Source organism: Peromyscus maniculatus, chromosome 7, assembly GCF_049852395.1.
Source record: "Peromyscus maniculatus bairdii isolate BWxNUB_F1_BW_parent chromosome 7, HU_Pman_BW_mat_3.1, whole genome shotgun sequence".
NCBI classification, from domain to species: Eukaryota; Metazoa; Chordata; class Mammalia; order Rodentia; family Cricetidae; genus Peromyscus; species Peromyscus maniculatus.
Window position 1 is genome coordinate 96561695 of NC_134858.1, and position 288358 is coordinate 96850052.

General features: G+C 43.4%; 3 protein-coding genes and 2 non-coding genes across 6 annotated transcripts; 2 read left to right on the top strand and 3 right to left on the bottom strand.

Annotated features, from left to right (window-relative positions):
- The first annotated feature begins 19634 nt into the window (after window positions 1–19634).
- On the top strand, window positions 19635–49427 carry LOC102907517 (fas apoptotic inhibitory molecule 1). 2 transcript variants are annotated; one of them, XM_006975148.4, is made up of 6 exons: window positions 19635–19783; window positions 24869–24925; window positions 25944–26076; window positions 26401–26629; window positions 46660–46709; window positions 48969–49427. In XM_006975148.4, the coding sequence occupies exons 2-6, from the start codon at window positions 24882–24884 to the stop codon at window positions 49116–49118; spliced, it is 606 nt and encodes a 201-aa protein (XP_006975210.1). In that variant the 5' UTR covers window positions 19635–19783; window positions 24869–24881; the 3' UTR covers window positions 49119–49427. The 2 variants fall into 2 exon arrangements, with proteins under 2 accessions (XP_006975210.1, XP_006975211.1); XM_006975149.4 differs by lacking the exon at window positions 24869–24925.
- A 4235-nt stretch (window positions 49428–53662) lies between these two features.
- Window positions 53663–99984, bottom strand: LOC102907200 (coxsackievirus and adenovirus receptor homolog). The gene is made up of 8 exons (XM_006975147.4): window positions 99868–99984; window positions 72162–72328; window positions 66527–66731; window positions 63990–64159; window positions 62431–62635; window positions 58793–58962; window positions 56359–56563; window positions 53663–53816 (listed from the first exon to the last, which is right to left on the bottom strand). The coding sequence occupies exons 1-8, from the start codon at window positions 99908–99910 to the stop codon at window positions 53812–53814; spliced, it is 1170 nt and encodes a 389-aa protein (XP_006975209.2). The 5' UTR covers window positions 99911–99984; the 3' UTR covers window positions 53663–53811.
- Window positions 99985–103101: 3117 nt separating this feature from the next.
- Pik3cb (phosphatidylinositol-4,5-bisphosphate 3-kinase catalytic subunit beta) lies at window positions 103102–220826 on the bottom strand. The gene is made up of 24 exons (XM_076576883.1): window positions 220598–220826; window positions 198245–198329; window positions 170777–170963; window positions 165938–166163; window positions 157872–158095; window positions 155566–155745; window positions 153596–153766; window positions 152202–152279; window positions 138913–139164; window positions 137746–137842; window positions 136689–136819; window positions 135299–135349; window positions 134158–134346; window positions 131742–131863; window positions 129741–129884; window positions 126062–126161; window positions 121461–121639; window positions 120010–120119; window positions 117929–118007; window positions 110841–111008; window positions 108907–109030; window positions 106815–106960; window positions 105339–105471; window positions 103102–104593 (listed from the first exon to the last, which is right to left on the bottom strand). The coding sequence occupies exons 3-24, from the start codon at window positions 170945–170947 to the stop codon at window positions 104456–104458; spliced, it is 3213 nt and encodes a 1070-aa protein (XP_076432998.1). The 5' UTR covers window positions 170948–170963; window positions 198245–198329; window positions 220598–220826; the 3' UTR covers window positions 103102–104455.
- LOC121831183 (U6 spliceosomal RNA) lies at window positions 110082–110188 on the bottom strand. The gene has a single exon (XR_006074570.1). It is a non-coding gene; the product is annotated as a U6 spliceosomal RNA (small nuclear RNA).
- On the top strand, window positions 123356–123463 carry LOC121831182 (U6 spliceosomal RNA). Its single transcript, XR_006074569.1, has one exon. It is a non-coding gene; the product is annotated as a U6 spliceosomal RNA (small nuclear RNA).
- Window positions 220827–288358: the final 67532 nt, after the last annotated feature.

The following is a 288358-nucleotide window of genomic DNA, read 5'->3' on the forward strand; positions in this document are numbered from 1 at the left end:
TGGTAGTTACCACTGCTTCTGCCTGTCTCCATATCAGCTATGGCTGTTGCTTCTGGCAGTAGCTATGGGCTTTGGGATCACTGCAATTGCCCTCTCCCTCAACTCCTGACCTCATGACTACTGTTAAATACAAGCCCAAATTCTGGCACGAAGCTGGGCACAGGTTCTCAGGGCTCAGGCAGTTGTTTCCAACACGCTGGTTGGGCTGCTCATGACCCACTGACAATCAGGCCTGGGCTTGGGTTGTTAAAACAGGAAAATATGCAAACCTTTCATTCACAGGGATCCGGCTATTGTTGGGTCAGAAATGATATTTTTGTTTCTAAAATAAAAGTTATATTTGTGGCCACACACACACACACACACACACACACACACACACACTTACTTTCGTCTCTAGAGCTCAGAAGGCAACTGATCTGATTCATTTCACCAGCTCAAGTAGCCAGGCTGGAAAGGCCCATTTGGCTTGAATTTATGTCCTATGAACTCCAACAAGACTGAGCTTCACTGGGTTCTGTTTTTATGTCCACAATAAAAGTAGGCCTTTTTTTGGTCTGCCATACAAAATACCTTCCAAAATCTGTCTTCCATAAGGGATGGGACAATTAGAACACCACTTCCCTCTGAAAGGAAACTCAAAAAGAATTTAATCATTGTGTTTTTGTTTTTGTTTTGAGACAGGGTTTCACTATGTAGCCTTGGCTGGCCTGGAATCCACTGTGTAGATGAGGCCAGTCTCAAACTCAAGAGGTCTGCCTTTGCCTCCAAGAGCTTGGAATAAAGGCATGTGCCTAATTTTAAAAACTTTAATCTAGACCCAAATTTGGTGATATAATCTCAGCATGTAACAAACTCAGGTATGAGGATACATGTGTTTGGGGCCAGCCTGGGCTATATCAAGGCAGGGCCAGCCTGGGCTACATCAAGGCAGGGCAAGCTCCCTGGCAAGACCTTGTCTTCAAAACAAAACAGCAAAACCCATTTTAACCCAACCAGTCTAATCCTGTAATCTCAAATCACACACACACACACACACACACACACACACACACACACACACACACCTCACAGAGAAAAGTTTTTAAGCAGATAGATAGGCAGATAGATAGATAGATAGATAGTTAGATAGATAGATAGATAGATAGATAGATAGATAGATAGATTGCAGAAAAGGTCTCACTTTGTAATCCAGGCTGGCCTGAAACTTCCTATGTGGCCATTCTAGCCTTAAACTCACGGTGTCTTTGTAGCTTAGTCTCCTGAGTGTTGTTATAAAAGGCATGAGCCACCCTACCTGATTGGCTGAGGAGGGTCAGGTGCTATCCTGGTCCTGTCAACTGGAACTGCTGCTGAGGAAAAGGGTCTGACTATGAGCCCTTCCAGAAGGTAGAGATCAGTTAGCATTCATTAGGGAGCAGGTAAGCAGACACCCCCTAACCTCTTATTATCGTTAGTCTGAAACCAATCCAATCATTCACTTGCTGTGGTGGTTTGAATGAGAATGGCCCTCATAAACACATATTTAAATACTTGGTCTCCAGTTGGTGGAACTGTTGAGGAAGGATTGGGGGTGTGGCCTGGTTGAGGAGGTGTGGCACCTGGGATGAGTTTGGAGGTTTCAAAAGTCCATGCCCTTCCCAGTGTCTCTTCTCTGCCTCCTGCTTGTAGATCAGCTGCTGTCCCCGTTCCCACGCCTTCACTCCACCATCATGGGCTCTAACCCTCTGGAACCAGAAGCCCAATTAAACACTTCCATTCTGTAAGTTGCCTTGACCATGGAGTCTTATCACAGCAATAAGAAAGAAACCAACACACTTGCTCAAGAGTTTCTGATCCTAACTAGTATCTGAAAGTATCTAGGTGGCTTTAAAAAATGACTCTTCCCAGGCTCCACATGTTATTTTTTAAATAACCATGCTGGTTCTAATATAGAACTGAGGTTGAGTTCTGTGGCAAAAACCAGATACAGAACAATAAGCCAATTTAGCCATTCCCAGATAACATGAACTCAAAGTAACCAAAATTAAGAGGAAAATTATTAAAAGATAGTATTTGGTGGCTGGGAGATGGCTCAGAGGTTAAGAGCACTGATTGCTCTTCCAGAGGACTCAGGTTTGAGTCTCAGCACCCACAATGGCAGCTCACAACCATCTGGAACTCTAGTTTCAGGGGATCTGACGCCCTCTTCTGGCCTCCTCAGGCACCAGGCACACACATAGTGCACAGACATAGAAGTAGGCAAAACACCCATACACATGTATTTTTAAAATGGTTTTTACATAGCTTATTTTCATCCAGAGACTTCATTAATCTAAATTTCAAATGTCGTGATTATTCACATTTGATAGCTTCTTTTTTTTTTTAAAGGTTTATTTATTTTTTATGTATACATGTTCTGTCTGCCTGTATACCTGCAGACCAGAAGAGGGCACCAGATCTCATTACAGATGGTTGTGAGCCACCATGTGGTTGCTGGGAATTGAACTCAGGACCTCTGTAGGAACAGTCGGTGCTCTTAACCTCTGAGCCATCTCTCCAGCCCGAGATTTGATAGTTTCTAAATCTCTTAAATGTGTTAAATTTCTGAAGATACTTGCTTTTCTGGAGATCTCAGACATAATATTCCCTGTCCTTTTTTGGGATCTTTTGTCAGGGTAGTCCCAAGACTCTCCAAATTGGACAGTATTAACCATGCTTGCCTCCATCCACAGTCCCAAACTTCAGGATGCTCATGAAAGTCTCTAGCCCATCTCCTTGCCTTCAGGTCATAGAAGAGACTAGTCCCCATTCAAGCTAGCAACACAGATCCAAACCTGCCCCAGTCCATGGTATGCTGAAGGAATGTTTTCATTCTGCTTTGTTGTGTTCCCTCCCTGGTAGTTTTTCCCTAATCAGTCAGTCAACCAGCAGATATGCCAAAGATGTCTGGCTGCACGGGTCCAACATAAAAAGAGAAGTATCACCTCAGAGACTGGTCCCTGGCGAAGTGCCTGATCTACCACTCTAGGCTCGGCTTTGCATGGACCCTCAGGTGCATATGAAAGGGATCATCCTTTCCTCAGCCACCAGATCGTTCCCCTACTCAAGGAAGGGAGAGGGTAAAGGAGAGCAAGGGAGAAGAGTTATGGGGAAAGAAGAAAGGGGAGCCATCCCAGAGACCCTACATCTCGGCTTTGCCAAGCTTTTGGAAACCTGAGCAGGTTCTAAGGAGCCAGGCATAGCTCCAATTGGTCACCTCGGCAAGAATTCCTACTCTTCAAATCGCTGCCAGCCCCCTACTTCCACCCTCGGCCCCAAACTGTTCCTGCCTGGAGTTTCTTGTGGCCCAGCTAGGGTAACACAGGACCAGGAACCTTCTCTAGCCACAGCGCAGCTGGAGCAAAAACCCCTCATCGGGAGGCGGCTGGGGGGGGGGGGGGGGGAGCGTTGCCTGGAGGTCTTAGTCGGTTTGTTTGTTTTCAAAGGGTTTTGGCAGCTGCTCACACAGCCGCACAGGCTGCAGGGACAAGTCTCACCCGGCTCAATCTTTATCAGGGACCCATGATACAAGGTGTGTTTATTTGCCCGCTGGTGGGCCCTTGTTGAACAAATAGCCTATTGTAGAACTCCCTAGAACTCATTCATCTGAATATGGGGTGTGGGGGTGGGGACGGACTCAAAGGCCGAGTTGCTCACTTGTTCCCATCTGTCAAATGGTTCTCAAAGTGATATCACAGCCCCAGTTACCTGGAAAATCCACCCTCACCGCACCTATGGAACCAGAAACTCTAGGGGTGGCGCCCAGCATTTCCAACTTTACCCAGCCCCTCTGAGGAGCCTTTGCCCAAGCTTCAAGACCGCTGATCTGGAGGCGACTTGGGGTCGCCCTGGTCTGCTCCAGCTCTGAGAGCAGCGTGCCTGCCCAGAATCGCGGGTCGTCGGGCCCCTGGGCCGCCGGCAGAGGCTGGCGGGGAGGAATGACGGCCGTGAGATTCCGTCCTGACTGATTTTGTTCCATTCCGGGAGGAATAATTTGTTTCGTATTGGAATCAAAGCTCCTCTCGCGGTTCGTGCGTTTTATCTCGGCCGCTCTCTGGCCCCGTGGGAAGGGGCTTGGCCGCGGCGCGGCGGCTGCTTCCCATTAGGCCCAGCATGGTCCCCATTACGCGCTGACTCCGTGCGCGGAGCCTGTCCCCGCTAACTGGACGCAGCTGACCCGCCTCTGCGCGGCGACACCCAGGACCCTCCCCTCCCCGCCCGGCTACAGATGGCCCCACAGGGAAGAGGAAATGGGTGGCTGGAGCGCTGTGGCAGGAGGCCACACAGTCCACTGTCGAAGGGGCTCCCTTCCGACCAGACGCTGTTCCCAAAAGGGCATCATAGCACCTGCCCCTTAGGTGAAAGAGAGTTCACAGGCCTCTTGGCTTTAATTCTGGGCCTGCCCAGCATGGCTTTTAAGGAGGAAGGGGTAGCAGGCGCCCCTAAACCGAGAGAAAAAAGTGAGGCTCTTTCACTTGTACGCAAAATTGGGGCCCCTACACAGACTCTGTAGACGATTTACCCTCCTTGAGTGGCATCCGTTTCATAAATACTGTCAAATATCAGTGAAAAGAGAGAAAAACTACACCCAGTCCACTGCCTTATCATCCCTGGCAGACATGGGGACAGCCCCAGAACACACTGTGAAGTGAGTAAGTTGCCACTTGGTTTGGGCAAACGAAAGAGCTGGCTGTGACTTCCACAGTCTGGCTTCTACAGAATCAATGGATCTGCCTTGGAGACCTGCCTGGATGGGAGAGACAGTTAGTTCTACAGCTACAACCACAAGAGAAAAGACTGGATCCCCAAAGTCACACATGTTCTGATCAAATTTTACACTTATTTTCTTTGATTTCATTAGCTTTTTATTACAAAACAATATTGTAGTAAATCATAGCAACTTATAAATAGGATGGGAATCTAACAATCTTCTAAAGTCTGACCACTAATAAAACCATTAATGTATCCATTTTTCCATGTTGCTACACAGTTCTTAACCATTTAATAACTTCAGACTGTTCAGCCATGTAGATGCAACCTAATTTACCCACTAAGGAGGCTACCAAGTTTTCTGCTATTGTAAAAAGAAAACGTGGCAGTGGGACTTTTAATTGCTTCTTTTCTTTAAATTATTTAAGAACACAGTGTGTTTTTACGAGTTTTATGTGATTGTGCAGGCAGTATTTTTTGGTAGGGAATTTGAAAAATTCAGAACATTATAAAAATGTAAAAATTAGCCAGGATTCCAATTCCTCTTTTGCTCATTAAGATTTTCTTGCCTCGACTCTGACAACATATGTTCCCATTACTCCTGTAGTTTGGCTGTTTTATAAATATTGTTTTGCTTTGTATTTTACAGCTGGCTTTTTTTGTGCACCATAATTGTAATATGACTAAAGCAGAGTCCATGTTTCTTTCAAGTGGATAATAATTTTCATAGATAATTTGTATTGTGTCCCTGGTGTGACAATACTTTATCTCACTTAATTCCTAAAAACTACATTTTCATTTCTTTCAACTTATAAAGAAGGTAAGATTGATCAAAATGAAACAACTTGTCAGGGTCCTCAGCTTGGAAATAACAACCCCAGAGCAGAAACTGATTCCACATCCATGTACTTTCCACTATATAATTCAGAGTAGGATTATACTGTACAGAGGACCTCTAAATCTCTTTCCATTCTGGATACACTGGTCGAGTTGTTATTAATAGCCTGCCATATCTTTGCATCTGTTACTTAAATGATGAAGACAATTTTGTCTCACAAAACAAAAACAAAAAACCCAAATAAACCCACAACCAAAATAAAATAAAATAAAATAAAAGACTCAGAGATCAGTGGTTCTAGCTCACAGGTGCAGGAGCTAAGAGACCTGCTAATCAGCCATGCTACTTGACCACCTTTTACCTCCTGAAACTGCAGCAAACATCATGATCAAATTTAAAATACCCAATGGCAGGGCAAGAGGAACCAGCTACCCCAGTATTTCTTTTAGGTGTTGGAATTATGTTCCCAGAAGCCTTGGGTGACTGCTACATTCATCTCATATGCTAAGTGAACAGTATACTTGTTCTTAAACCAACCATGGGGCGGGGCATACTGGCTCAGGCTCAATGAGGTATGTTGGAGTGGATACCAGATTGCATATACATTTGAGTTATATAGTCAATTATATAGTTATATAACTACAATCCCTTAACAAAATCAAGGACCTCCAAAGAAGGAGGCAGATAACACTCTAATCTTGAAGGGAAATGTATCCCCCAAGATGAATGAACTAAGCATGCCTAGCACTTAGAAGGCTGAGGCAGGAGGATTACAGTCCAGAATGGTCTACAGAGTAAGTTCCAGGCCAGTCTGGAGTTTGAGACTTTTAGACAAATAACTAATACATGTGAGCTATAAGTTAAGCAATTTGAAATTTTCCTTCCCCCATTTCTATTATTTATATGTATCTTTAAATACTCTTTAATATGTTCATTGTTGGAAGTAAATCAATTAAATGCAAATTTTCAAATTAGTATGGTTTGGACCATGAAGTTTCTCTGAGCAAAGAAAAAGGGATTTCATTGTGTGGTCTTGAGTCTGGATACCAATGGTACCAGGGCTTTCTCTGTGGTCTGGTTGGCCCTCCCTCCTGGGCAGTTTGCTGCTTCTCTTATATTCACCATGGTCTGCTGGATCAACTTCTTGCTCCTTCTTGGAGCTGGTGTACAAGTGGCCTCCAATGACCCACCAGTCTACACTCACTCTGCAAATTGACAGTCTCTCTGGGAATTAGAGGCGGGTGCATTCTTGCTTTGTTGCCCAGGCTGGCCTTGAATGTCTGGACAAGCAATCCTCCTGCCTCAGCATCCCAAGTAGCTGACTTGCGCCACCACATTATGCTCAACTTGTTTTTTCTTTCTTCCTTCCTTCATCTATCTTTCTTTCTTTCTTTCTTTCTTTCTTTCTTTCTTTCTTTCTTTCTTTCTTCCTTTCTTCCTTTCTTCCTTTCTTCCTTTCTTCCTTTCTTCCTTTTTTCCTTCCTTCCTTCCTTCCTTTCTTTCCTTCTTGTTTGTTGTTGCAGCAGGGGGTGGGGATGCAGGTGAGATCATTTCTCACTAAGTAGAACTAGTTACATATAAATCAGACTGACTTGGAACTCAAGATTCTCCTGCCTCTTCTTTCTGAGTGCTTGGATTACAGACATGATTTACCACACCCAGCTGGTCTGACTTTATCTTTTAGTATCAGACTCAGGACCTGGTGCATGCTAGACAAGTAGTCTACCACTGAGTAACATTCCTAACCCATCTCATAAAAGATCTTAGGTCCAAACTCCAGGAAAAGAACTCTCTGTGGGGCTGTATCTTTTGCTTATCTAACAAGCCCATTGGCGGTACTGTCCAGCTTCTTGGCTCACACAATTCCTGTGCAATGGTTGAGGATAGTCTTGTTTGGGCCTTTGAGTTTCTTTCCAGCCCGGAGCATCTGGGATTCTGTGACTCTGTGGTTGTATACTCTCACCTCTAGCCAGGATGCCTGTGACCCGTAGCCACACAGTCCATCCTTCAGTAGTTGTGCTTGGGCAGTGCTGCATGAGTGTGCCCCATGACTCCATGCTCTCCAGACGCTATGGACATCCGGGTTGTGAAGAGCTGTCCTCTGTGATGCAGCAGCATCTCTAGCCTTTGCCACTAGATGCCAGTGTCCCTCTCCTCACTCCCCACTCAATCTTAGCAATCAACACTGCAGACAGTGGCAAAACGTGTGTGTGTGTGTGTGTGTGTGTGTGTGTGTGTGTGTGTGTGTGCACACAAATTTCCCTAGGCTGAGTAGGATAGTACAGCTAAATGGAGAGCTAAATGAGAGGACAGTAGATAGTCACCGTGAGATCCTACCCCAAACAACTAAAAACAAATCGAGGACTGCCCCTCGCTTGAATGAGAGCTTGTTTACCCAGTGTGAAGACCTTGGTTAAGCCACTCACACCACATAAGTCAGGTGTGTTCACACATATCTATAATTCCAGAATTCAGGAGTCTGAGACAGGAGGATCAGTAGTTTAAGGTCATTCTGGTGACATAGTGAGTTTCAGACCAGCCTGGATTAGAAGAGAAATGGTCTCAGAAAACAAAACAAAAAAAGCCCTGGTCCTCTATCAGAAGCACACACTTTGTGCCAGGCACACCAATAATCTCAAAAAACCACTGTGTGTGGTAGCCATCATGCTCTCCATTTTATAGAAGACAAAAACCAAGGACTTGAGTCTACAGGATGTTGTAGACAAGGTCTGGGTTCCCAGCCTCCCCGCCCCCCCATCCACAGCTTCCTCTGCCTCACAACTGCCTCCTGCTTTACTAGAGCACAAAAGATGCTTCTAGACCCAATGTCTCAGCCACTGACACACATTAGAATCACCAGGAACATCAATAAGACACACCCTGGTGCCCAGACTCCACCTTTGGAGATTCTGACTGAATTGATCGATGGTAGTTCCCTGAGCACCATCAGTTTTACCTCAAGTAGGTGGTTCTAAACGCAGCAAGCTGGCTGAGAAACCAGGACCGTGAAAGGCACGGACACCTTCCCTCTGCAGAGTGTAGACTGCCAAGTCAAAGACACAAGGCCTGGAGGAAATCAAGCTGCTATAAAACAGCCTTTAGGGAAACTATTTCCTTTCCCAGCATGGCATTAGTCACTTCCCCTCTCTTTGAAGCAGTATACAGCAAGTATTTCCTTAGTTACTTAATGGGATACAAAAAAAGAGATTGGGTTTAATTTATTGGCAAATTCCCTATTGAGTGTTGGGCAGATAGCAGCCAGGTCTGAGGAGACTTCTGTGTTTAGTAGCTAGTTATTGAGTGAGGCAGTGAGACTCATGTACCAACACAGGGAGTGTGATGGCACAGAGCATCCTGGAGATCCTGGAGTCCACACACTGTACACTGAAACACCACGTTTGGTTCTCTGAAATCTATCTCCAGAAACTTGCTCCCTGAAAGGATGGCCCTCTTGACTGTTGAGTCCCTGAGAACTCAAGGCAGCCATCTCTGTGAAGGGAACCAGTAGGGACCCAGATGCCCATCAGGATTCCTGCTGGTCTTTGCCAATTCCACCTAATGTTGGTATATTCGGGTGCGGGGAGAAGGGGGAGGAGATCCCATTTGGAAATTCTTGGTGTTAAAATGTCCCTTCTTAGCTGGGTATAATGGCACACACCTTCAATGCCAGCACTCAGAAGGTGAAGGCAGAAGAAAGATCAGAAGTTCAATGGCATCCTTGGCCACATAATAAAATCAAGGCCAACTTGTGGAATGTGAGTCCCTGCCTAAAAACAAACAAACAAACAAAACCCCTGTTTTCTGAACTGCCAATAATCTGTCTTTGCTAACGTCCTGATCAGCTGCACCAGCTGGCATGTCTGTATTGTCTCCCCAATACTTCAAGGGTTCATAAAGTCCCCAAACCGAGAGCTGCCACACCAAACAATGGCCTGGCACTCGTGGGAGTGGGAGAACCTTGGCTTGGCCACCGAGATTTGCCCTCCCTCCTTATTCAGAGTGCCTGAATGAGCCCCGTGACATGGAGGGCCAGCTCCACACTTGTGGAGCCTTTTATCAGAAGAATTGTTGAACTGACAGGCAGCCTCTAAATGATTAGGAACAAATAAACACAGTTTTGTACTATGGAATAAAGAAAATAAAGAGTGCATAATTATTTTATTACTGAACCATTAGCTGCTGGGACTAGACCTAACTGACTAAACACAGGAAATGAACACCAACTCTGGCTTCTACCCCAGCACACCTAGGATCTTGGTCCATCAGGGATGTGGCCCATTATAAGTCAGAGTAGGGGCTGGAGAGATGGCTGAGAGGTTAAGAGCACCGACTGCTCTTCCAGAGGTCCTGAGTTCAATTCCCAGCAACCACATGGTGGCTCACAACCATCTGTAATGACATCTGACACCCTCTTCTGTATACATAATAAATAAATAAATTCTTTAAAAAAATAAGTCAGAGTAACTGAAAAAGAGAATAAAAACAAAACAAAAACAAACAAACAAAAAGGAGGAAGGGGATTGAGAAGGTAAACCTGGTACCAAAAAACAAAACAAAACAGCAACAACAACAACAAAATGAAACTGAGTGGACAAGAACCTGAAAAGTACAACATTAAATTTTAGAACAAAAATTGGAATCAAGCAATACAAAAAAGAGTCCTTGTCCCTGCCAGGAAGCCTCCCCCAGTCCCTGCTCTGCCACCAGCCTGGTTCCCACCCTGGAGGGAGATGGAACAGCTCTGTCAACACTCAGAAGGTGAACCTGGCTCTGCTAGGATCAACCCATTGCCTGCAGGAAGCCAGATCCTTCTTGGATGAGAAGGGGAGCCCTTCCAATGGGAACTTCCCACATTTGCTTAGAGCCACTACTCATTCCTTTTACAACCACACTCTCGTGTTTTATCAAAACAAGATCTAAATAAAAGTTGATCAGTAGGAGGTAGACAGGGAAAGACAGAGACATGAGCAAAGAAGAAGCCGGCCACTTTGAGTCCTCAAGTTACCTCTGAAGGCAACAGAAACTACCTGAGAAGTGGGTGGTTCATCCCTCAACTCTTCAAACCCAAATTCCACTTCAGTATTGCACACATGCCAGTGATCCAGGCCCCAATCTCTAGCTGACAAGGCCTGGGAATCTTGGGGCAGCGAGAGCAGATCTAGAGCCAGTTCTGTATACCAGGACGCGTCCTTGGAGCTGCTAGCCAAAAACGGGTGACTCGCTGGCATCCATTCCCACGGGCTTGCCACTCACCACGGGAGAGCATAGAAGAGATGCTCGACCCAGGTCTTAGCTGCTCTATGTGGCCTCAAAGGCCAAGCATCTGGCCGGGAACACCGGGTCACAGAGTGCCTGAGAAGAGGAGGGGAGGAAGATGTCACTGAAATGGGGTCTGAGGAAAACTAAAACCCTCCAAAAATGAGGAATCTTCGCCCTTAAAAAAAGAAAGTCTTCCAAGTGACGCTGAGGGAGAAGGCCCACGAACCCCACCTTCTTCCCTGGTCCCCACTTGTCTTGCCCTGCATCTCCCAGAAAGCAAAAACTTCTGAAAGTCCCTAGGAAACAGCAGGAATTCCCACGCTGTCCAGCGCATGCACAAAGGAGCCACCCGTGCGGCTCAGGTCGGTGTCCGCCAGAGGGCGCTGCCAGGCGACAGGCGGGTACCAGTTGAGCAGCTGTAAAATGCCAGGCAGTCTGTCCCAGGCAGGGGATGTCAGCGAACTACAAAATGAAGCATAGTCCCCTGCCTTTGTGAAGCGTCTATTCAACTTCAGGGGAGGCGGTAATAAACAGACATAGTAAACGCGTGTCAGAAGTGCGCGGATGCCACCGAGAACGACGATGTGGGGCGGAGGTGAGGGCCACCGGGAGAGCTCTGTGAGTGGAGAGCCTTGCTCTGTACCTGCTGGTCAGGAGGTCCTCTCTGATGACACAGGGGTATGATAGCAGATCCTCACAGGAAGGGAGAGGTCAGCCCATAGGAAGGGAGGGGTCAGCCAAACAGCTGTTGGAGGTAAGGGCCGGGGGTGGGGGTATTGTATAAATGTTAAATTTAGTAAGCTTTAAAAATGACTACATTTTATTTATTTATTTGCCGGGGCAGGGGTTGGGGGCACACATGTCTGCCACAGTGAGGGTTCAGAGGGCAGCTCGTGGAGATGGGTGTTTCCCTACCACTATGTGGATCCCAGGGAACAAACTCATGTCCTTGTGCTTGGCAACAAGAGCCTTTACTACTGAGCCATCCCATCAACCCTCAAATGAATGAGCTTTTGTTTTTGTTTTTCAAGACAGGGTTTCTTTGTGTAGCTCTGGCTGTCCTGGAACTATGTAGACCAGGCTGGCCTCGAACTCAGAGATCCATCTGCCTCTGCCTCCCAAGTGCTGGGATTAAAGGCCCGCGCCACCACTGCCCGGCTTATGAGTGAGCTTTTAAAAGGTGTTTTTATCCAGAGGGCCAGAGGAGGGAGGACAGGGGAATCTGTGGTTGATATGTAAAATGAACAGAAAAATCTCTTAATTAAAAAAAAGGAGAAATAAAAAACAAAAAGAAGATGTTTTTATTAGGATATGTTAATATACATAATGGGTTTCTTTATGACATTTCATACACAAATAGTCTATTTTGATCGTATTTAACTCTTATTACTCACTCTGTCCCCTTGCCATTTCCAATGATCCCCTTCCTTTTCTTGGTTTAGTCCCCTTCGACTTTCATGTCTTTATGTGTGTGTGCATGCATGCGTGTGCGTGCTCACATGTGTGCGTTTGCACACATACCTGTGCCCGTTTGTGTGTGTGTATGTGTGTGTGTGTGTGTGTTGTATATGTGTGTGCATGCATGCATGTGCGTGTGCGTGCTCACATGTGTGCGTTTGCACACATACCTGTGTCCGTGTGTGTGTGTGTGTGTGTGTGTGTGGTGTATATGTGTGTCCCAGTGAATTTCACTGGAGTTCCTTACAGAAACATGAGGGAGATGTTAATTACAGAAACCAGGGCATCTTACCAATAGCTACATTACTGAAGAAATCTCCCTCCCCAGGTAACCACTAGCTGCCTATAAATTCTCATGGTAGTTGGAAGGCTTCTGACCCTCCCCCACCCCCATAGCAGGATGCTGATAGGCAGAATCTTGTACAGGTCTTGTATAAGTAATGATAGCTGTGAGCTCCCGAGGCCTGTGGCATGGCATGTGTGGAAGCAGTTCCACATCATCCTCAGCCCTTGTATTCCTGCTACCCTCTCTTCTGTGATGTTCCTGTAACGTTTCTATATGGGAGGGGGTTCTCTAGACGCCCTGCTTATGGCTGATCATTTAACCATCACTTACTCTTAGCATGTTGACCAGTTATGAGTCAATGAGTGAGTCTCAAAGTCCAGATAGCAAACTTTAGATACCTCTCTGATGCATCTTTACTACCCTCCACATCTGTCCACTCCCCTTCATCCAGCTGTTCACCCATGCCACCGTCCCTTTAGTCAGCACTTGTTGCTCTAGGCAGGATTTTGAGGTTTATTCACTGTGGTCCCCCTGGGAGGAGGGACAAATGTTTGGCTTTGGGCCACTAACATGAGGTTTAGGCTTAAGTGTGTATAAGTGGTCTTGGCCACCATGTGACCCCATCCAGGCAGGTCTTTATACTGGGTGTATTTCAGCTCTATATCCCCTACACAGAGACATAGAAATGAAAAGATTCTATGTGCACTTAGAAAGGGGGCCTCAGTGTGAGGTATTTGTGCATGTAATCCTAGCCCTGGGGAGAATGAGCAGGAGGATTGGAAGTTCTAGACCTGTAATAGGGTTCCTATTTGGGCCACAATCAGCTCCCAAATCAAGATGCAGAGACTTATTATCAGTTGTGAATGCTCAGTTAGCTTATGCGTGTCCCACTAGCTCTTATAACTTAATCTAACCTGTTTCTCTTCATCTACATTTTGCCTTAAGGCTTTTTACCTTTCTTTCATTCTGTATGTTCTAGTCTGTGTCTGTTTGTCTGTCTGTCTGGTGGCTGGCTGGCTGGCCCTGGGTGTCCTCCTCTTTTTCTCCCTCCTTTTCTCTTCCCTTTTCTGTTCTCTCTCAAGCCTAGATTCCTCCTCCTATTAATTCTCTCTGCCCACCAGCCCTGCCTATCCCTCTACTGCCTGCCTAGCTCTTGGCCGTTCAGCTTTTTATTAGAGCAATCAGGTGCCTTAGGAAGGCAAGGTAAATCAGCAGCACATCTTTAGCAGCATATCTTTACATAATTAAACAAATGCAGCATAAACAAAATGTAATGCACCTTTGCTTAGTTAAATAAATGCAACATAAACAAATGTAACACACCTTTACATAATTAAAGTAATATTCCACAACTTAAACAATTGTAGCACATCTTTACATAGTTAAAGTAATATTCTGGAAAATAAACAAATGTAACATATTTTTACATAGTTAAAGTATATTCCACAACATAAACTGGCTTGGGCTACCTAGTAAAATCATGTTTGAAATAACTATTTAAAAAAAAGTTAAAAAAAAAAAAGTAAAAGTAAAATAGCCTCATTCCTACTGCAGAGAAACGTCTTTCTGCCATTGCAGCAGTTAATTCTGGGATTCCGAACTGGTCACAGTGCTGAATAAGTGATTTCTGAGTGCTCACCTCTACATGAGACAGCGTGTCAACCCCCTCAAGACTCAAGAAGCATTGGGGAATGTTGCAGGTCCAGAGTCAAATCATCTTGAGCTACTCAGCTCCCTAAATAGCTGTGTGTTGACTGCCTCAGTGTGACTTAGCATCCTTGTGGGTAGTAGATCAATTCTTCTTTGGAAACATGAGCACCATCACCTGTCTTCCTCCAACACAAAGGCCAAGAACGTCATCATCGAGCACCTAAGGCCTACGGTGATTTCCCAGCTCTGCTATAACCTACCTTCCTGATGTTGCCATCAAAGTAACTGAAAAATGTATGAATTTATGACTTCCTTTGTTATGCTGCTATAAAAATTTCATGGAGCTGGTATCACATTGGAACATGGAATTTTGGGATATCTAAATTTCTGTCCTAGGGCCTCGGTCACTTTGGCTCTATAATAAACTATCTCCTATTCCCTTTAGGGTGATGGATGGGTTTTTGTGTGTCACATTTTAAAATTAAGGAGTACACACAAGTTACTCTCTTTCATGCTGAACAATATACCGATAGCAGCCACCCTCCTTGTAAAATAGGGTATAGTCATGTAGCACAGGCTAGCTGACTTGGCTTCCAACTTGAGGTCTTCCTGCCTCTGCTTTCCATGTGCTGGAATAACAGTTGTGCACCACCTTTATTGTAGGTGTGTACCACCACACCGTGTCAATAAATTTATTGTCAAAATAGTCTCAAATAAAAATCTTATAAACCAGTTGTGGTGGTGCAGACTTGTCATCTATACTCAGGAAGCTAACAGGAGGCTCTTGAGTTAGATGCCAGCCTTGGCCCCATAACTGGGTCTCATCTCAAAAAACACCTTGTGAATCAGGAGGTGGAGGCACATGTTTTTAATCCCAGCACTCGGGAGGCAGAGGCAAGTGGAGCTCTGTGAGTTCAAGGCCAGCCTGGTTTACAGAGTGAGTTCCAGGACAGGCTCCAAAGCTACACAGAGAAACCCTGTCTTGAAAAAGCAAAACAAAAAACACAAAAAAATTCTTGTGGGGCAGGAGAGATGGCTTAGTGGTTAAGAGCACTGGCTGCTCTTCCAGGGGATCTGGATTCAATTCCCAGCAACCACATGGCAGCTAACAACTGTCTGTAACTGCAGTTCCAGGGGATCCAACATCCTCACACAGGCAGACATGAAGGTAAAACACCAATGCAAAGGGAAAAAATCTTTCATAGTAGATGTTAGCAGCTGAATCTTTAATTCTTTTTTTTTTTTTTAAATATAATTTCTTTTCAATGCTTGTCCAGCAAACCTTTGATACCTGTGTTCAATTTCTGTCCACTGGGGTTCTGCCCTGGAGAAGTGTACAACCATTAGTGATTTTCTGTGGTTCCTGTAGAAATAAGAGGGAAAAGCCATGTGGGCATAGTGCTGCACGCCTTTAATGCCAGCACTCGGGAGGCAGAGGCAGGTGGATCTCTGGGAGTGTTGGATCCCAGTCTGGTGGTGTTCCCTTGCAGTACCAGCACTCAGAGGTAGAGGCAGTAGGACCAGGAGTTTAAAATCACCTTCAGCTGCCGAGCAGAGATGAGAATAACCTGCATTTTAAGACGGACGTAACCCCAGACAGGTGTCCTGAGAAAGGGAAACTAGCACTGATCTTGAACTCACCATCCTTCTGTCTTAGCCTCTCAGATGCTGGGCTACAGTCTTGTGCCATCAGCGCTTAGTGGCATAGCTTTTTGTACGGCTATTCATCTTAAGAACTTTGGTTTTCTTTACCTTTTAGCTTTTCTGCTCTGACTGCTACTTTTCTGTTGCCCTAAGGTGTGGGTCCAGGGGGTGGGGGATGGTGAGAGTGGGTCAAAGGGAAAGACTAATGGAAACTTGGACTGTTTTAAAGAATCCCAGTGGGCATGACAGAGAATAAGAGCAAGAGTGTTAGGGGAGACTGTACCAAAGCTATCTGGATGCCTTCACACTTTGAAATCTGTATGCTTCCCTGTATAAACAAAATACAGGGAATCCTGAAGAGCCAAGGGCAGAGGGAAGCAAATGCTTTTAATCAAGAGGCTTAGATGAGTATCTCTTACAGCAGCAGCAGCTGTGTCTTGGCCCCATGGGAAGGATAAAAGGTCCCTGGCAGCCCTGGGCATGTTTTCACACCATGTTGGGCTCTGCATGGCTGGGCACAGCCTTGGGCACACACCAGGAAGTCTGGCCAGTTTTCCTAGTGTGACATTGTCTCCTCCATATTTAAACATTCCTTGTGGAGAGAACGGGGAAGGAAAGGAGGTTGCTCGGGAGACTCTCAGGGAAGTTAGAAGAACTGAGAAGAAAAACCTAAGACTCGTGAAGCCCCTCACTGGAGTTACATAAGCAATAAGCAGTTGCTGGGAGAGAGGAGACTCCTCGGTGGAATTCCTCACAAGCCATACAATGAACGAGTCTGCCCACCAAGCCAGTCATAGCTGGACTAGTTTCTTTGGCCAGTGCTTGGTACACTACCTGGAGTGAATAGATGTTCGTTCACATCTCTCCAGGAAAAAGTCACAAAACGGGTCTTAACAAGAAGGATGCCTTCCTTGTACCACCTATGCTTTCTAGTCGGCCAGCGTGAGCAGGATTAGTTTCTGTAACACATGATGTTATGTGGCTCTCGAGAAAAATGGTTTCTTTGTGATGTGAATACTTTCCTTTCCCAGCCCAGCTCCAGCTGTTCATCGGTGTGGAGCTGTGCATGCAGGTGCAGCCAGTGCTTCAGCGGGCATCCATTGAGTTCAGGGTGCCTGCCAGACTAGTTCCCTCTGGCTACTATAACAGATCACCACAAGCATAGTGGTGGCTTAAAACAAGAGGAAGGGAAAAAAGGAGAAGAAGAAGGAAAACAAAGCATTCTCTCACAGTTCTAGCGGCCGATAGGCTGGCATGAGCGCACTGGCAGCCCTGTTCCCTCTGAAGCTCCTGCAGAATCTTCCCTCTTTCTGCTAACAGTGTTCTTTTACGTGCGACTGTATTGCTCCCAACTCTGCCTCTGCCTTCCGATTCCCTCCGTGTCTGTATGCTTTGGCTTAAATTACACCCCCGCCCCCGCCTCCAAATTCATGTGTTGAAGTGCTGATTTGCAGAACCTCGGAATATGACTGGATTTGTTGCTGGGGTGTTTTTACAAAGTTAAAATGAAGACTCGAACTGGTCTAAATGGTCTCTAATTCTACTCAACTTGCATGCTATAAAGAAAGAAAATGACCCACAGGTATGTGCGAGACACGCATGTGCTCATGCACACACACATTTACACACACACTCACACATGTGCACGCTTGTACACAGATGAAGGCAGAGACGAGAATGATGCCTTTATAAACCAAGGACTGCCGAAGACAGAAAACCATCAGGAAGGGCTTCTGTCTCAGCCAGAACAACCTACTCTGCCAGCACCCTGATTTGGTACTTGTAGCATCCCACACTGTGAGGGAATACATTTCTATTGTTTAGCTACTCAGCTTATCCCTTGGTGTCTGTGGAGAATCAGTTCCGGCAATTCCCAGTAGGTACTGGAATCTAAGGATGAGGGCTGAAGGTTTAACTCAGTGGTAGCACATATGCCTAGCATGTGTGATGCCTTGGGTTTAATCCCCAGCACTTGAAAAATCCAAGAACACTAATATCCCATGTATAATGTCCCTGCATTTGCACAGAGCCTATATGCCCAATCCCATATAATTAATCACTGTTAGATTATAATATCCAATATAATTGCTATATAGTCATATTTATGGACCAGGAAGACAGAAATAATGAATCTGCATATGTTCAGTACAACTAAAATATATGTATATATTTGTGCATATCTGAGTCTTTGTGTGTGTTTTGTAGTGTTGATTGAGTATTAGATTGAGGGCTTCACATATGCTAGCAACTGCTCAGACTTTACAAAATATTTTTGACTTGCAATTGGTTGAGTCTGGGATAAGATTAAGCGTTTTTTTCAGTGCTGGGGATCAAAACAAGTAAGCTCTTTTTAAATTTGCCATTTATATTTCCTGGCTTCTTTTCATTTTTAAATAATTTATTTTATGTGCATTGATGTGAGGGTGTGGGATCCTGTGGAACTGGAGTTACAGACAGTTGTGAGCTGCCATGTGGGTACTGGGAATTGAACTGGGTCCTCTGGAAGAGCAGCCAGTGCTCTTAACCACTGAGCCATCTTAATATCTTATTTGTATATTTCACCAAAAATTAAAAAACACCATTTGGTGTTTTAAAAACATATTCACAGAAACTCTTTTATGTAAGAGGTACAATGTGTCTGCCATCTGTTTTGTCTAGTTCTCTCCCATTTGTATTCTTTTCTTAAAAAATGTATTGCCATGTCAAGCAGAATTTTCAAAATAATAGGTAGACTAATGTTCTTTAATGTTGTACATATCCTGCCTAAATCTTCTGCTTCACTTAAGTCATGTTACTTTAATTTCTGAAACAAAGTTTAGTTATAAAGCTCAGGATAGCCTGGTAAGAGCTCTGGTGTGCCACCCTGCCCGGCTTTTTTTTTTTTTTTTTTTTTGTTTGTTTGTTTTTTAATCTCTGAATTGATTTGTTCCCTTTATGAGATTTATTTGTAGATTCTGAGACTACTCAATTGTTTGCCTGACTTTTTACAATAGCATTGGGTTGCATTAGAGATAATATAGTGGCTGTGTGTGTGTACACGTATTATATATATCTTTAAAAAATAATAAATAAGTAGCCAGGCGGTGGTGGCGTACGCCTTTAATCTCAGCCCTTGAGAGGTAGAGGCAGGCGGATCTCTCTCAGTTCGAGGCCAGCCTAGTCTATAGAGTAGGTTCTAGGACAGCCAGAGTTACACAGACAACCCAGGACCGCACCTACGATAGCTAAGTGCCCTATCATTGAGCTCTAGCCCCAGCCCCCAAGGTTTGGCTGTCAGGAAATGAAATTCAAGCGTCTCACTACAAGAGGGAGATGAGGCAAGCAAAAATCTCTGGGCTAAGTGTAAGATTCGGCAACCAAACGTCATCTGCGGTTGTGCAGAGATGAACACCTAAATGTTCCAGAGGCTGGACTCTTCCACCTAAAATGATCGTTCGTATTGCAGGGAATGGAAGGCCAGCTGGGCGGTGAGAACAAAGGGTGTTAGCAGAGGAGCTGCCCAACCAGGAGGTACAGGTTCGGTTATCCCTGAGGCTACAAGTAGAGGACTGCTAACACCGCAGTACTCTAAGAAGCTACCACCCGCAGGGCCTCGGAGCAGCAGCGGCGCCGCAGGGCGTACAGCGGGGTGCACAGCAGGAGCGGGATTGGCTCCTTCTTGGAGGATAGGCGGGGCCTCGGGAGGCGGACACCGGGAATTGGCTCTTGCGCGGCGGGTGGGTGGGGCCTCGGGGGTGGGGGTGGGGTCCGCACATGCGCAGGCTCAGTTGGCAGTGGGCGGGTGTCTCGCTGAGCCCGGAAGGCAGTAGGAGGCAGAGATCCCGGCATGTGGTTGCGGGAACCGGGCGGGCGCGGCGGTGGAAGCTAGCTGCAGACTGCACGGCGGAATCGGGAGCCGGTGGCCGTGCGCCGGGCAGGTGAGCGCGGAAGGCGGCGCTGGTGGCTCGGGAGGGCGCTTCCTGCTCGGCTCGGCCGCGCGGGCTCCTAGGTGCGCGGCACCCAGGCCTCGGGCGGCAGACAACGAGCCACAGTGGGCTCAGGGCAGGAGGCCTCGGAGGACTCGGGTGCGAGGCGGCCGGGCCGGTCAGTGCGGACGGGGCGCAGCTGCCGACCCTCAGGTGCGTCGGCGCATCGTTCGCGGCGCAATTCGGGGTCCTCCGGCTTCGGACCGGTCAGAGTCCGGGTGCAGCAGCAGACGCATCCTGCGCGGCCTTGGCCGAAATACCCAGGAGAGATGTGAACCGAGCACACACACCTCCCGGGGATTGGGGGAGGCCGAGCTAACCCTGCTGTAGGTACTCGGTGGACCGGAGCTCTTGGGAGCAGCCCGCTGCAGCATCCTTACTGGCTCTGTTCTAGTTCCTTCATGCAGGTTGGCTTTGGGGGTACATTTATTTCTGATCTGCCCTAGTATTGCAATACGCTCAACTCGAGTTGCTTAATGCAGGACCTGTTATCTTCCAGCGGCCAGAGTGGGATTCTGTCAGTCTCTTCCTAGAATTCTGTAGTTTCTCTCTTGCAAAGGCTGACTTGGAAACCTTTCTCAGGTATGGAATGAATTGGTTCAATGAAACCCAGCGAAATCACACTTGACTCAAGGTGGAAGACGGTGGGACAGGCAGCGTGAGTTGTTTTGCTGTTTAACCGATCTCTTGTGGCATTTAATCTCACCTGTAACAGCGTGTAAACACAAGAGTATGAAAATCCTCTGCTTTGTAACTAATGCTCATGTAAATATTATTGTGGGCGGTGTTAGTTACTGCCTGGTGAAGTCATCATAATTAAGTTAGTACCCTTTCTAAAACACTGAATGGATATTTGGAAATACAATTTCTAGTAAAATCATCTCCACAGAGTCTGAGTACTTAGCAGGTCATTAGTCATTTGGGGATTGTTGGCAGCTTTGTAATGTTTCATGCTAAAAGCAGACCTGTGTAGGTCATGATGTGGCACAGGACAGATTGGTAGCAGTAGGGTCTGACTTTAGGTCAGAACTCAGGCATGGAACAAAGTGGGAATGGAAAGGTTTAATGTGAATTATATTGACCACAGCCAGAGTGATTTAAGAAAAACAAACAAACAAACAAAAACAACTGTTGGGCCAACAGAGCAATTCCAGTGAACTTTAAAATTTTTTTTATTCATTTTACATACCAACCACAGATCCCCTTCTCATTCCTCCTTCCGCTCCCCCTTTCCTGCCCTCCCCGCATCCCCTTCTCCAAAAGGGTAAGTCCTCCCATCAGGGACAGCAAAGCCTGGTACATTCAGTTGAGGCTGAACCCCACCACCACCACCCCACCCCACCCCACCCCCGCCAAGGATGAGCAAAGGTAGGACCATAGGTAATGAGATCCAGAAAGCCAGCTCATGCACCAGGGATAGATCCTGATCACACTGCCAGAGGCCCCTCAAACAGACCCAGCTACACAACTGTCTCCCGTATGCAGAGGGCCTAGTCGGGTCCCATGCAGGTTCCACAGCTGTCGGTCTAAAGTTGGTGAGTTCCCATGAACTTGGTTCAGTTGTCTCTGTAGATTTTTCCATCGTGATCTTAACCCCGCCCCCCATAGACTCCCCCTTTCCTCTCTCTTGCACTGGACTCCCAGAGCTGGGCCTGGTGCTTGGCTATGGATCTCTGCATCTGCTTCCATCAGTTACTAGTCCAGTGAACTTTTAAAGTGCTGAACTTGAAATGAAATGTATAAGGTCACAGGTCACAAGACTAGTGGAAACCCAAAGGCAGAACCTTTGCAGAGTTGTTTGGAACGTGTTCTTAAACGTTCATGTGAGATTTGTTGATGAGGATTACATTTCTAGATGGGATCTTGTGCAAAAATGTTCTTATACCCAGTGTCCTCTGTGGCCTTGTGGGAAAGTTGAACAGATGGTAAGAACCTAGGAATAGCAGTGGGGTTGTCTCTTAAAGGGGTGTCTTATTACTTTGGTTTCTCCACAGTGAGCGAGAGAGTCTAGACGAGGTGAGCTCACTGTGTTTTGTTGTGACTTTTCTTTCGGAAATTGTATGACTGGGTTGTGACAAGGTCTAATCCTTTCATAGAAGGCACTTTTAAGTTTCTCTCTCCTTGAAAATGTCACAGAATTCGATGCTTCAAAACCTTTCAGAAGCCACAAATACTATTAAAAGGTTCTACAGTTTTTTAAAAAGGAGTCTTAAGTCTTCGGGGGCGGTGGAGAAATGACAGTGGTTAGGAGGGTCTCCTGCTTTCAGTGTTTTCTGAAAGAGCCGGAGAGCAGGGTTCCAGGGGCACAGGACCACCTGTACCTCCAGGTCCAGGAGATCTGCTGTTCCCCTATGGCCTCCATGGGCACCTATACTCGCGTGCACGCGCACACACATACACACACACACACACACACACACACACACACACACACACATTTTAAAATATAAAATAATAAAAACAAAAGTTTTGTTTGCTTAAAAACAGTGGATAGTATGGAAAACTGAAATGTTGCTAACTTGCATTAAGGCAGCCTTTTGCTTATTTGACTGTATATATAGAAAAAACACATAGAAATTAGTTTTGTATTTATTGGTGAATCTGTGTTCTGCCAATTTAATATACACAAATATAAGTAGAATTTGTCAGGTAGTTGCTTATTCTGACCATTTTATATAATTTTCTCCTAAGTTGTACACACTAAATTATTAGAGGGTGAAAAATCACTGATTCTTTGTGTGTGTGTGTGTGTGTGTGTGTGTGTGTGTGTGTGTGTGTGTTTTCCAGACAGAGTTTTATCTATGTAGCCTTGGCTGTCCTAGAACTCACTTTGTAGACCAGGTTGGCCTCAAACTCAAGGAGATCCACCTGCCCCTCCCTCCTGAGTGCTGGGATTAAAGACATGTGCCCCACTGGCAGGCTTAAAATCACTAATTTCAGGGCTGGAGAGACAGCTCAGAGGTTAAGAGCATCGACTGCTCTTCCAGAGGTCCTGAGTTCAATTCCCAGCACCCACATGGTGGCTCACAACCATCCATAATGAGATCTGGCACCCTCTTTTGTGTACATAATAAATAAATAAATCTTAAAAAAATTACTAATTTCTAAATATCTGTGAATAATTGTTACATGTATGAATATCTGTTGATAGTTTAGAATGGTTTTTAAAGATAAAATGTAATCTTGGTTTGTTTTTTAATTAAGAAATTTTTTTATTCATTCCACATACCAACCACAGATACCCCCCATCCCTCCTCCCACGCCCCCCAGCCCCTCATAATCTTGTTTTTTAACTTTCCTTTCAACTCATTGTGGAAGACTCACTGTGCCTTTTATTTATTTATTTGGTTTTTTTAGATAGGATTTCTCTACATAGCCCTGGCTGTCCTGGAACTCACTCTGTAGACCAGGCTGGCCTCAAACTCACAGAGATCTGCCTGCCTCTGCCTCTGCTCCCAAATACTGGGACCAAAGGTGTGTGCCACCACACCTAGTCAGCCAGTGTCTTTTATACTTGGATTGGAAAGGGTGTTATAACCGGGGTGATCCCATGCATCATCTTTTTAAAAAAACTTATTTTTAAATTCTGTGTGTATGCATGTGGAAGGTATGTGCATGCATTTGAGAGTGCACTCAGGGTCTTGAAGAAGGAGTCAGACCCTCCTAGTGCTGGAGTTACAGGTGGTTGTGAGCTGCCTGACCTGGGTGGTAGGACCAGAACTAGTGTTTTCTGAAAGAGCAGTACATCTTCTTAACCAGTGAGCCATCTCTCTAGCCCCTGTGCTTTATTTAGTGCATCTTAGTAATATTTGGAGTTCTTTATAATCCAAAATACATCAACCCTTTCAGGTTTGAGTGGTGAACTTCCTAGAACACTCTAAAAGTTGTATAGCAAAATTTTAGTGACATCCCTTCCTTCTCTCTGATTTACAGAGATTGCCTCCAGCAGTTATCCTACACCACTGGGTGTATTCCATCGCTATACATAGAAACCTTTCTTCTCTGACATCTTTGAAAAACAGTTTGTGGCTCTGGACTTTTTCCAGCAGAAGGGATTGACAGTCTCCCATTGTCAGGAAAGGGAGAGCACTTTGGGGGGGGGGGCACTCATTAGGGAGAGTGTTAGAACTGGAGTAGGTCTTGGGAGCAAACCACAGCCAAAGTTAGGACAGCTTTGGGGGAGTGGGCTGTTCACCGTGGCTCTCGCAGACGCTCCTCCTGTGCATGTCTGCATATGTTGCTTCTGAGTAGTTCTTTAGCACCGCAGCCTTCTCCCGCTGTGTCTGCTGCGCATGTGAGCGTAGGCGCACTTCCGGCTTGTGAAACTTCACTGACACCACAGCAGTGCCCTCGTTACCCGGCACTGGTCTCTGCTTCTGGCTGGGACTCTGCTGGTGAACTGAACCAGTCCTGTAACTGTGGACTTACTGGCTTCCGTAAATGAGTGGATAAACTTTGCTCCCACGCAATAGGCCAGCATATTCCTAGCTACTTCTCACAAATTCACACTTTCTTTGGAGATATGTTAACCTTCTAAAATACACTGTAAAGATTGGATTTTAAATCGCACCCTGAGTATCGGTGCCACCGCCCTGTTGGCTTTGGAGTTTTACATGTCCACTGGGTAAGGCTGTTTATCTTAATGTTTGAAGTATTCCCTAAAGCACTCCCTCAGACCCATGGGGCTCCCCATGCTCCAGGCTGAGACACTTGGGAGTAGGAGGGTGCCTCGGGCTCCTGCTGCTCTAATATGATGTAATATTCAAGATAAACTAGAGTCTATTCCCTTGTTTTAACAAACGATTTTTAAGAAATTATAAATACTTAGCATAGAAAAGTGGCTGATCTGTGTGCTCATACTCTGAAAACAAAAGACTGCCCCTCTCTTGTGCATAAATGCAACTTCATCGGAACATGCAGGCGACTTACAAAAGGATTGCAAAGTTTAAAAAACCCTTTGTAGCGGTCTTTGTTGCTTCCAACCTCTCTCTGCTGCATTTCTGCTTTTCTCTTTCCTGGCTGCTAATTGGATTGCAGACTGTTGCTAACCATGGCATCTGGAGACGACAGTCCTATCTTTGACGACGATGAAAGGTAAATGTCTTGTTTTGAAGATTCTGGGACGGTTAGGATAGGTCCACGGGAGAGTTCTGTGTCTGTTGGACATGCAGTCTGTGCCATTGCAGAATGCAGGCTCTGCTCTCTGATGGGAGGAGGGTAGTAAATTACCTGCGTGGATGTGGCCGCCGCAAATGTGGCATCGTCTTCCACCAATTCTCACTCAGCACAGACGTCTTGACAACCGCTTGAAAATGATTGACAGCATGCCAAGTAAGAGATTAAAACAAGCGGAGAAGGAAATACAGGGAGAACAGTGTTGGATTCAGAGTCCTTGGTTAAAGCCTGCTCCTCCTGCCGCTTGTTATCATTGTGACCATGGCTAGAACCTTAGTGGCTCTGTACTTCCTGTACAAAGTAAGGGGCTGACAGCGTCCATCTCCCAGAGAGGCATCTGTGATTTAGTGACTGGCTAGTTGCAGTCAGCTGTGACCCTCATGTGCAGTACATGTTACTTCTCACAGCTTACAATCTAGATCAGTATCAAATGCTTCCACGATAGTTTTTGAATAACACATCGGAACACCTTTTTTTTTTTTCCCTTTTGTTGTTGTTGTTAAAACAAATCCCTAGGCACTGGTTCTGAAAGAATTCTTGTTTGGGATTGATTTGATCTAAAAAAGGAAAAACCCCTAATCTCTGAACTTTTTTTTTGTGGAGATGGTCATAAAGTAGAGACTTTTACTGACCTTCCCACGTACTAGAGCAGCCTAGCCCAGAGTGCTGTCGGAGATTAACTGTTACAGTCTTAATCTTATTAGTATTGAGGTGACTTTGGGATTATTAGACTATACCTGTGCATAATTGTCTCTTGAGGGAAGAGCCAGTGTGAGAGAGAAAGCAGTTGTATGTGCTGTGAGTAGGACATCAAGAAATACCACTTAATTATTTTATAATTTTAGGACCTTTGAAAATCTGGTATTTTCATGGTAGAAGAATTAGTCATTCTCTTACTGTTTTGGCCCATTCTAATGGCTTTGTTTCATTCCTTTAGCCCTCTTTATAGCCTGGAAAAAATGACAGATCTTGTAGCTGTTTGGGATGTTGCATTAAGTGATGGAATCCACAAGATTGAATTTGAGCATGGGACCACATCAGGAAAACGAGTTGTATACGTGGATGGGAAGGTAGGGAAACATGTGTGCCTTTGTAAAACATGACAGTGAAGCTGGGTTTTGTTAGTGTAGCTTCTTAATAAGTAAAGTTTTTGTTTTGTTTTGTTTTCTGACTGGTTGTTTTTCACTTATATAGAGCAATCTAATGGTCATTACAGAATATACAGACTATAACATCTAACATTAAACTTAGAGTGACCACTTTGTGGAACCTTTACATGAAATAATAAAAATATAAATAGTACTGCCATTTGGACAGTCTTTTTTACATTATTTTTAAAATTAACTACTAATTTTTTCTGTTTGTGTTTATTAAACTCTTATATAATCATCTAGGAAGAGATAAGAAAAGAATGGATGTTCAAATTGGTGGGAAAAGAAACCTTCTATGTTGGAGCTGCAAAGACCAAAGCCACCATAAACATAGATGCTGTCAGTGGCTTTGCGTATGAGTACACTCTGGAAATCGATGGGAAGAGTCTCAAGAAGTACCTGGAGAACAGATCAAAGACCACTAACACCTGGGTACTGAAGCTGGATGGCGAGGACTTGAGAGTTGTTTTGGGTGAGTCAGGCTGTTTCAGAACCTTTGGCTTTGGTGATGTCCTGCGCTGCAGACTTTTGTGGGCGCTATCATTGGAGAGGAAATGAGAGCCTAGCTGCACTTCTCCTTCCTGCAGAAATGGATATTCCTTTAGTCCACTGGGTTTTGTATGTGGTGTCTTAATGCCAGGTTTGATAAGTTGGATTTGATGATTATAATCCTGGGTTTAAGAAGTAATATTAATGCAGACATTGATTGTTTGGTATTTCTCTTTGTAAATAAAAAGCAGTTAGAGATTTAAGATTCCTCACTAGGACAGAATTTTCGGCAGGTCATAGTAGGAGCAGGGTTCCCTTAGATCAGAGCCATCAAAGTCCAACTGAAAGGAGGCTTTTTAAGAAGTGACCTTTTTACTCTTCTGGCATCCGCATTTCTTCCTCATGTTACTAAGTGAAAATGGTTTAATAAGTCATCTTAATTCGTTTGTTTGGGTTGTCTTTACTAACTGCCTCTCAAAAGGAAGATAGTCTGTCTCCCAAGTATTGAGGGTACACAGACAAAAGGAACTGTGACCATGCCTTGGTGGTCCACATTCTAGTTGGGTGCTAGCAAATTAGCAGATAGGGCTTTTGTTTGGATTTTTTTTTAAAGATTTATTTATTTATTATGTATACAGCATGTATGACTGCAGTCCAGAAGAGGGCACCAGATCTCATTACAGATGGCTGTGAGCCACCGTGTGGTTGCTGGGAATTGAACTCAGGACCTCTGGAAGAGCAGTCAGTGCTTTTAACCTCTGAGCCATCTCTCCAGCCTGGATTTTTTTTTTTTTTTTAGATCAGAAATCTTTATCAACTAATAAATCACATAAAAAAAAAAAGAAATAAAAGCCAGGCATGGTGGCTCATAACCGAAATCTCAGCACTTTAGAGATTGAGACAGGAGAACCAGGATGAGGCTAATCTGGGCTACAGAGTAAAACTGTCCTTTTAAAAAGAGGAAGTAAATAAAAGAACCCGAATTAATTACTTACTATAAAAGTCACTTTGGCTTCTGGTGCTTCCTGTGGCCTGGGTTTTGCTGATTGAATGCCTGTGGTTTGTAAAATTCCTCTCCCGTGTTTTCTGTAAAGTGGTAGCTAACTGAAAAATTGTCAGATTTAGGTTTTATTGGATTTTCTTTCTGGCAAAACCAACTTACAGTTTGTTGGTCTTTTTTTTTTTTTTTCTTTCCCTTGAACATTGGCAACTGTATTAGTCAGGGCTCCCTAGAGGAACAGCGCTCTCTCTCTCTCTCTCTCTCTCTCTCTCTCTCTCTCTCTCTCTCTCTTACTGTGTGTGTGTGTGTGTGTGTGTGTGTGTGTGTGTGTGTGTGTGTATAGGAGATTTATCACATTGGCTTATATGCTATAGTCTGGGTATTGCAAGAATGGTGGTCTCACACTGGAGAGGTTGAAAGCCTGGTTCATTCTGTGAATCTGATGCATTAGTAGTACCAACCTGTCACTGAAGGCCTGAAGGATTCTTGGAGACCCCACTGGTCTTCAGTCCACAGTGGAAGAAGCCTGATCAAGCTGGGACCTGGTATCAGTGAAAGATGATGCAGCAGCATCAGGGTAGATGCACTTACCTAGAGTGAAGGCAAGCAGACAGGCAAAGCTTCCTCTTAGCCCTTTTCATCAGGGGCGCCACTGGGAGGTGCCACCCACATTTAGCATGGATCTTCCCACTTCAAATAACCCAAGCAAGAACATTACAGATGTGCCCAGTGGCTTACCTTCTAGTTGATTCCAGACCCAGATAAGCTGACAACCAGGATTAAACATTACAACAATTATTAATGCTTAATGCCTCGACCATTCATTCATCAATTGTTGCCAAATTGTAATACTTGGATTTTTTCATTCTTTGCTTCCTATCTAGGTGTTTGTCCAACTGGAAACTCCCAGTCACATACTCATTGGGTTGCAGAGACCTACATTTCATGTAGGAAGTGCAGGGTAGCTGTGTTATTCCCTCTAGTCTCCAGCCTTCAAACTACTGAATTGTTTGCAATTTTAAATCATTGTTAATACAGAGATAGAAACAATTTGCTTCACTTTAGTACATTGCCGTTCTCGCTTTCATTAGTGCTTAAAATGTCTCTTTTTGGGAGAGGAGAATTTGTGTACATGTGTGTTTGTTTTGAGACTGGGTCTTGCTCCATCTCTGCCGGCCTGATGCTCACTATCACCCAGGCTGGTTTTAAACTTTTGTTAGTACTTCTGCCTCTGCCTCCCAAGTGCTTGGATTATAGGTGTGAGTCACAAAAATGTACTGTTTTGAACCACAGGCTCCTTAGAGTGGCTCCTGAGTCCTTCTGGCATATTCCTAGTGGGCTTTGGCGACTTCCTTCAGATTTGGCATAACGGATGATTCGAGCTGTTTTGAATATTTTTGCCTAGACTTGAATATTGAATAAAAATGTATTTCAAGAGCATAATCTTACCAAATACTGAGTGTTCTTTCATCATATCTCAATTTTCAGTGAGCAGAACAAGGAAATTAGGTGGGTGGGTGGGTGGATGGATGGATGGATGGATGGATATAAAAGAGAGAACGAGGGGATGGTAGTAGGAGAGAGGGAAGAAGGAAAGCAGAAAAGATAGGGACAGACCTTTCTTTTCTGTTTTTTTGAGATGTGGTCTCTCTGTGTAGCCCTGCTTAGTCTGGAACTTGATTTGTAGACCAGGCTAGACTTGAACTCACAGATCCGCCTGCTTCTGAGAGATCTTTTCTTTAAGGTGTCTTCTGAGTTCATATTGATACTTGCAGGTCAAATTGAGCAGTATATGTTTTGCTTAATCTTATCTAACATCTATATCTCCCTTTTGTCCACACTTAGAGTCTTCCTTCTCAAGGACACACAGGATGATAGAATTACAATATCACATAACTACTTATTTGCCTTTGCCAAATTGCTGATGTGGGTGGTAATTTAATAATACTAGCAGTGCTACCTCCATGACTGTAGTTACCAAAAGACTTCTACACTGTTTTTGCCCCATCCTCACTGTGTGGTACTCACATGGTCAGGATGTATAGCTGTTCTGTGCTCTGCCCTCTTCCTGTCAATCTACACTTACATGTAAATTAAGTCATTATGTTGCGGCTTCTGTCTGGCCACTGTGATTGCCTCAATCTTTTTTCTGTTATCACTTAAGAAGGGCTCATGGGAACAGTATTTTGAGTTCTTGTATACTGATAGCCTTTGGGTTTTTTGTTTGTTTGTTTGTTTCTTTTGGGGTATGTGGGAGGGGGGCAGGGGGGCGTTTGAAATTCAGTTTCACTATCTAATATTCTCAGTTTACATTTTCTTTTAAGAATCTTAGGTAGTATGGTTTGGATTTGAAATGTCCCAGAAAGCTCATGTGTTTGAATCCAGTTGCTTGGTCCCCAGTTGGTGGCCCCATTTGGGGAGGCCATGAAACCTACTGGGCACAGGGTCTGGCTGGCCCGTGTAGGTCTCCATGGGCAAGGCTTGAGGATGCTAGGCCAACCTGCCTTCTGCTGAACTCTCTGCTTCCTGGCCCACCAAAGTGTAACACAGTAGTTCCCACTCCTGCCACAGAGCAGCACGGCCATACTTTCCCTGCCATTGTGGTCTATATCTCCTCAAGCAATTTCCGGAATAACCCTCTCCTCTGGTAAGTTGTTTCTGCCAGATCAAGAGAAAAGCAAGTGACACAGACATGGCTTCTTCCGCAGGAAGTGTTGATGAGAACGCTGAGCCTTTAACCACTCTGCTTGTCCTTACCTGGGCACCCAAATAAATTCTGTCCCTTTCTTTGAAGGAAGGCCAGTACTTTTACTAGAAGAGAAAAATCCTATGTTGTGCGAATGATCAGTTTCAATTGATTTTCTCATGAATGTGGTGAGTCTTTTCAGTAGATAGTCAAAAAATTTGGAAGACATTTCTTTTTATAATCTGTGTCCATTATTCAAAATTGCCCCATTTCCATTCTCTTCATATATGAATGAGATTTTTATATACAGTTCTTAACTTATGTTTCCAGGCTTTCCTGTTGACTTTCTCTTTTATTTTCTTTCTCCTTCCTTCCTTCCTTCCTTCCTTCCTTCCTTCCTTCCTTCCTTCCTTCCTTCCTTCCTTCCTTCCTTCCTTCCTTTGTTTCTTTCTATCTACCTATCTATCTATCTATCTATCTATCTATCTATCTATCTATCTATCTATCTATCTACCTACCTACCTACCTACCTACCTACCTACCTACCTACCTACCTACTTTGGTTTTTCAAGACAGGGCTTCTTTGTGTAGCCCTCCCTGGCTGTCCTGGAACTCACTCTGTAGACCAGGCTGGCCTTGAGCTCATAGAGATCTACCAGCCTCTGCCTCCCGAGTGCTGGGATTAAAGGTGTACGCCACCACTACCACTGGGCCTGGCATTCTCTTTTCTTATGGGGTGTGTGTGTGTGGGGGGGGGATTTCTTTTTTTTTTTTCCCCTCTTTTCTTTTTATTAAGAGATTTCTATTCGTTTTATATATCAACCACGGATTCCCCTGTCCTCCCACCCTCCAGCCTCCCCTCCCCTATCCACCCCCCATTCTCACCTCCTCAAAGGCCAGGTCTCCCCTGGGGAGTCAGCCCAGCCTATGACATTCAGTTGAGGCAGGTCCAGTCCCCTCCTCCCTGCACCAAGGCTGAGCAAAGTGTCTCAGCATAGGCACTAGGTTCCCAAAGAGCCGGCTCATGCACTAAGGACAGGTCCTGGTCTCACTGCCTGGGGGCCCCCTAAACAGTTCAAGCTAAACAACTGTCTCACTTATCCAGAGGGCCTAGTCCAGTTCCATGGGGGTTCCTCAGCTATTGGTTCACAGTTCATGTGTTTCTACTAGTTTGGCTAGTTGTCTCTGTACATTTTCCAATCATGGTCTCAATATCTCTTGCTCATATGATCCCTCCTCTCTCTCTTCAATTGGACTCCGGGAGCTCCGCCTGGGGCTTGGCCATGGATCTCTGTATCTGCTTCCATCAGTCACTGGATGAGGGTTCTATCATGACAGTTAGGGTGTCCAGTCATCCAATCACCAGGGTAGATCAGCTCAGGCACCCTCTCGACCATTGCCAGTAGTCTGTAGTGGAGTCATCTTTGTGGATTCCTGGGGACCTCTCTAGCACTCTGATTCTTCCTATTCACATGGTGTCTTCATTTATCGTAGTATCTCTTTTTTTGTTCTCCCACTCTGTTCCTGATCCAGCTTGGACCTCCCACTCCCCTAAGCTCTCTTTTCCCCCAACCCTTGCCCTCCATTACCCCCCCCCATCCCCAGTTTGCTCATGTAGATCTCATCCATTTCTCCGTCACTGGGCGATCCCTGTGTCTTTCCTAGGGTCCTCTTTACTAGGTAGCCTCCCTGGAGCTGTGAGTTGCAGTCTGGTTTTCCTTTGCTTTACATCTAGTATCCACCTATGAGTGAGTACATAAACATGTTTGTCTTTCTGAGTCTGGGTTACCTCACTCAGGATGATATTTTCTAGTTCCATCCATTTACCTGCAAACCTCATGATGTCATTGTTTTTCTCTGTTGAATAGTACTCCATTGTGTATATGTACCACATTTTCTTTATCCATTCTTCAGTTGAGGGGCATCTAGGTTGTTTCCAGGTTCTGGCTATTACAGATAATGCTGCTATGAACATAATTGAGCAAGTGTCCTTGTGGTATGATTGAGCATTCCTTGGGTATATGCCCAAGAGTGGTATAGCTGGGTCTTGAGGTAGATTAATTCCAAATTTTCTGAGAAAGTGCTGTACTGATTTCCAAAGCAGTTGTTGTACAAGCTTGCATTCCCACCAACAGTGGAGGAGTGTTCCCCTTGCTCTACATCTTCTCCAATATAAGCTTGTCTTCAGTGTTTTTGATCTTAGCCATTCTGACAGGTGTAAGATGGTATTTCAGAGTCATTTTGATTTGCATTTCCCTGATGACTAAGGATGTTGAGCAATTCCTTAAATGTCTTTCAGCCATTTGAGCTTCTTCTGTTGAGAATTCTCTGTTTAGCTCTATAGCCCATTTTTAAATTGGACTGTTTGTTATTTTTATGTCTAGTTTCTTGAGTTCTTTATATATTCTGGATATCAGCCCTCTGTCAGATGTAGGGTTGATGAAGATCTTTTCCCATTCTGTAGGCTGTCATTTTGTCTTATTGATCATGTTCTTTGCCCTGCAAAAGCTTCTCAGTTTCAAGAGGTCCCATTTATTCATTGTTCTCAGTGTCTGTGCTACTGGTGTCATGTTTAGGAAGTGATCTCCAGTGCCAATATGTTCAAGACTACTTCCTACTTTCTCTTCTATCAGATTCAGAGAACTGGATTTATGTTGAGATCTTTGATTCACTTGGACTTAAGTTTTGTACACGGTGACAGATACGGATCTATTTGCAATCTTCTACATGTTGACATTCAGTTATGCCAGCACCGTTTGTTGAAGATACTTTCATTTTTCCATTGTACAGTTTTGGCTTCTTTGTCAAAAATTAGGTGTTCATACATATGCAGATTAATGTCAGGGTCTTCAGTTCGGTTCCATTGGTCTACATGTTGGTTTTTATGCCAGTACCAAGCTGTTTTTATTACTGTAGCTCTATAGTAGAGCTTGAGGTCAGGGATCATGATACCTCCAGAGGTTGTTTTATTGTACAGGATTCTTTTGGCTATCCTGGGTCTTTTGTTTTTCCATATGAAGTTGAGTATTGTTCTTTCCAGGTCTGTGAAGAATTGTGTTGGGATTTTGATGGGGACTGCATTGAATCTGTAGATTGCTTTTTATAAGATTGCCATTTTTACTATGCTAATCTTACCTATCCATGAGCATGGGAGATCTTTCCATTTTCTGATATCTTCTTTAATTTCTTTCTTTAGGGACTTAAAATTCTTGTCATTCAGGTCTTTCACTTGCTTAGTTAGAGTTACCCCAAGGTATTTTATATTATTTGTGGCTATTATAAAGGGTGATGTTTCTCTGATTTCTTTCTCAGATCGTTTATCATTTGTATATAGGAGGGCTACTGATTTTTTTTTTTTTAGTTAATCTTGTATCCTGCCACATTACTGAAGGTGTTTATCAACTGTAAGAGTTCCTGGATTGAATTTTTGGGGTCACTTATGTGTACTATCATGTCATCTGCAAATAGTGAAAGTTTGAGTTCTCCCTCTCCAGTTTGTATCCCCTTGATCTTCTTTTGTTGTCTTATTGCTCTAGCTAGAACTTCAAGTACTATATTGAATAAATATGGGGAAAGTGGATGGCCTTGCCTTGTTCCTGATTTTAGTGGAATCACTTTGAGTTTCTCTCCATTTACTTTGATGTTGGCTGTTGGCTTGCTGTAAATTGTCTTTATTATGTTTAGGTATGTTCCCTGTAGTCCTGATCTTTCCAAGACCTTTATTATGAAGGGTTGTTGGATTTTGTCAAAGGCCTTTTCAGCATCTAATAAAATGATCATGTGTTTTTTTTTCTTTCAGTTTGTTTATATGGTGTATTACATTGACAGACTTTTATATGTTGAACCAACCTTGTATCTCTGGGATGAAGCCTACTTGATCATGGTGGATAATTGGTTTGATGTGTTCTTGGAGTCTGTTTGCCAATATTTTATTGAGTATTTTTTTTTTTTTTTTTTTTTTTTTTTTTTTTTTTTTTGGTTTTTCGAGACAGGGTTTCTCTGTGTAGCTTTGCGCCTTTCCTGGAGCTCACTTGGTAGCCCAGGCTGGCCTCGAACTCACAGAGATCCGCCTGGCTCTGCCTCCCGAGTGCTGGGATTAAAGGCGTGTGCCACCACCACCCGGCTTTTATTGAGTATTTTTGCAACAATGTTCATGAGGGAGATTGGTCTATAATTCTCTTTCTTTGTTGCATCTTTGTTTGGCTTGGGAATCAGAGTAACTGTAGCCTCATAGAAGGAGTTTGGTAAGGTTCCTTCTTTTTTCTATTGTGTGGAACAATTTAAAGAGTATTGGTGTTAACTCTTCTTTGAAGATTTGGTAGAATTCTGTGTTGAAACCATCTGGTCCTGGGCTTTTTTTTGGTTGGGAGACTTTTAATGACTGTTTCTATTTCCTTAGGGATTATTGGTCTATTTAAATAGTTCATCAGGTCTTGATTTAGCTTAGGTATGTGGTACCTATCCAGAAAATTGTCCATTTCTTTTAGATTTTCCAATTTTGTGGAGTACAGGTCTTTGAAGTATGACCTGATGATACTCTGAATTTCCTCATTGTCTGTTGTTAAGTCTTCCTTTTCATTTCTGATTTTGCTAATTTAGATGCTCTCTCTCTGTCTTTTGGTTGGTCTGGATAAGGGCTTGTCTATCTTGTTGATTTTCTCAAAGAACCAACTCTTTGTTTCATTGATTCTTTGTATTGTTCTCTTTGTTTCTATTTTATTCATTTCAGCTCTCAATTTGATTATTTCCTGGCATCTAGTCCTCCTTGATGACTTTGCTTCTTCTTGTTCTAGAGCTTTCAGGTGTGCTCTTAAGTCACTGGTATGAGATTTCTCCAACTTCTCTACGTGGGCATTTAGTACTATGAATTTTCCTCTTAGCCCTGTTTTCATAGTGTCCCATAAGTTTGGGTATGTTGTACATTCGTTTTCATTGAATTCTAGGAAATCTTTAATTTCTTTCTTTATTTCTTCCTTGACCCATTGGTGATTCAATTGGGCATTATTCACTTTCCATGAGATTGTAGGCTTTCTGTAATTTTTGTTGTTGTTGAAATCTAACTTTAAGCCATGGTGATCCGATAAGATACAGGAGGTTATTTCAGTTTTTTTGTATCTGTTGATATTTGCTTTGTGACCAAGCATGTGGTCAATTTTGGAGAAGGTTCCATATGATGCTGAGAAGAAGGTATATTGTTTTGTGTTAGGGTGGAATATTCTGTATATATCTATTAAGTCCATTTGAATCATAATGTCTGTTAGTTTCCTTATTTCTCTGTCAAGTTTCTGTCTGGCAGAACTGTCCATTGGTGAGAGGGGGGTGTTGAAGTCTCCCACTACTAGTGTATGGGGTTTGATGTGCAATTTCAGCTTTAGTAATGTTTCTTTTACAAATGTAGGTGCCCTTGTATTTGGGGCATCAATATTCAGAATTGAGACTTCATCTTGTTGGATTTTCCCTGTGATAAATATGTAATGTTCTTCTCGATCTCTTTCGATTGATTTTAGTTTGAAGTCTATTTTATTAGATATTAGGATAGCTACACCAGCTTGCTTCTTAAATCCATTTGATTGGAAGTCTTTTCCCAGCCTTTTATTTTGAAGTAGTGTCTGTCTTTGAAGTTGAGGTGTGTTTCTTGTATGCAGCAGAAGGATGGATTCTGTTTTCATATCCATTCTGTTAGCTTGTGTCTTTTTATAGGAGAATTGAGACCATTGATATTAATGGATATTAATGACCAGTGATTGTTAATTCCTGTTATTTTTTGGTGGTAGTGTTGTATGTTTCCCTTCTTTGGTATTTGTTGGTGTAGAACTATCTCTTGCCTGTGTTTTCATGGGTGTATCTAACTTTCTTAAGTTGTATTTTTCCTTCTAGTGCTTTTTGTAGGGCTGGATTTATGGAAAGATATTGTTTAAATCTGGTTTTATCATGGAACATTTTGTTTACTCTGTCTATGTTGATTTAGCATTTTGCTGGGTATAATAATCTGGGTTGACATCCATGGTCTCTTAGTGTCTACATAATGCCTGTCCAGGACCTTCTGGCTTGGCTTGGCTTGGCTTGGCTTGGCTTTTCTATCTGTCTGTCTGTCTGTCTATCTATCTATCTATCTATCTATCTATTTATTTTGGTTTTTCAAGACAGGGTTTCTTTGTGTAGCCCTGACTGACCTGAAACTCACTCTGTAGACCAGGCTGGCCTTGAGCTCATAGAGATCTGCCTGCCTCTGCCTCCTGAGTGCTGGGATTAAAGATGTGCACTACCACCACCACTGGGCCTGGCATTCTCTTTTCTTGTGGGGAAAGTGTATGTGTGTGTGTGTGTGTGTGTAGATGAATTTCTAAACAGTCTTTTTAAATAAGAAACACAGAGCCAACTACAAGGGTGAAAGCCATAGCGATCAGAGAAATATTGATAGCCACCAGCAAACATTACTCACCATGTTGCCTGCCGTTGCTTCCCGCAAGAGAACCAGATTCTTCCCGTCTAACCTGCACCTTTATTGCCTTGCTGTTCTGACTTCTCATTGGCTCTTAGCCCAGCCACCTCACTTCCTTGTTACTGCCTGTCTGTACAGACCTCCAGGTCTCTATGGTTGGTACTGGGATTAAAGGTGTGTGTCACCACCTTGGCTGTGTCCTTGAACGTTAAAAGACTCTGCCTGCCATGTGATCAGATTAAAGACATGTGCTACCACCGCCTGACTTTGGTTTATGGATGGCTATCTGTGTCATCTGATCTCCAGGCAAACTTTATTCATTAACATACAAATAAAATATTACCACATTTCAGCACAAATAAAACATCACCATATTTCCCAAATTTTTTTCTAATAAAAATAAAAAATAATAAAAAAGTTATAACTAATATAAGAAAAACTATATGCAATAAGTACAATAACTATATACAATATATACAAGCAATAAATACATCAACAATGTCTAGTGCAAATTTGCATTTGACAAACTCAGAGAAAATATTCCATTATCTATTCTATTTTGGTAAGTCCAAAATGTATTTGATTCACTTTCTATCCTAACTTGTATTACTAACAGAGAACTATCTTATAATGTTTTTGAAATTTATACACTTTACACCTCTTAGTGAGTTTTTTTTTCTGAAATTCTTAACAAGGAAAACTATAACTATAACTATCTAATCTTCAACCCCCTCCGAGACCCAAGAAGGAAATAATATTACCTAGTAAAGCAGGAAGTACAAACAAGCGGCTTCCAAAAAAAATGTGAGTTGACAAAAACTGCCAGCTGCCTGGACAGTCACCTGAGGTTTCTCTGCACTGTTGGGGCATCATCTTCAGCCTATAGGCTTAGCATATCTTGACAGACTCATTTGTGAAGTAGGAGGTACACAAGGCCTACAGCTCAACTTTATATTTGGTGTGAGTAGTCCATGTACTAGATAAACCTGGATTCCACTAATATCCTGTCATGATTCAGGATTTTAAATTCTGGAAATTGTTGGTGTTTTTGGAATTTGGCTGTCTATTCTTCTTGGCTTGTAGGTGGTTTCATCTCTTTTATTAAACGCCAGTCTACCATTGAGAGGTTAGACTCCATCAGCCTAGTTACTCTTTCAAAAATAACTGTTTCAGCTACTGTTCCACTGCACACCAGAAGCCATTGTCTATTGCCTCCTCAGCTGCCTTCAAAGAAGGGGAGCTCTACTTTTTCTGAATTGCAAAGCCACTTCATTGATGGTGCCATATTGTTCTGGCCTCAGAGCACACCTGTTGCTAAAGCCACAACCACACTTGTCTTGGCAAGGACTGGTAGTCCTTTGTTTTGTGTCCTGTCTGCTCATTTTGGATAGCATACTGTCAGCAGTCGATTTGAGGGCACTTTGTTGTCCAGTGGCTAACTTTTGCCACAGTGAAAGTTAACTCCATATGCAGTTTTCTTCAATGCCCATACCTTCTCTGAAGGAGATTGGTGCTGCCAGGAGCTGACATGAAAAAAGAAGAGAGAGAGAGAGAGAGAGAGAGAGAGAGAGAGAGAGAGAGAGAGAGAAAGAAAGAAAGAAAGAAAGAAAGAAAGAAAGAAAGAAAGAAAGAAAGAAAGAAAGAAAGAAAGAAAGAAAGAGAAAAAATTCTAAGTTTCTAAAACATTTTAAATGCCATATTCTGTAGATCTCTGAAGGGTTTGAAGATGACCTGTCCATCTAAAATATATCTCTGCTTAACCTTGAAAACATACCTAATATGACTACAAGTTCGATTGTAATATCTAACTACTAACTTTCATTTCTTTATATCCTAATAGTTGGTAATAATAACATTCAAGGATTAGCAAATTGTGTTACATTGTTAAATGAACTATATAAGTACAATATCTTGAACAAGATTAGAAATTTACATACAGCATTTTCTAACAATATCAATCTCGATATATATAATTTGTATACAATATATAAAAAAACCAATCCAATATAAGGTATTTAAAACTAGTAATTGTCTTTTAGAAGTAGATTCAATAATCTATCTTTTTATCTGTATCATACCTATATCCTCTCTTTACTTTTCCAAATTCTGTAAAGTGAAACACATCCATCTGCCAGATTTCATTCCTCTGAGTACCCTTTGGGTTACATCCTTCTGGTAATGGAGTCTGATTATAAAAAGAACAAGTAGAACATTTCCTTGCAATTTCCTTGGCTTGTTGCCAGGTTATGGAAAAATCCTTTTTTAAACCTTTACTGTTGACATGATTCTTTTTTATGAAATTATCAGGCCTCCAGCACATTTCCTGTCAATAATTTATCAGTCTCATCATTTTCTTGTGCTCGAGGGTCTGGCAGACCCATATGGGATCAGATGTGAGTTATATATAAAGGATGCTTCCTATTCCTGGTTATATCTTGTAACTGAATAAATAGTGAAGTTAATTCTGACTCATCAGGGATAAATTCTGCAGTATCAATATGTAATACTTTATGTAATACAATATGTAATACTCATTATGTAATTACAATATGTAATATGTAATACTTTCAGCATACTTAGAGTCAGTAACAATGTTGAGAGGTTCTGAAAAATCCATTAATACCAACAGAATAGCATACAATTCTGATTTTTGAACCAAATTATAAGCTCTTTCAACCATTTTACTTAAATTTTCTGATTTGTAACCTGTCTTTCCTTTTTTGTGTGCATCTGTATAAAATGTAGAAGCTCCAGATATGGGTTTTTCCCATACCATGTGAGGCAAAATCCAATCAGCTCTCTTTATAAGTTTAATTCTATCGCTTTTGGGATATTTGCTGTTAATCTCTCCCAAAAAATTACTGCAAGCTCTTTGCCAAGGTTCACTTTCTGCCCGTAATTTTTCAATGTCCTCCTCAGTTAAAGGTATGACAATTTCTGCTGGGTCTATTTCTGCTAATTGATGAAGTCTCAATTTTCCTTTTAAAATCAAGTCAGAGATCTTTTCCACATAAGTTTTTATTTTTTTACTCTGTTTATTTGGTAGAAGTATCCATTCCAATATATCTTCCCTCTGCATTAATATTCCTGTAGGAGAATGCCTAGAGGGTAAAATAACCAAAATACAATCGAGCTTTGGATCTACATGACCTACATGTCCTTCTTGTACTTTCTTTTCTAACAAGGCCAATTCTTTCTCAGCTTGAGGTGATAATTCTCTTGGACTGTTTAAGTCCTTGTTGCCTTCTAAGGTTTTTAACAAATTTCTCAGTTCATCATTTTTTACCCCAGCAATACTTCGTAGATGGGAAATGTCTCTGAATAATCTTTGAACGTCATTAAGAGTCCTTAATCAGTCTCTCCTAATTTGCACCTTTTGGGGTCTAATATTTTGTAGACCTATTTTATATCCAAAATAATCAGTAGAATCTTTTCTTTGTATCTTTTCAGGAGCAATTTGTAATCCCCAACAAGGCAAAATTTTCTTCTTCAAACATTCTTTCTAAAGTATCTGCATTTGAGTCAACTCTTAAACTATCATCCATATAATGATAAATTATAGATTTAGGAAATTTTTTACATATTATTTCCAATGGCTGTTGTACAAAATATTGGCACAGGGTTGGGCTGTTCAACATTCCCTGTGGCAGAACTGTCCATTGATATCTCTTAATCAGTTGTTATTACAAGTAGACACCATGAAGGCAAATCTTTCCCTGTCTTTTTCTTATAAGAGTATTGAAAAGAAACAGTCTTTTAAATCAATAACTATAAGAGGCCATCCTTTAGGTAACAGTGCGCAAAGGAATTACAGATTGTAGAGAGCTCATTGGCTGAATTACTTTGTTAATTGCTCTAAGGTCTGTTACCATTCTCCATTTACCAGATTTATTTTTAATAACAAATAGAGGAGAATTCCAAGGGCTGGTTGATTTGTCAATATGCTGAGCTTTAACTGCTTTTGTATCAGCTCTTCTAAAGCCTGCAGTTTCTCTGTTGTTAAAGGCCATTGCTGAACTCATACAGGCTTGTCTGTTAACCATTTTAAAGGTAGAGCTGTTGGTGTCTTTGAAAGATCAGCAGTTGTTGTGCCCTGTTCTTGTACAATCTGGATGGCTGGTGACCACTCTTTAGAATAATATTTCCTAATATTTCTCTCAGAAACATGTGTTAGTCTATGATTTGTTTCTGAGGTTGGAGTAATGTTAATCTGAGTATTCCATTGTTGTAATAAATCATGGCCCCATAAGTTCTTAGCTATTTTAGCCACATATGGCTTTAATTTTCCTCTCTGTCCTTCTGGACCTATACATTCGAGCCATCTTGCATTCTGTTTCACTTGAGATAATGTTTCAATTCCTAACAGCTGAACATTTACCTCCTGAAGAGGCCAATTTGGATGCCAAAATTCTGGTGCAATTATTGTCACATCCACACCTGTGTCTACTAAACCGTCGAAGAAAAAGTCATTTATTTATATTTTTAATTTTGGTCTATGTTCATTTATAGAAGTTTCCAAAAAAATTGCTTTATGGTTTCTCCTGAATTTACTGTTCTCTCTTCTATAGCTGATCTATCACCCCAGGCAGCCTGGTTTATTCCAATAGGCATTTGGTTACTTAATTGCTCTGAGTAGGGGTTTCTTCTATGATGGCAGGAAAGGTCTGAACTGAATTTGTTGTGGCGGCCTGCATGAGACCCCTCTGGGAGTTTCCTGAGGACAGAGGCAAAGGATTACCTTATCTGTCCCTTGTTGATCTACATTCCTGTTGGTTCTGTGTTTTCCCTTACCACTCCTTCTGCATAATCCAGAAGGGAGGGGTAGTCTGTTGCCATTGTTACTTGAATAAACATTCTTTCTAGGAATGCCCTGTTTACACACCCTTTTCAAATGACCTTGTTTTTCATACCCAAAACATCTGACATTTTTCCTCAAAACTTTTTACTTTTTTTTTTTTTTTTTTTTTTTTTTGGTTTTTCGAGACAGGGTTTCTCTGCGTAGCTTTGCGCCTTTCCTGGAGCTCACTTGGTAGCCCAGGCTGGCCTCGAACTCACAGAGATCCGCCTGGCTCTGCCTCCCGAGTGCTGGGATTAAAGGCGTGCGCCACCACCGCCCGGCTCCTCAAAACTTTTGATGCTTCTCCTACCCACATATCATCATGTTCATGAGACTCAACATTAATTTTTTCCCTGATTCAATCCTTCAAGGGTACTGCATTTGCATTCTCAAAAACCAAAGATTCAGTTATTATGTGTCTAGCTTCTGAATCTGGTATCATTCTGTTTACTGCTGAAGACAGCCTTTGTAAGAAATCCGTGAAGGATTCTTTTGGGCCCTGTATAACTTTTGTGAATGATTCAATTTTCTTTCCTGCTTCCTCAATTCTGTCCCATGCATTCATGGCTGTCATGCAGCATAGAATTAAGGTTTGGTTATCATATAAACATTGTATTTCAGCATATTGGTCTTTTCCAAAAAGCTGATCCTGGGAAATTTCCACACCCCTAGCTCTGTATTGATTTTCTATTGTCTTAACCTCATCTTTAAACCAAGTGTGCTACTGTAATTGTGCTCAGGGTTGCAGGACAGCAGTTACTAATTTTTTCCAGTCCTAAGGAATAATTCTATTATAAGTTGACCACAAGTTTAACATTTGCTTTACAAATGGAGAATGCATGCCATAGGATACTATAGCTTCCCTAAATATCCTTAAATTTAACATTTCATCTGGAGTCCAATTAGCTTGTACACGCCCTTGAGCAGGTAGTTCCTGTATAGCTACCTGATAAATTAAGTTTGGTTGTTTGAAAATAGGCTGTCTCTCTGTAACTGTATAATTCAATTTTGAAATAATTTCACCTTTAAATTCTTCTGTCTAAGTCTGAATTTCTCTATTATTCATTTTAACAGGTTTTCCTAAAGCTTTTATCTTGGCACTTAAATTGACCAACTTTTTAAAATAGTAAAATAAGGATAATTAAACAAATATGTATAATTGATGTTACATACATCCCACCAACATTAATTATCCTCTCATGTAATTGTTCCATTTTCAGACTGACTAATGTGTTATCAAATTAAGACCAGTTTCCTTCCATTGGAAAGATATTTCCCATGTTTTAATGTGGGGAAGTTTTCTCTTTTAACTAGTTTCTCCCTTTAAAATATCTGATATCTTATTTGACTTACCAAGTCTGCGTAGACAGTAGAAGTCCAAGGGCATTTCAAAGCAGCTACCTAGTGTGGTTGCAGAAAGAGAGATAGAGAGAAAGAGATTTTGTGTGTGTGTGTGTGTGTGTGTGTGTGTGTGTGTGTGAGAGAGAGAGAGAGAGAGAGAGAGAGAGAGAGAGAGAGAGAGAGAGAGCGAGCGCAAGAGAGCGAGCACTTACCTACCAGGAGAAGAAAATAAAGCTGAAAGCTAAAGTCCACCCACATGTTCTGACCTGAGCCCTTTCAGGTGTGATCCAGGAGTCTGTAAACCCAAAAGCAGTCTAACCGCTTGCAGCTCCAGCCCCTTGTAGCTCCGGCCACATGAGTTGGGGATCTGGCCACAAGTAGGTGCAGCTGTGTGTAGCCAGATCACTTGTAGCTCCATCTGGGCCTGGGGGCCTGTAAGCTCCAGCCAAGCTGGGGCCTGTAACCCCTGGCCTGTATGTCCACCAACAATTTTTTAAAGAATTCTTGCCATGTGGGTGCCAATTGTAGACAAATTTCTAAACAGTCTTATTAAATAAGAAACACAGAGCCAAATATAGGGGTGAAAGCCATAGCGATCAGAGAAATATTGATAGCCACCAGCTAACCTTAGTTCACTACACTGCCATAGCTTCCTCTGAGAGAACCAGCTTCTTCCTGTCTAACCTGCACCTTTATTGCCTTGCTGTTCTGACTTGTCATTGGCTCTTAGCCCAGCCACCTCACTTCCTCATCACTGCCTGTCTGTACAATCTCCAGGTCGTGTGTGTGTGTGTGTGTGTGTGTGTGTGTGTGTGTGTGTGTGTGTGTGTGTGTGTTGTTTATATATCCTTTCATATTCTTATGTCATCATTTTTCTCACATCTGTATTGCTTGAGTTTTTTTTCAAAAAATTTTTGAGCTGGGGGCTGGAGGTGCAGAGGCAGGTGAATCTCTGAATTTTAGGCCAGCCTGGTCTTCAGAGTGAGTTCTAGGACAGCCAGAACTACACAGAGAAACCCTGTCTTAAAAAAACAATTGAGATTTTTAATTTTTGTGTGTGGTGTTTGGCTTCTATGTAAGTCTGTGGACCACATGCTTGCAGTACTTGCAGGAGTCAGAAGAGGGCGATGGATCCCCTGGACCTGGAGTTACAGACAGTTGTGAGCCACCACATAGGTGCCAGGAACCAAACCCAGGTCAGTGCTCAGAACCATTGAGCCAACTCTCCAGCCCCTCCCTTTTATTCTTTCGTTTAAAAAAAAAAAAGATTTATTTATTTATTATGTACACAGTGTTCTGCCTTCACATATCCCTGCAGGCCAGAAGAGGGCACCAGATCTCATTATAGATGGTTGTGAACCACCATATGGTTTCTGGGAATTGAACTCAGGACCTCTAGAAGAGCAGCCAATGCTCTTAATGCTGAGCCATATTTCCAACCCCCCCCCCCCCATCCCTTTCATTCTTGAAGAAGACATTCTTGGTCTGTTTCCATTCTGGTGGAGAGCAGGAGCTCCCAGCCTTCTCCAATGTGGCCACCTGGGCTTTGCTTTCATAGATACTAGGTCAGCCAGTTACTACAGGCAGTTCCCAGTTTCAACTTGTTCCTTGAAAGACATCTTTAAGGGATTATTCCTCTGGTCAAGGAGTTAAACATTTCTTGGCTGAGTTGCTATTTTTGTTGAGTACAGCAAAATCATTTTTCCTCAGAAGTTATGAAGGTCTCACTCCCACAGTCTATTCTTCACTGTTTTAAATGGGTTTTGTGTCTGTGTGACTCTCATTTTTTCTTACTGGAGCTTTAAATAATTTGTTTCATCCATCTTTCTGAATATCACCATGATGTGGTCAGGGATGTCATGACTCACTGCAGCCATCACTTATTAATGGAAATTTTAGTTATGAAAGGGTTAGAGCAGTGGTTCTCAACCTATGGGTTGTGCCTCCTTTGGAGGTCGAATATCAGATATTTACATTACAATTCATAACATTAGCAAAATTAGTTGTGAAGTAGCAACAAAATCATTTCATGGTCAGGGGTCAGCACAACATGAGGAACCATGCTAAAGGGTCAGAGCATTAGGAAGGTCAAGAATCACTGGGTTAGAGAGCATTTGACTATATGGACCCTTGTTTTTGTTCTGACTGTTGAGATGGCCTCACAATGCAGCGTTGGCTCATTGTTGTATGACCTTGCTTATATATGTCCATGGACTTTCAAATGTTTTTCTATTTTCCTTTTATGGTTTCTGGATTAGCTATGTTCCTCATGACAAACGCTTCTAGATAATTTAGATAACCTGAATATGTATGCATGTTCAGTAAATAGACTAATGGCCAGTTCTCACTACAACTGTCGTAGATCTCAGCACTGGGTGTTCAGCCACGTATTGTGATAAGCTGTGTTTCCCTGCCTCTGACCATGTGTGAATCACATTCAGACTGCCTTTGGGGTGAGCCCTGTACATATCCTGAGGCCGCCATTGCCTTCCCCTTGCCACATTTAGCCTACCTCAAAGGCTTCCTGTAGTTTAAATGAGTGCCCACCTGGCTCAGGAAGTGGGGAGAATATAACCCCCGTGGGCTTGTGCCCTTATAGCAGCTAGTCTGCCAGAGTTGCACCCTTGTCTGGGCCCTCAGACATGACCCATGGGCAGACTTGTCCTTGGATCCTGGTGCCCATGCAGGTCACAAACACAGGCGCTCTCTCTACTTGCTCATCTGACTCTTTGGTGATGATAGTCTTCTTCCAGCCAACTCTTAGGACACTAATGTTGATAGGAAGTATTGGGGACTCCCGCCTGGCAGTGAATTATGGTAGCAAACTGCTACGTGAGGTTGCTGCAGCAGCATTGTGCCCTGTCCTCAATATTGTAGAGACCACATGCTGCTGGAGCAGCATTGTGTGCCCTGTCCTCCATACTGTAGAAACCACATGCTGCTGGAGCAGCATTGTGTGCCCTGTCCTCTATACTGTAGAGACCACATGTTTGATCTCTTTTTCTTTATAATCTAGTAGTTTTTTTCCAAAGTAAAGCCACTATAAAATAGATTATTGTTCTATCCAGGAAGAAACTAAAAACTAAGTTCCTACTGTCTGCTTTCTACAAACCCCAAGGCACATGGTCTTTATGTCATCATCCACTTAGCTCTGCCAGCATAGGAGGCAGAAATCACCTAGTCCCTGATGTAAATCACATTTCCGATGTTGGTTTAAATTTACTAAGCTGGTTTCCTATGACTAAGGTCCTTCTCCTTCCTTCGTTTATTTGTGTGTAACCTCCTTTACCAAGATTGTCCTTCAGCATTTGCTTTGTTTAACAAGATTTTTTATCACATTCTGATGGGACCACGACTTTCTCTTAAAAGATTTCAAAGCTAGGCATGGTGGAACATACCTTTAACCTCAGCACTCTGAGTTTGAGGCAAGCCTGGTCTTTCAAGCAAATTTCAGGACAGACAGAGCTACACAGAGAAACATTCTCTCTCTCAAAAAAACAAAAACAAACAAACAAAAAAGATTTAAAAAAAAACCTAGTTTCAGCTATGAACAAAGTTTCTTCAAACTTTGAGAGTTTCAAAGATGTTGAAAGTACTGACTTTTAGAATGTTGAGTACAGTTTAGAAATATAGTGTCTCCAACTTTCACAGAGAAGTTAACCTTAACTGTAGAATTATAACTTTTGAAATGTCTGTTGCTCTTACAGAAAAAGATACTATGGATGTTTGGTGCAATGGGCAAAAACTGGAGACAGCAGTAAGTTGCCATTTGTTTATTCCTAGTGTGTGTGAGTAACAGTTCCTCATTCTAGAACCGGGTGTGAGTGGGGGGATGGGAGCTGTGGACATGGCTCTGGTCAGTTAAACTGCATGCACAGGGACCTGAGTTAGGATCCCCAGTACCATGTAAACGTTAGGAATGGTCACACACACACACACACACAACTGGAGAAATGACTCAATGGTTAAAAGCACTTGTTGCTCTTGCAGAGGACCTGGGTTCAATTCCCAGCATTTATATGGTTGCTTACAAACATCTATAACTCCAGTTTCAGGAGATCTAATGCCCTCTTCTGACCTCCACTGGCACCAGGCACACATCTAATGCACAGACATACGTGCAGGTAAAACATGCAGACACATAAAATTTAAAAATATATACAAATAAAATTTGTTTTGCTTTTTTGAGACAAGGTTTCGCTGTGTTGCCCAGGCTATCCTAGAACTCACTTTATAGACCAGACTGGCCTCAACCTCAGAATTCTGCCTGCCTCTGCCTCCCAAGTGTTGGAATCAAAGGTGTGTGCCACCACATCCTGCTTCTCAAAAGAAATTTTTTTAATGAAAATGAATCTTAATAAACCAGGGCTAGGGTTGTAGCTCAGTAGTAGGTCACTCACGTGGCTAGCCCGTGTGAGGCCTTAGAGTCCATCTTCAGTACTGCAAAAACTGACAATAAGGTAGGTTTCTAGAAATCATCAATGTATGTCATTTGTACAGAATAATGGTTTTCAGTACAAGTGCATGTGACTTTAAAGAGGCTAAAATCAATATTCATCTATGATGTGCTTGTTCCTAGTAACTGGCAGGAAGCCAGTGTGAAGACAGCCCTCTGTAACCCCATTGCCTGCTTATAGCTACAGCGGCAGAGCTGTCCAGGCCGCCTCCCTATCAGCCTGCCCTGGTCTGTGCACGTGCACAGATGCCCTGCTCCTGTGCCGCACATGTTTTCACCCCAGGATCATCACATCAGGCCATGAAATTGCCAAGAAGCAACTCAGAGACATAGTGGTAGCAACCTTTGTCTGGCCCTCAAAGCTTCTTCCAAGGCTCCAAACAAAGCGCCCCAGGGCATTCCTGGGCTGGTTGACGGTGCACAGCCTCTAAAGCCCACCTGCTGGAGCTGCTCAGAGCTCAGAAAGCGCTCCCTTGGATGCTCCAGTGCTTACTGTTGCTTAGAGAGCGAGCGTGGATTCCAGGCTCACTCACTCTCGGCCTCTGTGATGCTCAGATGGGCTGTGCTGTAAGGACCTGTGGCTAAGCAGGGCCTCTAGCACTGGATTTCAGTTCCAGCCCATGTGGACAGGGTTTAAGTCTGCTCGTGAAAGCTTCTGGCACACTCCATTTCTGTCCTCTGAACTCCTGCCTTTCCACTCTAGAGTAACACCATGCAGTAGAAATATATATGAACCGTAAGTGTGAGACTTGTGGGTAACGTCACCTTTTCCAGTAGCAACATAAAAAGGAAATGTAAGGTGGGTTAATTTTAATGTTTAACTTAAATCAGTATATCAGAATTGTCATAAAGATGTGCATGGTGGCGCACGCCTTTAATCCCATCACTCAAGAGACAGCAGAGACAGGTGACTCTCTGTGAGTTCTGGGACAGCCTGATATACATAGTGAGTTTCAGAGAGCCAGGGCTATGTAGAGAGACCCTGTCTAAAAAAAAAAAAGTCACTAGTCTTTTGCATTGTTTCATGCTAGGTCTTCCTATAGTTAACATTGAAACCCTGTATATCATTCAGACTAGTCAAGGCTATGGGGCTCAGTGGTCAGTGCTGTTGGTTACCTGGTTATCTTACACCTGGAGGAAGTTGGGTTTCTGGTGGGAACCCTTCCGTCTTACTGGACAGGCCTTTAGCAAATTATTAAGTATGTTGCTCTTCAGTTTCTGTATCTATAAAATGAGAATAGTAACAATACTTGTGGCAGCTATTGTAAAGACAGTGAAATGATGCCCATAAGCTGGGATAGCATAAGTAACTGAGAAATGTTTATTGCCGTGCTCACCATTTTTAGTTTTGTAAACATTGTCTACACTGTGGACACAGAACTTTCTTCTGAAAGTTAAGATCACTCAGGATTTTGGAAATCACAGCAAATCACAGGGCTGTGTACATAATTGGGCTCTTATTCGAAGAGCTTGGCATTAAGACCAGTCCATTTTAGATGGTGTTAGTGCCCCGGCAAAGAGATTTCTGGAACACTGATGCTTCCTCCCTTGCTGTCCTAGGGCGAGTTTGTAGATGATGGGACTGAAACACACTTCAGTGTTGGGAGCCATGACTGCTACATAAAGGCCGTCAGCAGCGGGAAGAGGAGAGAAGGGATCATCCACACCCTCATTGTGGATAACAGGGAGATCCCAGAGAGCCTTCAGTGACTGCTCGTTAATGAGTTCTGAGCTGAAGAGGAGAGACATCAGGACTTGCTAATGGCTGTGGTAATTAAATGAGTTCACTCTGTACATACTGGTAGATTGTCTGCAATGTTTTTACTTGTATCTTTTGTTACTTGAAACTGTAATATTCCAATGGTCAGAAAAATGTGGAATCATAAAAATTTATTTTTTAACTAATGTGTTTCTAATTCAAATGGGAAATAAAATATGGACCAAAACCACTAACCTCTCACCACAGTAACCTTGATTATAGTAAACACTATAAAATAAATTGGTGCTGCTGGCTGTGTCCACCATGGGTCTGCTTTCACACGTCTTTCACATGCAAGGTAGGTTGGCCTGTATTTGAAGCAATTGGTTCATAATGATACAGATTGTGTAACCAGAGAAAACAAGAAGCATTTTCTGTCGAAAACATGAAAAAAAGCCAATAATGTCATATAACAACTTAATTTAGGTGCTAGAGAGATGGTTTAGCAGTTAGGAATGCATGCTGCTGCTCTTCTAGAGGACCTGGGTTCAATTCCCAGTACCCATATAACTGCTCACTACTGTCTGTAATTCTAGTCCCTGGTGATCTAACACTCTGCTTTGGCCTCCATGGATATCAGTCATTCATCTGGTGCACATATATACATTCAGACAAAACACTTATACACATAAAATAAAAATAAATCACTTAAAAATGAAAAGATTTCCATTTATATGGGTGTGGTGGTTTATGTCTTTAATCCCAGTACTTGGGAGGCAGAGGCATGTGTGTAGCCTTAGAAGTCCACATAATGCGTGAATTAGGAGGGAATTAATAACCGGAAGTGGCAAAAAAGGAACCTCAAGGCTGATGGTAATTTTCTTATCTTCATCTGAATGCTGGTTACAAAGGCAGTCTATGAATACTAATATACCTATGTGCCATTTACTTTTCTGTAACATGCACTCCCTCTGTTTCAATATGAGAGGTAAAAACAAATCTGAAAATAATAATTTTATGATTGGGTTTAGGGATGTAGCTTAGTGGTAGAGGGCTTGCCTAGCATGAGTGAGGCCCTGTGTTTGATCCCAGCACTGGCCCCATGTGCACAGACACACACAAATGATTTTAATATATACTCAATGCATTCTGAAAAAGTACCCTCACTCTCTCCTCTCTTGGCAATCTGTTACTTAAGAATGAAACCATGAGTGATGGCTTGGTGGTTAAGGCCTCACTATGAACCCAGTAACAGCTAGCCAATCTTGGACTGAAATTGTGACCGAAAACAAATCTGTTTGCCTCTTAACTTGTTCCTCTCAGGCATTTTGTCAATAGTGTCAGGATTGATTACAAAGTGGGGGAAGTAAAACAGATCCAAGACTGATGGAAAAACCCTAAAATATAGGAGTCGAGGCAAGAAGGTATAAAACAGGAAGCTGACGGTCTCATATCACTACCAAGCAATGGAAAGTTCAAGAACTGATGTGCATGGCTGTAGCTTTCTTTTAGGTTTGACGTGATTATTACCACCTTGAAGCAGATTGTTTATGAAGGACCTTGATTCTTTGGTTTATTTGTGCCAAATATAAACAACTACAGCCGATAGCTAGGTGTATGTTAATACAGTGGGCCTTGCTGCTGCTTCCTCTCGGAGGGAGGGGAAGAGTCACAAAACCCTCCCATGAGATTGCAATCAGCACTCCCTCTGTTTCAATATGAGAGGTAAAAACGGACTGGGCGGGGCTGGCCAGTGGTCCAGCTGCCTGGGAGTCACCCATGCTTCTGTGAGAAACAGGAAGCCCAGTTGTTTGCCAAGCTAGACTTGACAGAATCTTCCTTTGGTGTCTGGACTTCCGTCCTGTGTGGGTGTGTAGATGTTTATTTTACAAAACACAAGATACCGGTGGATCTGGCAACCCGGTGGATATTGGTGAGGAAATGAATGAGAACAGTCTTAATAAAATGTCGCCATACTAAAGTGAGTGAGGAACTGGTGGGGCATGAGTAGAGTCACAAACAGTGACAGTGACCATTTGAAGGCACCAGAAAAGCTGTATATGGGGTCTACTTGCAAACCAAGGTGTTGGAGTCGGGGAAGTTGGAGAGGTAGACCAGGCATTTGGAAACCTAGGAGCAGGAGAGGATGGACTCCACTTGCACTCCATTTGGACACAAACACTGAGTGGCCCCAAGACGAAACTCCAAGCACCATTCAGCTGGCCTTTAACCTGACAAGTTAGGTAAGAGCAAACCAACACATGCCCACGCAACAAGGGTAGAACAGATGATATCCATATCAAGAAACACAACCCCAAACCAAAACTCCAGATACAGGTCCTACCACAAAATGCAAACAACATGAATGACCAGATAAGACATCTCCAAAAATGTATATTCTCATAGTTAGATTTCTTGAGAAAGGCAACTTAATGACACACAAAAAAAGATTTCAAAATAGCTTTTATAAATACATTGAGGGAACTAAAAAAAGGATATCAATGAATGAATACCAAAATAGTTGAATGAAATAAAGGAGACAATTCAACATATGAATATTGAAGTAAATAAAAAGAATTTCTGAAGAAAAGCCAAAATGAAACTCAATTAAAAATTCAGTAAATTACTGGGTGGTGGTGGCACATGCCTTTTAATCCCAGCACAGGCAGGGTCAGGTGGATCTCTGTGAATTCAAGGCCAGCCTGGTCTACAGAGCAAGATCCAGGACAGGCACCAAAACTACACAGAGAAACCCTGTCGGGAAAAAAAAAAATTAGTAAATCAAATGGCGTAAGTGGCAGAGAAAGATCAAGGCTTAAAGACGAGGTAGGGGTATTGGATAACCAAACCAAAGAATATGTTAAATCTATAGAAATAAAACCACACCCATGAACGGAATGTGCAGGAACTCTGGGACACTGTAAAATGGCAAAACCTAGGAATTGTAGATGGAGAAGAAGAAACCCAATGGCAGAAAAACATTTTCAACAAAATCAGAAGAAAACCTCCCAAATATAAGAAAAGAGAAATGGCTATCAGGGTTCAAGAGGCACAATAACACCAATTAGGGTATATAATAAATACTGAATACACAGAACAAATAAAAAAATATTGAAAGCTTCAAGAAAGAAACAAGTTACCTATAAAAGCAAACCCATGAGAATAACAACTGACTTTTCAGTGAAGATGATAAAAGCCAGAAGGGCTTAGACGTACTATCTGAGATTTCTAAATGACCACAGATGCCACCCCAAACTACTGGACCCAGCAAAACTATCAGTTGTAATATAAGGAGGAAGAAAAATCTGAGAAAATCAGATTAAAGGAATGTATGACCACTAAGCCATGTCTGAAGAGGATACTGGGATGCTTTGATCTAAAGAAAAGGATGAAAACAACCAAGAGAACACAGGAATATATAAACAATTTAGGAACAATCAAAAGAGATTTAAGAAAATGTGACAAGATGATAGGAATTAATACATCTCTTTGAACAATAACTTACCATCTCAATTACCCAATAAAGAGATGCAGACTAGCAGATTGGATTAAGAAGCAAGATCATCATGTTGCTGTCTCCAAGATACACCTTGCCATCCCTTAGGCAAAGGGATGGAAAATGGTTCTACAAGCAAAAGCAATTAAGAACTGAGTTGCCCCTGGAGCCTGAAGCAGGAGCCTTGTGGTCCCTGATTTTAGACATTATATCTCTACAACTGAGAAGAAATTCCTGTAACTTGAGCCACCGAGCTTTTAGTAATTCATCATGGCAGCTGAAGGGAAAGAGTCAGGACATTCTCACACATGTGTAAAATAGACCTTGATTTCATTCATGCCCCACGACCCTCTCCTCTTGCTGGCTCTGTTCCTTTTCCTAATTATTCCTCAAAGTACTCTAAGGACTTTAGAAATATGCAAATGAAAAAGCATATGTGTGCACGTGCATCTGCACATTTGGACAGGCCCCCTTTGAGGCAAGAAAATGGCACTGAATACCCTGGTGCTAGCTCCCCAGGCACTTGGGGCTATGAACTGAACCCAAGTCTTGTGAAAGACCATCCAATCTGAACTCCGTGTTCCGTTGAGAGACCCCAACTGAATAAGGTAAGGTGGAGAGTGATTGAAGACTACCAACCTCAACTTTGGGCACGCATATATGCACCACACGCAATACACATACATACTCCAATAAAGCAAAATATATACATTATTGTGAAACTTTCCGTACCCTGGGGAAGGTGTTTCCAATGCTGAATTACAGGAGCCCAACACTGGAGAGCCACTGTCCTAATAAAGTACAGAACAAGACAGTGAGCAATGTCGGAGTTTGCTTTGGCTCTGCAGTGCCCCTCACCTCCAGACAGCATGGAAGTGGTGTTAAAGTAATACTATTTGAAGGACTTAAATTCTAGTTCCAAAACTCAGAATTCCAATCATGTTTGTTTTTATCAACTGATATCCAGAAAACTTACGTCTCTACCACCAAGACAATTGTCCTGATTTCTTTAACCCTAGAATACAGGAGCAAACAGAAGAAAGACAAATCCAACAAAACGATGAGACACTAGTTTATTCTCAGGAAGGATTCTTCTGAGGTTGAAGGAGGGCAGGAGCACAAGGCACATTTCACCGAAGAGTCACAGGACCAAATAATTGGCAAAACTTAATTAAAAGTTCAGGTGTTGTGATCTCTGGGGCATATGATTAGCCTGAAAAGGAAGGCATTTGCTTAGGAAAAGCAACTGAGCACAATAGGTATAATTTATACATGCTAATAAAAATTAGAAATACTTTTAAAACCTCAACAATGCAAACCATTCACAGATACAAATATGTAATCTCAAGACTTGGGAGGTGACACAGAAGGAACCCAAGTTCAAGGTCAGCCAGGGGACCCTTAAAAAATCAATAGTACAGTTAAAAGTATATGCTATCCTTGGAACTCTAGAGACGCTCAAGAGCTTTTGTTGTCCCAGAGATGACCCCTGTTTGAGTCGTAGGGCCCATATGGTGGCTTAAAACCATAACTCTGGTTGTGAGGATCTGACACCCTCTTCTGACCTCTGAGGACACTAGTCATGTCTGTGGTGCAGACATACACACATACATGCAGGGGAAACACACAAAACATGGAAATCTTGCCATACTATAAAGAATATAGGCTGTCCTTGTTAGAACACACGAACAGGACTGGCCCAGTGGATAAAACACTCGTTGATAAGCGGGGCACCCTGAGTTTGATCCCCAGGACACACATGGTGGAAAGAGAAACCAATTCCTATAAGTTACCTTATGACCTCCAGCATGTGTCATGGTAGATGAACATACACATACACACATAAATAAATGTGATAAAAATATATACATGAAATAGTAACTGATAGAGAAATTCAATTAAGTGTACCGAAGAATGCCAAGAAGTGTTTGGAGCAGTGAGGTCATGACGGAGAACTACAGCCACTCAGGCTAGGTCACTTATTTCACACTGTAGGACTCATTTATAATGGCAGCACTCGGGCCAGAGTGCCTTTGACCAGGGTGTGCACTCAATGCTGCTGCCAATAGACAAGCCCTCACGCTGCCTGTGCATGTGCTCAGTGTGCCCTCTCTTTCCTGGTCTCTGTGCTGATAGTCCTGCTCTGAAAGCCAGCAGTGTTTGGAGGACTGACTCCCACGTGTGACCCTTCTTCACCGCTCCCCTTGATGAGCCTATAAAACTGAAGGTACAAGGAACAGTCGGCGTGTATGTAGGCTGTTCACTTCTAAGGCTGTACCAGACAACCAGAAATTCCTACAAAACATGTCTCCAGGAATCTTCTAAACCATGAGACCTTAGGTTGCAGGACAGGGAGCTGCCATCACAGAGCACTAGACCCCATCAACCTGTGTAAGGCCCGCTACAAGGCACTCAAGTGTACTGCGAACTATCACCTTTCCGATGTCTGAACTCAAGGGGATTGGGGTTGGGTACATTACCACATGATCCACAGAAAGAAAGGAAACTTGGCAGCCTGGAAACCATAAGGAGTTCCCATTGTCCTCGTGACCATCAGTGAGAGAACTTCACCATGTCCCAGCCTGTCTCATTTTAAGGGTGAAAACAGTGAGACCAGGGATGTGACATCACTGCCTGTTGTGGACTGGAGAAGCCAGTCCATCAGGTTTTCTCCTCTGCTCTATCCCCAGCATCCTAAACACACAGCTCTGCACCCCAGAAAGCTCACTTGTCTTTGTGCCGTGAAAGCAAAGCTCAGAGCGCTCACACGCAGCTCTGAGGGGTGACTCTGACAGGTGCGCTGATGAGTAAAGCTTTTGTCCTCCATGTTTCAATGCACATAGAGTAGACTGAGGCCCGAGGAAATGCAGAAACTTACTGAATCCTCAGGGCAAACTCAGAAGACTAGGTCCATAACAACAGCACCAATGACAACAGTGCAGCTCTCCTGAGTCCAGGCTCAGGGTTCTTTTGTAGATGTAACCAACCGTCTTATTAAATAAGAAACACAGAACCAATGTAAAAGAGAAAGCCAAGAGGTCAGAGCTCAGAGCTAAAATCTTACCCTTCCTCCTGCGGTGCTCCTACCTCTCTGAAAGTGAGCTACTTCCTGTGTGTTTGTCTTGATATAGTCTTTCTATTCTGCCTTCTCATTGGTTGTAAACCCAAACACATGACTGCCTTGTCACTGCCTGTAAGTACAGCCCTCCAGGTCTTAAAGGCGTATGTCTCCAATGCTGGCTGTATCCCTGAACACACAGCCTACCAAGTGCTGGGATTAAAGGCGTGCGCCACCACCGCCACGTTCTTGCTATGGCTCTAATAGCTCTGACCCCAGGGCAACTTTATTTATTAACATAAAATTAAAATCACATTTCAGTACAAATAAAATACCACCATATTCTTTCTCACACAACTAAACTTCGTTTATTTTGAAAATCATAAAGAATTTTACAGAAGCTAGTTGTTCTTATTTTTCTCATCTAAAACCCCATTAATTTTATGTTTTAAGCTATGAGAGAATAATAGAATTACTTCAAAAGTTTACTTATAATTCTAGAGCTAGGGCTATGGTTCAGTAGCAGAGCTATTTCCTAGCAAGCAAGGTCCAGGTTTCACTTCTCCAATATCAAAAGTGAATAAATACAATTATTACTGTAAAAGGTAAGTGTGCCTTACGTAAATGCTTGATTTTAGTACTGTGACTTCTCACCTGGTTAGCAAGCCATTGCTCTCTACCAACAACAGTAACTTACCAACAACTATCAGCTGAATGGTCCTCTTGACAGCGCCATGGCCATAGAACACTCCACACTGATAGGTGCCAGCATCAGAGAGCTGAACATTGGTTATATTTATAGATGCATCACCGGACCTGATATCATTACTTGTAAATTTCACGCGTCCTTTCATATCTTGATAGAAGTCATCGTAAATTTTGTCTGCTAAATTTACGATAAACTAAAAGAAAACCAAAACAGGAGGAAAAACAAACATGGGCTGAGGAAATGACTCAGGGGTTAGAATCACGTAGTTCTTTACCAGAGGACCCAGGACTGGGTCTTAGCACCCCCATGGTAGTTCACAGTGGCCTGGAACCTCAGATCCATGGGACTAAACAGCCACTCCTGCCTCCACAGGCACTAGGCATGTACATGGTGCAGAGATGAACATAGAGGCCAAAGACTCACATAAAAATAAAACTAAAAACATCTTTTGTTAAAGGTATGCATATGCCATGTTATCACAGAATTTTAAAAAAGAAATAGAAAGGAGAGAAAGACAGAGAGAAAAAAGGGAGGAAGAGAAAGTAAAGAGAGCTGGGTAGAGAGATGGCTCAGTAAGTAGATAGTTTGATGGACAAGAACCTGAGTTAGGACCCCACTGCCAGTGGAAGAACCAGACGTGATTTCACAGTTCTGTAAGCCTACCACTAGAGTCAGGGCTGGGGGCCAGCCCTAGGCCCTTGTTGGACAGTCAGTCTAGCCGTTGGTGAGCTCCAGTTTCAGTGAGAGGCCAAATCTCAAATCTCAAACTCGATGGAGAGAGATAGCAGATTACACCTGACCTCAACCTCTGGCTTCCACATGTGTGCCCACACATATACAGATGTATCTGCACACACATGTACTACATTACATTTGCAGAAAGGAGAGGAAGAGGACTGAAGGAGAAGAAGAGAAAGAAAGGAACACATTATAAGGAAACCTACAATACTTAAAAACACAGAATGGTGAAGTAGAAATGGGCTGGTGTGGCCTGGGATGTAGCCTTACAACCCTATTTTTTATTATTTTAAGCTTTGGTTTTTTATTGTTTTAAATTATATTTAGGTTGAGCCAGGTGTGGTGGCACTTACTTTTGGGCCACCAACCAGCTCCCAAATCATGACACAGAGACTCATTATTAGTTTTGAATGTGTGGCCTAGCTTAGGCTCGTTTCTGGCTAGCCATCTTAACCTGTTTCTCTTTATATACCTTTTACCTTGGGGCTTTTAACCTTTCTTTGTTCTGTACATCTCACTTGCACAGCTTCACTGGCTGCCTGGCTGGCATCTGCCTGGCTTCTGGCCCCAGGCATGTCCCTCATTCTCTCCTCCTTCTTCCCTCTTCTTCCCCTTCTCCTTCTGAGCCTAGATTTCTCCTCCTATTTATTCTCTCTCCTGCCAGCCCCACCTATCCTTTCTCCTGTCTAGCTATTGGCCATTCAGCTCTCTATTAGACCAAATCAGAAGCCCTAGGCAGGCAAAGTGAAACATATCCAATATATCTTTACATAACTAAACACACATCCTTACATTATTAAACCAATGCAGCTTAAACAAAAGTAACACACCTTTACACAGTTAAGGTAATATTCTGCAGGATAAACAAATGTAACACATCTTTGCCCAGTTAAAATAATATTCCACAACACCAGCACTCAGAGGCCAATAGAGAGTGCTGGGTCACTTGGAACTGAAGTAACAGACAGTTGTGAACTGCCATGTTGGTGCTGGGAACTGAAACTAGGTCCTGTAGAGGAGCAGCCAGTGCTCTTAAGTGCTGAGCCAAATCTTTGGGTTCCATATTCCCACTATAAAAGGAAAGCCCAGAGTCCAATGTGATTAAACACCATGAACATGATTAAATAACACAGCCCAGTACTAGAGAAGGGTTTGGTGACACTGGACAGTACCACATGCTTCTTCATTCCTGTATGCTCTTTTATTTTAATGCTCCCAGAGGGTGTAGTAAAAGAATCAAGTCAAAATAAGAACAGGCCACCCTTTACCCCTCAAGAAGGCTATCATAATTTGCCTGTGAAATGAAACAAAAAAGATAAATTGCTTTTTGTCTTAACACAATTTGGAAGCCAGACATGATGGGACATATCTGTAGTTCCAGTAACTCTGGAGGCTGAAGCCTTCTGACAAGAGTCTACTGACTCTGGCACACACACCCTTGCTGCCCAGCCCACTCAGCACACCTCTCCCGTCCCTTGCCTGCTGTCACAGATGTTCAAGTCCACGTTTTGAGAACTCCCACAACATCCTCTTGTCCCTGATGCATTCAAGGAATCTGATGACTCCTTCCTCTTCTGAAATCCAAGTCTTTCTACCCAGGTTCATAAGTCTAGGTTCATAGTAGGGACTCTGACCATGACACCACATCTGCCTAGTTAGAGTGAGTAGGCACAGGGCAACTCACCATGCGGTTCACCACCTCATTTTCAGGGCCTGTAAGCTGCATCCAGTCAATGAATAGTGGTCCTTGGCCCTCAGGGTTAGGAGTGAACATGCAGGGCAGATGGACAGTTTCCCCTTGGACTTCCTGAACTGTCTGCTCTGAAGTAGTGATGTTCACACTTTCAGTAGAACCTAGAGAGAGAGAAAAACCTGTGCATGACACTGAGCATCTGCTGTCACTCACTGGCCAGCTCCAGGCAGAAGCCAATCAGGAGACAGCATGAGAAGTTGTGGGTGAGACCTGGACCTAGAAGGATGCAGTTCCCACCCAGGGATGCCCTTTGTGAAAGTGGAACGCCTGTGGACATTACCTCATCCTATGTGACTCCCTCAGAGGACCACCCACTTCCCAGTGTTGTACAGACACAAGCTTCTGCTAGCAAGTGCTCGCCCTTCCCAGCAGATGTAGACAAGGGAACTAGCCAGAGCTTCTGGGAGCTCAGTTTTATCTACACATGCCAAGGCCAGATTGATTCATGCTAGTCACAGTGCAACAAGCTCCCTGGAAACTTCGTGTACAGTGCCTATAGAGTCCAGAAGAAGGCATATAATACTTGAGACTGGAGTCACAGACAGCTGTGAGCAGCCATGTGGGTGCTGAGAATCAAACTCTGGTCCTCTGGAAGAGTAGCCAGTGCTCTAAACCTCGGAGACACAGCTCTACCCATAACACAATTTTTTAAAAGCCTTCCATTTAGACCACACTCAAGGTGTGATGTTGAAAATTCTTTTCTGTTTTGTTTTATTTGATGTACAATAATCTAAACACTAAACGAACAATAATTTCCACAAAGTTGGGGTGAAGCTGTGTGGATAAAACGCTTGTTAGGCAAGCTCATGACCTGAGTTTGATCCATGAAAGTCTTTGATCCAGGAAGGAAACTGTCAGCTCCTGAATGTCCTCTGAAATCTACTTGCACCCACATGCTGTGGTGCCTGTGTATCTCTCTCTCTCTCTCTCTCTCTCTCTCTCTCTCTCTCTCTCTCTCTCTCTCTCTCTCTCCCCCTCTCTCTCTCCTCTCTTTTCTTTCATGCCCCCCCACACTATTCTATCCCCAGCCTCCTAAACACACAGCTCTGCACCATAGAAACCTCACTTGTCTCTGTTCCGTGAAAGCAAAGCTCAGAGCGCTCACACGCAACTCTGAGGGGTGACTCTGACAGGTGCGCTGATGAGTAAAGCTTTTGTACTCCATATTTTTCAATACACATAGAGTAGACTGAGGCCCGAGGAAATGCAGAAACTTATTGAATTCTCAGGGCAAACTCAGAAGACAAGGTTCAAAGAAATAACAACACAGCTCTCCTGAATCTAGGCTCAGGGTTCTTTCTCACAAAACAAAACTCTTGACCATCCTGGCCATCAGAGAAATGTGCAGAGCCATATACCTCCCATGGGCCACCTGGCCTCTCAGGACCTCCTGTCCCAACCTTCTGTTGACCAGAGCTTACGAAAGGTGGAACTATACCCGGAAAGCCATGAGGAAGGTAGCAGAAGTGGGGGTGTGGACCTTGGACAGTGTCTGCTCACACAGACAGTAGCAGTGGGTGTGGACACTGGACACTGTCTGCTCACACAGACAGTAGCAGTGGGGTATGGACCTTGGACAGTGTCTGCTCACACAGACAGTAGCAGTGGGTGTGGACCTTGGACAGTGTCTGCTCACACAGACAGCAGCAGTGGGGTGTGGACACTGGACACTGTCTGCTCACACAGACAGCAGTGGGGTGTGGACACTAGACGGTGTCTGCTCACATAGACAGTAGTAGGTCTTGAAAGAATAGCAAGAGAAACTATAGCCCTTGATACAAGTTCCACAAAAGAAAACAATGTTCCAACCCTTTTACAACTTAATCCTCTCCTGAACATTGTACACTCCTATATTGAAGAAGGAAAGGTGATTTGAGAATGAGAGAGAGAGAGAGAGAGAGAGAGAGAGAGAGAGAGAGAGAGAGAGAGAGATGTGCAGCTAACGAACTACTTCTGGTACACATGTTCCAATACAGAACGAAAAGTAACATGAAAAATAAACAAACCCCCAATTATTAATCCCATTATAAGAATTCCAGTTGCCGGGCGGTGGTGGCGCACGCCTTTAATCCCAGCATTCAGGAGGCAGAGGCAGGCAAATCTCTGTGAGTTCGAGGCCAGCCTAGTCTACAAAGTGAGTTCCAGGAAAGGCACAAAACTACACAGAGAAACCCTGTCTAGGAAAAAACAAAAAACAAAAATAAAAAGCAAACAAACAAAAAAGAACTCCAATCAAAAAAACCAATAAGATCCTGCAGACAAAGAATCCAAAGAATGATTATAGCTGTGTTCAAACAACTCAAAGAGGACCCGCTTGCAGAAGCCCTGCACAAACTCAGGAAGAATCCCAGTATGGACGGGTGTGGGGTGATGTGCACCTCTGAGGAGCATTGGAATTGATGGCTGCTTGGGAAGAGAGAGGCTGTTTTCTTCAGCGATGGAGCCTCTGAGAGGCTGCCCATACTCCAGTAGATGATCCACAACCCATACAAAGAAGGCTGTACTGAATGACTTGGTGTGGGGGGATGGGAGGGTCAAAGAGAGGGAGAGAGAGAGACAGCAAGAAGTTGAAAGGAAAAATGAGGAGGATGGGAGGGATAGGGGAGGAATTAGAGGCACCAACTGGGGGTGGATTTTATAAAAGTAGATTCTATGCATGTATGAAATTCTTGAGAAAAAAAAACACAACTTCACTTATTTTTTTAATTGTCGATGAATTTTACAAAGTTTGCCACAGGCTGGGCATGTTGCTGTCTGCCTTTAAATCCAGCACTTGAGAGGCAGTGCAAGCATCTCTCTGTTAGTTTGAGGCCATCATGGTCTACACAGAAAGATCCAGGCCATCCAGGAACGCAATGTGGAACCTGGTCTCAAAAGACAGGAACCAAGTGGCTGGAGTGATGGCTCAGTGGTTAAGAGCACTGGCCGCTTTTCTGGAGGACTCAGGTTCAATTCCCAGCACCCATGGGGTGGCTCACAGCGGTCTGTAACTCCAGTTGCAGGGGACCCATCACCCTTTTCTGGCTTCCAGACATACATGCAGGCAAAACACTCATAGGCATGAAATAAAATGAAAAACAAACAAACAAGACAAAGTAGTAACTCTTCTTTCGCATAAGAAAAGAAAGTGGCCTGGCGGTTGTGGCACACGCCTTTAATCCCAGCACTCGGGAGGCAGAGGCAGGCGGATCTCTGTGAGTTCGAGGCCAGCCTGGGCTACCAAGTGAGTTCCAGGAAAGGCGCAAAGCTACATAGAGAAACCCTGTCTCGAAAAACCAAAACAAGAAAAAAGAAAAAAAAAAAAAGAAAAGAAAGTATCCACTTTGTTTCACACAACTTGAGAACATTAGAAATACCCCAAAGTTTAAAATGATTATTCTAGAGCTAGGGATGTGGCTCAATGTCAGAGTCCTTCCCTAGCAAGCCCTGGAATTCACCCCTAACATAGCAAAAATTCAGTAAAATTACTACTCTAGAATCAAAGCTTTGTTTTATAAGTCACTGTGACTGTGGCGCCGTGAGCACTCACCCTTTTTCTATGACACCCTTCACTCCCAACAGAAACTTACCAGTGACAGCCAGCTGAATGTTCCTGTTGACAACGCCAGGATGTTTTTTCACTCTGCACTGATAGGTGCCAGCATCCGATAGCTGGACGTTTGTTATATTTATGGATGCGTCCCCAGACCTGATGTCATTACTGGTGAAATGAATTCGTCCTTTCAGGTCTGTATAAAAGTCATCACAAACTTTGTCTGCAGAATATAAAATAACCTAAAAGAAAACAAAAAAGGAAGAAAAATTAAACTAACTAAAACAGAAACAAATGAGGAGTGCACTTGTGTGCGTGGGTGTGGTTACCTGCGTACGAGGCGCTGAGGTTCGGAAACCACTGGGTGCCTTGCTCTAGATTCTCTCTTATTCCGCTGAGGTAGGGTCTCAAACTGAACCTGGACATAGGCTAGCAGCCAGAAAGGCCCAGCCATCCTCCTGCCTCTGCCCTTCACAGGTTGAAGCTAATAGCCTGAATTACCACACACAACTGTTCAGGTCCAGGCTAGGGATTTCCTTGCCCTTGTGCGTGAACTGTTACCCACCCAGCCGACTCTCCAACCCAGTGTTGACTTCTGAGATAAAATGTATGTAATGAAGCTAATAGGTGACATTGGAGATAAAACAAAATACTAAAGAACCATCACAAAGGCAAGTGTGATACTTGGAGATGGGATCTTTGGGTGTGCCTCATCCTCGGATCTGTCTTTGACTTTCCAGTGTTCTTCATTTGGCTCTGGTCACTTTGACTAGAAAAACTTCTACAGCAATGTTTTTATATGGTTTCCATAGTTTAACACTGATATTTTGCAGACTTTAAATTTTTGTTTGTTTGTTGTTTTATTTGTTACAGGTCCTTACTGTGCAGCTCAGGCTGGCCTGGAATTTGTTATGTAGCCCAAACTGGCTTCAATCTCTCAATCCTCCTGCCTCAGCCTACCTACACAGAGAAGGCTTGCAGGCAGGGGCCACCATGCTCAGCTTTTCCTTTGCTTTTCAAGAAATTAGTTGTAAGAATTAACTTGCAATGAGGAGAACAGACTGTGGTAATGTAGACGATCATCATACTGTGTACATCTCGTGACCACTTTACTGGTTGTAGGGGCCCTTGTAAATCTTAAAATCCTACCATGGCCAGGTGCAGTGAGGTCCACTTGTAGACCGGAAGTGAGGAGGGGAGGGTGAAGGAGGAGGATGACTGGGCCCTGGACTGTGAGACCAGGCTGGCAACATGGTGAGCTGGAAGGACACTGGACTCAAAGACAGAGGACACTGACTGTCACTTCTGACAGAGTCCAGTGACCCTGGCACACACACATTCCACACACACCCTTGCTGTCCAGCCAACTCAGCACACCCCTCTTGTTCCTCGCCTCCTGTCACACACTTTCAAGTCCAGATTCTCAGAACTTCCAGAACTTCCTTTTGTCCCCTGAAGCCTTCAAGAAATCTGATGGCCCCTTCATCTTCTGAAATCCTGGGTCATTCTATCTATATTCACAAGCCTGGGCAGTCTGCTTCCAGCCATGATACCACATCTGCCTAGTGAGAATGAGCAGGCACAGGGCACACTCACCACACGGTCCACCGCTTCATTACTGGGTCCTGAAAGCCGAAACCACTCAATGTCCAGTGGTCCTTGGTCCTTGGAGATAAAGGTGAATATGCAGGGCAGATGGACAGTTTCCCCTTGGGCTTCCTGAATTGTCTGCTCTGGAGTTGTGATGCTCACATTCCCAATGAACTCTGGAGAGAGAAACCTGTGCATGACACTGAGCATCTGCTGTCACTCACTGGCCGGCTCCAGGCAGAAGCCAATCAGGAGACAGCATGAGAAGTTGTGGGTGAGACCTGGACCTAGAAGGATGCAGTTCCCACCCAGGGATGCCCTTTGTGAAAGTGGAACGCCTGTGGACATTACCTCATCCTATGTGACTCCCTCAGAGGACCACCCACTTCCCAGTGTTGTACAGACACAAGCTTCTGCTAGCAAGTGCTCGCCCTTCCCAGTCGATGTAGACAAGGGAACTAGCCAGAGCTTCTGGAGGTCAGTTTTGTCTGTAAATGGAAGGCCAGATTGATTCATGCTAGCCACAGTGTCACAGTGCCCCAGGGACTCTGTGGGCAGGGCATATGGGTAAATTTTGATACATTTTCTGCCAAATTGTCTTTAATTCTAAATTTTTATGAAATCTGATTGTTTTTATTTGTACTTTGTTCTCGTGGCAGTGGTACTGAGGATTGAAGCAGTCTACAATGAGCTACATTCTTAGCCCTGAATGGTTAAAATTATTTCTGAACAACAAATCTGGTGAGGACAGTTTCTAAAGAAACACTGTCAAGTTTCATATATGCAGTATTAGGTTCTTTTCTGCTGTTTTGGTAAGACACCATGACCAAGGCCACTCGTAGAAGGAAGTGCTTATTTGGATTCACAGTTCCAGAAGGATAAGAGTGCATCACCATCTCAGGGGAATGGCTGTCATGGCAACATGCATTGGCAGCTGGCGCAGCAAGCTGAGCGCTCACATCTTGGATAGGAAGCAGGAAGCTTTATGACTAATGTGATGCTTTTGAGTCCTCAAATCTGCCCTCAGTGGCATACTTCCTCCAACAAGTCCACACCTCCTACACCTACCCAAATAGTGCCACCGACTGGGAGCCAGCCTGAGCCTGTGGTGGACTGTCTCATTCTAACCCTGCCCATGTCTAAATCCACTAAGTGACTGGCCTAGGAATTATCTTTAAGACATTTCTGTCATCCTCCTAGTTCCTTTCTAAAAAGGTTAACCACGTTTATTTTAGTGGTTTTGAGAAGGCATTTTAAACTTTCCCAACGTATTCTAAGATTTGTATTCTGTAACACTCGCATTTAAGGCAGGCACAGTGGTTCAGGAGGTAAAGGAGCTTCCATGTAAGCCTGGCCTGAGTTGGAGAACCAGTCTCACACACACACACACACCACATACACTCACATACATAACACACACTCTCACATATACACACTCTCATACACACATACATACATACATACATACATACATACATACATACATAACACACATATACACTCTCATCATAACACACACACACACGCACACACACTCACATACATAACACACTCACGTATACATACTCTCATACACTCACATACATACACATGCTCATACACACTCACATATATAACATGCATACACACTCACATACATAACACACATATACATTCACATACATAACACACACACACACACACACACACACACACACACACACACACACACAATTCAATCTCCAGCATCCTAAACACACAGCTCTGCACCACAGAAACCTCACTTGTCTCTGTGCCGTGAAAGCAAAGCTCAGAGCGCTCACACGCTCACACGCAGCTCTGAGGGGTGACTCTGACAGGTGCGCTGACGAGTAGAGCTTTTTGTACTCCATGTTTCAATGCACATAGAGTAGACTGAGGCCCGAGGAAATGCAGAAACTTACTGAATCCTCAGGGCAAACTCAGAAGACTAGGTCCATAACCACAGCACCAATGACAAGAGTGCAGCTCTCCTGAGTCCAGGCTCGGGGTTCTTTCTCACAAGACTAAACTTCGCTTATTTTGAAAATCTCCAGGAATTTTGCAAAAAAAAGCAGTTGCTTCTTATCTTTCTTTTTTTCCCCCTTTGGTTTTTTGAGACAGGGTTTCTCTGTGTAACAGCCCTGTTTGTCCTGGAACTCACTTTGTAGACCAGGCTGGCCTTGAACTCACTTTGTAGATCTGCCTGTCTCTGCTTTCTGAGTGCTGGGATTAAAGGCATGTGCTACCACCTCCTGACTTATTTTTCTTATGCAAAAATGTGATAGCTTCTTATTTTATGCTATTTGAGGACATTAGGGATACTTTAAAAGTTTAACATTATTACTCTAGGCTAGGGGTGTGGCTCAGTGGCAGAGCCCTTCCCTAGTAAACATGAGGCCCCATATTCCACCCCTAGCATATCAAAAATAAACAAATACAATCACATGTACAAGCCACGTCTGTCTTACGTTAATGCTGTGACTTTAGTACTGTGAATTTCACCCTGTTACTGAGAAGCCAGTCTACCAACAGCAGTAACTTACCAACAACTGTCAGCTGAATGGTTGTCTTGGCAACACCAGGGGCTTTTTTCACTTTGCACTGATAGGTGCCACTGTCTGAAGGCCGAACATTTCTTATTTTTATGGACGCATCACCAGACACAATATCATTAGTTGTAAAATGTACTCGTCCTTTCAGGTCGTAGTAGAAGTCAGAATAAATTTTATCTACAGCATACAAAATTATCTAAAAATAAATCCAAAACAGAAGGGAAAAATTAACCAACAGAAAACAAAATAAACTAAAACTTATTTCATTAACACTCTGTACATACCATGCTGCCATCGAATCAAAAATAGAAAGTTTGGAAGGAAGGAAGGAAGGAAGGAAGGAAGGAAGGAAGGAAGGAAGGAAGGAAGGAAGGAAGGAAGGAAGGAAGGAAGGAAGAAGAAAGGATGGCATACACAGGGAGGAGAAACGTGAACAAGAGAAGTGGGGGTAGGCAGGGTGAGAAAACCTACTCAAAGCACCAACTGACCAAGTAGAAATGCATCATCCACGCGGTCCTCCTTGTAGCCCCACCCTCCCATTTTAAATGGAGAACTGGAGGCTCGACATGATGGTAAATAGCTCAGCCTGATAGGGAATGCTGGTGAGGTTGGACAGGAACACATCCGTGTTCATCACTGTATGCTCCAGTTTTTCAGCTGCCTCCGAGGCTGCGGAACATCACCAAGTACAAACAACAATGTACCACTCCTTTGTTTCAGAAGAAGGCTGACCATAATTACCTGTGGGATCTAATGCAAAGAAAAAAATTCTTTCTGTCTTGATACAAAATTGGAAGCCAGGCATGATGGGACACACCTGTTGTTCCAGTAACCAGGAATACTGAGGACTGATCACGAGTTCAAGACCAACATAACAAGCTTCTGTCCAGCCTGAACTATAGAGTGAATCATTGTCTTAATAAACTAAAATTAAGAAAAAATACTACCAGCTGGAGAGATGGCTCAGAGATCTTCCAGAGGACCTAGGTTCAATTCCCAGCACCCACATGGTGGCTGACAACCATCTGTAACTCCAGTTCCATTGGATCCAGTGTCTTCTTCTGGCCTTTGAAGGCCATGCACACAAATGGTGCAATAAACACTCATGAGGCAAACATATGTACAAAGATAAAAAAAGAACCAATCTTAAAAAATACTGCTTAGGCATTTACAATTCACAAATGCCAATAACAAAAACAACTGCTTTAGACAGTTGTAAAAAGTTTAAAAACAGGGCTGGAGAGATGGCTCAGAGGTTAAGAGCACTGACTGCTCTTCCAGAGGTCCGGAGTTCAATTCCCAGCAACCACATGGTGGCTCACAACCATCTATAATGAGATCTGGTGCCCTCTTCTGGTGTGCAGACATACATACAAACAGAACACTGTATACATAATAAATAAATAAATCTTTTAAAAATATATAAAAAATAAAATAAAATAAAAGTTTAAAAACAAACAGAAAAATCAGTCTTCCCCAGAACTTCTATGTCTAAAGCATGACCTGAATGCCAATGCCTTCCAGGCTTTCACTGTTACAGGCTTTGAGGGCAACAGCGGCAGGTAGATGTAGAAGGTAACAGACTCTGGGTTAAATTTGAGTTGGGAAAGAATTGGAGTAATCACCTTGATAATTTCTAAAACTGGTTTAAGGTATCTGTCAATTTTCACATTGCCAATGAAGTCCCTCCCTGTAGACACATAAGACCTGTTACAGCGGTGCCCAGCTCATAATTACCAGGAGTGAACACGGCTGCACTAGGTGCCCTCCTGCTAAACGTTTAACTCTGGTGATGGGCAGTGCCAGCAGAGTAATTGGCATCCGGGAAGATGCTTTTCCAGGTGGGCTCGGTGGAAACCTATTGAGCAGAGGGGCAACAGTCCTTTTCTGAACTTTGTGTCCCCTAGCCTGCTGATGCTCCCCCTGGAGCTCTCCTTCGATATCTTCCTCCACTTCTCGGGAGCTAAGCACATGAAAGCAGCAGTTAGGGGTTCACAGCTGGCTCCCCTGAGGAGCTGCTGTGTCTTTTGTGCCATTTTCTCGCCGCACCCTCTTCACTCAGCCCTTGAGTGTCAGCCCGTAACACTGACGATGCATGCTCATCAGCCTTGTCCACCCCAGCATCTACCCACACAGCAACCCCATGATGGGATGTCATGGCCCTGACGAGGGAGAGCAGGGAGTAGCAGGACCTGGGGAGGAAGCTGGTACTGCAGATGGCATAGGACACAGGGAAGGAGGGATGGGGAGAGCAAAGCAGGAGTGTGGCCCAGCGCACACAGTGAGTTGGGTCCTCGTTCTCATGAATGGGGAGAAAGCGGGGAGTTTGGGTAGCAGAAGACATAGAAGAAGTGTATCCTGGGAGGAGAAGACAAGCCATTCACAAGCCGGGCAATCGCCTCAATGATTGGCACGACGACTTGAGCAAACTGAGGAGATTGCTGAAAATAAGCAGCTGCCTGACTGCCCTGATTAACCACGAACCGGAAGAATGCGATTTTCAGAGTTGACATGCCTACTTCTCTATGAACCGTGAGCAAAAATAAAGTCTCTTTCCTGAAATAGTTATTAGGTCACTCAAGAGATAGCTCAGACCTTAAGAGCATTTGCTGGTCATCCAGGGGACCCAAGTTCCATTCTTAGTACCCACATTGGAGGGCTCACAACATCTCATAACTCCAGCCCTAGAAGGTCCTGACTCTTTATCTGGCCTCTGCTGGAAACCCCTACATGGGGCACACAGCCCCTCCAAAATATATATCCAATAATTATTACTATATTTTCATGTGTTTCCTTTCCCTGGGATAATAATTTATTAACATCACTTTTTGTCCTAAATACTTTATTTTCATTTGTGTGGGGAGTGTGTGTGTGTGTGTGTGTGTGTGTGTGTGTGTGTGTGTGTGTGTGGTTATATGGACCTGTGGGTCTGCAGAGGCAAGTAGACAGCCATGGTTTCCATCGCTACCATGACCCACCGTATTCCCTTGAGACAAGAGTCTTAGTTATAGTTACTACTGCTGTGATAAACACCATGACCAAAAGCAAGTTGGGAAGAAAGGGTTTATTTGGCTTGTGCTTCATCATCACTGTTCATCATCAAAGTCAGGGCAGGAACTCAAACAGGGCAGGAGCTGATGCAGAGCCGTGGAAAGGTGCTGCTTACAGGTTTGCTCCCCGTGGCTTGCTCAGTTTGCTTTCTTATAGAACCCAGAACCACCAGCCCTGGGATAGCACCACCACCATGAGCTTAGCCCTCCCGCATCAATCACTAGTTAAGAAAATGCCCTACAAGCTTGCCCACAGCCTGATCTTTTTTCCTTTTCTTTCTTTCTTTTTTTTTTTTTTTTTTTTTCCGAGACAGGGTTTCTCTGTGTAGCTTTGTGCCTTTCCTGGATCTCGCTCTGTAGCCCAGGCTGGCCTCGAACTCACAAAGATCCACCTGCCTCTGCTTTCCAAGTGCTGGGATTAAAGGCGTGTGCCACCACCACCCAGCCCACAGCCTGGTCTTATGGAGACATTTTCTTAATTGGGGTTCCCTCCTCTCCAATGAATGACTCTAGTTGTATCAAGTTGACATAAAACTAGCCAGCACAACAAGGTCTTCATTGAAGCAGCTGACACAGAAACCAGCAGGCCTCCACAATCCTCTCGTCTCTCCCCCCTGTCCCAGTGCCCTTGTTACAGGCATACATTTCCACGCACAGCTTCCTACAGGAGTGCGAGGGATCTGAGTTCCGGTCTGCACAGCAAGCCCTCTTACCCACTGAACAATCACAGTGTCCAGTCCAACACGGCTTAGTTTTTTTAAGTAAATATGTCAGATGAAGCTGATATAAAACATTCTAAATAAAATAAAATACTAAGCCATCCAAAAGACAAGTGAGCCAGTACTTGGACATGGATAGGACCATCAGGTGAGCCCCCTTAGAGTGATCTTTGACTTTCCTGTGTTCTTAATTTGGCTCTGATCACTTGGGTTAGAAAAACTTCCCCAGCGAGGTTTTACATGATTTCTATAGTTTAACACTGATATTTTAGAGACATTAAATTTTTGCTTGTTCTTTGTTTGCTTACTTGCTAGGGGGTTTTACTGTGCAGCTCAGGCTGACCTAGAATTTGCTATGTAGCCCAAGCTGGCCTCAAACTCAATCCCCCTGCCTCAGCCTACCTACACAGAGAAGGCTTGCAGGCAGGTGCCACCATGCTCAGCTTTTCCTTTGCTTTTCAAGAAATTAGCTGTAAGAATTAACTTGCAGTGAGGTGTGGTGGGTAGACATTCCAGCTTGGATCTGGAAGTTCCAACCCCCATTGAGACTCAGGCAACTGTCACGCCTATGAGGTGGGCCAGGGGAGGCACCTGGAGACCCGAGATCTGGATGGGCGAGCGCTCTCGCAGTTCCAGGACCCTGAACGGTGGAGGTGGACCAAGCAGAGCTCCAGAGAACACCGCTGGATTGCGATACACCTTCCCCAGACCCTGCGACCTACCTTTCCCTTTTTGTAAGTTGCCCACTAAATAAATCTTCCTTTTAACTAAGGGGAGTGGCCTTAATAATTTCACCAATAATGAGGAGAACAGACTGTGGTAATGTAGACGATCATCATACTGTGTACATCTCATGACTGCTTTGCTGGTTGTAGGAGCCCATGTAAATCTTAAAATCCTACCAGGGCCAGGTGCAGTGAGGTCCACTTGTAGACCGGAAGTGAGGAGGGGAGGGTGAAGGAGGAGGATGACTGGGCCCTGGACTGTGAGACCAGGCTGGCAACATGGTGAGCTGGAAGGACACTGGACTCAAAGACAGAGGACACTGACTGTCACTTCTGACAGAGTCCAGTGACCCTGGCACACACACATTCCACACACACCCTTGCTGTCCAGCCAACTCAGCACACCCCTCTTGTTTCTCGCCTCCTGTTACACACTTTCAAGTCCAGATTCTCAGAACTTCCAGAACTTCCTTTTGTCCCCTGAAGCCTTCAAGAAATCTGATGGCCCCTTTCTCTTATGTGTTGTTGGTTGTTTTATTACTCATTACTCTTTTGGGAGGCCCACCACCCAGCTCCCAAACAAATCACACACTGAGATGTATTCTTATGTTTGCCTGGCCTTAGCTTGGCTTGTTTCTAGCCAGATTTTCTTATCTTTAAATTATCTCATCTACCTTTTGCCTCTGGCCTTTTTTCCTTTTCATACTTCTGTAAACTTACTCTCACTCTTACTCAGTGGCTGGCTGGGTGGCTGGGTGGCTGGCCTCTAGTGTCCTCCTCTCCTAGTTCTCTTGCTCCTTATCCTCTCCTACCAGATTTCTCCTTCTATTAATTCTTTCTGCCTGCCAGCCCCACCCATCTTTTCTTGTGCCTCCCTCTTGGCCATCCTGCTCTTTATTAGACCATCAGGTGTTCTAGCCAGACACAGTAACATAGCTTCACAGAGTTAAATCCAAAATAAAAAAAAAAATAGCACACCTTAAAATAATATTCTACAAAAAAATAATAATATTCTACAACACTTACAAAATCTTGGATTATTCTATACATATGCACAAGCCTGGGCAGTGGGGCTTGCAGCCATAATACCAAATTTACCTCGTGAAAATGAGCAGTCACAGGGCACACTCACCACATGGTCCCTCGCCTCATTAGGTCCTGAAAGCCGAAGCCACTCGATGTCCAGTGGTCCTTGGTCCTCAGGGGTAAGAGTGAACATGCAGGGCAGATGGACAGTTTCCCCTTGGGCTTCCTGAATTGTCTGATCTGGAGTAGTGATGCTCAAACTTCCTGTGATATCTGGAGAGAGAAACCTGTGCATGACACTGAGCATCTGCTGCCACTCACTGGCCGGCTCCAGGCTGAAGATAGGAGATAGTATGAGGAGACCACCACTTCCCAGTGTGGTACAGACACAAGCTTCTGCTAGCAAGTGCTCACTCATGTCAACAGATGTAGACTGAATGGAGACTTGTCCTTGCCTTGGTCCTTCTAGATGGATCAAACTGCTCCTCTAGAAACTGACAAATACCTCAGTGGGAGAAGATGATTCCTAGCCCTGAGTGTATCACACTTCTCTGCTTCTTCAGAGCCATCCCTTAAGCTGCTGGAACAGTCTTTCTCCTCAGGACAACCAAGGCTGTACAGGTAAACACCACCTCAGAACACAAACCAAACAAAGAAAAAGACAGCTACTGAAGGAAGCAGTTGGGGCAGGAGAGCTGCCATATGCCTTTGTCTCCAGCCCTGAAAAACCAGAAGCTCCCAGATCTCTGTGAACTGGAGCTTGCTCTCTAACAAAAAAACCCCTCCGGTTTCATGACTTTACTTTTGAAATGCACTTCTCCAGAGCAATGTCTGTAATTCCAACTTCACTTATAAATTAATAAAATTTGTGGACCCCGGTATGTGAGGCTGTGTAAAGGAGTTTTTGAGAGAGAGAGAGAGAGAGAGAGAGAGAGAGAGAGAGAGAGAGAGAGAGAGAGAAAGAGAGAGAGAGAGAGAGATATTGTATTTGGGAAAGAGCACAATTAAACGATAAACATTCTGGGGGACTGTGTAGACACACAAATTGGTTGAAAATCAGCCTACTAGTGAAATGGAGAGTGTCACATTCCCTAGGCCACACCCAATATAAACCAATACCAAATGTATCATCAAAAATACAAAATATATTAAAATGTATATTATGTGAAATTTCTTATATTTACCCATATTAGAGAAACAGGTATCTTTAAAAATTGAAAAAGTTTTAGAACAAAGGAATGCACACACACACACACACACACACAAATACTGGAAGTGGTGGGATTCAGTGGGAAAAGGTAATCTTTTTAGTAAGATATGACATGACCATCATATTTCCCATGAAGAAGAAATTGAATAACTATCTGGTGGTTTTAATAATCCATTCCATCCAGATATGAGGTTCAATTGTGCTGGGTGTGGTGGCCCATGCTTCCAACAGCAGCAGGGAGGACACTGAGAGAAGAATAGGAAGGGTTCAGGTCAACACTGGCCACACTGACCTTTGGTAAACCTGACAGAGAGGTAAACTGGGAAAGGTAACATGTGAAACTATGAGGAGCAACTGAGTGTGGCTGTGCATGCCCGTAATCCAGGTGAGGGCAGCTGGATCAGGAGTTGGAGCCCACACACAGCTACACAGGAAGTTCAAGGGCAATGGGGCTGTAAGGGACAGTGTCAAAGAGATCAAAAAGTAAAGAGGGACCTGAGAGATGGTTCAGCCCTTAGAGTAGTGATTCTCAACCCATGGGGAGAGGCCACTTTGAGGGGTCAGAGGTCCCATGTCAGGCATACTGCAGAGCAGATATTTACAAAGTAGTTCATTACAGTAGTAAAATTACAGCTATGAAGTAGCAACAGAAATAATTTTAGGATTGTGGGTCCTCAAAATGTGAAGGTCCCAGCATTAGGACGGTGGTGAACCATTCACTTAGAAGGACTGTCTGCTCTTGCGGCACCCACAAGATGGCACTTAACCACCTGTAACTACAGTTCCAGAAGATCTCTAACACCCTCTTCTCTCCAGGCTCTTCTATGCCCCAAGTGCATGTACACTAAAAAAGGTCTACAAACTTGCACATAAGCCAATGAAATATAAATAAATAAAGGTTTAACATAAAAGAAGGAAAAAAACACAGAGGTTAAGAACTTCTTCTACAGGGAGTGTGTGGTGTCTAGTGTTGGTTGTCATCATGATTACGTCTGGAATTAACTAAACCCCCAGAGGTCCAGTACACCTGTGAGGGATTTTTCTTGATTGAATCATTTGAGGTGGTAGGATACAGTCTGAATCTGGTTCTTTAGAGGTGGAAAGACCCCCAGCACAGCAGGAGAAGGAAGGTGTTGGTACATGCACCCCAGCCTTTGGGAGGTAGAGATAGTCAATCAGAAGTCCAAGGTTATCCTCACTGCATAGTGTGTTTTGGGCCAGTTGGGTTGGGTACATGACACTCTTGCTGAAAAGAAATGCTGAAAGTATTTCTAAAGTCCTTAGAGTACTTTGAGGGATAAATAGGAAAAGGAACAGAGCCAGCAAGAGGAGAGGGTTGTGGGGCATGAATGAAATCAAGGTCTATTTTACACATGTGTGAGAATGTCCTGAGGAAACCCAGTATTTTGTCTAGTTGGTAGGGGGAGGAGAGAAATAGACAGAGGGAAGTCTTTTGGGAGAACTTTTCCAAGAAGATCACTCAACAGGGCAGACAGGATCATCACATGACTGTCTTCCTCTCATTTAACAGAGTTTTCCAGTGGATATCCATAGAGCAACGTAGTAAATCCAATGATATACTATTTAAGCGGAAAGAAACATTCAATGAAAATAAATGAGAAAGCCTGGTAACCTCAGCCATCAGGATCTTAGGCCTACATCTCCAGTAGGCCAGATGGATTACCTGACCCCTGTTAGATATAAACAAAGAAATAAGTAAGTAAGTAAATAATCAAACAAACAAACAGGCCCAATAAGGGGCTGGGCTTGGCCCTTAGCTCTAGTGTTTGTCTGGCCTATATGAGGATGAGCTCCTCCCACAGGGGAAGGTAAAGAGAGAGGAGAGGGAAGAGAGAGAGAGAGAGAGAGAGAGAGAGAGAGAGAGAGAGAGAGAGAGAGAGAGAGAGAGAGAGAGTCATAAAGAGTAAAACTGGTTTCAGGTGTCAATCACAGGGCATAACAAAATAATAGAACGAGAAGGAAAAATATCAAAGATGCCACTTACAAATTAAGCAGGACTATGCTTAATTTCCATTTTCAACACAAACCAAGTTTTGAATTTTGAAAGGTTTCTTTTCCACCCCTGACGACCTTTGAGGATAAACTAATCATGTCTGAGAGACATGGTTTCATGGGTCCAGCCTAGCCTGGAATTTGCCTTTTCCACAGACTGGCCTAGTACTCCCCATGCAGCAGGCTGGCCTTGAACTCCTGATCTCCCTGTTCTTGTCTCCCAAGGTTTGTTTCTGGGGTTTTGGATGTTCTAAAGTACTCACACTAATACTTCTTTAAATTTCTTTCTGGGAATGGAACCATTCGACCCCAGCATGGGAGGCAAACACTATATCCTAAGGGTATTTTCTGAAATCAATTCTTTGCCCGTGATACCATATATATCTGATATTGATTTTTAATTAAATTAAAAAATAGCCATATACAATAATTTAGCCACTGGCTTTTATTACCAAGCTTGACCTCCAACAAACAACTCAAATTTCACTTTGCTAATTTCCATTTCCGTTTTATTTTAAGAATGAAGTAAATTTCTAAGGTGGGGATGGGACAAAGAATTCAAGAGAATGTAGGGGAGATGGGAAAATGGTTTTTCTGTTTGTGTGTGTTTCCAAAAATAAGGTAATATAGACCATAAGACACCCCAGGGTCAAATCCTTCTCTCCACCACCACCACTACCTTGCATGTGCATTTGCGTACGAGCTCGCACGCGCACGCGTGTGCACACACACACATACACACACACAAAAAAAAAAAACACACTTGTATACAGGTGGGTTCTTGAAGGTCAAGGGCCTCACCCTCCCTGGGCTCTGCCCTGCCTGGGCAGGGATTCCTTGGAAGCAAGGCTTATAAAGGGAATTTTGATGCATTTTCTACCAAATAGACCTTAATTCTAACTTTTTATGAAATTTAATTCCATACTTTTTTGCTGTTGTTGCTGTTGTTGTTGTTTGAGACAGGCTTTCTCTGTGTAGCCCTGGCTCTTCTGGAACTCCCTCTGTAGACCAGGCTGGCCTTAAACACTCAGAGATCTGCCTGCTTCTTCCTCCTGAGTGCTGGGATTAGAAGCATGTTCCCGTATGCATGTAGTGCCCTCAAAAGCCAGAGAAGACATCAGATTCCCTGGGACTGGAGATTTACAGAGAGTTGTGTGCCATCAAGTGGGTGTTGAAAATCAAATCCTAGTCTTCTGAAAGAACTATTGCTCTTTACCACTGAGACATCTCCAGCCCTGAGAGTTCACATCTTGATCCACAACCAGGAGGTAGAGTGCACATTGGGAATGGCACAAATCTTCTGAAATCTCAAAGCCTGTCCACCGTGGTGTACCCTACTTCAACAAGGTTATACCTTCTAACCCTTCCCAAACAGTTCCACCCACTAGGACCACATATTCAAATATATGAACCCATGGGAACCATTCTCATTCAAATCAGCACATACAGTAATAATAGACAAAACAGAAATTTCACAGTGAAAATTTAGAGCAGGAAGTGGTGGCACACGCCTTTAATCCCAGCACTCAGGAAGCAGTGGCATGTGGATCTCCGTGAGTCTGAGGCCAACCTAGTCTACTTAGTGAGTTCCAGGACTACTGAGGCTGTTTCAACACCCTCCACCCTCACTACCACCCGACAAAAAAAAAAAAAAAAAAAAAAAAAAAAAAAAAAAAAAAAAAAAAGACAGCCTTCAGAAGCCATGGATATCTTGTGCTTCCTGATGTGAGAAGATGCAGCAATGCTTCTGTACCCTTGCTGATGCAAGTTCTGGAAGACAGCCAGAGTAGAAAGCTATTAAGTACACTTAATCACAGGTGCTGTTACTAGGTAAATATTCTGTTATTTCTAATAACTCAGTTTCATCTCTACATCCAGTGCTAGGGCAATTGACCCACCCATGCTCACTTCCTGTAACTGTTTATTGCCTCTACCTGTACTAGCCATATGGTACTTGGCATATTCTGGCTTGGATTTTCTTTATCTTAATAACTGTTATGGTGAAACTCACCGGAAGAGTTTTATCACAGCTCATGATGGTTATGTCGTCTTTCAAAACTACCTTGTACCCTTGGGATTTTTAAAAACACTTATCCTGGTGAAGCTTTAAATCATTAGCCCAATTGAGATAGGAGGAATTTTAGATTCCTCTGTATTCTATTGTAGCTGTTTTCGTATTGAAGAGAGCTGGTATCTCAACGTACATTTGGTCACTTATAAAAATACTCAATGAGTTCCCCCTAAGTTCAATTCCTGGAATGGGGATTCTGAAAAATGCACTAATGTGCCAGAATAGACCCCTGAAATTTCAACAGCTTTCTTACAAATTACAGTTTATTGCCAGTATTTAACTTCTCTAGGAATGAGTATTTTATGTTTCAAGAGAAGATTGAATTTCTAAGTATACTCCAGTATGAAAAGGTCACCTAAAGTGAATGAGGATACAGCCCCCAAATACAGAGATACAAATACATAAATGAAGGCTGTGAGATGATTCAATGGGTGGGCACTTACCACCAATCCTGACAACCAGAAATGGATCCCAGAACCCATGTGGTGAAAGGAAAGAAATAACTCTTGCAAACTGTTCTCTGACTTCCACAAGTGTGCTGTAGCACATACATGCACAAGTGCAACACATACACACAAATAAGTAAAATGTAAATATTAAAAACATATACATGTATATGAGAACAGATACTTTTCTAACTAACAAGGAAATGTCCTGGCTTCTGTATGTCACCACAGTTTTTATTTTATAGACTCAAACAAAAATTTAATTATCTCTGTTAAACATTAAACATGTAAAAGCCCAAACTTTCCTGATTTATGTTCCGTTCTCACCCCACTTCCAGTCATCAGAAGAAAATACACCTTAGTTCTCAAAACATATCTTTCACTCCTTCATATTTGATACTCAGAAATGCTTTTGTTTTTAAAAGACTGCCTTCCAGGCTGGGTGTGTAGCTCAGCTGGGAGAATGCCCGCCTAACACAACACCTGGGTTCTGTGTCTTACACTGAATAGAACTAGGTGTGGTGGTTCACACCTGCAATCCCAGCCCTCAGGAAACAGAGGCAAGAGGATCACAGGTCCGAAGTCATCCCCAGCTAACATAGGATGTTTGAGGTCAGTCTGGGGTATGAACCTTTTTCAAAATTAATCCAATTAATTTTTAATTTAACTTAATACTGCCTTAAGAAGAGCACATGTGTATGTACACTTATCTGAAAGGATGGGCGTGAGGCTGTTCATACCAGTTATTTTTGAGAGACGAGACTTTAAGAAAGATGACTTTCCACCAGCAAGTAGGTGAGAGTCCTGCCTCCAGGCTGCACCACCACCCAGCCATCCACTGGACTCTGTCCCTACAAGTCCCACTCTGCCACCCAACCCCATGCACCTGAACATCTTCCCTATAGCCAGCCCTCCCCTGCAACCTCAGCAGACTACATACACACAGGTGCAACCCACAGCAGTTGGAAGAACAGATGAGTAACTGCCAGTGTAAGAATACATTCAGCAACTGAAAGAGCAAGATGGCACCACCAGAACCCAGTGATCCTACAACAGCAAGACCTGAACATTCCAATGCAGCTGAAACACAAGAAAATGACCTTAAAAATAACTTTACGAAGATGATAGAGGCCCTTAAAGAGAAGTGAAAAAAATCCATTAAAGAAACTGAGGGAAAGACAAACAAAAAATTGGAAGAAATCAATAAATCCCTTAAAGAAAGCTAAGAAAGACAAGAAAAAAAAATGAACAGGTGAAGGAAAGGGTTCAAGACTTGAAAATTGAAATAGAAACAATAACGAAAACACAAACTGAGGGAATTCTGGAAATGCAAAATCTGGGAAAGCTAACAGGAACTATAGATGCAAGCATCACCAACAGAATACAAGAGATGGAAGAGAGAATCTCAGGTATTGAAGCTTTGATAGAGGAAATAGATTCATCAGTCAAAGAAAATGTTAAATCCAATAAACTCCTAACACAAAACATACAGGAAATCTGGGACACCATGAGAAGACCAAACCTAAGAATAATAGGGATAGAAGAAGAAGAAGAATCCCAGCTCAAAGGCATAGAAAACATATTCAACAAAATCATAGAAGAAAACTTTCCCAACCTAAAGAAGGACATGCCTATAAAGGCACAAGAAGCTTACAGAATGCTAAATAGGCTGAACAAAAGGGAAAAAAATGTCCCCTTGCCACATAATAATCAAAACACTAAACATACAGAATAAAGAGAGAATATTAAAAGCTGCAAAGGAAAAAAAGCCAAGCAGCATATAAAGGCAGACCCATCAGAATTACAACCAACTTCCCAATGGAGACTCTGAAAGCCAGAAGGTCCTGGACAGACATTTTGCAGGCATTAAGGGACCACGAATGCCAGCCCAGACTACTATACCCAGCAAAACTTTCAGTCACCATAAGAAGAGAAAACAAGATATTTCATGAAAAAACAAGATTTAAACAATATCTAACCACAAATCCAGCCCTACAGAAAGTACTATAAGGAAAACTCCAACCTATGGAAGTTAGCTACATCCACAAAAACACAGGCAATAGTTAATCTTACCCCAGCAAAACCCAAAGAAGGGAAACACACACACACACACTAGCACCACCATCACCAAAACAAAAAATAACAGCAATTAACAATCACTGGCCATTAATATCACTTAATATCAATAGACTTAATTCACCTATAAAAAGACACAGGCTAACAAAGTGGATAGGAAAACAGGATCTATCCTTCTGTGGGTACAAGAAACACACCTCAACTTCAAAGACAGATGTAACAGGTTGGGAAAAGATCTTCCAATCAAATGGACCTAAGAAGCAAGCTGGTGTAGCTATCCTAACATGTAACAAAATAGACTTCAAACTAAAATTAATCAAGAGATGGAAAAGGACATTTCATATTCATCAAAGGAAAAACCCATCTAGATTAAGTCTCAATTCTGAACATCTATGCCCCAAATACAAGGGCACCCACATTTGTAAAAGAAAATTACTAAAGCTTAACTCACACATCAAGCCTCACACATTAGTAGTGGGAGACTTCAACACCCCATTCTCACCAATGGACAGGTCTGCCAGACAGAAACTTAACAAAGAAACAGCAGAACTAGCAGATGATATGATTCAAATGGACTTAATAGACATCTACAGAACATTTTACTCAAACACAAAAGAATATACCTTCTTCCCAGCACCTCATGGAACCTTTTGTAAAACTGACCATATACTTGGTCATAAAGCAAACCTCAACAGATAACAAAAAATTGTAATTACCCGCTGTATCTTATCATTTCACTATGGGTTAAAGTTAGAATTTAACAACAACACAAACCACAGAAAACCTACAAACTCAAGGAAACTGAACAACTCTCAACTGAATCACCACTGAGTCAAGGAAGAAATTGAAATAAATTAAAGACTTCCTAGAATTCAATGAAAATGAATCCACAACATACCCAAACTGACGGGACACTATGAAAGCAGTGCTAAGAGAGAAGTTCATAGCACTCAGTGCCTATATAAAGAATTTGGAGAAATCACACACTAGCAACTTAACAGCACACCTAATAGCTCTAGAACAAAAAGAAGCAAAGTCACTGAGGAGGAGTAGATGACAGGAAATACTCAAACTCCAGGCTGAAATCAATCAAATAGAAAAAAAGAGAACAATACAAAGATCAATGAAACAGAGTTGGTTCTTTGAGAAAATCAACAAGATAGACAAACGCTTATCCCAACCAACAAAAAAGCAGAGAGAGAATTTCCAAATTAACAAAATCAGAAAAATGGGGGACATAACAACAGACACTGAGGAAATCCAGAGAATCATCAGGTCATACTTCAAATACCTGTACTCCACAAAATTGAAAAAAATCTTTAAAAAATGGACAATTTTCTTGATAGTTACCACATATCAAAAATCATGACCAAATAAACAATTTAAATAGACCTGTAACCCCCAAGGAAATAGAAATGGGCATTAAAAGTCTTCCAACCAAAAAAAAGCCCAGGGCCAGATGGTTTCTGCACAGAACTCTATCAGAATTTCAAAGAAGATACCAATACTCCTCAAATTGTTCCACACAATAGAAACAGAAGGAACATTGCCAAATTCTTTCTAAAAGGCCACAGTTACCCTGATACCCAAACCACATAAAGATGCAACAAAGAAAGAATTATAGATCAATCTCCCTCGTGAGCATTGATGTAAAAATACTCAATTAAATACTGGCAAACCAAATCCAAGAACACATCAAAAAAATCATCCACCATGATCAAATAGACTTCATCCCAGCGATGCAAGGATAGTTCAACATACGAAAATCTGTCAATATAATCCACCATATAAACAAACAGAAAGGAAAAGGCACATGATCATCTCATTAGATGCTTTGACAAAAAAAAAAAAAAAAGCCTTTGGCAAAATCCAACACCCCTTCATGATAAAGGTTCTGGAGAGATAAGGGACACAATAAACATACCTAAACATAATAAAAGCAATCTGACAGCCAATATCAAATTAAATGGAGAAAAACTCAAAGCAATTCCACTAAAATCAGGAACAAGACAAGACTGTCCACTCTCTCCATATCTATTCAATGTACTACTCGAAGTTCTAGCTAGAACAATAAGGCAACAAAAGAAGATTGTGGTGGTATTGTGTTCCCCAAAATATTGTGTATTCTAATAAATTTATCTGGGGTCAGAGAACAGACAGCCACTAGATACAAAGGCTAGAAAATGGTGGCACTCACACCTTTAATCCTAGCATTCCAGAGATAGGAATCCCTCTGGATCTCTGTGAGTTCAAGGCCACATTGGAAATAGCCAAGCATGGTGACACATGCCTTTAATCCCAGAAAGCCAGCCTTTAATCCCAGGGAGTGGTGGTAGAAAACAGAAAGATATATAAGGTGGTAGAAAACAGATATATATATATATAGAAACTGCAAGCTTTTGGCTGGTTAAGCATTTGGCCTGGTTAAGCTTCAGGCTTTCAGGCAGCACAGTTCAGCTGAGACCCATTCCGGATGAGGACTCAGAGGCCTCCAGTCTGAGGAGACAAGACCAACTGAGGATCCGGCGAGGTGAGATAGCTGTGGCTTGTTCTGTCTCTCTGACCTTCCAGTATTCACCCCAATAACCGGCCTCGGGTTTGATTTTATTAATAAGAACTTTTAAGATTCCTGCTACAGAAGATCAAGGGGATACAAATGAGAAAGGAAGAACTCAAACTTTCTCTATTTGAAGATGATATGATAGTATACATAAGTGACCCCAAAAATTCTACCAGGGAACTCCTACAGCTGATAAATTCCTTCAGTAATGTGGCTGGATACAAGATTAACTCAAGAAAAAAAAAATCAGTAGCCCTCCTCTATACAAATGACAAATGGGCTGAGAAAGAAATCAGAGAAACATCACCCTTTACAATAGCCATGAAAAATATAAAATATCTTGAGGTGATTCTAACCAAACAAGTGAAAGATCTGTATGACAAGAACTTTAAGTCTTTGAAGAAAGAAATTGAAGAAGATCTCAGAAAATGGAAGGATCTCCCATGCTCTTGGATTGGTAGGGTTAACATAGTAAAAATGGCAATCTTACCAAAAGCAATCTACATATTTAATGCAATCTCCATCAAAATTCCAACACTATTCTTCACAGACCTCGAAAGAGCAATACTCAAGTGTAGCGGCTATTCACTCCATCAGTGACCTTGGGCTACCCGGCCCAGTAGAGGTGGTGCTTCTTGTCTGCCTATGAGGCCTCTTAAAAGGGAAGAGAAAGAAGGGCTCAGAACTCAGGTGGTGAAGACCAAGTCAGGTGGTGTGAAGCAGCATGTGATCAGTTCCCAGCTTTCCAAAGACTCTGCAACTAGATTTACCCTATCCTATATTCATGAGTGTATTTCCCCCATTTCATATCTTAATAAATCCCTGATACCCCTTAAACAGACTCTCTTGGATTTCACTTACATTCAACTCATATGAAAGAACAACAACAAAAAAAAAAAAAAACATGATAGCTAAAACAATCCTGTATAATAAAGGAACTTCCAGAGGTATCATCATCCCTGACTTCAAGCTCTACTATAGAGCTATAGTAATAAAAACAGTGTGGTACTGGCATAAAAATAGACATGTGGACCAATAGAATCAAATTTTAGACCCTGATGTAAATCCACACACCTACGAACACCTGATTTTTTTTTTTTTTTTACAAAGAAGCCAAAAATTATACAATGGAAAAAAGAAAGCTTCTTCAACAAATGGTGCTGGCATAACTGGATGTCAACATGTAGAAGATTGCAAATAGATCCATATCTATCGCCATGCACAAAACTTAAGTCCAAGTGGATCAAAGTCCTCATTATAAAACCAGTTACACTGAATCTGATAGAAGAGAAAGTAGGAAGTAGTCTTGAATGCATTGTCACAGGAGACCATTTCCTAAATATATCACCAGTAGCACAGACACTGAGAGCAAAAATCAATAAGTGGAGCCTCCTGAAACTGAAAAGCTTCTGTAAAGCAAAGGACACTGTTAACAAGATAAAACGGCAGCCTACAGAATGGGAAAAGATCTTCATCAACCCCACCTCTGACAGAGGGCTGATCTCCAAAATATAAAAGAACTCCAGACACTAGATATCAAAATACCAAATAATCAAATTTAAAAATGGGGAACAGATTTAAACAGAGAATTCTCAACAGAAGAATTACAAATGGCCAAGAAATATTTGAAGAATTGTTCAACATCCTTAGTCACCAGGGAAATGCAAATCAAAATGACTCTGAGATACCATCTTACATCTGTCAGAATGGCTAAGATCAAAAACGCTAGAGCCGGGCGTGGTGGCGCACGCCTTTAATCCCAGCACTCGGGAGGCAGAGCCAGGCGGATCTCTGTGAGTTCGAGGCCAGCCTGGGCTACCAAGTGAGCTCCAGGAAAGGCACAAAGCTACACAGAGAAACCCTGTCTCGAAAAAACCAAAAAAAAAAAAAAAAACGCTAATGACAGCCTATGTTGAAAGGATGTGGAGAGTAAGGGGAACACTCCTCCACTGCTGGTGGGAAGGCAAACTTGTACAGCCACTTTGGGGATTAGTATGGTGGTTTCTCAGAAAATTGGGAATCAATACACCTCAAAACTCAGCTATACCAATCTTGGGTATATACCCAAAGGATGCTCAATCATACCACAAGGACACTTGCCCAACTATGTTCAAAGCAGCATTATTTGTAATAGCCAGAACCTGGAAATAACCTAGATGCCTCTCAACTGAAGAATGGATAAAGAAAATGTGGTACATTTACACAGTGGAATATTACTCAGAGGTTAAAAAAAAACCAATGACATCATGAAATTTGCAGGTAAATGGATGGAACTAGAAAATATCATCCAGGGGGCTGGAGAGATGGCTCAGTGGTTAAGAGCACTGGCTGCTCTTCCAGAGGTTCTGGGTTCAATTCCCAGCACCCACGGGATGGCTCATAACCATCTGTAGTGGGGTCTGATCCCCTCTTCTGGTATGCATGAAGACAGAGCACTCATATACATAAAATAAATAAATCTTAAAAAAATATCATCTTGAGTGAGGAAACCCAGACTCAGAAAGACAAATATGGTATGTACTCACTCATAAGTGGATATTAGCTGTAAAACAAAGGATAACCAGGCTACAATCCACAGCCCCAGAGAAGCAAGGTAACAAGGAGGACCCTAAGAGGAACATAGAGCCGGGCGGTGGTGGCACACGCCTTTAATCCCAGCACTTGGGAGGCAGAGCCAGGTGGATCTCTGTGAGTTTGAGGCCAGCCTGGGCTACCAAGTGAGTCCCAGGAAAGGCGCAAAGCTACACAGAGAAACCCTGTCTCGAAAAACCAAAAAAAAAAAAAAAAAAAAGAGAGAGAGAGGAACATAGAGATTTCCTTGGGAATGGGAAATAGATGAGATATCCTGGGTAAACTGGGAGTTTGGGAGTGTGTAAGGGAGGGGTTAGGGGATGGGAAAATGAGGGATCCAGTTGGTTGAGTTGGGGGCAGTATAGAGGGGGTAGTAATGAAAGAGATATCTTGATAGAGGGAGACATTTTGAGATTAGGGAGAAACCTGGTGCTAGGTAAACTCCCAGGAATCTACAAGGATGAACCCCAGCTAAGACTCCTAGCAATAGTAGAGAAGGTGCCAGAATTGGCTTTCTCCTGTAATCAGATCGGTGACTACCCTAATTGTCATCCTAGAACCTTCATCCAGTAACTGATGGAAGCAGATGCAGAGATCCATGGCCAAGCAATGGATTGAGTTCCGGGAGTCCAGCTGAAGAGAGGGAGGAGGAATTGTAATAGCAAAGGTGGTCAAGATCATGATGGGGGAACCCACAGAGACAGCTGGCCTGAGCTAGTGGGAGCTCACAGACTCTAGACCAACAACTAGGGAGCCTGCATAGGACCAACCTAGGCCCTCTGTATGTGGGTGACAGTTGTGTAGCTTGGTCTGTTTGTGGGGCCCCTAACAGTGGGATCAGGACTGGTCCCTGGTGCATGAGCTGGCTTTTGGGACTTATTCCCCGTACTGGGATGCCTTGCCCATTCCAGGAGGAGGAGCTTGGTCCTGCCTCAACTTGATATGCCATGTTTTGTTGACTCCCATGGGCAGCCTGCCCCTTTCTGAATGGAGGAGGAGTGGGGGGGTAGATGGAAGATGGGGGGAGGGAACAGGAAGAGAGGAGGGAGAGCAAACTGTGCTTGGTACGTAAAATAAATGAAAAAATTTAATTAAAAAAGAACAAATTTTAAATGGCTTTCAGGATTGCTTTGTCAAAACAAACAAACAAAAAAGGTTTAAAACATTCAGCTGCAGGTAACAAGAAGGAGCCTAAGAAGGATGCATGGTTCACCCTGGGAAGGGGAAATAAATGAGATCTCTATGAGTAAACTGGGGTGAGGGGAAAATATAGAGGGGAGGGGATGGGGGATGAGAACGTGAGGGAACAAGATGGTCAAGTAGAGGGAGGGATGGAGTGAGAGAACAATGAAAGAGATATCTTGATAGAGGGAGACATGGGGTTAGGGAGAAACCTGGTGCTATGGAAATTCCCAGGAATCCACAAGGATGACCCTAGCCTAGATTACTAGCAATAGTGGAGAGGGTGCCTGAACTGGCCTACCCCAGTAGTCAGATTGGTGAATACCCTAAATGTCATCATAGAACCTTCATCCAATAACTGATGGAAGCAGATGCAGAGATCCACATAGTCAAGCACCAGGCCAAGCTCTGGGAGTCCAGTCAAAGAAAGGGAAGAGGGATTATATGAGCAAGGAGGGTCAAGATCATGATGGAAAAATCTACAGAGACAACTGAACCAAGCTCGTAGGAACTCACAAACTTTAGAACGAAGCTGTGGAACCTTCATGGGACCAGACTACGCCCTCTGCATACAGGAGACAGTTGTGTAGCTTGGTCTGTTTGAGGGGCCAGGCCCCTGGCAATGGGACCAGGATTCTATCCCTGGTGCATGCGCTGGCTTTCAGGAGCCCATTACCTATGGTGGGACACTTTGTACAGCCTTGATGCAGAGGGAGGGGCTTGGTCCTGCCTCACTTGAATGTACCAGGCTTTGCTGACTCCCCATGGGAGCCCTTACCCTTCTTGAGGAGAGGATGGGGGATCGGTTGGGGGGAGCGAGAGAAGGGATGAGAGGGGGATCTGTGGCTGGTATGTAAAATGAATTTTAAAAAATTCTTAAATAGCCGGGCAGTGGTGGCGCACGCCTTTAATCCCAGCACTTGGGAGGCAGAGCCAGGCGGATCTCTGTGAGTTCGAGGCCAGCCTGGGCTACCAAGTGAGCTCCAGGAAAGGCGCAAAGCTACGCAGAGAAACACTGTCTCGAAAAAGCAAAAAAAAAAAAAAATGTTAAATAAAACAATTCAGTTATGCTTCACTGTGTTGTGCCAAAATGAATTAAAGTCTCAAGAGTGTGTGTGTATATATATATATATATATATATATATATATATATATATATATATATATATATATGATATTTCCATATCAGGTTTCCTAACAATGTTAAAGGGGCTGTCTATTGCTGTGGTGGGACACCATGACCACAGCAACTCTTATAAAGGAGAACATTTAATTTGAGGTGGCAGCTTACAGTTTCAGGTGTTTAGTCCATTATCATTATGGCGGGGAGCATGGCGGCTGGGAGTATGGTGGCATGCAGCAGGCAGACAAGGTGCTGGAGAATTCTACATCTTGATCCAAAGGCAACAGGGAGTGAATGAGACACTGGATGGTATCTTGAGCATACATGAGACCTCAAAGCCCATTCCTACAGTGACACACTTCCTCCAACAAGGCCACATCTCCTAACAGTGCCGCTCCCTTTGGGGGCATCTTCTTTCAAACCACCACAGGGCCTCTTGTCACAGAGGTGTTGACATAGGCAATAGCAACCATTGTCCAGGACAAAAGACAGGTACTTGGTTCCCTGTGTAATGTCTGTGAGATTTCTCTCCACATACTACCCAATGCAATTCATGCAGCAAACCAGAGTGATATATATTTTAAAGTTTTGTTTATTTTGAGTTTATATTTATGAGTGTTTTGCCTGCATTTTATCTGTAAACCATCTGCATGCACTACCCATGGGGCAAAAAGAGGGTGTTGGAGAACCTGAAATGAGTGTTACAGATGATTGTTAGCCACCAACATGTAGGTGGTAAGAACTGAACCCTGATCTTCTGGAAAAGCAGTCAGTGCTGTTAAATGCAGAGTCATCTCTTCAGCCTCACTTCAGTGATATTTTAACTCACAAGTGGCTCGTGGGTTCAAACATGGTTCAAAACGAAATGAAACATCAGTCTTCTTATCGTTTTTATTCCAACTTGTACTCAGAGTGTGGTAGAGTATGCAGCAACGATTAAGCCTCCAGTATTTGCGGGACGCAGTTAAGTGCTCAGCACTGAGATTATATCAACAACAAACAGCCCTGTCCCAGGCTAGCAGTGACTGAAATAACAGTTGCTGGCTTCCGCTCCCTTTTATCTCCCTTTTCAAGTCACTTGGACCTAAAGAGCTTCTTTCCCGCCCAGCCTGTCTTGCATTTGTGCATCAAAGTGGCAAGGGTTCACCCCGGAGTAGTGTTTGGCCCCTGATGTCACTTCCCACTGAGACACGAGAAAGCCTGTTTCTGCTCCCCAAAGGAGCAGTACTAAAGATGAAAAAGAGCGGGAGGGAAAAGGTTTGGAAGCCAGGCCAGGAAGTGACCTCGTTTCTTTAATTAGGTTTTGCAATTTAAGCTGTTTGTTGGTCTAAAGAGTCTCTGGTGACCTCCTTCCTTCTGTGAGCCTTAAATTATAGGTAGTTAGAGCCCGTGAAGCTTTATATAAGAATTCCAAAATTTTTTTAGAGTGAGGAAAATCTTAGAGAAAAGCAAAAAAGAAGCACAAAATCAGTGAAGAGTAAACAAAATTTCACTTAAAAGTTTAAGTTAGAAAGTCATCATTGGCGCCATTTGGCAAAACCACAGTAATAATCATTTCAGGAAGATGTTGGAAATTGGCAGGTACAGAAGTCAGTCACGTTCTACAGATAATAAGAAGTGTGCACTTATTAACTACAGAGGAAGAGCCAGGGCCTTCCCACTCGAGAATCCTGACAGACAAGCACCTAAGTCTGAGATCAAAACCACCTGCATCAAGTCCCTCCAGGGCGTGTCTTTGCCACGAAGACGCAGCAGGGCTCCCGGGTGAGTTAGCCAAGTGTAAAGTCCAGCTATAGAAACGGAGGAATCGTAAACGCGATAAAGTGAAAGACGGCCATCTGAAAAGGCTGCACACCGTGATTCAACTCTAAGACGGTCTGCACAAGGTCAAACCAGAAGGAGAGTGAAAGTATCAGTGGCTGCCAGCGGTTAGCGGAGAGGGAAGCTGGAACCGGAGCAGGGCAGTAAAAGCCTTCTGTGGAAATGGTGACTACTTTTTTTTTTTTTTTTTTTTTTTTTTCCCGAGACAGGGTTTCTCTGTGCAGCTTTGCGCCTTTCCTGGAACTCGCTTGGTAGCCCAGGCTGGCCTTGAACTCACAGAGATCCGCCTGGCTCTGCCTCCCGAGTGCTGGGATTAAAGGCGTGGACCACCACCGCCCGGCAACTACTTCTTAAGATAGATTGATCCAAACCCATAGGATAGTTGGCATCAAGAGTGAACCCTAATACAATATGCGGTCTTGGGGTGGTCCTCAGGCATTGGGGACGGTGCATTACTCCTCTGGGGATGCTGTGCATATGGGGGGGGAGCAGAGGGTGCAAAGGGGCACTCTATACTCTGTGCTCAATTTTGCTATAAAGCTAAAACGACTCTAAAAAAGTAAGGTCTACTAAAGGGGAAGGACTTCCACATAAGATGGCAGCCGAGATGCTGCTGCCTCCATGTGACCCTGACAAAGACAAGAAAGAGCAGACCCTGTTCCAAAGAGGAAGAGTTTCTGAATCTCACAAAGGTAGATACAGAGCAGATGAAGAGTACCAAGGACAAGATGGGCGGCTCCACAGAGAAGTCAAGCTGAGCTGCTGCTCAGTTGCCTGGTCCAGGACGGGGAAGCAGAAGCCTCATTCAAAGAGTCAGCCAGGGATCCTGGGGAGAAGAGACTCACGAGCCTGCCCTCCAGGCCAGTTCACAGGCCTCAGAAGTCTCAAATGAAGTCACCCGGTCTGGTGAGACAGTGGTTCCTCTGGCAGATGGGTTAGTCATGGAAAGGGATCCTATCTTGCTGCTCTGTATGACTTGGCAAGCAGTGGACAGACATCATCTTGGGAGGGATCCTATTGTGTACAACTGACGACCCTCCTAAAATTCGTCTAGCATTGCCCGGTGTGAGAGACAACCCTGGTGTCAGGTATGAAGAGTGGAAGGATTGGACACAGTGGCAAGAGTCTCAGATCAGGCTGTGATTCACATAGGGAGAGGCTGCCCTGCCCTTGGTGGCCAGGAACAGACTTCATCAACTGGGAATGACTTTAGAGTGATGGTCCCAAGCATGGAGTCAACAGACGGACCATTTCAGGAGTCTGTGGCTCACTGCTGCAGAGCCTGAGAACCATGAGGTTCCAGTCCACGACGTGCTGTCCACAGCTGCAGCCCTCAGCAGGAAAAGCAACAGGTAGTGGGTTGAAAATGGTCTTCTGCTGGTATGGATCTCCGTGCCGTGGTTGTGTCTCCCATCCCAGTGGACATAGGAAACACTCCTCAGCTGAAACAGCCGCCTCAGAATGGAGGTGGAGAGGCAGTACCTGCCCAGTCCACAGACTGAAAAGCTAAGTGTGGCCACGTGGAGGCCCCTGGGGTATGAAGAGGGGAAGCCCCTAAGGAGGAGACAGCTATGGCAGGCAGGGGACACTTGTCCACGAGTCTACATGTCCCCGAGTCACTCGACTCGCGTGCAGATAACTGGCCATCTGTCATTTTCAGGGACCCCAAAGAAGCTGCTCCAGTACCTCAAGTTTTTGTTTTGTGTTGCTGTTTGTTGTTTGCTTTGTTTTTCAAGATTTAATTATTTTTATTTTACATGTATGGGAGTTCTGTTTGCATGTATGTCTGTGTACCATGTGCATGCAATGCCCGTGGAGGCTAGAAGAGAGCACCAGATTCTCCTGGAGTTATAGACAGTTGTGAGACACCAGGTAGGAGCTAGGATTCAAACCTGGGTCCTTTGGAAGAGCAGCCATGCTCCAAACCACTGAACCATCTCTCCAGCTCTCCCATTTCTTTGTTTTTAACTACACTTTAGTGGTATTTTCACTTTACTGTACTAAAATATTTTATGCTATCTTCTATTATTCTTCATATATTCATCTAATATTATTTATCAATTTTTACATTATTGGGAAATCTTTTCCCTTTTTTATTTTTAAAAATTTTTATTTTATTTTGGTTTTTCAAGACAGGGTTTCTCTGTGTAGCTTTGCGCTTTTCCTGGAACTCACTTTGTAGCCCAGGCTGGCCTCGAACTCACAGAGATCCGCCTTTCTCTGCCTCCCAAGTGCTGGGATTAAAGGCGTGTGCCACCACCGCCCAGCCCCTTTTTTATTCTTTCAACTATACTTTTAGTATTTTGACTTTTTTTTTCTACTGGTATTTATCTATTTAGATTTTTGTTCTTATTGTTTGTGAGACAGGATCTCATGTAGGATCACCTCAAACTCCTGATGTAGCTGAAGATAATCTTGAGCAGAGCTCTTGGGCTCCTAAGCCGATGAACAATGGATGAAGTTTTCCTTGTTATAAGAAAGCAAAGACAGAGGAATGGTTTGAACATTGTTGTATAACAGTTTCCTCTGCCACTGAAACATTCCATTCTGCAGGGAAGCTCCTCAAATGGGGGGGGGGGGAACAACTCAAAATAGCTGCAGGAAGTCCCTGAAACTGACATGATTTAGGAGGCTCCTCCCTCTCAGAGTAAGCAATAAAGTTGCTGAGAGTCATTCTCAGACAAGCCAAGTTGCAAAGAAGACTGAGACCAGACCAGCCGCTTCGAAGAAGCCCAAAGCAGCTGAGCTGCCAGGAGGAGGTTTAGACCAGAGTCACTTGGAAAGGACACTCCAAGCTGCTGAGCTGCCTGCAAGCTGTGCAGTGAGCTCCAGGTTACCAGCTTTGTGAGCTGCCACTCATGCTGGGGTGGACTTCGGTTATACAGTTATCTTTGAGTCATTTCTAAGTAACCCCAATAAAACTCATTGTTCACCTTGGTCTGTCATGGGCTATTTGGGGTAAGTAATCATGTGTGTACTGTCTCCCCAGGAAAAATTTTGTCACACAACACATGTTTTCACTCATTCTAATGTACACTGAAGTTCCCAGGGAAAAAGCCACACCCATGTGAAAGTCTTTTTTTATGGGGAGAGGGGGATTTGAAACAGGGTTTCTCATTGTAACCATGGCTATTCTGGAACTTGCTCTGTGATAGGATTCCTAGCCATGCCTCCATGACCATGCATGTGCTGGCAAAAAGATTAGTCATCCCAGGGCCTTACGTCCTACGCAATCCGTGTGCTGCATGATCACATAATTTGCCAGCAGAGTGATCACACAATCTATGCGCATGCGTGGCATAGCTACATAAATCCATATGCGCATGTACAGGAGGAACCTATAAACAAGCGGGTTCCATCTATCCCTCCCCTTTCTTCCTGCACAGTCATTCCATTCCCATAGTCCTATCACATCCTTTCTGTCCCCTTCCCCTAATAAACTCTTATAGTGGGATTTGTTGTACCCTGTGGCTTTTTTCACATGGTAAACAGTGCTGCTTAATGAATAACATTGCGCCGCATAATAACCAACACTCTGTAGGCCAGGCTGGCCTTGAACTCCCAGAAATCCACCTGTCTCTGCCTCCTGAGTGCTATAATTAAAGGCCTGTACCACCACACCTGGCTTCAAAGAGTCTTTAAGAGTCTAGCCATGGATTAGAATTTCTGTGATTGTAGAGAGTTGGAATGTCCATTCTCTCCTTGCTCCACCCCCTCCCTTCAAGAGCTAAAGTTACCTTAGAATGTCTTAGGATAATGCTCTTTATAGCCATTCATTGCCCACCTGTGTCTGAGCCAACATCCTCTTGGTGATCGCACTAAACCTTTGGAATGTGTTAATAGAGCATTAGCTTCTACTAACCCCAAAGCTGAGAATGTCGTCAGAGAACATCTTAGACTGACACCACTTTGCAATTCCCCTACCCAATCTTCCTACCAATGTGTTTGAAAAAGGCTTTCATTTATCAGTTTCTTTGGTTTTGCATCTGTAAAAGTTCATGTAGTGAGAGGTCTAAATTTTCCCCATTTTACAACCGGATCTAGGTTTCAGTTTTTTAAGAGCAAACAAATTTTTTTTCCAACAAAAGACCATTAGTCAACACCACCCCTGACTGCAGGGAGGAGGAAGGAAGCATGTACGAGGCCTGAGCCAGCCCCCACAGCATCACAAGACAGTGCCCCAAAAGGACAGTTTCTGTAACCCCCTGAAACAGGTCTTGACTTGCCCCAGTACACCAAAGATGGAAAAACTAAAACCTCAGCCAATCAAAAATATAATAGTGTAATTGCTGCTTGCTTGACCAGTTGTTTGAGATGACCTAACTGTTCCTGAAATCCCCCTAGCTGTGCTTAAAAGAAGCCTGTACGCTCCTCTCAGGGTCATTGCCATTTTGTGCAGGTGAACAACCCACCCCACAGATGCTGGTAAATAAACGCTCTTTGCTCTTGCATACTGTTTGAGTCTGGGGTCTTCCTTCAGTGTTTTCTCAGACCCCTGCAGTAACAGCTTCAGTTATTATGACATGAGGCATTGTCAAGGTGGAGTGAGCAGCAGCTAAAGGGACCATTGTTGTCTTAGTTGGAGTTTCTATTGCTGTTAAGGGACACCATGACCAACTCTTATAAATGAAAACATTTAATTGGGTAGCTAATAGTTCAGAGGTTCAGTTCATTATCATCATGGTGAGACATGGTGGTGAGCAGGCAGACATGATGCTGGAGAGGTCACTGTGAATTCTACGTCTTACACAGGCAACAGGAAGTGAACGGAGACACAGGATGTGGCTTGAGCATATATGAAACCTCAAAGTCTGCTTTCACAGTGACATTCTTCCTCCAACAAGGCCGCACCCACCACAACAAAGACACACCTCCCAATAGTGCCACTCCTTTTAGGGGCCATTTTCTTTCAAATCACCACAATTGTGGAGGAAAGGACTCTCATAGGGTGAGGGAGGGCACTGTGATCACTTCCCTGTTTCGATTGGCACTATACTATATATTGTGTCTTGAGCAGTTTTTCTGAGACGGTTTTCCTGTTCAGGTGGTTGACAGACATATTTGGATAAACTCTAAAATTAAGGGACAATACTGTCACTTTACCCTTTACAGGAACACCTCTGACGCTTACGGGCAATAGCCTTGTGATCTTTGGGGCAATTTAGAAAGTCAAGTCTCAGCTGGTCAGTAGTGGCACACACCTTTAATTCCAGCATTCTGGAGACAGAGGCAGGTGGATCTCTGTGAGTTCGAGGCCAGTCTGGTCTACAGAGTGAGTTCCAGGACAGTCAGGACTGTTACACAGAGAAACCCTGTCTCAAAAAACCCAAAAGCCAAACCAAACCAAACAAACAAAAGAGTCAAGTCTTAGAGTCCATGACACTTAGGTCCAGTTTTTCTGAGAGGCAAGCAGAGTCACAGTGTTTCATTCAGTCCTGGTTTTTGAGGACACTGGTTACGAGGGAGGAGTTAGTCCCCAGTGACCTTCAAACCTGGTGAAAGTCGTTATGAAACAAGGGAAACAAAGCTCACACGTCTAAAGAGTGGAGGAGGAAAGTGACATGAAGCACAAGTGAATGCGAGCACAGACGAGAAGTCCCTGCTGTCCTAAAACCGCAACAGCACACATTAAATCTAGAAGGAAGGGACGGATCAAAGCGGGCAACAGTGACGAAGACCGGTAAGAGCACCTGTGGGATGTTCTGGCCCTTCCTGACTCTGCTGCCTCCATTCAAGAGCCCTCTGACTATTTCCCAAAGCAAATCTTTCGGGTCACCACGCCCTTCTGTCCCCACGGGCAGTATTACCTCTTCTCTCCTATCTCATCAGAATTAATTCAGTGGGACCCCAAGGACCACGGATCAAAGTGGAGACCAGATCACACCAGCATTTTCTCTATTATAGGAATTTATTTACAGGTCCCACCCTCAAGCATTGGGACTTGACTCCCTCACAAGGACTGGGTGCTTAGCTCTGGAGGGGGTGTCCAGCCTTCTCCACACCTAACCCAAGTGCAAGCAAAGGGAGGGAGGGTGCACAGAGAAGAGTGAGTCAAATTCAGGCCATCCATAGGTCCAGAAAAGCTCACCCACTGCACTAAAATATATGAACAGCAGCAAAGGACTGCAGGAAAGGTGTCCGTGGACACCAGAACCTGGGACTCACTGTCTTGGAGTCGAAGAACAGAACTCCATTCAGCTACACATGTGAATCAACTACCAGCCCACTGCCTGAACAAACCTGCAACCCTGAACATGGAAACCGCACAAAGGCCTGCTGCACAGTCCTGTAGACGCCAGACATTAGCACAAGCCTGCCTTGCCCGAAATCAGAAGCATTAGGACAGGCCTGGAAGGAGCCGGCTTCTGAGACGTGCATTCTGCTCTATTTCCTAATCTGGGAGGGAGGTACTTAGATATGTTGGCTCGCTTTGTGATGATGCTCTGACCTGGACCCCAAGAAACCTCTGAACTGTGTGCTGTTCTGTGTATGACTGCTGTATTTCAACTCAAAGTTGTCAGGATTTTTGTTGTTGTTTTCTGTTTTCTTGAGACAGGGTCTCATTATATAGCCCAAGCTGGCTCCAGACTCCTGCCTCAGCTTTTCCAATGTTGGAATTATGGGTATATGCAACCAAACCCACCTAAAAAGTTTTTTTTTAACCATACTTTGTGCTATGGGATGTCTTTCTGTATACTGTGAATATATATGGCTTCCACTGGATAATAAATGAAGCTGTGTTGGTCTATGGCAGGGCAGGAAGGAGCCAGGCAGGAAAATCCAAGAGATAGTAAGGGAAGAAAGGCAGAGTGGGAAGATGCCAGCCACCACCCAAGGAGCAACAAAATGCCAGCAGATCAGTAACGCCACGGGCACGTGGCAACATATAGATTAATAGGAATGGATTAATTTAAGATGAAAGCTAGCTAGCCAGAAGCTGAAGCCATAGACCACACAGTTTGTAATTAATATAAGCCTCTGAGTGATTATTTTATAAGTGGCTGCAGGACCTTGGGGCTGGGCGGGACCAAGAAACTTCCGGCTACAACTTTTTTTTTTTTAATGTATTTATTTTTGTAGTGCTGGAGAGTGAACCCAGACCCTCACACACACTGGGCAAGCGTTCCACCACATTCTACTTAAGTGTAGAGTCTTTAAAAAGCTGAAGGAGAAATGGGAGATGGCTCGGCAGCAGGTAAAGTGCCTGTCAGGCGAGCTGAGGACCTACATTTGCATCGGCAGTAACCAACCTTTGAAGCCAGGAAGGCCCAGGAGCATCATCGAAACAGCAGTGTTCTTGCATGGCCCCTGCCTTGCTCTGTCTGGTAGCACAGCTGGGGCAGCAACTGATTCCTCACTCTGGACTGAAGGCGTGCCCACAGGACTGCAGAGATTTCTCCCAGCACCATCACAATGTCTGATCCACAAATATGTATCATATTCTCCCCCCCCCTTTGGTTTTTTTGAGTGTAGTTTTGGTGCCTGTCCTGGATCTCGCTCTTATGTATATGAGTGCTCTATCTGCATGCATGCCTTTATGCCAGAAGAGGGCATCAGATCCCACTAAAGATGGTTGTGAGCCACCATGTGACTGCTGGGAATTGAACTCAGGACCTCTGGAAGAGCAACCAGCGCTCTTAACCACTGAGCTATCTCACCAGCCCCATATCATATACTTTTAGCCCCAAATTTCTTCCATCATGACTATGATTGCTTACAAAAATTTTATGTACATAATTCATAAACTAGGATGAGGGAAATGTAATTTATAACAGAAAAACAGTTAAGAGATTAAAAAATGTGCATATAGATCTCGTATAAGTATTTTCTGAATTGGATCATGATCCGAGCTTCTGTCCTCTCCTCACAGACACACTCTTCCTGGAGAACCACAAAACTTCAATCCCAATTAAGTTATTTTCATCATGGGCCTAGGGAGATGGTTCCTAGTTTAAGATTACTGGCTGGTCTTCTAGAGGACCTAGGTTCAGGTCCCAGCATCTACATGAAGGCTTAAAACCTTCTGAAACTACAGTTGCAGGGGGTCTGATGCCCTCTTCTAGCCTCAGTGGGCACCAGGCACACTCACCGTGCACAGACATACATGCAGGCAAAACACCCCCACACATAAAATAACAATTAAAAAATGCTCATCCTTCTTCTCAATAAAAATGGCATATTTCTACCCACTCCCAAGAACTCAACATGCAGATGCCAAATTGAGATTCCTCTGGCAAAACAAGTGGAATTTCTCACCTTTTCTTCCACTTTAGAAAATAATACGAATCACTCCACTAGGCACTAGTAATCTAGTCTCTAGAAAGGCTGAAGCAGGAGGATCAAGTTCAAGGCCAATCTAGCTGCTTAGTGAGACAAAGACTCAGTGACCATCATGGGAGATGGGGCAGAAAGATGGTGAGATGAAGGGCCTGAGGAAGTCTGCTGTGAGATTGTGCCTTTCAGCCATGACAGGGAAGTGACAGGTCCCAAGTCTCAACACCATGGCTGCCTAAGGAAGACCTGAACAATATCAACTCCAGTTGACATCCCGACACAGATGGGGGAAATCTCACAGGACCCCACCCCTAGGTGAAGAGCTTCAAGCAACTAACTGCTGCGGAGAGAGGGAGAGTTAGTCTCCCCAAGGAATGAGCTCCCTAATTGTTTATCCAGTACCAAATGGTCACCCCTGAAGCATCAACATGCAGGTAATACTGAATGGACTCAGCAGGCTGTATTTATGTTTATTCATTTACCTGTATACGTAACAAGAGTGATTAAAGAGAAGGTGGTTCATGGATTTGGGAGAGAGCAGGGGACATGGGACGGAAAGGGGGAAGGAGAAGAATAGGGAAATATTGCAATTGTATCTTAATTAAAAATTTTAAAGGGGATACATATGACAGAAAATGAAAACCTGGAAACAAACTTTTCTTCCTTTCTTTTTTTATCCTTTAAATCACTTCATGTAATTCCTAGGACTTAGTAGTTAACCTATAAATAAATATTTATTGAATGCAGTTAAAATAGAAAAAAGGGGGTGGGGCTGGAAATGCAACTGAGTGGCAGAGTATTTCACAGCATGCTCAGGGCCCTTGATTCAGTCCCCAGGAAAGAAGGAAGGGAGGGAGGGAGGGAGAGAAAATTCCCTAAATCTTTTTTTTTTTTTGGCTTTGCGCCTTTCCTGGAACTCGCTTTGGAGACCAGGCTGGCCTCGAACTCACAGAGATCCGCCTGCCTCTGCCTCCTGAGTGCTGGGATTAAAGGCGTGTGCCACCACCACCCGGCTAAATTCCCTAAATCTTGAAAGAGATATGGACATCACGGTATCTGAGGTATTTAGACCCCCACACAGAAATGATGAGAAAAGAACCCTAGAGTTATCCTAGAGTTGAATGTCAAGAGTTCAGATATGCCATTCAAGCTGACAGGCTATAGAAACGGGAAGTGTGATTCATTGGATGTGACCTCAGTGGACTTGGCAGCTTCAGAGAGTGGAAGGGGTGGGAATCAGATTCCAAAGAGTAGAATTCGTGTTCAGTATCAGAATGTCCTCGGTTAAGACTGTGCCTATCAAAATGGCACTTTCTAGGAAAAAAAAAAAAAAACCTCAATTTCAGGGCAGATATTATTATAGGTGACTCACCGCCTTCCACATTTCTGCTTTAGATAGCTCTAATCTATTTTTTCCCAGAGAACACAGTGTTTTTCAACTCCAGCTTGACTGTGAATGGACCAGGTAAACTGGTAATTGTCCCTTTATCTTTTCAGGAAACATTGCTGGAAATTTCAGCCAAGCTTAAAATGAATCCAGAAGGTGGGCGCAGCCATGTAGACTCAGATAACAAAGAGGCTTGGTAAAAGAGCACTGACTGCTGCTATCTGTGGCATCCAGGAGTGTAATAAAGATTTTAATGGAAGCATTAAACATAAACCATTCCCACAGAAAGGCTATCAGAACTCAGGACATTTAATAACAGGGGGCTCTCTATGTAAGCCAGGTTGTCCACAGATTCACCATCCTCCTGCCTCAGTTTAAGTGCTGGGATCACAGGCATACATCATACAGGTGATTGGTCCTTTCATTTTTAATCCCCTCCCACACCTCCCCACCACAAGAGAGGACACAGGAACATAATGTATTTTGGTGTATCCTTTAGGAATTACCAAGTTGTTCAGTCTTGTTTAAAAAAAAAAAGCCATCAGCCAATGCATTATGGACTTGAAGCAACAAGCAGAGCCCCTTTTGCATTCTGCTCTGGGCCTGTAAGAGAGAGAACCACTTTCTTGTTGTTTCACCTTTTAGTTAGCAGTCCTGACTGTGGTTGGTTGGTCTTGAAACCTAAGAGCATGTCTATTCAGTGCCTCTCTCTTTAAGATAGCCCGAACCATCCAGGACTCAGAGCAGTTGGCTGTCCAATGAATAAGGACTTCTGTCAGTCAGTCCAGACATGGCCAAGCATTTGAAATCCCTGGACAGGCACCAAGGAGAGACTGAGAGTCTAACATGACACAAGGTAAGAAAAAATCACATTCTGCACCCTGAGCAACAGTGCCCTGGGAAGAAGCAAGAGGCTCACTTACATGCCCAAGCCCCGGTCCCCCAATCTCGGAGTTCCGTTCCCAGCTCTTCCATCCTGCACCCAAGCAGTTCCCTGCAGAGGCTCCCTACACTCCCAGCTTCTGTCCTTTCCCAGACCTTCGCTGGTGGCCCCAGGGAGGCCCTGGCCTCTACTCACCTACGACTCCCCACAGGAGCAGGAAGCCCAGCAGAAGCACCATGGTGGCTGTCCAGTGGGTGGCAGCGACAGGAACTCAGCTGTCGCTCTGGGTCCCCAGCTTCCCTTGCATCTAGGTTATCTATCTACTGGCACCAGGATTACCCTATCCAACAGGGCAGGTGCATCTGGCCCCGTGCCAGCTCCGCCCCAAAGTGAGGTTACCAGGGCAACCTGGCACGGCTCGGGGTTAAAGGGAAATTCCCAGTGTTGCTTTTGAGCTGGGTTCCCTGACCCTGCCTGTTCAGTGGTTCAGAGTTTGTGCCCCTTGCCTTCTCAGGGGCCCTGCCTTCCCTCCAGAAACCGAATGTAACCCACATTACCCGCCCAAGTCGACCGGGTAGACATCTCCAGTCATCTGTCCCACCTCCTGCTGCTCACTGCAGAGTCTGGCCTGGGGTTCTAGGGTTCTAGGAGGTGACGGAATTGCGCAGCGGCATTAGCATTTTTTTTTTTTTTTTTTTTTTTTTGGTTTTTCGAGACAGGGTTTCTCTGTGTAGCTTTGTACCTTTCCTGGATCTTGCACTGTAGACCAGGCTAGCGGTGGTGGCATTAGCAGTCTTAATGAGACTTTTCTCTAGTAAGGATCCCAAACCTGCAGGTGGGACTTGGGGATTTCTTTAAAGATTATTCTACCAGTGAAGTTGGTCAGCACAAACTCGTGATTTAAACGTTGGGGTAGGCAGGGATGGGGTAGGTAGGTCTTGGGTAGGGTGAAGAGTGGGAGGTGTGAGTACTCAAAGATCTTGCAGTAAGATAGGTCCCTCAGTGTCTCTTCTGTCATTCTGCTGTTCATTCTGGGTTGCTCTTCCTCGGCAGTGGCCACTGCAGAGAAACTCAGGGCTGTACCAGGAAAAGCAGCAGCTGTGATGTAGTAGGAAAACCTGGGAGAGGAGTGGCCACCATCTGGGTGAGTTATTTAGAAATGGCCCCGACAGCTCAGAGTTGACATGAAAATCACACACACACACACACAGGCAGAGACAGGGGGTTGGGGGGAGTGTTTTCTACCTGGCACATAGCAAATAATTAAAACAATATATTAGAAAATGCTTTTTATTGGGCCAGAAAGCACAGGGGAAATTGATTGGGGAGATCAATAATTCAGTTGCAATACTGGCTGCATAGTAAGATTATGGGGAGAACACTTTATTTTAAAGACCAATAGCACAGCTACACTCCAGGACATTCTAATTTAACATGGGTAGAATCCTGCTGACTTAAGGTGAGTCTGAATACTGATATGATGGACCTAGGGAACCACCTCGGAGCCAAGGAAACTCCTACCCGATTCTCAGTACTGGTGCTCAGTCTTTGGAGTTCAAACCTTTACCTCCTCTCATTTTATGAAGTAGGAAAAGGTCAAGCACTGAAGTCATTCACTTGTTTAGTGACGATTGTTGTGGTGTTCTGTGTCTTACTCTGGGCACTCTGAGAGCATTGGGGGGAGATGAGGAAGTGGAGATCAGACACGCGATCTTGAGGTAGGCGCTCTAAGATACAGTAAGAGAAGACATTGCTGCAGAGAAACCTAAGGAGTGGGGAAGTCCTGTTCTCCCACATGGAGTGGCTTCGCAACTCAAATCTAAAACTCTTTCAGGTATGAGCAATTGCCTATTCCAGTTTACTTACTAAGAGGGTGATAGAATTACATTATTCCGACTTCAGTTAGTGGTATAGGAGGATATGATTTTCTCCTTGTGCCTTCTACGTCTGTGATAAAACACCATGACCAAAAGTAACTTGGAGGAAGAAAGAGTTTATTTCAGCTTATAGTTCCACATCACAGTCCATCTGTGGAACACTGAAGGAAGTCAGGGCAGGAACTCAAGCGGGCAGGAACCTGGAGGCAGGAACTAAAGCAGAAGCCATGGAGGAGTGCTGCTTGCTGGCTTGCTGAGTTTACTTTCTCATAGCACCCAGGACCCCTAACCCAGGGGTGGTACCCACCCACAGGATCCACGCCTGTCCACAAGAATAACTAATTAAGGAGATACCCTACAGGCCTGCCTACAGCCAATCTTATAGAAGCATTTTCCAAGAATGCCTAGTAACCTACCGGCAGAGATTGAGGCACAAGTGCCTGAGTTAAGTATGGCCCAATGAATCAAAACATGAGCTGGTTATGGCAGACGTAGAAGCAACTCCAAGACTTACTTTAAGGGGACCTGCTGAACCACAGGAGACTATGTGGTGTTTGTTGTCAGAGTGTCTCAGTCACTGAAGGGAATAGGAACTAGCTTGTGGGCAGAAGTTCTAATTTTAGGGTGGCAGGAATATAAGTATTTCTGAAAATTAAATTGGAAAGCACTAGAAACCATTTCTACTTGATGGTTTGTTTTGAGTCGAGGTCTCATGTAGCTCAAGCTGCCCTCAAATTCACTGTAGCTGAGAATGGTCTCGAGTTCCTGGTTCTCCGGAGTGCTGGGATTAGACACCTATCTGAATAAATTATGAAGAGACACGGTAACACATACACCCTAGGGCAAAGAATAATCACTGTCCACAATGTGGCTTCTTGACTCTCTGCAGGGTGGTGCTTCCTGGCAATCTAACGCTAGCCTGACATCCCCCAATACTTTCACCAAGATCTCAAAGCCAACCTGAAGGAGTCTGGGCCTTTGGCTCAGAGGCAGAGAGAGAAAAGGTGTTATTTAAGAAGCTTGTGGAATACAGCTTGCTCAAAGTCAAGGCCTTGGCTAGTCAGTCCTTGTTCAAGCAGATGTTTGTACAGTCTAGAGTGCTAACTCATCTGGAGGATGGCTTTCTGCCTTCCCTCTTTTTTCTCAGCTAGAGACAAGCAATTCAGCAAGCGTGGATGGAGTATCTGTCAGTATCTGTCTACTGAAGCACACCATTCTGGCTGGCTTTCCCACAAGCATGTACACATGAATGCGGTACAGCAGAGAGGGGAAATGGGGTTACAATAGCAGACTGATGGAAACACCCTGCCCCTTAGGCTTCCATCAGTCCAAGAGGCCTTACAGACTGTCCATGGTGGAGCTAGGAGGCAAGGAAGCTGGGCAGAGGTCCTGAGCCTCATCCCACTCCTGAGGTTGGTTTGTCTACTGACTTGGCCATTTTGGGAGAGTCCCAGTGGCAGCCGGTTCCAAAGACTCTGTTTCCCACAAAGAAAAGGCCCACATGTCCCCCAAACAGCCGAAACCGCCCATTTATTTGACTGAGAACATTAAGAAGAACAACAAAATTAAACAATCTTTAATAAAATTCCTATAGAAAACTGAAGTCACAGGGCAAGTACTCAGTTGTCTTTCCCGTGTCATTGAGGATTGAGGGCTCCCAATTTTCTTTGGAGAAGAAGCAGTAGTTTTGCTGGATCTTGACAGTACTCAGTCCGTGTGCTGCTAAGGCAAGCACTCCGCCACTACTCAGAAAGAGCATCCATTTACACACCAAACCAGTAGTTCCTATTGCACATGTTAACATTACTTGTCACCTAGCACCCTAACTATATGGTACCTCAACAAATAAATTAAAAGATTTCCATGTGGCATGAATCCACTTCAATTTGAACTAATACTATTGGAAAAAAAAATCACATTATTATACATTTTAATAAATACAGTAAGAACAGCTGGCATATTACTAAAATACTGAAATTTGGGTTTGGAGTTTATTTCATAAATAGATTCCTTTTCATTTGCTCGCTTCCTTGGATACAACTGCTCAAGTATTGTGTTGTTCTATGACATGAACTCTCAGAGCTCCACAGAGAAACTGCATTCATATGTGCCTCAGTAGTGAAGCAGATGGAAGAGCTGGATCCACAGCTAACTGAAAAGTAACTTAGGAAAAGCTCTGCTTTTGTAAAACTTTAAAACACAGGCTGAATAATACCAAAGAAACACCTTTTTATATAGAACTCCCACTAGAAATCTTATAAATATATATGCAGCATATATATATATATATTATATTTGCCCCACCAATAGATTCTCAGCAAGTCTGGCTGGAATGATGCTATCATGATAGATAAATATTAACAAAATTAGTGAGTTTTCACAGATTTAAAATATTTCCTTTGAAAAATAATAAGTTCAACATAATCAATGTAATTTGTAGCTTACATAATTTAAAGGGAAGGGAGATATCTTTCTTGGAAGCCTCGTTTGTACAGTCAGAACAGCCCCCAGCCCCCAAATGTCATGGTAAGTTGTTGGCTGAGTGGCAGCGCTTGGTCACAACACTGAAAAGAAGTATTTACACCTCCCTGGTAAAGTACCAAATACTGAAGAGGGGAAAAAAATCCCAAACAGTCCCTGATAGCATTCCTCGGCGTGCAAGGTCAGCAGGAAAGGGTCCTCCATGCTGTTGACAATGTTCATGATGAGTTCTGGAAGCATTCGAGAAACAGAGGGTGGGCATCAGGATGGTTCAGATTAGGCTCTGTGGGAGGCCTTGTTCTTGATCTCACTCTGAGTTTCAGGATTTCATTCCCTTTGCATTTCTGGCAGGGTCATGTTCAATTTAGTGCAAGTGCAAAATGGAAAGGAAGCACACTGACCAGTACATTAGGAGAAGGCCAGTGCTAAGACCTGTAGTCTTTGCGAACTGTGTGAGCCATCCAGTTCACCTTGGTGGTCCAGCTTTCCCTGAGTGCCTCATCAAATTTCTGTTTAAATTGTTTGAGTGCCTCTTCTTCACTCTTTCCCAAGGCAAGAGAGTCCTAAAGATGAAAGAGAAAAATGTCTGACTTCATCCACCCTTGATAGAAACATGCCAACATCATAATCTACAAGAGGCTGGTGTGGTCGGACAGGGTTTCATGGTTTTCTGGTCAGATGACTGAGGATCCATTAACACAGCAAGTCAAAGGCAAACCAGTGGAAACCAAAGTGTGAGGCAGCTGCTGATCCAGAGTGTGGGCAATAAGCCCCAGCCTAGTGCCCTCCTCTGCATGCCTCTTCTATTGTGGAGAAATCACCTAAGTTAAAAACTCCTTGTGAAACTGCTCCTTCATGTGAACTTCACAGACTCCTCCTCCCCCACCCCACTCCCCTTCATCCCGGCTTAAACCAGAGGAAATGACTTTGTTCCATTCCCTTTGGATATTTTGTGGCTGGAGGTTGACATCTCTTAAGTCTTCTTTGTAAAAAAAAATAATAATAATAATAATTAGTTACACTTATTTTGTGTGTATGTGCATGCCCCACCCGTGTGTGTGTGTGTGTGTGTGTGTGTGTGTGTGTGTGTGTGTGTGTGTGTGTGTGTGTGTGTGTGTAAGTTAGAGGGGATCTTTAAGGAGTCTGTTCTCTTTCCAGGGACTGAACTCAGACCGTCAGACTTAGCAGCAGGCAACCCTCCTCCCATCTGGGCCATCTTGCCAGTTCCCTTTGGACATTTAGAATGGAGCTCCACCTGAGCTCTGTGCCCACCACGTCCAACGAGCACACAGAGAAAGGGCTTTTTACCTTGAGATACTGTATGTCTTTGACTGAGGTGAGCTCGGGAAGCCCTGCAGTCAACATCAGTGCAAAGAGAGTAATGAAGAGGTTCCCATGCCGCCGTAAAATCAGATAGGCATCTTCACAGCACTGGCGAAACCTTGAATTCGAGCAGCACCCCAGGCGTGTGGTGGGCATTTGCAAAGGAAAACAGCAGATATCTTTAGAGCTAGGGCATCTCCGTGAGCAGAAGCTTCAGCTCACGTGTGATGCTTTGAAAATAGTCCCAGACTAGAATTTACTAAAGAAATCAAGCTCCCCCTCTTCAAATCAGAAATAATTAATATTCTATAGTAATAGGCAATGCAATGCAACAACCTGGGCTTTTCACTTCCACAAACATGAAAACATTGAACGAGGGATTGTTCTAACGCCTGGGCATTTCTGAACACCCTTCTGGGCTCCACTGTACTAATTTCTGCAGTCCCTAAAACCCAAGTTGATGCTGTGTCTCCTTGTTTCGCTATCTCCCCTTTAAGACGATGACGGCCAAGAGCCATCCAACCCAATTCCCACAGAACTAGAAATGTCAGTTTCAGCCTTTCCTGAGCATGCGGTCTAGTGTCCACATGATACACACCTCTACTTCACTTACTTTTGCTCACATTAAAACTTTTGTTGGGGTTGGGATTTAGCTCAGTGGTAGAGAGCTTGCCTAGCAAGCACAAGGCCCTGGGTTTGATCCTCAGCTCCAAACAAACAAAACAAACAACTTTTGTTTACATTTATTTACTTGTGTGTGGGGGGCGGGTCAGAGGACAACTTGAGGGAATAGGTTCTCTCTTCACACCATGGGATTCTGGGGATCAAACTCGGAGCCCAAGCTTGGTGACAAGCACCATTACCTACCGAGCCATCTCTTCAACTCCTTGTGGCCACATTTTAAGATGAAGAAACACAGGCATGAAGATAAGAGCTAGGGAACATACAAGCAATAATGCCTGCTTCAAGCCCAGGCTCCTTATTCTTCCCCACCCAGAATGACAGTAAAATGCTTGTTCTCCCAGCACCTTACTGCCAAGTATCTTGGTAGTTTGGGGACAGACTTTCCTGAAACAGGTAGAAGGCGCAATAAAACACAATAACTTATTAAATGCTTAGGATTCAATCTCTCTTCTGGTCACTTCTGAACTGGTAGGATTACCATGAGTGTGTTTAATCAGTGAGGAGGACTGGGTGCTGCCATTCCCTGGCTGGGATTCTGGAGAATGGGGAACTGAGCAGCAGCATGCTGCTCTCTGCCGACACACACACCCCTGCTACTATGACTCCCTCACTGCAAGACTCCTAAGCTGTGAGCCAAAATAAGTTCTTACTCCTTCAAGTTGCTCTTCTGGCAGTACGTTTTCACAGCAACAGGAAGGTTACAAAGACTAAGGAAATGTGAGCCAGCTGGTGAGAGAAGTGGTTGATATTTCTCTTTGACACAAGGGCAATACTCACCTGCCAAATTTTTCTGTGTTTCCCGTTTTTCCTTGTTGAATGACATGAATGAAGTCATAAGTAAGAATAAAAGGTACTCGCTCTCTTTTAATGCCAAATTTAGACTTGAAATTTCCAAGAATATGTCCAAAATCTATGTGGAAGAGCTGTAAAAAAACAAATGGGATTTTATTTTCCCAGCGAGTCTCAAATGTTTTTATTTGGTATGACTTCTGCAGTGTTAAGCCCCGATTTAATATATCACCCTACCTGAGCCATTCCCCTGTCACAGCCTGCATAGGACCACACCTTATATATGTGGGCCATTCCCTTGTCACAGCCTGTTCAGGACCCACCTTATATATGTGGACTATTCCCCGATCACAGCCTGCCATGGAACAATTCTTTTCTACACTATGAATATGTATTACTCTCATTTGTTAATAAAAATATGACTGGCTGATAGCAGGGCAGGAAGAGATTGAGCGAGAGAGCCAGACTAGGAGAATTCTGGGAAGGAAAAGGGTGGAGTCAGAGAGTCGCCAGCAAAACACAAGAAAAGCAAGATAAGAATGCCATACTGAGAAAAGGTGCCAAGCCACATGGCTAAACATAGATGAGAATTATGGGTTAATTTAAGTGTAAGAGTTAGCTAGTAACAAGCCTGAGCTATTGGCCAATCATTTATAAATAATAATAAGTGTCTGTGTTAGTAATTTGGGGGCAAGTAGTCAGGATAGAAAAACATCCCTTTATAACAACCTACACAGGACTCCCCTTATGCACTTGAGCCATTCCCCATCACAGCCTACACAGGACCCACCTGACGGACTACAGGGTGCTTAGCATCTCTGGCCTCTACCTACTAGATGCTGTAGTACCCTTCCCACCCCAACTCATCCCTACTCAGAATAGCTGCAACTATCACTGCAAATGACAAACCATTTCTGATTTAGACTGGTTTTGGTGGATATCCTTTTTCTGGCAACCTCCAGAGAAAAGATGCAAAGAAAGCAAAGCATGGTGGCTTAGGTCTATAACTCAGAAGGTTGTAGTGGGAGGACTGAGAGGTAGGGCCAGCCTAGTGAGAACCCACTTAAAAAAAACGAACAACAGAAACAATGCATATGAGCTCCAGCTCTTGAGACTTTGAATGTCTGAAAATGTCTATTCACGGGCCAGATGTGGTGGCACATATCTTTAACCCCAGCACTTGGGAGGCAGAGGCAGGTGGACCTCTGTGAGTCTGAAGTCAGCTTAGTCTATACATAATGAGTTCCAGGACAGCCAGAGCTGCAGAGTAAGACCCCGTCTTTAAAAAAAAAAACTCTATACTAGGGCTGGTGAGATGGCTCAATGGGTACAGGAACTTGTTACTAAGCCTGATGACTGAATTTGATCCCCACAAACAAACATACACACAAAAACAAGTGTAATTTAGAAAGTCTCTTCCATCTTATACTTGATTGCTTGCTCACTGTTCAAGGTTAGAACCATCTATCTTCTAAATTACAAAGGCTAACTTTTACTGTCTTAAAAAGTTTCCAACACACTTATTGACAAGCTCTTGAAAGTCAACTGCCACAAAGCCAGACAACTTGACAACTTGATTTCAATCCCAGGACCCACATGGTAGAAAGATAACTGATTCTCACCTCCACGGATGTGCAGTGGCACACACATACCATGCAAAATAAATAAAATCTAAAAACATAAGGAAGAAAAACTCAGTCATTCTTACCCCCTAACTCTGGCATTTAAGCTGCTATGTCTCTCTGAAAAGTCCCTTCACTACAGCCAACTGGATTCTCTCCAGCATCTTACAGAGGGTGCACTGGGTACCAGTGTACATAGCAGGATCATACTACAACTTCTGATTCACCCCATTTCTAACCTGGCACCTTTGCCCTGGCCTCAACAGCACCCAGTGTAAAATCAGTTTCTTTTGAAACTAAGTCTCCTAGGTCCTTTGGGAGGGTGAGAAAGGAGATATGAGAAAATAACTACTGTGTAAAGCAAACAGCATCAGAAATGGAGTTGGGAGGAAGGTGAAAGACAGAGAGAAGCACAATCTAACGTTACCCAAGCTCATGGCCCCTGCAGCACAGCTTACCTGGCCATTTTTTTTCACCATGATGTTGTCACTATGCCTGTCACCAATTCCAAGGACATAAGAAGCTACACAGTAGCCAGCACAGGACAGGGTGAACTCCTCAATTGCTCGGTCCAGATCATCCCTGGAGACAGACACAGAAGCAATAGGAGTCAGGCCTCCAGTGAGGGGGATGAGACCTAAACCATGCTAAGTTTTCTGAGTATTTCTTAACTACGCAGAAAACTCACACCACCAAGCTCCAAAGCTGAATGAGCCACATGGTGCAGAACAGGCAGGTGAGTCAGGCTGGCATCCAAAACACTGCCTCACAGAGCCTCAGCCATTTAAGTTCCTATCTCCTGGGAGTCCTGTTTCAGTGGGGCTTAAGCTTACATGAATGGTATTGTGAGAGGCCACCATGGCTTTGTTATATCATCCTGGGGCCTGGGAACTCTTTTTTTTTTTTTTAAACTAGCTTTTGTTTCATATTTTAGCTTATTAAAGGCAAGGTCTTATTCTATAACCCAGGCTGGCACAAAAATCACCAAGGAGCTTGCCTGACCTGGAACCCATGGTAATTCTCTCCTCCCTCAGACTCCTAAATGCTGGGATTACAGGAGGAAGCCACGTCAGTTGGGGTGGCCTCAGATTAGAATCCAGGTTTCAGAGTCAAGCACTGTCTTTCTCGACCATGCTGGTCAGTGACCTCAATCAGAAGCTAGGATACAGACCCTTTGGGGAAGACTGAAATTGATTCTATTCTCAGAGAAAGTCCCTCAACAATGTGGACAAATCAGATAAAATTAAAATCTGATTTTAATTGAACTGTTTAGCCAAAATTACTTGCAAAGCACTTTCCTTCACAGTCAAGTATTTCCTAGAATAGTGGTGTTGTCCATCACCCTAACCATAAATAAACTTATTATTCTTACATTATTATTGAAGCAGGGTCTCATGGCTATAGAGCTCAGGCTGACCCTTCTGCCTCTACCTCCTGAATGCTGAGGTCATAGGCATGTGTCACTAAGTGTCCCTGGTCCTAGGGATCAAACCCATGGCTTTACAGATATCAGGAAAGCACTCTACCAACTGATCTATATCTCCAACCCAGTAACAAAATTTTAAATGTTTTTCTTTTAGTTTGGAGAGATCATAGACTATATAAACTCATTTACTTTTTGTTTGTTTGTTTGTTTAATATGGAATGCTTCACGAATTTGCCTGACATCCTTGCTCAGGGGCCATGCTAATCTTCTCTGTATCATTCCAATTTTAGTATATGTGCTGTCAAAGCGAGTACCTCATTTACTTTTAAAAATTAACCTATTAGGGCTAGAAAGATGGCTTCTCAGATAAGAGCATTTTGGGGCTCTCCTAAAGAGTCTGAGTTTGGTTCCCAGCACCCACAACCACCTGCAACTCCAGCTGCAGGGCATCTGAAACCCTCTTCTGGACTCTCTGGGCACCTGTACCCATGTGCACACACCCACCCACATACACACATGTACATTTATTTGGAAATAACAATAAGGCTGGGAATAACAGCACATGCCTTTGATTCCAGCACTTTAGAGGCAGAGGCAGGAGGATCACTGTGGTCTACATGGTGAGCTCAAGGACACCCAGGACTACCCAACTTCTCCCCTCCCCAAAAAACTCCAAAACAAACCCCAAGAAACAAAACAAAAATAAATCGTTTAAAAGAATTAACCTATTAGAAACCTAAGTTCATATGGTCACATATAAGTTGATGCTATAAACAACAGTTTCAATCCACTATCTTAAAAATACTTACACTTCTAAACTTTGAGATAAAGTACAAGTTTTAAGATTTTAATAAGGCCCATGAGGCATTCTGTCTTGACTGAGGCAATAAACCATGCAAACATGTTCTCCGTCTGGTCACTACTGTCTGCCTGAGTGTTCATGTAAAGAGAGGACAACAGACTCACCCAGAGTTGTACTCCTTAAGCCAGTTCAGGAGTGCGTCTTTGTTGAAGGCGGCTGTGGCAGCCACATTGCTACTGTTCAGCTGAATGTCAGCGATTGTCTCTGAGGTGCTCACAACTTCAATGAGGCCAGAGCGATCTCCTGTTGCTAAACAGCCATAGGGAAGCATCCTGGAAGGGAAAAATAGACCCTAGGGACCATGATTTCCATGGGAGGAAATATTAATCATGTAAGTTTTTCCTTTGACTTAGAAGAAAAGAGTTGCAATACTGACAGACTTGCAACACCATAGGGAAAACAGAAGTTCTAGCTCCTGCTGGAGAACACACGTGGGCCAACAATGGAGTGATTCACTGGAACGCTGCCACTAAAGCACCATTGGCTATATAATTATGCTTGTGAGATATTCCATTGCCTGCTCTGACGAACAGAAGCACATCAGATATACAAGGAGTCATCCATCCCCTTTCACTCTAGATCTTCAGAACCAGAGTCATTTCATGAAATATGTGATAGCATCTTTGTTAAGGCAACTTCACTTTCCAAGTATCCACACCCACAACCTTACCATCACCCTTCACTCTCCTCATAGCCAACATTTAGTTTATCAGACTTAAAACTGATTTAATTCAGGAATGCTAATCCCAGAACTTGAAGCTGAGGCAGGTTTGGAAGTTCAAGGTCATCCTGGGCTACAAAGTGAAGGAGAAGGAGTGAGAAGGGGGAGGGGGACTGATGGGGGGAGGGTGAGAAGGAAGTGAAGAAATGGGGAACACAAACCCAGAGCCTTAGTACTTTTGAACCCCTACCTGCTAATACCCCAGTCCAAGTCACTATTGACCTTCACCTCAGCTGGGCTTCCTGCTTTCCATGGCAGCAAGACCTGCTTCAAATATCATCACACCATTCCTCTGGCAAAAGTTCTGTATGGCACCCTAGCCCAAGCAACCAGCAAAGGACAGGAGGGAAGGGTTCAGGAAATGGCTGGTGTAGCTGTGAGATGTCAGACATCATTCAGGAGTAAGCAGTCCCTGTTCTCACAGAGCTTATGAAGAAGCACAAGGCACAATGTGAGTGTGGTCACTGTGAGGAGATGCCCTGGCAGGAGCCCAGAAACCTCTGCAGATGGGGCACAGGAGATGGCTCAGCTGTTAAGAGCACCTGCTACTCTTGGAAGCATCAGTTCCCAGCACCCAGGTCAGGCAGTTCACAACAACCTGTAACTCCAGCTCCAGGCGGATCTGATGCCCTCTTCAGACCTCTGAGGGCACCTGTACTCACATGCACAGACATACACAAATACACATAATTAAAAATTTAAAAATCTTCTAAAAATTAAAAAAGATAAAGAGATTGTTCAGTGGGTAAAAATGTTTGCTATGCAATTATGAGGCCCTCAGTTCAGACCTCCCAACATCTACATAAAAAGGTGGGTGTGGTGGGGAGACAAGGCTGGGGGAGCCGATGGGACTTGCTGGCCAGCAACCTAACTCCAGGTCAGTGAGAGACTCTCTTTCAAGGAACAAGGTAGAGAGATAGAGTCGGATACCCGACTACCACCTCTGGCTCTACAAGCTCCTCTGTATCCCCCTTTCCAGAGAGTTGAAGGCTTGTCTGAGCTACGCAGGAGGAACTTAGCAAAACCCTCTATTCAAGCAGAGCTTTTGAGGAGGGAGGACAGGAAGGCCGAGGACAGGGCTAGGCAGAACATACAAGCAAAGCGAGGAAAGATCTGACATGCTGGAAAGATGGCGTGAGGGTCCTACAGGTCATGTGAGGATTAGAGAGACAACAGAAAACTGTGAGGGAAGATGAGTGCATTAGAATATATAACAATCAGATAAAAGGCTAGAGCTGTTTTTGTTTCTAAAATTACTAAGAAAGAATTCAATTATTGTATATTCCTTTAAATGAGAGCAACCCTGCCGAATTACATTCTGGCAGACTAAAATGCTAATGCACTGTGTAGACTTATATTATTAATTTACTTCTCTTTCTTAAAAAGACAACTGAGGAACATTACATTTCTCACTAGTGCCTGGCAGCCTATTGCGACACAACCCATGTAAAGCAAACACTGGTGGGTTAAAGTGCACCCTCTTGCTTTCCTGTACCCCCTCGCATCCCACTTACAGCCCAAACTGGGCACAAGTCCAACAACTTCCTCTTCAAAAGCAAGCAATGATGAAAGCAATCAGTGACTTAAGGATGGAACATTCACAATGGGAAGGAAAAAACATCCTCACCCGAAAGACAGTTTGACAGAGTCATGCTGGGGACAACCTCTTGGAAGCCTCCCTAGTCCTCGCACTGAGGCCTCCTTTGCCCTGAGTGTCTAGTCTTTATAAAGGACATGACAAGACTGCTAACGTTCACCTTCCTTTCTCACACTCTCTGACCTGAGGACAATGTTACCTTCGTGGGAAAACAGGATTTTAGAATGAGACACACTGCACGAATAACCCTTTCTCCCTCCTTCACCACACTGACCCAAGTCGGGCAGTGCCTCAGGAGAGTGCAAACCCTCCTCACCTCGTGTTTGCACGGCTCACACCTGCTTCCTTCACCCTGACCCTTCCAGTGTCTTACACACAACTTCTGCACAGTCTCTCACAAGTGAGAAAATTCTATCAGCACAGTCAGGCCTACTGGCGCACACCTTTAACCCCAGCACTCGGGAGGCAGAGGCAGGGACCTCTGTGAGTTTGAGGCCAGCCTGGGCTAGAGCGCAGGTTCCAGGACAGCCCGAGCTACATAATAGAGAGTTCCTGTTCCCCTTGCCTGCCTCAAACAATTAATCATTAAAATCATTAAACCTCAGATGTATAAGTGAAGACAACTCCTCAATTTTTAATTTGGAATGTAGCACAGGGACAGGGAACACAGAGGACCGTCAAGTCTTCTAACTCAGACAGATTGGAGGTTGACAAGTTTTCAGTTGACAGGAAAAGCAAACTGACTTCTCATTGCTCAGCCAAAGACATGGTGTCTCAACATGTTTATGCCTTATAAATGTTCTGCTTTTGACATGAAAGAACACCCGAGTATCATGAGACATCCAAGAAAATTGAAATGAGCGTAAAGGTTTCTGTTAACGGAAGCACGGCATTGCTACTAAAATAGTAACATAGAGGAGGAGCCCAAATATCTGAGATGGACTGAAGAGTGCATGCTGCACGACCCACTTTAACCTGAACAGCGCTCAAAAGGAAAACAAACACAACAGGCCCACTGCAGCACAGATATTTATAGAAACGGCAGAGGAGGTTTGGTGAGAAAGATACAAATAGGGGTCTGAAAGAACTCAAAGCCCCATACTTTAAAAAAAAAATGGGGTCAGAGGACAAAATGCCGATACCACCCCCCTGGACACTCCCTGTTTCCTGCTGCACAGGAACTGAGCACATGTCCAGCACTCCACACACGGCTGCCTCTAAGGAAGCAGCCCTAAGCAGCCAGTCTTCAGCTGAGGCCTTGTAACTCAGAAAGGCCCATCCTCCGGCCAAATCCGCAACTAGCAAAGACTGCCCAGTATCTCTGATAACGTCAGAAAGAACAAAGGAGTCACCAGGCCAGAGTTTGAAGTTTCTCTTGTTATAGGCTCCGTGGTGGTCTGAATGAGAGTGGATTCCCTAGGCTCATGCTTGAAGGCTTGGTCTCCATTAGGTGGAATTGTTTGGGAAGGGTAGGAGGTGTGGCCTTGTTGGAGGAGGTGTGTCACTGGGGGGTGGGCTCTGAGGTTTCCAAAGACTCCTGCCATTCCCAGTTAGTGTTCTCTCTGCTTCCTGCTTCCTGTTCCAGGTGAGGGCTCTCAGCTGTTCCTGCCACCATGCCTTAGCTCCACAGTCATTGACTATAACCCTCTGAAACTGTACGCCCAATTAAATGCTTTCCTTTATAAACTGCCTTTGTCATGGTGTTTTTATCACACCAATAAGTAACTAATACAGAATCCAATAATAGTCATTTTCCCGTAGTTTCTTTTACAGAAGAGAAATCAGTGAACTTTTAGGATGGGCTAGAGGGTATTTCTAAGCACTTCAGGGTAACTCTACTGTTGAGAAATACAAGCAGCCACTGACAATTATGCAAAGAAAGGGCTGTGTGCCATTAAGAGTTTATTTACCAGATTAGGTAGTCCATGTCCTACTTACTGAGCTCATGTTTCTCAAGCAGGTGCATTTACTGCAATGGTTAATAATGACTGTTGACTGGTCTGAATGAAGAAATAACTACAGAATTGGTGAGGCATTTGTTTGTTGTGGTGGGGTGGTGGGGGTTGGGGAGGTGGTGTTGCCAGAGAGGATTCACTGACAGGGAGGATGTGCCCTGCGTGTGGGAGGCACCATCCCACACACTGTGGTCCAGGATAGAACAAAAAAGAAAAAGAAGAAAGCCAGCCAAATGCTGCCACTCCTTTGTTCTCACATTCTCATCTGCAGAGAGATGAATAAGAGCCTCCGGCTTCCAAGGCCAGGAGCTGGTCTTGCCCCAGTGAGTTCCCCACAATGGCGGAATGACAGCCTGTCGACCATGAGCCCCAAACAAAGCCTTCTTCCTGCAAGCTGTTTCAGTCAACATCTTCTTGGGTGTGTGTGACGCGCGCTTCAGTGTCTCTCCTTCCATCATGGAGCTCAGCCACCCGAGCTTGTGACGCAACAGGTCTCTACCCACTGACATGTCTCACGGGCCCTACATTGCTTCTTGGTAGGATCTGGTCACAACAACAAAAGCAACACACTCAACCCTCCATCTGTGATGTATTCCCTATGAGTGGTTAAGGGGGAACAAGAAGGCCACCAGTCATACATAACAGCGCTTTTAAGTAGTCAGTCAGAAATTCATAGGTTAAAGGAAAACTATACCACAAACAGTGACCATTGGGTCCTTTTTGGGTGAATTCTGAAATAGGGTGCTAGAGCTGAAAGAAGTGGGCACATGCTCCCACCCCTAATCCAGAAGCAATCTTCAATTAATAACCACTTGCAAATGAAAATTTAGTTTCTTCCAAGGGAGTCTCACTGGGGAAACAAACTACCTTTAAAAGGGTAGGCTGCATGCCCAGCCAGAAATGAAAGTTAACAGTATCATGATGTCATGTCAGGGCTTTTCCTCTTATACATTTTATCTTTTGTTTGTTTTTTGCTTTTCGAGACAGGGTTTCTCTGTGTATCCCTGGCTGTCCTAGAACTCATTCCGCAGATCAGGCTGGTCTCAAACTCAGAGACCTGCCTGCCTCTGCTTTCTGAGTGCTGGGAATAAAGGTGTGTGCCACCACTTCGTGGCTTTAATTTTATCTTATTTTTTTTTATTTTTATGTTTTTTTTTCTTTTTACCCCACATCCTTTATGTATATATTATGGCTTCCAGTTTAGTGATTTTAATGGAATTCCTGAGTGTGAGAACAAGAGGTTCTGTTTCTTGTACCTTCTCTTGTGGGTCTTTTCCTTCTGTTTGTCTGTTTTGCCCAATTCTGATGTGTTGGTTTTTCTTTTATTATCTTTTATTTTACTATTATCCCTTAGAAGTCTATTTCTTTTCTAATGATATATTAAAAAGGGGGTGGCTCTGGATGGGAGGAACTAGGAAGAGTAGAGGAAGAAGAAACTGTAATCAGGATGTATTGTGTGAAGGGGAAAAAAACCTATTTTCAATAAAAGGGAAAAAAACATAGATCTCTTACTGCAATCATAGTTACAGTCCCATGAAAGGGAAAAAAAGTCACACTAGATTATTCTAATTTAGTAGAACTAGAAAAGTATATTCTAGAAAGATCTAGAAACAAAGACTTCCTTTAAAATACAAGGTGGCAGACGAGATAATTCAGTGGATGAAAGTACTGGCTGCCAATAATCCCTAGGATCCACAGAAGAAAAAGTCAACTCTCAAAAGCTGTCTTCTGACCTCCACATGTGTCCCTATGGTGCACATATGTGTATGTATGCCAAGACACAAATGTTTAAAAAACACAAAGTAGACAACCAGGTATTTTGAGTGCCATCATATTTTGGCAAACAAAGGGTTACTGGACATGTCTTCCCACACATTGTTTTCTCACTTTGATAGGACAGTAATATAAGAGAAAAACATGAATGTGGAGTCTTGACAATCCTGGATTTGAAATGGGCACTATTTAATATTTTTTTAACCTTTGTTTTAAAGTCACTCACATGTTAAAAAAGAGTAACACAACCTTATGGAGCTGTGAGGTTTCTAAGAAATGATCTACATGAAGCTAACAAAGTGCTTTTGTTAGTCAATATACAGCAACGGTTTCCAATCCTCTTACAAAAGAGTTCAACAGGGTGCAAAGACACGTGGCTGCAATCCCAGCACTTGGCACACTGAGGCAGGATAATAAATTCGAGTCCATCATGCCTATAGAGCACGTTCAATACCACCCTGGGCTATATAACGGACCATGTTGCTGTGGGATGGCTTTCTGTATGCTGTGAATATGTGTTGCTCTGATTTGTTGATAAATAAAATGCTGACTGGCCAGTAGCCAGGCAGGAAGTATAGGTGGGGCGAGCAGACTAGCAGAATGCTGGGAAGAGGAAGGGCAGAGTCAGGAGACGCCAGCACCACCAGAAGTAAGATGTGAAAATACCAGTAAGCCACCATGTGGCAACTTATGGATTAACAGAAATGAGTTAAGTTATAAGAGCTAGCTAGCAAGAAGCCTGAGCCATTAGGCCATAGCCATAAGTTTGTAAATAATATTAAGCCTCTGAGTGATTATTTTATAAGGAGCTGTGGGGGAGATTTGTCCTGACCACAGGGCCAGGCAGGACCAGAGAAACCTTCAGGCTACACCCTGTCTCAAAATGAAAGCCACCAAGCTTGAAACTGTAACCTGGCATATGATTCTAGATGTTTGTCCAAGTCATATTAATGTCCAAATCTATCCTTCTCTGGAATCTCAAGCACATGTAGTTTTAAATATGATGAGGTTCAAGCAGGGCGATGATTAGAAAGCACATTGTTAAAGATCGTACTAACTGTTATTATGAACAATAATTAAAAGTGAAGGGAAGGACTCAACAGGAGGAAAACACCACAAAATAAGCAAATGCACTGGAGCACTCACCGAAGGTCCAAACCAGCCTCTTTCCAGAGCAGATCCATCAGGCGGAGCATCTGCAGAGTCAGCATGTCCTGCCGTAAATCTAAGGGAAATGCCTGCTAAGTTACATGCATTTGTTATTGTGCACACCCCACACACACTTGTTTTGTTTTGTTTTTTTTTAAATTTTTTAAAAATGTATTTATTATGTATATAGTATGCTTGCAGGCCAGAAGAGGGCACCATCTCATTATTGATGGTTGTGAGCCACTATGTGGTCGCTGGGAATTGAACTCAGGACCTCTGGAAGAGCAGCCAGTGCTCTTAACCTCTGAGCCATCTCTTCAGCCCATAACAAATTTTTTTTTTTTTTTTTTTTTTGGTTTTTCGAGACAGGGTTTCTCTGTGTAGCTTTGGAGCCTGTCCTGGAACTCACTCTGTAGCCCAGGCTGGCCTCGAACTCACAGAGATCCGCCTGCCTCTGCCTCCGAGTGCTGGGATTAAAGGCGTGCACCACCACCGCCGCCCAGCCATACTTGTTAACTCAACATTAGGCATTCAGTGAAATTCACTAAACCCATTACCAAGCACTGTACTTTTTCTTCCAGTTTAATCTTGCCCATATTCACTGTATCAAACAGGCTCAGTGATCAGCATTTCCCTGTACTGTTTCGGAAACCAAATTTTCAACTGTTTCCCATATATGAACTATTGCACCAACCACAGGATACTGTGAAGTACATTTCTACACATACTGTAGCATTTATTAACTTTTCCCACCTTTAAGGCTACAAAGAAAATTCTTAGGAATCACACAACTCAGTGCATTAGGAACCCAGCAAACTGTTAGTAGTTGAATTTATTTTATCATCATGTCTATGAATGCTTCCAGTCTTAACACTCATGAAGCATGAACTTGAAACTTGCAAACTTGAAGCCAGCCTTGTCTACACAGTGTGATCTTGGGCCAAAATAATAGTAAGTAATAAAAGTTAAAGAGTCCTTCCAGCCTGACATGATGGCATGTAACTGTAATCCCAGTACTTGGAGGTGGGGAAGGTAGGGGCATCAGAGTTCAAGGCCATTCTTGGCTATATAATGAGTTCACGGCCAACATGGCTTACATAAAATTGTCTGTCCTCTTCCCCCCCACTTCCCAAAGAGTACTTTCTTTTTTTCTTTTTCTTTCTTTCTTTGTTTGTTTGTTTATTATGTGTGCAGTATTTTGACTGCATGCCAGAAGAGGGCACCAGATCTCATTACAGATGATTGTGAACTACCATGTAGTTGCTGGGAATTGAACTTTTCTCAGGAAGAGCAGCCAGTGCTCTTAACTACCGAGCCATCTCTCCAGCTCCCAAAAAGAGTACTTTCAAACAAAATAATGTCAAAGTAATAATGGTATACTATCTGTATGGTCAGTGGAGTAAAATATTTAGCAATGCATCATGAGGGCTGGGTATGCTGCACCTTCACGTAATCCCAACACTGGGGGTGGGTGGTGGGAGCTGAGTCAGCATCACAGGTTTGAGGTCAGCCTTTGCTACAGAGTGAAACACTATCTCAAGCAACATGACCCACTCTAAAGAAGTTCAATTAAGAAGTTGCAAGCACATAAAAAAAGTTATTTATTACAAATCCCTTTAAGGACTCCGGTACAGAGATGTTAAACCTTCAAGACCCTAGAGCTAATCAGTTGGAGGGCTTGCTTGTGGCCATAGAACTTATAAGCCATGACTGCCTTTGGCTGGTGCAATTATTTCAGAGGCATTTCCTTATCAAGTCTGGGTCATCTGCTAAATCCAAACACGAACTCTGGCAATGATATCAAAGTTGCTGTCACTGGAACAGGATGCATGAATATACACTGAGATAGCCTCACCTTTGCAAGCTTTTAATCAAAAGATTTAATATTTGTATTTCATAGGGCAAAATAGGAAAGCTTATTAGGTAACGAAATAAACTGTAAAACGATTTCTCAGGAAGAAAGGAAGGGATCCTAGGGGATGCTGAGTTGACCTTATGAGCACTGGCAGTGGCCTCTTGGCTGCTATCACACTGAGACACACGCCTTTCCAATATGATGTGAAAATTCCAGGACTCACCATCGCCATTTTTAAAGATCACTCCAACCGAGTCCTCTCCAAAACCTCTGTTGCTGTAGACCAGCCACAAGGGCTTCATCTTGGAGTCCATGTATTTGCACTTTTCAACACTGAAATCAGCAAGGGGGAATCAACCACTTCAGCAAAACAATGTGTAAGACTACAAGTGCCCCCAAACATCAGGCTTGCAAGCCCCTCGCCTATTTCTTTCAGAGTCTAGGCAAGTCATAAAGAATATTCTGAGTAGAAAAGGAACCCTGAGGACAGCTCTGGTTGGCATATACTAATGCCAATGGGTGAAGCAGAAACCTAGGATCCAACCTTTTATTACCTCCACTTGAAATTTCTCCTTGTTTTCTTATATTTCCTTAACTTTTTATATTTAGTGAGTAAAAGATTAGAATACACTACTTTATTAAAATTAGGATTACAAATAACTCTTGATTTTTAAGGACATTTCTTATTTGTGTGTGTGTGTGTGTGTGTGTGTGTGCTTGTGTGTGTGTGTGTACATGTATTTGGAGCTGGAGTTACATGCTAACGTGAGTCATCTGACATGAGTGATGGGAACCAAACCCTGGTCCTCTGCAAGAGCAGCAAGGGCTCTTAAGTGCTGAGTCACAGCTCAAGCCCTGATGTTTTGATTTCACAACGAGGGATCAATTATGAATACTGTTGTTGACAAAAATTATAATATTCCACTTCTGTATGAATAAAAAGATTGGAAATAGTTTAGAGATTCATTTAAATCTCATTTTTAAGTAGGAAGTCAGTAAATAATGTGTCATGGTTTCCAACATTTTGCTCATACAGGAATTTCAATTCTTAAAAATTGATAATATAGCCAGGAATGGTGGGTGGCACATGCCTGTATTACCTGCACTCAGCAAGCAGGAGGATTATGTGTTCAAAGCCAGCCTGGGCTACATAAGACCCTGTATTAAAACGAATTTGGGCTGGAGAGATGGCTCAGTGGTTAAGAGCACATATTACTCTTAGAGAGGACCCAAGTTCAGTTCCCGGCACCCAAGTCAGGCAGCATACAATAGCCTGTAACTCAAGCTCCAGGTGATCTGATGCCTCTGGCCAGTGTGAACATTGCATTCCTGTGCATAAGACCCCTGCCCCCCCCATAATTAAATATAATAAAATCTTTTTATAAAAGCTAGCTTATATGTTCTTATATACAACTAAAATTATATATAATTGAAGGAAATTAATCTGCAATATTACTAGCCCCACAAATAAACCTAGCTAAGAGCTCTAGAGCCTAATGAGTATGGACACATTCTCTGCAGACTCTTTAAGATTTTTCCTTCCTAATTACATTTGACCTCCTTGGGCTAACAGCCAGACCCACCAGTTCCCCAACACGGTGACTCAGAAATCTTTTCTGCATTGCTATGGTCACAGGCTACTCCCCACTGTGCAGAGCAGAGACAGTCACTTACTAGAGTTCTGAGAGGATGACACAAGGATTCAGAGGTGACTGCAGGTCAGAGAGCGCCTCCCGGTAAGCATTCTGTTTCAAGCAAGTGTGCATAGCCTCCTTCCCTTTGGCTCTGTTGAGCTTCATTGCGTTCAATTTGATTAAGCTATTTAAAGTTTTCAACTTATTGAGCGCTTCAACCTGAAAAATAAGGTTCCCCATCCCCCAAATTCATTCATGGTTAAAAATAATATATCATACAGTTACATTTATCAGTAGCTCTAACCAAACACATATACACAATCAGCTGAAGTTAAAAACCCTGCATTTAAGAAGGGCTTTACACATAGTAATGTTACTATCATTTACTGGTCAAGGTACCACTTTTAAGTCCTTTATTAATGATATTTTATAAATTTGAGAGCAGTAACCAGGCATAGACTGGGTATTTTCAGACAGGTGTGAAACTGTATTCAACTCTACAGTTCACCGAGTAATGGAATCGGAAACACCTCCTCAATCTGAACTGTTCCATCCGGTCTACACCACATGACGGGCAATCTGTACAGAAGCAACCGCTGTTTCTGGAACTGAAACCTTAGCGCCTACTTCCATGTCCTTGTCTCTTTTGTTCTAGACACAGCCTTTTATGTAGCCCAGGCTGGTCAGCCTCTCTAGGTTTGGAATTACAGGTATGTACTACTGTGTCTGGTAATACCTATCATCATGGGTCTGGAATCTCAGCCTGTTTTCTTTCCACTGCCAAGACAACAAGAACAGATTATGATTCAAGGTATTTGCTATCCAAGATGAAACTGCTTGCTTTGAAGCTGGGTGCAGTGGTACACACCTTTCATCCCAGCACTTGGAGGTTGAGGTGGGGGCAGAAACAGGTGGATCTCTGAGTTCGAAGCCAGCCTGGTCTACAAAGTGAGTTCCACGACAGCCAGGGCCACACAGAGAAACTCTGTCTCCCCATCTCTCTCTCTCTCTCTCTCTCTCTCTCTCTCTCTCTCTCTCTCTCTCTCTCTCTCTCTCTCTCTCACACACACACACACACACACACACACACACACAATGATTTTATTTTTAAGATTTGTTTTATTTTTTACTAAGTGTGTATATGTGCATGTGCCTGAGTATACAGATGTGTACCATGTGTATGGAGTTGCCCACAGAGGCCAGAAGAAGAGGGTGCCAGATCCCCTGGAACTGGAATTACAGGTGGTTGAGCCACCTGACATGGGTGCTGGGAATTGAACCTGGGTCCTCTACAAGAACAAGTACTCTTTCTTAACCACTGAGCCATCTGCCTAGCCCTAGAATCTGGGATAACTCTGGCTATCAAAACTTAAGCCAAAACAAACAAAAAACCTGTACTTGTAGTGTAGCAATAGCCAACTAGATCAAAACCATTATTCATAAAAGCCACTTTAGCCAAGCATGGCAGTGCATGCCTTCAATTACTGTGTATGTGGTGGTGAGGCAGTGAGGGACCTCTGTGAGTTCAAGGCCAGACTGCTCTACACAGTGAGTTTCAAGACAGCCAGGGCTACAGTGAGACCCCGTCTCAGTCAAAAAAGGAAACAAACACCCACTTTAGCCAGTTCTGACCGTGAACACCTATGATCAGGAAGCAGAGGCAGGAGAAGAGCCATAAGTTTGACACTAATCTGGTTTATATAGCAAGTTCCTAGCCAGACAGGGCAATTATAGAGACCCTGTCTCACTCTCCCCACAGAAGTTCCTGTTATTACTTAATAACTGAGGGTCCATTCATATTATATTATATAAAATTCATGAGAACACAATAATCATAGCCAATTGTAAACCTGAAGGAACATTTCATACGTCATTAAAACTAGAAACAACAAATGATAACAAACATACATAAAGAAAAAGATAAAATATATGAGGGTGCTCGCTTCGGTAGCACATATACTAAAATTGGAACGATGCAGAGAAGATTAGCATGGCCCCCCGAGCAAGGATGACACACAAATTTGTGAAGCGCTCCATTTTTTAAAAAACATAAATTATATGAGGCAAACATAATGTACACTGGTTTGAAATCTCATTATCAGGGAATTCATTTTGTATCATGCTTTTATTTTAAAACTTTGAACTTCCATGCAAGAAAACCATTAAGACTATACATGGATGTGGATATAGTTCCCTACATGCAGGAAACTAGCTAGTTTCCAAAGCTGGGCTGCAACCTTGCTCGAATAGAAAATGAAAATGGTTCTATGTAGCTTGCTGATAAAATCAAGATGGTTGGTGCTTGCCAAGTTAGCCATCTGTCAAAACCACAGACACTCCATTTTTCAACAGTTTCAGGAGCTGTACAAACACTGGCAACAAGGAAACCAGATGAACACTGGTCTATCTCAACTATTTCCAATCCGAATTCCTTCCATGTTGTACAATTGGTAACTGCTATGCCCCATTGATAAGTGTGTTGATATTCATTTCCTGGAATAGTATCCTAAAAGGCCGTAAGTCAAAAAATACTTTAAGTATTTCAACAAATGCCATTTTATAACTTTATAGTGATAACAAAAATACCACAGTGGGCTGGCAAAATAGCTTAGTAGGTAAGAGCACTTGCTGCCAAGCCTAGAGATCTGAGTTCAATTCCCAGGGCTGACTGAAAGGAGACCAACTTCAACAAGCCAAGCTCTGACTTCCATATGCCATGTGGCAAGCCCGCACCCCCACCCTCCATCAGTAAGTAATGGCTAGGCCTGGTGGCACAGGCCTGTAGTCACTTTTACTCAGGAGGCTAAAAAGTTCCAGGCCTGCCTGGACAACTCAGTGAGACTTTCTCAAAATAGATTTTTTTTTTTTTTTTTTAAATAGAAAAAAGGGAGTGGGGAGAGTGGAGATTGGGCCTGAAGAGATGGCTCAATGTTTAAGCGTGTTTACAGAGGACTGGAGTTTAGTTTCCAAAACTCACACTGGACAGCTTACAACCACCACCTGTAACTCCAGCTCTAGAGGATCTGATGCCATCTTCTAGCCTATGTGTGTATCTGTAACTGTGCGACCACACACACACACACACACACACACACACACACACACACACACACACACACACACACCAGAAAGGAGGATGGGGCTCTAGCTTAGCAATAGACTGCTCACCTATGACGAAAGAGGACTTGGGATCAGGAGAGGAGGAAGGGGAGGCTGATTACATATGTCTTGTTAGGAGTTACACTAAATGCTCCAGACAACGAAGACAATATGCAGTGTGGTCTGATCCGATGAGTGAGGGAAGATGGTGCTCAGATGAGGTCAAACAAGTACGAACCAAGTAGGACCTTATAAGCCTTGGTAGAAGATCTGAGTTTTTCAGTGTTATGAAAAGTTATCATAGGGATTTAAAGAGGAACATGATATGACTGGAGATAAAGATCACTTATCAGAGGCTGTGCAGGGCAAGGGAGGTACAAAGGGGAGGGTGGGAATTAAGGGCCTGATGCCCAAGGTGAATGGAATGAGGGTGACGATGGTCAAACAAGGATGGCCGCCATGAACACTGGGTTCTGAATTGCAGCGATTAGTGATATCATCTCATGTTGTGAATAAACGTTAGCTATTATTACCACACCCAGTGGGCTTCCCAAAAGGTATCACGGCCATCTCAGAAAAGCCTAGACGTTTTTTCTAACAAGCAAAAGAGCTGGAAATGGTGGCACATTCTTGTAATCTCAGCATTTGGGGAGGGGATGAGGCAGGAGCATTACAAGTTCAAGGCAATATGGGATTTACATACATACTGGTGAATTATCAGGAGAATAAATAAGACAGCATATAAAACAGTATAAACAGTATAATTCTTGACATAGGCTAATTATTTAATAACTTAGAGTAATATCAGCAATACCTCCAGACTGCAAGAGCATATCACAATTTTAGGCATGAACATATAGCTTGAAAAGGTAACAAAGATTCTGAATTACAGAAATCATAGTACCTGGGGGTTTATACTTCAATAATCTCAGTCTAAAAGACGTGACGAATTATACGCACTATAAATACTATACTTAAGAGTAAAAACTTTTAAAACATAAATATATTTGAAAGAGTAACTGAGGGTCATGAAAAACAGAGTCAAAGACTGCTTCCCTCATGTCCATTATGAAACATGTACAGACCATTAAAATTTAAGGCATCCTATTAATATAGAAAATATGAGAAATCCTGGCTAATTGTGGCATTTGGTATTTATTTACGCTTTAATTCTAAGCTTGCTGAAATGTCCTATGTGACAGATTTCCCTAAAAGCATGTGCTGAAGGCTGGGAAGGAGTGTCGTGGCAGACTGCTTGCCTACCAAGCACAAAGCTTTGAGCCCAATCCCCAGCAGAGCATAAATTAAGACACAGCACCACGCACTCAAAAAGTTGGGGCAGGAGGATCTCCTGACCATCTCGTCCTTGACTAAATAGTGAGCTCAAGGTCAGCCTGGGCTTCATGAGACTCGGTCCTTCTCCACAAAGTACTGATCAAGTTAAGTGACTGAGAGGGCAATGGAGTATGTGGTCAGAGAAATCGCATTTGATGAACTTATCAATCGCTGTGCATTGAACTGAATTCAAACAGAGGCTCCTACCTGCTTGGAAAGCACTTTCATGTGCCCGACGCTTCCTCGACAGTACGCTTCTAGGATGACACCAAACTGTACGGACACGGCAGGAATGTGCACCTCTGACCTGCAGAAGTCAACATGCAATTGGTTTGTTTATCAAACACTTCAGACCACGGAAAAGGAACACTGCCTTCTTTATTCTACTATGAAATACTCTGATTCCAAGTAGGTCGGGAGCTGTTCTCCCAAGCACTTACTAGGAAGATGGTCACAGCCTGATCTGTTAAGTGTTAGGACTCAGAAGTTATGAGTGTTTAGTAGTTAATTCTGTAATGGAAACAAACCAACATCTTCACATTTTACTTGATTTGTCTTCTGAAGGAGAAAAGAGATGTAACAGGAATTTAGAAAGAATTGGGCAGAAAAATTAGTCTATTTGACTGGGGTCAGTAAAACCAATGCCTCAATTAGCCTTATCCAGTTTTCCCCTCTCTGCCTGTTGTTGGTAAGTGTGCACCATGTGAGTGGGGTACAAGGCACAGGGAGCACGTGGAGGTCAGAGGACAACTGTGGAGAGTTGGGCTTCTTTTTCCTTCTTTACACGGGTTCTGGGACTTGAACTCAGGTTGCCAAGCTTGCACAGCAAGAGCCACTGCTCACTGAACCATCTTGCTGACCCTACTTTTCTTCTCTCACTTGAAGAATTGGTGTAAAGCCGATGGTGGTGGCTCGCGCCTTTAATCCCAGCACTTGGGAGGCAGAGGCAGGTGGATCTCTGTGAGTTCAAGGCCAGCCTGGTGGACAGAGTTTCAGGACAACCAGGGCTACACAGAGAAACCCTACCTCAAAAAAACAAAACAACAAAAAAGATTGGTATTAATATATGAAAAAAAGAAGGAATATTTATTTTGTCATTCTCTGAGGAGTTAAAAATACTACTGAACTGGATGAGAAGACAAATTATAAATAAGAAAACAAATCTACCAACAAGGAAACTGCTTCAGAGGAAATCCACTAAAATTAATACTACAGAATTACAGAGCTCATACTTTCTTTGAAAATCTTAGCCAAAAAGGAAGGCATTTTTTTTTTCTGATAAAATTGTTTCAATGGTGAACTGCAAATGAGGAGGGGAAAAAGGAGGAACCCACTGCTCTCATGGTCAACAGAGGCAACTTTAGCTTTTATTCCTATTTGACTGCTGCTTGACCAGTGAGGCAGGCTCACGTGTCTGAAATGACCTAGTCAATATAATAAAGTGACGGCTCGGGATGTAGCCCAATGGTAGAACACTGGCTAAACATTCGCCAGACTGTGTTCAAGTCCCGCACCGCAAAGTTAAACAGATACATAAACATGGGCTGAGACAGCTCAGAGGTGAAGTACGTGTAGTGCTCTTGCAGAGAACCCAAGACTAACAAGTGCCTGTAAGTCTAGCTTCGGGGGATCCTAGGCCTCTGGCCCCTATAGCCATCTGTACTCACATGTCGAAAGACATGTAAATAAACACAATGTAAAAATACCTAAGAAATATCACTATTGTCTTAGTAAAACTGTGACTTTACTTAGTAAAGTAGTGATAATAACAGAATTCACAAACGAGAGCTGGAGAGATGGCTCAGTGGTTAAGAGCTCTGGCTGCTCTTCCAGAGGACCCAGGTTGCATTTCCAGCACCCACATGGCAGCTCATAACTGTCTGTAACACCAGTTCCAGGGTATTCAGTGCCCTCTGCTGGCCACTACAAGCACCAGGCATGTTTATACAAGTATGTTTATACATTCAGGCAAAGCACCCATACACATAAAATAAAATAGATTTAAAAGTATATATTAGCCACAAACTTCTGAAAGGAATAACTAAATCAGCACATGGCTAACATATATTAAGACAATTCAGTTATTTTTAAAAAGAGCACCTGACGTTGGAAAGGAAAAGTAATTGGAGGAGAGAGGAGTAACTGGAGGGGGGGGGGAATAGGGTGGAGTTGATCAAAACATATATGCAAACCTAAGTATTAAATACTTAAAAAAAAATTAGTTTGCTAGAAAATATTATTATATGTTACCAGTTTTAGTTTAAAATCCAGAAAGGATCATGGGATAGTTGTCTGGATTTGAAATGACCAAATGACCAAAGTAGAGCGTGGGTATGAAAAAGGGAGGCCACAGGGTTGGGGATTTAGCTCAGTGGTAGAGCGCTTCCCTAGCAAGTGCAGGGCCCTGGGTTCAGTCCTCAGCTCCGGAAAAAAATTAAAAAAAAAAAAAAAAAAGACTACTTCCTACTTTCTCTTCTAGCAGGTTCAGAGTAGCTGGATTTATGTTGAGGTCCTTGATCCACTTGGACTTAAGTTTTGTGCACGGTGACAGATATGGATCTATTTGCAGCCTTCTACACAATGATATCCAATTATGCCAGCACCATTTGTTGAAGATGCTTTCTTTTTTCCATTGTACACTTTTGGCTTCTTTGTTAAAAATTATATGTTCATAGGTGTGCAGGTGAATGTCAGGGTCTTCAATTTGATTCCAATGGTCCACATGTCAGTTTTTATGCCAATACCAAGCTGTTTTTATTACTGTAGCTCTATAGTAGAGCTTGAAGTCAGGGATCATGATGCCTCCAGAGGTTGTTTTATTGTACAGGATTCTTTGGCTATCCTGGGTTTTTTGTTTTTCCATATGAAGTTGAGTATTATTCTTTCCAGGTCTGTGAAGAATTGTGTTGGTATTTTGATGGGGATTGCATTGAATATGTAGATTGCTTTTGGTAAAATTGCCATTTTTACTAATAGGAGACCATGGTAAATGAAGACCATATGAGAAAAGGAAGAAACAAAGTGCTAAAGAGGCCCACAGAAATCCACAAAGATACCCCCACAATAGACTGCTGGCAATGGTCGAGAGACAGCTGGAATTGACCTACTCTGGTGATGGAATGGCCAAACACCCTAATAGTCGTGCCAGAAACCCCATCCAAGGACTGAGGAATCTGGATGCACAGATCCATGGTTAGGCCCCGGGTAGAGCGCCGGGAGTCTAATTAGTGAGAAAGAGGAGGGTTTATATGATCGAGAATTGTTGAAATCAAGGTTGGATAAAGCACAGGGACAAATAGCCAAACGAATGGAAACACATGAACTATGAACCAAAGGCTGAGGGGCCCCCAAAAGGATCAGGCCTTCTGAATAGGTGAGAGAGTTGATTGGCTTGATCTGTTTGGGAGGCATCTAGGCAGTGGTACCAGGTCCTGTGCTCATTGCATAGTTGGCTGTTTGAAACCTGGGGCTTATGCAGGGACACTTGGCTCAACCTGGGAGGAGGGGACCGGACCTGCCTGGACTGAGTCTATCAGGTTGATCCCAGTCCTCGGGGGAGGCTTTGCCCTGGAGGAGGTGGGAATAGGGAGTGGGCTGGGGGAAGGGTAGGGGGGCAGGAGGGGGGAGAACAAGGGAATCCGTGGCTGATATGTAGAACTGAATGGTATTGTAAAATAAAATAAAAGGAAAAAAAAACAAAACAAAAACAGGGAAAAAAAAGAAAAAAAGAAAAAGAAAAAGGGAGGCCACTAACCAGTGTAAATGCTACAGATCGATCGGAAACCAGGAAGCCTCTGACGGCCCCACTGATGTCTTAAACCCCACTGGATTAGTTATTAAAGCTAATAAAGTTATTAAAGTCTGTCATGAACCATGAAAGACTTACCTCAGATGCCAAAACAGAAACTGCCCAATCCTCCGGTTATCAAGTGCTCTTTCTAACAGGAATCTAGAGAGGGCACAGTCAAGAAAAGGCTCATATTTCAAAACCTGCACCAACTGTAGAAGATACTGAGAGAGTTCTTCGTCACTGAAAGAAACAAAAGAGGGAGAAGCTCAGGCACCTGTACCAGAAAAAGACCCCTCGCCGCCAAACTCACAGGCTTCTCACATGTTTACACTCACTGCACCACATTGGAATACTGATTTCAGATAAAAGATTCAGATTTCAGATGCAGGGAGGGGGGACCAGCAGCAAGAACACATGTATGGGACATTCTTATCAAACCTGGAAGTTGTTACAACTGATGATTGCATCAGCTAGGAGTCACGCCCCTGCCCCGAAATGGCTACTTTAACAAAATTCTTTATTTCTATTGTGTGTGAGACATGTATGTGGTGTGTGTGGGGTCAAAGGACAACATGGTGGAGTAAATTCTCTCATTCTCCCTCTACATGGGTCCCAGGGGTCACTCAGGACATTCACTTCCTGAGCTACCCACAGGCCCCTGAGCACAACTCTGATCTCACTGATGTATTTTGTATTTAGCCAAACAAGTATTTTTAAAATGAAAGCTTTAATGATTTATTTATTTTGGCTATCATGTGGTTTTAAGTAATTCATTTTTTCATGTCAGTAAACAACCAAAACCCTAATATCAAATAACCTGAAGGCCAAGGAAATGAATGCACCTTCAGGCAGGGATTATAACGATTTCACTGCATAATACATTATCATAAAGGGACTGAATTTACTCTGGCCAAGGCCACTGCCATCACCGGCAAGCCCAGCGGTTCTAAGGTCAGAATACCCAGCCCTCTCACTGTCCACAGTGCTTCCCAACTACTGGCTACAAAAATGGCTAGCTGAGGTGAATCTGGAGTCAAACCACAGCATCAAGTGAGAAACAAAACCCAGAGCACTAACATTTACCAGGGGGAGGTGTCAGAATTAGCCATATGGGGCAACAGGATTATTTTAGCATCTCCCTCCGAAATCGAACACTTAACCCAGAGCACAAAGTGTTTTTCATCAGGCCTCCCATGCAAATGCAGGCAGACAAAGCAGCTGGGGTTTCATTTTTAAAACTACCTATACGTCAATCTTAATTGATCAATTAATTAATTATGAAGATCCATGCCCACTTATAAAGACCAATAGCTAGTATAAAAAACAGAAGTGTAAGTCAGATAGTGATCATGTACACCTTTAATTCCAGCACTCAGAAGGCAGAGGCAGGAGGATCTCTGAGTTTGGGGACAGCCTGGGCTACATAGAATCTTGGAAAACCAAAAATTAATAATAATAATAATGATGATAAATAAATAAGCAGTAAAAAAGGAAAAAACCCACAAACAGAAGTATAAAAATGTTTCTCTTATAGATGTGATTTTGCTTCTCAGATCACTATTAGAAAGTTTATATAGTTTCTTCTGCCTAACAAACTATTTAAAACAGATCTAAAGCCAAGACTGGGGGCAAGAGTATAAGTCTGAGATTGAGAACTAGCTAGTTAGCTAGCTAGTAGCTAGCCTGGGCTACACAGTTCATGAGCAGCCTGTGAGATCCTTTCTGAAATAAACAAACAAACATGCCTCCATCATAAAATATTAACCCTTTTTATTTAGGGTGATGGGTAGACTACTGCGAAGGAGAGAGACACGGCTGCTCACCTCGGAAAAGCTGGCCTCTGGGGTTGGCCTGGGGCCGGCATTTGGAAACTAAGGTTTCAGAACTCCCTCCTATAGTCAAGGCCAAGAGTGGCTTACTGTCCCTAACCTGTTCGTGCAGAGCCAGCAGAGGGCACTCTGATGAGACCCCCCCCACATGACCTGGCCACCATAGCTCAAATGAGCTTACCTTTCTTATGCAACACTCAAGGAGCCACCCTCTTTCTTACCCACCCAGGCAATTCCTTGCCCCAGGATGGTCCCATAAAAGAGATACCTCATCTGTCGCAGGCAGCTTACGGCATATTCCCGGACGTACTGATCTGGATAGTTGAAATCCAGGAGCTCCAGCGCTTCCCTGGGGGGCAGTTTGGGCCAAATCTGCAGGAGTGCCTGAAGCTGTTTAAAATTAAAACTGAGTCAGAAGTTTGGTGGACAAAAGTAACTTATCTTTCCTGGCATACGGGAATGGAGATGAGTCAAAAGTAAGGAAAAATGTTAATATTGATGTCTCAAACATTCTGGCAGATGCAGACTAACAAAGACTGTTTTTGTTTCTGGAACATTCTATAATTATGTTTAAAAGGTTACTACAAGCTTAATGATCAGAGTAAGACACTGCAGATGTAGCTCCTACAACCATAGCCATCACATAATTTAAGGAGAAAAGAAGAAGGAAAAAGAAACAACCAGGAAGCATGTAAAAGTAAAGTATAAACCGGGCGGTGGTGGTGGTGGTGGTGGTGGTGGTGGTGGTGGTGGTGGTGGTGGTGGTGGTGGTGGTGGTGGTGGTGCACGCCTTTAATCCCAGCACTCAGAGGCAGAGGCAGGCGGATCTCTATGAGTTTGAGGCCTACCTGGGCTACAGAGCGAGATCCAGGAAAGGCACAAAGCTACACAGAGAAACCCTGTCTCGAAAAATCTAAATAAATAAATAAATAAATACATAAATACATAAATAAATAAATAAATAAAAATAGTGAAGTATAAACATTAAGTTAAGTCTCAAGCTAACTGAAGGCTTATCCACTAAGGAGATTAATAACTCAACATAAAATTACAAACTTTAAATTGAATTATTTATCTGTTTGTTTGTTTGAGGCAGGGTTTCAGATTTTTATAGCCCTGGCTGTCCTGGAACTTACTCTATAGACCAGGCTATCCTAGAACTCAGAGATCAACCTGCCTCTGCCCCCCGAGTGCTGAGATGAAAGGCATGTGCCACCAAGTCCTGCTGGTTTTAAATGAATTTTTAAAGAAATCTATTACTTTACAGAATCTTTTATTAATCAGAACACATTTGAGTTCCTCCAATAAGAATAAATATAAGTAATCCATGAAAACTAAATAATGGTTACTTTCTTTTTAGTGGATAATAAATCTTATTCACAAATGCTAACTGGACATTGGAGCTGGAACCACATGTGGAAGATGTGTAGATGTGGCCACAGCTGGGTCATCTGGAGAGGACTCTTAGCTGCCTCTGCCATGGCTCTGCGCAATGCAGAGCCCTCCTCCTGTGGCCATGATACATTTACAGGGCAGTCTCCTGGGGACAGACAGCTAGGAAGAAAACTGATCTGAGGGAGAGGGGGCGGGTGGAGAGGATTTATGGCCCTTGCAAAGCTCAGCACTTGGCAAAGCTTGCTCTTCAGTATTTGCTATCTCTTGTTGGGTGTTCTTGATTATCCTGTACCACTGACAGCAATTTATTGGGCTAGAGAGCTATGTCGATTAGACTCCAGTGACCACAAGATGTTCCTTCATCTGGCTGCTTATCTCAAAAGCAACTCAGCCAGGCATGCTGGTGCACGCCTTTAAACCCAGCACTCAGAGGCAGAGGCAGGGGGGTGTCAGTGAGTCTGAGGCCAGTGTGGGGAATTCTGGTCTAGCCAGGGCTACATAGTAAGACCCTGCCTAAAACAACAATAAAAGCACTTGGGGTCCTATAATGAAACTGGTGAAGGTACCCAGGATCTGACTACACCCCCTTTGATAGATGGTGGTTCTCAAAATACTGTTACAATGGTTGTTAACATTGGGCATGGCTACCCCACCCAGATTCCAGGATTCCTGAAGTCTTGAAAGTTCCTGGATGGTACATAGCACGTGTAAGTATTTAAAACATCAAAAGTAGCTCCTGCAGGGAATTATCCAACAAGCTAGGCAACATGGTGCATATCCGCAACCTCAGCACTTAAGTGAGACAGTGGGGCTGAGACAGGATTGAAAGTTTGAGAGCAGCCACAGTTACACAGTGAGAGCCATCTTTAAAAAGAAATCAGCCGGGAGGTGATGGTGGTGGTGGCGCACGCCTTTAATCTTAGCACTCAGGAGGCAGAGGCAGGCAGACCTCTGAGTTTGAGGCCAGAGTGAGTTCCATGACATCCAGGGCTGCACAAAGAAACCCTGTCTCGAAAAAACTAAAACGTAATAAAAAAAAAAAAACCAGAAAATTTATCCAGCCAATGAGAATACTCCTGTGGAAAGACACTTTATACAAGTAATGTATACACATGTACATACAGACACACAAGAGCACACACACACACACACACACACACACACACACACACACACACGCACAGCTACAGAAATGATTTTTTTGTTATCTGGGGGAAAGAAGGAGGAGGAGGAGGGATAAGGGATGGAGGAGAAAGTTGAAAGGGAGGGAGGGAAGGATCTTCTGTTACCTGAGCTACATCTTCAAGTTTATTCCACTTGATCGACAATAGCAGTTTTGGCAGAGACTGTGGGAAATTTTCTCGGCAGTCTTGCCGTAGAGTCCAAATAAGATCCATTTCATTCTCGCACAGCTGAGACAGGGGGTCCCTGTCCAAGATTTCTTTCAGTACAGCAAGAAATTTTTTTCCACCACGACTCTTAAGAAAGTAAAATACTCGTTATAGAATTTAACTGTGCAAACCACAGGCAACCATTTAGCAAACTTATATGAATGAATTTATAACTGTCAGCTTTACCAGTTGAAGCACAAAACTGAAATTTTGTACAAAGATTAATTAAAGTGGATCCTTTTAAAAATTCTGCATTGCTCAATATTAAGTTTATGAGCTACATAGTAAGAAAGGTTCTGTTTTTAAATCCAAGTGCAAACACTAGATGGCACTATTGCTTTTAGGTTAAATATATCTTAAATATATCCTCTCTTATAAATTCACAATTATTTATAAGCTCCCCCACCGCGCGCGTGTGTGTGTGTGTGTGTGTGTGTGTGTGTGTGTGTGTGTATGCGCATGCCTGTGTCCAGGGTCTAGCCCAGGAGGTGTGAGCAGCACATATATTAACAATCGCCCCAGAATAAATTTATGATAGATATTAACAGAGGTCTCAGAATAAATATATATACTCTAGTCTTGCTTCCATGCTTCTGTTGTTTGTAATGTAGTAAAAAAAAAGGAGCTGGAACAGAAATAAATAGTAAATCATAAAACAGAAATGACATTCTCAACTTGGCAGAGTTCTCAGGGAGAAGACAAAGGTCCCTCACTGTGAAGCTAGTTCATATTATACTGGCTTTGCTATGTGAAAGAACACGGCCTCCTAAGTTAATTCAATGATACTACATTAAGATAGTACCGGAAATCTATGAGGTGCGATAGCATCTACTGTGGGCCACTAACCCAGAACCTGTTCAGAAAAGGGTTTGCCGCTCACATCCAAGGCACCAGAAACTGAGCTACATTTAGCCAGCGCTGGGATGTGAGACTGCTTTGGAGTTGTGTCTCCCACACATCATTACAACAGGTGAGGTGTCGGCCCCTCACACTGACACAGCTCTGTAGCGGGAAAGGCCAGATGAAGCTTGGTACTTACTGACACGTTAGCGCTGTCACTGCTGGCAATCTCGGCTGCCTTCTCAATGATCTGTTTTAAATATAGTAATGAAAGTTAAATTGTGGGCCTGATATTTGTAAAATTTTCAATGTTAATAATTACTTTGCACTTGGATTACAAGAGACTGCACACACTTGGCACTTTTAGGCTTTACAAACGGAAACAAATTTTAAAAATAAAACAACAACAAAAACCCAGTGTTTCTCTTGACAACAGAGAGGGGGGGGAGCAAGTCTGAGCCCAGTTCAGCTACACGCACCGCAGGGATGTGGGGAGACGGAAAAGGGCAATAGGGGAGAGGAGGGAAAAAGCAAACGTTTATTTAGTGGAATAACGTCGAAGAGTGGAAGCCTAGGCTTGGTAGAGGTAGGGCTCAGTGGTAGAGCGTTTCCTAACGTTTGGGTCTGATCCCCAGCACTGCCATTAAAAATAATGTAGCAGGAATGACATAGTGGAAGCTGAAAAGTATTTTTCAACTCCCTAAGTTTATACAGAGGGCTCATATTCTTGAAAGAATTGGAACTGCCTGACTCGGGGGAAGGAGGAAAGAATCAGAAGTTCCATGGCCTGTGACTGAGTAATCTGCAGGCCTAAGTAATTTGCCTCCATTATCACGTGTGTAATGTGGTGATCCACAGCTTTTCAAAAACGTTTAGTGCTTTTGAGAAAGAGCCGCTTTATATGTAACCAAGCGGGGTTTTGAGGCAGGGACTGGCAATCCCCCTGCCTCAATGTCACCTCTGCTCGATTATAGTGTGAGGCACCATGCTGGGCAGAATAACCTTCTTAAAGACCTTGTAATGAAAAATTGGCTCCTGGGTGGATACAATTCACTTAAAGTACAAATGAAGAAAGCAACGTTAAATTACATAATTAATTTGCATAATACTCTAAAACCACCTCTGGGGTTGAGTATATAGCTCTGTAACAGCTCATGCTGGCTAGAGTGAGACACTGTCTTAAAAGCCACTACCCTCAAAGTCCTGATAATAGTAATACTCAGCATTAATCGTCTCTTCTTTCATTGTACCTTTAATCTCTGAATCAACATGCCAGGCATGTTTCACAGAACACATTACACATTCAGAGTTATGTGTGAATACACTTAAGAGACTCTTTACATCAGAAAAGAGCTCAGAACAATTAAATCCCTCTTTATAAACACGGCCCCTGAACTGCAGAGACACCACCTTTCACTTGGTCTGCGATAAGCCAAAATCAATTGCCATAACTGCACAGCCTTCCACTGGATAACAGTATCAATGTTTGGAGAGTTTTGAAAGAACTAGACACACTGAGCTTGGACCAAACATTTACATCCAGGAAGAATTCAATTCCTTCATGCATAGTGGCCTTTTAGTTAGCTTACCTTATCGAAGGGAGGGTAATAATAAGGCTGCTTTTTATTCTCTGGAAACTTAATATGCAAGGCAGTTGCATTTTCAGCATACGGGTTTGTCTGCACAGTGCCCATGGGATTCAGCATTTCTTCCAGCTCATCTAAAACATGCAAACAATTTGGATTCTTAAGAAAATGTTTTTGACAGTAAACTTTAAAAAAACAAAAGTCTGGTTGGGTGGTGGAGGTGTGTGTCTTTAATCCCAACACTTGGGAGGTAGAGACAGGTGAATCTCTATGAGGTCAAGGCCACCCTGATCTACAGAGTGAGTTCCAGGACAGCCAGGACTACACAGAAAAACCCTGTCCCCCGCCCCTCCTCCCCAAAAAAATCCAAAATAATAAAACTAAAATAAAGTAATTAAACAAACAAAAAACAAAAGTCTAGAACTGGTTTTCTTTCATGAAAATGTCCCTAAAAGTTGTGTCACTTGAGAAAGTTTAATAAATTGCATCAGTAAGCCTTTAGACATATGCAAAGGACTTCATTTATCTTGATCATCAAGCTAAATCTAACTGGAAAACAAATGCTTTTACTGTTTTCTAACTCTCTGGAGTGCTCATTCACGGGGACAACTATGAGCAATAAAGCTTGTTACAGAAGACACTGTTACTTAGGAGGCTTCCTTAAAAGCCTACAAAAATAAAATGTTTAAAACAAGAACACATTGAAATAAAAAATATACACTCAAGAACTTCATGTTACAACAAAATAGTCACTGTAAGTCAATTTTGGAATAAATAACAGCTGGAAATGGTTGTGCACGCCTTTAATCCCAGGATTCAGAAGGCAGAGGCAGATGTATCTCTGTGAGTCTGAGGCCAGCCTGGTCTATAGAGTGAGTTCCAGGTCAGCACAAAGAGATCTTGTCTCAAATACAAAACAAAACAACAAAAAGAATAAATAACAAAGACAATTTCTTTACTGAAATACAACAGTAAACCAAAGAAACACTGAGTAATGCACCAGTAAAACGCTAGCCGCTCTCTCCAGCACTAGTGGCTGCCCTTAGAATGTAAATCTTACCAGGAAACGAAGACCAGCTGTGCAGTATTATGTCTCCAGACCTCAGCTGTCCTTTGAAGTCAAAAACCATCGTATTTACCCAAGCTACAGGATAATGCTGTTGAAAAAGGCATCATAACATAAATAAACCCAGAATGGACTTCAAGGCATGACAATGCTCATGCCCCCATTCCAATGTTAACACTAGAAATTTCAGAAGTTCTAGGTAATTTCAAAAAATTTATGCAAAATGAAAAGGTATAGATGAGAGCAATTTCAATTATCTTTATAACTATTAAGAAAAATTCTACAGGCCAATTAATATGCCACAATAAAACAGTATGCCCACCAAATAGAAAATTTTGTTTCCTGTTTTTAAATGATGACTATAATGTGGGTGGTACAGTAAATCTAGCATGGGCGGAAGCTAGGCCTCTGGATACTGCAGGAATTACTCTACTGCTAAGAGGGAGGCACTGGTGTCATGTGGGGACTCACACCTGCAATCCCTGCCCTGGAAGCTGAGGAAGGAGAGATATGGAAGACGACCACTTGACAACTCTAACATCCTTTAAGGGGTTCTGAAAACTAAGCTTGTTTATACTAAGGAGACAGCAAAGCAGGAGCAGAGGCTGTCTATAACAAAAGGCTTGACTTTCACATTAGTACAAATATTCTTACTTCATCCCAAACTAATGTCCAGTCATGCGTTTGTGTTTTAAAGTCACATCAAGTGTGCTGAGTGAGGTCAATCTATGATCTTTCTAAAATTTAAAAAAAAAATCTTAGTTTTCAAATACATATATACTTGGAAATTTAGTTAAGGTACTACAGACTAGCTGTTTTAAAAACGTCATCACTTTCCAGGTTCAGTGGCCATACTTGCCAGTCCCATCACACAGAGGCTGAGGCAGGAGTGTCGCAGTGGGTTCAAGGCCAGCCTGAGCTACAGAGCGAGCGCTGGGCCACTCTAGGTTTTGTGCTTCTGTAGGAGGACACTGCAGCATGAAATCGCCTCAAATAAATTGGAGAAAAGAACATAAAAAAGACACAAACATGGAACTTCATCATCTTCTTGGAACTAGTTCTTAGGGTTTAAGTCACATGAAAGAACTTAACCTCTGTAATTACATCAGAGCCTTGAAATATCCTACTACATAAACAATTTTCTGAATATTATATCATTACCACTTTCCCAGCTTTCCTGATGGTCTGATATTTAGAGGGATTAATAGTCTTTGTTGATTTCTTCGTTTTCACTTTATCCAAAACAGCGTAAACAGCAAAACATAATCGAGCCATTCTTGGTAAGTCACAAATATTAATATCAAATTCCAGTTGTTCATTCCAAATATGGTCATTTTTTCCTGATATCTCTGAGCTTACAACAGTCTTACACAGGAGCTCAGTTCCATGAAAAAGACCAGCTCTGACATGAACCTGTGAAGGGAGAGGGAAACAATCAGGAGGGAGGCACAACTGCGGGGCCCCTCTCCAGGCCGAGAGAACCCTGGAAAGCAGTGCGGCCACGTTAGACACTTGCACACAGACGTCAGTGAGCACTCACTACACGGCGGTGAGCTAATCCCGGGTCCCATTAGTGAGAAGAGCAGCTACAACATCAGATACTCGTCAAAACCCCAGTGGTCTCCATGGAGGAATGGGACTAAAGAAACCAGAAGAGGAGGCAGAAGCAGGAAGGATAGGATTTCAAGGCCAGCCTCGAAATGTATGAGTAAGTATGAGACCAGCCTGGACGACGTGAGATCAATCCTATCTTAGAAAAACAAAACAAACAATAGGAAAAACAACATGAATTTGTCATTACTTGTCAACAGACAGCTAGAGATATTCTAACGATATGTATAATTGCCCCCCACATCACAAGATTCACAGGACAATGCAGAGAATATGTGAATGTTTAATAAGATGTACTCAGCTGTCCTAGGGACGGGACAGCTTGCCTACTAGCATTCACAAAGCCTCCAGTTTGACTCCCAGCACTGCACTAAATGAAAATGGACATCTTTCTTCTCTAATTATCCTATTCCTGTACCTTCAGTAGTACCTTGACATGGCATACCGGAACTGCTTGCCAATCCAACAAGAAATGCCATGGGAAATGAAAATGAAAATGAATTAACTTCATCCAGTCACTTGTGTGTGTGTGTGCGTGTGTGTGTGTGTGTGTGTGTGTGTGTGTGTGTGTGTGTGTGTATGCGCGCGCACAGGAAAAAAAGTCTACACTGGGTGTCTTCCTCTTTCGCTTTCCATTGTACAATTTTAAGGCAGGTTCTCTCAGTGAAGCTGGACCTTATTAATTCAGCATGGCTGGCTGGCCAGTAAGCTCCAGGGATCACCTCAGAAGAGAGACAGGGCTCTCCTTTGAGGGGTCTGTACTCAGTATTGGGGCACATCTGAGTTTCTTCTGAGCACCTCTTTGTCCCAATCCTCATGCTGAAGCCCCAAACTTTAATAAAACCTCCAGTTTAGCAGGGTGGTGGTGGCTCACGCTTTTAATCCCAGCACTTGGGAAGCAGAGGCAGGCAGAACTCTGAGTTTCAGGCCATCCTGGTCTACAGAGTAAGTTCCACGACAGCCAGGGCTAAACATAGAAACCCTGTCTCAAACCCAAAAGTGCCCAACTTAAAAAAGAGTGAGGAGCAAAAGGAGAAGAAAAACAGCAATCAGGGTGGTGGAGCGCACCAGCTGAATGCAGCAAGGCCTCCCGATGTGAGCCCCAGCACGGCAACACAACACCCCGACAGGCACTAGGCAGAGCCACACCGTACATGGCCCAATGACACACTTCTGGAGGCAAATGACCTTGAATCAACTTATTCCCAGACCTGTCCATATGGCATCAGCCTGTAGCATTAATATACATCTACTCATTACATAATCATGGAACTCGACCCTGAGCTCAGCTGATCTTTATTTCCTTAATCACTTACTCTTTTAGAAGATTTGTTTATATTGGTGCTTGTCTGTGGAAGTCAGAAGGTGTCAGATCCCTGGAGCTAGAGTTAGATATGGCTGGGAATTGCCATGTAGGTGCCAGGAACTGAACTCGGCTTCTCTGGAAAGCAGACAGTGCCCTTAACCACTGAACCATCTCTCTAGAGCTCCTTATGTTTTTTTGAACTCCTGACCATCCTGCCTCCTCCATGCTGGTACCACAGTCATGCTCTACCATGCCCAGCTATCCTGCCTACTAAACAAGCAGAAGGAAGTGTCTTCTGCCTAATCCTACCCTAAACCCAGTTTTAAGCCAATGCACGTGCATAAAGAAGTTTTCCAAGGACACAATATGTATTTCTTTGGAAAATTTAAATATCACCATTCAAATAAAAATAAATTACCACATGTCCAAGTGTAGTCGCCTGAACAGGCTGGGATCTCCAATAATGGTTCTGTTCAACTGCACGGTCACCTGCACTTCAACCCACCTATGGTTTACATATGATACTAACAGTATCACCCTTGTATCTGTTTCACAATGAGTCACTGAACATACCTTTTTCAATTGATGGCATCATCAACTGCAAGCTCATTAATAACTGGATTATGTTAGGACATTATGATTATCATAGCTGACCATTTTCCCTGTTTTGTCCAACAGCTGTAGAGACAGCTAAATATGCAGCCCACCTACCAATTAACTGTGCACGCACACGCATGCATACACACATACATACATACACACACACACACACACACACACACACACACACACTTACGTATAAATACATTTTTTTGTTTTGTTTTTGTTTGTTTGTTTTTCAAAACAGAGTTTCTCTGTGTAGCCTTAGCTGTCCTGGAACTTGATCTGTAGACCAGGCTGGCCTTGAACTCACAGAGACCCACCTGCCTCTACAAGGCAAGTGCTGGGATTAAAGGTGTGTGCCACCACTGCCCAGTTATAATACATTTTTTTTTTTTAAAGACAGTGTCCCATGTAGCTCAGGCTGGCCTTTATCTCGTTATACACATAAACATGACCTTGGGATCTCCTTGTCCCCATGTCCCAGATGACAGAATTACCAATGGGATCCATCACACCTAGTTATGTAGTGCTGTGGAATGAACCCAGTTTTGTGCGTGGAAGGAAAACTATCTACTGAGCTATATCCCCACACCTACCAAGACTTTTACTATTTGTGAATTAAATACCCTTATTATGTTTTAAAAGTCAAAACTTACTGTATACATTATAGGAAAAGAACACGTGATTCCTACGAACCGTTTTTGAAAGTGGCTAGACAAATCATGAATAAAGAATATAAAATACATTTTGCATCTGTCTTGTGGGAAGTTGGAAACTGAGATTTATTATAAATATTTTTTATTCCCAATGACCTTACAATTATGTGTACTTGTTACCTTTTATATACAGAATTTAAATATAACAAATTCAGTAAATTATAAATTTAAAAGTGAATACTTTCCAAGGGCTTGTTTATAAAGAGAATCTAGCTTTAAAATCCTACCATCTTGTGTTGTCTGGACAGACATTGAGAAATGAAAACAAGCAACTACCACATAAATGCTGAATAAATATCACTTAATAATAAATAGCTTTAAAGCAAAACAAGACAGAGCACCTTTAACCCCTACACTCAGGAGGCAGATGCAGGAAGATGACTGTGAATTCAAAGCCAACCTGGGCCACAGAGTAAATTCTAGGCCAGCCAGGGCTACCTAGCGAGACACTGTCTCCACACAAAGAAGTATAGTTTTATCTGCACCAACAAACGTGGATGGCATGGCTTAGAAAGCCCAAAAGTCACAAGTACAATTGACTAGAAGTCCTGTGCTGATTGTGAAGAGACAGAGAGACAGGTGTAACAAGGAACTAATCTAACTCGGGCCTGTAACAATAAAAACCTACACACTCTACAGAAACAGTCTATGCTGGGCAGACTAAAAAGCATTATTTTATAGTCCCTTTATGATTTACTTAAGAGAAAGTCATTAAGATTATTTCTGCTTGAGGAATCTGGTAACTCATTAAAATGACTAAAGTTGAAAAATGGTTAAAATAAGTAGATATTTTAAATGTTCTATAATGAAACGATGAAAAACACTTTTTTAAATTTAGAATCTTGTAACTAAGTTTTTGTTTTTGGAAAAATGGTTTTAATTTTTTTTCTAAAACTAACACAATGAAAATTTGTTTACAAACAAACACCCTGCCCTGTTTCTGAGTCTGTTTCAGTATTTTCAAAAACAAAGACTTTTAAAGTGTCACCGTGCATCATAGTCACGTTTTATTATCTGACTGCAGTAAAGCTATGAAACCCTTTTTCACAAGCCCTAAGACATTAGAAAAGCAAGAGACATGGGCGTAATCATGCAAAGGACTGGCCACCGTGCCAGAGCAGGAGGCGCCAAGCCAACATACAGGCTGCACCCCTAAACCCACCCATTAAAAATGCTGTGTTGGGCATGATTTGAATCTTTTCACAACATCAACACCTTAACTTCCTTCTTGTTCCACACTCTGGTCCACTACTTTCTGCCTTTAGGCATTAGACACAAAAAGAGATCGGTAGCGTGAAAAGGGTGAGTTCCCACCTTTTATACAGTTATCTCTTTGTATTCCTAATCACTTATCCAAAGGAGAACCTATTTCCTCTACACTCAGATGCTTTAGGCACCAAATCTGTGTAGGTTTTTTCCTACGTGGATGCCTACAATTCAATTCTGACACTAATTATAGGCTGAGATCCGTAAGACTCCTCCCCACTTCAGTTGCCAGGTCTCATCAATACTTCTGATCAACTGGTAATTAACTGAGGGATCCTACAACCCTGTCCCCAAAGTCTAGTAATTCAGTGTAATGGTTCACAAGCTGTGGGGAGCAAGACCACCAGTTTATTTTAGTAACTATTTAAAAGGACAAGGATGACCAGCCCGATGATGTACCCACCAACCCAGAGTCCGTGTGAACTCTTGGTTAAAAGTTTTTGTAGTTGTTGTTAATTTTATGTGTATAGATGTTTTGCTTGAATATATGTCTGTGCACCCCATGGAACTGCAGTTACAGATGGTTGTTTGCTGCCATGTGGATGCTGTGCTGGGAATTGAAGCCCTGGTCCTCTGGAAGCGCAGTCAGTACTCTTAACTACTGAGCCATCTCTCCGTCCCTAGAGTTTTGCTGTTTTAAGATTTTTATTTTTAATGTATGTGCATGAGTGTTTTCCCTGTATGTATGTAAGCACACCACATGCAAGTCTGGTGTTTGTGGAGGCCAAAAGAGGGCACCAGATCCCCTAGAATTAGTTATGGAGGGTTGTAAGAGAGGATTGGATCCCCCAGAACTGCAGTTAACAGACAGTTGTGAACTGCCATGCGGGTGCTCCAAAAGGGCAGCAAGTACTCTTAACTGCTGAGTCCTTTCCACAACTCTTATTTATTATATTTTTTAGTTATTAAGTATATTTTATATAATATATAAATATAAAATATTATATATAACAAATATATATGATATATAAATATAAATATTTATTATACTGAATAATAAATTAATAATTTATGATTATTCCACAACTTTTATTGAGTCCAAAGTCGACATGAATAATTAAATCATTGACTACTACTGGTCATTAAGTTAGTCTCTAGTCTCTTGCTTAATGTTGTGGTCATCAAGGGAGACTAACAACCCACTATTCACATGATTAGTGTCTCTGATAACCAGCCTTTATCCTGGAGCTGTGTAGAAGCTTTCTGGTTACTAGAAAATTCATGAATTTAACAACAAAACTGACAAAACAAGAAGACGAAACTCTTCCACCACTACACAGACATCAAGGGGTTTGGAAGCTCTCAGAACTGGGGACTCGGTCAAATTTTATAATAAAAGATGTTCTAGTCAGACATGGGATACTCCCATGATCCCAGCACTTGAGATGTGGAGGCAGGAATAGAGGGAGCTGAAAGCAGGCCTGTGCTACATGAGATCCTATCCCCACACTGCCCAACTTGTCCCCCTGCCCAACAACTACGATTCTCCTATCATTCAGGAAATGACATGGGCTTTAGAAGCTTTGTGCCAGAGACCAAATGTTAATTTGTTACATCACAATCTGTCAAGAGGATGCTTTGTTCTGACTTAGGAGAGGAAAACTACCCAGGCATGTGGCGATGTTAGTGATAGCTATATTAAACATGCAAACTCATCACACAAAGTATTTAGTGTTCCAGACAATAAAGGAGGGAGATAAAATGATAGAGCTTCAATGTTTTTCTACATATTTCAAATGATTAGAGGTGTTGAAACCCACATAAAAACCACATCACAAAAGCTAGGAGCTATTGTGATGAACGACTAATATATGTAATGCAGAATACGCCTGTATCATGTTTGGGTACAGCCAGTTTCTTAACTCTGCATGCTTACATCCTTTGCCAACATAAAAAGGCTTCCTGTGTTACTTCTTTAAATGGTTTTTCTGAGTTGTACCCTTTTCTTCTCCTTCTGAAACCCAGAGCACAAGTCTGTTAGACCTTCTGGGACTGCCTCACAATCCTTGAAATGTATGCTAGTCTGCCCACCATTCTTTTTTCCTCTGTGGTGCAAAATCTATTGATTAATCTTTGAGTTCATTAACACTTTCCTTCTTAATACCATTCTGCAACTGAATTTATTTAGTTAATTCATAAAATTTAATATACTGCACTCTTCAGTTTGGGTTAGGGTTTTGAGACAGTTGCTATATCCCAGGCTGGTCTAGAGTTCAACTTAGCAGATGACCCTGAACTCTCCATTTTCCTGCTCTACCTCCCAAGTGTTAGGATTATAGACAAGAGCCATCATGCCTCACTTAACTTCTAATTCTTGATTCAAATTTTTGTTTATTTTGGAGACAAGTCAGGCTATATAGCCCAGGCTGGCCTGGAATATCCCCCTGCCTCAGCCTCCCAAGTAATGGGATCACAAAAGTGTGTCATCATGCAGCTTGAGCTGGTTTCTTCTTTTTCATGTTCTGTTTAGAATCTGTGTTTGCCCTTGGTTGCAGGAACTTATCCATAACAACTGCTTTAACGTCTCTGTGACATGAATCACCTCAACGTTGCATCTGATCACTGTCACTGTCCTTACAACTTGGGATTTTCTCAGGTCTTTCCACTCTAAGTGCTTCTGAACTGACCTCAGACATTCTATTAGGAATAAAATGGTGGGTTATGTGCACATCCAATGCAGAGCCTTGCCTTTATATCTGAGGCATTTCAATGAGCCTTCTCTGTCAGTTCCAGTTCCAGTGCTCACCAGGCCTTCAGTGCTTCTGTAGGGCTTCCTGCACGCATGCGCGCGCGCGCGCGCGCGCGCGCGCGCACGCACACACACACACACACACACACACACACACACACACACATACACACACACCAGTATGAGATTGAAAACTCAGATCCTCATATGCACAGTCAAGGAATAAGCTGAACAGCATATGAAACTTAGCCAAGCTTTAAGCTGCTCTCGACCTGCAATCTTCCAAGTATTTTTTTGTAACCCAAATATCTTCTTTATCTAACCAGAATGCTGGAGTTTTATTCATGCGTATTTTTTGCAAGCTAAGCTCATGATGATGTACCATATTCTTCAGATTACAACACCTCTAATGGAAAAGAAACTTCAACTTGAGATTTAAGATATTCCATTCCTGAAGCTGCCCATTCCTGAAGCTGTCTCTGCTTCTGCTGTGGCCACCGTACAAGAGCGGGCCAGAGCTCAGGGGGTAAAAAGTGCTTCCCACACAAGCCTGCCTGCCTGAGGTCAGTCCTCAGAACCACAGAGGAAGGAGGGAACCCACCTACTCCCCAAAGTTGTCCTGAGCTCCACACAAATTCCATGTGCCTACACTCATGTGCACATAACAGATAAAAGAAAAAAACTTAATTTAATAGAAAAGAAAAAGAAGAGTGAAACACGGGTGAAATCTCTGCTGCCTCCAACAGTCAGAAGATGCTTGCCCATTGGGGCAGCTCCTGGCTTCTCTCTATACTCTGACTGCCTAATGGGATCTTCTGTACTGTGAGCAACAGTCAGCTGAGGCATCTGCTCAACAGTAGGATGTACATATGTGTGGCAGCACATGCCTTAATCCCAGCACTTGGGAAATAGAGACAGGAGGACCAAGAGTCTAAGGTCATCCTTAACTACATAGTGAGTCTGTGACCAGCCTGGACCACGTAAGACACTCACAAAAACCAAACAAAACTGTATACACAAAAGATGAAAAAACAGAACTGGGCAAAGACAGACCAAGAATCCAGACCCACAGAATCCCACCCCCTTGTCAAGCTAGGACACAATCCAGTGTAGCCAGAGAGTAGTGAGTCATCACTGAGCATCTCGAGCTTTCTGCTTGGATCTCACAGAACCCTGTATGACTTCTGATCCTGTAACTGTGATGGACTGAGCTCTGGTGATTAGATATGCTAACTTCACAGAAAGAGATTATCTTCCTTGAGCCTGGCCTACTTGGTGACTCTTTAAAGGGATTCTACACATGGAATGACTCAGCAGGCTAAGAGTTCTTGCTGCTCTTCCAGAAGTTTCAAGTCAGTTCCTAGCACCTAAAAAGGGCAGTCCACAACCATCTCTTCAGGCCTCCTTGGGCACCTCCATTAACATGGCATATACACACTCATACAAGCATGCACCCCAGACACAGATAGACATGGACGGGTGGGTGGACGGACACACACACACACACACAAACACACACACACACACACACTTAAAATAAGTGCCGGCTATAGTGGCGCACGCCTTTAATTCCAGCACTTGGTAGGCAGAGGCAGGTGGATCTCTGTGAGTTAAGAACACTTTGATCTACATAATGAGTTCTAGGACAGCCAGGGCTACACAGTGAGACCCTGTTTCTAAACCAACCAAACAGAAATAAGAAAGGTTGGGGAGCACCCTGTAGATCAGTAAGTATTTCCCTGAAAGACAAAAAATTACCAAAATGGGCACAAAAGAAATGGAAAATTTTACTACTTATATAGCCTCTGAGGAAACTAATTTTTTTCTTTAAAATTTTTAAATTAATTTGTGACAATTTATATATGTATGCAATGCATTGTGAACATGCAATTAAATGTTTAAATTTTTATATAACATTTATTTTGTGCATGCATGCGTGCCAGGCTGCACATGTGCAGGACAGAGGGCAACTTGCAGGAGTCAGTTCTCTCCTTCCACGACACAGGTTCTGGGAGTCAAGCTCAGGTCATCAGGCTTGGTGGAAAGAGGGGTTACCTGCTGAGACATTTGCCCATCCAAAATTAAATTCTTTTATTTAAGTTTGAAAGATTTCATTTTATTCTTTTTAATTTTGTGTGTGTGTGTGTGTGTGTGTGTGTGTGTGTGTGTGTGTGTGTGTGTTGTGTGCATGCGAGTGCAGGTACCTGTGGAGTACAAAGTTGTCAGATCTCCAGGAGCTGCAGTGACAGGCAATGTCAGCCGCTCAATGTGGCGCTGGGAACTGAACTCTCAAGCCCAACCCAGTTTTCTTCTCTTTTTCTGGCTGGCCTGGAACTTGCTATGTAGACTAGGATGACCTCCAATTCATACAAATCCACCTGCCTCCGCCCACTGAGGGCTGGGTTTAAAGGTTTGCATTACCAACACCCAGCTACTCCATATTTCTTAATCAAAAGCCTTTCTACAAAGAAAAATCAAGGATCAGATAGTTTGAAGTAAATTCTTTCAAACATTTTAGCAAGAAAAAATACCAACCTTACATTAATTTATTTAGAAAATAGACAATGCAAGAAGGGAGGGGCTGGAGAGATGACTCAGTGGTTCAGAGAGAGAGCTTGCTATAGTTCCTTCACAAGGACTTCCCAGCACCCACATAGGGTGGATCACAACTGCCTGAAACTCCAGCTCCAAGGGATTCTTGGAGTACAGGGACACATGTGACATTCACTTACACATACACACAAATTTTTAAAAAAACAAAGAGCTGGGCAGTGGTGGCACACACCTTTAATCCCAGCACTCTCAAGGCAGAGGCAGGAGGGTCTCTGTGTTTGAAGCCAGCCTGATCTATGGAGAAAGCTCCAGGACAGCCAAAGCTACATAGAAAAACCATGTCTCAAAAACAAAAATAAACAAGCAAACAAATGAACAAAAAAGTCTCCGAAAGTTAAATAAAAGAAAACAGACAAAAGCTCTCAACTTTATCCATCTGACCGTAGTCTGCCTGTCTATATGGCCATCTCTTCACCCGTCCATTTGTTCTCCCGCCTGCACACGCCTGGCAAGCCGTTCTACTGAACTCCATCCCGACCCTTCCACTATCATCTGGGTCAACGCTATCCTGACACAGATGAAAGGCACCACAAGTAAGAAGCGTGTCAGCCAGGTAGTGCATGCTTATAATCAACGCTGAGGCAGAGGGCTATTGCACACTACTGTGCTGCTGCTGCTGCAGTGGAAGACACCAGTCTGGCCCACTCTCCAAAAGCAAAGTGTAGGCCATTATTTACCACAAGCAGAAGTGAAAACCCTAAAATATTAAATCTTTGTAACTGGGACGTGGTTTTCCTTGTGCCATAGGTCTCCAGCCAAAACACTGTGATACATCTTGACATTCACGTGTAGACATGTACATTCATCTCCTCTTGGCTGTTTCTCCAGAAAACCCTCAGTAATTCACACACTATCATCTCTTCTGTTTATATCAGACATTGCAGCCAAGGGGTTCAGGAAAGAAAAGGCTGGGAAAGACTTTGTTTGTTTCTCACTTTTCATTAACACAATCCTAGAGCACCTGACCTTTATAGCAACCTACATCAGGAGGAAATTATGTCATTATGTCACTTCACTCACTACATGATCCCATGAGATGGGAGGACAAAAGAGAACCAAAGGAACAAGGTGGGTAGGTGGGGAAACAAACATTGAGTAGCCTGTCATCAAACATATTTCTTCTCTCCACAAATGAAAGAATCCAGCTCTCCAGCTGATGGAAAATGACAAAAGCTTAGGACCTGAAATAATGGCTCAGTCTGCCATTAACAAAGAAATAAATCACAATGTACTGGAGAAAAATAAGGCACAGACTGAAGGCCTGATTAACCTTCTGGATGAAGAAACTGAATAGATGTAAAAAGGCTGTTATTACTGGATAATAATATAGAACCACAAAAGAAGCGAAGAACTAGGGCCAGCAAGAAGGCTCAGCAGGCAGTGGTGTCTGCTGCCACGTACAATGATTTCCAGGACCCACGTGGTGGAAGGAGAGAATGTCAGCAAGTTGTCCCCTGATTTCACATGCATGTACATGCATACACACAATAAATGAATAAAATGTTACAATTTTTAAAAAGAAACAAAGAACTGATCTAATGTGCAAGGCCTTGGGGCCAATTCCCAACAGAGTTAAAAGACAACCAATACCAAAACAAAGGATCCGTTCTATTCTCTTTGCCAGGCAGACACAGCAGCCCCCAGGCAAAGACCAAGGATGCAGCCCCCTCTGTAACCACATACACTACGCATCTGTAGACAAATCTCTGAGTGAAAGCACACACATGGATGGAATATAAAATATACAGAGTCCCAAAGGACCAGAAGGTAGATTTGACTATGCACACTCTACCCATGCTTCTTTCCAGGGTCTCAAGTAACCCAGACTGGTTTAAACTCTTGATCCTCCTGCCTCCACCTCCTAAGTGCTGGGATTCCAGGTTCACACCAAGACATTGCACCACTGTGTTTGATTTCTGCTTTTAAGAATGAAATCCTTAAGGAACTCTACTGAATATTTACTAATCCACAGGAATGTCTAAGATGTCTTCAAAGGTGAGTAAAACAAATAACTGGACGTTTGTTCAAGGTTGAAACACAGAGGATACTGATGAGGCTTGTTGAGTTAGATTTCCTTCTGATGGTAAGAAGACAAGAAAAGATGTTTCTTTTTTTCTTGTTTCTCCAACCTGTCTGTACTTTCAAACTTTGTGTAAAAGTCTTGATATATATTTTACAAGTTTTACTTATTATTTGTGTACATGCGAGTGTTTGCGTGTATGCACATGCACGTTTGTGTATGTGCCTGTGTTAATTAAAGCACACCACAAACATGCAGGAGCCCGTGAGGGTCAGAAGAGGGTATTCGATAACCTAGAACTGGAGTTCCAGACAGTTGTTAGCTGCTGTGTGGGTGCTGGGGACGGAACCTGGGTCCTCTGCAGGTGTAGTCAGTGCTCTGACACTGACCCATCTCTCTGGTCCTGTGGTAGACTTTTTAAATTTGGAAAAATAATAAAGGCAGGGTATGGTGGCATGTGCCTGCAATCCAGGGCTGGGCAGGTAAAAGACAGGGAGATTAGGAGTCCAAGTTCATCTTTACTACAAGAGGGAGTTTGAAGCCAGCCTAAGCTATCTGAGAGCCTGTCTCTCAAAAAAAAAAAAAAAAAAAAAAAAAAAGAGAGAGAAAAAAAAGAAAAAGCCAGGGTAGTGGTGCACGCCTTCAATCTCTGCACTGGGGAGGCAGAGGCAGGAGGATATCTGTGAATTTGAGGCCAGCCTGGGCTACAGTGAGTTCTAGCAGGACAGCTAGGCAGCAGGGCTACATAGAGACACTGTCTCAAAAAAAAAAAAAAAAGACAGAAAGAAAAAAGAAAAAGAAAGACAGCTGAAGATAAAGAAAAGATAATGATGAAATTTTTAATTAGAAGAAAAGGATACCGTTAAAACAGAAGAAAAGCAAACTGCAAATGAACCACAAAGACACAGCTTAAAAAGAAAGACTGAGCTGAGCCCAAGACGAAGGCTTATTTAACACCAGCTGATCAGACAACATCTGTAAGCTGTACACATTCAAGCTTTACTTCTAACATACAAACATAGCAAATGCTTTCTATATCTGAATAACTCAGCAAGACCATAGTCAGCATACAAGCTCCTTTCTGCCAAGTTTCGGATCTAAAGCCAGAGTTTCCTGTGACATACACTAAGAACATAACATCAGGCTTTCCCGTAGATCTTTCCTAGTCAAATGATCCTTTAATAAAAGGCTATCAGGCACAGTGGTTTATGCCTGTAGAGGCAGGAGAATTAAGGAGTTTGAGGCCAGCCTCAGCTACACAGCTAGTTTGAGGTCCGTCTGGATTATCTGAGATTCTGACTCAAAAAACCAAGACAGGCCGGGCGTTGGTGGCGCACGCCTTTAATCCCAGCACTCGGGAGGCAGAGCCAGGCGGATCTCTGTGAGTTCGAGGCCAGCCTGGGCTACCAAGTGAGCTCCAGGAAAGGCGCAAAGCTACACGGAGAAACCCTGTCTCGAAAAACCAAAAAAAAAAAAAAAAAAAACCAAGACAGAGAAAATACTCAACAGTTTTATAACAAGCTGCTACACTCTATCTTTCATATTGGATGGGTATGAATGATACCACAAAGCTCACGAATTATACAAGTAAGGATGCAGGGCCATGTAGCCTCAACAAGTACTTACTTTCACGGTTTCTTCTGTGTTAAGCTTATTTCCTTTCACCAAGACAATTTGGAAAGGGTTGTTGTTGTCCCAGACATGCTGTAAAGGAACAAAATAAACAGAGGCTTTTCAGAGAGAGAAATGAATATGACATGATAACTGGTGGCTAGTCATATGTCAACTAGACTCATCTAGAGGAGGGAACCTCAGTTGAGAGGATGCTTCCATAAGATCTGGCTGTAGGAACTTGTGGTGCATTTTCTAGGTGGATGTAGGAGGGCCCAGCCCATTGTGGGTGGTGCTATCCCTGGGCTGGTGGTCCTGGAGTGTTTAGAAAATCAGGCTGAGCAAGCCATCGAAAGCAAGCCAGTAAGCAGCACCCCTCCATGGCCTCTACATCAGCTCCTGCCTCCAGGTTCCTGCCATTTGAGTTCCTGCCTTGGCTTCTCCCAGTGAACTGTGATTCAGGATATATAAACCAGCCAAATAAACCCTTTCCTCCTCACGCTGCTTTTACTTATGGTGTTTCATCACAGCAATGGTAATCCTAAGACACTAGTCATGGAAGTCTTTCAGTTCTCACACAGGGCAAATTTATGAAAACAGAGCTCTGACCTAACATTTAAAAATCATAAATACTGCAGAGCGAGGTGGTGCACACCTTTCATCACAGCACTCCAGAGGCAGAGGCAGGTGGATCTCTGAGTTCGAGGCCAGCCTGGTCTACATCGTGAGTTTTTGTGTAGCCAGGGCTACACAAAAAAACCCTGTCTTGAATCCCATCCCACCACCCCAGCTCCCCCAAAATCATAAATATCAAATTAAGCACTAGAACTACTAGCACGTGATTTTATGTCTGTTAATTCTAAGAAATGAAGTGAGGGAAGAGGCAGGCAGGAGTAAAAAGGTGACATGCTGGCTCACACCTGTAATTCCAGCAGCACATAGGAATCTGAGGCAGGAGAACTACCATGGGCCCAAACTAAATAAAAAGTTCTATGCCAGCCTGAGTCCACAGTAAAACATTGTTTCAACCCCACACTCACCCCCAAACTGTTTTAAGCTGATAGAAATGAAATATACTGCACTTAGGCAGTTGAGGTAAGTTTGTCACAAGTCGGGGGACTGAGATACAAGCAAGACTCAGTCTGAAAAAAGGACACAAAATATAACTATACTGGCTACGCCTCAAGCTGATAAAGGATAATGTCTAATCTGCTAGTATTTGGTGTGAGAGCATTAAAAGTGCCATGCAGAAGAAAGCTTTTCTCAAGCGAATGGCGATGAACTATTGGCAAAGATGTTGATTTTCACAGAAGGAGAAGTGAGCAAAGGAAATGGGTCTAAGAGAGCAAGTACGCAAACTGAAAGCCTTGTGGCTTTGGGGTTACCAAAGACTGAAACAGGAATCTTACAGAAATAACTCGTGTTTTCTTTGGTGGTAAAGGGAGAGGAAGGTTGGATGAGTTTCGGTTGATGGCAGCCTCTATGGCAATCATTTCTTGCTCATACATTTTCTTGATCTTGCAACATTCCACAAGGATGAAATGGGGCAGGGTCCTATTCATTACACAGTTCCGGATATACTGTAGTAGCAAAAGAGACAGATTTTTTTTAGGCAAACACTGAAATCAACAAAGAAAATTAATCTGAACAACACTACACTAAATGTACAGTATAGGCTGCTATACAATTCTATATCAAGAATATAATCATTTGAAACCACAACACAAGAAGGCTGGAGATGGCTGTTTGTCTGGAGACATGGATTGGATTCCCAGTACCTACATATTGTTCACAACGGTAACTACAGGTCCAGGGGATTCTACACCCACTTCTGGCCTCTCAGGCATTGAATACCTACAAATGATTCATACACATGGAGAAAATGCCCATACACACAAAATAAAAATAATTTTAAAAACATTACAACACAAGAGCCAATGAGATGGCTCACTGGGAAAAAAGCCACATTTACGCCTGTGGTAGCAGAAGAACAACTCCCACAGGATGTTCCCGGAGTTCCACAAGCACACCCTGGTGCACATATACACACACAATAAATACATGTATATGCACTAAAATCACAACACAGCGACGGGCAGGGCGGTGCATCCTTGTGGTGCACTGCTGGGAAGCTAAAGCCAGGGACCACAAGTTTGAGGCCAGCCTGGGAAAACAGCAAGTTAGCCCAGTACAAGCAATCTAGAGACCTATCTGGAGGTAGATCACCTGCCCACCAGGTACAAGGAGCCCAGTGCAACTGCCAGCACCAGACAAACAATCAACAAAACCCCACAGAAAACAGCTACTGTTAATTGAGCACCTACCTAGGGACCAAGAGAGATGCATACATTATGGTTATTCTTCCTAACAGTCTCCAAAAGCCTGAGCTGCACTTCACAATTCACAGCGTGAGAACCAGAAAGGAGTATCTCACCACACGCCCACATCTCGAACACCAAACAATGAATCGGAATGCAGACAGTGGTAAATAAAGCACATGTTCAACATACATGGCCCTGGGTTCAATCCCCAGCAACAACAAAAGAAACAAAGAAGAAAAAAAAAACAGAATCTTTTCTTTTTAAAATGTATTATTATTCTGTTAGCATGTAAAATGTATGTGTGTGGGTTTGCATACCACGCTTACATATGGAGGTCAGAGGGCAACTCTGGTCCTCAGCATTGCTCAGCAACCACCTTTACCTGCTGACCATCTTGCTGGCCCTTAAAAACAAGGAAACCTGGGGGCTAGAGAGATGGCTCAGTGGTTAAGAGCACTGACTGTTCTTCTCAAGGACCTGGGTTCAATTCCCAGCACCCACATGGCAGCTTACAACTGTCTATAACTCCAGTTCCAGGGGATCTGATATCTTCACACCAATGCACATAAAATAAAGTTAAATAAATTTAAAAAAAACAAAAACAAGAAAACTTTCCTTTTTCCAAGAGATGCTTACAAGTATCTATTTAACAAGTAGGTTTACTTACTTCCTCCAGAATATAGCACTTAAATCACATGTCTTCATAAAGAAATAATAAGCAGCTACACATAACAAACTGTGTTAGAAAATGCACAGTGTTACAAGAACATGTTAAGCACTGAAATAATCCACAAGCAGAATGCAAACACACAGTCACACATTCACACATACAATCACTGTCCTCAAAGCAAACATAACTGGGAAAAAGACAAATATTTACCCAAACTTTAGTAATGATTACCTAGGGGCAGGGTCCCAAAATAGATGTTTAATATATAACTCTGCAAAGCTTTCTGTGGGTTCCAAATGTTCAGTCAGCCACAGACACTTCCCTAAAGATGAAGTAGTTAGAGGCACTGTGTACACTGGTCCAGTGAACGATGAGTCAGTATACATACCTGGAACTGAATTAGTGGATGCTCTCCAAATACATACTCCACTCTCCCGCTGACTTGTAGCACACAGTCATAGGGGCTAGCTTCATCTTCCCTGCCGTGAATTGTCAAGCGTTTCTGGATTGCCAATTCATTTATTTTTATAGGAGTCAAATTGGGAGACACTTGAAAACTAAATACATCCTAAAAAGAGAGAAGGTAGAAAATGTGACACATTTTATGCTTGGCTAGAAAACACAATTGTGCTCAAAGTTTGTAACAATATGTACAATGATAATGTGTGTGTGTGTGTGTGTGTGTGTGTGTGTGTGTGTGTGTGTGTGTGTGTGTGTAGACATCCTTTGTGCTTTGGAGTCCAGTAAATTGTTCTATATGCTAAACATGAACACACATAAAATTTGTTTTCTGATAATTTGCAAGTCATGTTCCTGTATTCTGAGGGTCACAGCTCCCAAGTTAAAATTAATATTTAGCTAAAGTTGCTTGTATGGTGGCATTCTCCTATAATCCCATCATTTGGGAGGTGGAGCCAGGGGATCAGGAGTTTAGGGCCAGCCTGGATACTTTTGATCTGTATACTAAGTTCATTCTTTTGAGAAATACACTGGTCATTTAAAAAAAATTATTCCTTGAGGTGTCTCCTGGTTTTATAAAAATAAAACAATGTGATATAGGGGCTGGAGAGATGACTCAGAGGTTAAGAGCACCAACTGTTTTTCCACAGGTCCTGAGTTCAATTCCCAGCACCCACATGGTGGCTTACAACCATCTGTAATGAGATCTGGCACCCTCTTCTGTATACATAATAAAAATCTTTAAAAAAAAATGTGATATATATGATGGTTTACTATTTCTTCATGCAAACAAATTATTTAAATGCCATAATCATTGGTTCTGTTTCAAAGACAAAAGGCCCACACCAAAAATTAGCTGAAGTTTACTATCAGGTAACAGGCCAATAGGATAGCGACCTATTAATTATTACAAAACCTGGGGCTAGGGGTGCAGCTCAGCAGCAGCCCGCTGGCCTATCATGACGGACGGCCTGGTTGTTTTTTATTGTTGCTGTTTGTTTTGTTTTATTTTCAGTTTTAGACACAGAGTTTCTCTGTGTAGCCCTGGCTCCTGGAAATAGCTCTGTAGACTAGTCTGGTCCCAAACTCAATGAGATTCATCTTCTTCTGCCTCTGGAATTAAAAATGTGTACCACTAGAGGATGGCCTGGGTTCTGATTTCCAGCACAGTGTGTGTGTGTGTGTGTGTGTGTGTGTGTGTGTGTGTGTGTGTGTGTGTGTGTGTGTGTGTGTTGGGGGGGGGGTGTCTGTATAGGTAATTGGTAAAAGATCCATACTTTATTACTGATTAAGCCATATATTAATGATTTCTGTCCAACTTTATAAACAGGGAGGGAGGGAGGGAGGGAGGGAAGGAGGGAGGGAAGGAGGGAGGGAGGGAAGGAGGGGTATGTATGTGTGAATGCTGTTGGGGATTGAACCTATGGCCGTGTGTACACTAGGTAAATGCCCTACTTCTGAGCTACACATCAACCAAAACAACAGGGGTTAGAGCTCCAGTTCAAGTGTTTGCCTGGCAGGCATAAAGCCATGGGTTCAAACCTCAGAGATGCATAAACCAGGCTAATGCCAGCACTGGGGACAAGGAGACAGGGAGATCAAAAGTTAATAGCCTTTCATGATACATATGTGGAAAAAATAATAAAGGTAAGAAAATGGGGAAGGGGGAGAGATTATGTTGACTAGAGTTTTCTTTTTCTCTCCTGTTTAAAATATCTGGAGATGGTTCAGCAGTTAAGAGCACTCACTGGCTGCTCTTCCAGAGAACCTGGGTTCGATTCCCAGCACCACATGGCAGCTCACAGCTGTCTGTAACTGCAGTTCTGGGGGATCCAACATCCCCCTCTGGCCTCTGTGGACACCAGGTATACGTGTAGTGCACATACATATATGCAAGCAAATCACTCATACACACACAATAAAATAAAATTAAAACATCTCTTTAATTTTTTTTCATTCTTTTACAACTGTAAAAAGCAATAAAGCAGTTCAGTCTGACAACTCATTTCTATACTGTTATAACTCATCAAAAAAATGTTTGTACAAAGGTTTTTTTTTTTTTTTTTAGATAGTCCTTTGTAATTATAAACTAAGTCCATCTCTCTACAAGCTTGTTTTCGGTTTTGTTTGTTTTGTTTTTTTGTAGTGCTTTCTAAGCAAGAAACTCCTCCAAGAATGGAGCAGCAGCCGGGAAAATCAGAGACTAATTACCAAATAATAATAATCAAACACTACCTGGCTATTTTCAAAGTGCACAGCCACGATCAGCTTCCCTCCATAAAGTTTATCTTCCAAATTCTCCAGGACGGACGGCTCATGCTCAGGTGGGTATGTGTGCTTTAACCAGTCAATCCAAGACAACCCCACTAGAGACTGGATCTTGTCCTCACTGAATTTGCGCATTTTTCTTCTAAATTCATTTACTTCAGGATCCTTCAAGGCATCAAATTCATGAAGACCTAAAGAAATTTTTTAAAGATGTCTTTTTTTAGTAGCTAATAATAAGAAAAAAAAAGAACAAAAAATGTCTTCAATACAAACTAACTTGGATATTTGTCTTTTACCAAGCAGACAAAAGGATGACCAACACAGGCAAAATGAGTCTCATGTATAAAATACACATGCTGCTGCATCTCTAAAACATACAAATTGCAAGATTATATAGGAATATAGCAGGTTTATCAGTGTCACAGCCATCAAAACTGGGCAGGAAGCACACCTGTAATACTGGTAGAATTTTGGGGTGGAGGCAGGAGAGCTGCTACAAGTTTCAGGACAGCCAGAGCCAGAGTAAGCACATATAGACTTGTAAAAGTAGAAAGGTATAATAAAAAATGAAATTCATAATACACAATCTAAAACCATATGATGAAAGAGCCATAGATTTTCCTGGATAGTCTTACACCTGTTTAAAAATACATTATTGTAAATTAGCTATGAATAACCTATATTTTTAGTAGAGACATTTGGACTCCTAGAAGGGATGTCCAACCAGCCACATATGCCCCAGGATTGTTATGAATGTGTCCTAACACAAAAATTACTGAATAATTTGGGAGGTGGTAACTTTGGCATGGTTCTTGACCATGAACTCTACAGATGATGTCATATTGTCTAACATGGGAGTTTTAGAGTGCACTGCCACCACTCTTCTGTTGATGGATAATAGGTTCTACAGGGGAGGGAGCAGAAATGGGTACCCAGTGACAAAAACAAAGTCTTTACTACAATGTCTGATCCACCTCTTTTTGTGCGGTTTGGGGGTATAGGTGAGTATGTGAGACAGGATTTTATCACATGGCCAGGCTGCTCTCAAATTCAAATTCAAGGCCATCCTCATGTCTTGGCCTGACTGCTAAAACTGCTAAATGCACCACCATACCCAGCTCTAAAATACCTTTGAAATGTCTCTAAACTGTCTACCTGTCTCAGTTTCTACAGCCATTAACCTAATCCTAGCCCACAGCATCTCTCCTTCAGGTGACTAACACAACTTTTTCACAGATTCCTTATTACTTGAAGCCTTCTAAAAAGTTACATACGTTTGTTTGGTTGGTGAAAGGGCAGACATGCATGCACACACACATCAGAAGACAGTCTGTGGGAGTCGGTCTCTCCTTCTACCTTGTGGGTACCAGGAATCCACCTCAGGCTGTGAGCCCTCGTATCCCGTGCCTTCCTCTCTAAGCAGCCTCGCCAGCCTTCCACTTGCAGGCCTCACCTCTCCCATCTTACAGTCTGAAAAGGCTTTCTGAAATGCACATCTGGTCATGTTACTTCCCATCTGAATCCTTTCAATAGAAAATCTCCCAGAATGGGGCTGGAGAGGCAGCTCAGCTGCTAAGAGGGACCGGGTTTGCACACAGCACCTACTTTAGGGAGCTCACAACTAACTCCCTGTGCCTCCAGCTCCAGAGAACCTGACACCCTCTTTTAGCCTCCCCCGGCACCTGCACTCTCATGCACACCCCCAAACACAATCACATAAAAATTTAAGAATAAAAATAAACTTTTTTTAAATTTAATTTCCCAGGGAACAGAGTGAGACAAGGGTTAAAGCCACTAACTGGGCCAAGAGAATGTTCACAGAACCCATCGAAGATGAACTCCAGAGGACTAAGCCAGTACTCCAGTCCTCAGGTTTCAGCAAATGGGCCTCCAGATGTTACTATCCTATTTGGAAAGGGTTTCTTGTATGAATGTTTAACTTTAGTCCATTCACTTGAATTATCGGGGGTGGGGGAGTGGGGGGGGTGGATCCCAGCTCAACCAAGATAAAATGAATCCTTCTACAGTGATGAACATCCCGGGTCCATTTGCTCCACACAAAATTACAAATGGAATTTAAGGCATCATAGCAGATTCAGTATCTTCCAGTCTTTCAAGCTCAAACACTTCACTAGTTTTTGAAGATAATCTAGAAGGCCCATCACAAAGTGAACCAAGCACCGGGACAAACAGGCTTCTCTGCGGAACAGAAACTGTCCACTGGAAAGCAGCGGGCTGCTCAGTCTTTTTTTTTACAATGACACATGAAAAGGAACTGGGGAGTGGAGGGTTCCCAAAGCTTAGCAGAAAATAGAACTTCTCTGGGTGATTTTCCCTGCTCTGAGCTACTGTGTACCTAAATGGTCTGTTACTTATCCTTGTGGCCTCTTTCAACAACCAGTATCAATTCTTGTTATTTTCAGAAGTCCGTCTTCAGATCCCATTCCCTTTTGCTCACCTTTCCTGTAACCCCTTCACTTGCAAAACTCTTCAGCGCCGACACCTGTTTAGAATCCCACTCTCCAAGCAGCCTTCCGACTTACCAATACACTTGAGACAGCACCTTGTGGCTTGGCAGTGTACTTACTGCATTCTAACTGTCTGCTTGCTGATCCGTTATTTCCCACAGTGAGTTCCGCACAGCTCAGCTATAGTTCCAGGTATAAAGATTCAACACACACTGAAGAATGGAAATCACTACTGCTCTGGCAATGATTTCTTCTTTACCATGTATGTGTGAGGGTTTATGCACATATATGGACACATATGCATGTGGGGGGCAGCAGACAATTTCAGGTGTTGTTCTCAGCAACAACCTCTACCTTCCTCTGAGACAGGACCTGTCACTGCTCTGGAGCTCACTAATTGGGTTGGCCTGGGTAACAAGCCCCCATGATCCTCTTGTCTCTGTCTCCTGAGTGCTGGGATTACAAGCATTTGCTCAGCGTTTTGTTTGTTTGTTGAAACAGCTCTCTGTGTAGCCCTGGCTGTCCTGGAACTTGCTATGTAGACCAAGCTGACCTCAGACTCACAGAGATCCTCCTTTCATGCCTCTGCCTCCCAGTGCTGGGATTAAAGGCGTGCACCACCACACCTGTCCTATGTATATACTTTTTATGGAAGTAATGCTGCATGAATTTTGAGAACCACTACAAAAATCTTTCAAAAATAAAATGTGGTGGCCAGTGAGATGGCTTGGTGAGTAAAGGTGCTTGCCACCAAGGCTGACGGCCTGACTTTGATTCCTGGAACCCACATGGTGGAAGGAGAGAATGGATCCCCACAACCTGTTCTCTGACCTCTACATGTACACAAACAAGCACACACATGAATGTCAAAAAATGCACATGTGCACTGTACACTCATGAATCCACACACTTACAACAATAAAAATGTAATATTTTAAAAATCAGAGGTTAAGGCTAAGCATGGTGGCAAAAGCAGGTGGATTTCTCTGAGTCCAAGACCAACCAGTGTGTTTTACATAGTAAGTTCCTACTCTGGCCAGAAGGACATAGTGAGACTCTGTCTTTTAAAAAATTATTATTATCACTATTATTATTATTTTGTAAATGGGGGAGGAAATCAATGTCTGTAATCTGAGGAATTTAGAAGGTAAAGGCAGGATGACCTCATTAAGGACAGCAAGGTCTACATATGCTGGTTCCAGGTTAGCCCGAGTGAGTAGCATAGCAAGACCTTGTCTCAAAAATAAAAACTACTATAGGCTAGTGTTCTTGGTACCAGAAGGTACTCTGCATGCTACCAAAGGAGAAAGACAAACACCGACCCAGCTATGAGCCCTCTGACCTATAATTGTGTGCGGCTTGCAAAGTGGACTAGGGCAATGGCAGCACAGAGCTTGTGAGACAACCAACCTATATCTGATTGCTTTAAGGCTCCTCCAGGAGGTGGATCCCATACCCAATACTGCTTACGTGACCAAGAAGCTGGGACTAGAAGTCCTGGGACCTAGAGGAAAACCAAATACTACTGTTCTCCTAAAGGAATGTGGCATTAAAATGACTCCTAATTATATTCTGCTATATTCATAGACCATCATCAGAGAAGCTTCCTCCTGCAGTAGACGGGAACAAATACAGAGATCCACAGCCAGACAATATGCAGAGAGTGAGAGACCTTGGAACACTCAGCCCTAAACAGGATCTCTCCATCAAATCCCTCCCTTCAGGGCTCAGAAAGCCCTGCAAAAAACAGAGGAGGAAAGAGTGTAAGAGCCAAAGGGGATGGAGGACACCAAGGAAACAAGGCCCTCTAAACACAGCAGGGCTGATGTATTTACAAACTCAGAGAAACTGAGGCAGCATGCACAGGGCTTGCTCAAGTCTGCACCAAATGGGGACCTAGAATAAGAGAAAAAGTAGACACGTGCCCCATCCCTAGGCCGGAGCTATTTCTAACTGATAAGTACTTGCAAAAGAAAAACATAATTTTCTATGCCAGGCGGTGGTAACACATGCCTTTATTTCCAGCACTCGGGAGGCAGAGGCAGGGGGACCTTTTTTTAGTTCAAGGCCAGCCTGGTCTACAAAGCAAGTTCCAGGACAACCAGGGCTACACAGAGAAACTCGGTCTCAAAAAAAGAATTAGTTTTCTACAAGGGAGTCTTGCTGGGAAAAGAAACTACTCTTAAGGGCAGGCCCCATGCCCCGCAGTAAATGGCCAACATAAAACAAACCCAGCGGCATCATCATCTTTGGAGGTTCTTTGCTGTGTCAGGCTATTTAAAAAAGCCTGACAGGGTCTTTGTGTGTGTTTTATGGGATTCCCGTGGGTGGTAGCATGTGTCTCTGTGTTTATATGTGTTTCTTGCCCTTTTTCTTTGGCTCTTTTCCTTCTGTTTGTTTTATCCTATCCCAATTGGTTTATTATGTATTTTATTATTATCCTTTAGATACCTTTTTGTTTTCTAACAAGACAGAAAAGGGGTGGCTTTGGATGGGAGGGAGGTGGAGAGGATCTAGGAGGAGTGGGGGGGACATAATTAGAATATATTATATGAAAAAAAAATCTACTTCATTAAAATACAATTAATTTTTTTAACTTTAAAAAATATAAAAATAAATACAAGTTTGGGGCTCCAGAATGACTCAGAAATAATGAGCTTGCCTAGCCTTCATGGGGCTTTGAGTCTGATGCCAGTCGGATGCCAGGGCTAGCACTGAAAGGAAAACCAGATGCCATTAATAGCTTAGGCTAAGTAATTTAAGTTTAAACGTAATTTTCTAATACACCTTCTCCTAGGAAAATGACAGAAAACAGTGTATGATATACAGACGAATATTACATTTAAAAAGCATGAGAAAAGTTCGGTCACACTAAAAATATTACTAAACTCCTACATCCTGCCAGGCAAGCTGGCAAGTGACCAGTCTCAGTCAGCACTAGTGACTGGCAATGGGAGGCTCACTCAAGCCAAGAGTTGAGACCAGCCTGGGCAAGATACTTAACCCAGTCTCAAACAAAACCTGGTTAAAGGGAGGCTTGCTGTGTGATAATGAAGCTGGAGACTGAACCCAGGGCCTGGCACAATTCAAGCCAGTGTTCTACCATGGGGCTACAGTCACAGCTCCCTTCTGAAATGTTTATTCTGAGACAAGGTCTCACCAAGTTGCAAGGCAGCCTTAAGGCTTCAACTTGTGATCTTCCTTCCCTGGCCTCTCAAGCATCTGCGATTACAAACCTCCGAAACCAGACCCAGCTCAAACATTCATTCAGACTGCTGATAAAAACCCATCTGGCTGTGATTCCATTTTACAGGGTGCTGTAGAAAATAATGCAGGGGAGCATGCACTTTCAAGATGGGGGGGCAGTCAGAGCACAAACAGCAACTCCATAAATAATTATTTAGAATAAACTGTAAAGAAAATGTCAAGCACATCACCCTAGAGGAAACGGTATTTTTAGCCTGCTCAGGGCAGTTCTGCTGTAAAAGTTCTATTGTTTTCTTTGGACAGAGGAGGCAGCAACCTTGTTCCTGAAGTTAAACTGAAGTAATTGTTTATTGTTTTCTCAGGAGGCATGACCTCACCCAGCCCTGGATATAGTCATTATGGACAGAGCAGCCACTGCAGGCACTGACCCCTTAGGTATCAAGAGTGAGGACTTGTTCTAAAGCACAGACTTCCACATAAAAACTACCTTTCAGCATATGAGCTTAAACAATTGCCAGATCTGCTAACACAAAATTTATAAAACAGCTAAGAGCACATGAACTGCAGACTTTGTGCCACAAATACTGTTTTTATCTTGGTCAACCTGCAGAGCACACTACACAAAACACAGATGCAATAAGTCACAAGATACTGCACAGAATGCAGCACTGACTGCTTTACATCAGACCCTGGTGCTGGAGTGGGGTAAAGGCTGCCAGATGAGAATACAACAACACTCCGCTCAATCGCACTGCAGAGAGATCCTGAAGACATGTTTCAGCAACCATATCCTATGTAAGATTTGTATTTCCTATATTTTTATTTACTGAATTTGGTGAGCTTAGGTACAGTTAGTGGTGGCTAGTTAATTCATATCTGAGATTAAAATGACCGTTAAGAGCAACCCAAGTTTGGGCCTACAGGTGGCTCAGTGGATAAAGATGCTGACCACCAAGGCTGAAGACCCGAGTTCAATCACACACACGCATGCAGAGAGTGTTAAGCAATCACCCAAATAAATAAATAAATGTAATAAAAAAAATGTGGGGTGCCAGGAAAGCACCATACTAAGTTATCCAACCCCCCAAAGAAAAGCTAACTTAAAGGGGGTGGTACTATATTATGCTACTGTTCGTCAAAGTAGATAGTCAAATCCAAAAAGCTTCAGGGGACTTTCTGATTGGGGATTAATCTTCAAGGCCCATCCTTAGTAACCACGTGTAGCTCCTAAATCGGATCAGCACTTTCTCTACAGTATTGATAGACATTAAATCTTGTCTGCTAAGATTTCTATAGCAAGAGAGAATTAATTCCTCTATGTTCTTAACTTTCTCCAGAATTTCTTTTCTTTCTTTCTTTTTTTAATTTTTTTTTTTTTTTTAAAGACAGGGTCTTGTATAACCCCTTGGCTAGCCTTCAACTAGCTGAGGATGACTTTGAACCCCTGACCCTTCCAGCATGAGCACTCTACCCATTATTGTTTGTTTGCTTGAATGGAGTCCAGGGATTCATAAATCATCAGCCAGCCCCTAGCAATAGTTTTCAAGGAATCATAGACATATCTTTACTTGATACAAAGATAACTTCTAATTAAAAATAACCAGTAAAAGAGCAAAACTTTGCCAAGAACATGAATTAGTTTACAGAAACATCGATCAACTTATGGTCTTAATTGGTAAACAATAAGTTCATATTATAGGGGATTATGGGTAGTTTATAAAATTAAAACAAAAATCATCTCTTAGGAAAGGGTTTCTGAACCAAGTAAGGTAATGCATGTCTCCAATATCTGAACCCAAGTGGCTGAGGCAGAAGGATGGCAATTTCAACCTATCTGTTTGAGACAGGGTTTCACTATGTATTCCTGGCTGGCCTGTACCATGCTGTGTAGACCAGTCTGGCCTCTAAGAGTGCTGGAATTAAAGGTATGCATCATCACTCATCACTTCAGTGGACAACAATTTCAAGACCTCACCTGGTCTACATAGTGAAAGAGAAACCAATCTGGGCCATTATATAAGACCACGTAGCGGGGAAATTCTCCAATTATCCGAGATAAAGAAACAATTATTTTTTCCCATTAATTGAAGACCAATACTTTTGTAAATAAAAATAAATCAATAGTGCAGAAAAAGACATATAAAATGCAAGCCCTTGGGTGCTGTGGCAAGATCACATTGCTAGAGATGTGTCTAAACATTCAACCTTCCGTTCTCACAGAGCTTCTTCTCAAACCCTGAACATATTAATATTAGTCCATGACAAAATGTCGAAAATAGTATCTTAGAATATAGTTACATGTTAACACGCAGAACAAAGATAAAGGTGAGACTTCGTACTGAAAACTTTTTAAATTACCTTTTCCTATAAGGACTCCAATTTTTGAGTCCAATTTTTCTGCTGGGTCACAACTTCTAGTCACTAGTTTTAGAACTGGAAGAAAAGGTCTGACATCACAAAGTCTTCGCGTTTCATCTTCAAGTTCCTCATATACAGCAGTCTGGTTCACACATGCAAACATGTAGGAGTCAATGTCCATAAGGAGGTTAAACATTGGGTAATTGTGAACTTGCTTCCATAACATCTGCAGGGAAAAACAGTAAGACATGATCTGCAATGCTGGCACATGCACACAAAGATACATATACAAGGATGCACATATACAAGATACATATACAAGGATGCCCACTGCCACGGTTTGCAGAGTCAAAACTCACAGGCTAGAGATGACTCAGCAAGTGAGAAGACCCGCTGAGAGCCGTGGTGGCGCACGCCTTTAATCCCAGCACTTAGAGGCAAGGACAGGTGGATCTCTGTAAGTTCCAGGCCAGCCTGTTCTTCAGAGCAAGTTCCAGGACAGTCAGTGAAAGAAAACCTGAGGGGACTGATGGTGAGGTGGCAAAACACTGGCTGTTTTTTCAGGACCAGGGTTCAAGCACCAGTGCTCACACTACAACTCACAACCATCTGAAACTCCAGTCCCAGAGGATCTGACGCCCTCTTCTGGTCTTTGCAGACACTGCAAGCATATCATACATAGACATGCACGCAGGCAATACCCATAAATAAATATCTGGAAAAAGTAAAAACTCATAGAGAACCTATATGTTTAATTGGATTACAGATTATAATCAACTAATGAAAACAGAAATAAAAACCTGACTTGAAGCAGGTGGTGGTGGTATATGCCTTTAATCCCAGCACTCAGAGGCAGAGGTAGGTGGATCTCTGGTTTTAAATTCAGCCTGGTCTATAGAGCAAGACAATAAAACAAAACAAAAACTGACTTGGAAATTTACGCCATATAGACCAATGAATCTCTTTTTTTTTTTTTTTTTTTTTTTTTGTGGCGGCGGAGGGGTGGGGGTGGGGTGGGGGGTGATTATAAGTTGATAGGTAGACAGGGTCTCAAATTGTAGCTCAGGATGTCCTGGAAGACACACACACACACACACACACACACACACACACACACACACACACACACACACACAGCCTAGGTGGGCCTCAAACGTACAATAATCTAGATCCTCCTCCCAAGTCTGACTACAGACTGAACACGCATACCTGGCAAAGCTTGTTTGTTTTCCTTGGCCATTCTTTTGAAACAAATGTTGTACATATTGTATTGGTAAGTTGTCATGTGCTATTTGAGTTCACTGAGAAGTTGGCTCTGGAAGCTATTCTCTATCAGACCCAAACCTGCTTGTCTTAAATGTATCGTCTAGAGCCCTTGTCCAGGGATGGGAGGGCCACCTAACTCAGAGATGGAGAGAAGAGCAAAACAGCCCCCAAGAGTGAAAAATACTGTTCTTGAGAACAGCTAGAAGATGAACGATTCCTACCCTTGAGGTGGCTGCCGGGAAAACAGTGAGAAATTCAACCTCGGGAAGCTCATCCCTGAGGCAGCTCATCCGTCAGAACTCCGCTGACCGCCTTGGCTTCCCCATCTGCTTCCTGCTGGATGTGGGGATGCTCCGAGTTGATGAGGTTTTGCTATCTATCTGCTACTTGCTATTTGTTCTTTTGCCTTTGTATGCATATTCTTAATAAGCTCATTCATTCAAAACCAAAAATATAGCTATTGTAGATCATTCTCCTGGCCATATGAAACAGTAAATTAAAACTGCTTAGTTATGTAGGGAATTGTTCTGCATTCCTATGGAATATAACACAGAACACAAAATATGCAAAGAAACTGCCCATGAAGATTAAGAAACAATGATATTTAACATTCCTAATAACAACTTTGAATGAAAAAACAAAATTGAACAGAGTATGATGGTGAAATGGGCCTGTAATCCCAGCACTTGAGGCAGAGTCAGGAGGATCAGGAGTTCAAGGCTATATCCTCTACTATACAAGTTCAAAGCCAGCCTAAGCTACAAGAAACTCTAAAAATGTCCTAAATTGTAAATCTTAGTATCATACATATTTCATAATTTCTTAAAAATTGGAGAGTACCAATAGTTAACTCAATGTCAGGCAAGGTCAGATGTTCTACTTGTCACTGACTATAAAAACAAAGACAACTGGTGTGGTGGTGTACACCTGTGATCCAGTGCTTGGGTGGAAACAGGAGAACAGTGAAGGTCATCCTCAACTACACAGTAAGCAGAGACCAGCCTGGTTACATGAAACCCTGTATCAAAACTAAAAACAGACAAACAGCCAGGCATAGCAGCACATGCCTTTAATGCCAGTACTGGGGGAGGTGGAGGCAGGTGTATCTCTGTGAGTTTGAGGACAACCCGAGCTAAATAATAGAGACACTGACTCAAAACGGACAAACACACAGAAACTCAGAGGCGATGCAGTGGCTAAATCCTGTATTTTCTTTTTACTTCAGAAATTACAGTTTTACAATTTTCATGTATTGGGGGCTGGAGAGATGGCTCAGTGGTTAAGAGCATTGACTGCTCTTCCAGAGGACCCAGGTTCAATTCCCAGCAATCACATGGCAGCTCAAAATCATCTGTAATTCCAGTTCCAGGAGATCTGATACCCTCACACAGACATACATTCAGGCAAAAGAACAATGCATGTAATTAAAAAAAAAAATTAAAAAATTCTCATTCATCAATTATTATAAAATATATTTCACAATTTTTCTGATCTTATTATGCAACTTTCCATTTAGTCAAAGTTGAATCATGTAATTTAATGAGACTTTTTCCCCCAGACATCTGTGTTTTAGATGTAGTTCCTGGTGAATTTTCCTCGTGCTTAGTCTTGTAATAAATGCACTGTATAGAGCAGACAAGGTGATTCAATGGATAAAGGCCCTTGATGCCAACTCTTACGACTGAGTTCAACCACCAGAACCCACAGATGAAAGGAAAACAACTCCTGTGACCTCCATATGAGCACAGTGGTACATGCATAGACAGCCACACACACATGAACACACACATCATACACGTAAAAATAAATAATCGCCGCTGGGGAGGCCCTTAGGACAATTAGCATTGCCTGCTGTAAAGGTTCTAAGTGTTTTGCTTTAGACTTGCAGTGAACCAGGTTTTAGGATCCAGAGTACATGACCTTGGGCAGGGCCTCATGCCTCTCCCCAGACATTTCCTCGGAATCTCAAACAACTGTTAACTGTGTTTATAGTGAAGATATGCTAGCTTCCTGCATCCCTGTGATCTAGACTTTCCCTTATCAACTGTAGTCCCTCCCGCCAGGTGCACCCGTCTCCCACAGGATCCATCTGGTGATCTTATTTTAATTAGCGACCATTAAAAGAAAGAGCCCTCCAAGTCTTAAGCTGTATATGTGACTGTTGTTAAAAATAACATTAACAGTATTATCTTCAAGAAGCCCACAAGCAGCTGGGCAGTCGTGGCCCAGGTTTTTAATCCCAGCACTCAGAGACAGAGGCAGGCAGATCTCTGTGAGTTCAAGGCCAGCCTGGTCTACAGAGTGAGTTCCAAGATAGCCAGGGATACACTGAGAAATCCTGTCTCAAAAGACCAAAAAGAAGCTGGAAAGCATCTTTGTCAAGCATGGTGGCACATAACTTTAATCACAGCATTTGGGAAACAGAAGCAAGAAGATTTCTGTGGCATTTAAAGCCAGTCTACTCTATATAGCAAGATCCAGGGCATCCAAGGCTATATAGTGAGACCCTGTCTTAAAGCCTATATACAGTCTTTATTAAATCCCAACTCTGGAACAGGAGAGATGGTTGAGTGAATAAGGGCACAGCCCTCCAAGCCTGATAGCTTCAGTTGGGTCCCCAGAACCCACATGGTGGAAGGACAGAACCAATACCCACAAATTGTCCCCTAGGACCCGAGTTTGATTCCCAGTACCCACTTGTTAGTTCACAACTATCTATAAAGGGTCTCAAGGGATCTGATGCCCTCTTCTGGCCACCACATGAACTACACACACCTGGTATACAGACACACATGCAGGTAGTCATACACATAAAATAAAAAAATTTTTTTTTTTAATTAGGGGAAGTTCCTTATGCTACTTCATGCAGCAGAGTAGGAGCTGTGCCTGTCTCCTCACAACCGACATCAGCACTTGGGAGGCTGAGGCAGGAAGTTGGCTGTAAGTTCTAGGCCAGATCAGTAAGGGGCAGGCCAGTAAGAAAGACTTTGTTTCCAGAAAAAAGAAAAAAAGAAGAAAAAGAAAAGGAAAAGGAAAGGAAAGGAAAGAATTTCATGTATCAGTTGACTTTTAGTTGGAAACTCTTCTCTGGGATCATGACAAGGATGTTGGGGGAAAAACCAAAACATCACACAGAAGAAAGAAGTGTGACAAGCTCAAAAGTCAGGAATTACAGCAGAAAGTGTTCAACTTTCTTGCCCTCCCACAACAGTGTCTACTAGGTAGCCCAGGCTGCCCTTGGACTTACTATGCAGCCAAGGATAGCCTGGGACGCCCCATCCTGCTTCTGTCTTCCACCCCACCCGCAACCAAGGGCTGCGATTACAGCATGTCATATGACCAGTGTCAATCTTAATGCAGCTATCACATATGGATCAAAAACAAAGGTGGGAGAATAAACGTGCTTATATATAAAAAATAGGGCATAACAAAAATTTTAAAATGCAATAGCCTGAAAATTAAACATCTCTCAGCTTTACCACATGATTTACACAAATATGATTCTTTAATATTTTTTCCACTAAGTCACACAGAAAGTAAGCTAAGTCTTGAGAAATCCTAACTAACACATACCTGTTTAATATAAGAAATGGTAGCTTCCCGAGGTACTTCCAACTGGATATAAATCCCAGTGGGCAGAAGGAAATCCACAGATATGGCGCCATCAGATGCGATCTGTGAATCCACTGCCCAGATGTCAAGGATGTCTGCCATAGCAGGAGGCATTATAGAGCTGAAGCACATTCATAACCTCTGGGCCCTGGAAATCAAGTAAAATGGAAAAACAGCCTTTAGTTCATTTTTTACTTAAGACATGACAATCCGGGCATGTTGGAACACACTTACAGTCCTAAGCTATTTGGGATGCTGAGGCAGGAAAATCAGTTGAGTCCAAGGGCTAGAAGGCTTGCATATGAAGCACAGCAAGACTCTCAGAAAGAAAGTGGAAAACCATCAATCTATATTAGTTCTGTAAAAAAAGATTTTATGTGTCTGTGCATCACAGTGTGTATGTGCACCATGTACATGCCTAGTGCTGAGAAAGATCATGGATCCCCTGGAGCTGGAGTTACAGATGATTTTGAGCTGTTCAGATTATGTGCTGGAAACCAAACTCAGGCTTTCTGTAAGAGCAGCAAATGGTCTTAAACCTCTGACCAGCCCCTATAATTAGTTCTTAACTTCAATATAGACAATAATATAATAGGATCAATTAAATGTGATTTGTTTTTCTTATTTTAAGTACAGGGCAGGGGGTTCTGTGGAATAATACTTTTGTACACTGTGAATATATGTATTACTTTAATTGGTTAATAAAGAAGCTGACTGGCCAATAGCTGAACAGGATAAGGTTAGGCAGGAGAGCCAAACTGAGAATGCTTGGAAGAAAAAGGGCAGAGAATGGAGTTGCCAAGAGACACAGAAGGAAGCAAGATGGGCATGCCGTACTGAGAAAAGGTACCAAGCCACATGGCCAAGCATAGATAAAAAAAATATGGGTTAATTTTAAGAGTTGGCTAGTAACAAGCCTGAGCTATTGGCCAAGCATTTAAAATTAATATTAAGACTCTGAGTGGTTAATTGAGAGTGGCTGTGGGGCAGGAAAACTCCGCTCACAGGGGGTATGTGAATGAAGGTGCCCATGGAAGACAAAGGCATAAGATCTTGGAGCTGGAGTTACAGGCAGTTGTGAGCCACCCAGTGTTGTACTGGGAACTGAACCTGGGTCCTCTTGAAGAGCAGCAAGTGCTCTTAACCACCAAGCCAACTCTCCAGTCCCCTAAATGTGGTATTTTAAAAAAGCAAAGGGGAGGTTAGAGAGCTGGCTCAGCACCAGGACCTACATGGGAAGAAGAGAACCAATTCCCACAAGTGGTCTTCCTCTAGGGCACACACACACACACAAGTAAATCTGATTTAAAAAATTAAAAATAATCAAATAGCCAGAGAAAGGCAGGCATGGTGGTTATGTCTGTAACCCCACTACTTGGAGGCTGAAATGGATAATCGTTGAGTTTGAGGGCCACCTGGGCTACACAGGAAGACCTGGTTTTAAAAGAATAAAATCACATTAAAACGAGGAAACTGGAAAGATGACCCAGTGGTTGGCTCTTTTGCTGCTCTTGTAGAGAACCCAAATCGAATTCCCAGCACCCAGACTGAGTGGCTGGAACTCCAGGGGATTCAACACCTCTGCCTTGGTCAGGCATCCAATATTAAGTACATATACCCACACACTGACATATATTTAAAAATAAATACTTCAAAAATAATAAATAAACAAAAAAAAGAGCAAGTCACTAGAAATCAATTATTTAAATTCACTTTCAGTCCTCACTATTTAAACTTTACATAGACAAACATAGAGATATTACACTGAGTCAGATTTAAAGATACTCAGCTGTGTGTGGTATCTGTTTACAAGCACATCTGACAGACTCTTAACAACTACTAACAGAGAAACAGCAAACAATAAAGCTTCCGTAGAGATTTCCTTGGTTTTGGCTTTGGGGGTCTTACTTGAAACAGGGTCTCCCTATACAGCCCAGGCTAGCCTCAAACTGGAGACCCTTCTGCCTACCATAGGACTAGATAACAAGTGTGTGCCATCACATCCTGCTTTGCAGAGACTTAGTTTGGTCTGATTTAGGGAGTTAGTTGGGGAGGCCAGGATCTTGCATATATTAGCCTAGGCTGGCCCTTGAACTCACAACAATCCTCCTACCTTGATTTCTCAAGTGCTGGGATTACAGGTGTGTTATCACCATGCTCAGAATTTTATTGTTTCAAATGCTGGTGATCAAACCCAGGGCCTTGAATAAATATTCCAAGCAAGCACTACACATAGAGTTATATCCCCAATACAAGAGAAAATGTTATAATAAAAGATAGAGCATCATGTGACGCAGAGTAGACTAGAATTCAGGTTATCTCTTCCACCTTTCAAATGCTGCTAGAGTTACAGACATACACCACCATGCTTGTTTCTATTAGAAATACTTTTAAACTGGATGTGGTGGCTCACCCCTTTAATCCTAGCACTTTGGAGTCAGAAAACAGGCATATGCCTGAGTTCAAGCCCAGCTTGGTCTACAGAGGGCTACACAGAGAAACCATGTCTCAAACAAACAAACAAACAAAGATTTTTTAAAAACACGACATGATAGCGCATGCCATTAACCCCAGCATTCAAGAGGCAGAGGTAGGCAGACCTCTGTGAATTTGAGGCCATCCTGGTCTACAGAGCGAGTTCCAGGACAGCCATAGCTGCATAATAAAGACTTTGTTTAAAAAAGGGCACCCCACCCCCAAAAAAGACTAGTGTTGAGTGTGTAGTATACTGGTAGAGGACTTTGCCTGATATTCCTGAAATTATGAGTTCAAGCCCCAGAACTGAACCTCCCATTGCTGTGTCCAAATTGAAAGTAAAATGTTTAATTCTCCCTTGTCTTTGAGAGCAAGAGACAAATGCAGAGTCCAGTCTATGAGTGTCAGGTCGGAGCTGTCTTAGGACTAACAGACTTCTCATTTTTAAGTTAAGAAAACTAAAGCCCAAGAGACATCCCTATCCAGGAAGGCAGAGGCAGGAGCAGGAGTGTATTGTTTTACTTCTTGAAGCAATTAGCCTGTGTTTCCCTTGCCTCCTTTAAAGGAAATGTTCTGCACAGGGCTACCGAGTCTTCAAGATCTTCAGTCATTCTATCTTTTTTTTCTTTAAGTATGAAAGCATAAGCTCAAACACTGAAAACAAGAAACATTTTTAAAGTATGAAAACTACTTTTCAGGGCCGCTCTAGGGTTCAGAACACAGCAGGAACAGCCAGCCCCACCGAGCCTTTAGACAGTAATTACAGCACACAAGCCGCCATCTGTCCACTGGAGAAAGAGGAAGAGTCGAAAGACCTCCACTTCCCCAGCGACATGCCAGGACAGCCACTGAATGTCTTTAAATCAGGAGCCGGGGGAGACCAGCACACATTTCTGACATGTATGAACAAGCAACAAGCAAACACTCTGACAAATAATGGGAAGAAACTTTGAGAGAGAATGGGGAAAAAAATTAAAGAATACTATTTCCTATTTCCACGATAAAATGAGAAGAAAGGCGAGTGCCCACTCTTCCATGTGTGACCTAAGTATAGAGGGAACCCACTCAGCCTTCCAGGTTCTTGTTTCCTTGAAGAAAAGGCTGGCCAGGGGGCACACATGGACAGCAACAGAAATAGTTTCTAACAGAGAAAGGCACCCCTGAGACTGGAAACACGCTAGAAAGACAGGAAGAGAAGCAAATGGTGGGGGTCCCACGACTCCCCATAGATTGGGCCTTTGAGCATACCATTTTTTCACGTAGCCCTGGTGGGCCCAGGTTTCCTGTCTTCCTCTGCCAACTGGATTCTTTACTGTTGACCCGATGCCTCTGTCTAGGCCCTACTCCCCAGCCACTGGAAGGTGCCGTACACACTGCAGCAAAGGCTCCATTTGCTGCTGCAGCCCCAGGCTTCCTTCAGAGGTAACACACATGAGGGGATGCAACTAGGGCTCGTCCTACTCCATTGCTTATTCTGCTCACCACAGTAATAGCCTTGCTAAAAACTAAGCAAGTTTGCTGTTCTGTGAACGAGTTTTCACTCTGTACCCTAGGCTAGCTCAAACCTGCTGCAATCTCCCTGCCTCGGTGGCAAAACGACAGAGGGACTACATATAATACCTGCCACACTGGACTTCAGCGCTTCACTTTAAAATCATTTCATTTGAATCATTGTAATTCTATAAAAGAGATCTCCCTAAAGTATTTTTTAATTTTTTTCATGTGCACATACGCAAAATGTAAAACAAAAGGTTATTATGAAGTTAAAAGTCTAATTTTACATGTCACTAGACACACGTTTGACTTTTAATTCTATGATTATCACTTTTTTTTTTTTTTTTTTTTTTTTTTTTTGAGACAGGGTCTCTACATAGCCCTGGCTGTCCTGGAACTCACTATGTAAAGCAGATTGGCCTTGAACTCACAGAAAGCCGCCTGCCTCTGCCTCTGCCTCTGGAAATTAAAGGCATATGCCACCATGTCTGACTGATTAACACGTTTTAATGTGGTATAAAACTCACTAATATGGGGCCAAAGGGATGGCTCAGCAGTTAAATGCGCTGGCTGCTCTCCCAAAGGTCCTGAGTTTAATTCCCAGCACCCACAGGGTGGCTCACAACCATCTATAACTGTAGTCCCATGGAATCTGATGCTTTCTTCTAGTGTGCAAATGTAAGACAGACAAAACACCCATATACATAAGTGCATAAGTAAATAAGTCCCTTTTTAAAAAAACTGACTAATACTGAACCAGATCCATAGGTATTATTTACTAAAACACAGATGTAGGGGTAGTTGTCTGTGAAGCACCACCCCTAGAAGGCAGCAGGTAACTGCTAGGTACCTGCTCTGCCCCAGGCATGGCTGAGATGGAGACCCCTTAAGACCAGAGGTGCATATTTCTCACTCTCTTGGCTACCTCATGATCCTGGATGCTGGATTGCAGACCAAGTCTCCAGAGAACTACGTTGGACTGCACCTCACCTCTCCTGGATTCTGTAAACTATCCCTTTGCTGGTTGTAAGTTACCCCAAAATAAACCTCTTTTGACTATCAGATAAACTACATGGAATTGCCTCATTATTTTAACTGGCACCCAACGTGGGGCCTGAACCCATGACCCTGAGATTAAGACTCTCATGCTGTACAGACTAAGCTGGCCAGGCAATGGTTATAGGGTTGGGGATGGAAGAAAAAAATGGACTCAGTATTCTCTTTTAGAAAAGAAAAGGGGGAATGGATAGATATAGGATATTAAGGTAGATTATTGTATTTACTAGTAAACTAATTCAGTAAAATATCAGCCTTAGATAATTTACACTGATATGGATTCTTATATATTGATAGAAATGTAAACTATTCTTATAGTCCTATTTAAGATCATTTGTATATTGATACAAATACAAAACTATATTTGTTGTATTGTACACATACTCCCACTCCTGTTTGAAATATTTTGTATATTGATACAAATGTAATATTATATTTGTCATACTATATGTATGTTCTACCTCTGTTTAGGATATTTTGTATATTGATACATATTTAGGATTACTGTCATATTGCATATTGCACTATACATTCCTACTTCTGTTTAAGCTATTTTGTGTATTGTCACAATTTTGAGGTCATTGTTCTTTTACCAACATTTGCTTACAGACTGTTTACCTTGTTTACATGAAGCCTTAGTCCTTAAGTTATTTAGATAAATAAAACTTACAGATTTATAGTCACCTATGCTTGTCATCTCAAAAGTTATGTTAGTTAGGCTGCCCAGATTTACAGATATATAGGTCAGGTGGACAGGTAGTCTTTGAACACTTCATAGACCTAGAGAATACGGCATTTAGAATACTGTTGACATGAGACATGATTGCTCCTGACAGCACCGATTTGATCCAGAGAGAATGTTGGGCTTCTAAGACATTTCCTTTTAGAAGTTTGTCTTCTTCTTGGCACAAAATGGCCTACTTGGCAAAGAACTGCCCTTGCCTCGACCGTTGACAATACAAATACTGTCCCTTCTGAATGAGCAGGACACAAGGAAAAGTGACTACTGAACTCTGCCAAGACAGGGTAAGACAGTCTTTCAAAATACCTGCTTCTGAAAATGATCTGTCAGATACTCTAGGCCTGTAGCCAATTTGATTGCACCAACAATGCTAAGAAACTTTAGGTGACTGTCCAGGCTGCCAGCTGTCTCTGTCTACTCTCACAAGACTCCCGAAAGTTGCTTGCATCCTTCTCCTGTTTCTCAGATATTATTATATTCCTTCTCAGGTCTTTGATGGGATTGAAGACTAACAGTTAAAGTTACAATCTTGTATCTTAGCTAGATCATATTAAGTCTTCAGGATAGGACACCTTTTGGAATGATCTCTGTAACGTGCCATTTACCTATGCTCCAGACTTCTCTGGATTTTAGTATGTGTCTCTTGTTTGATGTTGCTCTTGTTGGTTGTAGTTCCATTTGTTTATGTCATTACCCTTTATTTCTCCTTGATAATTATTCCTATTGTATATAATTTTGTGTTAGGTCAGAACTTTCTTCCTTAAACAAAAAGGGGAGATGTGGGGGTAGTTGTCTGTGCTTCACCCCTGAAGCACCACCCCTAGAAGGCAGTAGGTACCTGCCCCTGCCCCAGGGCATGGCTGAGATGGAGACCCCGTAAGACCAGAGGTGCATATTTCTCACTCTCTTGGCTACCTCATGATCCTGGATGCTGGATTACAGACCAAGTCTCCAGAGAACTGCGTTGGACTGCACCTCACCTCTCCTGGATGCTGTAACCTATCCCTTTGCTGGTTGTAAGTCACCCCAAAATAAACCTCTGTCGACTATCTGATCAACTACATGGAACTGCCTTGTTAGTTGTTGCTTTACACAGTGGGTGTCTATGTGATGACTCATCCCTAACAGGCTTGAGGGCCAGCTGGCCCAAACAAGTAAAAAAGATACTTTCTGAGAGCAAACCTGGGTCTGCCTAAGGGCCTTAGCAACAGCAGCTGAAACACGATCTGGAGATGACCTGGACCAATGAGAGGCAGCCGTATCACACTAGCAGATGAATGTTCATCAGGCCTCCCCCAGGGTGGGGTGGAGGGTATATAAGGCTTGCCTCTTCCTGAATAAACTGAGCTTGTTGTTTTCACATTCTCCCAGAGTCTGTGTCATTGACTCTGTGCCTACCTGGCCCCCTCCCCCAAAAGGAACAAGAGCACAGGACCTTGCCACAGTTGTCTTTTTTCTCTGTGTGACTTTTTCAAAATTTATTATTCTTTGACAATTTCATACGTGTATATAATACAGTTTGGTCACTCTAGCCTCCCTCCTGAGAACCCTCTCCTGATGAACCCCTCTCCCCAGCAACACTGTCTTCATGTCTTTCTGTTACGGGGTATTTTTGTTTGGTTGGTGGTTGTTGTTGGTTTTGAGACAGAGTTTCTCTGTGTAGCCTTGGGTATCCTGGAACTACCTCTGTAGACCAGGCTGGCCTCAGAGATCTGCCTACCTCTGCCTCCTAAATGCTGGGATTAAAGGCTTGTGCTTTTTTTTTTTTTTTTTTTTTTTTTTTGGTGGTCCACTAAGTTTAATTAGTGTTGTTTGCATGAGCATGGGTGGAAGGGTATTGACTGAAGCATGGGCAACTAACTCGCAGCCACTGCTAAAGAAAAAAAACTCCCTATCCCCTGGCAACCATTAACTGTCAACACCCCCTCAGTGATGCTAAGGACTAAGCCCCTCCCCTCAAGAGATCTTTTTGATAATCTGTTTTTCTGTAACTAGCTGTTACATACTTAAGCTGTTATAACCTTGAATAAGCTACTTAATCTCTTTGGCCTTCAGCACTCAGGAGGCAGAAGCAGAAGGAGCTCTTGAGTTGAGGCTAGTCTGGGTCTATATAGCAGGTTCTGGACCAGCCACAGCAATGTAGTCAGACTGTCTCACACACACACACACACACACACACACACACACACACACACACACACACAAATTAACCGGATTAAATTTTTAAGGTTATACCAAAAAGGTACCTGGAATGGCCCCTGACATTTAAAAAGCACTAGAAAGAATGTTAGTTTACCTGAGGGCTAAAATTAACAAGACCTGCCATTCTTCAATGAAAGAACAGTGGTGCCTCTCATTCATGCTTCCAGTCATCAGCCCTGATTGGTAGGTGGGAAAGCATTTAGAGCAGTGTTTCTCAGCTCTGTTGTTATTTAATTTCTCTTGGGCAACAATCAGATTGTTAATGGCATGCTATGAGTCTTTGTGATGACATTTTGACTTGATTTGTCACAGAGTTTTCTTTCATTAATTTGAATTTTCTGTTATTACTGTGTTGTATGTACCATTCCTCTGGGATCAAAGGCTGGTGGGGTGTCACTCTGTAGCAGAGTGCAGTGGATTAACAATTCAAAATCAGCTGAAATAAGAAGACAAAATTACAAGATAGCAAGCTAGCTCAGCAATGCTGTGCAAGCATGGCAAACTGAGCTTGATCCTAAAACCCACATAAAGGTGGAAAGAGTCTACCCATGGCACCATATAGCACCCCCGCACGTACATAATGTTTTTAAAAAGAGAGATCAAAATGAGGAGTATACTTTAAAATTATATTCCTCCTGACCAAAACAAATACAATTTACATAACTACTTTACAATGTTCCAAAACTCAAGATAATGTGATAAAAATGCTCAGAACAAATAGAATGGACTACTACAAAAACCTTTCCTCCAATTACAGTGGTAATATATCAAGTGAATACGCATAGCAAGGCCACTCCTGCTGCTTATGTACATCCTAGAAATTCTACCTTGGAACACGGGTCTTTCCTTAGTACTACTTACTTGAGGGACAAGTAGTCAATGGCTTTTCGTCCTGTGTGTGAACGAAAGCCATGCAACAAGTAAGAGTTTTTATTTAGGTTGTTAATCTCTAAGTCAATACATAGAATCAAAAGCAGCAACACCCTGGCCATGAAGCTGCTGGCATACACTGCAGTCAGTGTGTACTTGTAAAAGACACAATCAAAGGTGAGCAAGTCCAAACATAAACATCATCTACTACAGTGTGCTAAGGAGTTCTCTAAACAACAACAAATACCTCTTACTAGTGTTAAGCCGTGTCTTACCACCAGACACTACCTCGCCTGGCACAAGGGGTCACATGGTCTTAGAAGATGGAAGACAAGGAGAGCAAGGGTAGAGTCCAGGTGGGTTTAACAAAGAAGCAGAGCTAGGCATGGTGGTGCACATCTTTAGTCCCAGCACTTGGGAGGCAGGTATAGGTATAGGTGGATCTTTGTGAGTTCAAGGTCAGCCTGGTCCACACAGGAAAAAGCCTGTTCCCAAAAAACCAAAACAACCCCAAAAGGCTAGAAAAATCTCAACCAGTATAAAGGAAACTATCCCCAAGTCTCACTGCTTGAGTGCTGGCTTCTGTTTCTCCACTGGTTGTGTCCAATAGGCTCCTAGGCACGTTTCTGTGAATGTCGGCCAATCTCCCAAGGACTTCTGGTCCTTGTAAGATACTCTCATGGAACTGCTGTGAGAAAGAGTCAAGAGCCGAACTGTACAAGTGCGTAGTGGAGCTAGTGCGTAACCGACAGCCCTCACATCTAGGAATTGAACCAGGGCCAGAAAGCCATCTGGATGGCAAACAGCAACATGAGAAGAATTTTAAATAGCTTCAGCTGTAGAAAAAGCACCGCTACAGGCTCTGGACCTTTTAACTATTTGCCTGCTGCTGTCATTTTGAAAATAAGAGATAATACCCACAGTTTAAAAGAGTGTGCTACCAACACTGGGTTTCCTCCAGTAATTTCAGGACTTACTATTCTTTTGCACAATGGTTTAACTTTGCTTTGTACAATATTTATTTGTTTTAATTTTTTTCCCTTGGTGAACAATTTTCCTCTTTAGATATCTGGTCCTGAATGACAAAATGCATTTGTGAGGAGCTTTCATTTCCCCCTTATTATTGACAGAGAAGCGGGAGTAGGCAGCCAAGGCTAATACAAGGGTATCTGTCTCTGGAGTCTTCTCTCTAGAGGGTTCAGTAAGCCAGGAAAGGGAGGCTGACAGTGTCATTCAGTGCAAGGCATTGAACAAAGAGGAGGAGAGAGGCTAGCTCAGAGGCAGAATTCCTACCTAGTCCTGAGTTCAATTAATTATTTATTTACTAAATATTCACTCTGTTATAGGCACACCACACATTTGACTGAGGAAAGATAAGGTTTAAAAACTAAAACACGCTGGGTGGTGGTGGCGCACGCCTTTAATCCCAGCACTCGGAGGCAGAGGCAAGCGTATCTCTGTGAGTTCGAGGCCAGCCTGGGCTACCAAGTGAGTTCCAGGAAAGGCGCAAAGCTACACAGAGAAACCCTGTCTCGAAAAACCAAAAAAAAAAAAAAAAACAGAACAAAACTAAAACACTGGGGCTGGAAAGATGGCTCTGCAGTTAAGAGCACTGGCTGCTCTTCCAGAGGACCTGAGTTTGATTTCCAACACCCACATGGCAGCTCACAACCATCTGTAACTCTCTAGTCTGGGGATCCAATGCCCTCTTCTGGCCTCTGTGGGCACCTGCACACATAGCACACACATTCATGCAGACACTTACAGATGTTAAGTGGGAGTCACATCTCAACTACTTCACTGGGAGGGTCCTCCTTCTTATATGAAGGAAACACATGAGAGGGTAGGTAAGGCTTAACTGGCTCATGGCCTACAGGAGCCGGAGATGAGGATGACTACTGGTAAAGAAGACTAGGGAGAGTATCTGCTTGACTGTCCCAAGGAGGTGGGATGGTAAGGTGAAGCAGAAGGGCCATTAGGAGCAAGCATGGCAGGTGAGTGGAGGCAGCACCCTCTGAAGAGAATCAATGCCGTTTTCACAGGGCCTACTTAGTGCATATATCTGTGTTTGTGTGGCTGTGTACACCCTTAATCCCAGCACTCCAGAGGCAGAGGCAGGCAGGAGGCCAGACTTGTCTACATAGTGAATTCCGGGCAAGCCAGGGCTACACAGTGAGACACTGTCTCAAACAAAAAATATATAAATAAATTAATTAAACAGTCATATTTTCCAAAGAATACAGACTATTTAAACAAGTTCTTAATTTAATAGTTCAAAACTGGCTAGCATAGTACTAATATGTTTGCCAACAACTTGCATAAAGGCATAATCTCAGATTTATTTCATGTAATAACTTCTATTTGCTATAAGATCATAAGTAAACTTTGTTTCTGTGTTTTGGTTTTTTAGACAGTGTCTTAGTATGCATCCCCAGCTGGCCTCAAACTGGCAGCAGTTCCCCTGCCTCAGCCCTGAGTACTGAACTGAGATTACAGGATGGGTTGTGATTCCTGGCTCCATGATGAAGCCTGTATCCAGGATTGTAGGAAAGCTAGTGAACTGTGACAGCCTGACTGTGCTAACAGAGCTGGTAAGGACCACCAGCTACAGCCTGAATTCCTACAACATGGGAAGTGTATGGAGATGCCTGGAAACTCTTTGCTTTCGTCACTAAGGAAATGCTAACATGCTATAAAACTTAAAGAGTATGGTTTCTTAACTATCTTTTTCTTTACTTGAAAAATTATATTTATTGGGCTGGAGAGATGGCTCAGAGGTTAAGAGCACTGGTCGATTTCCCAGAGGTCCTGAGTTCAATTCCCAGCAACCACATGGTGGCTCACAACCATCTGTGATGAGATCTGGTGCCCTCTTCTGGCACACAGGCATTCATGCAGGCAGAACACTGTATACATAATAAATAAGTAAATCTTTAAAACAAAGAAAGAAAGAAAATTGTGTCTATTTTGTGTGAGCATGGGGGGGCACATGTGTACATTATGTGTGAACATCAGGACGACTTGTGAGAGTTGAGTTCTGCCTTCCACCACGCTGGTCTCAGGCTTATCGGGTTTACTGACAAGCACGTTCACCCACCGGGCCACCTTGCTGGCCCTAGAGTATAGATTCCCCTCCCATCTCCACCCAACCCTGCCTAAGACAGGGTTTCTATGTGTAACAGCCATGGCTGTCCTCGAACTTGCTTTGAAGATGAGGCTAGCCTCAAAAGATCTTCCTGCCTCTGCCTCCCTGAATGCTGGGATTAAAGGACTATGGATTCTTAAACATTTAAAACTGGGGCTTAAGGAATAAGATAACTACACCACTGTCACTGTGACAGACTGGGAATTGTGGTGGGACACCAGGTAAGCCAAAGATTCCAGCTTCCTGTGCAGTTACAAGTGGCTGTATATGGAGCTCCATATGAAGCTCTCTCCACTGGAATGCAGAGTGGAAACAGCTGTACCAACCTCAGGTCAGGAAAGTGCAGGACGACTACAGCCTGCATCACCTCATTCTCCTTCCAATGGCAACAAATAACGAAGAGCAGCCACAAGTGGAAGAAAGAGATCACTCCATAGCAACTGCTTCTTGAGTGAAAACAGAGGCACAGTCTGCTGGGTTTGGCCATTATTAATTTTCAGTCTGTTACAAATGATCTTCACTAATTTAGTCAAACACACGAGGTTGGAAGGCTATGATTAAAACCCACAATCATTAGTCACAGGTAGTCCAATATCAAGTGTTTTCTTCTCTGTCCAAACAGGAAACAGAATTATCAGTAAGAGTGTAGAGACTGTCACCATGATGCCAGCAAAGCCCTTGCTCCTACCCCTGGCAGAATCACCAGCATCCTCTCTGGGCATTGCTTTGCACTCTGTGCTTTAGAGCACCTCCCCACCTCACCCCCATGGAAATGAACACAGCGACAGTTCTCTTTTAGCACCTTCTGAGGGTTACTGTTGTCACCAACAGCTGCAGAGGCACAATGAATATGAATTTGACTTAAGGCAGACATGAAATTAGGCAAAGAGAGAAAGGACATCAGAAACCTTAAGTATTTTAAGAAATGCAAGACCATTAAGACTGGAACTCAGGCCAGGTGGTGGTGGTGCACGCCTTTAATCCCAGCACTTGGGAGGCAGAGGCAGGCGGATCTCTGTGAGTTCGAGGCCAGCTTGGTCTACAGAGTGAGATCCAGGACAGGGACCAGTCAGAGAATAGGCACAGGCAAGAGGCTGAGTACATGTAGTGTTCTTCCTAATGTAAATAAATGGGAGAAGACCCGATGAAAAACATTCAACAGGAGAGTACAAAATGATTAGATGAAGCATGTTTTAGGGGTAGGGATATAGCTTAACAAAACCCCTAATTTCAACTGGTCATGAGCCGAAGCACACAACTTATACCATTGATAAGCTATAAGTTAACGGGACTATATAAAGAAATATGAATCCAACATAAAAAGCAAAAAACCCAGAAATTTACCAAAGCCCAAATAACCCAAAAGCTTACGGGTAAAAATGCTTAATGTAATTATTCACTACAGAAATGATGACTAAAACCACAATCAGGCCAGTGGTTGCTCACATTTTTGGTCTCAGCATGGGAGGCAGAGGCAGGGGGATCTAAGTGAGTCAGAGCTACACAGTGTCAACGTGTCAAAATAAAAACCAAAAACAAAGAAACGAAACCCACTGGTATTCACAGATCACTGTTAGCAGGTGAACAAACTAACTCATTCTTCTCTAAACAGAACATCAAAAACCCCATGTTCTTATTCTATGACATTCTCATCCAAGAATATCAGAGGCACATGAACATTTAAGCTAAAAATTTTCATAATAACCAAAAGAAGTCTCAACTCAAACATACATCAATAGAGCAAGAAATTGTACAGAATGTTTTATAATATGGAAAAGTAATTAAATAAATACAACTATATACACCACCATTAATGAACTTCACAAGCACTGTTAAAGAAACAGAAAAAGGGCCAGGCATGGTAGCTCACATCAGTTGTATCCACAGTACTCAGGGTGTGGTGATATTTTATTTGTACTGAAATGTTATTTTAATTTTATGTTAATAAATAAAGTTGCCCTGGGGTCAGAGCTATTAGAGCCATAGTAAGAGCGTGGTGGTTAGAAGAGCTAGGTAGATTTCTGTGTGTTCAGGGATACAGCCAGTATTGGAGACATACGCCTTTAAGACCTGGAGGGCGGTACTTACAGGCAGTGATGAGGCAGTCATGTGGTTGGGTTTACAACCAATGAGAAGGCAGAACAGAAAGATTATTTAAACAGGGACACAGGAAGTACCTCCCTCTCTCGGGGAAGCTAGGAGCACTGCAGGAGGTAAGATTTTATCTCTGAGCTCTGACCTCTCGGCTTTTCTCTTTTACCTTGGCTCTGTGTTTCTTATTTTAATAATACGATTGGTTACATCTACATCTGGCGCCCAACGTGACAAGAATCCATTAAAAACTGCTTGGGGCCGGCTCCCTAGCCGGAGCAGCCGGCTCCCTAGCCCCGGCCCAGGTCTGGGCTCAGGCTGGACTGTGAGCTGCTTGCTTAAAGCCAGTGCTACAAACAGCTCAGGCCTGCCCTGCTAAACAGGGCCCCTGGCTGTAAAGCCAAGCCTTGACTCGGCTCAAGAGGGAACAAGTGGCTGGCTTTAAGCTTTAGCCGGCTACCCCTTCGCTTTCACTTTCACTTTCACTTTCGCTTTCGCTTTCTCTCTTGCTTTCTCTCTGTTTCTCTCTCTCTCTCTCTCTCTCTCTCTCTCTCTCTCTCTCTCTCTCTCTCTCTCTCTCTCTGGATTTACACCTAGGACTCTAGGTGGCTGTTTTGAAATTCGCTCGGATTTCTACTGTTCTATGCAGATTTGGTAAGTCATAAAGGAAACTATTTAAAAGACAAATTTTTTCCACATTTAAAAAAATGGGTTTCCTGTGTACATTGGAAGAAAATTGGGTTTTGTTTGAAATTTTAGGCAGTCTGACAATGGAACAACTATATGAAAAGATTAGTATTATGGGAATTATGCAGTTAATCACCATGCTTATTCTCATTTTACTATTTAAAAAGATAGTCGATTTAAGTGCCAGGATAACAGCTTTAGAAAAACCTGTTAATTTTAACAGTGAAGTTGGTTCAAGTTTGGATCATAAGGTTACAGAAAGAAAGCCTGTTTTCACACAGTCATCCTTAATTTATCCTGTAACCGTACAGCAGATGCCTGATCAAATGGCTACACAAAATATCTGGGCTCCAATTGAACTGATGGATTTTAAAAGGTTTAAGGAGGCAATAGTATCTTATGGCATGCATTCCCCATATGTAAAGCAAATGTTAAACTCTTGGTCAACATATAATAGGATTATACCACAGGACTGGCGGGACCTTGCACAAGCTGTTCTAGAACCCAGCCAGAGACTTCAGTTTCTAACGTGGTTTAAGGAGGAAGCTAGAAACGTTGAAACACAATGGAGGGATAAAGGAATACAAGTTTGTCAGGATCAGCTTATTGGAGAAGGCCAATATGCTTCAATACAAACACAATGTTTATATGATGTTCAAACTGTAATTTTATGTCGAATGGCAGCCTTGAATGCATGGGACAGAGTTGATGAACCAGGAAAAAAACCTGAGTCATTCACAAAGGTTATGCAAGGCCCAAAAGAATCTTTCACAGATTTTTTAGAAAGACTGGCTTCAGCAGTAAACAGAATGGTCTCAGGATCAGAAGCTAGTAAGGCAATAATTGAAGCTTTGGCATTTGAGAATGCGAATGCAGCATGCAAAAGAATAATCAGGCCGTTAAGGGCAAGATCTGCACCTTTGGAAGATTGGATTAGAGAAACAATTAATGTTGAGGTTGATGAGCATGATACGTGGGTAGGAGAAGTAATTTCAAAAGGTTTGAGGAGTGTTAGATGTTTTGGGTGTGGAAAGCAAGGACATTTTAAAAGGGACTGTAAACAGGTCATTCCTAGAAGCAATGTTTCTTCAAGGAACAATGGCAACAGAATGCCCCTTCCTTCTGGAGTATGCAGAAGGTGTGGTAAGGGAAAACACTGGACCAACGAATGTAGATCAACAAAGGACAGACAGGGTAATCCTTTGCCTCAGTTTTCGGGAAACTCCCGGAGGGGCCTCATGCAGGCCCCCATAGCAAAACCAGTTCAAACCTTTCCTGCAGCTGTAGAGGAAATCCCTGCTCTGAGCGATTAAATAACCAAATGACTATTGGAATAAATCATGCTGGTCAGGATGATGAAACAGAGAGAATAGAAAATTCAGGAGAAAACATAAAGAAAATTTTTTGGCAAACTTCTATTAATGAACAGAGACCAAAATTAACGATAAAAATAAATGGTGTTTTGTTGTCTGGTCTGGTAGACACAGGTGCGGACATTACCATAATTGCACCAGAATTTTGGCATCCAGCTTGGCCTCTTCAGGAGGTAAACGTTCAACTGTTAGGAATTGGGACATTATCTGGAGTGAAACAGAGTGCAAGATGGCTGGAATGTATAGGTCCAGAAGGACAGAGAGGAAAATTAAAACCATATGTCGCTAACATAGCTATGAACCTGTGGGGTCGAGACTTGTTGCAACAATGGAATACTCAGATTAAAATCCCTCCAATCTCAGAAACAAATCATAAACTAGCACATGTTTCTGAGAGAAATATTAGAAGGCATTATTTTGAGTGGTCACCAGCCATCCATATTATACAAGAACAGGGCACAACAACTGATAATCCTCCAAAAATACCAACAGCTCTACCTTTAAAATGGTTAACAGACAAGCCTGTATGGGTTCAGCAATGGCCTTTAACAACAGAGAAACTCCAGGCTTTAGAAGAGCTGGTAGAAGAACAGTTAAATGCTCAGCATATTGAACAGTCAACCAGCCCTTGGAATTCTCCTGTATTTGTTATTAAAAAGAAATCTGGTAAATGGAGAATGGTAACAGACCTTAGAGCAATTAACAAAGTAATTCAGCCGATGGGCTCTCTACAATCTGGAATTCCTTTGCCTACTCTGTTACCAAAAGGATGGCCTCTCATAGTTATTGATTTAAAAGACTGTTTCTTTTCAATACCCTTACAAGAAAAAGACAGAGAAAGATTTGCTTTCACAGTGCCTACTTATAATAATTCTCAACCGGTTAAAAGATTTCAATGGAGGGTCCTCCCACAGGGAATGTTAAATAGCCCAACTCTGTGCCAATATTTTGTACAACAGCCATTGGAAGTGATACGTAAAAAATTTCCTAAATCTATAATTTATCATTATATGGATGATATTTTACTAGCTGACTCAAATGCAGATACTTTAGAAAGAATGTTTGAAGGAGTAAAGAAAATTTTGCCTTGCTGGGGATTACAAATTGCTCCTGAAAAAATACAAAGAGGAGATTCTATTAATTATTTAGGATATAAAATAGAGCTACAAAAAATTAGACCCCAAAAGGTGCAAATTAGGAGAGATAGACTACAGACTCTTAATGACTTTCAAAGATTATTTGGAGATATTTCTCATCTACGAACTATTGTTGGGGTAAAAAATGATGAACTGACTAATTTGTTCAAAACCTTAGAAGGTGACAAGGACTTAAATAGTCCAAGAGAATTATCACCTGAAGCTGAGAAAGAATTGGCCTTGGTAGAAAAGAAAGTACATGAAGGGCACGTGGATCGTATTGATCCAAAGCTGGATTGCATTTTGGTTATTTTACCTTCTAGGCATTCCCCTACTGGAATATTAATGCAGAGGGAAGACATTATATTGGAATGGATATTTTTACCAAATAAACCAAATAAAAAATTAAAAACTTATGGGGAAAAAATCTCTGACTTGATTTGGAAAGGAAAATTGAGACTTCGTCAGTTAGCAGGAATAGACCCAGCAGAAATTGTCGTACCTTTAACTAAGGAGGACATTGAAAAATTATGGACAGAAAGTGAACCTTGGCAAAGAGCTTGCAGTAATTTTTTGGGAGAAATTAACAGCAAATATCCCAAAAGCAACAGAATTGATTTTATAAAGAGAGCTGATTGGATCTTGCCTCGAATTGTACGGCAAAAACCCATATCTGGAGTTCGTACATTTTATACAGATGCCAACAAACAAGGAAAGGCAGGTTACAAATCAGAAAATTTAAGTAAAGTGGTACAAAGTCCTTATAATTCAGTGCAAAAATCAGAATTGTATGCTATTCTGTTGGTATTAATGGATTTTTCAGAACCTCTCAACATAGTAACTGACTCTCAGTATGCTGAAAGAGTGGTATTACATATTGAGACTGCAGAATTTATCCCTGATGCTTCAGAATTAACTTCACTATTTATTCAATTACAAGATACAATCAGGAAAAGGAGTCATCCTTTATATATAACTCACATCCGATCTCATACTGGTCTGCCAGGCCCTCTAGCACAAGGCAATGATGAGATTGATAAATTATTGATAGGAAATGTGCTGGAGGCCTCAGAATTTCATAAAAAACATCATGTCAATAGTAAAGGTTTAAAAAAGGATTTTTCCATAACCTGGCAGCAAGCCAAAGAAATAGTAAAGAAATGTCCTACTTGTTCCTTCTATAATCAAACGCCATTACCAGCAGGATGTAACCCAAAGGGTACTCAGAGAAATGAAATCTGGCAGATGGATGTGTTTCACTTTGCAGAATTTGGAAAACTGAAATATGTACACCACACTATCGATACTTATTCAGGATTTCAATGGGCAACTGCTCTGAGTTCTGAAAAAGCTGATTCTGTAATCACTCATTTGCTAGAAGTTATGGCCATTATGGGTATACCTGCACAAATCAAAACTGACAATGCTCCATCATATGTCTCTGTTAAAATGAAACAGTTTTTTGCTTATTACAATATAAAGCATATTACAGGTATACCACATAATCCTACAGGTCAAGCAGTTATAGAAAGGTCAAACAGAACTCTAAAGGGTATGCTAAATAAACAGAAAGGAGTAACAAAAACCCCCAGAAATAGACTGCATAATGCTCTATTAACTTTGAATTTTCTGAATGCCAATGAGAAAGGAACAACAGCTGCAGAGAGACATTGGGTAATAGAAAAAACTACAGAATTAAATCAGCCTATATACTTTAAGGATGTGCTGACCTCAGAATGGAAACCAGGGTATGTATTACGTTGGGGACGAGGTTTTGCTTTTGTTTCTACAGGAGAAGATAAGCTGTGGGTACCATCAAAATTGATAAAGGTTCGATTTGAACAAGAGAAACCTCTTAATTAGAGGAAGTGATAGTTCATCAACCAGCATGAACATCCAATTTAAACTAACTTGTACCTGTAACACATGTCTTTTCATTTAACCAGATAATAACTTGCCAAAAAGGAACATCCCCAAAATTAGTCTTGGGGGAAGGTTTTTGTTTTTGTCTTTTAGGAGAATGAAGGTTAAGGAATCTGAAAGACACAAGACAAATGAGACAACTGAAGAAAAGGGACAAATCATCTATCCCAGGAAACAGAGTATATGGGAGTATATGGCATATGGGTATATATTATCTAAAAAATTTTATGTCTTCTTAAATGTTTGTTTCTGCTTTTCTCTAAAGATTTAACACTATTGGTTTTCTAATAGTCCCAGTTCAATTAAAATTTAAAGCTGACTTTGGAGTTGGAGAATGGCTCTCTCCTTCTTTAAACTCAAGCATGTTGTTAAAATGAAAATACAAACTCCCTGTATCATGACAGAATAAAAGAGCCATTTTCTGCTATGGGACAGGACAAAAGCCAAATTAATTAAGGGACTATTCTATTACTAATCTCAACTCTTTGATTCTATTCTGATTCTTTAAACTTTTCTTAAAGTATAAATTTTATATCAAAATTTACAAGATTAATATATATATACATTTTAAACTTTGTTAAGATATGAATGGTCATATAGAGTACTAACTAATTCTAGAAAAAAGGCTTCAGTTAGCTGCATATATATGTCTTTGTGTTCGAGTCTCTTATCAGTTTTCTGCAGGAAATCACGGCCAGGCCTAACATCAACTGAAGTCTCCGGAAAGAAGATGGGGCCCCACAACAACAACAACAACAACAACAACAATTCCACGTGGACAATAATAATATCACTAAACTGACAAACATCATCTACAGATCAGCTTTGAACTACAAGGTGCTCAGAGCAATTTTGAGATGACTAGCTGAGATGATCCAGTCTCAAAGACTACTTGAATAAGGACTTGAGATAAACCCTGAACTTTGGCTTTATACACAGACTGGATAATAATGAAGGATATAGTTACCTTTCCTAGAATTTGACAATTAACCTAAATTTTTCTTTCAGGATAAAGATAACTTCGCCCATACCCAGCAGGAAGCAATTTTAAGAATATGACACCCACATTGCCAAAGAAGTGGTGTGGGGCGGGTGGTTTTTTGGTTCTTTTAATGGGTTTTGGGTCTGGGATAATTTTCATTATTTAGGGGGGTAGGTTACAAGTTGTCAAGGGTTAGGAAAAAGGCTAAGCAAAGGAGATTAGATTTAAGGTTCTTGTTTTAAAAAAAAAAAAAAGAAAGAAAGAAAGAAAGAAAAGAAAAGAAAAGAAAAAGACAATTACTAGTTTTAAATACTTTACATTATTACCAACTATTAGGATATAAAGAAATGAAAGTTAGTAGTTAGACATTACAATAGAAATTGTAGTCATATTAGATATGTTTTAAAAATTGAGCAGATGTATTTTAGACAGGTCATCTTCAAACCCTTCAGAGATCTACAGAATATGGCATTTAAAATGTTTTAATAACTTAGAAATTTTTCTTTTTTGAGACATGTCGGCTCCTGGCAGTACCAATCTACTTCAGAGAAAATATGGGCATTGAAGAAACTGCATATGGAGTTAATTTTCATTGTGGCAAAAGTTAGCCACTGGACAACAAAGTTTCCTCAAATCAACAGAAAAAATGGACAGACAGAACACGAAACAAAGGACTACCAATTCCTGCCAAAACAAGTGTGGTTATGGCTTTATCAAAAGGCATCTTCTGAGGCCAGGACAATATGGCACCATCCCTGAAGTCGCCTTCACAATCTGAAAAAGGTACAGTGTCCTTTTCTTCGAAGGCAGCTGAACAGGCAGTGGGCCGATGGCTTCTGTTGTGCAATGGAACAGCAACTGAAAGCTCACGCCTCTCAATAGTAGACTGGCATTTAATAGAGGGATGTGGAGAAGGGCATGCTTAGATGAAGCCATATATACACAGCCAAGAAGAATGGACAGCTCAATTCAAAAACCATCAACAATTTCCAGAATTTAAAATCCTGAATCATGACATGACACTAGTGGAATTCAGGTGTTTCTGGTACATGGACTGCTCTCACCCAATGTGAGGTTGAACTGTTGACCTTGTGTACAACCTACTTCACAAATGAGTCTGTCAGATACGATAAGCCTATAGGCTGAAGATGATGCCCCAACACTGCAGAGAAACCTCAGGTGACTGTCCAGGCAGCTGGCTGTTTCTGTCAACTCACAAAATTTTTGGAAGTTGCTTTTGTGCACTTCCTGTTTTTATTTTTGTTAGCTAATATTATTTCCTTCTTGGGTCTCTGAGGGAGTTGAAGATTAGTTAGTTATAGTTGAAGATTAATTAGGATAGAAAGTGAATTAGATACATTTTGGACTTACTAAAATAGGATAGATAAGGGAATTATTTTCTCTGATTTGTCAAATACAAATGGACTAGACATCGTTTAGGTATTTGTTACTTGTATATATTGTATATAGTTATTGTACTTTTGTATATAGTTTTTCTTTTGTTAGTTATAACCTTTTGCCTTTTTTCTTTTTATTAAAATAGAAAAGGGGAAATGTGGTGATATTTTATTTGTACTGAAATGTTATTTTAATTTTATGTTAATAAATAAAGTTGCCCTGGGGTCAGAGCTATTAGAGCCATAGTAAGAGCGTGGTGGTTAGAAGAGCTAGGTAGATTTCTGTGTGTTCAGGGATACAGCCAGTATTGGAGACATACGCCTTTAAGACCTGGAGGGCGGTACTTACAGGCAGTGATGAGGCAGTCATGTGGTTGGGTTTACAACCAATGAGAAGGCAGAACAGAAAGATTATTTAAACAGGGACACAGGAAGTACCTCCCTCTCTCGGGGAAGCTAGGAGCACTGCAGGAGGTAAGATTTTATCTCTGAGCTCTGACCTCTCGGCTTTTCTCTTTTACCTTGGCTCTGTGTTTCTTATTTTAATAATACGATTGGTTACATCTACACTCAGGGGCCTGAGGCAAAAGAATTGCTACTCAGTTTCAATCTAGTTTGGAATAATGTGAGACACTGTCTCACTTTAAAAAAAAAGGGGGGGGGGGAGGGGGGTCCAAAAGAACACATACCGTAAGACTCAATTGAAGTACCAGTTGAAATATCATTAGAGATAGGCATGGTGGCTCACTCACTTAGGATGCTGAGAAAGGAAGGTCACTGCTGGTTCCAGGCCCCAAGTAAGTTCCAGACCAGCCTGGTCACATAGTAAGACCCTGTCTCAAAAAACCAAAATCAAAACCAATGGGAATGGTGATACACACTTTAATCCAAGCACTCAGGAGGCAGAAGTAGGTGGATCTCTGCAAGTTTGAGGCCAGCCTGGCCTACAGCCAGCTGGGGCTACACAGGGAGTCTGTCTCAAAAAATATTAAGAAAGTAAATATTATTAGAGATGCAAAGACAGAGTAAGATCATAAAAACAAACTAAGGAAATGAAACAAAATTCAGGGCAATGTCTCTTGCAAAAGGAAGCAGCAGAGGAAAGCACTAATATTGCCCGGGGCACCACACATAGGTCCTATTTTCTCTGTAAGTTGAAGTCTTCCCAGCATGTCTCCTTTCTTCTCGTGTGTGACATGCATGTGTGTTTCTATCTGAAAGTGTGTGTACGTGGAAGGCTGAGCTCATTTAAGAGTCTTCCTCCATCGCTCTCCATCATATCCCTGGAGACAGTCCCTCCAGTTAAAGCCCAGCTCACACGTACGGCTGGCTAGCGCTGGGCTAGCCAGCTTACGTACGGGATCCCATCTCCATCTCCAAGTGCTGGAATTACAGGCAGGCTGAGGCCCACTCAGCATTTCCTGGGTTCTGGGGTCTTCTTTCATCACCAAGCCACTTCCCCAGCCCCACTGAATGTTTCTATGCATGCAAATGTTCACAGTGACAGCAAATGCAAGGCGAGGCATGAAGAGTCGTGTGATGGGAGCTCATTCTCGAGTCCACTCAGCCTGTGGTCTGTGTTGGGTTAACCAAGTCAAACTCCAGCCTGCTCTGGTCCCTGAACTCTGCCCTCCCAGCACTGTTCCCACCTCCAACTTCCTACCATGCACCTCTGCAACTGCTTGTTACAATTGTTGTCTTTCTCTCCAAATTTTAAGACAGAAGACAGATTACAGACTATAGCAAGGCCTTGTATCCTGCTAACTGTTGTTTACAACACCACTAATGGTACCTGAGCTCCTATAAGGCTCTGGGCTCAATTCCCAATACCACATACACACAAAGTCTGGATTATGGAGCACTTCTGATTAGGAAACGCAATCTGTACTATCCATTTTATAAAATTACACTTAGAATAATATCCTATGTTATACATTAAACCAGTAAACTTTGGGCTGGAAAGATGGCTGATTAGATAACAGCACTTCCTGTATAATCCTGAGGACTGGAGTTAGGATACCAGCACCCCAACAAGCCAGCATCACTGCCTATCAGTACCCCAGCTCTGACGAGGATGGAGATAAGGGCTGCCCAGACTTGATGGCTTCAAGCCTAACTGTCAAAGTGTGAACCCCACACTCAGGAAGAGACTGTGCTGCAAAGGAACAGATGGAGAATGACAGGAGACCCAAAGTCTTCTAGCTGGAATGTGTGCACACAGGCCTATAGACTCCCATACATGCGCGTTTATAGTCACACAGTCAGACACAGGCGCACACACACACACACACACACACACACACACACACACACACACACACACACACACGGGTCTTTAAAACACAAAACAAAACAAAACAAACCCCTTTGGGGCTAGAGAGATGGCTCAGCAGTTAAGGGCATTTGTTCTTACAGAGGACCTGGGATCGATTACCAGCACCTACATGCTAGCTGACAACTGTCCACAACTCCCGTTTCAGGGAATTCCATATCCTTTTTTGACCTCTATAGGTACCAGGCACATGTGTGGTGCAGAGAAATACATACATGGGAGCAAAATACTCATACACAGAAAATAAGATAAATTACCAGACAGTGGTGGCGCATGCCTTTAACCCTAGCACTCAGGAGGCAGAGGCAGGCGGATCTGAGTTCAAGGACAACCTGGTCTACAGAGTGAGTCCCAGGACATCCAAGGCTACACAGAGAAACCCTGTCTCAAAAAAAAAAACAAAAAAGAAAAAGAAAATAATAATCTAAACAAACAAACCTGGACCAGTGAGATGGCTCAGCAGACAAAGGTGCTTGCAGCAGCAGCAGCAGGGAGAGACAGCCAGAGTTTGATCTCTGGACTCCACTTAAAGGTGGGAAGAGAAAAAAAAAAAAAAACAAAAAACCAAGGTGGGAAGAGGGGACCAACTGGACAAAGATGCCCTCTGAATACACGAGTGTCATGGCCTGTACACACACACACACACACACACACACACTCTCTCTCTCTCTCTCTCTCTCTCTCTCTCTCTCTCTCTCTCTCACACACACACACACACACACACACACACACACACACACTGATGATGATGATGATGATAACAATAGATAATAAAATTTGAAGAATGCCTTAACCTAAGCTTTCACCTAAAGCTGTAAGCATGTAACAGCACGGACTATTTGGCACCCTCTTCCACTGGAAAACTGGACTGAGAACAAGGCAGACATTTATGCTGCCCTTTATCTACTACTTCCTCTATCGTGTGGCTGTCAAAAGGCTAAATGAGATTCTGGCAACATAAAAAAAAAACAGTTTTGAAAGGTCATGCTATGCAGACAGCCACAGCTTTCATAGTGTCCTTACTGTCTAAGGCAGATACATGACAATCTGACCAGTTATGTCCTGAGTAAAAGCAAAATGCACATTGCCATTACATTATCAAAGGGCCAGAACTGTAGACGCTCAATAATATCTTTATGAACATCATTTCCAACTGTATAAACATCCAGTGCATATTAGTGAAACGGACCCTGGAGCAAAGAAACAGAACTGGAGGTAGCAACCAACTCCCCCAAACTCTGGCAGGCAGGCTGAAACTGGACCACTCTGTTCACTTAGGGTTTATAAACATAATAAATCTTCAAATTACAACAGATCAACATCAGGCTTGGTGGCACCTGCCTATCATCACAGCACTTAGGATGGGGGACAGGAGGTTCCGGAGTTCAATGTCATCCTCAGCAACATAATCCCTTTAAGGCCAGCATGGACTAAATAAGACCCTGTCTCAAAAAACCAAAAACATGGTGGTGAATGCCTCCAATGCCAACGTTTGGGAGGTAGGGGCAGAAGGATCAGGAGTTTAAAGTCAGCCTCAGATACAGAAGAGAATTAGAGACCAGACTATGCTACGTGAGACCCTGTCCCAATAAACAAAAAAACAAAACCACAAAAAACGAAAACCAAAACAAATTTCAAATGCGTCATTTTCCAAGGAGCAGCATAAAAGCTATACTCAGCTGGAGGTGAACTTGGTGGCAGAGCACAAGCTTAGCACGTGTGAGATACTAGGTTAAAGCTGTAGCACCTAGAAAATAACGTTAACACCGCTCACAGACATGGTGGTGCACGTCTCTAATGGCAGCACTCTGGAAGCTGAGGCAGGAAAACAGCCCTGAGGTAAGGCCAGCCTGGGCTACAGAGTGAGCCCATATTTCAAACGAATAACCCCACATTGATCGTTCTTTTCTTTCTTTCTTTCTTTCCTTCTTTCTTTCTTTCTTTCTTTCTTTCTTTCTTTCTTTCTTTCTTTCTTTCTTTCTTTCTTTCTTTCTTTCTTTTTTTTTTTTTGGTTTTTCGAGACAGGGTTTCTCTGTATAGCTTTGCGCCTTTCCTGGAGCTCACTTGGTAGCCTAGGCTGGCCTCAAACTCACAGAGATCTGCCTGCCTCTGCCTCCCGAGTGCTGGGATTAAAGGCGTGCACCACCACTGCCCAGCCGTTCTTTTCTAATTAGCACATAAAGTAACAAGTTTCCTCATGGTATACTCATGCACAGGTATTGAGTTCGGACTGGTACCCTGACATACACCCTGCTCCACACCCACCCCATGTTTCCACCCTGTCTCTGCCTGTTCCCTTCCGCTCCCGGTATTCCCCTCTCCACTTACAGATCATGTGTTGTATTACTCTTCCTGACTCACCCTGATCATTCTTCAAAATTTCCCTAATTTGATCGCTTCAAAAACCTGTCAGCCAGGCATAAGTGGTGCACGGTTTTAACCCCAGCACTCAGGAGGCAGCGACAAGCGGATTTCTTTGAGTTTGGAGCCAATCTACTCTAAGAGCTAGTTTCAGACCAGGCAGAGCTACATAATGAGTGAGACTCTGTCTCAAAAAAAAAAAAACAAACAACCCAAATAAGGGGGCTAGAAAGACAGCTCAGTGATTAAGAGCACCAGCTACTCTTCCAAAAGATTTGGGCTTAATTTCCAGCATCTACATAGCAGCTCACAACTGTCTCTCACTCCAGTCAAGCATGCAAGTGTTGGAAGGGTTTACATGCATGCAAAACACCCACACACATAAAATAAAACAAACGGTTGATAAAGTTAAGAGCACTTGCCCACCCAAGGTTCAATCTCCATTATTGTTGTACACCAAAAAGGGCAATAAATCAGTAAAAACTATCTAGCTTCTTCCGAACTGCGTGGCTGGAGAGATGGCTCAGAGGTTCAGAGCATTTGTTGCTCTTCCAGAGGACCCAAGTCTAATTCCCACCACCCACACAGTGGTTCACAATTGGGTATAATTCCAGTTCCAGAGGCTCTCACGCCCTCTTCTGGCCTCCGCAGGCACTGCACACACAAACATTCAGACAAAGCACTCAGACATGTAAATAAAAAATAAAATAGTGTTCAAACTCATGGGTTAATAACAGCAGTCTGGTTTTATGTTTGCCTTTGTTATCTGAGCAAGGAATGGCCTTGTGCTCTCAAGAAGGCTACCACCTGGTGAATCTTCATTTAAAACAACAACAGAAACACCTTTATCCAGTAGTGGTGTCTTAGACTGTGGTCCCAGGACTCCAGACTGAAGAAGCTCAAGGCCCAGGCTAGCCTGTGCTATCTGAGCAGTTTCAGGCCAGCTTGGACTACAGTTTCAAACAAAAAACAAAAGCAAATAAACCAACAGAAAACCCCTCTGTATTAAGCAGCCCTCAGTCTACCTTAGAGGCTAGGCCTGCCCCCATCCAAACCCTGTCTCCCCAATTAGAAAAAAAGAAGTGAACTAATACTCATACTTTCCTTCTATATTCAACTTGGTAAGAGACTAAGAAATAGAGTCTACAAAATTGGACACTTACCTCAAAATAACAGCCCCCATTTCAGTCTCTTAGGAACGTTTAAAAGTGAAGTACTCATGAAGCCTTTTTCGGGTTAGAAGATAAACTGAAAAAGAAAAGCGTGAAGACAAAGCATTAATCAAGATGGATAATGTTAAGTGTTTACTGTGTGTACGGCATCTGACTGCTTACTTATAACCACACACACTTAATAAACAGCCTGAAGATCTAACAAGGTTAAAAAATTTTGATGTTGAGGATCCACACTTCAATGTTCTCAGCTTTGGACCATTTTAAAAAAATCTCATACCTTTCCCTTATTAGTAGGTTTATATATTCAGGATCGAGTCTAAATAAATAATTTATAGGATGTAGTACAAAAAAGAAATGCAGGGCCCCTCAGGCCAGCCAAGGCTACGGCAGCAAGGCCCTGGCTGAAAAAAAAAAAAAATACTTAAAAGCAACAACAAAATGCAAAATGCAAGCCCCTTTCCAAGATGGTTCTACAAGGAAATACGTCTAAACCCAAAGCAAAGCTTAGAGGATAAGAGTGCAGATGAACAGAGTCCACCTGTCTGTCTGCATTCCGGTGGCCCATTACCACTATAGTTCAGAGGCCTTGGAAAACCATCCCACAGGAAAAACCAGCTTAGCCAGGATGCTACCACGAGGTGTCCCCTGACCACTGAGAGGGAGAAGACAACAGTGACACTTAGCTCACTGCAGATGTCAAGGCTAACAAGCACCTGATCAAACAGGATGTGAGGCTGCGTTGGCTCTGACATCACCAAGGACAACACCCTGGGTCCAGCCTAAGGGAGGAAGGCAGCATCCGTTCAACTGGCTGCTGACTAGGATTCTCTGGACACTGTCAACAAAGCCGTGACCACCACAATCAGCTGGCTAATTCTAAATGCCAACCTTTCATCACCATAAGAATATTTAGTGCTGGACAAAGAAATTTTTAGTATTGTTCCTTCCGAGGACCCAAGTTTGAGTACCAGTACCAACATCAAGCAGCTTACAAAGCACCTGTAACTCCAGCTCTGGGGAAATCAAACACCCCCAGCCTCTGTAATCACCTGCATTCATGTGCACACACCTACTACACACAGGTGTAAATGTAATTAAAAATAAATTTTAAACAAATTTTTAATAAGTCAGGCATAGTGGCTCATGCATTTAATCCTAGAACCCAGGAGGCAGGGAAACATGGATCTCTGAGTTTGAGGCCAATCAGGGCTACATAGCTGAGACTCAGTCTCAAAAATGAATGAATGAATGAATGAATCGATGAATGGTACAGAGCTACTCGTTCAAAAATTAAGAATCTCAAGACAGAGGATGGCTTAGTATTAAATTAAGCACAGTTCCTCCTTAAGTAAGGAGTCCTGGTAACTACACAGATTACATACCCATGATGTCAGCCACAGTCAAGACACAAATTCAGGGTATGATGGAGCATGTTTTTAATCCCAGCACTTGGAGGCAGAAGTATCTCTGAGTTTGAGGCTAGCCTGGTCTACATAGTGAGACCCTATCTAAAAAAAAAAAATCAGAAAAAGACACTAACTCTCTATTAAGTGAACAAGTATTATCTGCACAGCATGGTGCAACATCCCTGTAATCACAGCACTTTGAAGGTGGAGGCAGGAGAATTATGATTTCAAAGTCATCCTCAATTACATAGTAAGTTTGGAGCCAGTCTGAGCTACACAAGACCCTATGCCAAAACCCAACAAATCAGATTCAGTGTTTATCTCTCCATTCCCCACTTCCCTCAGACTGGAAGTTGACCCCAGCACCTCACTAGGAAAATCCCCTACCCACTTCCAACAGGCTACCTCTCCAGTCCTGTTTACATTCAAGACAGCAAGTAGCTCAATACATTTCCAAGGCTTGACCTGAACTCACTCTAGCTCAAGCAGACCTTGACCCTACAATCTTACTGCCTCAACCTCCCAAGTGACTAGGCTTACAGGCATGCACTAACAGTCTTAATTTCATTTCCTTCACACAAACACACTCTACTTTTCAATTTTTAAAAGCAGTGTCTCATGTAGCCTATATGACTTTGAACTCCCCATGCATATACACTGAATGAACATGCCAATGTACACACTCATGCCACACACACAAATGGCCCCTAAGCCCTCTTACTTTTGTCCAATATATCATGTGGGGTGTAGCCTGCTTACTACAGTGAGCTAAAATTTACCTGTTTTCAAACATAGAAAGCTGGGAATAAGATTTTAACAAAATTCTCTAGAACCCAGTTTCTTTCATATATATATATATATATGAAACTTATTTTATCATGTCTGCATGTATGTCTGTGTGAGGATGTTAGAAGCCCTGGAACTGGAGTTACAGACAGGTGTGAGCTACCATGTGGGTGCTGGGAATTGAACCAGGATCCTTTGGAAGAGTAGTCAGTGCTTTTAACTGATGAGCCATCTCTCCAGCCCCTAGAACTCAGTTTCTTAAACTATGGGTAATGACTCCATATAGGGTTTTTCTGGAGAACACAGAAAAATTGGCAACAGTAAAAGGTCTGTGAACATGCAACAACCAAATATTAACTGGAAATGACCTAATGAATCCTAGGTGTTCCTTCAGCATGCACTGCACTGCATCAGGAGACTGCTGCAACCTTGGTTCTGAGCAAAGCAAGAGTGCTGTCTGTGCAAGGCACCCACTGTCATCACACTGCCTGAAACAGCTCAACAAGTCTCTAACTGCACATACAAGGCTCTCTGCTCTTACAACATAATGATTTAATTATGGAAACAAACACTTTGAGCTATTTCCTACTGTTACTCCTCGGAATGTTAAGTACCAAACTAGTATAACTTTAGATTGTGTTAAAATGTTCTTTTCTGTCACCAGGCATTGGTGGCACATGTCTTTGATCCCAGTACTGGGGGCAGAAGCAGGTGGATCTCTGTAAGTTTGAAACCAGTCTGGTCTACATGGAGAGATCCAGGACAGCCAGAGCTACATAGAGAAACCCTGTCTCAAAAACCAAAACAAAACAAAACAAAAGTTCTATTTAGGTGACTATCACCATAATACAATGTACACATGTATAAAGCTGTCAAAAAAAGAAAAGTTTATTTTTTAAATTGCTATTTGAGTTGCTGTCTTGAGTTTCATAAGAAATGGATATAAAGATTTTGGCTTGGGATTAGAACATGAATCTCAACAAATTTTTAAGTGGCCCTATACATACTTCTGACATTAAAAATAAGTAAGTGCACAGGGCAGTGTGGTGCACACCTTTGATCCCAGCACTCGGGAGGCGGAGGCAGGTGGATCTCTGTGAGTTTGAGGCCAGCCTAGTCTACACAGTGAGTTTCAGGACAGGCAGAGCTACACAGAGAAACCCTGTCTCAAAATACATAAATAAATAAAAATAAAATAAAATAAACAGGCACATCCACCTGTTGATGAAATTTTGCTTTCATCTTAATACGTAAGAAATGTAACTGTTTAACAAAGAATTATTTTAAAATAAACATTATTATCAGTAAACCTTTGGTTTGTATAGCTATTTCATATGCCTATATACTGGGGGTCATGTAAAAGTGTCTTGGATGAAAAGTCCCAAAGGGAAAAGTACAAGAAGCCTGCTCTACATTGAGTAAAAAGGGAGTCATAATCAAAACAGCAAGAAGCCAGGTATGGTGTCAACAACTGTAATCAGTACTCAGAAGGCAGAGGCAGGAGTATGGTGTGTTTGAGATGTATGGAACCCTAGTTCAAAATTAAAAAGAGGTAAATTTAGGTCCCAAGAAGCTGGCTTCTTATTAGGTTCTAGCAACTGATATTTACTGAACTGTAATTCAAACTCATTTTAAGATTTACTTTAACTGCTAGACAGTGTGTGAAAGCCTGCTGTCCAGCCATTCAAGAGGCAGAGGAGGGTCATCGCAAGCTTGAGGCCAGCTAGGTCTACAAAGCAAGTTTCAGGTCCACCAAGGTTACAGTGAGAGCCTGCCTTTAAAAATGAAAACTGAGCCGGGCGGTGGTGGCGCACGCCTTTAATCCCAGCACTCGGGAGGCAGAGCCAGGCGGATCTCTGTGAGTTCGAGGCCAGCCTGGGCTACCAAGTGAGCTCCAGGAAAGGCGCAAAGCTACACAGAGAAACCCTGTCTCGAAAAACCAAAAAAAAAAAAAAATAAATAAAAAATAAAAATGAAAACTGTTATTAAAAATTTTTTCTTGCTCTTTTTTGAAGTCCTACCCAGGGCCTTGAACATGGCAATCAAGAACTCTACTACTGGGTTGTACACCCTGCCCCATTAAAATTATTTTTAGTAATTAATATCTTAATCTTTTTAGTAATTAATGTCATCTTAATAAAGTGCTCACATAAAAATAATAAACTCAAACATTCAAACTTTTTTGGCCAAGCATGGTTATGCACATTTTTTTTTATTATTATTATGTAGACAGGAGAGGGTGCCAGATCTCATTGCAGATGGTTGTGAGCCACCATATGGGTGCTGGGAATTGAACTCAGGACCTCTGGAAGAGCAGTCAGTGCTCTCAACCTCTGAGCCATCTCTCCAGCCCCGGTTATGAACATCTTTAATCTCAGGAAATAGTTATAGCTGAGTCCGAGGCCAACCTGGTCTACACACAGTGAATTATAGGCCAACCAGGGTTATACAGCAAGACTGTCTCAAACAACAACAAAATGTTTGTGTGTTGCTGTGGAAGAATCCTTCTGTACACTGTGGATATATGTTACTCTCATTGGTTAATAAAAAATTGACCGGCCAGTAGCCAGGCACTAAGTATAGGTAGGGCAGCCAAACTGAGAATTGGGGGGGGGGGGGAGTCAGTGGAGTTACCAGGAGACACAGAGGGGGCAAGACATGCTGGAGGACAGGTAAAGCCATGAAGCATGTGGAAATACATAGATTAATAGAAATGCGTTAATTTAAGTTGCAAGAGCTAGCTGGTAATAAGCCTGGGCTATCAGCCTAGCATTTATAATTTATATTAAGTCTCTTGTGGTCATTTGGGAATGACTGCTGGGACACAGAAAAACTCTACCTATAGTGTGTTTTATACAACAAGGTTTCATGTACCCTAGGATGGCCTCAACTCTATATAGCTGAGGATGGGGTAACTCCTGATCCTTCAGACTCCATCACCCAATTGTTGGAGTTATATAGGTAGGCTCTACCATTGTGGAGACCCTCAGAGATTTCCTAGTGAGGACTTACTCAGGGTCCTAGAATCTGAGCTTGCTTTACCCAGCAAGGCTGCATAAAGGGATGATCTGACCACAGGTGTGGTTACCAGGTGTTTGGAAGGGTCTATACTTGGCTGTGTGGTGTGCTTTGATCTAGCAAGGGAGAGGTCTTTTGCCCTGCCCCTTGGCATTGTTATAAAAAGTCCTTTTGAAGCGGCAAAAGAGACCACTGGGTTTTGATTCTGGTCCTCTGGAAGCTATCCTGTGTTTCTGTCTTTCTCCTCTTCATTATCTTTCTATCTAAAAGTTTCTTCTCCCTCTCTCCTCCTCATAGGAACCCTTTAAAAGATGAGACCTGGCGTCCTACACACCATACTTAGCTACATTTTTTATTTTTATTATTTATGTGTATGAGTGTTTTGTCTGCATATATGTCTGCACACCACATACATGTCTGGTGCCAAGGAGATCAGAAGAGGTTGTGAGATTTCCCCCAGATCTAGGATAGTGGGCTGCCATGTGGGTGCTAGGAATCAAATCTAGGTCTTTTGGAAGAGAAACCAGTGCTCTTAAGCACCGAACCATCCCTCCAGCTCCTAAAACGTTTTTTTAAGGAAGGGTCTCACCATGTAGTCCTGAAATTAACTACCAGGCTGGCCTCACACTCAGGGGCACACCTACCTTTGCCTGCTGAGTGCTGGGACTCAAGGTGTGTGTGCACCACACCCAGTCTACTGTCTCTCTCTAACCTTCATCAGCTTTGCATCCTCAATGTCTCACACAGCATGAACACATCCTCTTAACAAATGCTCCATGAAGAAATGAACAGAGGAAAACACTCACATGTTCTAATGTTCAAAGTGTATGTGGATGAAGCACACTTCACCACAACCAATAGAAATGTACAAAAGAAAACTCGTGATAAATCAATAGCGATGCCAGAAGGAGAATAAAGAATACATTCAGACCTGGTGTGACACAGTAGGTCAGACCTTCAAAGTTCTGCCCTGCGGCAACAAGGAAAGCTGATCCCAAAAGGCAACTCCACTCCAACCACCCACAGCTCCAGTCCTCTGACTGAACAAGCATCCACCTCGGCAGCACGGAGACAATCACACCACTGTTCTTAAAGGGTGGGAGGGGCAGTGATGAGGAGGTAGGGAGAACACCAGCGACTGGTGACTAAGAGAATACAAGTATCTGCAGTCTATGAAATCCATGTGTATTGGAAAATTTCGTCAAAATGTAGTGATAAATAGGGCTGGAGTGTAGGTCAATGGAGGGGGCAGGCATGGCCCTGAGCTCAATCTTTACCACCAAAAATAAATTAATGTAAAAATTTGGGCTAGGGATCTACCACAGTGGGAGAGTGTGTAGAGGCCCATGCTGTTCCATTCTCACTAACACACACACACACACACACACACACACACACACACACACACACACCAAAATAAGCAAATACATGTGGCCTGCTACCTTGATCAACCAATATACTGAGATGTGTTCACTAAATATCTGAAGAAACACGTGTACCAGGGAGAAGAAACTATTCGCAGTAAGGACCAAGGAGACTGGAGCAAGATGCCACTCTAGCCGGGGAGACTCACAGGAGATGCTCAGCTTCCCCCCCGCAGCCCTCGCCACCGCTGCCTGCTTCCTCTGCTGCTAATCTCAACTGTAAAATGAAGCCCCAAAGGCAGAGGCTGTTGTGATTTTCAGAAAGGCTCTTTAACTCATGTACCAGAAAGCCTCAACCCCTTGGAACAAATCTGGTATCCCAATGATTTGAATCCTAATCAGTCAGTTCACTGATGGTGAATATCATGTTGGAAAAGCATCCAATTATGGTTAGATCATTTACAAACAAGTTAATACTGCTACCACATTTTCCTTATTACATCTAAGTACTTATTTAATGTCTGTGTGTGCACAGACACATTCACAGATTTTTCTCTTTTGCTGCTATACATGCACTAGTATCTCAAGTAAATGAAATACAGATGATTCCGAAGGAAATCTTAATTTCTGCGCTGGGGAGGTGACTCAGTGATTAAAGAGTACTTGCTGTGAAATCATGAGGACCAAAGTTCGGATCCGCACATGCAGACACATACAAATAAACACTTTTTTTTAAGGCAGGGTTTCTCGGTGTAGCCTTGGTTGACCTAGAACCAAATGATGTTTTTTTAAAACTTTCATTTCTACTGGGTTTCTTGTTGTATACTTAAGAACAAAACACTTGGGATGTAGTCAGAAGAATAAGAAGTTTAACACTACCCCAGGCTACAGAATGAGATCGTGTCTCAAAAACACAAAATCAAGTATTTCTGTAGTTCCTTCTTCTAAGGCAGTGGTTCTCAACCTTCCTAATGCTGTGACCTTTTAATACAGTTCCTCATGCTGTGGTGACCACCAGCCATGAAATTATTTCATTGCTCCTCATGACTAATGTTGCTACTGTTAGGAGTCGTAATGTAAATATCTGGTATACAGGCGATCTGATATACACCACCTATGGAAGGGTCAGGCGATCCCCACCACCCTGCCCCATGGGTCCAGACCACAGGCTGAGAACCGATGTTCCAAGGTCTACTGTAAGCAGCCTCTAGAAGATCTGAGGAAGGTGGGACACATCTGTAATCCTAACGCTTAGAAGGTGGAAGCAGGAGTTCAAAGTCAGCCTCTGCTATTACTAGAGAGTTTGAGATCAGCCTGAGCTACAAGAAACTCACAGGGCTACAAGAGACCCAGTGACAATAAAAGTTTTGACAAGAAAGCCGGGCGTTGGTGGCGCACGCCTTTAATCCCAGCACTCGGGAGGCGGAGGCAGGCGGATCTCTGTGAGTTCGAGGCCAGCCTGGGCTACCAAGTGAGCTCCAGGAAAGGCGCAAAGCTACACAGAGAAACCCTGTCTTGAAAAACCAAAAAAAGTTTTGACAAGAAATAAATAAATAAATCAGTAGTATGAGGTCTATTTGCATCAATTAACTCAAAAGAACCAATAATGTCTACATAGACTGAGAGAAAGATGTTAACAATTACACACACAGTGTTTGGGGGGTTGCTTTTTTTTTTTTTTTTTAAATACAATCTTCAGTGATATTTTTCAGATGTAAAGAGAAACATACAGGGCCATCACTGCCTTATTCATTCTCCCACACTCGGCCTAATGGAAGATCCAGGCCCAGCTGAGATCCAGCGTGGTTATGGCTGGGACTGAATGATGAGAGCTCTGAAATTCAGGAAAGCCGAGAAGAGACCAACAGCACGTGAAGAGCTATAGTAGCTACCAGAAAACCAAGCCCTTAGGAGCTGCTTTCTGGGTTCAATCACCCTGCTGTGACAAGACATTTTGGGTCTTGACTACTCCCTCCGGAAAGCAGACACTAGCATTTCCAGGGCAGATCACACAAATCTTATCTTAGCTGGATGTGATGCCTACACGCTGCATCTGAGACCTGATGGTTAAGTACCAGCAGCTGGGAGCATAGTGAGTTCCAGGCCAGCCTAAGCTACACAGTTAGACCCTGTCTCAGATAAATAAACGAAATTCAAGTCTGGCTTCTAGGGTATCTTCCATTAGTAGTAGCCCAGCTTATATTGACTTATCAACTCATAATTGTATTGTTTACATCTGTAACCCCAGCCTTGAACCTTGCCTATATACAGAGTTTCAGACCAGTCTGGGCTACATAAACTCATCTCAAACAAACACACACACACACACACACACACACACACACACACACACACGGGGAGGTGTGTGTGGGGGGGAGATGGCTAAAGCACTTACTGTTCTTATAGACGACCTGGATTCAGTTCATGGCTACTTAAAACCGCCTGTAACTCCAGTTCCTGGGGATTTGAGATTGTCTTAGGAAGCCATCTCTGGCCGCTGTCTTCTGACCTCCGAGGATGGCAAGCACATACATGGTACACTGACATGCACGCAGGCGAACACTCATACACATGGTCCACTTCTGTACACACAGGCAAATGATCACATAAAATAAAAAACTCTAAAAAGAGGAAGAGAGGAAAGGTGGGACGAAGGCGGAAAGTGGGGAAAGAAAAGGAAAGAAGAGCCCATGAGATGGCTCAGTGGGCCAAGGTGCTTGCTCTTCTCGGCAGCCTGAGTTTAATCCCCTGAACCCACATGGTGGAGAGACCCAGCTCCTGCAAGTTACACACACACACACACACACACACACACACACACACACACACTGCAAATGAATAAATGTTTAAAAAAAAACCCTTATGGGGGCTGGAGAGATGACCCAGCCCCATGCCAGGTGGCTCAAAATCATCTTTGACTCCAACTCTAGGGAATCCAATGCCTCTGGCTTCCACAGGCACCTGCACTTACACACGCATACCCACAGGCAGGCACATACACCTACACAAAATTTAAAACAGTCAAAATAAATCTTTAAATAAAAAAAGCAAAGGAAAGGGAACCCCCTTATGGGCCTAGGTAGTATTGATGACAGCTGTAATGTTAGTACATCCTCTCCCTTCTCAAACATGAATGAGAGAAGAAAAACAGTCTAACAGTGTAAATGCTTGCTCTATTCATCTTTTAAAGTGAGTAGTTTATCAATTACACTGCATAGTTTATCTATTGCAGTTTATCAATATTCAACAGCAAATCCTTCCTCCTCTGTTTCCTTCCTCTCTGTCCAGTACTTTAAGACTAAGCTCAGGAAAGTCTCAAATCACCCACAACTGGCAGCCTGGCAAGATTAAAAAAACAAACACTCACGGCCTTCTGACCCGAAAAACCTTTGATTTGTACACGCTTACTAGAACATTTAACTATGCTAACATGATACATTTAAGACTAGGAAGTTTTTATTTGCAGGGGGGGTGGCGGCAAGATCTCTCACTACGTGGCCCTGGCTGGCCTGGAACTCACTATGTAGCCAGCTGGAATTGCAGGTGTGAGCAACTTCCTTGCTCGTTACTGATTTAAAAAAAGGAGAAGCAGCAAGGGGCAGGAGTACAGCTGAGAGCCAGGGCACTTATCTAGTACGTACAAAGCCCTGTAGGGCCTGTTCAGACGTACTCTGGAGTAAGCTACACTCGAAAAGAGACCAAGAAGTAGAGCTACAATGGCTACCAGAAAAGTACCACAAAAAATAAATAGGTGTGCCGAGCGGTGGTGGCGCACGCCTTTAATCCCAGCACTCGGGAGGCAGAGCCAGGTGGATCTCTGTGAGTTCGAGGCCAGCCTGGGCTACCAATTGAGTTCCAGAAAAGGCGCAAAGCTACACAGAGAAACCCTATCTCGAAAAATCAAAAAAAAAAAAAAAAAAAAAGAATAGATTTTAGCCGGGCGGTGGTGGCGCACGCCTTTAATCCCAGCACTCGGGAGGCAGAGGCAGGCGGATCTCTGTGAGTTCGAGGCCAGCCTGGGCTACCAAGTGAGTTCCAGGAAAAGGCGCAAAGCTATACAGAGAAACCCTGTCTCGAAAAACCAAAAAAAAAAATAAATAAATAAATAAATAAATAAATAAATAAATAAATAAATAAATAGGTGATCAGGGCGTGGTAGTGCATGCCTTTAACCTCAGCACTCAGGAGGCAGATCCATAAGAGTCTGAAACCAGCCTGGTCTGTGATGAGTTCCTGGCCAGCCAGGACTACATAGTGAAAGCCAGTATCAAAAGCCCAAAATAAATTAATAAATAGGAAGCTGGGTATGGTGCCTTACACCCATAATGCCACTATTCAAGAGGCCGAGGCAAGGGGATTACCCCAACTGTCAACCTAGGCTACAGTTGAGACTTTGAATCTCCAAAAAAAAAAAAAAACAAAGCAAAACAAAATCTCTTTTAAGACCTACAGCTATAACTCAGTGGCCAAGTGTTTGTCTAGCAGGCATGAAGCTGCCCTAGGCTCAAAACAAGCGTAGTCTGGATGATGATGGTGGTGGTGGTGGTGGTGGTGATGATGATGATGATGACGGCCTGGTATGGATCAGCCTAGACTACACACCCATCACTAGGGCAGGATAGTAGAAAATCAGACAGACCTAGGGCTAGAGAGCTGGCTTAGTGGTTAAAAGCACTGGCTCATGCCGGGCGGTGGTGGCTCATGCCTGGCGGTGGTGGCACACGCCTTAAATCCCAGCACTCAGTAGGCAAAGCCAGGCAGATTTCTGTGAGTTTGAGGCCAGCCTGGTCTACTGAGCGAGATCCAGGACAGGCACCAAAACTACACAAAGAAACCCTGTCTGGGGGAGGCGGGGAGCACTGGCTCAGCCGGTGGTGGTACATGCCTTTAATCCCAGCACTTGGAAATGCTGTAAGTTCGAAGCCAGCCTGGGCTACAGAGTGAGTTCCAGGAAAGGCCCCAAAGCTACACAGAGAAACCCTGTCTCAAAAAACCAAAAAGAACTGGCTCCTCTTCTAGGACTCAGGATCAATTCCCAGCCCCCACATGGCAGCTCCCAACCACCTGTAACTCCAGTCCCAGTCTCTCATGTCCACTTCTGGCTTCCATGGGCATTAGGCACACATATGATACAGACATACATGCAAGCAAAACACTCATATAACACACATATATATTTAATGTATACATGTATATAAATTATATACATGGGGGAGGGACCTGACTCTCAGAGCCTGAGAGATGGCTCAGCAGTTAAGAACACTGCCCTTCCAGAGAACCTGAGTTTGATTCCCAGCACCCACATGGCATGGCAGCTCACAACTGTCTGTAACACTGGTCCCAGGAAATCATGCCCTCTTCTGGCTTCCTTGATCAGCTGGCACAAGTGATCCATAGACAAACATGCAGGCAAAACATCCTTACACATAAAATAGTATTTTGTTCTTACATCTAACTCTACACTTAAAACCTTTGCTCCATTTGACATGTTATTTCCTGAAATTCCAGTTTCCTCCAGTGGTGATGTCTTCAGTACTTTCATTGGAGAGTTGTTAGAAAATTACAGAGAAAGCACTTAGCACAGCCTGACATGTAAGCAAGCATCCAATAAATATCTGTTATTCTTAGTCTACCTAGCTCCATACACAGTAGGAAAGCCTTGGGAGTTTTTCTAATACGCTATATGCACAGTCACAGCTTTAAAATGCAAAGGCCGTAAGAGGAAGCTGGTGCTGGGCACAGAAGCGAGCATCGAGCATCGTTAATACCAGCCTAGGGAGGTAGAGGCAGGAGGATCAGGGGATGGAGGATAGGCTCAGCTACAGAATGAGTTTGAGGCCAGCCTACTTGAGACCTCGAGTCTCAAAAACTGGAACCAAAAGACAGGCCAGTGACTGGCTTGGCAGAGTGCTTGCCTAGCATCCATGAGGCCCGGCGGGGTTCAGTCCCTAGCACTCTAAACTAGACAAGTGCTGCTGCAGCCCCAGCGCTGAAGAGACCAAGACAGTCAAAATGCTGAAGCTCCACGGCAGCCTGGGCCCCACGGCGAGCACTAGCCAGGCCTGCCAGGTCTACATACCAAGACTGTCTCAAACTCCTCACCTCCTCTACCCTGCTCCAGACAAAAACAAGTGACAAGTTGGATGACCAGCTCATCGTAAAGGCAGCACGAGAACCTTTCACCCAGAAGTTCCTCATCAAAAAAAGACAGGGTTGGCGGTGGTTCACAGGGAGGCAGAGCTCAGGGAGTTTGAGGCCAGCCTGGTCTACAGAGTGAGTTCCAGGACAGCCAGGGCTACACAGAGAAACCCTGTCTCAAAAACAAAAACAAACAAACAAACAAAAGACATTAATTGAGGGCTGAGGTACACCCAGTGGTAGAGCACTTACTCGGTGTGTAAGAGGCCTTCGGTGCACACTCAACACAAGAATATTAGAATGAGGGTGAAGTCATCCAGCAGGAATGGGCTGGGTATGGTGGTGCCCAGGAGGGAGAGAAGGACACCTTGCCTCTGAAGACAACCTTAGCTACACTGAAGAACCCTACTTCAAAGAAAAACAAGAGGAATATGGCAGTGAGGTGTGGCTTAGTGGCAAGGGACTTGCCCAGAACACAAAAAGCCCCGAATCCCAATCCCAACACTGCAAAAAATCATAACTTTAAATTCTATGTCAACTAAGTGATAGAAATTATCCTGTTATTACATGTAATTTGTGTGAGGTAGTAGTGACCTGACCTCAAAAAGAGCATCTCCCAATAAGAAGCTAAGGCAGGAGGATGACAAGTTGGAGGCCAACCTGAGCTCCAGAGTGAGACCTTGGGTGGTGAGGGTGTCCCTCACACTTCAGCAAGCAGGAAAGCCTCCTGGGTATTTAATTTCTATGAAAACTGCCATAGATTATTTTAAATAAAGCAAACTCCAACTTTGATTATATCTATGATTCTGATCACCTTAAATGCCAACTATTCAGATCTGAAAAATTCAATCACTTAAACTAGTAATACATAAATGTGTCCAAACAGAGCTTTGAGCTCTTGTTGACAGCCACGGAAAATGCCTTCCAGTGGCTCAGCAGGTAAGGAATTCATGGAATTCAGGTCTTCAGTCTAGCCATCACTGTGGTTGACCAGAGTCAACACTAAATTATTTGGGCAATGCTGGTTGATCGTCTAACTCCTTAAATGCCTTCACAATCAATGGCCATTACTTCAAATGACAGAAAGAGCACAATTTGTAAATATCATACAGTTAGGAAATATTCCTAGTTAGTTATTACAAATGCCCAGGAACAAACCATGGTCAGGAATGCGGAGAAACTGTAGTTTAAAATAAAGCTCTGGATTACCACCGATTTCTTCTAATCTACTTAATCCTCCAGGCAGGCATGGATAATCAGGATCACAGTTCCCTCTAAGGCAAATGATCACTTGCCTGGTGGTCTCCCCAGTGGCCGTAGCACTAGAACAGACAAGCCACAGAGCAAGAAAGGGATGCCATGCTGTAGCCCCTCCCAGGTTTTCACTAGAAGACTGGGAACTGGAGACCTGGCTCTTAAAAATACCACAAACCAGGACTGTTGAATTTCAACAGTATATGACTCCCAGTTAAGGACCTCAACCTCGGGTTACCTGCCCAATATGCAAAGAACTATTTTGTTTGTCTGTTTGTTTGTTTTGTTTTGTTTTGTAGACAGTTTCTCCGTGTAATTTTGGTGCCTGTCCCGGATCTCGATATGTGTAGACCAGGCTGGCCCCGAACTCACAGAGATCCGCCTGGCTCTGCCACCTGAATGATGAGATTAAAGGTGTGTGCCACAAGCACCCAGCAAAAGAACTATTTTATAAGCCACACACTCATTTATAGTCCTAACATTGTATTGCCATGAGTTCCAGGCTAGTGACAGAGACCCTACTCCCCCACCAAAAAAAAAAAAAAAAAAAGACAAATCAAAGATTTATATATCTATATACAATTCTGAGGAAGCAATAGAACCCTAAATTAACCATGTTAGGCTGGAATCAAGGAAGAAACTGGGTGGCTACATTTGCAATGCACCAAAGGCAGAGGTAGTGTATCATCCCTTAGTCACCAGAAACCTGACCACCTTAAAAAAAGTGCTGGAATAAAATGAACAGGCTAGCAGAATGTATACACAAGGCAAGAGAGAGAGATCATGAAGAAAAACTGGGCCAGGTATAGTGTTTTTATTAATTTTATCTACTTATTTATTTTGGATTTTTCTGAGATAGGGTTTCTCTATGTAGCCCTGGCTATTCTAGGACTCTGTGTACCAGGCTAGCCTTGAAATCAGAGACCCACCTGTCTCTTGCCTCTCAAGTACTAGGATTAAAGGCATGTGCCACCACACCCAGCTGGTACTCTAAGCCCAGCACAAGAGGCAGAGGCAGGAGACTTTCTGTGGGTTCAAGGCCAGGCTGGTCTACATAAGGAGCTCTAGGTCAGACAGAGCTACAGAGAGACCCTATCTCAAAAACAAAACAACAACAACAAAAACAAGATGAGGAGAAAGGCTGAGACTTCAGAACATAAATAATCCCCACACTATGTGGGCATGCTAACAATAAATACATGGAAATTCCATTTTATCATAGATGGGGTGGTGGGGGCAAGACTATGACTCAGCAGGTAAAGGCGCTGCCTGCCAAGCCTAACAACCTGAGTTTGGTCCTCAAGACCTGTTAGAGCCCATTTAGGTTCCTCATGGCGTTACCCAGCAGGTCTGCATAAAGAGGATGATTGGACCACAGGCCTGAGTACCAGGTGTCTGAGATGATCTGCACTTGGTTGTGCTGGGAGGAGGTCTTTTGCTCTACCCCTTGGCATTCCCTTAAAAACCCTTTGGCAGAGACAGACAAGGACTGATGGATTAGGATTCAGGCCCTCTCAAGGCTACCCTGTATTCTCTATTTTTTCTCTCCCCTCTATACTTCTAACTAATATTTCCTGCTGCTTCTACTCAGGAGTACTCTGGGGAAATAGGGTGGTGTGATGGTCCCCACAAAAACCCACACAACATGCCGGGCAGTGGTGGCTCATGCTTTTAATCCCAGCATTTGGGAGGCAGAGGCGGGCAGATCTCTGTGAGTTCAAGCTACACAGAGAAACCCTGTCTCAAAAAACAAAAAGAGGTGCACATAACAGAAGAAATGACTCCAGAAAGTTGCTCTGTGCCCTCCACACGTGTGCTGTGACCTCCTCTCCCCACCCCTAGTCACACAGGAGCTCATACACACACACACACTAAAGAAAAGGATTTTAAAAACTAACAACAAAAACAGATGGCCAGGCACGACATCAGGAAGCCTATATTGTCAGCACACTCTGAGACAGAAGGACCTGAATTCTAGGCCAGCCTTGGGTACATTAAGATCCATTCTCGACGGGTGGTGGTGGTGCACATCATTAATCCCAGTACTCCGGAGGCAGAGACAGGTGGATCTCTGTGAGTTCGGGGCCAGCCTGGTCTACAGAGTGAGTTCCAGGACAGCCAGGGTCACACAGTGAAACCCTGTCTCGAAAAAACAAACAAACAAAAAAATCCATTCTCAAAGCAACAAAAACCGTCTTAATTAAAAAAAACAAAAAAACAAAAAACTCTTTAGTCAGCCAGGAGTGGTAGTGCACACCTTTTATCCCAGCACTTTAGAGGCAGAGAGAAGCAGATCTCTCTATGATGAGTTTGAGGCCAGCCTGGTCTACATAGCAAGTTCCAGGATAGCCAGGGCTACATAGACAGACCATCTAACCCCAACCATGCATGTAATCTTTGACTTTCCCTCACTGACTACAACCTTTGACTCAATTATTTAACCTGGAGATAATAAAAAGACAACTATGGAATATGTGCAAGAATAAAACCAGTAGTTAGAACCAGTGTGAAGGCCCAAGTGAAGCCAATGTGGGGACTATGAGAAAGGCAGACTGGTTACAATAGAGCAGGAAGAGCCCTTGCAACTGGAAGGATGCCTCTCACAGGTGTGCAGGCATTGTGAACTGCCCCAGGAGCATAAGCTCTCCTTTCAAAGGCAGCCCACACAAACCAGGAAATACATGGAGAAGGGAAGAGAGGAGAAAATGCAAGAGTCAAAATCTAGGGCATAGTAAGTGGGGGGGGGGGGGGGCCCGCTGTCACACACGCTGGCAAACTGGTAATATCTCACACAGCTTCCTTACTTCCCTTGTACTTCGTGTTCATTGAAAATTCTTCTTCTAAAACTATAAATACCAACGTGTTCCCCTATATTTCTACTTTACAATGGACTTGCAGACTGCTGATTTTGCTTTTGTGTTTTCTGAGACAGGGTCACATACGTTAGTAGCCCAGGCTAGTCTGTGACTCGTGACAATTCTTCTGATTCAGTTTCGTGTACTGGGATTACAGGCACAGTCCAATTCTGATTTTTCTATAACCTTTCTTTGCTTACAGACCTGCTGAGCAATTTACAGGATTGACATTCAGGCAGACCCAGGGAGGAATCCTAAGCGATTTGTCTCTTTATACAATATGACATCGTTCTCAAGTAAGTAGTCAGTAGAAACCAAATGACAGGGATTTTTCTCCAAATAATGTAGTATGTGGTAATTGAAACAAATGACTGAGATTACACACACTGCTGCCACAGTACATGTGTACACACACACATTTATTCTCACACATATACATACATATAATGGAAGGTTCTCAGACTTAAAAAATAAATTGTCTAACTGAACAAAAAAGTCCAAGGTAGGCATGTCCAGCATTCAAGAAGGAACACAAGGTTCAGACCAGTCTGGAACACAAAGGAGGGTTCTACCTCAAAAAATAGTAAATAAATAAAAAAAAGCAGGCAAGATAGGTAGACTAGTTAATGTTCCAGGCAATGACCTGACTCTGAGAAGACCTCAAGGCGGACAGAAACCGTCTCTGTCATCAGAAAACTCCTATTATATTGAAGGAACAAGAAGCCAGGCAGAGCAGGCCTGGTGGCACACACCTTTGATCCCAGCAGACCACAGACAGAGAGGGAGGCAGCTCTCTGTGAGTATGAGGACAGCAAGTCCAGGCCAGCCAGACTACACAGCAAACTCTGTCTCAAAAGAGACAGAGTAGGCAAAATAATTAGAAGATATGAAAATAAGGTTTAGATTTTCTTCTCTTAATGAGAAGCCTTTGGTACAACAGACGAGTAAAAATGGCTCTGACTGCTATGGTGGTACATACCTATAAGCCCAGCACAAGGGGGAACAGGCAGGGAGATGATAAACCCCGGGTCAGTCTGGACTACACAGCCAGATTCGGATGCAAAAGGACATGATCGAAGGCAAGAGAGGGAAGGAGTGGAGAGGGTAGGAGAGAGGGGGAGGGGAGACAAGAATGACACCCTAGGAAGAACAGGGATGGTGGCAGGTAGGGATGTGAAGAAAACTCAACTGGGATATATCTTAGAAGTAAATTCGAAATGGTTAAAGAACTGGGTATGTAGGTAGAAGGAACATGGAGGCAAAGAGGTGATTTGCAGATGCATACCTGTAATCCTAACCCTTGGAAGACCAAGACAGGAGAATCACCAAGAGTTCAAGGCCAGCCTGGGTTATACAGCTCTAGAGGGAGATACTGTCCAAAAAATGTTTGACCACTGGAGTTTCACTCAAGGATTGAGAGTGGAGAAGAGGAAGACTCATAAAATGAATAGGTTGCTGGGCATAGAAGTATACACACCTGTAATCCCACACTTGAGACAGGGAGGCAGAGGAATCAGTAGTTCAAGGCCAACTTGGGCTCCAGGAGACTATCTCAAAAATAAACCAAAAATTAAAAAAGTTAATAAGTAAGTTGGGGACTGGAAATTAAGAGTTCTCTATTTAAATAGTACATACGTACATACACACACACACACACACACACACACACACACACACACACACACACACACTGGGGGCGGGGGAATGAAACTCAATTGCAGCAAGCATGGTAGGCAAATGCTCTATCCACTGAGTTAATCCCAGTCCTGACCATATTACATTTAAAACGCCTACAAATGGGCTGAAAAGATGACTCAGTGGTTAAGAGCACCTGCTGGTCTTACAGAGAAGCCAGGTTCAGTTCCTGGGGGGTTTTTTGTTTTTGTTTTTGTTTTTTTAAGACAATTGTCTCTCTCCATCCATGGTCATGGCAGCTTAGAATTCAAGTGTAACGGTAACGCAGGCTAGCCTTGAACTCTTGGTGATTCTCCTGACTCAGCCTTGCAAGCGCCAGCATTACAGGTATGCATTCATAAATCACCTCTTTGATCACTGTTCCCTCTACGTGTAACCAGTTTTGGTTTTTTGTTTTTGTTTGTTTGTCTGTTTGTTTTCTCTGTGTAGTTTTGGTACCAGTTCTTTAACCCTTTCAAATTTACTTCCAAAGTCTACCATCTGCAATTCCAGAACCAGAGGATCCAATGCCCTCTTGGCCTCCACTGGCAACCTCATACATACATACATACATACATACATACATACATACATACAAGCAAAACACCCATAGCTATAAAATAAACTTTAAAAATTTAAAAAAAAAAAAAAAAAGGATGCCTATAAACAAAACCAGAGGCCAGAAAAGTAACTCAATAGTAGATCACTTGCCTAGCAAGGACAAGGACCTGGATTCCAACTCCAAGACTACAATACCCCCATCCTATCCAGGACGGCCCCTCCCCCCACCCTCCACCCCCCCACCCCCACCCCCACAAAAAAAAAAAAAAACATGTATAGGCCTAGATACAGCAGAAGTGTGATGCTCAGTACTGGTGATAAAAATCTGAGAGTCAACAACATGTGATAATATTTAAAGAGGGAAGAGAATGACATCACTCAGAATGAGCACAGGTAAAGAAATGAAGAGGGACAGGCAGGAGGCCCTCAGGGAATTTGAATGTTTTCAACTCAAGGAGTGAAGGCAAAGGAAAGAAGGAAGAAAGCCTTAAAACTCTTAAGGCCTAGAAAGTTCAATGGCATTACATGATTCTCAGACCACACAGCTCCTCCATCAAGACCACCTCTTCCTATCTGCCACATATTTATCTAATTCTATAAATTAAAAATCTGTAGAGGAAGACAGTGGATGGGGGGTATGGGGGAGGGGACTGGGAGGAGAGGAGGGCGGGGAAACTTTTGTAGGGATGTAAAAACAAAAAATAAACAAGGGGTTGGGGATTTAGCTCAGTGGTAGAGCCCTGGGTTCGGTCCCTAGCTCGAGAAATAAATGAATGAATGAATGAATGAATGGCAAAAACAACAACAAAAATCTGATGCTTAGAAAGACTGGGCCAAACCCTTACAGCCGCAGATATTTTGACTTTGACTTAGGTCAAGGTCTAGAACCAAACCAAGGTGTCACTTCTGACCCCCTTAGCCTTTTCCTAGTGGGTAGCAGAAGCAACAATCCATAAAACAAAACGGGAGGGCCTTAAAGGACATTTAGGCTACAGGAGTCGCCTTTGCTTTCCATAGTTTGTTGACACTCACAAAACAAATTGATCAGAAGCCTTTATGGACCTACCTGCAAAAAAATAAAAATAAAAAGTGGAAAAGCAGGGCTGGGGATATTAGCTAAGTGCATGCTTATCATTTGTGCAGACCTGGGTTCAATCCTCAGCATGCACCAAAATGGGAAAGGAAGGGGAGGGGAGGGGAGGGGAGGCAAGGAAGGGGTAGGGATGTAGCCCTACTGGTATGAAAGTGCTTACCTAGCATGCAAGGAAGCCCTGAGTTTGACCCCTAGCTGAGTATAAAACCAGGTGTGGTTTACAGGTGTGTGGTGGAATTCCAGAACTAGGGAAATAGAGGCAGAATGGCCTAGAGACACAAGAAGCCAGAGCTACACAATAAGTTACAGTCCAACCTGAGCTAGAGAGCAGTATTTTTGTTTGTTTGTTTGTTTTAAATACACAAGAGGGCTGAGGACAAATAAACTCTGAAGTAAAGCACTTGCCTAACATAATAAAGCCCTAGGTTCAAAAAAAATAAATCAACATCTAACTTGTTGTCAGGCCAATGATCTTTAGCATCACAAAAAACCAACCTGATTTTTCCACTTTGTGAAAGCCCCTGAAGGTGGAATGTCCTGTCAGTGTGGTAATCACAGGGGGAAACTAGAGGCGGTTCTCAAACTCTTTCGGCTTTAGTGAATACAATTTTAGTTTTACACTTTCAGACTTTTGCCTTCTGAAACTTGGGCAGTATCATAACCCAAGGCATTGATCTCTGCCACATTATAGACTGTTCCTATACAGTTCTGCTTACTTTAAAAAAAAAATCTGTGGGGTGGGTGGGTGTATGAGTGTTTGTGGGCTGAAGGCCAACCTCAGATGTCCTTCCTCAGGTGCCACACATCTCATTTTTTTGAGACAGGGACTCTCATTGACCTAGGGTGCCATGATTCCACCAGGTTGACAGGTCCACCAGCAAACCCCTGGGACCTACCTGTGTGCCCCTCCCCAGCACTGGGATTACAAGTGGATGCACCCAGCTTTTTATTTTTCTTTAACATCTATTCTGGAGAGCCTCTTATTTGCATAGCAAGTACTTGACAGAGTTCTGTAATCCAAGGACAAGGGAGAAAGAGGCAAGTTCAAGGCCAGTCTAGTCTGTAGAGTGAGTTCCAGGCCAGTGAAGGCTATTACTGCAAAACTGTCTTATAAAAATCCAAAAACAAAACAAAAATCCTCACACACAAAGTAGCATAAAAATCCTCAAGTGATAATTAACTCCTGGAAACTCAGACTCCTTGGAGATGTTATTAGGAATCATATTTCCAAATATCCATTCAACACTTCAGAATAAATACTCATCTAATTTAATTATGATGACTTCACCAGACAGTAAGTAACACTGCCCACAATGATGTTTACAAAAGCACTTGTCACTCCCTTTGGATGTAGCAATGCAGAAAAAAAAAAAAAAAAAAAAAAAGGAGTATGTTTCCATACTCTTCCTGTGTTTATACTCTGTAACAAGTGACAATTTAAGTGTCACTTTAGATGGGTTTAACAGCAAAACAAGTCAAGTTATATGTCCCACCATCTACCGCCTTTCGTAAATGCTGATTTTGATGGGTTTCATTGCACTAATTCACTCGTCCCTAAGACAGGTTTCCAAGTCAGCCTTTGCAAGAGAGAAACTACAGAATTCTAAGAAGAGACTACTACAGAATACCACTCTGGCCGCTGGAAGATAACAGGCTCCTGCATTAAGCAACTCGAGTTGAGCGTATTGCAATACTAGAGTGGTTCGGAAATAAATGTACCCCCAAAGCCAACCTGGACGAAGGAACCAGCCAGAGCTAGCAAGGATGCTGCAGCGGGCTGCTTCCAAGAGCTCCCGTCCACCACCGAGTACCTACAGCAGGGTTAGCTCGGCCTCCCGCAACCCCCAGGAGGTGAGTAGTCACAGTTCCCGCTTCACATCTCCCCGGGGTATTTCAGTCAAGGCCGCGGGACTCCGACCGGTCCGAAGCCGGAGAGCCCGGAATCGCGCCGCGAACACTGCGCCGAGGCACCTGAGGGTCGGCAGCTGCCGGGCGTCCGCACCGACGCCAGCTGGGCCGCTCCGCACCCGCGCCTTCTGTAGTCGCCCGCCGGGCGCTCTCCGCTGCTTGGTGCCCGCTGCCCGAGGCCTGGGCGCCGCGTACCTCGGAGCCCGCGCGGCCGCGGCCGAGCCCGGCAGGAAGCGCCCGCCCGAGCCGCCAGCGCCGCAGCCCGCGCCGCCTCCCGCGCTCACCTGCCCCGCGCGCCGCCACCGGCTCCCGATCCCGCAGCACGATCAGCAGCTCCCGCGGCCGCGCCCGCCCGGCTCCGGCACCTGCATGCCCGGCTCTCAGCCTCCTGCTGCCTTCGGGGCTCAGCGTAACACCCGTCCACCGCCCACGACCATGGCCGGCTCCGTCGCAGCCGCTGCACCGCCCGACGGAGCACGCGCGCGCCACCGCCGTGCCCGCGCCTGCGCGAGTGCGCGCGCGGGCCTCCCGGGCTCTCCTCCCCGCTGGCCGGCCCCGCCCACCCTCCAGGGCCAATCCCCAGACGCCCGCCTCCAGGCAGCCCCGCCCACTTGCCGCGCAAGGCTCGGTCCTGGCCCCGCCCCTCGAGGGAGGCAGCGCCAGCCTCTCCCTGTGCGGCTGTCTGCGCTGCGTTCCTACTGCGCTGCCGGCGCGCTTGGGTTGGCTTGCGGAGCACTGCGGTGTCTGCAGCCCCCAGCTCGCCGCCTTTGGGAGAACCCGCACCTCCGCAGACACCCTTTGTTCCCACGGCCCAGCTAGCCTTCCATTCCCTGCGATGTGAACGATCGTTTAGGTTTGAAGACTCGAGCCTTTGAAACACTTCTGTGTTGTCTCCGCACGACCGCAGCTGACGTTTGGCTGCCGAACCTTACACTTCGCCCAACGCTTTTTGCTTGCCTCATCGCCCTGCTGTCGGCAAATTTCATAGTCCTGACTTTAGTGAGACGCTTGAATTTCACTTGCTTGTCAGCCAAACCTTGGAGGCTGGAGATAGAGCTCAGCGGTAGGGCACACACATTGCATGTGTGAGGTCCTGCGTGGGAACCTTGTAGTCTTTTTGTTTGCACATCGTAAACCTACTGTAACCTAATGCTACTCTTAACAGTTCAAGTAAATACTTGAGTGCTCTGGGATAGAATCTACAAGTAGAACGAAAATGAAGCAAGGTGGCACAACTATAGTTTGATTCTGGGGATGTAGTTCAGTGATTAAAAAAAATAAAAATAAAATAAAATAAAAAAACAAGCGTAGGGGCTGATGCCTGAAAAGCCCAGTGTTCAAGACCCTAAGGCAGGTACATTGCCAGGGCAGCTGGGTTTACATCGTGAGTTCCAGACTAGGCAGGGCTGCAAAGGAGGAATCTTGTCTTAGAGGGAAAAAAAACCAACAACAACAACAGAGGTTAACCTATTTCACCATGCTCACAGGAGTGTGGGGCTTCTATAAGCAATTTTAAGCGGAGCTGGCTTTTGAGACTTCAGACCATTGCCAGTGGAGCCATCAAAATGCTTACCCCAACTCTGAACCCCGGGTCTCTTCAGATGCCCAATGAATAAAATTCCCCTGAAGACTCAGCGAGCTCACAGCCAGTAAAGGACCTTCACAACTTGACCCTCAACCCAAGTACCAAGCTTCCTTCCGCTGTACCACAAGGTCAGCCTCAGGCCCAGAACAGAAGAGAAAGTATCTTGCTGGAGACCAGAGATGGCTTTCAGGTCCAGCAAAAAGGGGTTATGTAAACATTATGATCCATGCAATGAAAACGGCAGGCAAAATTGAGATATCTTGAAAACAGAAGATGTTTCCAGCTGTAAAGAGAACTAAGAAGCATTGATACCAAGAGAGCTGAGCCTGGGCGTGGTGACACATGCCCTTAATCCCAGGACTAGGGAGGCAGAGGAAGGAAGAGTAGCCAAGGCTACCAAAGAAACCCTGTGTCAAAAAGCAAAATAACGATAATAAAATAAAAAGTAAGAACGAAAAAGAAAGATTGACTTGACAAACAGGAGAGTGGTATGAAGAATGTGGATACAGGAGCAATACATCCTAAAACCTAAGGACACTAAAGTTCCCAAGCAGCCACAAGAGCTGGGAGAGGGACATAAACCAGTCTCACATTCCTTAAAAGGAGCCAGCCTTGCAGACGTCTTGACATCACTTTTGGAGTCTAGAACTATGAGGAACTAAATTTCTGGGTTGGTTTTTTGTTGTTGTTGTTGTTTTGTTTTGTTTTTTAGCACAGACTTTGCAACCACTTCCTCAACTAGAAAAAAAGACTTAGCACAAATGCTTATTGTGATACTGTTTGCCATGCCAAACAGAAAGACCTGGAAGTGGGGGCATCATGATTGGCAGGGCAACGCCGTTGGTTGGTTGGTTGGTTGGTTGGTTGGTTGGTTGGTTGGTTGGTTGGTTTGGAGGTTTTTATTTTATTTGTTACATTTTTACAATCTTGAATGTCTGAAGTCCGGGAATGGCAGATGTGCACTACCATTCCCATCACCAATCTTTCCATTGTGTTTGGTTGTGGGTTTGGGGTTTTGGCAGTGGGGGGGGGGGGTCACAGTATGTCAACAGAAGTCAAAGCATGACTTTGGGGAATCTGTTCTCTCCTTATACTGTATGAGTCTCAGTGACCTCGGGCTGGGAGCAGGTAATATTACCCACTGGACCATCCCTCCAGTCTGTCTTTTGTTTGGTTTTGTTCTATGTTTTTACGAATAGTTGGGGCCTAAGAGATAGCTTAGTGTTCAAGAGCACTAGCTGCTACCCAGAGGACCTAGGCTGGATCCCAGTACCCACATGGCAGCTGAAAACTGTAATTCTAGTTCAGATAGAAACTAGATAGGACACCCTCTCCTGATGAACCTGAGCACCAGATACACATGTGGTACACAGACATACAGGCAAAACACACACACACACACACACACACACACACACACACACACATTCTTATTCTTATTCTTATTCTTTTTTTTTTTTTTTTTGGTTTTTCGAGACAGGGTTTCTCTGTGTAGCTTTGCGCCTTTCCTGGAGCTCACTTGGTAGCCCAGGCTGGCCTCGAACTCACAGAGATCCGCCTGCCTCTGCCTCCCGAGTGCTGGGATTAAAGGCGTGCGCCACCAACGCCCGGCTCTTATTCTTATTCTTATTCTTATTTAGGTTTTTTGAGACAGGGTTTCTCTGTGTAGCCCTGGCTATCCTGGAAATCACTCTGTAGACTAGGCTGGCTTTGAATTCAAGAGTTCTGCCTACCTCTGCCTCCTGAGTGCTGGATGTGTGCCACCACCACCAACCAGCTGAGATAAAGTATGTTTTTAAAAGAATATTTTTAATTTATTCTTTGACAATTTCATACATATACAGTGTATCTTGATGACATCCAACTTTTTTGTGTGTTTGTTTTTGTGAAGTGTTGGGACTGCACCCAGGACCTGGGATATACTTGACAAGTACTCTACCACAGAGCCACATCCCAAGCCCTATTTATTTATTTATTTATTTATTTATTTGTTTGTTTGTTTGTTTATGAAACAAGGTCTCACTATGTAGCCTTGGCCTTCCTGGAAGTTAATATGTAGACCAAGTTGGTTTTGAATGCACAAAGATCCCTGCCTGCCTCTGCCTCCCAAGGGCCACCATGCTCCTCCTCTCCCTTTTTTTTTTTTTTTTTTTTTTGTTTGTTTTTTTGTTTGTCTGTTTGCTTGCTTGCTTTTCAAGACAGGATTTCTCCGTGTAGTTTTGGTGCCTGTCCTAGATCTCGCTCTATAGACCAGGCTGGCCTTGAACCCTGGCTCTGCCTCCCAAGTGCTAGGACTACCACTGCCGCCACTGCCCTCCCCCAGCTCTTTTTTTCTAATATATAGTATAACTATAGAACAAATTCCTAACAGAATTACTAAACCTGGCATCATGACACATGGCTGCAACCTCAGCATTTAGAAAGCCAGGAGAATTAGGAGTTCAAGATCAGTCTGGACTATATGAGACTATCTCAAAAGAGAAGCAGACTTACTAGGTGAAAGTATTCCTGTTTGTAGACTGCTGTGTATCCTGGCTGGCCTCAAGTTAAAGACACTCCTAGCAGGAGATTAATCCCAGAACTCAGGAGACAGAAGCAAGAGGATGTCTGTAGTTTGAGGACAACCTTACCTGAATACCAAGTTCCAGGGCAACTGGAAAAAGGAATTAAACCTTTCCGTATTCCCTTCCTCGCGGTCTCTCTGACTCTCCTTTCCTAGTCTCTCTTCCCGTATTCCCTGTCTTCCACACAGTCTCTCTCTCTCTCTCCCCCCAATAAAGCTCTAAAAGGTTAAAAAAAAAAAAAAGGCACTCTTTCTTTTTTTTTTTTTTTTTTTTTTTTTTTTGTTTTTTTTTTTTTTTTTGTTTTGTTTTTTTTTTTTGTATTTGACATTTTTTTTTCCATCACAGGCAGTTTATTTTGTTCTATTCATTCACAGTTAATACAGAAAATACTTGGAAACATTTCCATATAATATTTGACACAGAAATCATCAAATAGATGATTTCCTAGTCTCTCTTCCCGTATTCCCTGTCTTCCACACAGTCTCTCTCTCTCTCTCCCCCCAATAAAGCTCTAAAAGGTTAAAAAAAAAAAAAAGGCACTCTTTCTGTCTTAGCCTCCCCAGGGCTGAGATTATAGGCATGCATCTAGGTTTAACTGGTTATTTTCTTGGAATTTTAGAGCTTAGACATCTGAGGCTTAAAATTCAAATTGCACAGCACATTCATTATAAAATTGGGGGTGGGGTGTTGAGAGAGTGTCTTGTACTTGAGGCTGTCTTAGAATTCCTGCCTCTAATCTTCCAAATGCAGGGATGACAGTCCTGTGTTACCATGTCTGATTTTACTCAGTGCGAGGAATAGAACCCAGGGTCTGTGCAAGTATTTACCAACTGAACTGCATCCCCAGCCCCTGAAATTAAATAAATACATAAACAAATATAACTTTTAAAATGTTAACTTTTTTTTTCTGAAAAGTGGGGAGCATTGTACATGGCATAAATTAGTTACTATCACAGAAGTGTGGAGAAAGCCTGAATGGTGACGTCATGTATCAGAGAAAGCCAAGAAAACCCCATCCTGTACTACCCACAAAGTTGGCCCGCTGTCTGTCTGTCTGTCTGTCTCTCTCTCTCTCTCTCTCTCTCTCTCTCTTCCCTTCAAACACCAGGAAAAGGTCCAGCCTCCCATGTTAGTGCCACTAACCTTGGGAGGAAGTGGGTAGAAAGAGAAAGACAGACAGAGAAAAAGACAGGGTATAGAGGGAGAGGGAGGGGGGAGAGCAAGCAGCAGCCCTTTGAGTGGAGATGACAGACTGCCAAGGGAAACCTGCAGATAAGAGAGGGAGGCACTCTGCAGGGAGAAGGTGAAGCAGAAAGCTGCCCCACCCCGTCTCTTTTCTCGGGCAAGATAACGTAGTTCCGTAAATACTCGATACCTGGCATTATTGGCTTGAAAGTGTCTACGTGTCGTCTTGGCCCTTTAAGGGTGATAGGGTGAGGGTTGATTCCTGGGCCTCACACAGCTTGCCAAGTTCTCTGCCACTGAGCTACTTCCCTAGGCCATGGGTGGTTGGTTGATTTGTTTATTATTTATTTTGTTTTAATATTTAATTTTTGAGACAGTCTCAGTTTTTTAAGTGATCCTGACTGGCCTTAAACCCACTGCAATCTAGCCCTCTCAGCTTCTAAAGCAAGGGGATTACAGATATTAATCACCACTTGAATCAGTTTTTCTGTTGTTTGGGTTTTGTTTTGTTTTGTTTTGTTTTTTGTTTTGTTTTATTTTTCGAGACAGGGTTTCTCTGTGTAGCTTTGTGCCTTTCCTGGATCTCGCTCTGTAGACCAGATTGGCCTCGAACTGACAGAGATCTGCCTGGCTCTGCCTCCCGAGTGCTGGGATTAACGGCGAGCGCCACCACCGCCCGGTCTGTTGTTTGTTTTAATGACTTTTTTTCAATCTAATTTTTTTCATACAATATATTTTTATTGTATTCTTTACCCTCCTCCAAATTCTCCCTTCTCTCCCACTTTCCTACCCACTGAACTTTGTGTTCTTTCTCTAAAATAAAATAACACAGAGTGGATGCACTAACTACCCTTGACCTGGGGCCTACCCCGGAGTGTAGTTGATTTACCCTGTGCCACTCCATTGAGAAAATTGGTTTTCCCTCTCCCAGGAGTTATCAATTATTAAAATAGCTTCTTAGTTAAGGGTAGGACTGTTTTTGGCTTTCTGCTGTTGTTTGTTTTCTCTGTTTAGCCATAGCTGTCCTGGAACTCTCTTTGTAGACCAGGCTGGCCTCTAATTCAGAGAGATCTTCCTGCCTCTGCCTCCAGAGTGCTAGAATTCACCACCACTGCCCATTTTTATCATGACTACTTATTATATGGTATAACTTAACATGTCTATTTTGTATTTACATATATACACATAAGAAAATATACATATTCTATGAGTGGTAGCACATACCTGTAATATTCGCACTTTGTAGGTAGAGACAGGAAGGTCAGAAGTTCAAGGCCAGTCTCTGCTACATAGTGAGTTCCAGGGCTGCCTGGGCTATTTAAGATTTCTCAAATCAGGCATTGGTGTCACACTCCTTTAATCCCAGATCTTGAGAGGAAAAACAGTGGAATCTCTGTGCATTTGAGGCCAGCCTGGTCTACAAAGTGAGTTTCAGGACAACTAGAGCTGTTACACAGAGAAACCCTGTCTCCAAAACAAAAACAACAACAACAGCAACAAAATATTACATCTCAAGCAAAACAACAAAAAAAACATACAGGAGGGCTGTAATTTCTCGAGAAAATGACTGTCATTGAGGAAAGAAAAGCAAAAGCAGGGAAGACAGATGGCTAAGGAAGACAGTGGTGGCCTCAAGGGTGCCTCAAAGGGAAGGAAGTGGCTACGAAACCAGCCTTGCAAAAGGAGAAGGCCATCTCATGCTGTAACTCAGTAAGTAGTATTCAGTCCTGTAAACTTGTGGCCTAGAATGGTGTCATTCTGCACAGGAATATCAGGAATAATAAATCAGGTACTTTGCAAGTCATTTTGTGCCAGAATATGTAATGAGCTGGATCAAAGAGTGTAGCTCCGATTCCTACGAGGTCTGAGTGTGACTCTGCCTTGTGGAATGTGAACTATTTATCAACAAAGGCACTGCCCTGTTTGTTGTGGATGAGCCTCTCTAAACTACAATTTAAATTGCCTTTATATTTAAGGAAGATAATGCAAGTAAATAAACAATCAGACAGCCTACACACTGCTTAAGAAAGGGGAGACTGTGCGGTGCCTCATAGGGAGAGCGGATATTTAGTTTCCAGGAGGATCAGGGTTCATTCTCCAGCATGAGAGAGAGAGAGAGAGAGAGAGAGAGAGAGAGAGAGAGAGAGAGAGAGAGAGAGATCTGAAGTTCTGGAGTTGAAGGCCTACATAAGCAATCTAAGAAATCTAGTCTTAGAGAAAGAAAAAAATGTCCACACAACACCAGTGGCCGTCCTGCAGCTCTCCGTGGTTAACTCCTAAGTAAATTCTTAGGATACAGTTCACCTTCCTAGACAGCTCACAAGGCCCATTAAAAACAAAGCCATTGAGAATTGCTTTAAGAGATGGACTTCATTACAGCCTTTTTCTTTAAAAATAAATAAGTAACAAAGCACCCCAGCCCCGCTTGTCTCCGGCTTGACACATGTGTCACGCGGCCTCCATTTCCTCAGTTCTCCAACTACAGATATTTGCCACCATGATCAGTTTTTCAGATCTTTATTTCAAAAACAGAGTCGTCTCGGGTCTGTCATATCAGCTCAAGAGGCTGAGGCAGGAGAATTGAAAGTTCAGGGTCTGTGGGGACTACAGGCCATAGGCAAAATTAGTGACTTGGAGAGACAGTATGGCACTCTGTCTGAAAATTTAAAAAATTAAGTCACACACACACACACACACACACACACACACACACACACACACACACACGCCAACTAGCCAGGGAATGTCACCCACTGGTTTCCAGGTTGTGTCCCAGACAAATTGGACCAGGGACAGGACACATGGACTAGAAACAGAAAACAGAGACAGTTTATTAAGAAGGGGAAAGGACAGGCAGTGGCGGCTCACGCCTTTAATCCCAGCACTCAGGAGGCAGAGCCAGGTGGATCTCTGTGAGTTCGAGGCCAGCCTGGTCTACAGAGTGAGATCCAGGACAGGCACCAAAACTACAGAGAGAAACCCTGTCTCTAAAAACCAAAAAAAAAAAAAAAAAAACCAAAACAAAACAAAACAAAAAAACCCCACAATATACCAATAAAGTACAACTGTTTAAAAAAAAAAAGGTGGGGGGGAGGTGCACCTCAGTGATCTGGGAAGACAGATATCCAGAGGTGCATTACCACATTCTGATTATTAATAGATGATTTATATGAACTGATGTTTGTTTTTAGTTTTGTATTATAATAGTTTATTTGTGTACTGTAGGAAGGGGACACATGCATGCTAAAACTAGAAGGAACATGCATTCTACAACTTGCAGGAACTGGTTTTCTCCTCTACTCTGGTGGGTCCTGAGGATCAAATTCAGATTGTCAGGCTTGGCTGCAGTGCCTTTACCCTCTCTGGGCCATGGAAGATGAATTGCTAGACAGTCTTATTAATTAAAAAAAAAAAAATCAGTGCCAAATATTGGGGCGAATGCTAAAAGATCAGAGAGACAGAACAAGCCAACCTCACCTCGCCAACTCCTCAGCTAATCCTGTTTCCACAAACTGAGAGCCTCTGAGTCCTCCTCACCTGAATGGATCTCAGCTGAACTGCTTAAAAGCCTCTAGTTCCTGGTTCTTACGCCTTAAGAACGCGAGTTCCTATTTCCTTACACTTTATATAACTTTCTGTGTCCTGCCATATTATTTCCTGGGTTTAAAGGCATGTGCCACCATGCCTGGCTCTGTTCCCAGTGTAGCCTTGAATTCAGAGATCCAAGCGAATCTCTGCCTCCCGAATGCTAGGATTAAAGGTGTGTGTGCCACCACTATCTGGCCCCAATGTCTAATCTAGTGGCTGTTCTGTTCTCTGACCCCCAGATAAGTTTATTAGGATACACGATATATCAACCATAGGGCCATCTTTTTTCCTTCTTTTTTAAAAAATGATTTATTTTTATTTTATGTGCATTGGTGTTTTGCCTGTATATGTGTCTGTGTGAGGGTGTAGGTCCCATGGAGCTGGAGTTACAGACAGTTGTGAGCTCCCATGTGGGTGATGAGTATTGAACTTGGGTCCTCTGGAAGAGCAGCCAGTGCTCTTACAACAGGGCTCCAGACCTTAATAGGCCCTCAGACCTTAGCATAACTGACTCCATGATGGAAGTACCATTTAGGCTATAAAACTCAGCACGTAGACAACATCATCTGTCAAAGCTAAAACAAAGGCCTAATCCATCAAAGCCTATAGTTCTGGGACAGTATCTAAATGTACTAATGTTGCTTTTTGCTTTCTGTAGTTCAGCTTCTGGCTAACTATTGTTGTTAACTGAACAACCCAGGACATAGTGCTTAAAAGCTCACTCTGAGAAAAGCTCACTTTGGGACTATACTGGGATCCCAAACATCCAGCTGGCTAATAAGGACTTTCTATTGGCTTAAACCAGTGTCCAAGCAGTCTCTCTGGTGAACACCCCACAATGCTTTTTTTTTAACGATTTATTTTCTTTCATTTTGTGTGCACTGGTGTTTTGCCTGCACGTGAGTCCTTGTCTTCTGAGCTGCCATGTGGATGCTGTGCTGGGAATTGAGCCCAGGTCCTCTGGAAGAGCAGCCAGTGCTCTTAACTGCTCAGCCATCCCCCCTCCAGCCTCATCAGAGCCATCTTGATGACTCTACAATAGCAAAATTTTAAACCACAGTTTGTTCTTCAATACTAGTGTAAGTGATCTTCTGGGTGTTTAATAAATATCTCAAAGAGGCAAAAGCCAGTGAGCCCCTAAAATGAATGAATGAATGAATGAATGAATGATTAGCTGTGTATTGTGGTTCAAAGTAATCCCAGCACTCCAGAGGCATTGGCAAGTGGATTGTCATGAGTTTCAAGCTAGCCTGGGTCACATATTGAGTTCCAGGCCAACCTGGGGTATAAAGTGAGAATCTGTCTCGAAACAAAGCAAAAGCAAAAAGAAAACTAAAACCCAAGAAGGGCTGGGGAAATGATCCAGTGGTAGATCAATTGCCGAGCTTGTGAGGCATTAGGTTTCATCCTAGTACCACAGAAACATCAGAATGGTTACGTAACAAGGTGAAGTTAGACCGTGGCGGTACAGCTTGGTAGCAGTGTACTTGAGTATCATGGAGAAGCTCTTGAGCTGAATCTGCATATTACATAAAAAAAATAACTAAAATAATAAAAGAATTGAAGGTAGTAGTATACAAGGCAGTTCAGGTTTTATTTTTATTTTCAAAACAGGGTCTTTCTATGTAGCTCAGGCTTGCCTGGAACTAGTGACAATCCCTTTAACTAGGCTCTAGAGTCTTGGGATGGCAAACATGTTCCAACAGGCAGTTTGAATTCTTGTACAAGCTTTTGATAATTAGTTAAGTGGATCTCTGAAGGATGTGGCAGGCTTCAAAATTCTTATGCAAATGAATGGGAAAGCTTGCAGGTACAAGATCCCTCTCAAAAACAAAAACCTGACTTGCTCAATCTGAAAGGGTGGGGACAGTATACATAAATGAAGTGACTTCCCTAATCTTCAGTTCCCTACACCCTGCACAGATAAATGTTGTTCCTCTTACATGATCAAGGTTCACACTCTGGGGCAGTTGATGTGACTCAGCTGGTAAAGGTGCTTGCTGCCAAGCCTGACAACCAGAGTTCAACCCCTGGGACACACACACACACACACACACACACACACACACACACACACACCTGGGACACGGACACACACACACACACACACACACACACACACACACGTAATAATAAAAATATTTTTTTAACATTACACATACAGGAGCTGTGGTATGACTCAATGATAGATTCAATCCCTAGTGGTGGTGAAAGATGTGCCATCGAGATTAAACTTTCAAAATGAAATTGACACCCACATCCCAATCTACTAAATCTGGCCCCTGGCACAGGCATAGGGGCACTCCAGAGTGGAGATTTAAGATGCTAATATAACTTTTGTTGGGTATGGTGATGCATGCCTTTAATATACATAAAATAAAATAGTTTTGTTTTGGGTTTTTGTTTTTTTTTTAAGATTTATTTATTCATTATATATACAGTGTTCTGCCTGCATGTATGCCTGCATGCCAGAAGAGGGCACCAGATCTCATTATAGATGGTCGTGAGCCACCATGTGGTTGCTGGGAATTGAATGCAGGTCCTTTGGAAGAATAGCCAGTGCTCTTAACTGCTGAGCCATCTCTCCAGGCCTTTGTTTTGGTTTTTTAATCGAAGGAAAGATGCTCAGGGAAAGAAGAAAACACATTCAACAGTGTAAGTGTGGGCTTCTCAAAGGTTTGCAGTTTTTCTACTCTTATGCATGTGGCTATGCATGTGCAGGTGCCTACACACGTGTACACACATGTGGGTGGAGGCCAGAAGACACCTTGTTGTCATCCTTAGGAATGTCATCCACCCACTCTGATTAGGGTTTCCCATTGGCCTGGAGCTCACCAATCAGACTACAGTGTTCATTGAGAGACATATCAGGGGCTGAAGGATGTCTCATTAGTTAGGAGTGTTTATTGTTCTTCCAGAGGACCTGGGTTCTAATCCCAGCATCCACTGTGTGAATCATAACACCTGTAACTCCAGTTCCAACCAAGAGATCTAATTCCCTCTTCTGGCCTCTGAAGGCTCCTGCATGCATGTGGTGCACATATATTCTGACAGACTCAAAATAAATTTTTTTCTTTTTGTTTTTGTTTTTGTTTATATTTTTTTGAGACAGGGTTTCTCTGTGTAGCTTTGCGCCTTTCCTGGAACTCACTCTGTAGACCAGGCTCACAGAGATCCTCCTGGCTCTGCCTCCTGAGTGTTGGGATTAAAAGCGTGCAGGTGTAGCCACCGCAGCCGCCGCCACAGCCACCACCCGGCTCAAAATAAATTTCTTAATATTTAAAAAAAGAATTTTTTTTTTACTTTTAATTTTATTTGTATGTGTGATGTATGCATGTGTGTGCATGGATACATTTGTGTGAATAAAGGTAGGCATATGCATGCTATGGCACACGTATAGAGGACAGTGGACAATCTTGGGTGTCAGTAACCCCCTTCTATCTTATTTGAAACAGGCTCTCTTTGTTGTTTTCCCACCAGGCTAGAGAGTCCATCAGCTTCTAGATGTCCTTCTGTCTATCTCCCACTTTCCCATAGGATACTCAGGTTGCATATTCTGATTTCAACTTCGTTGGTGCTCTGTTACTTGTTTGTGTTGTTTTGGGTTTTTGTTTTTGTTTCGAGACAGGCTTTCTCTGTGTAGTTTTTGGTGTCTGTCCTGGATCTTGTTCTGTAGACCAGGCTGGCCTTGAACTCACAGAGATCCGCCTGGCTCTGCCTCCGAGTGCTGGGATTAAAGGTGTACACTACCACCGCCCAGCTGTTGTTTTGATTTTTGAGACAGGGTCTCACTATTTAGCTTTGGCTGTCCTGGAACTCACTATGTAGACCAGGCTGGCCTCAAACTCACAGAGATCCACACTCCTGTGCCTCTGAAATGCTGGGGTTAAAGGCATGTGCCATGACACCCAACAAGCAATATTAATCATGTTGAGATTCTTGATTTTCAGCTGCCAAAGGATTTAACCAGACTCCTGGGTATAGGGGTTCTTTCTCTCTATGTGTCTAGAACTTCCCAGTCTTTCTATTCCACCTCAGTTTAAGCTACTGAACTGTCTTGTTGCTCTGGGCCTCTTCACCTCAGTAAGTACATCTTTTCCTTATAAACTGTCCCTGCTTCTGCTGTGATGTGTCTGCTCAGTTCTGTGCTCCAGTACGTAGGAATCTGAAAGCAGGTCTCAACTGATCCCCAATATCAGTCAATAAGTACAGAGCATTTGACTAGCATTTAAAGGGCCCCCAGCTTTAATCCCTAGCATACACACACACACACACACACACACACACACACACACACACACACCTCACACCATACCACAAGCTGGTGTTGTGCAATCCCAGCACTTAGGAAGCAGAGTCAAGAGGATCACCACAACTTCAAAGCCAGTCCTGTCTCAAAAACAAAACAAAACAAGGGCTGGAGCTGTAGCCCAGTGGATAAGAGCACCTGCTGTGCAATCTTGATGACTACTAGCATTTTGATTCCGACACCCACATAACAAGTCAGCATCTGGCTATAGCTGTAACCCCAGCTCCAAGGTATCAGCATCTGGTTATAGCTGCAACCCCAGCTCCAAGGTATCAGCATCTGGTTATAGCTGCAACCCCAGCTCCAAGGTAGAAAGAGACAGGACCATCCCTGGGACTTACTTTCAGGCTAAAGGAGAAAACAAGCTGCAGAAAGAGGGAGAGATTCTTCTGCCGTAAAGGAATAGTGATGGAGGATAATCAATGACCTCTTCTGGCCTCTGCACACACAGACACACGCACCCCAACATACACATGTGAGTACACCATAGATCACAGACACACAAATGAATAAATCTTAAACAAAAGAAAAAGCTACCCAAAGAAATTCACATAGGCATCGGTTCTCCACTTTCAATTATACATTTTAAAAGGGGAGAATTTGTTCCCGGAGTCTGAAGACTATTCCGTCTTCCGTTCAGCATCATTTAAAGGTACTGGGAGGCAGGGGTGGAGATAGGAAGAGTGAACAAAACATCACGATTCCTGCAGCTGGGGCTGCTGCGGAAGAAACAGTCATAAATGAAGTCATCACATGATTAACTGCAAATTACATCTAAGTGACATGAAGCCAGGGCGCCTGACGTCCTGAAAGCAAATAATAATAGGGGAATTGGCTTAGTCAGAGGGGAAGCAAGGGTTTCCCTAAGGAAGGGACAGATAGCTTAAGTTTGATGGAAGTTCAGACTTAAAAGGAAGGGGGTTGGTTAAAAGTACTGCAATCACAAACAACAGCTTGGGTAGCCTTACAAGAGCATACGCTGATGATCCACACACTTGGGGGAGAGAGGCAGAAGGATCCGGAGTTCCAGGTCATCCTCAGCTGTATAGTCAGTCAGTTTGAAGCTAGCTTGGGCTCCCTAAGACCCTGTCTCAAAACAAACAAGTGCACAAACAAAAACAACTTTAGGAAGAGATCTGCGGACCTCTAGCAGGAAGGAACCTGGGCAAAAAAGAGAAACCCAGAAGAGCTAGAGAAGGAGCCAAGGTCGTAGCTGTCACTCACATACACAAGTCCTGGGTTTGAGCTCTCAGTATTACAAAAGCAACAAACAACCAAACAACACCAAAAACCAAAAAGCAAGAAAAAAGACAAATAAGCACACACACCCCATGCGGGGGGGGGGGGGGGGGGAGCCCTTACTTCTCAGTTGCGCTGTCAGCTGGGTGTGTGATTACACCTGTAACCCCAAGACCCAGGAGGTTGAGGCAGGAGGTCAGCCTGGACCATGTAGTGAGGTGCCTGCCATGCTGAGAAATAAATCATGGTGTGTTTCTCTAGGTCCTTTCTTTCCTGAATGCCGACGTGAAAGTTCACAAAGAGAGCATTCTGGGCTTTAGCCAGCGCTAAGGAGAGCTAACTGGAGATCCAACAGGATGGCAGCGGGCTACTCTAGTGTGAACTAGAATAACCATTTGCCATTGTTAAATATAAATGACAGGAGGTCACTGTTTGGGACTAAGTTCCTGCATAGACAGGCTAAAATCAAAACAAGTGTGTGTGATGGCATATGCCTATAATCCCAGCACTAAGGGAGGCAGGAGCAGGAGAATCAGGAGTTCAAGCCCAGCCTCAGCTACATAGCAAGTTTGAGACTAGGTTGCATGAGACCCTGTTTCATAAAATCAAAAACCACCAGACCCAAACAAAACAATCAAGAGTCACCGATTAAAGGATGACGTCTCTCCACTGAAACTAAGGTGGTTATCTGACCTTAAGTAAACCAGGATTACACAGACAACACCAAATTTCCTAAATTATCAACCGACAAGACAGTGACATTTTCTCTTTTTTCAATCCTTGCACAAACAGAGTAATCGGAGGTTAATGAATCAGTGACTTTTCTATTGTTCTGTCTCCTCATCTGTTTTTCGTTCTTTGTGTCTGCTTTTCTCAGTCCACCTGTGTCCCTAAACCAATCTCTTCTAAACCTGTTAGGGTGGTAGACACCCATAATCCAGCACCCCAGGGAGTAAGGCAGGAGCATCAGGAACTCAAGGGTGGCCTCAAGTACTCGAGGAGTTAGAGGCCAGTGTGCACGACCTACGGAGAGCCTGTGTCAAAACACCCAAAGCAAGCTGGGGGAGATGGGCAGGTAAGAATGCGTACTCATTCCTGCAGAAGACCTGACTTGGTTCCCAGTGCTCCCTTAGGGCAGGTCACACCACCTGTAACTCCAGCTCCAAGGGGCTCTGATGCCTCTGACCTTCAAAGCACCCACATACTGTGTACATTCCCCTTTGCCCCTTCCCTACACATATACACGTAATTGTTTAAAAAGGAGATTTAGATGAACAAGTGGATAAAGGCGCTTGTGGCCGTGTCTGAAGACCTGAGTTCTATCCCTGGGACCCATACGGTAGAAGGAGAGACTCAACTCCTGTAAATTGTCCTCTAATCTCTACACACATGCCATGACACCAGTGAACTTGACACACACACACACACACACACACACACACACACACACACACACACACACACACACCTTTAATCCCAGCACTGGGGAGGCAGAGGCAGGCAGATCTCCATGAGAGGCCAACCTGGTCTACAAAGTGAGTTCCAGGACAGCCAGGGCTAAACAGAAAAATCTTGTCTCAAAAAGAAAGGAATAATAACAATATAAAACAGAGCTGGGATTCCAGGTGTGTGCTTCTTACTGCTTTGGTTTCCCTTTCTTCCCTATCTCTGCTACCACGGACTTTCTTTCTCTTTCTTTCTTTCTTTCTTTCTTTCTTTCTTTCTTTCTTTCTTTCTTTCTTTCTTTCTTTCTTTCTTTCTTTCTTTCTTTCTTTCCCTCCTCTTGTAGCTGAGAAAGTTCCTTTGACATGCTAGGCAAACATCCCGTCACCACACACACCAGCCCTTATTTCACATTTTCTAAAGGTGAGCAGGAAACATATATTGAAGCGGGTGTGGTGGCACATGCCTGTAATTCCAGCCTTTGACAAGAGGTAAACAGACCGTGTGTTCCAGGCCACCCTGGGCTACTGAGCAGAAACCTTGACCCAACAACAACCAAATTAAAAGGAGAAAAGAGAGTGAGGGGAGGAGGGGGGAGGGGAGGAAGAACATACTAGGCAAGCACTGCACTACTAAAATTCTAACTTTTTTTTTTAGGAGCTCTTTATATAGCCCAGGCTAGCCCTGAACTTGGAATTCTCTTGCCCCAGCTTCCAGTGCTAGGACCACAGACAGGAGCCCATGTATTCTTTTCTTCCTTTCTGTGTTTCAAAAAAAAAAAAAAAAAAAAAAAAGGAAGGAAGGAAGGAAGAGAAAGAAAGAATGAAAGAAAATAAATCAGTTGGTTGTGGTAGCTCCTGCCTGCAATGCCAGGAATAAGGAGGGTGGGATAGGTAGGAGGTCCACCAAAAGTTCAGGGCCAGCCTGGCCTACATAGTTACAGGCCATACTGACCTATGGAGTGAGACCAGGTCTAAAAAAAACAAAACAAGATCAAAAGCAAAAGAAAAAGTAGACAATCATAGTCCTTTATGCCTGCAATTCCAGCAGTAGGAAGGCTGAGGCAGGAGGACTGAATTAAAAGTGGGCCCAGGCTATGTAGTAAGTTCCAAGATAAGACCCTATCTCAAAACAGAACTCCTCCCCCTCAAAAAAAAAAAAAAAATGGTCTGGGGATGAAGCTCAGTTGGCAGAGTGCTTGCTTAGCATCTAAGAGGCCCAGCAACACATAAACTGAGTCTGGCAGCCCATGCCAGTAATCATATGATCCTTACACTCCTGTGATGCCAGCACTTGGGAGGCAGGAGGATTAGATATTGAATGTCATCCTTTAGGGGCCAGCATGGGTAACTCTGTCTAAAAGAATTTGTACACACATACACTCACACCCCATTCACATCTAACTGGACATGGCTGAAAAATAATTCTTTTCTTTCTTACTTTCTTTTTCTTTTTCTTTTGGGGAGGGGGGGTTTCGAGACAGGGTTTCTCTGTGAAGCTTTGGAGCCTGTCCTGGAACTCATTCTGGAGCCCAGGCTGGCCTCAAACTCACAGAGATCAGAGATCCACCTGCCTCTGCCTCCTGAGTGTTGGGATTAAGGGCATGCACCTTTTTGAGATTTCTTATAATTTATAATTAAGATTTCGATAATTCTTTTCTTTTTGAGAAAGTGTCTCAGGTAACCCCATCTGACCTTGAACTCACTGTAAAGCTAACTGGCCTTGAACTCCTGGTCCTTTTACCCCTGCCTCCAAGTGGTAAGTTAGGCACGTCCCACTGCATCCCCAGCTAGAAGTTCTTTTCTATATTCGATTCTAAATAATTAGGTTATCTGTTATTTGGAAGAGAAAATATAGGGAGAACACACCTGACTATATGTGCAAGCAAATGACCTTGAGGCTGTAACACAAGCCACCACAGCACAGAGTTCAGCTCGCCAACATCCTGAAGTTATGTCTCCACTCCTACTCTGTTCTTCGAAGGAGCTTCACGGGTGTAATGTTCCAATAGCATGACTCAAAGTCTGGAGCACTGGGACCCTTGGGACAGGATTAATGAATGCTCTTCTTTCTGAGCGCCTGCTCAGACAAAGACAAAGATGCATGGTTTCTGCACCTTCTCTTTGATTCAATAACTGTAAAGAAATGCGTTTTCTATTATAAACACAAGTAAGTAAATAAGAATGGGTCTGTTTGCTAATGAAGATGCCGTCTACATACAAAGCTCCTCTGATGCCTAATTTGTCAATTATCTACTTACTCTGTGTGTGTGTGTGTGTGTGTGTGTGTGTGTGTGTGTGTGTGTACACGCTGTGGCACTTGTGTGGCTGTCAGAGAACAGCTTTGGGAATCGGGTCTTCTTTTTTTTCACTTTGTAGATTCTGGGAATTCAATTGAGGTGGTCAGCCTTGATGGCAAGTGCCTTTACCCGCTGAGCCATCTTACAATTTTTTAAAAGCTTTATTTTCATTATTTTAATTATTATGTGTAGGTGTGTGAGTCTGCACATGGGGCTGTGCATGTGAGTGCAATGCAGGTGCCCTTAGAGGCCAGAGGCTTCAGATCCCTGGAACCAGTGTTACAGATAGTGATGAGCCACGTGATGCAGATCCCTGGAACTAGATAGATAGTGGTGAGCCACCTGATGTAGATACTAGAAACTGAATTTAGATTCTCTGGAAGAACAGCAAATGCTCTTAACTGATGAGCCCTCTTACTAGCTCCTATTATGATGATGATGGTGATGATGATGATGATGAGACAGGGTCTCATGTTATAGTGCAGACTGGCCTGGAACTCACTTGGAAGCCCAGGATGCCCTCAAACTGACAGAGATCATCTTGTCTCAGATGAAATGTTAGAATTATAAGCAAGTGCCTGGCTCTTTTCCCTAATGTCTTATTCTATCCCTTGGGTGTGGTGGCACACACCTCTGATCCCAGCACTCAGGAGGCACAGGCAGTTAAGTCTCTATGAGATCAGGGCCAGCCTTGACTATACAGTAAGACTGTTTCAAAGAAGTAAAAGAAATCTAGTCACAAGTTGGGCATGTGGGTGCATTGGTTCTAGCAGCACTTGGGCAGTTGAGGCAGGAGTGCAGCTTGAGTTTTCCTGCCTGGCCCACAGTCAGGACAAATCTTTGTCACCCGCCAGTCCCACAGCCGCTCAGACCCAACCAAGTAAACACAGAGACTTATATTGCTTACAAACTGCATGGCCGTGGCAGGCTTCTTGCTAACTGTTCTTATAACTTAAATTAATCCATTTCCATAAATCTATACCTTGCCACGTGGCTCGTGGTTTACCGGCATCTTCAAATGCTGCTTGTCAGGGTGGCGGCTGGCAGTGTCTCCCTCTGCCTTCCTGTTCTTTCTTTTCTCCTCTCTGTTAGTCCCGCCTATACTTCCTGCCTAGCCACTGGCCAATCAGTGTTTTATTTATTGACCAATCAGAGCAACACACTTGCCATACAGAACGTCCCACAGCACAGGAGGACTGCTTCGAGTTGAAGTTCAAGGCAAATAATAAACTTTCAGGTTAACTTTCTTCTCTTCTTCCCCATGCCCACCACTCTTTAAGGAACTTTTTTTTTTTTTTTTTTTTTTTTTTTGGTTTTTCGAGACAGGGTTTCTCTGCATAGCTTTGCGCCTTTCCTGGAGCTCACTTGGTAGCCCAGGCTGGCCTTGAACTCACAGAGATCCGCCTGGCTCTGCCTCCCGAGTGCTGGGATTAAAGGCGTATGCCACCACCGCCCAGCTTAGGAACTTTTACTGAAGCAGAATTTCATAATCCAAATGTTTCCTTACTTAGTTATCAGTTCTAGTTTTTTTAAAGTTTTTTAGATTTATTTATTTTATGTGTTTAACTGTCTTGCCTACATTTTTATACACGTATCACATGCATATTTAGTGTCCTTGGAGGCCAGAAGGCACGGACGGGGTCCTCTGGAACTGGAGTAATGGATAGTTGTGAAGCACCATGCAGGTACTGGTAACTGAACCTGGGTCCTCTGCAAGAGCAACACGTGTTCTTACTGCTGAGCCGTTTCTTCAGCCCCTACTATTTAAGACATAACTGACATCTTAAGCTATTTCACAGCAAAGAATTAGAAAATTAAAGCCAGGAGTGGTGGTATACACTTTTAAAAAATTATAAATTTCAAGAAAAGAATTCCTTAAATTTTTGGACTTTGCTGAAAATGCTTTTTGTAGGGCATATAAAACAATGTATTTTTATATTGACTGTGTTCTTTGTGCATGTGATTTTTAAATCAAGGAACCCAGGACAAACATTATTAGACTTGACATTTGCTTGGTACATAAGGTTCCAAATTGTCTTCCTGTGTTTTTGTTGTTGTTGTTTTGGGTTTTTTTTTGGGGGGGGGTGGTGGTTTAATTTTTGAGTCAGGGTCTCACTATGTAGCCCTCGATGTTCTAGAATTCTCTGCATAGACCAGGCTGGCCTAAAATTCACAGAGATCCACTTACATCTGCCTCCTGAGTGCTGGATTAAAAATGTGTGCCACCGAACCTAGCAGTTTTCTTTTCTTTTAAAATTTGTTTTATATTTTGTAATCTTTTTCATAATATTTAAAATTCTTGCTGAAGGTGGTGGCACATGCCTTAAATCCCAGCACTCAGGAGGCAGAGGTAAGCAGATTTCTGTTGAGTCAGGGGCCAGCTTGGTCTATGTAGAGAGTTCTAGAACAGGTAGGGCTACATATAGAAACCCTGTCTGTTGTGGAATACTATTTTAAGATGTGTTACATCTGTTTATGTGGTAGAACATTTGTTTTAATGATGTAAAGATGTGTTGCATTCTTTTATGTTGCATTTGTTTAACTCTGTGAAGCTGTGTTATTTTGCCTGTCTAAAACACCTGATTGGTCTGATAAAGAGCTGAATGGCCAGTAGGTAGGCGGGAGAAAGGATGGGTGGGGCTGGTAGGCAGAGAGAATAAATGGGAGGAGAAATCTGGGGAGAAGGATGAAGGAGTGAGAAAAGATTAATCCAACCAGCCACACATGAAATAAGAAGGAAAGGAAAGATATACAGAAAGAGAGAAAAGTAAAAGCCCAGAGGCAAAAGGTAGATGGGATAATTTAAATTAAGGAAAGCTGCCTAGAAATAAGCCAAGCTAAGGCTGGGCATTTATAAGAAAGAATTAAGTCTTCGTGTGTGATTATTTGAGAGCTAGGTGGCAGGACCACCCAAAGACCCAAAAGAGTAAAACAGTACCAAAAAAAATTACATCTGTCTACATATAGAGTTCCAGGGCAGCCAGGGCTATGTAGATAGACCCTGTCTCAAAAAATAAAATAAAAGTCTTAAAGTTTATAATTTTTTCTCTGGTGAAGCACACATGTCTTTTTTGTGGTCCCTGACGAATTTTAAACAGCTAGCACTATTGGCTGCTTTCTGGGAAAACTCCTCAGCTTGGTGGGCTTATGCTTTACAGCTCCAGCTCCATCAACTTGAGAGCAGAGGCAGTCTGGAGACTCCAGCATATGAGGTCATCCTGCGTTATCAATGTTCAACAACTCGCCGGCGATTTTAACAGCATGTCTTGAATAAGAGGAAACAGACATCCACTCGACATTTTCTTTTGCTCTTGAAGTGGGATAGATGCCAACAAGGAAGCAGTTAAAAGTCCTTGACTTTGTACTTGAACAGCAGGCTGAGGCTGTAACTGAGATCTGTGTATTAAGATGCTGCTGGGGATTGTAGACTCCTGCAGGGTATTTATACCAGGGACAGCAGCTGCAGGATGCGTACCCATTGTCTGTGCTGATGGGTTAGCCACAGGGTGTGTTGACAAAACTCCTGGAACTTGTGAGGAAGCTGACCTCATAGTACTAAATGGTGGTCTGGGAGCAGCTGTGTGGGCAGCACCCAGTGTATTTTGGAATGGATGAGGTCTGGTATCCTAACAGTTCAATGAGAACTAGTTTTTGTTTTTTGTATTTGTTTTGTTTTTTTTTTTTGAGATAGAGTTTCCCTGTGTAGCCTTGGCTGTCCTGGAACTCACTCTGTAGATCAAGATGGTCTTGAACTCAGAGATCTACCTGCCTCTGCTTCCCGTGTGCGCTGCTGCGTAGGTTGAGGACTTGGTCTTTGTTTGTTTGTTTGTTTGTTTTGTTTTTTGAGACAGGGTTTCTCAGTGTATTATTGTTCTGGCTCTCGCTCTGTAGACCAGGCTGGCCTCGAACTCACCGAGATCCACCTGGCTCTGCCTCCTGAGCACTGGGACTAAGGGCGTGCACCACCATCGCCCGGCCTGAGGATTTGGTCTTAGTTGAGCAGTTTGGTTAGGTGACTAGTGAGCAGCATGGTTCTAGGTCTATGGGGCAGTTGTCGTGAAGCAACATGAAGGAAGTGCTGGCAGACTGGGGTGGATTACAGATTGGGCAGAGCTTGTACACTCACCATGCTGTATATCCGGGTGTCTTACTTAGAGTTTCTTTTGCTGTGAAGGGACACCATGACCAACTCTTGTAAATGAAAACATTTAATTGGCTGGCTTACAGTTTCAGAGATTCAGTCCATTATCATCAGGATGGGACATGGCAGTGTGCAGGCAGACACGGGGCTGGAGGAGGAGCTGAGAGCTCTACACTTTGCACAGGCAACAGGAAGTGCTCTGTCTCACTGGGTGTGGCTTGAGCATATATGAGACCTCAAAGCCGACTCCATACTGACACACTTCCTCCAACAAGACCACACCCACTTCAATAAAGCCACACCTCTCATTAGTGAGGCTTGCTTTGGGGGCCGTTTTCTTTCAAATCACCACACCTGGTTAATGGGGAGAGCCTAGAACTCTTCTTTGTGCTGAGCTAAAGCTACTTATAGAGCTTCTGGTTTTTGTTTGGTTGGTTTCTTCTTTATTCATTCTCTCTCTCTCTCTCTCTCTCTCTCTCTCTCTCTCTCTCTCTCTCTCTCCTCTCTTTCTTACTTTCATCATGCTTTGTTGTTGCTGTTTTGTTTTGAGACAGATCTCATTATATGGACCAGGATAGCCTGGAATTAACACTCTTCCTTCTAAGTATGGGATTACAGGTTATACTCCATCAAGCCCAGCCTTACTAGGCTAATTTTGTCACCCATTGAGTCTCAGAATTTGGGAAAACACTGGCCCAATGCACGTATAGAGTCTACCATAGGACTTGAAGCATTCTGAGCACAAAAGTACAGACACTTTATTCACCTGAGTCTTTGGGCTCAGCACCCATTGTTCTCTGAGCAAATGAGGGGTGTGGATAACTACCACATGTAACAGAACCAGGAGGTGGAGTGGAACAGTGACCAAGATGGAAAGCCACAGCCCTGAAAGGGACATCTGTACCGACTCCCCACCCCCATCCCCTGCGAGGTGCAGGGGACATTGAGGAAGACAGGGCAAACCGACTGTAAGAGCCAGAGGATGGGGAGGGGCACTGAGAAAGTCTGTCTTCTGGACATGACACAGCCAGTGCACTCCAGAACTGACTGCAGCTCTGATTACCTGCCCAAGACCAAGCCAGCAAGATCCGCAAACATGCTAGCAGGGAGCGCTAATTGAACTCAGTGGGTTCCAACAAAACAAAAAAGGCAGTGGGGACATGGAGGAAGGAGGGGGGCACATGCCTGGGCAAAGTGGGCTGGGGAACTGGAGGTGGATGCAGAGCAAGATACATTGTTTACATTCATGAAACAATAGACAAGAGATGTTCTGTTAAAAAAAAAAAAAGAAAGAAAGAAAGAAAATTAAATAAGGAGCAGAGATCGAGGAATCTGTACCCTGGTGGAATTTACAGCCTAATGAGAGAGACAGGTTTTCATCTATTATTAAATGAAATCAAAAGTTAAATAAAATCTTAGTTTTGATATCGTTCCAAGAGTGCTAGTCAGATAGGTTAATTTAATGTGAGCAGTCAGGGGAAGCCACTCAGTAGCCAACACTGAAGTAAGTAGTTCACTAAGACCGAGTACATAGCATTTGAGGGACAGAGTCTGGGGAGATGACTCAGTAGGTAAGGACACGTGCTGCCACGATGCAGAGACAGCTCGTGATGGAAGGAGAGAACCAAACTCCTGTGAGTTGTCTTCTGACCTCCCCATGCATACCATGACACATGTACCCTCCCCCCCACATAATAAACAAATAAATGATTTTGTTTGTTTATTGAATTTATAGAATGGAGAAGCAAAGCTAGGTGAGACGGCATAGGCTTGGAGCCTTAACAGAGTGGCTGAAGCAGGAGGGTTGTGAGCCAAGGCAAAGCTGGGTTTAAAAAACAAGACCTTGTCTCAGCGGGGCCTGGTGGTCTGGATGTGTAGCCCTGTCATCTGAGCTGTTACAGAGATAAAGGTAGGAGGATTATAAGGTCAAGATCTGCCTGAGCTACAAACTGTGTTCAAGGCCAGCTTAACTGAACAACTTTGTGAGACCCTGCTTCAAAACAAAAGATCATAAAAAAGACTGGGATTCAGGCACGGGGACACACAGCTTTGATCCCAGAAGGGGTAGGCAGAGGTAGGAGGGTCTGTCTAAGTTCGAGCAAGGCCAACCTGATTTACATAGTGAGTTCCAGGACATCCAGAGCTATGTAGTGAGACCCTGCCTTGAGAAAAACAAACAAACAAACAAACAAAACAAAACAAATAAACTTGTCTCAAAAACAAGATGAAAAATGTTGAACATAGGTAAGTATAGGTAATAGTTGAATATAGGTAGGAAAACCTTCACTCTGCCAAATACTGTGGGGACCTCAACATTTAGGAAAGAAAAAGAAAACCTAAGTAAGATCTGTTCCCAGTGACCCTCAGATGGGACCACTGAAGTCCTCCCTTGGAGTCAGAAACTATTTGTTCCTCCAGCAGTGGAGGTCCAAGCCTAACCTTTGGACAACGTGGTTGTAGAACCTTTGGTAACCTATCCTTGAGGTCCTTTGCTGAACTCAGGCCCAAGGGAAATACTTGGGGTCAAGGGGGCAGTGGGATGAAGGAAAAGAAGAGAATTAAGATGCAAGATGAGAATCTGCTTCATCGTCAGAGCCAGTGAATGATGGGGTGTGGAGGCCCCAAAAGTATGGAAGGTGTGTGCCGTAAGCAGTGGTAGCTCCAAGTGTACTATCTGGTCAGCGGTCTGAACTCAAGCAAAGGCCTCTCAAATCGGAGGGAACACCCAAACCACCGGCTTTGTCAAGTCATGCTAAAACACAAAGTTGAAAGGGATGTGCAGGGATCACACTCAGGACAGGAAATGGAGGGATCAAGGTAGCCAGCTGTATGAAACCCAGATAGTGCCAACTGTGAGTATGTCTGGTTCTCGGCTGCATCAGTGTTTCCAGAGAGTGCCATTGTGTGTATGTCTGGTTCTTGGCTGTATTGGTGTTCCTTGTTGGTGGTGCAGGTACAAGAACCAGAGTGAGGCCTGACACTTAGAAGGCTGAAGCGGGAAGATGGAGAGTTCTTGGCCAGCCAAGATAGCATGATTGTCTGTTGAGATCAAGCTAAATCCTGCTCTGAGTTACTTCATATTGTATAAAACTGTTTTCTTTTTTGTCCCCCCAGGCTGCGCCTTGGCCTAAGATACTTCATTTTAAGCAACATTTGACTTTGTTTTGAGAGCAAACTCAGAGACAGGATACAGGATGACTCTGTACCTTAGCAGATACTATAAACACCAACATCTGCCTGATTTACTTACAAGGCACAAATTGATAAATACTTATCCCTAAAAGTAGGAAGGGTGCTACCCTCTTCAATTATCAAAGTAATTTGGGACTATAGGAGCACATGGGTGCTGTGGGATGTTCTGTATGTCCTGTGGGAGCCCTTCTTGGGTTCTTTGTGGCGTTACCCAGCAGGTCCGCATAGAGGATGATTAGGACCATGGGCCTGAGTGCAGGTGTCTGAGATGGTCTGCACTTGGCTGTGCTGGGGGATGGTCTGTATGTCAGGTTGTTCTGATTGATCAATAAATAAAACCTGATCGGCTGTGGCTAGGCAGGAAGGATAGGCGGGACTAACAGAGAGGAGAAATAAAAGGACAGGAAGGCAGAAGGACTGACTGCCAGATGCCGCCATGACCCGCAGCATGTGAAGATGCCGGTAAGCCACCAGCCATGTGGTAAGGTATAGATTTATGGAAATGGACTAATTTAAGCTATAAGCACAGTTAGCAAGAAGCCTGCCACGGCCATACAGTTTGTAAGCAATATAAGTCTCTGTGTTTACTTGGTTGGGTCTGAGTGGCTGTGGGACTGGCAGGTGACAAAGATTTGTCCTGACTGTGGGCAAGGCGGAAAACTCTAGCAACACATGGGTGTATTAAACTCTTATCAGGGAAACCAACAATGAGAACTTGCTGGACATAGCAGACTGAGGAAAGTGTGCAGCTCCCTCACTTGGACCCTGTAAGGAGGACCCTAACACAGAGTTGGTGATGGTCCACCAATTTGTCATCCATCAACTTACTGTGTATGTCAGGGGATCAACAGGTAGAGACCTCTTGATTGTCCTGGAACTTCAGCTTGGCTCAGTCTCTGCTGCAACATGGCCTGCTCAAATTCTTGTGTGTTGCTGTGCTATGCATTCATCCATCTGGACTTGCTGTCTGTCGTGGAATATTCCTTTACACTCTGTGAAGATATGTCATTGCAATTGGTTTAATAAAAGGCTAAATGTCCAATAGCTAGGCAGGATTTTCAGGGCAGAGAGAATGCTGGGAAAAGGAAGGCAGAGCTGCTAGATAGATGTAGAGAGGATGCAAGACATGTAGAAGGAGAGGTAAAAGCCATGAACCACATGGCAACACATAGAATAGAAAGCGATTAATTTAAGTTGTAAGAGCTAGTTAGAAACAAGCCTAAGCTATAGGCCAAGCTTTTATAATTAATAAGTCTATGCATTATGATTTGGGAGCAAGATGGCGGGACAGAAAAATCTTTCTACAGTCTTTCTATATACCTGCTTATTCATGTGGGCCTGGTCCTTTACCTCTACATCCTCCACTTGCCCCTTACCTTACTTCTGCAGCTCAAGTCCTGGGGCTTGGTTCATCCCTTGACTCAACAGCAGTGCCTCCAGGAGGCCTCCAGCAGGGTTAGCTAGTTAACTCCCAGATAAACTCTGCATCCTCTTCAGTTTCCTAGTTTCTGCCTATCGGGTTTCTTTGAAACTCTTTAAACTTTGCAACAATTTGTTTAACTCTCTTTAACCCCATTCTATAACTGCTCCCCACCCCCCATTTACTGTGTAAGATAGTGTGATCCGACAGTTAATATTAGTAACTAAGAATGGAATAAAAGAACCTGAATTTGCCTCAATTAGCCATCAAGACATCCATCAACATTACTTAGCAAATTGCTACCAACAGAATGGCTGTATTTTGTGAATTGGTTGCTATTCGATGAGCCCTGGCACTGTAGAAAAACACAAATGTGTTCATCTCTGTTTGTTGTAGTGCATTTATAACATTGTCCCAAACACCACAAACCAAAACAACTCAGAGATGAGGGTTGTTTTTTTTTTGTTTTTTTTTTTTGTTTTTTTTGAGCTGAGGATTGAACCCAGGGCCTTGCGCTTGCTAGGCAAGCACTCTACCACTGAGCTAAATCCCCAAGCCCGGTTTTTCTTTTTTTGTTTGTTTTGTTTTTTGAGACAGGGTTTCTCTGTAGCTTTGGAGCCTGTCCTGTACTAGCTCTGTAGACCAGGCTAGCCTCTAACTCAGAGATCCACCTGCCTCTGCCTCCCGAGTGTTGGGATTAAAGGCATGTGCCACCACTGTTCAGCGAGCTGAGGTTTTTGTAAAGATGTCCCTCTAGGTGAAAGTTTCCCTGGATCAAAGACACATTGACTCCTCAGGAATACTCAAGATAGCCAGGCATGGTAGTACACACTTTTAAATCCAGCATGTAGGGGAAGTAGAGGCAGGAGGATTGCAAATTCAAGGCCTGGGCTACATGAGACATGAAACTCTCTCACCCTTCTCAGCAACCCCCACTCCCACCCCCGGCACAAAAACAAAACAAAATTGAGTATGTAAGTCAGTCCATCTGGCTGCAAGGGCACCTTACCAACTAGGCAGTTGAACAATATGCATTTTTATTGCTGCATTTTAGACATCAGATGAAGCCAGAATTACTGCTGTGAAGGCTGGTCTTGGTGGCACACAGCTGTCGTCTTAGCACTGGGGATGCCAGCCAGGAACATGGAGAGTTGGAAGCGAGCCTGGACTATCTAGTGAGACCCCGACTTAAAAACAAACAGCTGGTTGTGGTGGCGCACACCTTTAATCCCAGCCCTTGCGTGGAAGAGGCAGGCAGATCTCTGTGAATTCCAGACCAATCTGGTCTACAAGGCTAGCTCCAGGCCAGCTGTGACTAGTGAGACCCTGTCTCAAACAAACAAAACCAAACAGCTAAACTGGTGGTTATGTCACACATACCTGTAGTCCCTATTACTCTAGAAACTGAGGCAGGAATTGGGGACCAGCCTGGGTTACATAGTCGGACCAGATATCTTGAGAAAAAAAAAGAAGTAAAAGATTAAGTGGTGAGTCTAACTTAGGGTGAGCAAGAGGAACAGGAGGCGCCTTCAAATGGGATACTGAAGGGCTGGGACAAGAAGGTGATGTGGCAGCCAGGACAATCAGGCGCCACCTCCTTCTAACCTGGAAAGGCAGGATTGCTGACGCCCCAGGCTGGGGCTGCTGACTTTCCCTCAAAGAAATACAGGAAAGGAGAAGTTTAAGAAGAGGTAGGAGGAAGCCCGGCCCTGTCCTGATCTTGGTGAAAAAGACCAGTTCAAACCAGGGCTCTCTAGGTCACTTAAAAATCTGCAATTTCCCTAAAGCTGGTAATTTTTTTCCTTTTTTTTTTTTTTTTTTTGTTGTTGTTGTTTTGAGACAGGGCTTCTCTGTGTAGCCCTGGCTGTCCTGGAACTCACTCTGTAGACCAGGATGGCCTATAAACCCACAGTTGAACCTGTGCCTGCCTCTGCCTCCTGAGTGCTGGAATTAAAGGTGTATGTCACCACCGCCCGGCATAAAGGTAGTAATTTTTGTCATTCCTTGTTTCCCTGTGGGGTTATAGGGCTGGGGAGGCAGCTCAGATGGTGGTGTGTTTGCTTGGCATGCTGGGAAACTCTAAACTTGATCCCCAGCACCACATAAAATCAGAGGCTAGCCTGGGATACGTGAGATCATTCCTCAACATAAAAAAAAAAAAAAGAGGCTCCTCATCTCTGTACATCCTCTCATCAAATGACCGGCCACACTAGTAGAAACCCATGAATTGTGAACTGGTGGCTGTGGAGCCCCCATGGGACTGGACTAGGCCCTCTGAATATGGAAGACGGTTGTTTGGTTGGAACTGTTTGAGGGGCACCCAGGCAGGGGGATTGGAATCTATCCCTGGTGCATGGGTAGGCTTCTGGGAATCCGGTGCCTGTGGTGTGACGTCTTGCACAGCCTTGGTGCAGTAGGAAGGGGCTTGGATCTGCCTAGGCTCAGTGTGCCAGGCTCTGCTGACTCCCCATGGGACCTTGATTTGGGGGATGTGGGGATGCAGGGTGGCTTGGGAGAGAGGGCTGGAGGATGGGAGGAGGGAGGAGGGGAGATCTTTGTGTGGTATGTGGAGTGAGTAGAAAATTTCTTAATAGAGAAAAATGGAAAAAAAATAAAGTAACATAATCTGTAAAAAAAAAAATAGGGGGAGGGCTGAAGAGATACCTCAGTGGTTAAAGGTACTGACTGCGGGGGCTGGAGAGGTGGCTTAGCAGTTAAGAACACGGATGATCTTCCAGAGGATCTGCACCCACATGGCAGTTCACAACTGTCTGTCTGTAGTTCCAGTTCCAGGGGCACACCCTCACACAGACACACATGCAGGCAAAATACCAACGTACATAAAATAAAAATGAATCATTAAAAACAAAAACACAAACACAGAGTACTAACTGCTCTTCCAGGGGATGGAAGTTGGATTCCCAGCACACACAGGGTGGCTCACAAGCGTCTGTAACTCCAGATACCAGGCACACAAGTGGTGATCAGACTTACATGCAGGCAAGACACCCATGCACATAAAATCGAAACAACTTAACTAGAACATTAGTGACTTAAAAAAGAAAAGAAGGGAAGGGAGGAGGGAGGAGATTCGAAAAGGTTGTTGGGGGACACCCCAATTTGGGGGGCTTTGGGGGAGCAGTTTGGCTATGAAGCCTTTGGCTGAAGCCTCCAGATGGTGGGGTGGCTGTGGGGCCGGGAGGGAGCTGGGGAAGTCCTGCCTCAGACAAACGGAAGAAGCCCCGTGGGGAACTTGGGTCTAGCAGGTGGGGGACTTTTTCCTCTCAGTTGCTTTTGCAGTTATCGGTCTAGGAACTGACTGCCCTGGGAGGGAAGGAAGGGGGAAGTGATTCTGCTTCTCCCCCTCCCTAGGCTCCCGCAGGTCCCCCAGCTACCTCTCCAGTCACTGAACACTCACTGTTCTCTCTTGGTCTCCTCCCACCAGACCGTGAGTGTCCCAGGGAACGGCATGGGGTCTGATTCACCTCCTTCTGCCTCACAATGCGCCCCAGCATGGGGCTTGACACTTGGAAGTTTCTCAAAGAATTACTTGTTGAACAAACGAATGCTTTCTCTGAACCACCATGAACTCCAAATGGGATTTACAAAGGACAGGCCTGCCCACAGCTCTTTATACTCCTTACCAAGAAGCTCATGTGCCTCTAGGATTCAAGCGGGCAGTGAGGCCCTAGAGTTTGACTTACATGTTTGTAGGGGTTTTTTTTGTTTTGTTTTGTTTTTTTGTTTTTTTTTCTGCTGTCAGGAGTCCATCCTTTATATGAGCTTCACAGGAGACTCTCAACAGGATGAGAACTATCATTTAAGAGAACAGTCACAGGGCAAGATGCAGCTACGGCAGGGTGCTTGTCTAGAAATCATGATGTCCAGAAAGGCATGGAGGGATGGTACAAGCCCGCGGAGGCAGGAGGATCAGAAGTTCAATGCTACCCTCTACTATAGATAGATTTCCAAGGCTTTACCCAATGAACCATCGGGTAAAGGTGCCTGTACCAACATTGATGACCTAAGTTCTATCCCCAGGTGGTGGAAGCAGAGAAACAATCCCATAAATCCTTGGTACCTCAATGTGCATTTGTGCACACACAATCAATAAATACAGATTAAAAAATTTTCCACACACATACACACACACACACACACACACAAAACGGGGAGAAGAGGTCCATTCAAGGACACGGAGTTAGTACCAGGGTAGGGATCTTATGCAAATGTGCCCAGCATTGATTTTCCTGAACAACCTGGTCTTTTCCCCAATACTTTTTCTTCCTGTCTATAATCTGCCCAGCCTGTTGTTCCTGTGGCATTAGAGCCTCTGGCTCACTGGAGTAATGAGATACCATCACTTTCGAATTCTCCCAGACCCTCCCATTAGTGCCGCAGCCAAGGCACCTTGTTCCGTGCCAGCCACAACTCCATGGACTGGATGCTGCCAGCAGAAAGACAGAGTGGTTTGGAAGCGAGACCTCCAGGGCAGAAGCAGAACCAGGAAGAGAAAGCTGAGCTGACCTGCTACTTAATCTGGCTCTCCATTGGGTACATTCAGCAGTTGCCCCTTCCTCTCCACAACAATGAAGGGGAAGAGGAAGAGGAAGCAGAAAATCAAGGTATAACTGAGTTAGGAAGGGTAATTACCAGGACCATGGTGCTAAGAGAAAGAATCAAGAAAGGAGGACTAAGAAATCCTGTCATGTTGAGTGAGGTGGCACACACCTTTAATCTCAGCATTCTAGGGGCAGAGGCACGCTGTCTCTGTGGGGTCAAGGCCCTCCTGGTCTATATAGTGAGGTCCAGGACAGCCAGGGCCATGTAGAGAGAGGCCCTGTTTCAAACTACCCACCCCCGCCGCCGCCTCCCAGTACTTTGAGGTAGAAACAGGAGGATCAGGAGTTCAAGGGCATTCTTGGCTGCTTGAGAAAGTTCCAGGACGGATGGGCCACCTGAGATTCTGCCTCAGAAAGAAAGAAAAGAGAGAGAGAGAGAAGGGAAACAAAAAAAGGAAGAAAAGAAAAGAGAGAGATGGCCTGGGAAGATGACTCCATAGGGGCTTGCTGTATAAGCATGAAGACTTGAGTTCAAATCCCCAAAAGCCGGGCTGGCCACGTGTGTCTATAACCTCAGTTAGAGTATCCTAGGACCCCCTAGATGAAACAGTGAGCACGCACACATGTGTACACACACACACACACACACACACACACACACACAGAGAGAGAGAGAGAGAGAGAGAGAGAGAGAGAGAGAGAGAGAGAGAGAGAGAGAGAGAGAGTTGAAAACAATGAAATAGGGTGTTGGGACATTAGTAACAAATATTTGCTTGTACAGAGAGACAAAAAAGTAAAGAGCCCAGTACTGAACTGGACAGGAGCCAGGGAAGCCCCAAGGTTGTCAGTAAAGACTACTGAGACATCTGGAGAGGAAAGACAGCTCCAAGTCAGCCAGCCTGGGGTTTTTCATCAAAGGCTGTGGCCTGATATTGAGTATCAGTGCCCCAAGGAACAGATGACTCAGTCCCGGAGCATCCACTCCTGCGGTGACAGAGCCTGCTAGCAATCCTAGCTTGGCCCAGGATATGGAGGAGACCTGGGCCCTGAAGGAGAAGTGCATTTACATGGAGGCTGAGCATGATGAGCCATTTTAAACTCTTCTTCCCTACCCTGGCAGTTTCAGCTGGATCTGCCACCCTTTGCTTCCAGAGCTGTCTAAAGTCAAGGTTGCCAAAGGAAAGACGCCAACGGACTAAATGCCAGGTTGACTGTGAACACATCTTACTGCAGGAGGCAGGAAAGGAGCAGGAAACCCCAGACTATTTGTGATTATTGGTGTGGTTGTACAGCCTGGGTCTGGTGCTCTCTGGGAGACTGAAGATTTGGTTGACCTGGGCCTGACCCTTTAGAGGAAGGTAAGCATCACCTCCCCAGGCTGGTATCCATGGCTATAGGGAGGATGGCAGCATCACGTTGTGCTGCTCAGCTTGATGCTGTGCTTGGAAACATGGAGAATGTCTTAGAGCAGGCATTGGCTGGACCTGGAGTGGTGGTGCATGCTGTAATCCCACTACTTGGGAGGCTGTTGTGGAAAGGCTAGCCTGGCAAGATCCTGCCTCCAAAAAAAAAAAAAAAGAAGAAGAAGAAGAAAGGAAGGAAAAAAGGAAGCCTCCATGCCTGGTTACAGGTGATATATATATATATATATATATATATATATATATATATATATATATATATATATATTTTTTTTTTAATAAATACATATAGTTAGTGAGAAGACAACAGAAGAAAGCAGAGGTTTAGTGCTGTACAAACTGTTTTGGGGCTGAATACCACAGAGAAAAAGACAAACTCAGACAGCATAGAGAGTCTGCCGGCAGGCAGGACAGGACAGGTAGCATTCCAAGTAACACGTGGTCAGAGTGGGGCTTGGGGATGGAAGTCAGCAGGAGGCCTGGTCCAAGGCGGGCAGTGACCCTGTTAGACCTGCCTCTCTGTCAGTTCCAGGGCTTCTGGAAGTCAGATGAGCAGTTTTTGCTGGTGGCAGGAGCAGGTGGAGATAATGCAGTAAGCGCAGCCATCACAGGGGAAAACATGCAGAAGAATGGCGTGTTCTTAATGAGGTCCAGGTCCAGCAGCTGGGGCTTTCCTCAGCAGCGCAGAGCCATGTCCCTCTCCACTGAGGGCTGTCTTCATGATGTAATAATAGGTTGCTTTGAAGAGGCCCTCAGCAGTGCCTAGGGTATCTGAGGAGTTCAGTGACATCATGAACTGTATCCTGGCTCTGTTTCATGAACTCAAATTCACTGCAAGCAAGGTATGATATCTACAGACTGACAGTGAGCAAACAAACGATGTTCTCTGACACTGGGATGACATTAGAAGGATAGTGGTCCCCTTGTTTTTTTTTTTTTTTTTTTTTCAAGACAGGATCTCATGTAGCCCAGGCTAGCCTACAACTTGCTATGTAGCCAAGGATAATTTTGAATTTCTGATGCTCTTTCTACTTCTTGTGGGGGAAAATTACTGATAAGAAGTTTCATCTAAGCCGGGCCTTTAATCCCAGCACTTGGGAGGCAGAGGCAGGTGGGTCTCAGTGAGTTTGAGGCCAGCCTGATCTACAAAGCGAGTTCCAGGACAGCCAGGACTGATACACAGAGAAACCCTGTCTCAGAGGGGAAAAAAAGAAGTAGTTGCATCTGGCCGTGAACAATGATGGACCAATTTGGAATTTCAGTACTGTGGAGAGACTGGAATTCTGTAGGTTCAGAGGCTAATTCCTTTATCTTGGGGTAGTTTTAGCCTTCTGGAACAACCATTCCGTGCCCCACTATGTATTGGAATTAACATCTTATGACAATAAATAAAAACTTTTTAGAATTTATTGACTTAGCAGAACACTAGCTTCTGTCAATCCAAGCTAAGAATGTCATCAAATAGCATCTTAGACCTATAGAATAGCTTTCTGCCTCTCATTGTACCCGCCTCTCCGGTACCCAACAATGTACTTTAAACTTCTGTTGATGTGTGACTTTCTTTGTTCTGTAAAACTGTAAAAAGTTAATGAAACTGTTTCCACAATGGAATATGGAATTTGGTGTAACCTAAATCTGTGTTCCTGGGCCATGGTCACTTAATGGCTCCAGAGTAAACTATCTCTGTTCCCTTTACAATTGACAGCTGCGGTTTTTACCTTGGGAGTCAACACTGTTAAGGACTAAGATTATAGCCCTTGGGGTATTATACCATCTTTGTCCTTTATGCCTCTGCTTTCTCTTTTTCAGGGCTGTGAGTGACTTACAGTCCTGGCCCTTTCAGGATTTGATTTTTTGTTTGTTTGGTTTTTTTTTCAAGACAGGGTTTCTCTGCATATCTCTGGCTGTCCTGGAACTTGCCCTGTAGGCTAGGCTGGCCTCGAACTCACAGAGATCCACCTGTCTCTGCCTCCCGAGTGCTGGGATTAAAACCACTGCCTGCCACCTTTTAGGATTTTTATTAGGCGTGTGTCTGTGTGTGTGTGTGTGTGTGTGTGTGTGTGTGTGTGTGTGTGTGTGTGTAAATGGATTGCCTATGGAGGCCAGAGAACAACTTTCCTGAGTTGGTTGGTTCTCTCTTTCTACTGTTCACCATATAGGTCCTGGGGATGGAACTCAGGTCATCAGGATTGGTGGCAAGATGCCTTTCTCCTTTGACCATCTAAATGGTCCTTTTTCTGTATTTTTATTATGTGAGTTAGAGACAGGCTGGTCTCGAACTCATGGCAATCTTCCTGCACCAGCCTTCTTAAGGCTGAGACTGCAGGCATGAATCATCATCTGTGGTGACACTTTTGAGTTTTTGAGCCTTTTGTTATTTTCAGTAGCTCTGGCACATCTGTATGTGAGAAGGGAGCTGATAGTGAGTCAGAGCGCAGGACTATTGAAAACGTAGGCTGTTTTGATGTGAATTTGCTGAAAGGATCACAAATTGTATGAGAGAGAGAATGAGAGAGATAAATTTGTCTTTAAATGATGGGCTGGTGAGGTGGCTGAGCAGGAAAGGTGTTGCTGTGCAAAGTCTGAGCTTGATCCCCGACCCCACAGCAAAGGTGGGAGTGGAGAGCCGAGTCCACACATCCACTGTGGCACGCGCACACTCTTCATGCATCGTCACACAGACTCCAAAGAGTTGTCTTCGGACAACATGCAAGCCATGATATCGGTAAGCACTGCAGCTCAGATGCAAAGTTATCCTGGCACTTGGGAGCCAAGGAATACCACAAAGTCACTGAAAGCATAACAGTTTACAGCTCTGCTCCAGGGAAAGGTTTCCCCAATACACAACAAACCTCATTCAAGAGATTTATTGGGAAGGAAGAATGCAGGGAGATGACGGCCTCTAGGGTGAGAAGCAGCAGCAAACTCCACGGGGTACAGAGCTTATCTAGGAGGGGGGCGGGCTTCCTAGAGTGGCTTGGGATTGGTGGGTTTTTGTGGTCTGATTCTGGAACAAGCTCAGGGATTGGTGGAATTTTGTGCTCAGGGATTGGTGGGATTCTGCAGTCTGACTCTAGGGCAAGCTCAGTGGGATTTCAAGCCCTGAGGGGTCAAGTCAAGGTCAGGGTACTTTTCCTTGGCCCAGGTCTCAGGTCTAGTTAGGGCAGGGTGTTTCCTTTCCTTTCCTTTTCTTTCTTTTTCTCTTTCTCTTTTTCTTTCTTTCCTTCCTTCCTTCCTTCCTTCCTTCCTTCCTTCCTTCCTTCCTTCCTTCCTTCTTTCTTTCTTTGTCTAAATAAAAATGAAAGATTTTAACTTTAACATAATAAAACTACATACAACAAAAACAGTTATCAATAATTACATTTACAATATTCAGTCTATTGTATTTAGCAAATTCAGAGAAAATAATGCATTATCTATCCTATCTCAGTGAATCCAAAGTTTTATACCTAACTTACTTTCTGTCATAACTAAGAAAAACTGCAACCAAAGCTATCTAGTCTTCAATTCCATCAAAGACCCCAGAAGGATATAATATTATTTAAGTAAACAAAAAGTGCATTGCAAACAACTTTCAAAAACTCTAGAAATGACATAGACATCTGACTGCCTGGACAGTCACCCAAAGTTCCTCTGCAACATTGGGGCATCCATCTTCAGCCTACAAGCCTAGAGTATCTGGCAGACTTTTCAGTGAAGCAGGAAATTTGAAGGACTGTCCTGCTCTCTATGGGTAAAGTTTATTAGTCACTTTCCTCTGTGTCCTGCAGAATATCTGGCAGACTCTTCTGTGAAGGGGCAGGGTGTTTTCTTGGCCCTTTTCACTCTATAATATATACACACCATGATACATGATACACATGTATACACACATATGCACACACGATTTGGGGCACCAGCCTTGGTATCCTTGTGCCTAAGAGGGAAGACCCTTTGAGTCCCTGTGCCTGCCTCTCTGTGAGTACTGTGTGGAGATCCAAGTCATGGGCTCACAGTTAAGGGACCGCTTTGACTCTCAGGAGAGAGGCGTCTGGTCCTCCATCCTGGAACCCTTCCTCCTCTCAGGAGTTCGTTCTCACTTTTCTTTAATAAATCCACAGTCACTTTGAAAATAAGAAGAGATTTGGGATTTCTAAAAATTACACTCAGTGTGTCTGTGTATGTGCTCACATGCACATGTGTGTGCTACGGTGTGTGATGGTCAGAGGGCAACTTTCCAAAGTCTGTTGGTTCTCTCCTTCCCCCAGGAGCAGTTCCTGGGATTGAATTCAGGTCAGGTACCTTTCCCCAGTGAACCATGTCACTGGCCTGACTTTGGACTTTGAAGTGTTGGACTGCTTTCTCCTTTACTCTGTTTTATTCAGTCCAGGACCGTGGCCAATTGAGATGGTGTCACCTAGATTCAGGGCAGGTCTTTTCATCGCCATTAAATCTCTACAGAAACATCTTCACAGACACATCGGAGGTGTGTTTCTCAGGTGATCCTAGGTCTGGTCAAATTGACAGTGAAGATGTACTGTGGAGACTTTTGAAGTTAGTTAGTTATGACTGTACGCTGAGCTGAGCTGAACGCTCTCTGCTGTATGAGATGGCCATGAGCTTATGGGAACCAGAGATTATGGCTCGGAGTGCTGTGTTATGATCTGTGGCTGGGGCTCATTTGGTGGAGTGTTTTCATAACGTCAGGAGGGCAGGGGTTCCATCTCTGCACTGAATTAACTGGGTGTGAGGACGTACAACTCTAATCCTAGCACTGATAGGTAACTGCAGGATGATCAGAATTTTGAATCATCCTAGGTTACGTAGCCATTTCCAGGCCAGCCTGGGATGTACAAGACCCTATCTCGGATTTGTGTTCTTTCAAAGTGATACACTTAAGGCACCAAGTTTTCAAGGGGTTGACTTGTGGCGGTTAATCTGCACTGTCAATTTGGCCAGATGTAGAATCTCCTGAGAAACACACCTCAGGTATATCTGTGAAGATGTTTCTGGAGAGATTTAATGGTTAATGGAAAGACCTGCCCTGAATCTAGGTGGCACCAACTCAGTAAGCTTGGGTCCTGGACCGGATAAAACAGAGTAAAGGAAAAAGCAAGTTGAGCAGCGGCATTCCTGTCCCTCTGCTTCCTGGCTGCTGTCGTAATGTTAACAGCCACTTCACACCCTTTTCTCACAGCTACAGGAGCGTTAACAGCCACTTCACACCCTTTTCTCACAGCTACAGGAGCTCTTGCTGCCCCGATGGACTGTGCACTCAAACTGTGAGCTAAATTTTCTTTCTCTCATTCTCTCCTTAAAAGGAGGAAAGAAGGAAGCAGCTGGTACCTTCACACGTTGAAATCTCTATGTTACCACATGTGAGCAAAATACTAGGAAGAAATCTATGGAACCCGGAAGAGTCAATGGCAAAGGGAAGCAGGGGCTTGTAACCTGAAGGCTCAGAGTATTTCATTCAGCAGCAGCTGTGTCTCTGCCCCCAGGGAAAGGATGAAAGGTTCTTTGGTGAGCCCATGTGGATATGTGTTCTGACCCTGCTCCGTGCTCTGCTTGACTGGGCACACCCCTGGCAAGCACCAGGCTGCATGGACAGTTTCACAGGAAGGAGCCCAGTCCTGGACTCATTTTGTCCATTTCTGCTTTCCTGGTCCCTCAGTAGGGGCAGGATCAGTCTGCATGATCCACTGTGTCACATCAGCCTGGCTCATGAGAAAACGTTTCATTCCTTGGGGCTGGGGAGATGACTCAGTGGTTAAGAGCACTGGCTGCTCTTCCTGAGAATTGGGGTTCAGTTCCTAGCACCCCCTTGGCAACTCACAGCCACCTGTAATTCCAGTTCCAGAGGATCCAACTCTTCTGGCCTCTATAGGCACCAGGCATGTACACGGTACATATTCATGCAGGCAAAACACTCGTATACATGGAATAATATTTTTTAAGAAGTAAAAAAATGTTTCATTTTTGAACAAAATGCTTACCTTTATCCATCAAGTACCTGTGTGTACATTTTTGAGAGAGTGTTTTTTTTTTACTTTTATTCACTGAGAGAGAGAGAGAGAGAGAGAGAGAGAGAGAGAGAGAGAGAGAGAGATTTGAGATAGTGTATGTTGTTTGAGGGGAGGGAATCCCAACTGAGAAAGTTCCTCCATAAGATCAGGCTGTGGGCAAGCCTGTAGGCCTTTTTCTTAATTAGTGATCGATGTGGGAGGGCCCAACCCATAGTTGGCATTGCCACCCATGGGCTGGTGGTTGTTGGTACTACTAAAAATACAGGTTGATAATGCCATAAGGAACAAGCCAGTAAGCAGCACCCCTCCATGGCCTCTGCATCAGCTCCTGCCTCCAGGTTCCTGCCCTGTTAGAGTTCCTGCCCTGACTTCCTTCAATGATGAACAGTGATGTGGAAGTGTAGCCAAATGAACTCTTTCCTCCCCAAGTTGCTATTACTCATGGTGTTTCATTACAACAGTCATAACTCTAACTAAGACAGTGTCTTTTAAAAAACATTTATTTATTTATGGGGGGGCATGCACACACCTATGAAACTTGCTGTGTACCCCAGGGTCACCTTGAACTCCTGGTTGTCCTGCTTCAGTCTCTCAAATGCTGGGGTTACAGGTGTTGGACATGGAACTTAGCTTTGATCCAACAATGTCTCCAAACGTTCACCTGGCCCTTTATTTTGTGTTGGTTCCTCTATTGAGTCCAAGTTCCTATCAGGGTAGTTCCCTGCTGCTGCCATAATGAAGTACTACATGCTGCCTGGGGACTTAAAATAAGTAAATATCATTCTTTTGAAGTTCTAGAGGCTGGCAGTCTGAAGTGGATGTGCTGACACACTCTGTTCCCTCCAAAGCTTCTAACAAAACTTCTTGCGTGTTCCTGCCTCGTTCTGGCAACCACTAATAAACCTTGGTGTTCCTCTGCTTGCAGCTATGTCCTTCCAGTCTTGGGGTTTGCCTCGCATCTCCTTCTACATCTGTCTGTTATGGGTTGCAGGGGTTGAACTATGCCCTCAAATTTATATGCCAAAATCTTCACCTCTGGTACTGTAGAATCTGACATTGTTTGAGAAGGTTTTTACAGTGTAATTTTTTTTTTCAAGATAGGGTTTCTCTGTGTAATCCTGGCTGTCCTGGAACTCACTTTGTAGACCAGGCTGGCCTTGAATTCACAGAGATCAGCCTGCCTCTACCTCCTCAGTGCTGGGATCAAAGGCGTGTGCCACCACATCCAGCTTACAATGTAATTTTAAAAAGAGGTTATTGCAGGGACCCCTAATCCTGCATGAGTTAGTGGGCTAATAAAGACAGGAAATGCTGAACTTGAATGCACATACACAAACACACACACAGAAGAAACACACATGGAAACACAAACATACATATACACATGCAGAAACAAACACACAATACATACACACAAACACATTCATGCATACAAAAACACATGCACACAAACATACACACATACAAGTATACATACACACAGACACTCACACATACAAACACATTCACACAGACAAAAACACATATACACAAACACACACATACATGCATACATGCACATGCAAACACACATTGACACACACAAATACACACATACACATTCATACAAACACACATACACATAAACATACACACATACACAAACACACACATATACAAACACACATACACACTAAATTAAATAAATAAAATGTAATAAAATCTTTAAAGAAAAGACATGAGGCCAGCAGAAGCTGGGGCTGGTGAGTGGAACAGCTTTGTTTTCATGACCATGGAAGCCACCAACTCTGTCACCACTGTCATTTTGGACTTAGCCCCCAACGCTGTGAAGGAATGCATTTATCTCACTTAGGTCACTCCATCTGTGAATAGTCATCCCTGGTGTCTGTGGAGAATTAGTTCCAGAAACTGCCAGTAGATACTGGAATCCACAACAGGTACTGGAAGCTTGGCCCCAGTGTTGAGTGGTAGAGTACTTGCCTTGAATGTGTGGTGTGTGTAAGGACCTGGCTTTACTCCCTAGCATGGGGCATGAGGTGGGGTTGGGGAGGGGGGCAGAGCACAAAGATGCCATTCTGTGAAGAACTGCTTCTTTTACCTACCTTTCCATTTAATTAAAAAAAATTTTGAGGCATGTAGCTGGAAGTTTTCCTGTGTCCCACCCTGTCCTTCAGTCCCCCAGACCCAAGTAAACACACAGAGGCTTATATCAATTATGAATGGATGGCCTATGGCTCAAGCTTCTTGCTAGCTAGCTCTTATATCTTAAATTAACCCATTTTTATTTATCTATAAGTTGCCACATGGCCGTGCATTACTAGTACTTTCACATCTTGCTTCTCCTGGCGGCGCTGGTGACACCTCTCTGCCTGTGCCTCTCCTTTCCCTGACTCTGTCCTGGATTTCCCACCTGCCTATAAGCTGCCTTGCCATAGGCCAAAGCAGCTTATTTATTAACCAATGGGAACAACACATATTCACAGCATAAAGAAAGACATCCCCCAGCAGAGGCAGGATTTCTCTATATATCCCTGGCTGTCCTGGAACTCACTGTGTAGACCAGCATGGCTTACAGAGATCCACCTACCTCTGTCTCCCAAGTGCTGGGATTAAAAGTGTGTATCACCACTCCTGCCAATTTTTTAAATTTTTGAAATGCAGTTTCATGTATTACAGGCTGGCTTTGAACTCACTAGGTAGCAAAGGATGACTTTGAGCTTCTGATTTTTCTGCCTCCACTTTGCAAGTGCTGGGATTAAAGACCTAGACCATCACTCCCCGGTTTATATGGTGCTGGAAAGTAGGGCTTCATGCATGCTAACCAAGTACTCTAATAATTGGGCTATATGGAGAGCCCCTTGAACATGGTCATTAGCCACCCTGCCTCAGCCTCTTGAATAAGTTACAAACCTGTAGTTCATGTAGCCACAGTTGGCTTCAAACTTGATATGTAGCCTCCAGAATGCTAAAATTACAGGTTTGCACCACAATCCCTGACTACAATTACTCATTCTCTTTTTTCTTTCCTTCTCTCCTCTTTTGTTCTTTTGTTTTTTGACTTTTAAAAAATGATGTATTTTATTTATGTTAGAGTTTTGTCTGTATGTATGTCTGTGTGAGGCTACTGGGTCCCTTGGAACTGGAGTTACAAACAGTTGTGAGCTGCCATGTGGTTGCTGGGAATTGAACCCTGTCCTCTGGAGGAGCAGCCAGCGGTCTTAACTATTGAGTCATCTCCAGCCCTTTGTGTGTGTGTGTGTGTGTGTGTGTGTGTGTGTGTGTGTGTGTGTGTTTGCAACAGGGTTTTATGAAGTCAAGGCCAGTTTACTGTACAGCTGAGGATGACCTTGGGTTTCTGACCCTCCTTCATCCACCTCCTGGGTGCTGGTGCTGGGATTACAGGCCTGCACCACCACGTCTAGTTTTATATGGCACTGGAGAGAAGAGCCTCGTGGATGCTAAGCAAGAACTCTAATACCTGAGGGACATCCCCAGTCCTGGTTACACACTTCCTAATGAGCAGTTTTGTCACATAAAGGTACAACCCAGATATTTAGGAAGCGTTTATTTTCAGCCTATTTGTTATTAAACAAGATTTAAATTAGCCCCCTCCTTACTCCTACCCTCAAATCACCTCTTCACTCTCATAAAGTACAACTCAACTCCAGAAAACTATAATTCCATCCCACTTTTAAAACTTCATATCTTTCTAATACCTGATGGTGCTGTTTAATTTTAGGTGTCAACTTGACTGAGTTAAGAGGACACAGGAGAGCCAGACATGGTGGCACACGCCACCCCGAACTCCTGATGTTTCTGCACCTCACTGCCCAGGAGTTCAGATTGGCTTGGGCTACATGAACCCCATTTCAACTCTGTTCCCCCTTCTCACCCTGCCTCTCAACACCTATAAATCTAGCAAGGCATCATTTCTCAGGATGTGGTGAAGATGTTTCCATAGGAAATTGTCTTGGGACTTGGTGCTCTGATGAGGGAAGATCCCCAATATGGGCAGGCACCTCAAGTCAACTGTGCTTCTAATCCCAAGCATGAGAAGGTAGGGGAAAAGAAATTTTATATTTTTCCTAAAGCTGGGGCACTATTCTCTTATCCTTGAATGTAGGAATGTTGGGTTTTACAGCCTTTAGACTCTGTTATTTATCCAGAATCCCCTTTGTTCTGATTTTTCCCCAAAGGTGGTTTTAGTTCAGAATACTAAATACCAGCCAGCATCCATGTTTTTGTTTATTTTATTTCTTTGTGATAGGGTCTAGATACCCTAGGCTAGCTTTGAACTTCCTGTTTGGTTGAGAATAACATTGATCTCCTGTGCCTCCTCAAATCCCTCATCTTCCTGCCTCCATCTCCAGAATCCTGGGATTACAACATGCCTGTGGCTTCACTTTTCAAATGCACCATTACCAGGTCCCTCAGCTTCTGTGGTAATATGAGCCACTTCTCCTGCGTTAGCTCCTGTCATTGTGACAAGGCGCCATGAGATAGATAATCAGCCTAGTGGTTGGAGGGATGATGTAGTGGTTACAAAAACTCTTGTTGCTCTTGCTGCTAAAGAAAAGTGACTTTCCTTTTCTCAGAAGCCATCAATAGTCTATAGATCCTTAGCTGGGGGTTGGGGTCAGGCTTGTGAACCCCTCACCCCTCTATGCTAGAATGATGATGGGCTTGATCTTGAGTAGGTCTTGTGCAGGCAACCATGAGTTTATGAGTGACCAAGTCCTGTCATGTCCGGAAGACACTGTCTCACTCCAGTCCTCTCTGACCAACCTTTTAGTCTCTTCTCTGTCTATATACTTGAACCTCAGTGTGTGTGTGTGTGTGTGTGTGTGTGTGTGTGTGTGTGTGTGTGTTGCTATGGATGGCCATTTGTGGCCTCCTCTGATGTTCTCTACATTTTGACAAATGGTTAGTTTCTGAGTTAAACCACTAATCTACTTCACAAAGAAACGTATCTGATGAGATCTGAGAGCTGAACTATCTATCCATGGGTAGAGGGGTACCAACTTTAGAGGGCCTTTTGATACTATGTCCAATTATCAGAATAGTAGTTGGTCCATTCCTGGGGCCTGTGAGCTCCCCAGCCTTGGGTTCTTGGCCAGATTTTCAGTATCAGACATGTATTTCCTTCTGTGAAGTCAGCCTTAAGGCCAACCAGAAACCAGTTGGTTATGCCCATAACCATGGGCATTATTGTACTTCACAGGGTTCATATCTGGTAAGATTGTTGGTGACTTTTTCTCCCTAGCAGACCACATAGAAATCTTGAACACTATGAAAGCTAGCACGCAAGGAGGAAGCTTTGTGGTTAGTGCCAACTTGATTTCTCCATGTCCTATGACCCATGTCTATGGAGTCTTCAGCAATAAGGTCTTAACAGCAAGTTCTAGCTGGTAGCCAAGAGCAATGGTAAGAGCCTTTATTGGGGAGGCAGGGTCTCCAGGAAATACAGGTACAAATCAGTGTCTTCTGTATTTACTCCAGGAAGATCAGTGATAAATATTAAAGACCCAAGAAGGAAAAGTCACAGGCTATGGGCTTGTAGCTGTGTTTATTGGTGTTATGTAAATTGGGATCATAGAGTATACTGGTCAACCTTCTGGGTCCATTGACTTTGAACAAATAAACTTGTTTTAACCAACCAAAGGTAAAATGTGCTGACTGGACCTTCTTAATGAGGAAAACGTATCACAGCTCTGTCTCTGTGGTACAAAAGGTGAGAAAAACAATGTGACCCTACAGCTTTGGACACTGAGACAGCTCCCTGTTGCCTGTGAATAGCAGATGTCTCAGTAGTTGTCAAGACATAGTTTCATTTGAAAAAATGTAGGTATCTTTTTGGTTTGTTCATTCGAGACAGATTTTTTAATCCGGGCTGTCCTCGGACTCAGTATGTATCCAAGGTTGGTCTTCCTGCCTTCACCTTCTGTAATGGAATTACAGACTAACACCATCCTTTCCAGGCTGTGCAATGATCAGACTGAGGGTTTCATGCATGACAGGCAAGTACTCTACCAACCAAGCTACATCCCTAGCCCAGGTTTCAGTATCTTTGCACTAGGAGAGAAGGGAGATTTTGCTGTCATTTCACTGTGTAGCCCTGGCTGATCTGGAGCTCTGTGTGTAGACCTTGAATTTGTGTTGATCTGCCTTTGTTTGCCTCCTGTGTTTGGGGATGGCAGATGCGAGCTACCATGATCAGCTGAGGGAACCTGTTTCTAAAAGCAAAATCTGTCAAACTTGTTGGCATGCATCTGTAATCCCAGCACTCAGGCTAGAGGTTCTGGAATTCAAAGTTAGCCTCCATATACAGCAAATTCAAGGCCAGATTGGCTCCATGAGACCCTGTCTTAGTAAACAAACAGAAAAACGCAAACAGAGGGCTAGAAAGATAGCTCAGTGGTTAAGAAAGGGAGCTGGTCTTGCAGAGGACAGGAGTTAGGTTCCTAGTACCCCTATCAGGTGGCTCACAAAAGTCTGTAACTCCAGCTCGAGGAGATCCAGCACACTTCCTTGTTTGGCCTTCACTGGCCTGAAGACACATGTGCACACATGCACAAACTCACACAGAGACATAAATAATAAACATAATAAAATAAAATTAATAAATATTCAAAAATAGGCAAGATGTGGTGGTGCATGCCTTTGGTCCTAGAAGTCAAGAAGCAGAGGCAGGGGGATCTCTTTGAGTTCAAGGCCAGCCTGGTCTACCTATTGAGTTCCAGGCTAACTAGGAGTACATAGTAAGACCATGTCTATTGGTGAAATTATTAAGGCAACTCCAAGTAGTTAAAAGGGAGGTTTATTTTGTGGGGTAACTTACAAGTGAAGGGATAGGCTACAGGGTCTGGGAAAGGTGTAGCACAGTCTGGCGGTGTTCTCTGGAGAACTCTGCTCTGTCTACCTCCAGTGTCCAGGATCCAGGAACCATTAGTGCTGGCGCATCTAGATCTCAGGTCTTCAGGGTCCTCTCTCGGCCCCACCTTGTAGGCATGACAGTTACCGAAGCCTCAATGGGGGTTGGAACTTCCAGATCAAGGCTGGAATGGCTACCCACTACACCTCCCCCTTTTGTCTAAATAAGAAGGTTCTAAACTAATACAAGACTATATACAGGAATGGTTACCAAATATTGTCCAGGAGTAATGAGGGATGATGACCTAGATAAGATGGAACTACAACCAATGCGAACAATATCAAGCAAGAAACACATACTAAAATCCAGCGACATCTAGAGCATAGGTAAATGGCATGTTAAAAAGATCATTCCAAAAGGTGTCCTAGCCTAAGGAACCTGAATCTAATACTTAATATGTTCTATCTAAGATATTATATATATACACAAAAAAAACCTCTAGCCACACATGTCTAAAAAAAGAAAAAGAAAAAAGATGAGGAAAAAGTAAAACAAAACCAACAACTAAGATGGGAAGGGTTATAAGGGAAGAATATAAAAATTTCTTTTCAAATTAGAAAAATGATCTATGTGGAGCTGGTGAGATGAACCAGTAGCTCAACATTTTGCTTTCAGGTCTGTATTCTACAAATATACATTTTATAGGTAAAAGTAATTACAGTTTGTTTTTTTTTTTTTTTTTTTTGTATTGGTGCTGGAGAGGATAGCACCTCTTACCTTATGCTCAAAAGTCCAGTGCTTTACCTCTGAGCTACAGCCTAATTACAGCTATTAAATGAAATAATTTTAATTATGAAATGAATCACTAGGCAAGGTGGGGCAAACCTATAATCTAGCACTTGGGAGAGGCAGACAGGAGAATCAGGAGTTCAAGGCCAGCCTCAGGTACATAACAGATTAGAGATTATCCCACAGTACAAGAGTGCCTGTCTCAAAAACAAAAACAAGGCAAACAAAACAAAAAACCAGACAACCAAAAGGAGCAGGTGGCATACTCCTATAACCCCAGCCTTAGGGCAAGAGGCTTAGTTCAAAGACATCCTCTGCTACTTGTGGAGATCAAGGCTAGTCTGGACCACACAAAAGCTTGACTCAACAAAAGCAAACAAAGGAGATGTTTTCACCTGCAGTATGGCCAGGCAAACATGATTATATAGTTACGTTACATGTATAGATCACTTTATTATGAACTGATATCATTATAATGCTTAGTCTTCTTTTCCAACATACATATTTTTCTTCTTCTGGTTTGTTTTACTTGGGGAGGGAGCTTGAGACAGATTTTTGTCCATAGTGACAGATTTTTGTCCATAGTCTTTTCCTGATTCTTTTCAATTATTGGAATTACAAGCACACGATACCACATTGGGCCCAGCCTGCCTTTAGTGGTACCCACTGCTCCAGCGTTGGCTGGTTCTCAACATTGGGGTAAACCAATGAAGCTTTTTGCAGTCTGAGGTGATAGTGGTGGGAATGAGGGAATTAGGTCATACTGGGGAGATGAGCAGGGGGAATCATGTAGAAACCCTCCCCCATTTTTTTCCCTGCCTCATATTATCTGGGCAGCACCTCACTAGTGTAGTGATATATTGTGTACCCTAAATGTAGTGATATACTGTGTACCCTAATAAACTTTTCTGGAGATCAGAGAACAGAGCTAGCCACTAGATTAGACATAGAGGCCAGACAGTGGTGGCACACACCCTTAATCCTATCACTTGGGAGGCAGAGATCTGTCTGGATCTCTGTGAGTTCAAGGCCTCACTGGGAACAGAGTCAGGCAGTGGTGGCACAGGCCTTTAATGCCAGCACTTGAGATCTCATGTCTTTGCTTGGAAAGCACACATGTCAACTGAGACCCTCAGGGGTGAGGACTCAAAGGCTTTCAGTCTGCGGATTCATGGAAACAGGATCGGCTGAGGAGTTGGCGAGGTAGGCTGGCTGTGGCTTGTTCTGCTTTTCTGATCTTTCAGCTATCATCCCAGTATCTGGCTCCAGGTGTTGTTGTTTTTTTTTTTTTTTAATTTATTAATAAGACTGTTTAGTAATTCATGTTACACGCTGGGGAATCTCCTCCTTGCCCCTGTGTATCTGTCACTTCATTTCAGCCAATAAGACCCGTTTCTTTTCAGACCTCAAATACACCAAGTGTGTTACGTTCAGAGTGATTATATTTGCCCATCCCTCTGCCTAGACTGCTGTGGTTCCAGAAGACCACATAATGGCCTGTCTATCATTTTCGCGATGGGTGGGATAAAGTCACTTTATCTTATAAAATAAGTAAATACATCACTCAAAGCTGATTTAAACACTTGCTCAGCCCCAAACTCTGCACATCTCTGAACTTCTCCACACTGAGAACTCTTCCCTGGCCGTTCTGGAACCCAGCACTGTTGTCAGCAAGAGGCCTACCTAAGGGTCACACTTTCACTCTCACTTTCACACTGAAGCAACTTGGCCATGGGAGCTCATGGTCCAGCTCTTCAGTTTGAACCTCTTGATTAAACTAATCCTGAGTTTGTAGGTCTGCCCTCTTCCAGCACTCCCTCCTTGAAACCTCCGCACACCAAGACTGAACGAGCCTGGTTCTGGGTGCACTCCAGAAACCGTGTGAAAAAAGGATGTACCGCCAGATCGCTGCTCTACCAGCTGGGCTGGCTCCCTGAGGCTTCAGGCAAGTGATGCCAAGCTTTGGTGGCTCTGCATTGCCACCTCCACTATAGCGCCTGGTGATGGTGTGACCCAGTGTGTACCCCTCCACGGGGCCCACAGCCACCACGGGGCCCACAGCCACCACGGGGCCCACAGCCACCACGGGGCCCACAGCCACCACGGGGCCCACAGCCACATGGCCTGCATTGCTTCCATCAAAGTCACGGGTCTTGGCTCTGCAGATGCAGCAGCAGGAGAGCCAAGTGCAGCTGGTGGGCCTGCTGCTGGAGACAGAGCTGCAGGCATGGGCCTGGGAGCAGATCTGGTCTGGGAAGCGTGGCTTTGGCTTCCCAGCATCTGGATTTCCTGTCCAGTGGACTTCTAGAGCTGGAAAACTGCCTGTCCATCACCTTATTTATCTTTTAAAATGTTATTATTACCTCAGGTGTTCCAGACTCAAACTCAATATGTAACCAAGGTTGGCCTTGAACTCCTTATCCTCTTGCCTTTATTTCTGGGGGGTTGAGATGAAAGGTGTGAGCCATGGGGCTGGCCCAGTGGTTAAGAACACTGGTTGTGCTCCCAGAGGACTCCGGTTCAATTTCCCAGTATCCACATGGCAGCTCAAAAGTTATTTTTAAAAAGTTGTAAGCCAATACACCCAACTGCACCCATCCTTTCTCTCACAGCTCTGTGAGTACTCACTGGACCACCCAAAAGATCCCCTCCCTGCCCCTAGTCCGTGTTTTTCCTCCTCCCTCTCTTCCTCTCCCTTTATCCTTTTCTTCATTCATTCTGTTTCTTCTTTTTAAAATGCTTTTTAATTGTGTGTGTGTGTGTGTGTGTGTGTGTGTGCGCGCGCGCGCGCGTTCTCAGAACACACCCTCTTTGTCTGTATACTACATGAGGGCAGGTACCCCCACCTCATAGTCAAAACAAGATGTTGGACCCCTTTGAGCTGGAGTTACAGGTGGTTGTGAGCTGTTCTATGTGGGTGCTGGGGACTGAACCCAGAGAATCAAAGTCAGGTCATTAGGCTTGGCAGCACAAACCTTTATCCTTTGAGTTATCTCAACCACTCCCTAAGCATCACTTTTCGGGGGGGGGGGGCATGTTTCGAGAAAGGGTTTCTCTGTGTAGTCTTGGAACCTGTCCTAGATCTTGCTCTGTAGACCAGGCTGGCCTTGAACTCACAGAGATCCCCCTGCCTCTGCCTCCCGAGTGCTGGGACTAAAGGTGTGTGCCATTGCTGCTGCCACCGCCGCCGCACATCAGCTTTTTGTTTAGTTGTTTGGTTTAGTTTTTGGTTTTTTAAGACAAGATTTCTCTGTGTAGCCTGGCTGTCCTAGAACTTGCTCTGTAGACCAGGCTGGCCTTGAACTCAGAGATCTGTCAGCCTCTGCCTCCTGAGTGCTGGGTTAAAGGCGTGCACCACCATGGAAATGGGAGCATAGTGGTCCTCTTTGATAACCATCCTTATTTTCTGTAGTTCTTCACTGACTCTTCTAATTCCAAGATGCATATGATGGCACATCCATAACCCTACTGTTTAGGAGGTTGAGGCAGGAGGACTACCAGGAGGAGGTCAAGGAGAGTCCAGTCTGTGTAGTGAGCTTGAGGCTTGTCTGGACCACAGTACACAAATGACTACAACAAAACAGTCCTTCCAAAGATTGAACTCAGAATTAACTAAGCAGTTCATATCAAAGCAGATAAATGCAAACCAGTGTCGGCTTACAAAACCATTCATTAGAGCCCCGGGTCTGCATTGTTTCCCTTTATTTAGCATAGAAGAGAAAAAGGCCACCCTGGGGTAGGATGTGAAGCTGGATTACCTGCTTGGCGGCTCTACCAGCCACTGTGTGACCATGGTGGGCAAGTCATTTAAGCTTCTGGTTTAAAAGTCATTTTCTGGGAGATGGGTGTTATTGCCTGCTTAACAGGGTGATTGGAGGATTGGAGACAGTAGATGATTAACACAAAGTGTGGGAGGCCCAATCAACGGTGCTAATTGGTTTTGGTCAAAGCCCTTCTGCAGGTGCCTCCAGAAAGCTTTATCACAGGCTGGAGCACTCAGCAGTCCTCCACCCTGTGCTCCGCAGCTCAGGGCACACAGAAAGCAAGCAACACTTACAGGGAACTTCCCTTTCTAAGCACAAATGGCCCTCCACAACCCGCCCCCCTGTAATCTTACTTCTCTGCCTTACAACACGTCTTGCACTAACTTCGACTAGTGCCAACCCCCATGTTGTTCAATGTTTCACCATCAGTTGCTAAACTGACCTCACTTCCTACCAAATTAACCTCATGTCCACTTTTGATGTGTTACCAAACAGGATGGTCTCTGAGGACACTGCTACCACAGCACATCGAGTGTCTGCAAGAGAGGTGATAAGGACCCACAGTCCCTCTGTGGTCAGGAGGACTGGGAGTTAGGAGGAGTTACAACAGGCCACGTCATTCCTCTCCCAGCTTTGAGGGTGACAGACATTTGGGAAATGAGTGGGTGAACCTTGAAGAGAACTAATGTGTACACAAAAAGAACCCTTCAAGACCTAGATAGGGAGTCCATTCACTCATGAATTTAGCAGATATTACTGGGTGCTTATCTAAGACTCTGAAGATAGAAGAAAATAACAAACAGATTCCTGTGTTGGGGGGCAGTGGCTGTGTTCGAGGGGGTGTACATCCTAATGGGTGGGGGAGGGAGATAATAAGCACACATACCACCTTGGATAATTTTAAGGTTACCAAGAAAATATCCTAAAACCAAACAGTGTTCAGGATCCCAGATACTTGGGCAACAGAGCAAAACCCTGAAAAGGCTGGTCTTTAAAAAAGGGAGAGAGAGGAAAAGGGAGGAGAGAAGGAGAGAATGAAGGAAAGAAAGAAGAAAAGGAGGCAGGCAGGAGCAATGACTCAGTGGTTAGGTCTCGACTTTTAACATCGTCCCTTCTAAGAAGAAGCTCCTCTGACCCAAAGTGACAGTGGTCCTAATATATGGGCTTAAAAATGACCATTTAGATGACAGTTTGGTGGCCATGTCGTGTCCTTTTAATGTGATAGTGGTAGCTTTTCCCACCTGGACCTAGGACTTTCCCAAGGGTTTTTGACCAGGTAACAGCAGCAGATATGAATCCTCTCCCATGGAGCAGGCTTCAGATCCAATCAGGAAGCAGCTGGTTGTTCCCATGTATTAGTTACTTTTCTGTTGCTGTGATAAAATGCTAGGACCAAAAGTAACTTAAGGAAGAAAAGCCTTATTTTAGCTTATGATTCCAGAGGGATAGAGTCTATCATGGCAAGATTGGCATGGCAACCGGAAGGATCAGGAAGCTAACTGACCACATTTTGGTCCACATATGGGAAGCAGAGGAGTGGGAGGAGGGAGAAAGAAGAGGAGGAGGAGGAGGGGGAGAGGAAAGGAAGTGGGCACCATAAGCCCTCAAAGCCTGCCCTTATTGGTGTACTTCCCCTAGTAAGGCTCTACCTCCTAAAGGTTCTACAACTTCCCTAAGTAGCACCACCAATTGGGGACCAAGCAAGTGTTCAGATTTGTGAGCCTATGGGGGATATTTCTCGTCCAAACCCCAACACTCCATCACAGACTAGCCACTATGGCACCAGTGAGCACGGCTCTTCAGGATTGTCCCACATGGGGACCGCAGCTGAGTAAGACTTGTTGGAGGCAACTGTCCCCCTGCAGTCTGCATAGCTCCTTCTGGCACTGTGAGGGTGAGAGAGCAGAAAGAAAGTTTCCATTTCTGTTCCAGCCAGTTTGATTCTGATATGTCCAGTGGCCAGAGCATGTGATGTCTTCAAGAAAAGAACACTACCATATAGTTCTGGTGGGCAACCCACCACAGTAGCAATTACCTGTATCATTTGAGGGGGTAAGGCTTCAGGATGGTTTTTTGTTTTCTGATGTGAGACTGGCCTTAAACTTATTAATCCCCCCCCCCAACCCTCACTCCTGAGTGCTGGGATTATATCTTGCTTAAAAGTAATCTTTTAAGGGGTGTAGAGACGGCCCGGTGGTTAAGAGTGCTTGTTGTTTTTGTAGAAGATTAGAGTTTAGCTCCCAACACTGCATGGTGGTTCACAATTATCTATAACTACAATTCCAGGGGATGTGATGCCTTCTTCTGACCTCCTTGGGTACTATGCATGTATGCAGGCAAAATGATCACACAGATAAATAAATCTAAAAAATTAAATTAAAAAAAAAGTCTTTTAAAAGTCATCTCACGCCAATGATGACTTTAATCCCAGCACTCAGGAAGCAGAGGCAGGTGGATCTCTGTGAGTTTGAGGCCAGCCTGGTCTTTAGAGAGAGTTCAGGGACAGCCAGGAATACACAGAGAAACCCTGTCTTGAAAAACCAGAAAGGAAAAAAAAAAGTCACCTCAGTGAGGCATGGTGGTACATTCCTACAATCCCAGCATTCGGAAGACTGGGGTCAGAAGGTTGCAAGGAGTTTGTGGCCAGCCTGGGCTACATTTTGAGTTCCAGGTCATCCAGGGCTACATAGCAAAATCTTGTCTCAAGAAATCAGGTAAGCAAGTGAGCAAACTAATCAGTCTCAACAAAGGAAAAAGCTACCCCCAAACTGTCATCCCAAGCTCAGGATGTTCATGCTAAGCATCTTCCACAGAGACTCATCATGTCCTCCTGCACAGGTTTTGTGATGCTGGGGACCAAACCCGTGATTACTGCGCTATATAACTGCAGTCCTATGGAAAAGCCCTGAAATCACCTTTGGATTAAGAAAGTACTAGATCTGGAGTCTGGAATAATTAAATACTAGCCCTCTTGACCTGGATGTGAATGTCAGCAAATTTCTTGAAAGTTCATTTTTGAGACAGGGTCTTACTGTGTAGCCAGGCCAGGCTGGAACTCACAGAGATCAATCTGCCTCTGCCTCTGCCTCCCAAATCCTAGGACTAAAGGTGTGTGCCACTGTGTCTTGATTCTTGACAGTTTTTGAATTTGCCCTCATCTGTTGTTGGGATTACTATGAGACCAGTGAACATGCCTTACTGTCTGTTCAAATACCAAAAGCCCTAGGAAAAAGCATTTGCTTGGCCAAGCTTCTTTCATGCTCCAGAAGGTAGTTAAGGAAGTTTCCGTTGGAAAGATTTTCCAAAGACAGATTTGTGGATTAGCTAGTTTGTGTCAAGGAATGACTAATGAAGGGACTACAAAGGTTAATTGACCTTAAAGTACGACCAATTTTTTGTTTGTTTTCTAGACAGGGTTTCTCTGTGTAGCCCGGGATGTCACAGAACTCAGAGATCCCCCTGCCTCAGCCTCCCCAGTGCTGGGACTAAAGGTGTGTGTCACCATGCCCAACAAAATACCACCAATTTTCATGGCGTCAATTCTTGTGTATTGGTTATACCTTTTCTCCGTTTGGTGGGATAGTCAGACTTGATCACAGCCATGAGTCCTTCACTGATAGACAATCTGGGAGGTAAAGAAGCAGCAGGCCTCTCCTCTAAATCGGGAGACCTTGGCTGTTCCACAGACAAATCTTCTGAGACAGGGTTTCACTGTGTGGCCCTAGCTGTCCTGGAACTAGCTCTGTAGACTCAAACCCACAGAGATCAGCATGCTTCTGCATTCTGAGTGCTGGGATTAAAGGTGTGGGCTACCCCTACCTGGGTCCACAGATAAGTCTTACTGCAACTGTTTTTACTGTTTTTTTTTTTTTTTTTTTTTTTTTTTTTTTTTTTTTTTTTTTTTTAAAGGCTGGTCTTACCTGTAGCTCAGGCTGGGCTGGACCTTGTCTTAGTCCTGCTTCAGCCTCCTGCATGCCGCATGCCAGGATCACAGTGGCGGGCCTCTACACCTAGCATTCAGTTTCACTTAACTAACAAGCCTGCCTTCTCAATGTCACGAGTGTCCAACGTCAGAAACGTTGACACCTTGTGTCTTTTCATGATGCCAGATCCATTTTATTGGATATCAACAAATACACAAGCTACATTGGTTTCATTGGCTGTCATTTGTCAAGTAATCCCAATTTCCCTTGGTAGCCAGCTGGGGCAAACAGGTTCTTTTTTTTATGATATGACCAATCTTACCTGCTCATATCAACTCTCATATATTACACACCACACAGTAAATGAATCTATCTCTGTATGTGTTTATGTAGGGATTACCGAATGGCTACCAAGGGTTAAAGAGGCGGCAGCAGGGTTCAAGGGGCAGGAAGTCCACAGGAATGCATAGGGAATCTGGGGAGGAATCAGATACTGGATCCCGCTGGAGGTCTTCCGGAAGTGCCTTTGCAGAGTCACACTGAGCCTTAGGGTTGAGTCCAGCTGCAGAAGTGAAGTCCAGGGCCATGGAGGTCGAGAGAGACGAAGTGCAGGACCACATGGATAAACAGGAAGATGAACGGACGGCACCCCATCCACAGCAGAGACTAAGCCAAGCTGAAGACCTGGGACAGTCAGGAGTTTTCTGCCTGTGGGTCCCTCAATGCGCACACTGGGTGGTCAGATGGCAGGTGGGGGGTGGCTGTCACTATGTCTTAGGCATCCTGTTTATGGAGTCTGTGTGCGGGATCTATGTCCTTAGGCTGACTTCTTGGGTGTGGTTCTCCTGATGTGATTTTGATATGCTCATTCGTCCATACTATCCCAATCAACTTTGATAAATCTATAGGGTGGCACTTTAAAAAAAAAAAAAAAAAAACCTCTTAAAAATATGTGACTTATTAGTCTGTCTTTGTGGGTGGGGCCAGATAGATGGTGCTGTTTAAATGACCATCAAGTTACATCACCATCCAGCTTCTGCTTTTTTTGTTTGCTTGTTTGTTTTTTGTTTTTTTGAGACAGGATTTTTCTGTGTAGTTTTGGTGCCTGTCCTGGAACTCGCTCTGTAGCTCAGACTGGCCTCGCTCGAACTCACATCTGCCTCTGTCTCCCTAGTGCTGGGATTAAAGGTGTGCGCCACCACCACCACCACCACCACCACCACCACCACCACCACCACCACCACCACCCAGCCCCCAGCTTCTGCTTTTACACTCAAGATAGAATCAAATGCTGCTTGTGAAATGGAGACTCTCACAGCAAGGCACAGCCTGGAAAACCACCATTTCATACAACTTGGAGCAGGGCACTGCCTGATTCTGACCCTTGAGGAACATCCAAAACCCGAGAGAGTCTCAATTGGGCATACAGGTTCATTTTACTCAAGAAAATGTCATCGGTAGTGGAAGACAGCATAATATCATTGTGATTAAGTTCCAGCATTTACCCCTGAGCTGCAAGCAGCCTAAGTACCAGTATTAAGAGAAACGCCTAAGAAAAGGCCAACAGGTTACACCCAAGGGTGTAGCTTGTGCTTCCGAAGAAAGCGGTATCTTTAGGGTTTCAGACAGCTTGTTTTATGACAGATTTTAATGGCAAAGAGGTTAATTCATAACTTAAGATCGCAGTGGGTAATTTCAGGAAGTTACTGATTTTCAGGACTGGGATTCATTCCCCTTTCAAATCCCACTATGGGTTTTTCCAAGTGTGTCATAGAATCCAGTACATGACAGAAGCAGGCAATTTGGCAAGAGAAATTATATGCCATCTAGCCTACCTCAAAAAGATTTTGCAATCTCTTTTTTGTGTTGTTTTGTTTTGTTTGAGACATTGTCTTGCTACTCAGCCCTGGCTGGGCTGGAACTTACTATGTAGACCAGGCTTGCCCATCCTTGAACTTCAAATGATCCTCCTGCCTCTGCATGCTGAGTGTGTACCACTATGCCTAGTACGTTTTGCAGTCTTGGAAATGGAGTTTCTTTTTTTGGTCTGCAATCCAATTCTCTGTTATCCCTCACCTCCAACCCCTGGTTTTCTGTTTGCTTTGAGGTAGGGTCCCATGTGACCTGGGCTGGTCTTGTTCTTCAGATCTTTCTGACTTCACCCCACCATTTCTAGGATTATAGGAGTGTGGTACCATGCCTGGCTTCCATCTCCTTGACTCTTGAAAGCTCAGGGTTTACTTGCTTTGTTTATCATATGTTTATGGATATTTAAAATCCCATTATGTACTGGATCACAATTGAACCAATATTAATTCAACTGGTGGGTTTTTCTCTGGGATTGCTAGGGTTCAATCAACCTATCTGAAGAGTGGGCTTACTCTGAAGTAGTGCTGTTCTTTGTAGGAACAGCTAGGACCTGGGGCGGGGGTGGGGGAAGCACTGTGAATAGTTTTTAGGTTGAGACCCATTGGCAAGTTTGGTCTCTTCCCAGTGGGCATTACTCAAGTGTAGAGGAGCGTGGCCTTGGCTTTGCTGTTCAAGTTACTCACCCCACTGGACTAGGCATAGGCTAGCTACTGATTGTAATAAGCATAGTGACAGGAGTCCTTTGTTCCATGTCATACTGCCTTGCGATCTAAATGGAAGGGTAGTTCAGCCTGAGAGAGGTTGGGGGGGGGGCAGGTTTCCTGTAAGAAGAGTACTACGCTGTACCTACGGATGTCTTCTTACTAATTGCATATATATAGTTCCATTGAATCATCAAGGCCAGTTCCAACAGGGACTCCTTAGCCCTACAACTGCCTGTGTTTTGAGCATCCTTCCCACAAGCTGAAAAGCAGCCTGAAGGGCATGGCCCAGGTAAGCGTTTCCTGTGCTATGAGGTTAGGACCCAGGGTCTCCAGGCCAGAGAGCAGCAGAGGAGGCTCTTCTAACATCACAGTTCTGGATTTCACCCAGAGGCAGGACCTGAAGAAAGATAGTGAGTGACTTCAGTGGAAGGGAAGAATTCCAGATTAGGCAACTTCCTGGAACAGAAACTTAAACTGAGGACAGAATGACAATTACAGTCGAGATCTCAAAGGAGTTAAAAATTAGCCATACAAACGAGAGGGTTCAAAAGTCTCATTAGAAAATGTTGACAGATCTTCTGTTGGTGGCAGGATTACAGCTGCGGCCTCTCTGTCACCCTCTGTGTTTTCCAATGGCTCTGTTACGCTTTCCTCTTTGGAACAGTTTATCTAATTTGTTTGTTGGTGGTGTGTGTGCGTGTGCGTGCGTGAGTGTGTGTGTGTGTGTGTGTGTGTGTGTGTGTGTGTGTGCGTGAATGCATGCATGTGCCTGTGTGTTAAGTAAGGACCAGGCCTGGTGGTGCATGCCTTTAATCCCAGCACTTGGGAGGAAGAGGCAGGCAGAACTTTGAGGTCAAGGCCAAACTGTTCTATATATCGAGTTCCAGAACGTAACAGAGAAATTGTCTCAGAACACCAACTAAGCAAAAGTCTGCCCATTTGTGTTTTACTGGACAACAAAAGAGAATCTTCATTCTCCCATAGCTTTTCCAGAAATGGAGATGATTGTTGTTCTTAACCCCCTGGCCCCAGTGGTATTGGGGGGCAGTACTGAGCACTCTGCAGGAGGCAGCAGGCTGCACAGTGAGCATTACTGAGTCAGTTCTCTCCTTCCACCTTCGCCTGAATTCTGGGGACTGTCAGGCGTCCATGGCAAGTGCTTCTCCCGTCAAGCCATTTCCCCAGCCCTGTTACGGCATATTTAATCATCATCTCTGATTTACAGTACGGATGACTAACTCTTCGGATCTTTCCTTTTTTTAGATAGGGTTTTGTTATGTCGCCCTAAATTGTCTTGTAATTGCTATGTAGTCCAAGCTGTCCTCAAATTCTTGGTAATCGTCCCGCCTCTGCCTTTTCGATTCTGGGATTATCGACACTGGTCAACATGCCTTGCTACTTTTCACCCTTTAATGGCTGCTTGTATTGCTTCATCCATAAATTACATTCTGTCTTCTGTCTTTGGTAATTTGTCACTGCGTGTGCGTGCGTGCGCGTGCGTGCGTGCGTGCGTGCGTGCGTGCGTGCGTGTGTGTGTGTGTGTGTGTGTGTGTGTGTGTGTGTTGCTGAGGGCCTTGGTAATGCTAGGCAGGTCTTCCACCACACAACCACAATCCAGTCCTGTCATTGTCTTTCCTTGTTATTTGAACAGTTATAGGCATTTCACAAACATTTTCCAAATACATCACTTGTCTTTTAACTTTTGCAATTTTTTTTTTACAAATGTCAAATTTATTTTACTAAATTTTAAGATTTATTTTTATTTTAAATTGTGTGTGTCCATTTGTGAGTATGTGTATATGAGTGTGGTGTTGTTGTGAGTACGTGTATATGAGTGTGCTGAGTCCCAGGCAGTGGTGAGCCACCTTGTGGTGTTGGGGAATTGAACTCAGGTCCTCTGTAAGAGCAGTAAGTGCTCTTAACCACTGTGCCATCTCTCCAGCCCATTTTTTTTTTTTTATAATTATACACATGTGTATGTGCACATGAGTGTCAGATACCCTAAAGTTGGAGTTACAGGTAGTTGTGAGCTGTAGAACATGGGTGCTGGGAACTGAATCTGAGTCCTCTACAAGAGCAGTATGTACTCTTAACTCCAGATTCATTTCTCCAGGCTAGCCCCTCGAATCCTCCCTTATTACTACTACTTTTTTGTGTTTCTTTAGTTTCATAATTGGTCTGAGTTTTAATGCAACAGAAATGATCAATCTTTAAAATTTTTAAAAATTATTATTTTTAGTGAATTATTTATTTTTATTTCACATGGATTGGTGTTTTGCCTGCATGTATGTCTGTATGATGGCATCAGAACCCTTGGAACAGGAGTTACAGACAGTTGTGTGCTACCCTGTGGGTGCTGGGAATTGAACCTGGGTCCTCTGGAAGAGCAGCCAGTGCTCTTAACTGCTGAGCCATCTTTCCAGTCCCTTAATTATTATTTTTTGAAAGAGGATCTCATTATATAGTCCTGGCTAGACTGGAACTCAATGTATAGACCAAGCTAGGTGTCCTTGAACTTACAGAGATCTGCCCGTCTCTGCCACCATGCCTGGTAACCTGTTATCTTCTTCTCCTTCTCCTCCTCCTCTTCCCCCTCCTCCTCTTCCTCCTCCTTCTTCTTCCTCTTCTTCCTCCTCTTCCTCTTCTTCTTCTTAGTTCTTTCTTTGATCCTTTTCAGCCTCTTGAGTGTTGACAGTACAGGTGTGCTCCACTATGCCCACCCACCATTTTGTCCTCTTTTTCCACCATGCTGAGTCTCAGGAACTCAGGTTGTCCAGCTTGGCAGCAAGCACCTTAACATGCCGAGTCATCTCAGTAGCCCTTTAGCTGTTTTCAGACAGATTCACAAATAGTCCAAGATGGCCTTGAACCCCTGATTCTCTGGCTTCTAATTCCCAAGTGCTAGTATTATAGGTGTGCACCAACACATCCAGCTATTCCATTGTTCTTTAGGAAAACAGAAACTAGGGGCTGGAGAGATGGCTCAGTGGTTAAGAGTACATGTTGTTCTTGCCAAAGACCTGGGTTTGATTCCTAGCATCCATATGGTGGTTCATAGTCACATGTAACTCCAGTTCCAGGGGATCCAATGCCCTCTTCTGACATTTGTGGGCACCAGACATGCACATGGTACACATATATTCAAGCAAAAACATACACATAAAAAAATAAAATAAGTAAATCTAAAAACCATGAAACAGAGAAACAACACCATAAGCCAGGCCAGAAAAATGGCTCTGTGGGTCAAGGCAGAAGCCTTGCAGCCCGAGCTGGACATGGACACCCATGCAGTGGGGAAAGGAGAGACTAATTTCATAGAGTTGTCCTCTGACCTCTCTCTCTCTCTCTCTCTCTCTCTCTCTCTCTCTCTCTCTCACTCACTCACACACACAAATAAAAAATACAGTTTTTTAAAATTAACAAAAAGGGGCTAGAAAGATGGCACAGTGAATAAGCATGCTTGCTGCTCTTCCAAAGGACCTGAGTTCAATTCCCAGCACCATGCTGCTCTTCCAAAGGACCTGAGTTCAATTCCCAGCACCACATTGGGTGGCTGAAAATTACTTGTGACTCCAGCTCGAGGTGGAGTTTGCCTTTGGCCTCAGTGGGCATCTGTACTCATGTGCATAGTCCCCCACACAGAACCCCCCCACACACACACACTTGTCGTTAAAAATAATAAATATTTTTTTAAATAATAAAACCTACAAGAAACCCAACAAGCACCAGAAAAATTGCCAACCCAAGTGAACAAAGCAACGCAAACCTTAACCTTCTCTTTAAGTAAAAAGGAATATTGGAATAGATACTGGCGCATGAAATATGTGTGCATTTGGATTCGGAAACAGGAGTCTCGAGGCTTGCTGAATGTGGTGAATGTCACCCTAGCACTGCAAGTTCCTCTTTGGAGACTGGCATCCGCTTTCTACTTTGCCAAGTTCAAGCCGTCTCCCTCCCAGAGATGAATTGCCTTGAATCTCTGGTTATTTCATGAGTACAAATGTGTGTTGCCTTTGCCTTAGCTTGGACCAGCCTCTAAAGGGCTGCTCTAGCTTTAGAGGTCCCTGAGGGCCTGCTGAGGCCTCTTTTGCAACTACATCACAGCCTAGCATTGCTTTAAACTTAATCCTGTTTATCTCACTGCTTACGTATGTGTCTGAGAGCTCCTCTCAGTGAATTATCTACACACAAAAGTATCTCAAGTCTATTTCCCGGAGTACTGGAGAATGACGTTCGAGAAACTTGGAGTTATATTTTCTGTCTATAGAAACTTGGGGAAAAAATATATGTATCTATTGTCAGAAGGGATAAATGTCCAGAATCTAAAAAGAACTGCGGGGTGTGGTGGTGCATACCTGTCAGCCCAGCATTGAAGGGGCTGGGGACTGGGTGTGATCCTCACTCACAGGGAAGTGCGTAGAAATAAATGACTCAGTGAGGTAATGAGAATAGGTGGGCATGAGTTTCTTTTTTACATCTTACTTATTGAATGAGTTTTTGTTTTGAAACGGGGTTGGGGTTTATTAAAGATTTTTTTCTTTTTCAAGACAGGGTTTCTCTGTGTAGCCCTAGATGTCCTGGAACTCATCCTGTAGACCAGACTGGCCTGGAACTCACAGAGATCCACCTGCCTCTGCCTCTCAAGTGCTGGGATTAAAGGAGTATGCCACCACTGCCTGGCTAAGATCTATTTTTATTATTTTTAATTAGGTAGATGTGTCTATGTGTGGGTATGTGTATGTGTGTAGGTGTCCACGGAGGGCAGAGAGGGTGTGTAATCCTCTGGAGCTGAAGTAACAGCTGTGAGCTGGCCAACATGGATGCTGGGAACTGAGCTTTGCTGGAGCAGAACATGCTCTTAACTTCTGAGCCACCTTTTCAGCTACATAAAGATATTTTCAAACAGATTTTAAGCGTGAGAGAAAAATAATCAGAAAAGAGACACACCCGAGAGCATGAGTATGGGCTTTTAAGAGAGGGTTCACATGATGGAGTTTTCGAGATAGGGTCTTATATAGCCCAGGCTGGCCTTGAATTCTTGATCTTCCTGTTTCCACCTTCCAGTGGCTTTACAGTTAGGCACTATTTCACTAAACTCATGGATCTATTTGTCAAGATGCTTTGGATCCTAACTTCTAGAAGCTCTGGGGTCACATACTTACTCTTCTATGTCCATAAAACTGCCTGTTCAGTTCATTCTCACCTCTGACCAGTCTAAAATGGAATAATTTGAAATGTCTCCCCCAAACAAAGAGGACTAGAGTAACAGCTCAGCAGTTAAGAGCACTGGCTACTCTTCCAGAGGACGCAGGTTCAGTTCCCAGCACCCACATGGTGGCTTACAGCCAGCATTAACTCCAGTTTCAGGATATCTGGTGCCCTCTTCTGGCCACTGTGGGCACTGTATGCTCATGGTACACAGACATAACTCAGGTATGTAGCTAGAGTTTTCCTGCCTGGCCAACAGTCAGGACAAATCTCTCTCACTCACCAGTCCCACAGCCGCTCAGACCCAACCAAGTAAACACAGAGACTTATATTGCTTACAAACTGTATGGCCGTAGCAGGCTTCTTGCTAACTGTTCTTATATCTTAAATTAACCCATTTCTATAAATCTATACCTTGCCACGTGGCTCGTGGCTTACCAGCATCTTCACATGCAGCTTGTCATGGTGGTGGCTGGCAGTGTCTCTGACTCAGCCTTCTACTTCCCAGAATTCTTTTCCTCCTTGTTCTGCCTATACTTCAGTGTTTTATTTACTAGCCAATCAGTTAATTAAATATGCTGTGAAAATCACCTACATAGAGACACTATTGTCTTCAGATAAGCATGATAAAAGAGTAAAAAACCATGCTTAAGGCCAAGGAACACGACCTTTGAGTACAAACTTACTCTCTCTGAGACCTGTGTTATGGAATATTAGTTTAAGAAATGTTACATTTGTTTATGCTGTGGAATATTCGTTTAATGGTGCAAAGATACATTGCATTCTTTTTGTTTGTTTATTTTTGTTTTTTGTTTTTCCAGACAGAGTTTCTCTGTGTAGCTTTGGAGTCTGTCCTGGAACTCACTCGGTAGCCCACACTGGCCTTGAACTCACAGAGAGCCACCTGCCTCTGCTTCTCGAGTGCTGGGATTAAAGGCTTGGGCCACCACCACCTGGGTTGCATTGCATTTGTTTAATTCTGTAAAGCTGTGTTACTTTGCTTGTCTAAATCACCTGATTGGTCTAATAGAACTCAATGGCCAATAGCTAGGCAGGAGAGAGAAATAGGTGGGGCTGGTGGGCAGAGAGAATAAAAAGAAAAAGAGAAGAGCTAGGAGAAAAAGAGAAGAGGAGGACTCCAGGGGTCAGCTACACAGCCATGGAGTAAGAAGGAAACCAAGATATATAGACTAAGGAGAGGTAAAAAGCCCAGAGGCAAAACACAGTTAAAGGGAAATGGAATAATTTAAGTTAGAAAAGCTGGCTAGAAAACAGCCAAGCCAAGGCCAGGCATTCATTCATAAGTTAGAATAAGTCTCTGTGTATTTATTTGGGAGCTGGGTGTTGGGCCTCCAAAGAGTAAAAATAGAATAAAAATCAACTACAGACCTGAACCTAGAATTTTCTGGGAATCTCACACAAATATAAACTTTTTTTTTTTTTAACAGCAAAAATGTATCTTAACTCCCCATGCAAACCATGGGACATAGAGCTTGAATTGTCCTACTTTAAGACCCACCCTATGATCTCATTTAAATTCCTCATCAGGGGGCCAGCGAGATGGATCAGTGGGCAAGAGTGTTCGCTGTGTAAGTCTGAGGATGAGTTACATCCCAGAACCCATGGAGGGAGGAGAGAACTGACTCCTTAAAGCTGGTTCCGACCTCCACACATGCATCCTGTGACACGTGTGCACCTGCATGTGACGTAATGCAATTTAAATTCCTTATCAATCCCCTTTGGAGACGTTACTCCGGATGCTATCAGAATCTCTATAGCTATTGTAAAGACACTTAAGGGAGACAGACTATTTGGAGAGTTCCACACCCACAATCTTGGGTGTATTCTTTCCTCTTAAGTGCCTCTGTGTTAATCCCTCATGCTTAATTCACGTTAAATCACTTCTCAGTAAACTCCAGCTCTGTTTCACATTAACTTTTCTGATATTCTTTTTTGTGGGACAGCCAAGAATCCAGGCTTCACCCAAGTGGCAGCCTCTAAAATGAACTCAGGTACTACAGGTGGCAGACAGTGAGAAAGTATGTCTCTGGCTCCTCCCTGCCCTGGCCTCTGGGATGCTGGGGTTGTGTGCATGGGCCACTTTGTCTAGCTGAGTGTTCTCATCACTTCTGGTACCCCCTATACTGAGTCACTCTTCACTTGTGTTGCTAACGTTCCTTCCCAGCAGGAGACAAGCAATATCTATCCCTCCTCTTCCTGAGGTCCCGAGGACAAACAGAAGCACAGTCCCACCAGAGTTCACTCTGTGGAACCAATGAGTTTAGTAGGCTTACTTACAGAGCATAGATGAGGTGTTATCTAGGGAATGTGGGTGCTTCTGCCCCAAAAGGCCTCACTAGAACCTACCCAGTAGGGACGAGGGCTTCCCCATAGCTGCATAGTTTTTCCATAGTTTCCCCATAGCTGCATCGTCTTTCCATAGTTTCCCCATAGCTGCATAGTCTTTCCATAGCTTCCCCATAGCTGCATAGTTTTCCCATAGCTTCCCCATAGCTGCATAGTCTTTCCATAGCTTCTCCATAGCTGCATAGTCTGTTCATAGCTTCTCCATAGCTGCATAGTCTTTCCATAGCTTCTCCATAGCTGCATAGTCTTTCCAGAGCTTCCCCATAGCTGCATAGTCTTCTCATAGCTTCCTCCTAACTGCATAGTCTTCCCACAGCTTCCCCATAGCTTCATCCTTCCTCTAGTTTCCCATAGCTTCCCCATAGCTGCATCCTTTCCCTAGTCTTCCCCAGCCTACACACTAGCCCTTCCCATAGGCCATGTGCAGTCAGGGTAGAGTTTTCTATCACAGGTGTCAGGGAGTGGCTGGATACCATGTAAGGGTCTTGTGGGTCTCCCCGCTCCTCTTTGAAGGGATGTAAACAGTCTATAAGCTCAGCTAGGATGGTCTTTAGCTAGTGGGCACAGATGAACACCCAAAGATGGCAGTTGTTTGACTCAGAGGATAGTCCTGCACAGCCTTGCCTTTGGATTTCTGCATTAACCTCCTTAAGGATTACATCCAGTAGAGTGCAAAGAAAATGAGTGAATGAATGAATGAATGAAAAACATGAAGGAATACCCAGGTGAGGCTATGACTGGCTTGTGGTTAAGCTGAAGAGGCCATGTTTTTTTTTGGGAAAGAGTGAGGAGGAAGTGTTGTTTGGGGGCATGAAGTACTGTGGTGGTGAGGACATGTGAAACATCCAGGAGAGAGGTCAGTGGAATTTTGCTTCTGGTTAGGTCTTTTTCTGGGGCATTATGTCACAGCACTGAGGAAGTGGCAAAGGGATAACTCTTTGTCATCCTAACGTCCCGTTTCTTAACTGTAATTCACTTCCCACTTACTTTCTTTTTTAAAGATTTATCCATTTTATTTTATGCGAGTGTTTTGCCTGTATGTGTGTATGCACCACATCCATGCCTGGTGCCCTTGGAGGTCAGAAGAGAGCATCAGATCCCCTAGAACTGGAGTCTCACGCTGGGAACCAAATCCAGGTCCTCTGCAAGAGTAATACGTACTCTAATGGCTGAGCCATCCCCAGTCCCTCAATATCTTCACCATCCATTTTGGCCCCTTTCTCAGTTGTTTAGATTTGATTTTCCAGCATTTATTGTGCATCTTGCTAGTTTGTGGGCTTTCGTTTTAGGGTTTACAACATTTCCTCTTGAAGTCAGCAAAAGTCCCTGAGCTAATTTCAACTGAATTTCTTCATTGTGTTAATGAGAAAACTAAGGTTTACAGAGGCCATATCAGGTTTTTTTGTTGCTGCTTTCACAAAATGCCACAAGGCTAATGACTTAAAACAATATATCCTTAGTATCTTACAGTCATGGAGGTCAGAAGCTTGAAATGGGTCTCTCTGAACTGAAATTTAGTGAAGGCAGAACTGCTCTTTGGGCGGCAGGTGGGGATGTGACACCCAGAGTTTTCTTTCTTCCTTCCTTCCTTCCTTCCTTCCTTCCTTCCTTCCTTCCTTCCTTCCTTCCTTCCTTCCTTCCTTCCTTCCTTCCTTTCTTTGGGGAGGGGTTTGAGACAGGGTTTCTCTGTGTAGCTTTGGTGCCTGTCCTGGAACTCACAGAGATCTGCCTGGTTCTGCCTCCTGAGTGCTGGGATTAAGGGCATGTACCACCGCCTGGCCTAGTCAGGGTTTTCTAGAGGAATTAGGTGGTCTGTGTGTCTCTTTCTATGTGTGTGTTGTATGTAGCATTTATGAGTAATTACTAAAGAAGATTTGACTTAATGTGATTGAAAGCTAGCCAGTCCAGTCATGGCTCTTGAATGCTGGAGAGCCAGAGAACAGGAAGCTCCTTAGTATGAGAAGACTGGACTGGAAAATTCAGAGCAAGGGGGACCCATGATGCAGCCCTAGCCCAAAGCTGGCATCTTGGAAGTTACCAGGAGAGGTGCTGCCCTGAGCTTGTATTGATTGGCTAGGAAACAGGAGCCTGATACTCACACACGAGGACCACAGCGATAGACACACCCAGGAAGCACAGAGCTTGCATCCACTGCTTCTCCTTTTATGCCTTTTGTGTCATCCAGGCCAGGAAGCCTCAGTCTATGGGAAGGTGCTACCTGCATCCAGGATGGGGCTCCCCCAACAGTTGCTCTCATTCATGGCCATCTTCTCTTTAATGTCCTCACAGACACACAGGGAAGTGGACCTTCCTGATCCCCTTGGGATCTCTCAATCTAGTCAGGCTGACAATCAAGATTAACTATTGCAGGGCCTGGAGGGGTGGCTGAGCCATTAAGAACAGTTGCTGATGCACGCCTTTAATCCCAGCACCCGGAGGCAGAAGCAGGTGGGTCTCTGAGTTCAAGGCCAGCCTGGACTATAGAGTGAGTTCCAAGATAGCCAGAGTGAGTTCCAGAACAGACAGAGAAACCCTGTCTCAAAAAACAACAAAACAAAACAAGAACAAACAATAAAGAATACTTGCTGATATTGCAAAGGACCTGGATTCAGTTCCCAGTACCCAGATCCATCTATGACTCCAGTTCCAAGGAAATCTGACACCCTTTTTTCTAGTCTTCAAGCATGTACATGGCACAAGGACATGTAAACATACAACACAGACACAGACACACACACACACACACTATATATATATATATATATATATATATATGTATATATATACATATATATATGTATACACACGTATACACACACACACACACACACACACACACACACACACACACACACAAAGTAAAAATAAATAGCCAGGTGGTGGTGGTTTATGCTTTTAAACTTCTAATTCCTGTACTCGGGAGGCAGAGGCAGTCGGATCTCTGAGTTTGAGACCAGCCTGAACTAATGGAGCTCTAGGACAGCCAGGGCTATACAGAGAAACCCTGTCTTAGATAGATAGATAGATAGATAGATAGATAGATAGATAGATAGATAGATAGATAGATAGATAGATAGATAATAAATAATTTAAAAAGAAGATTCATTATTATAGGGAGGCATGTAGAAAAATTTCCTCATCTTTTCTAGGTTTTAGAGGTGCTGTAGGATGGTCTGTATGTCAAATTGCTCTGATTGGTGAATAAATAAAACACTGATTGGCCAGTGGCCAGGCAGGAAGTATAGGCGGGACTAACAGAGAGGAGAATTGAGAGAACAGGAAGGCAGGGGGAGTCACTGCCAGCTGCCGCCATGACAAGCAGCATGTGAAGATGCTGGTAAACCACAAGCCACATGGCAAGCTATAGATTTATAGAAATGGATTAATTTAATATATAAGAACAGTTAACAAGAAGCCTGAGCCATTAGGCCAAACAGTTTAAATAATATAAGCATCTGTGTGTTTATTTTATAAGTGGGCTGTCGGACTGCCGGGGCTCGGCGGGACCCATGGAGAAAACTCTCCAGCTACATAGAGGTCACTTGTATTCCTTAGCTCATGGTCCCTTTCATCCTCAAAGCCACAAAGACAGGTCCT

What these genes read in the sequence shown, in the direction of transcription:
- Pik3cb (XM_076576883.1), bottom strand. Translation starts at nt 170,947, where the DNA reads ATGTGCTTCAGCTCTATAATGCCTCCTGCTATGGCAGACATCCTTGAC. An exon ending in CAGCTGGTCTTCGTTTCCTG is followed by an intron (nt 136,820 to 137,745) that starts GTAAGATTTACA and finishes TGCATGTTTTAG; the next exon opens with ATGAGCTGGAAGAAATGCTG. An exon ending in TGAAAGTGCTTTCCAAGCAG is followed by an intron (nt 121,640 to 126,061) that starts GTAGGAGCCTCT and finishes CTTATTTTTCAG; the next exon opens with GTTGAAGCGCTCAATAAGTT.
- LOC102907200 (XM_006975147.4), bottom strand. Translation starts at nt 99,910, where the DNA reads ATGGTGCTTCTGCTGGGCTTCCTGCTCCTGTGGGGAGTCGTAG. An exon ending in CATTCAGCTGACAGTTGTTG is followed by an intron (nt 64,160 to 66,526) that starts GTAAGTTACTGC and finishes TTCTCTCTCCAG; the next exon opens with AGTTCATTGGGAATGTGAGC. An exon ending in ATGAAGCGGTGGACCGTGTG is followed by an intron (nt 62,636 to 63,989) that starts GTGAGTGTGCCC and finishes GTTTTCTTTTAG; the next exon opens with GTTATTTTATATTCTGCAGA.
- LOC102907517 (XM_006975148.4), top strand. Translation starts at nt 24,882, where the DNA reads ATGGCATCTGGAGACGACAGTCCTATCTTTGACGACGATGAAAG. An exon ending in ATCTTTGACGACGATGAAAG is followed by an intron (nt 24,926 to 25,943) that starts GTAAATGTCTTG and finishes TCATTCCTTTAG; the next exon opens with CCCTCTTTATAGCCTGGAAA. An exon ending in GGACTTGAGAGTTGTTTTGG is followed by an intron (nt 26,630 to 46,659) that starts GTGAGTCAGGCT and finishes TTGCTCTTACAG; the next exon opens with AAAAAGATACTATGGATGTT.